The sequence below is a fragment of the Antedon mediterranea genome, chromosome 5 (assembly GCF_964355755.1).
Source record: "Antedon mediterranea chromosome 5, ecAntMedi1.1, whole genome shotgun sequence".
Lineage (NCBI taxonomy): Eukaryota > Metazoa > Echinodermata > Crinoidea > Comatulida > Antedonidae > Antedon > Antedon mediterranea.
The window spans coordinates 27,523,679-27,759,041 of record NC_092674.1 but is presented as its reverse complement, the minus strand read 5'-3'; the positions used below and the strand labels follow the sequence as shown (position 1 = coordinate 27,759,041).

The 235,363-nt window shown below is 33.0% G+C and overlaps 13 protein-coding genes across 23 annotated transcripts; 5 read left to right on the top strand and 8 right to left on the bottom strand.

The window, feature by feature from the left end:
• Positions 1-5,651: 5,651 nt before the first annotated feature.
• LOC140050207 (histamine H2 receptor-like) lies at positions 5,652-8,176 on the bottom strand. The gene has a single exon (XM_072095300.1). The coding sequence runs from the start codon at positions 7,238-7,240 to the stop codon at positions 6,314-6,316; it is 927 nt and encodes a 308-aa protein (XP_071951401.1). The 5' UTR covers positions 7,241-8,176; the 3' UTR covers positions 5,652-6,313.
• Positions 8,177-12,479: 4,303 nt separating this feature from the next.
• On the bottom strand, positions 12,480-17,500 carry LOC140050205 (G-protein coupled receptor 161-like). The gene has a single exon (XM_072095297.1). The coding sequence runs from the start codon at positions 15,683-15,685 to the stop codon at positions 14,630-14,632; it is 1,056 nt and encodes a 351-aa protein (XP_071951398.1). The 5' UTR covers positions 15,686-17,500; the 3' UTR covers positions 12,480-14,629.
• A 37-nt stretch (positions 17,501-17,537) lies between these two features.
• On the bottom strand, positions 17,538-48,523 carry LOC140050203 (protein WWC2-like). 2 transcript variants are annotated; one of them, XM_072095293.1, is made up of 22 exons: positions 48,245-48,523; positions 38,152-38,192; positions 37,648-37,716; positions 35,799-35,950; positions 35,322-35,370; positions 34,198-34,357; positions 33,175-33,310; positions 30,911-31,083; positions 28,754-28,996; positions 28,317-28,406; positions 27,730-27,901; positions 27,045-27,606; positions 25,986-26,100; positions 25,529-25,678; positions 25,041-25,233; positions 24,746-24,874; positions 24,169-24,266; positions 23,347-23,671; positions 22,878-22,970; positions 21,385-21,553; positions 20,721-20,928; positions 17,538-20,329 (listed from the first exon to the last, which is right to left on the bottom strand). In XM_072095293.1, the coding sequence occupies exons 1-22, from the start codon at positions 48,370-48,372 to the stop codon at positions 20,272-20,274; spliced, it is 3,513 nt and encodes a 1,170-aa protein (XP_071951394.1). In that variant the 5' UTR covers positions 48,373-48,523; the 3' UTR covers positions 17,538-20,271. The 2 variants fall into 2 exon arrangements, with proteins under 2 accessions (XP_071951394.1, XP_071951395.1); XM_072095294.1 differs by lacking the exons at positions 35,322-35,370; positions 35,799-35,950; positions 37,648-37,716; positions 38,152-38,192; positions 48,245-48,523 and having other exon boundaries at positions 34,187-34,240.
• A 200-nt stretch (positions 48,524-48,723) lies between these two features.
• Positions 48,724-50,828, top strand: LOC140050206 (deoxycytidylate deaminase-like). Of its 2 annotated transcripts, none has more exons than XM_072095299.1 (5): positions 48,724-48,921; positions 49,421-49,529; positions 49,657-49,792; positions 50,094-50,307; positions 50,587-50,828. In XM_072095299.1, the coding sequence occupies exons 1-5, from the start codon at positions 48,812-48,814 to the stop codon at positions 50,681-50,683; spliced, it is 666 nt and encodes a 221-aa protein (XP_071951400.1). In that variant the 5' UTR covers positions 48,724-48,811; the 3' UTR covers positions 50,684-50,828. The 2 variants fall into 2 exon arrangements, with proteins under 2 accessions (XP_071951400.1, XP_071951399.1); XM_072095298.1 differs by having other exon boundaries at positions 49,418-49,529.
• Positions 50,829-50,847: 19 nt separating this feature from the next.
• On the bottom strand, positions 50,848-64,917 carry LOC140050204 (alpha-N-acetylgalactosaminide alpha-2,6-sialyltransferase 3-like). 2 transcript variants are annotated; one of them, XR_011845374.1, is made up of 7 exons: positions 64,782-64,917; positions 57,958-58,022; positions 57,349-57,840; positions 55,946-56,343; positions 54,051-54,158; positions 52,642-53,445; positions 50,848-52,480 (listed from the first exon to the last, which is right to left on the bottom strand). XR_011845374.1 is itself a non-coding variant. In XM_072095295.1 (6 exons), exons 2-6 carry the CDS (start codon positions 57,997-57,999, stop codon positions 53,193-53,195), a joined length of 1,293 nt encoding a protein of 430 aa, XP_071951396.1. In that variant the 5' UTR covers positions 58,000-58,022; positions 64,782-64,917; the 3' UTR covers positions 50,848-53,192. The 2 variants fall into 2 exon arrangements, 1 of the variants encoding a protein (XP_071951396.1); XM_072095295.1 differs by having other exon boundaries at positions 50,848-53,445.
• A 12,206-nt stretch (positions 64,918-77,123) lies between these two features.
• LOC140050201 (PGAP2-interacting protein-like) lies at positions 77,124-89,609 on the top strand. Of its 2 annotated transcripts, none has more exons than XM_072095292.1 (14): positions 77,124-77,321; positions 77,741-78,053; positions 78,260-78,414; positions 78,659-78,839; positions 79,294-79,611; positions 80,198-80,358; positions 80,666-80,851; positions 81,116-81,251; positions 82,440-82,589; positions 85,162-85,218; positions 85,925-86,012; positions 86,845-86,906; positions 87,774-87,926; positions 88,405-89,609. In XM_072095292.1, exons 1-14 carry the CDS (start codon positions 77,132-77,134, stop codon positions 88,493-88,495), a joined length of 2,241 nt encoding a protein of 746 aa, XP_071951393.1. In that variant the 5' UTR covers positions 77,124-77,131; the 3' UTR covers positions 88,496-89,609. The 2 variants fall into 2 exon arrangements, with proteins under 2 accessions (XP_071951393.1, XP_071951392.1); XM_072095291.1 differs by having other exon boundaries at positions 85,159-85,218.
• Positions 89,610-91,061: 1,452 nt separating this feature from the next.
• Positions 91,062-99,583, bottom strand: LOC140050194 (rab proteins geranylgeranyltransferase component A 2-like). The gene is made up of 15 exons (XM_072095278.1): positions 99,432-99,583; positions 99,016-99,082; positions 98,066-98,141; positions 97,508-97,635; positions 96,708-97,320; positions 96,033-96,149; positions 95,800-95,920; positions 95,000-95,115; positions 94,633-94,814; positions 94,211-94,312; positions 93,711-93,771; positions 93,500-93,596; positions 92,637-92,896; positions 92,118-92,228; positions 91,062-91,907 (listed from the first exon to the last, which is right to left on the bottom strand). Exons 1-15 carry the CDS (start codon positions 99,475-99,477, stop codon positions 91,653-91,655), a joined length of 2,352 nt encoding a protein of 783 aa, XP_071951379.1. The 5' UTR covers positions 99,478-99,583; the 3' UTR covers positions 91,062-91,652.
• A 109-nt stretch (positions 99,584-99,692) lies between these two features.
• On the bottom strand, positions 99,693-112,013 carry LOC140050197 (medium-chain acyl-CoA ligase ACSF2, mitochondrial-like). 5 transcript variants are annotated; one of them, XM_072095283.1, is made up of 19 exons: positions 111,917-112,013; positions 109,568-109,746; positions 108,951-109,079; positions 108,456-108,509; positions 108,082-108,194; positions 107,599-107,646; positions 107,237-107,357; positions 106,804-106,905; positions 104,137-104,285; positions 103,670-103,761; positions 103,383-103,456; positions 102,961-103,065; positions 102,056-102,204; positions 101,893-101,947; positions 101,611-101,697; positions 101,148-101,200; positions 100,892-100,949; positions 100,609-100,677; positions 99,693-100,344 (listed from the first exon to the last, which is right to left on the bottom strand). In XM_072095283.1, exons 2-19 carry the CDS (start codon positions 109,736-109,738, stop codon positions 100,291-100,293), a joined length of 1,683 nt encoding a protein of 560 aa, XP_071951384.1. In that variant the 5' UTR covers positions 109,739-109,746; positions 111,917-112,013; the 3' UTR covers positions 99,693-100,290. The 5 variants fall into 5 exon arrangements, with proteins under 5 accessions (XP_071951384.1, XP_071951383.1, XP_071951382.1 ...); XM_072095282.1 differs by having other exon boundaries at positions 109,568-109,759; positions 111,917-111,989; XM_072095281.1 differs by lacking the exon at positions 111,917-112,013 and adding an exon at positions 109,994-110,116 and having other exon boundaries at positions 109,568-109,759.
• A 1,394-nt stretch (positions 112,014-113,407) lies between these two features.
• Positions 113,408-120,470, bottom strand: LOC140050199 (putative protein FAM10A4). The gene is made up of 8 exons (XM_072095288.1): positions 120,279-120,470; positions 119,817-119,898; positions 119,543-119,618; positions 119,198-119,420; positions 118,586-118,799; positions 114,905-115,021; positions 114,463-114,810; positions 113,408-114,067 (listed from the first exon to the last, which is right to left on the bottom strand). Exons 1-8 carry the CDS (start codon positions 120,386-120,388, stop codon positions 113,906-113,908), a joined length of 1,332 nt encoding a protein of 443 aa, XP_071951389.1. The 5' UTR covers positions 120,389-120,470; the 3' UTR covers positions 113,408-113,905.
• On the top strand, positions 115,551-118,064 carry LOC140050198 (sarcalumenin-like). The gene is made up of 4 exons (XM_072095287.1): positions 115,551-115,675; positions 115,905-116,075; positions 116,546-116,662; positions 117,001-118,064. The coding sequence occupies exons 1-4, from the start codon at positions 115,621-115,623 to the stop codon at positions 118,005-118,007; spliced, it is 1,350 nt and encodes a 449-aa protein (XP_071951388.1). The 5' UTR covers positions 115,551-115,620; the 3' UTR covers positions 118,008-118,064.
• A 1,922-nt stretch (positions 120,471-122,392) lies between the features above and the next one.
• LOC140050195 (guanylate cyclase soluble subunit alpha-2-like) lies at positions 122,393-154,412 on the top strand. 2 transcript variants are annotated; one of them, XM_072095280.1, is made up of 10 exons: positions 122,393-123,372; positions 133,936-134,003; positions 135,297-135,394; positions 136,826-136,998; positions 137,485-138,006; positions 142,359-142,844; positions 145,898-146,041; positions 149,762-149,916; positions 150,982-151,161; positions 154,393-154,412. In XM_072095280.1, the coding sequence occupies exons 1-9, from the start codon at positions 123,235-123,237 to the stop codon at positions 151,139-151,141; spliced, it is 1,944 nt and encodes a 647-aa protein (XP_071951381.1). In that variant the 5' UTR covers positions 122,393-123,234; the 3' UTR covers positions 151,142-151,161; positions 154,393-154,412. The 2 variants fall into 2 exon arrangements, with proteins under 2 accessions (XP_071951381.1, XP_071951380.1); XM_072095279.1 differs by lacking the exon at positions 154,393-154,412 and having other exon boundaries at positions 150,982-153,182.
• On the bottom strand, positions 147,903-231,574 carry LOC140050200 (L-aminoadipate-semialdehyde dehydrogenase-phosphopantetheinyl transferase-like). Of its 2 annotated transcripts, XM_072095290.1 has the most exons (7): positions 231,433-231,574; positions 230,337-230,494; positions 229,564-229,807; positions 228,887-229,005; positions 228,252-228,473; positions 221,819-221,970; positions 147,903-148,019 (listed from the first exon to the last, which is right to left on the bottom strand). In XM_072095290.1, the coding sequence occupies exons 2-6, from the start codon at positions 230,478-230,480 to the stop codon at positions 221,830-221,832; spliced, it is 870 nt and encodes a 289-aa protein (XP_071951391.1). In that variant the 5' UTR covers positions 230,481-230,494; positions 231,433-231,574; the 3' UTR covers positions 147,903-148,019; positions 221,819-221,829. The 2 variants fall into 2 exon arrangements, with proteins under 2 accessions (XP_071951391.1, XP_071951390.1); XM_072095289.1 differs by lacking the exon at positions 147,903-148,019 and having other exon boundaries at positions 220,470-221,970.
• On the top strand, positions 169,215-216,366 carry LOC140050192 (guanylate cyclase soluble subunit beta-1-like). The gene is made up of 8 exons (XM_072095277.1): positions 169,215-169,403; positions 181,132-181,205; positions 197,091-197,191; positions 200,238-201,216; positions 202,714-202,939; positions 203,380-203,520; positions 213,320-213,474; positions 214,355-216,366. Exons 1-8 carry the CDS (start codon positions 169,401-169,403, stop codon positions 214,500-214,502), a joined length of 1,827 nt encoding a protein of 608 aa, XP_071951378.1. The 5' UTR covers positions 169,215-169,400; the 3' UTR covers positions 214,503-216,366.
• Positions 231,575-235,363: the final 3,789 nt, after the last annotated feature.

The following is a 235,363-nucleotide window of genomic DNA, read 5'->3' as shown; positions in this document are numbered from 1 at the left end:
TTACTTGGTTCCCACTAGAGACGCAACGCAAGTACGTATAACGCGACGTAAAGCGTGGTTCCCACTAGCGACGCAACACAAGGACGTAACGCAAGTGAATTGACCAATCACAAGCGATGGCTTATTCGCTTGTGATTGCTAACTGTCTATAACTTTGCTTGTCATTGGTTAAAACGCTTGCGTTGCGTTTACGTCCTTGCGTTACGTTCTAGTGGGAACCAAGCTTTACGCAACGTAATAAGTGATTTGTTATTGGTCAACTGGCTTGCATTGCATCTCGTTTTTGCGTTGCGTCTCTAGTGGGAACCAAGTAATTGGCTAATGTAAAAGCATTTTGCTTTGATTCTCGTTCATTTCAGGGTGAAATTGTCCTTTGAAGATGAAGACATTAAAAAAAATAGATACACAAAACAAAACATCTGAATAACGAAAAATACTTAACATCATATAATTATAAAATCCATTATTTAAACTTCTAAGGAACCTGTAATTAAAAGCTTTAGTTACATAATTACCAGATAAGAGTGGGTTGATATTGCATAATTGAAAGAAATAAAGGTTAGTAACGATATGAAACTATATATCATGCAGGTATAGAATTTACACTAACACTAAACTCGTCCGATTCCATTAATATGATAATACGATAAAACTGGTAACAGGACAACTACATCCTGGACAACTACCACCCCGGGCAACCATGACCTCTGGACAACAGCCACTCGGACAACTACCCCATAGGACAATCACCCCTTTGGACAACCCCACCCCCTGGACAACAACCCCATGGACAACCACCCCCTGGACTACTCCCATAGGACAATCACCCCCTAGGACAATCACCCACTAGGACAATTACCCCCTAGGACAATTCCCCTCTAAAGGACAACCACCCCCGGACAACTACCCCGCTAGGACAACTACCACCCGGAAAACTACCAGAGATACAAGGCATGAAGAGTCAACATCGCCTAGTTTGTTCACAGCAGAGGCTCATCGAGACTGACTTAAGATTAAAGGATTAAATGAGTAATCTTTGAGTGAAATTGAAGAAACAGTAAAAACTCATATTAATAATACTAAGGGCGTCTCATATGGATTGACTTAGTGTAAAAGAATATATTGCTTCTAGTTCATTTCTGAAGAAATTATCCTCTAAAGATGGTTGTCCAAAAGGATCGGTTCTATAACAAATATTTATTCGGTCACCAAAAATAGTAAAGCCTAAACAACAGATTCTTTTTTTTCTCATACGCATCCAACAGCGAGTACGGTACCTTAACAATTACAGGATGTATAAACTATTTTATAATTTATCGTGCTTATAAACTAAGTCTCATTTGAAAGTTGAAAGAGTTGCGAGTTACATCCCTGGCACTAGGTCAGGATTGAACCCTGGACCTTGGGATTGGATGGCAAGCACGATAACCACCAAGCTTCACCACACTACTCACTCCATATAATTAAAATAAAAGTAAACAAACATTATGAACAAAAAATGTACGGGACGTACATATTTATTTATGTCTTCCTTCTTCAGTATTGCAAGTCATTTAATAATATAGGCTCAAATCCCTGGTACAAGAAGTGTACAACACATTTAAAACCAAATAATATTTGAAAAGCGATACATTAGGCTCAACTCCTTGGTACAAGAAGTATTGCCTACAACACATTTAAAATCAGATACACAAAACAATTAGGCTCAACTCCTTGGTACAAGAAGTATTGCCTACAACACATTTAAAAACACAAAGCAAGGAAGAGTATGACCAAACAATATTCGAAATGCGATACATTAATCAAGTCTATTTCCAAGGTCATCATAATCAGGATGTGATTATTATAACACAATTAACTTTCTTATCGGTTTAGAAATCTATATTTCATAAAATATGTATAGGCCTATGCTGAGATGATCTGGACATATGAAAATCATGTAAGTCTTACTTTGGCACTTGAGAGATTGCGTTTTAATTAAAATCCATCAGACATGAATCACACACGGGGGCTAAAATAAGTAATAGGCCTAACAACTAAAACGTACGTTTTATTGATATAAATATAGTAATATATCCATCCCTGATTGAAACATACTGATGTTGAGCAAGAACCCGTATGAAGGGGACACTTTCGGGACAAAATGTCCCATTAATAGGTATTTCTCCCCAGAATAGGGGTATACATAATATTATATTCTCACTCCTGAGCATATTGATCGAAACGTCGAGAAACTCAACAGTTCTTTTCAGAACTAACACATGTGGTGTACCGCAAACCTTTATCAACATAATTATATTGCCATCTTTCTTTTCACGGAAAAGTTCCCTTAACAAAACAATATGCCTACTCACTGTATTCTATTTGTAGCATATTTATGCATCAATTAACACACAATGTTTTGGAAACAACACAGTAACAGAAAAATAGGTCTAGTGAATAAATTACTGTACACTTTGTTTGAATTAAATGAAGTGTGTACATGCATATACTTGTCCTTGTCAGTAGGCCTACAAATTAATTAGATTCCCTTTAAAATTTATATTAATTTATACAAAGTGCATCATGTTTTAAATTGGCTAGTAAGTAAGTATATCGTTGGGATATTAAATGATTTGGCCCTATATATATTAATAATTTAATACATGTCTACTTTTCCAATCTATATACTCCATTAATAAAAATGTTAATAGAATAAAGATACATGTCTACTTTTCCAATCTATATACTCCATTAATAAAAATGTTAATAGAATAAAGTAAATTAACCTATCTCTACGGTTTCGCTTGGCAATCAATCTTTTCAAAAAACTAGATGCATACACATTAAATTTAATGATACCATTCCCATTAACAAAACCAAGTAACTACTATGGAAAACACATTTCAAACTCTTTTCAAAGAGACGCGCGCATGTTCAAATATAATACGCACGCGTTCAAATATGATACGCACGCGTTCAAATATGATGCGCACGCGTTTAAACGTTGATAACTATCGTACAGCTTTTGTACGCGCGTGTCAACGCCTTGTCTCAATGTCACTGAGGACATGAATAGACACAATTTAGTTTTAAAAACACAACTAATTATACAAATCGATTATTTGGAACAAAAGATTGATTGAAACTTAACTATAAGTGATAATATGCAAAATGAATTCCCATAACGTATACTCACAAGGTTATCTCAAAGCTTCTAATGGTTGTGTAATTACTTTCTGTAATTATAATGATAGTATATCTAATTAACTTTTTTAAGGGCACTTGGATTGTCAATCAAATCAAATAAACATTTCAGTCCTATTTAAGTGTTTAGTAGAATGTTCATTTTAAAATTAACTTTTATTGAATCGTTTCACATTTAGGCCTAATGGTTAGCAAACAAACCATGTATAGAGCTGTCAATTTAGTTAGGTACATATATTTCCATTGTTTTTACATTCCATAATTAATACTTGTCATAATACATCATATATTCTTTTGTTTATAGAAATTGCATTGATATTTGCTTGGTTATACTTCCACCAATTAACACACTAAAAGGAAAACTTTAGGAACCCTTTTAAGAACAAAGAAGAAAGAAAAAAAACAGTTATTTGCATAACATAGAATGAGAAAATTCAGGTAATGGAATTGAAATAATAAGGAGTGCCACTTTCGGTTAGTGGTTAACATAATGCATTTCATTGTAAGGCCTTCAAACAAGCAATCAATAAATCAAACAAAATATTATTTTCTTTAAATTTAAACAATTAAAAAGTACAATAAACATGAAAAGGGCATGGTTAAAAAGATGAAAAAAGCTTGTACAATAATGATAAATATTAAAAATATAAAAATAAGTGTATAACATACAAAAATACAGTCCAGTGAATTTTTATCTTCTTTAAAAATTAGGATACGCAATAATCAGTTCATTTTAAATGTTATTTATTTCTTTGTTTAATACTGGTTGTAAACCTCTTCACAAGACGGGGGAGAACAATACTTAAAAACGGTCACATCCAAAGACGCTAACACAACCATACAATAACGGTATCTTGTGATCATTACAAATCTTTGGAAAAAAAAACCGCTTTCCAAATTTCTTAAGTTTAGCATTCACAATTGTTCCGTTTCAGGGAACAGAGACGGCATCGTTTATTATACGTTCCGTGAAACGGAAAAAGTGCTCTTTATGTAACCATATAATCAAATTGCTTACTATGATGTAGCCTGTTTTTCTTTAGCGAATATATTCGCACGAATCAAATATTTCTTTAGTGCAATTTTTCGCGTCACAAAAAGTAGATAAATTAAATATTAAATCAAAAATTCGCGGGAATATATTCGACAGGAAGTACATTCCTATTCTTAGAGCGGAATCTGGTGGAATAATCATGAATATTTCCAGACAAATTGAAACAATAATAATATGACAATTTATCTAAACAATAATGAATTAATAAAAGATTGTATCATTAGCGTTTTCTCATTGCAATTACATTATTTGCTGCAATTAAGGTAAAAAGGCGGATTGATACGTAAATTAATTCCTTCTCATCTAAACAGACCTTAAATTATACAATCTGCCAATTTGCAAATTATTTGAAATATAAATTATATGATTAAAATTGAGAGATGATTCGTTGACTTTTAAAACAAAATACATGTTACCATTGTAAACCTTGGTTTCCACTTGGACGCAACGCAATGATTGGTCAACTACCTCAGGGTGAGCCTACGTCGTTGCGTTGTGTCGAAGTGGGAACGAACATTTTGGCAAAACAGATATTTTGTTTAAAGAGTTATTGTCCCTCAAAAACATAAAAAAATGAAGATATATAAAATCAGACTTTGAATAGATTATTTTGTTTTAATAAATGTATTCATAATTTATAGGAAAAAAAACGGGAAAACATTTTTAACTTTTAAATTATAAAAAAAAAATCATTTTTTTGATCCAATTTTTGGTCAAAGTGCTCAACTATTACGTGACATTAAAATGGCATAGGCCTATTAAACAAATTAAATAAACGGTATTTCAGTGGGACAATATATCTTAATTGTTATTGTAATTTCAATATAACAATATAATAATATATATAATATAATATATATATAATATATATAATATATGATGATAGATCGTCATTATTTCTGAAGAAGCTGTCCGATCAGGACAGCGAAACTGTCAATAGGTTAGTTTTTACTAATTATTGGTTTGGAAAAAAGAATATTTCAATATAATTTCAATATAGTTTTAATTTTTGCTATCAGTGATAGGATTTCCGTACATATCCTAACAGATTGAAATATAATTGTTACCAGGATGCTCGACGAGGTTGAAAAAAAATGTAATTACTTTAACGTGATACATAAGATTAAATAATAAGCATAGGCTTCAAGGCATTTAGGCCATAGGCCATATATTATGAACCAAAATAACTAATTGATCAACATTAAGTTTATAGACACTTCAAGATGTATTGTCCCCCAAAAACATGAAAAATGAAGAATATTTAAATCACACTTTGTATTTTGAAGTTTTAATGAAGTTATCACTTCCGTAGAAAAAAAAAATGTTTCCCTTTATAGAATGACAAAATAACTTGTTAAATTCAACCAATTTGACTAATCTTTGCTTTAAATTACATTTTTTTTAGGCAAATAATTTTTTTGACCTATTTTTTGTTCAAAGTGGATAATTATTATGTGAACTTAAAATGGCATATTCAACAACAAAAAATGTAAATAATTATTTTTTCATAGGGACAATACATCTTTAATATGTGTAATAGGATACTATATTATGCTCTTTCAATGATAAAATGATATGATCGATAGTGGTGGAATTGGAGCTCGTCATGGACTACATTTATACAAAGATTTTGCATTGATCAAGTAACTGGAAATTTGACTTTCCTTAATACCGGTACATATACATTACTACAATGCATTTCGGTAATAATAGAAATTAGGCCTTGGCCTATATAATTATGAAGAATACAAGTTATAAACAACTATAAATACTTATCACAGTAGGCCTACTACGAAACATTTTAAAAACTAAAATTTAGTCCAGGAAAAACTATTTTACTAGCAAGATGCGTTGTGCCAAAGACGGCCGCGTACAAAACCTGTGCGTAAAATATCAACGTTTAAATGTTAGCGTAAAATTTGTATTTGTTATATATTATTTCTTATTTATTATAAGATTCTTCGTTACGTCGTTGACGTACATGTTGACGACGAAATAACTCAGTTTCGTTCTTCTACGTTTCTACGATCTTGTAAAATGTCACACTGGCAAAATGTTATCATGTCTGTCATTTTATGTTGAGCGTAGACCTAATTGTCGCATACATTTCCGAAACCCGTTTCTAAATTGCCTATTCATTAAGCAGTAAATGATTGGGTTACATGACGAGTTTAGTACCGCTAACCACGCGGCAACGGTCAAGAACCAGTTAGGTAACGTCGCGTTGCTTAACTGGCAAACCATGATGATTTGGTACGGGAACCAACATATGGTAAATGTTCCGAGTACAATTGCAAACACTAAGGCGGATTTAAACTCGGCTTTCAATCGACTGCTATCATTTGTTGTCGACTTTGGTACGGAATTAGTCAGATTAACTTGTTTGAGTTGACGGAATGTCAATCTACCTATATGGTAATATATTTTAACCGTCACTGCATACGGAATAAACATGCATGACAGAAATAAAGCTATTGTAAAAGTTGGGTTTTCTCCCCACGGGGTCACACAGGTAAAAATAAACGGCACATAAACGTACGAACCCCATCCTAATATCGGTAGCATTGAAAATATAAAAGGTTGAACCCACGTCCAACTCAGTAAAATAACAACATTTGTGTTACTCATTTTGGATTCGTAAACCAAAGGATTGATAATGGAATGATATCGTTCAAGGGCAATTGCACATAATGTAGCGATGCTTGTCAGACAAAGTTGAGCTGTGATAACTCCTGAAACTTGACAAAACCATAACACGAATGGCCATTCGCCAGATACAGAAGCAGTGAACATGATAGGCACGATTAGCAGACCGTTTAAAAGATCAGCAATCGCTAGATTTACGACGAAGATGTACGTTTTCGTGTGAAGCGATTCGTTCAAATAAATCATGGCAAGCGTAAACGAATTTCCAATAATTGTAAGTAGCATAATAATACAGAGTATTAGCGTTCTTATTGTAGTCACCGTTGCCGATGACTCAATATCCGTAGAATTCATTCTTCAAGTTTAAACAACAACAGGAACAGTTGAAAAGCATTCATGTCCTAGTAACACACGTATACAAGGCAATAACATAATCCCCAATCACATGAATAACATAAACCGCTACTAAACTTACGAAGACAGGCCTATTACTAGGCTTACGGACATTTCTCGACAGCTTATATTATTGGTCTAGCTTCACTTTGTATAGTTTTAAAAATTCAAGCTGTAACCTTGTAGAATTTCCAGAAGTGAAATATAGTACCAAGGCATACATACAGGATACCTATGCACTGGACATCTTCATGCTTTAAAGTGTATTAATAGTCTCACTTCCGATAATTCGATTGTTACAAAGACTACATTTGTAGGGGGCGCCACAGTGGGAAAGTCTAGTATTAAATTTCCACCTGAATTCATTCTTAGAATAGAAAGCGACGTAAAAAGTGAAAACTGTGTCGTCACAGAATTTCATGCATATTTATGAAGCAAACTCATAGATACTGCGAGGGCGCAATAAAGCTTGGTTCCCACAAACGCCGCAACGTATAAGGAAATGACAAATCAAAAGCGCGCGATTGATTATTCCAACTGTCGCTTGTCATTGGTCAACTCACTTGCGTTGGGGTTTATACGTACTTGCGCTACGTCCTAGTGGAAACCAAGCTTAAAGCTTGATTCCCACTAGCGTTGCAACGTAGCGCAAACAACCTACGCAACGTAAGAAAATGCTCTATCAATAATTGTTTTTGCACCCCGCCTGCGTGAAATCAAACCTACGATGTTTGCAGCACTGTTGCGTCGTCGGTTCCCATTTGTGATTACGCAATACAGCACTTTTCGGCAATACGTCACTGCGTTGCGTTCTAGTGGGAACCACGCGTTAGAGGCAATGTTCCTAAATAATAACAAGGCCATATACATGGCTGCAGTCGTGTGCTTAAATTTGAGTTATTAATATTGTTTACCGATAAACCGACCGACATAGAGAGCTGTAGAGTCGCGTTTGCACACGACTAAAAATGTTATACTGGCAATATTTAGTTTTTAACGAGCATTTAACGAGTTCCAATTTGCGATAGGCTTAATTACATGTTAACTATTACACCAGGAAGGCCTAAATAATTCCCTCATGTTTTAACACGAACTAAATTGTAAACATAATACGAAATTAGTTTTTAATAGACTTAAAAAATCAATTTAATGAACAGAACAGTAGAACTTAAAGTGCAATGTCGAAAAACCAATGAAAATGAATTTTGGTACGATGTTCTGCCAAGACACGAACTTCTTCATTCTTTCATAAAACCGTTAATAAAGCCGATTTTTCACTAGCCAAATTTGTTCACGCGAGTCTGAAGCGTGGGCTTAAACGAAATCGAATACGTATTCATCTTCCAAATCCTTCTCTGCGCAGGCGTATAGGCTGACGCTGTCGATTCGCACGCAAACACATTCGCCTAATGAAAAATAGGTTTATGGCTAGTTGAGACGAATCTGTACCGGACCGAAATCATTAATCATTATCTAGTTTTAGTAGCATCAACATCGATTCCAATTTATATTTTAATAATTTACTGTTTATTTACAATACAGTTTATTAGATTGCTTCCATAAAGACTAATTAAAGATGTATTGTCACCCTGAAAAAAGTGCTTATAACATTTTTTGTTGAATATTCCATATTAATGTAACATATAGGTATCCACTTTGACCAAAAATTGGATCGAAAAAATATGTATTGACCTAAAAAAACGTAATTTAAAGCAAAAAATGGTCAAATTGGCTGCCAGCCAATGGATTTTTGGTTGAATTTAACCATTTATTGTGTCATTTTCTAAGTGAAAACATAATTTTTTTTTTTTCGTTTTTTTCTATGGAAGTGATTAACTTTATTAAAACTACAAAATAATATATTCAAAGTCTGATTTAATTAATTTTCATTTTTCATGTTTTTGGGGGACAATACATCTTTAATGAATGCTAACAAAATCCACCGCAATTCATGTCATATTTATTAGTTACTGGTAGTTCATGTTTTAAATGCCAAATGTTTTCGCAGGAATCCAAAGCGTTTGTTCTATGCGCATAATTATGCACAGTACTAAAAATACACAGCCAATAAGAGTTTTTTTTTTTCTCTTTTGTGGCGTTAACCACTATTTTATTCATTTCATTCTCAAATGATCAATACAATGATTTTACACTTCATCCAAATATATATTCCCTTGTTATTCTGTTCTGTTATTTTCTTGTACTTTCTTTTATCTTTAGTACGATTTGATCGAAACAATTCGGTCAAATATATATATATATATATATATATACTTTATACTTTTATATGTATTATCCACTTTTTTCATTATTTTCTTTTATTTTAACTATTCCTTTCTACAATAGGTCTATGTCTCTGTACAAAACACACAAGTGCATATATTCGAGTACATGATTGCACACATGCATACATACATACCCACGACAAAGGTATATAAATAAATAAATATTTACAATATATAAAATGCAATAAAATTATTATTCTTAATTCTTTTTTTTACAATAAGAACATAAATAAAAATATAAAATTCAAATAATTTTATAGTAAGCTTAAAAAAAAAAAATTCTTTCCTTACTCTTGTGTTTTAGTTTTATGTCTCATGGTTATATTTGTTGCTTACTTATATGTTACGTTTCGTTTTGTTTTTAATATTTATTTCATTTATTTTCATTTTTTTTTTTTTTAATAATTCTATATAAAGATTTAACCACCTATTGGCATTGCACAGCGTTATATAAACCTCTGTTGAATATACCGTATTATAATAGTCGGTTAAGGTATAACCTATTATTTTTTTCTGCCAAAAAGAGGCGAGAAAGTGAACCATAATTCCATTTCTTTACTTTTTTCAAAATGTGTGCTTTATAGATACAGAAGCATCCAAGAGAGAACATGTGGTCAACATATCTGTTTCCGGTACCGAGTACAATATTTTGAAAGTTTGCCTCAATTCCAAACTTATATGTGGTATAAACATTAATGTATTTCCATAACTCATTTGCTTCAGTACATTGGTAAAAGAAGTGTTTATCATCTTCTATTACATTACATTGCAGGCAAGTGTCTGTATTATTAATATTCCATTTAAAGAGCCTTCTATTGGTACGAATAATACAATGCAACAGTTTGAAATTTAGCTGTTTAAGTTTGTTATCAATAAGAGTTATGCTTGGTTTCCACTAGAGACGCAACACGAAGACGTAACGCAACGCAATTGAATTGACCAATCACAAGCGATGAATCATTCGAACTGTCAGTTGTCATTAGTCAACACGCTTGCGTTGCGTTTACGTCTTTGCGTTACGTCCTAGTGGGAACCAAGCTAAAGCGTGGTTCCCACTAGAACGTAAACGCAACGCAAGCGTTTTAACCAATGACAAGCGAAGTTATAGACAGTTAGCAATCACAAGCGAATAAGCCATCGCTTGTGATTGGTCAATTCACTTGCGTTGCGTTACGTCCTTCCGTTGCGTCGCTAGTGGGAACCACGCTTTAAGGGAGGGTTTAGCGCGCGTTAGGTTCGCCTAGGTGAAAACAAGTTTGTAGGCCTACGTATATAGCATTTTAGGATTTTTGGGTTCTCAATTTTCCCGAATTTTCCCTCATAAAAAAACAATATGGCCATCATTTAGTGACAGTGTTATTGCTTAGAATAACACATTTACATATGCATGTTTTAATGCATTCTCTTTACGTCAATTAATACTATGAGCAGGCCTATCATCGAATATTACAACATGTATTTTTAATCTATGTAAATGAAGAAATATTGATGTTTTTCAATTTGCAATATCATGTAGGCCTGATCGAGTCAACAAAGGCATATTGCTTTAAAATAAGCTATTTGAATCAATTACCGTTTGATATAAATCTTCTTAATAAAAGAAACACCTGGAGGGTTTACAACAACAACACACTGGCAGAACATGGAGAATTAGGATTTCCATGGGCAGACTAATCAGGGAGTTGTAAAAATACAGTATTATTATTTTACAACTCTCTGGACTAAAGGCCCATTTACACTAGAACGATAACGATCGACGATAAATAGATAAACATACATTTTTCAAAAACAATAGAAATTTGTGAAGTTTTTATTCTAGAACTATAGGATAATCATTTATGCTATCTTTGATATAGTTGAGTTTTTATTAAATCCAATCAAATGACGTCATGATCAATACAATCCTTGTATTGTCTAACCAATCATGACGTCATTTGATTGGATGTGTGAAAATATAATTTTCATCAAAGGCAGCAGAGATGGTTATCCTATAGTTCTAGGATGAACTTTTTAAATTTCCTTTGTTTCAGGTATGAAAAATGCATATTTTTCGATTTATCGTCGATCATCATCGCCCTAAATGTAAATGGGCCTTAATAATACTTGGCAAAATACAGATAGCGACAGAGGGCGTGCTGTTCAGTATTTCGGACCATACTGAATTTATAGAAAACTCGAGATTTTGTGACGTCAAAAATAGATTTTCCTAAAATCAAAATTCGTGGTCTAATGGTACCCTAAGTTATTTGAAATAAATGAAATCATAACTTGAAAATTGAGGACGCTATTTTGCAAACAATCATAAAAGTAATACGGTATATTCTTCAGCAAAAGGACGGTAACTTGTTTTCAGGTCTTTCTCTCGCAACTGTAGAGAGTCCACACCAAAATCATGGTTGGGGCCGAGTCGAGGCGAGTTTGAAAATATAACAACCCTAGATGGTTAGAAATGGCACTCTCACGTTATTATAAATGTATTAAAAATTGATATTTTAAATATGAAAACTGAGGTAGGCCTACTAAAAGGTGACATTTTCCCCCATAGGCTTATTTTGAGTAAAAGCGTCACAACAGGGCGCTTCGCGCAAGTCAGCGTTTGCACACGGCTGAAAAAGTGTTTGTCCAGGGCCGTCGACAGGACCTGTGTGGCGAAGCGAACTTTAATGACGCCCCAGATGGCCGGAAATGGTGCTCTCGCACATAAAATTCATGATAAATGGCACCTTTAATTTGCAGGAAAAGACACTCATATATAGCATGCTACCAATGAGCAAAACGAACATACTTCACTCCAATAAACACACGTGACTAATTACAGGACGATATAACATTTTGTTGCTGATTTCATTCAGTCACTATTTTGTTTTGATTGCGTTGCGTTCAAGTTCAACGTACCTCTTGGGGAAGCCCCGAAATTCAATGCTTATAGCTCAACATTAATTTACATCAATTTGTTGAAGAAATTAAATATATCAATATAAATAGGTATTGATACAGTTGAGTACGTATCAGTGGGTGGCCTAAAAAATCGGTTGTTATAATGTAACTACAGTACAGTTACCACAGCCAGTTAATTAATATTAACATATCCTCTATTGATGATGATACTATATAGCCACACCAAGGCGTTTTATTGTTTACGTATAATAATACGCAATATACGCGATTGTCTGGCGGTCTCCTTTGTACGTATTTTTTTGTGCTCCAGCTCGCTGTATGAGTACGATACACGCGTCAATATCATGTTACAGCCAGGGACCAAAATGCGTTTATTTTTCAGGTGAAAATAGGCAATTCAAGTTCGCAACTCTTTATTTACAGGCACGTATCGCTCGACGATGATCGTTGTCACAGTAACCGTATGTCTTTCTTTTGTTTAATCTCGGGCGACAATTACAACTGAATGGGGAAAAAAAAACAGGACATTTCGGGCGGCGGCAAAGTAATAATATTGCATGCAGTACGCGCATAAATCCGCGGCCCCTGAAAAATCTTGTTTGTTTATTACTTTGCTCGCACAACTTTGATTGATCTAATTGGCTGGGAACTGAATCATCTAAGTATATATATGTATATACTTGAGTGTTTATTTTTAAGTAATGTACTGACCATTATGACGTTTGCTATTGATAATTACTGTTAGTTAGATCACGTACACACTTCAAATCTGCTTTACTATCATATTGAAATACAATTTTCTGATAGGATATCGATCATCGTATCCTCATGAGAAATTAACGATATTCTTCGTTATACTTGCTTCCCACTAGAGACGCAAAACAAGGACGTAACGCAACGTAAGTGATTTGACCAATCACAAGCGATGGATTATTCGCGCTGTCGCTTGTCATTGGTCAACACACGCTAGCGTTGCGTCCTAGTGGGAACCAAGCATTATACTCGACCGTAACCATGTTCCCCTGATCATGTATTGTAAGCTTTGTCCATATAAACTTAACGACGTTCCTTAATTCATGATTGTTGAAAAATAATTAATACACGGCCGATCCCTTCTGACTCGCTTTATACGTGTTATTTAATTAACTAATTAAATAAGATTTTGTCTTAAGTTCTATACGGAGACACAGACTGACCGTCTCATCTTGCCATAATCTTGGGTTAATAAACAATATCCAAGAAAAAAAACACGATTGGAATACCATATGTTAGAGAACTATCGAAAACATATTGTCGCGATCAAAGGCTTTGGCCAGCACAGTAGTTAAAAAGCAGCACATCTGCAATGATATATTATTTATATAACGTTGATTGTCCTATTGATTATTCAAATGTGATAAAACTGTAATTAATTACAGACAATAGCTTGTATAGCCTACTGTAAACAAATCAAAAAGACATGAACACACAATTGAACGAGACTTTAATTAATTTGATCATTTTATTATTTATTGTAAATATTATTTTACCATTTACTGTAAATATTATTTTACTATTTAATGTAAATATTTGTGCGTCTGCTGCTATTAGATAAGATTCACTGAGAATTTTTTTTTACAGATACCATATTTATTCGAAAACGCCCAGGATTAATTCTGTAAAGGGTGCCTAAATTAGTTGATCGTGTGTAAATTTTATCTATTAACATACTTTCTAAAAATATCTCCCGGAACTTGGAGACCCCTATATAGTATACAATTCAACATTAAATCAATGATGATACAGGAAAAGTACAATGATTCATATATACAATTTGGCATTGACCGTTGTTTACCAAGATTAGCAATTTTAAAATCACGACAACTGTTTACAACGTCTAACGTTGTTGTATTTTATAAAGCTCTGTCTACACTATCAAACTCGATTGATGTGACAAAACAGTGTGATGTGCTCAAATATGGTAGTGATATGCTTAAATATGGTAGTGATATGACAACACCACGTCCATATATGGGCACATGACATTTTTTGTCACATAAAGCACCGGTGCATAAAGTTTGATATAGATAGATAGTGCTTTTGTAAAATATCTTTTACAAAATAAAAGCGAGATCTATATATTTAGAATATACAGTTGATTGTGACGGGCACGACATTGAAGAAATTCTTAAATGTTTTTATTTCCAGTTATAGCTTTATCAAATTGCTTAGGCCTACATGAATTATTTCGAAGTGATAAATTGTTGCACGCACTCTTTGAAATTATATGCATTCGATTTAGACGCCGCCTTCGGAATATCGCAATGCACGTGGTTCTAAATGTTTTGTTAAGAATGCCGTAAATGAGTGGATTGCACGCAGAATTAGCCATAGCTAACCACGTACTTATCGTAAAATACCAATCGGGCAAAGGACAATTCTCAAACATCACGCACGCCATACTGATCACGTGCGGTATCCAACAAACGAGAAATGTTCCGATCACGATTAACAGTGTGAACGCGGCTTTTGTCTCCTTACGTAACTTGGTTTTGTCTGCGGCAGAAGATAGTCCGCGATCTTGCGCCGCTACTTTACGAAGCTGCGTACGCGCAACTTTTAATATTTTCAGATAGGCAAACACCATAAATATGAATGGTCCAATAATGCATGTAATAAACAGAAGGATAGTGTACGATATATTTTTATTCCACGCCGCAGTACACAAAAATTCGTTTGGCGTGTAAACGTACACTGACCATCCAAAAATTGGAAAAAGCGCGAAGATCAACGCTTGAAACCATGTCCAGAAAATTAACAACTTTAACCTGTTTTCTGTTAATATTGCTTCGTATTTTAATGGAGCCGTAATGCACACATAGCGTTCAATTGATATTGCACATAGCGTCAGCAAACTTGCTAAACAAAATAATACTGTTGTTGCACCCATGACGACACACAACGCGTCACCAAAAACCCACTTATTCAGAATTGAAGACACAAAAATCACCGGCATTCCTAGTAAACAGTTTAATATATCCGCAACGGCTAAATTAGCCACAAACACGTAAGATTTGGTTTGCAGTGTAGTGTTTATCATCAAAGCGCAAAGCGTGACAGCATTTCCTACCAACCCTGCTATAATAATAAGTAGCATTATCCCAGCCTGGAAGACTATGGAAATTACATGGTATTCATCATCTTCCAGTTCTGTCGAGTTTATTTCCAATCCTACCGCGTCCATAGTAGGCCTTGGTTCCAATTGCTCTTATAAGTGTGACCACAGTTCCCTGTTAAATGTTTGTAAAGGCCAAGTGCCACACAGTTCCCTGTAAAATGTTTGTGAAGGCCAAGCGCCACAGTTCCCTATTGTGAAGGAAGTTGTAAGATAATTGCGCCTCTTAAGAATATAGTCTTATTAATTCCATAGTTAACATCAAACTGCAACCAGCAATACGTTTGCTACGACAGTAAAAATGTCATAGACCCGGAAAAACGTATTGATAACGATATTCAACAACACCTAGGTTCTTGAGAATATATTAAAAACATCTAAGCCGTGAATTATAAGTAAATAACAATGTTGTGTTTGATCGATCGTAGACGTGTCAAGACACCCGGAACAGAAGTTCATGCCTTTTGGTTGACAAAATCATAAAAATGAATACTAATTAATCATCTTGAAAATAATAATCAGGTTGTATTTCGTAATTTTTCTTCATATCAGTGAAATAGCTCCTTAATTCAAATGTATTCCGGATATTGCATGGATTATACGGATAAGGAGAGTAGTTTCCTATTAGTAATATTCTATCGTTCTTTCATTCAGAAATTATTCAGGCACGTTTTAAATCACTGAACTAAACTACCTGTAACAATCCATATAGATATTGTAGTATATATCTCTATAAACACACTAATGTAAACATATTATCACAGAGACGAAACAGTTCTCAGCAATTGCGTTGTGAAAAAAATACAGGATATTAATGACTTTTGTATTGAGTTTACTTGAAGTCTTCAGTCCTGTATATTATTCTTGTATTGTGTTCAAAGTTTCTTATTTTTTGTAAGTTATATCCTGGTACAGAAAGTCAATTAATTATCTGGCATGATTGAATAATAAAACAATTGAAACAAAAGCATAAACATCAGCATTGTTAGGCCTAGCAAGCCTGTTAGGTTTTAGACATTACACTGTACTTTTAAACCGATACAATCGAAACAGTTGGATGTCGTCAGCACTTCCTACAATGCGCTTATGTAAACAATTTAAACATCGTACACGAAGATAGAATTCAGTAAATAACTAAATACATACGAATATTGTTGAAAACCATTAAATTAAAATCCAGTAATGCACCGTAATATAATACTTGAATATAACATTCACTTCACACAGTTGCAAAGATCAATATCATATACATGTAAAAGTATCTGGTAAACCAATTAAATACCAGTTTCATTACAAAATTGTAATCACAAAATGCTTGTGTACATTAAAAATACACTACTAACAACGAAATGCTTGTGGTCCGATATAGGCGCGTGTGTAATCTCTCAAACGACCAAAATACAATAAAGTTGAAATCACAGCCGGTTTCCGTTTGATTTTACTTCAATCATGCTTCAAAATTAATCAAGTTCTTGTTAATTCCAATAACTACACTCATTGCTTATGCATCAGACACAAGTAAATTATCAATTGTGTGTCATCATTCGGATCAACTGACCACGGTATTGAAATTTTAAATCATCCGAGGGCGCCGCGTCACATAATCGCATTGAACTATAGCAGCATCGACGTATTGTGTATTGTTCCGATTCGCATTTGTCATTTCAAAATCAGGCTTAGATATTTACCCGCGCAAAGTGATACGCACCCACCTAAGTTAGCGATAATATGCCCGTGAAACCAACGAACATGCCCGGCTCGCAAGCGCAGATCATCCGGGTAAATTGGTGATCTACATACCAAAATTAGCTATACAGTAACTTACCCAGGTAAATAACTAAACATAAATAAACAAATAAAAAAAAACACGGACGCGCGCATTTACTTTTGAAATTTATTATTACAGAATTTCTTTACAAAATATTACAAAGATGTCAAATCGGTGGAAAAACACCCATATCAACTAGAAGAGCTTTTTAAATATAATCTGTACACCAAAATAGTCTTCTGTTTATATCTAAGGTTATTATACAAACTTATTTTAAAAGGGAGTATTTTTCATACATAATTTATACTTTTTACCCCTCTTGTTTTAGTGATATTTGTTAACATAATTTTATTACAATGCCAACGCAAAAAAGTATATTTTAGCTGTTGCCTGTGCCATTAACCCATCCCTACCCTCCTAACTTCGTATGACTACAAGCTAAGGAACAGTGGTTACCCCTCTCTACCCTCCCAACTCCGTATGAATACAAGCTACCGAACAGTGGTTATCAACTGTCTGATTTAAAAGTGAATAGTCAAAGTATTTACATAAATTTCGTGTTGGGCCTGCCAATACTGGTTACACAACCTCATATTTTAAAATTCTTCTAAAAACTTATTCTAAACTGACATTAAGGTATTTTCTTTACATTAAGAACAGAAAGGTCTACAGACAGCGTTCTGCAAACAGATTTCTACAGATCGTTTTCTGCAAACAGATTTCTACAGATCGCGTAGCCTACTGCAAACTAATTTTTACAGATCGCGTTCTGCAAACAGATTTCTACAGATCGCGTTCTGCAAACCAATTTTTACAGATCGCGTTCTGCAAGTAGTTTTCTACAGATCGTGTTCTGTCAGACAGCGTTCTGAAAGCAGTTTTCTACAGATCGCGTTCTGTCAGACCACGTTCTGCAAGGTTTCTACAGATCGCGTTCTGTCAGACAGTGTTCGTGAAAAAAGTTTTCTACAGATAGCGTTCTGTCAGATCACGTTCTGCTAGAGTGACAGCGTTCTGCAAGGTTTCTACAGATAGCGTTCTGTCAGACCACGTTCTGCTAGGTTTCTACAGATCGTTTTCTGCAATCAGCTTTCTACTATATTAATTGCTACATTGTTTGACCATTAACATTAAATAATACATTATGATAACAATGTACACAATATTGGGAATGCATAAAGGTATTACTGTCAAGTTGTTTTGATTCAGCAAGTTGAACTTTTAAAAATCTTTAAGGAAAGATATTATTAAAGCATTTTAAACTTTGGTAATTTAAAAGGTTTATCCTTCAAGGTGATGTACCGTAATATACTTAAAATATGATTACATTTTGTACTTATACATAATGCTTGTCTTTGAGGCGTAAGTATACATTATTTACAGATTAAAAACCCTCATTTGGGTGATCTATTATTACATTATTTTCTAATACATTGTGTTATTGCGACAACATATGATTTTATAATTGGATAAACATAACTTAAAATTTAGTTACTGCAGTAATTGCTGTAACATTTTTACATAGCTGATTGAAGAACTGGTGAAAAATAAATGTTAAATAAATGTGTTTTTAATCTAAAAATGGCAAATGTGGGAAAAATGATAAAATATGTAATATTGATTCAACATCTAATGTTACTAATTCTAATTCTTCTAAATTGTGATTTTATCATCTAAATTATTTTAAAATGTTTAAATTTATTCATTAGCCTCATTTACATTTATGCAAATTTGATTTCTTTGTACCAGACAAAGTTTGTTATACAAGTAAAAATATAAACAATTAAATTAAACAAATTATTTCACTATACAAGTTTCACTAATAAAAGTAGCAAAATATTATTAAAAAAACAATTAAAATGAAACTAATATATCATAAATGGTTACAAATGGATTTAAGATGATTTCTTACTTGTAATCTTCTAAATCTTTAAATATTAAAATTTTCAGAAAATTTATTTTAGCTTGTAATTTACTAATAATATTAAAATTTATTAAATTGATTAAACATGAATGTTTTATATTTTAACACAGTATTAATAATTATTATATGGGCATAGGTGTGTCAGATGGATGGACGTGGTTATCCACCCTAAACATATTTCACACAACCTTAAGGCGTATCACTTAATTTCCCACTAAATAAAGCCTCTTGTAAACAGCTAGTATTATTTAAACATCTTTCAACTAATAAGTAATTATTTGTAACCCATCTGCAGCTTTTTTAGATACATCCATGTACAACGTTATATTAAAATTACATTATTATTTATATAAAAGTGATTGGCAAAAAATGAAAGCACTGACTACTTTGCTTAGTAAAGAAAAATAAATGAAATATCCAATGTACTGTAAATTATACTGGATACCAGTATAAATTACTTTTGTCAAAACGTCCTAAATTCAGGAATTGTAAAAATAATTCACTTCATTTTTCTTGGAATGTTACAACCAATATTTGACATGAAGATTTAGTAAAAATGTTGGCATAGAATAATTTTCCTAAAACTCTGTCTACACTATCAAACCTAATATATGACAACAAAATGTGATGTGCCCACTTTTGGGCATGATGATGTCATATCACTATCACTACCATATTTGGGCACATCACACTTTTTTGTCAAACTAGATAGACAGAGCTTAACATAAAACAATAATGTACACCAACATTAAAAAAAAAATATATGATGGAATCATGTATGTCCTATCTAAACCCAATGACGTTTTCTATGTAGATGTAGCTAGCAAATGAATTTGAAGTTTGGGAGACTGTACCAATAGACATGATGTGGTGAGGATAAAGAGAAAAGGCATCAACAAATTTGTCCCCGAGATTTCCATCAAAGCACCTATACTGTCTGCTATCTACCTCTCAATATATTTACTAATATTTCTGTGGCAATGCTTGTCCCCCTGTTGATGTGAAGAATTCCAACTTTTCTCTGAAAGGAATAAAAATAACAGTGGTGACAATTTTTTATTTTTTAAATTTAATCATAATCACACCAAGCTTAACTGGAAACTGAAGCAATTCGGATTAGGCCTTCCGCATACCCATAGCAGCCAGCAGTACACATCGGGAACACAATGGAAACAATTCCCTTCTCCCTGTCTACACTATCAAAATTATGTGACAAAATTTGATGTCCCAATATATGGACAAGATGATGTCATATCACTACCATATTTAGGTACATCGCACTTTTTGTGCGAACTAGTTTGGTAGTGCTTTATGTGTTCAAGACCAACAACTTTACATCTCATCTGAAGGATGAGGTACTAATGCAATAAAAGTCTTAATTTGTGTTACGTAGCTAATTAATGATTTCTTACCTAAACCTAGTGATATCTGCATTACTATTAGGATCTTTTGTCATTTGATGCATTCCCTGAATGGTTTTCTTCATTAACCTATCCGTCTTCTTCTCCTGCTGGACTACCTCGTGACTTTGATGTCTCCGCAGCACGTCCATCTCCGCATCCACAAGAAGCCTTTTCATTAGGTTGTTCTCGCTGACTGTTTCGGGCATTTTAACTTCACCTATAGAAAAATAAAGTTAATATTTATCTTTAATATTTTGTTTTAATTTACTGTTTTAATTTAATTTATACAGTGGCTGAAGTATCACAAAATATGCTGCAAAGGCAATTGCAAATCCTCGACAGCATCTCTATAAAGTGTCATTTCAATCCTTAAAATGGTTTCAAAGCCTGTATCAAACAATATATTGAAGTGGAGTTGTGGTTTGGTGGTTATGATGCTTGGTCACCAATCCAAGGGTCCTGGGTTCAAGTCCTGTCACATGTCAGGATTAAATTACAACTCCCAAAGACGACTTGTAACAAGACTTTATGTAGAGCATCTTGTGTATATGTTTGTCTTGTGAACAGGATTGCCATCTTCAAGTGAATTAATTCGCTTATGGTTATCCTTGACAATTTACCTAAATATAAAAAATGAAGAAATGAAATGAAAAAAAAAATTATATGATAATACCTTTTACTTTTGCTTCTTCCATACATCGTTTAATTTCCCGTAGTTTGTCGATTTCCTCGTTCAGCTTCAACTGTTTTACACGTGACGCTTGAAGGTCCATCTCAAGATCCAATGATGTTTTGTGATACGACTCTCTCGATACTGGTTGCTGCGGTTCAATAATTTTACTCTATAACAAAAAAAATAACTATGGTTTAAGGTGCGTTTTTTATTTTAAGCAGAGACAAAACCTCCACTAACAAACAGGCTGAGAGAGGCTTATTTTTCTTTGTTTAAATTTAGGACTACAGTATCAATTATTGATACAAATTCAGAAATTAAAATTATAAGTATTGATCAAAATAAATTAAAACAACATTTCATAACATTTGACTAACTAGTCAGTGTTGTTATTTGTAGTGCAGATAGATATATTTTGTCAATGATAGGAAATTTGTCTGACTTAATATAATAATTTATGAATTTTATTTTTTAAAGGGGTGGGGGCTGGCAACAAAACATCTCCTGTCACCTTTGTCACAGTGACATTTGTAAAAAATGTTACGCAGTGACATTTGTAAAAAATGTCACGTATGTCAGACAGAAAGACAGAGGGATTTCATTGGTATGCCATGATAGTGGTGATGAATTAAACAGGTTTATATAAAAGAGGAATGACTAGATATGAATAATACTATTATCTTTCACCACTATCATGGTGACATTTATAAGCTTGTCACTATGTCACAGAGAGGCGATTTCAAAGGAATGGCATGATAACACCGGTTTAACTTATGGAGTGGGTTTACTTAGAATGTTATGATACCGTAAGGAGTTTACATGAAAGGTAAATGACATTCAATCCAAAGGCATGACTCATCCTCATTACATGCTGGTATGTATGTTCATGTTTAAGTTCATGTTTAAAGTTTAAAAATCATGAACTACTAAGAGGTTAGTAGCATATACATTTAAGAAATAGGAATGATATTCATCTTTCCTTAGAACTAAAGCTCTATCTATACTATCAAACTTTATGTGACAAAAATTGATGTGCACATAAGTGATATGCTTAAATATGTTAGTGATATACCCAAGTATGGTAGTAATATGACATCATCATATTTTTGTTGTCACATAAAGTTTGATAGTGTAGACAGAGCTTAATGTATTAGCCTATTAGAATGAGGTTCAGAATCAACAATTTAGCAGATTCTGGGTACTGTATCAATAATCTATACAGTTTCGTAAGCTAATTCTGTGATACAGTGTAAAATATTTATCATATGTGATGCCTGTATAATAGGCCAAATAACAATACATAAATACATGTGATACATATGTGACCTTGTATTACAAAATTTGCCAAGATACTGGGCATATAATGCGATATGTGGAGATACTGTAAGAAGAATAGGGTGAATAAGATTATGGGTTTTATTGAAGCATATAAGACTCCACTGCAATCTGTTTCACTTTCTTATTTAAGAAAATAACATAGAGGTATTACAAACCTTCTTCCATCGAATGCTTCTTCTGTCTATTGAGTTTCTGGTAAATGGCTTTCTGTACAACGGCATCGCACTGTCGCTATCACTACGATTTAGCTATATAAAAAAAACATTTTTAGTAAATTGTTTATTCTCTTCTGACTAACATTTTGAGGTGGTTGGGGTTCTGTACCTTGGTGGTGGTGGTTTGGGTGTTGTACCTTGGTGGTGGTTGGGGTGTTGTACATTGATGGCGATTGGGGTGCTGTACCTTGTCGGTGGTTGGGGTGTTGTACTTTGTCGGTGGTTGAGGTATTGTACAATGTCGGTGGTTGGGGTGGTGTACCTTGTCGGTGGTTGGGGTGGTGTACTTTGTCGGTGGTTGGGGTGGTGTACCTTGTCAGTGGTTGGGGTGAGGTAGTCTAGTGATATTGATCCAATTATCACAATTACTAAAATAGCAAAATACAAAATATATTTTTAGTATAAATACCTGACAAATGTAATGGGTTCCAGGATGAGCAGAGAAGGTTTTAGACCTTGTGACTGTGGTGGTAGGGGTGTGTAGATCTTGAATAGATCTAGGCCTCATCCCAGGTTGAAGCTGCTTAGCTACTTCTGGGCCTGACATTTCTGTGTTAATCTCTTTATCGATCTTGACACCGTTCAACGAGTGTAAACTGAGACTCTGGTTGCGTACTCTTGGATCTAAATGGTTCAAGCCGGACGCTGTAGGAATGTTAACGGAATGGATCGATAAAGACGTTAGGTTCTTTTGCTGCTTGAGGTGAGCGCTGTCAAACGAGAAAGACCTTAATCTGAAAAAAAAATCAATGAAATATATAAAACATTGAAACGAAAATATTTAGCCGGTCTCTTTTTAATAATGTATTTATTTTGCATATTTTACCAGTCAATATTAGGGACCACATCAACATTTAAGGGACCACGTCAACATTTTTCTACTGCAGTTACTGAAGTAAATATTTGGGTAACTAAACACATTTCCTATTGCAATGACTGCCTGACATGCATGCAGTTACTGTAGTAAAAATATTTAGTTACTGAATAAACTGCAGTACAATCATGTTGACATGACACCTTACACTTTAAGCCAATCATAGAAAGCATTACATTTAGTTCATATCATGTTTATCCTTTTCAGAAAAAAATAAATGAAAAAGAAGTTTTATGGAGAGCCGATTCGATAGTGCTTATCACTCTTGGCAATCCCCAGGGTGCTGCACCATTGTCATGAATTTCATGTTGTTGTTTGTACCTGAAAATTGAATAAAATAAAATTGAGATGCCTTACCTAGCAATAGCATCAGGATAGGCACCGTCTACAGTACCAATGGAAGACCTTCGATGATTTGTACATGAATTAAGTCGGCTTATGTCCATTTCACTTGCCTATTTAATAATAAAAAAACAAATAAATTACAAGAAATTATAAACTAAAGTTTATCAAATGAAAAAACTGTATCCATAGAATGTATAAACTGTAACAATTTTAAAGTTAAAGATGTATTGTCCCCTGAAAAAATAATTATTAAAATTTTTTTTGTTAAATATACCATTTTAATGTCACATAATAGTTCTCCACTTTGACCAAAAATTAGATCGAAAAAAAAATGTATTTACCTGAAAAAACTGTAATTTAAAGCAAAAAATTGTCAAATTGGCTGCCAGCCAATGGATTTTTGGTTAAATTTAACCATTTATTTTGTCATTTTATAAGTGAAAACATTGATTTTTTTCTTTTTTTTTTCTACGGAAGTGATTAACTTTATTATAACTACAAAATAACCTATTCAAAGTCTGATTTAATTAATCTTCATTTTTCATGTTTTTGGGGGACAATACATCTTTAACATAAATTGTCAACTTACATATAATCTTGTGGTCTGTGCTTTAGACGACTCTAAAGATCTTAATTTCTTGTAGTTGGTGAGATTACACCATGTGATCCAAGGTTGTAGTGATGTACTGAAAGCAGACAGTGGTATCTGAGCCACACCCTAGAAAACAAAAAAGTCGTGTTAGTTTTAGGAGATATCCAGAAGCGAAGAAGATATACAGTTACAGTGGCATACAGCTATAAGCACTAAACACTAAACCCAGGGGTCCCGGAGTTTACAGCCTCTGTGTTGCACCGCTGTACAGTTATAAATTATAAACACTTACTAAACACTCCTCCTCATTTTTCTCATTGTGTGTGAAAGCTAACAGATGCAATGTGAGATTGGCTAGGATACTGCTGGGTACTTCTTTCAAGATCGTAATGCCGATTGACCCTTGTACAAGGTCAGGCGGGATTCCAGTTTGGAAGCACCAGTTTAGAGAAGATGGGCATGGTGTTAAATCTCCTTTAAAAAACCTGAAATAGGTAACAACAAAATAAATGATTAATTATATAAATATATTTGAAATTTTGAAATATGCAAATACTAAAATCTGTAATGTTACTACAAGTCGAACCCAACAGAGGGTCACCTACAAGTGTCCTCTGAATAGAAAACACAAATTTATGTTCAATGACACTAAAGCTTTGTCTACACATAGTCATAGTCATATCACCACCATATTTGGGCATATCATTGCCATATTTGGGCACATCACACTTTGTTTGTCAAACTAGTTTGATAGTGTAGACAGATACACTTTTTACTTACATTGCTGGACATTCCTGTAAGCCTAGGCCTTGTAGATTCACTATCTTTTCTAGGCTGATGTACAGACACCCTTCCATTGTATTATAGTTGAACAGAACCTGTAGCTGAGCACAGTCAATGTAGGCTTCAATACCAGGATCTAATTCATGTCTAAATTGAGAAACAATATGGTGTAAATATGTTTATTTATTTGATATAATGTAACATATTTACATATATTTATTTAAAGTTTCGACCCAAAAAAAATAAAAAATTTCCAATTATTGTCAGTCTGTAAAAATACATATTCTTATGTTTTTTTTTATTATAGCTATATCTAAACATTCTAGATAAATGTGAATAAAATTAGCAAGCAGTGTTTAAAAAAAAATCAAACTTTTATATTACAATTATGAAGGAAATAAATTCAAAGCAGATATCAAAAACAATTTAAAACGTTTTAGTAACAATCTCTCACCTTCTAGTGACCGCCTCGTACACGCCGCTATCACCAGCGACTGATTCGTTTGACACAGCTGCCGATACGCTTTGTGTGTACGCGGACGATGACACATTCTCTTGCGTTGTTAAATCTAAAAGAAAATACATTTATTACCAATCAATCGCAATGAATAATTTATAAAGAGAAGATAAAATCAAATTAAATTTCTTGTATTTCAGTTGCTCTGTCACGCATGCAATAATCAATAGTAATTTTCTTTCTTTACAAAATGTTTAAATAGCGTGCATGGCAGCGAATCATTAATTCTTCAAAGTTACCGCTATATTCTGTGTATATGATGCTATATTGTTAGGAAGTATTACTAGTATATAAATATGCTGAAGTATGTATCAAACATATAGGCTATGGCTATTACATTATTACTTGCAGTGATATTTCACAACATCTTCAATGCTGTAATGAAGGGTTAAAAATAGACACCTAGGCAAAGATGCTTTCAATATAATTATTAATATAAAATATGACAATCTCTGCTGGTGAATTGGGGCAAGTAGTGAAAATTGACAATTTTAGATGAGGCGCGTGCGTAAACTGCCTCATCCTGGATACGGTCCTGATCTTTGAGTATTTCTAATGATTCCTTTTTAGAATGTAAACTACCAAGCATTTATGACAAACCAATAATAAGGAAAACTCATCAATACACACAGATGGATGGATGGAGGTGTACACTACATAATATAAATCAATTGAAATCCATTGAAATATTAAAGATGTATTGTTTTATGTCATTTAAATGTCACATAATAGTTATCTACTGGGGTTTTGGTTAAATGTGACCAATTATTTTTGTAATTTTATACGAGAAAACATTATTTTTTTCTGCATTTTATTTTTTAAACAGAAGGGATTAACTTGATTAAAACCACAAATTAATCTATTCAAAGTCTGATTTAATTAATCTTCATTTTCATGTTTTGGGGGACAATACATCTTTAACTAACAACAACAAGTACATTATACAGAAATGAACTGTGTAATAAAGTAGCATTGATAAAAAGTAAACTAAATTACCAGGTGCATTTTCACGTATCGGTGACAGTGGTGTGGTATATTCTACTCCATTATCAACTCTTGTTTCTAAATCTAATGCTAGCCCTCCTTTACTATTAGATAAAAATGTAAGTTGTGAATTACTATCTCCGTTTCCAAGTCCATACAAAAATGCTGAATGCGAGTTGCACACTTCACGTTTCCCAATTTGTAAACTCGCAAGCGACGATTCAAGATCGTCTAAAGTTTGTGCTGACGACGTATTTGTGTCCACGTCCGGTTTCAGTCTCTGAACAATATGTTCTTTGTAACTTGGTGGCGGAACCGTGCCTGGTTCCAACGCATTTGAATCAACGTCTCCGCCACTAGGTGATGCTGGTGGGGAGAGTGAATTCAGAGATGATCTTGGAGATAAGGAGATGTTCGTGTTTGGGGTTCCTTGAGCGGAAAGTCCATCTTGGCTTACAAGCTGCGGGTTTTGGTTTCGGTCTAAAGTGTTAGTTGGTGTTAGCACCTCACGTATTGGTGTAATGCTATTTGGTTTTACGTTTCCAAGTCGACATCCTGGTAAAAGAGATTCAAGCTGCAAAAATGGGATGAATAAATGTATTGTGAAGATATATTCAAGTAATACAGCTATTAACAAACCAACTTTTCTTTTCATATAAATTTAACATGCAAAATAAGTTAGTGTACTTAAACGTACCTTACGCTGCATCTCCCTGACCGATATATCACTCAGATACTTGGTATGAGATGACCCATAAAGGTCAGTAAAACTTGAGGTCAATGACCCTCGACTAGATGTTAACGAGCCTTGACTGGAAGCTGCTAAAGAGCCCTTACTGGATCCCGAAGACAATGTTGTGATTGAAACACTACAAAAAAAGAAAAATATTTATACATAAAATAATGCAAATATAGTGCATTTGCATACCAGGTGGAAGACCTAATTTAAATTTTACATTTTGGATATTTATTTCACTAATTTATAGGTCCATGAAATGACAAGCTAATAATTTTTCAAACAGCCATGAAATTATCATTTGATATAACATAAATATTTCACAATGATATATGAAGAAGTTGTGTTTATGGTATGTCAGCTATCTGTAGCACCCTCAAATCATGCAGAACAAATTCCAGTTACTGTACTGTAATAAAACATCACCTTCAACACCGCAACGCTAAATTATGACATGTAAACGAAGTTGAAATATTACTTTAACGTTTCCAAAGTTATTTTGCGAATGCAGAATGCAAAACATTCAGAGTTCACTCGAGTCCACTCACGTTTTAATTTGGTTTTGGAGATGCGTTGCGAGTTTTGTCATTTCTGCCAACTCTTTCATCAGCTGATTCTTGCGCTCTTCCTTGCGAATTCTATGAAAAATTTTAATTAAGAAGAAAAAAATTTTAAAATTAAATCTATGTAACTATATTTAATAATATCATCAATTATCATTTTATAAATTACATATTTCAAATGTCTCTGTTTAAATGGCAATATCATGGTTGTGATTTGCAGTGCACATTTTGTGACTAAACTATTAGTACTGTACTATAACTAGTTTGACAAAAAAAAAGTGCAATGTGCTCAAATATGGTAGTGATATGCTCAAATATGGTATCATCGTGTCCATATATAGGCACATCATATTTTTGTTGTCACATAATGTTTCATAGTGTAGACAGACCTTTACAATATTATATGTTTAAGAATTATTTACCTGTCTCCAATCACCTGTTGGGCCTCCTCGCGAGCATCGTAAATTTCCTTGGCTAGTTTACTCCTTTCCTCCTCTAATTTTTGTTTTTCTTCCTTGGTGCGTTTCCGTGGATTCGTACATCGTAGATCACGCAAAAGGTCTTCTTTTTCGTTGATGAGCAGTAACCGATTTTTATCTTCTTTTATATTGTGCGGTGCTGCCTGGTTTTCTAAATGACTTAAATCTTTTTGTATTCTATTGATTCTGAAAATAAGTTAAAAAAAAATTATGTTAATTATAGTAACATACAGTGCAGAAATACCTAGTATAATCAGTAATAAATATTAGTAGTTTGGTATATATTTTATATGTTGTTGTATACTATTGGTTTGGAAAGAAATAACATCTTATTTGTATTTTGATTGCTTTCATTAAATTCTAGTTTTTTTATTTTGTTTTTATTAGTGACAGATCCAGGATTTTGAAATAGGGAGAAGTGGTGGCAAGCTTAAAAGTAGTGAAATGAAGTCATATTTAACGGAAAATGTTTGGCTTATTCTCCAGGGTAGGCTTACACCAAGATCGATCCTTACTGATATTAATTTAAGCGGTTTAATATCTATAAATCAACATACCATTGAAGTCTGTAGTATATTTTAATGCATTTGATAACAAAATATATACAAAGCAATTAGCACATTCTAATGACATTGGTGGTTATATTTAACAAGCCTGCAGTTACAAAGTTCAAACAAGTTAGCCAATGATCAAGGTCCAATGAGCAAATGAGTCAGTACAAAGATATGCAGCCTATTGAGAACTGAGAACTATTGAAGTGCATGTCAGATGGCTTAGCAATACATTGTTAAAACTCTTACAGTAATGTATAATGGTATACATAAACTACAAAATCAGTCAGACACACCAAAGGTAGAATTCATTGCGATATATTGTTCCCATGTTGAACAGTTTATGGCATAGTGATATTCTAAAGCGTTTTATCTAACTGTCAATTGCATTGTCAAGAAGGAGTGGAAATGCATATTTTGGCCTCATAAATATACCTGGTATTCAAATAAAAAATAGGGTAATGCGACCTCATAAATGTCCATATTAATTTTAATCACAAAGATTGTAGTGCTTTCCACTACACATCACTAATATCGTCAAATCCTATATTTTATGGGGGTTTTTTTTGCCACTTTTAAAATTATTAATATTTCATTTATCCAAAATCTTTAGAAAATATTTTTATAACAATTAATTTCTTAAAATCTTATGTAATTACAACAAAATTAAAATAGACATTAGCCCTACATGCATTGTATTATATGAGAATAAAATGTTAAAATATTAATTTATTAAAAAATAAAGTTTGCACAAATAAAAAACCAACTCCATGAGAAAATTAAGATTAAGAAAACAATTGTAGAATAAAGTTTTGTTTATTCAATACTTCTAATCTGTAAAAATGTGTGACAGTGGTTTAAACTATGCGAGATTAGTAAAGTTGTTCAGTTGATTATCGTAGCTATTCACATGAAGATAATCATTACTAAGTCCCTAGTCATTAGGTTAAGTACAGACGATACTCATTATTCAACAAGGTTTTGGAATTTAACAAATATGCGTTTCATTGTATTGTACAAAATCACCTTTATTGTTTAACAGACCTATGTTTAGGAAGTGTACAATACGGTACTCTAGTTACGCATTTTTTTATTGACGTGGCCCGGTTACAAAAGGTATGTCGAAGAGTCAAACTCTGTAATCCAGCGATTTAAACACTCCCTGAATGTAAGATTATCCTATGGTTGCACGTTAATGGCATAAGGAGATTGTCCAATCTGATCTTATAAATTGAGGTATGGATTACCCTGGGAGCACACAAAAAGGCTTATTTCCACTCTTTCATCAATGATTAAAATGCTAAACAAAATCGTCATATACAAATTTTTGTTATGATGGCAATGTTTGTGATAGTAACCACAACACAGTATAAAAATCTATCAAGCTTGGTTTTTACTTGGATGCAACGCAAAGCCGGAAGTGCACTGCGAGCATTTGACCAATCATGACACAACAGATCATCTGAACTGTCGCTTGTGATTGGTCAACTGACTTGTATCGCCAAATGAGAACAAATCTGTCATAAACAATCAAACAAAATATATGTACCTTCTATTGACTTCTTCATATTGGAAACGTAATTTAGCTTTCTCCGCTAGCCTAGAGTTCGTTAGAATACGACTGGACAGGTCCGTCTGTGACGAAGCATCCACACTCTGTGACAATAATAAATGCGGGTTGAAGTCTTGGCTGGCAAATTCTTTTTTTAACTGTACCACAGACTGTAAATGAAAAAACAAATGTTATTTACCAAAAAAAAATATCTCAATTGAATTAGAAAATGATACAGTAGAACCTATCCTTTGGAACACTCATACTATTTAGAGGACATTTTCTTGTGAATTGAACAAGGGGAAATATATTTTTACACTACAGACAACTCCTATACAGGGACTGGGTAGGTACAGTAGCTGGGTCCCAAATGTGTCCAATTAATAGAGGTCCCACTGTATTTATTCAAAAATATACAGGGGTGTATCTACAATAAAGATTTTCAATAGTATAAAGAACTTCTAGACATGCTTGTGGTCAAAATGAAGGTGGCAAGATCGAAAATAAAATTGATATTTATTTCTAATCTACCTAAAGTAAAAACACAAATGTATAAATGTAAATGGTAGAAATTAACAGACAATAACTCTAAATTTAATTTATCTTAGTCATCCTTTATAAAGTATACTATTACTAGTAAACATAATTTCTATGTATATTTTATATGTAAATGACATTGAATGGAAGTAATTTTCAACTGATAAATAAATGAATAAGTATCTATTAAGCAGAGTTTATAAAGCAACACTACTATAATATAAAATACATGAATTCTTTAACAACAATAACCAGTTCTATTTCTTTCATGTCAGAAATCTCACATGATGCTAAACAATATGAAGAGCCACATTCCAGTTTTGTGAAAAAAGACACAAGTATTTGTTGTATATAACTGGTCTATCTTTAGCACCTGGAATTATAAGCGCACTTTTGTCCTACTAAACAAAAACACCTTTCAACCGCGACAAACAAACAAATCTGGACAACAACCATTGACAAGAAAGACTACTAAAAATGGTCCGCTGAATTAAAAACGGAAAGTCTCCAAGCTATCGTACGATAATAATCAGTAAAGATTTATTTTTATCCAAGAACAATATTCTATAGTTTGTATAACCTATTGAAATTCACTTGAATGGTTAACAAAATATTTATAAAAATATGTATAGATATAAATGCATATTAATTGAATGCATGTGTGGGAAAAAAAAGGGGGAATTATTATAAATAAAAAAATTTGTAAATCTGTTTACGATTAGGTAACCTTAACTAAGATGCGTTACAGTAGTTAAAAGAAATGCTAGATTTGCGATTTAAAAAAAAAAAATAATAAAAAATAACTATTTTTTCATTTACTTTTTTTACAAAACAATGGTTGCATTCAATTTTTTTAAAGACATTCCAATTTCCATCAAAATGTTGGCCTTTATAGTGACATTCCGATTAAAATGCCAATTATAAATTTTACTGAAACTGAGGAGGAAATCAGTTTGACAAAAAAATAAACATAGTAAATCAAAATGAGGACAAATTGACTAATTAGTAATTATGATCACATGTTAAGGAACATAAAACAGGATGTTGTACAAATTCCTTTGATATGTAAAATGTTTTATTTTGTCAAAAAGTGACCTTGGTAGTAGAAAATCATGCTTCATTCATTAGCACTAGGAATTCAATATTGTTACAACAAACAAAATCAATAGGTTTACTGTAGTTTAATTATTAAGGGTGCTACTCAGGATGTTGTTGGTTGCTCTATGCTTATGCTACCTTTGTGTATTTAACACACTGAATATAAAGCTTTTTTTAAAAACAATTTAAATTAACGTAATTTCACTTGTTACAATTTAGTAATAATCCTACTTCTGGTACAATCCTACCCTCAAGAACACGAAATTGGCCCGACTTTGAGGGGTGGGACTATAACCGAGAAAACCCTCGTTCAGGAAAAAAATGATTGGTAGGCATTTGTTGTAAAAAGTCACCTAACTGGCTAGAGAGAGAGAAAGAGACCTACATCCATCCAGTCAATACTGGGACTATACCCAGGGATATGACTGTGAAATCAGACATTAAGATTGGGATTGGAACTGAAGAGGATAAACGGATAATAAACATTCTTTTTAATACAGCAACCTATATAGAGGTGCTAAATCCCAAAAGCAATGCTTGCCAAGGCCAGCCAACAGAACATATTTTAAAATGCACCCCTTAATAACATGCTACCGACTATATATTTCACACAAAGTTGTACATACTTCACATAGGTCTTGTTTTTGTTTCTCTCCTACAGCTAGTGATTGTTTGATTGAGGTGACTTCATCTATAATAGCTTTCACATCATCGACTTGGTATGTTACAGCATCCTGCCCTGCTGACATTTTCTTGTCCACACTACAGGAAAAAAAAAGGATTTAAACGATTAAACTCTGAACCAATCGTAAATAATAATAAATCATCACTAATTTTTTTTGCATCATAGTTTTTATTTTAACTACAATAATTTTGATGTTTTTTTGTAATAACCAAACATTTAAGTGCAAACTTCTGGTTCAATAGTACAATCAAAATAATGAAAAAATTCTTAACCAACCTATAATATATTTCAGAAAAAACAATAAAATACAGACAAATTGTTCAAATCAAATTCCAATCATAAATCTGTATTTTGATACTAAATTGGGTTTATTAAATGTCACATTTTTACGTGACTATTACTTATAAATTTAATAAACATTTTTGTTCCTGACCACAAACTCTTGGGTAGTGACCTCAACCAAAATGATACTTTTCAAATACTTGTATACTATTCTACTCTAACAATGTTAAATGTTTTATAGCTGTTGAGACATAATTGGAAGTATTAACTTTCTTCTTGGTTGTGACTTTTTATTTCATTGGAAATTAGCTCCTAACCACAATCTTAAGACTTGACATGAATGATATATTGTGTGTATGTTACAGATCAGTTCTACACCAAACAATAGGGAGTTTTCGATTTGCTACGAAGGAGGACCGACGATCAACCTAGGTCAGGTCAATCGATGTGCTGTCGGTCGTCGCCTGGACCTAGAAACCATCAAACCTGTTTCGGAATATTTCTGCATGCGCACAATGAACTAACACGTCGCGACGTAGTTTGGCGGTTAGTCACCGCAAATCAAAACGTCCGTAATGATAATTGTGTGATGCCTATTATTTGATTCTTTTTTTTTTGCAGACACAAAATACTTTATTATAAAAAGGAGTAGGGTTCAAATTACACTTAACGGTATTCTTACTTTGACAAGGTTTCGATTCCATGTTTATGATATTGTAATTCCGTCTGGATTTTCTGAAGCTGGTCTTGCAGCATGGCAACTCTTCTCTTGGCATTATCAACCTCAGCTTTGAGAAGGTCAGGGTCATACTTTGTACTTCCTGTTGAACTTGTTGAATTTACTGTAGAAAAAAGAAAATTACATTAAATATTTAAAATAAAAGAAAATATTAGATGATATTGGTATTTAAAAAATGAAATGAGTTACTCACTTGTGGAATGTTGTGGAAAAATATTAATTTGTATAAAACCTATTCCAATCATAGTATCTTAGTTTACCAGCAGCACACGAAAAAAAGGTTAAGAATAAACCACTTGTAGTACTCTCTGCTTCTCTCTTTCTGAACTCCAATAAATTGTACTTGTTTTTACGCCCAGAACATTTTTACAAATAATTGATAAATTCTTTTCAGAACACTAATAAGTCAGAAACCAACTAATTTAAATAAAGTCACACATACGACAAAAGAGCTACATTCTTTTAATTATTCACCTGAAACATTTCATTTTTTTTTTCACCAGAATTGAATTGCATAAGAATAGATTACACAATTTTTTTCTAGATTACAAAAATACAAATTAAGAATTCTGGAGTATTATAATAATAGTAATCGTTTTCTGCGAGTGAAATACATAATAATAGAATATGAAAACCACAGACGCAGACAAATGGAACACCTGCCTGATAAGAGAATTGACTAGTAAAGATAAGGCAAACAGTTTACACAGTTTTAAATAAAAGACATTCCTAGCATTCTGAAATGGGTAGGGCTTTTGTTTGTGCAATAATCCATTGAAAATAGGAGGTGCTTAGAGGCTTGTTTCCACCCATGGAAATCACAAGACTTTACCAAGGCCGAATAGCTGTAAATTATGGCTGATTTTCTTTGTCTGTGAGCCTACTGTAGTGTTGCTTGTGAATATTTAAGTGTCTGAGGCTAGTTTTTAGTGTTGTTGAATAATAAATAAGACACAATATTTTATTACATCTAAAGTTTTACCACTGTACAAATGTTAGTCTCTACAAGGTACTGTTGTTTATAATAGTTATTCTCATTCATAAAACATATTTTACAGTGTACTTACAACTTGATCGAGATTGCCAACCATTTAAATGGTAATTCAGATGATCAAACTGAAAAATAAAAGTAATAAATATAAAAAAAAATTGTTTTTCTGTAGTTTTTTTACTGTCAATTACAAGTATCAGCTAAAGTAACTTCACATTCATATTTATCAAAAACTAAGGTTTCATAAAATCTTAAATATGTGTCCACACACACACACACACATTTGAAACACAGAATAGAATCAAACCTATACATGTATTTAAAATTTGCGGCACATTCGAGATATGTCATTTTCAAGAGGGGCTTATAGGCATAGCCTCGACTCTGGATCCAACACAACTGAGCTCCGGAAACGAGTAAGTATATAGAAGAGGTTTTTTTTCTAAGTTGATTATCACTCTCCATCTCCTCATAGTTGTTTATTCTTATAAAATAATTTAGATTTTTCATTTCATTTTTTAAACAAAATATCATAAAAAACCCCAGTTTTTACCTCTGCTTCTGCAAGCTGTAACCGTTGTTGTTTAATGTTAACTATTTCTTGTTTTGTTTCGTATTCTCTCGATGCCGATTGTAAATAATCTTTGAGCATCTGGTCTTGTTGATGACGCCATTGTAATCGTGGATCTTCAATTTGATTTGATTCTAAGGGACAAAAGAGAAACATAATGGATGTAAAAACGTTCAGAAAATCAATGAAGAAGCCTTTTTAATGATTTTAATATAAATTTTGAAAAACTAAATTTTAGGCAACAAACTATCAAGGTTCCAGTGGCTATATTCACCAATCACACTTACGGTAAGTAAAATACAGTATTTCCTTTAAATATTAGTATTTCGCTTAACTCAATAAATATTGAATATTTCCCTTAAATTGTACTTTAATTTTTTTAATTTTTAAGGGTGATTATTTTCCTTAGACTAAGTAGTGTGAATGGTGAATATAGCCACAAGGGCTTATTATTAAATGATTGCAATAATAAAACACATTGCATTAAATCAACTAATTAATTTTTTAAATAGTTAAAATTGCAAATTCAATACATTAATTAGTGTTAGAATTGTTTTCCAATGGAAAGGTATTTCACCTTTGTGAATGGAATAAATTTTGTGATAAAAAAAGTTGAATTCTATTGGATGGCAGACAGGTGTGACAAATTAAACAGACTATAGGACATGGGTCATTAATTATCTATTGTTAATTGTAACCATAAACTAATCAACAAAATACTCGAAATATTTTCTCGCTTTTATAACAATAGGAATGCTATACAGTAGTAAAGTTGAGATTTAGTATTACACTATATATGGAATTTTTTTTGTAAAAATACAGTTTTAATAAAACTATTTTAGCAAGTAGGAATACTTGGAATAAATTATTACAAATATTAATATTAAAGATGTTGTCCTGAAAAAAAGAGTGTGGAGTGGTTAAAATGCGTTCCCACCTAGTTTATTTTATAATTAATATACTGTAACCTTAAATTTACACTTATAAAATAATTATTAATTTCACCTACATTACAGCAAAGAGGTTTTTTAAACATGGCCCATTTTTCACCTTTTTGGTTTTTTTTTTTTTTTTCTACTACCATATTTAAAAATAAATCTTCTTTACAGTTTTCGGAATATTCAGTACTGTAATTTTATTTTGAAACCTAATTTTACTTGTCATGAAATTTACAAGCAAGAAAAGAAAAAGACATAAGCCTTTATTTATAGAAATATCTAATCTAAACATATTGCAAAATCTAGTACATTCGTTCAACTGGGCACGTACTGAGTACGTAACTAAAATTCCAAATTACCACTCCTTGGAATGTACTTAGATAAACGACATAATGTTATACCTACAGTAGAGTGTATTATAACTTTGTAATGTCATATCTTACATCACCTAGGTGTCACTACATGCAGTGAAATGGTGAGAAAGAGTTTAGGCCTAAGGGAACACATCAATTTTAATTGAATAATCTTATTAGATGTTTAAAAGAAGGTTACTATGTTGTCAATGAGAACAATATTTCAGTGAATAAAAACGGCAAAATACAGAGAATTTGTTTTTTTTTAAATTAAAGAAACTACTGTTCTGTAGTAACAACAATAAGTAACAGGTGGTTTGAAAAAAATAGTTTCTAAATTCTATCAACAATTATACTACCGCTAACGTGATTGATTGAATATAAGAAAATGAAATGGTACTGTTCAATCAATATGCTGTTAGAAGAGTCAGGGGAGGGGGATATCAACATTACTGGTTGATTGAAAAAAAAACAGTAATTACAGATATCCAGTTTCTTAGATGGGCGCTCTGTAGTGTTAGGGTTGAAGAACATACTTACTATGGATATGGTTAATGTAGTAAACTCCTAATTGATCATCATATCCTTGCTCCCATCCTATTGGCAGCTCTGAAAAACAAATTTAAATTATGATATTGAACTTTTAATTAATTACATTATGCGTTTTAATCAAAAGTATTTAATGGAGAATAATGATTTTGAAACTCTATGATTTATTAGAGTAGCAAAGGCGCAAGCATTGTAACAAAACAATAATGTAAACACAGCATCATTATAATAAACAAGAAAGCTATTAAATTTAATTGGCAACGCATTTCAGATTGTGTTAAATCTCCACTTATTTGCATAATAAAATATCTATTGTATACAAAGGGCGGCTTCGTCCAACAGTGTGACGAGCATTATTAATTAAATCTTTGATCACATGCTCATCGTGGACGTTAAACTTAAATGAGTCACTTTGGTGCATAACTTAGCGTTGATGCTGGTTTATTTTTACACAAAAAAAAACGATTTATTTAAACAAAATAAAATTATATTTACCATTTTTACTGCAGTCAGCAAAGGAATATGGTTTAGTGTCCCTGCAAAAAAAAACACCAATAATTATTAATGATAAATTTATAGTGCTGTACCTGTTGAGTTACTTAGGAAAACTGTACCAATTTACATTGTAATAATAGTATACTGACTGATAAGTGATATAGCTCTTATTCTTCAATAATGCAAATGATACTACTGCATACAGTATGATACAACTTTGTTTGCGAAATAGTTATGATGTAATTATTTTTTAGAATTTAGTTGTTCAGAGACAACTCTTTGTCTGTAATAATAATAATAATACCACATTTATATAGCGCCCTTTTCATGAGTAATCATGCTCAAAGGCGCTTTACAAGCATTATTACCCCAGTATTTTTTGGGATCAAACACGTATGGAAACATACTCCCATAATGCAGCCGGTAACCAGCGCAAAGTTGTGTCTAGATCTAACTGGGTACCCATTTATACACCTGGGTGGAGAGAGGCAACGTAAGTAAAGTATCTTGCCTACGGATACAAGCAATGTGGCGAGAGTTGGATTCGAACCTAGGTCTGACGATCGGTAGTCCAACGTCCAACACACTGCGTCACACGTCTGTACCTCTCCATATAATGATAACAGTATTTCTTGTGGGTTGCTCAAGCCATAGCATTCGATTTGCAACAACCGAGTACATACCGAATCCTAGGTCATGTCAAATGACACTGTCTTCGGTCTGGACCTAGCGATACAATAAACTAAATGACATAGTTTGGTCTTCAGTCGGCCAAAAGCCAAAGCTTCATAATATCTCTATGCTCAAACTTACTGTAGTGTATGTATAGTAACCATGGCAGAATTATTTAACAAATTAATGTTTAGATGTTTAATAAAGTAGAATTCATTGGAATGTTTTGTAACTACTGTAATCTGTTGCATCTAATCTTTTCAGGAAGCTATTAACCCTAAATTATTTCCACACCATGTGATCTTGAAACTGATATGATTGACTGATTATGGAATATCTACTCTACCATCTACGAAATCAATTAAAACCTATTATTTGTAAAAATATGGGTACCTTAACATTTCTAAGCAAGTTTATTGACATCATAAAATTTTATCAAAAAAATGATTAACATCATTTTAGACTTTATAGAAGCAATAGTATTACTTTTTAAAAAGCAAATACAAATTTATTATACTTGACATATTTTTCTTCAAAATGTCCAATTAGAAATTATATAAACTTTTTAATTTTGATTTAATTGAATAGAATAACTTTAACCAGAATGAATGCAGAAAAAAAACCCAAATTAACAACACAAAAATACATTAAAAACTGAAATAAAAGGGCGTATTCTAGAGTAATTCCATTCAAATCCTAGAAAAGATCATTGAGTAGGCTGGCTTATAGAACAATAGAACGAGAACAACAGGCTACATTCCTCACACAATCTGCTCATTTTAAACCATTATTGTTGAGCACATAAATTAACAATCTCCCCAAGGAAATTAGAATTATAGATATTCAAACATTTTTATTTGTAATTTTGCCAACAGTATGCTTGCTTTTATGGGAAAATAAATATGATTTATGATTTAGTAATTATAGTTTCCTTTTACAGGGTAAATCCGTAAGCTGTGCAATATGGCAATTGTGTAAATCAATGAAGCCTTATTATAAACAAGTTGTCAACAAAAAATAATGTCAATTAATTGCAATTAATCTAAATCTACTACTAATACTACAGTATAGTATACTGCAGTACTAGTAAATTTCAATTAATCATTTATGCCGTTGTATTTTTAAGCGTAGTTGATTATACGACTTTCACTCTGACCTGTGAGTTGGAATTAATAATACGTATTAATACTAATAAATATGATAATACGGTTGATGACCTTTGTTATATAAACAATGTTAAGCATTGTTCGTAAATTATGCAGGATTATTATAAATTATACTAGGGATACAAAACAATACTATTATTATTCTTATTGGAGAAATTCCGTAGTAAATTATAACAATAAAGGTCATTCGTTTGGCCTGATTTAAATTAAAGGTGACGTTTTAAAATTGAAGTGACAGAGGCCCATAATAACAATGTTATGCATTCAATTTCCATTCTTTTTTTAAATACAGTATTCCTTTTTTAAATTTTATTTTTAACATTTTTATTTTATTTGTTATTTTTATAATATTTATATATTTTTTTTATTTTCATACGTATGGTTTCAACATATTAAAGGTTATCAAATGTTTTAACAATAATAAAGTCAATGTCATTTTTACAAATCATCTTGGTTGTTGTCACTACGACCCCATTTAATAAGTAGAACACCACCAGTTCCCCTAAGATTATTTTAAGATAAGATATTTATATATAAATTAGATCAAAATATCAAATTCATGCCAAAGTAATAAAAATAGCTACATTGCAAGTTCATTTCCAAATGTTCTCAATTTATACCAATAAGTAATCAGTATTTTGCAATAAAAACACCTCTGGCTCAATGAGCTACATAAACACCACATAACTGGGCTTCTTTGTTCAAGCCACCCCTGAGGTCCCAAAATAAAATCACTGTCTGAGGTTGCAAGGTTAACCTATTTCTAAAAATATCCCAGAATCCCTGTGGTTTCCAGCAATGATGTTAACCTTTGACACACCTTCATTGCCTCCGGTTGTTTAATTGGACCATGGAGCTATGAATGATTCCATGATTGGACGCACCTTCCGAAACCTACTGTGGTCGCCTACACCTGAGTGTTCTTCAATACACTTGTTAATCATTTTTTTCTAGTATGAAATTTGATGCTACCACAAATTGCTTTAATAAAGTGGGAACTGTTTTATTCAACATGCTGTGTTTACACACACACTACAGTAGAGTTACTCAGTTCTACACTATGCACGCTTAAGCAGACTCAAATTATATTCAAGTTAAATATGCAGTACTTGATTTAACCTCGATACATTGAAAGCCCTTCTTTGGGACATCCCTATTTAGGGGACATTCCTATTTAGGAGACATCCATATTCAGGGGACATCCCTATTCAAAGACATCCATATTCAGGGGACATCCCTATTCAAAGACATCCATATTCAGGGGACATCCATATTCAGGGGGACATCCATATTCAGAGGACATCCATATTCAGGGGACATCCATATTCAGGGGGACATCCATATTCAGGGGGACATCCATATTCAGGGGGACATCTCTATTCAGGGGACATCCTCAAACATTGAAATTGTTTTAACACTACAGCCAACCCATATTCAGAGGAAATCCCTATTTTGGGCATGAAGCTGTCTCCTTAATAGACGCTCTACTGTAACTTGGATAGGTTACACGTACAAAGGAACGATAATATTTTTAATATGTTTAAAATGACTCTTTCCATCTCAATAAAATGGATGTTTAACTACAGTACTGTATTTTTTTGCGTTCAAACTTTGATAGACCACAATCAATTTACCTCTCATTATAGAGAAACCAGAGCATACTAGTAATACTACTGTACAATACAATTCATCACATCCAACATAAATTAATTTTAGCCGATTTGAATATTTACTGTACGCGCATCATCGTAGAAAACAAATTTGGTGTATACCATGTTGACAGTAACTATGGCAACAAATGCATTAAGCGTTGAATAAAGAAATATCACTGACAAGAAATCAATGGGAATTACAGTAGTGGAGAATTTTTTTTTTGTACGAGAAAGCAGAAAATAATCATTCAATGCCAGAGCTTGTTTAAAACTGTCAAAAAATAAATCAGAAATATTTTAATTAAATGTACAGTATTAAATGTATATTTACAGTAATATTAGATAAACTTTCACTTTATTTAAACTATTTGAATTACAGATTTGTCCAGTGTAATTGTTATTACCGAGAATCGAAACAAGAAATAACCACCCACATTGAAGGAACCCATTGATACAAAATTGGCAATAAAAACATGTTATTTATTTATTTTTACGCTGATTAAATTCAGTGAAATAGTTGATTATGAGCTTGGCAGGTTCACTGAAATACTTCCGTTCTAAAAGTAGTTTCTCTCTAATAAAATTAAGAACTTGTGATCATGTACAGGGAATATTATATGTGTGGTATGTTTAATTATTTTCTGTTTTACATTTTTTATAATCATTCATTTAATTTTCAAGACTTTTAAAACAATATTATTTTACAACAATATACAAATTGTTCATACTGTACTGTAAAGAATGTTGGTACAGAATATTGGTACAGAATGTTATTAAGCTCTGTTTACACCATCAAACTTTATTTTTAAAAAATGTGCCAATGAATGAACATTTTTTTGTTAAACTAGTTTGATAGTGTAGACAGAGATTTACAGAATGTTGGTATAGAATGTTGTTACAGTAGATACAATTGAAGAGAAATCAAATAATACATTTATAATGTACTGTACAGTACATCAACCTTGCAAAAGTCTGTGAAATCGAGGTCAATAAGATCAATGTGGAAGGTCATTGTAAACTGTCAGGTGATCTATGTGATGACTGTCATGTGATCTATGTGATGACAGTAATGTGATCTATTGTCTTTGGTGATTTACTTGTGTCACCAATGTGTCAGTAGATTCATGAAAGTTCATTTACTACAGCAGGACACAAAAGTACAGTACATGTATACATTCTGATGTGTAAGTAAGACTGGCCCCTCTCCTAAGCATTTTCAGGTACTGTACAGTAGGTAGATAGAGAAGTACTGTACAGTCAGTAGTAGTAGAGGTTTCTTGGGTCGTCGGTGCTGTTGAAATTAGGCTGGGACTTAAAATAAGCTTTAGGGTGGGTGGAAGTCTTTAAAAGGTTGGTGTCCCAGCATCTCTGTATTTGGTTGGTAGAGCTACTGTACTGTAACAAAGTACCTGTACTGTGTACAGAACTACAATTAGTACTACTTGTTACTGCAGTGTTTTTATTTTACAGTAGCTACAGGTTGTTTCCAATGATAAGGACACCAGCCTTGACAAATGTCCAGAGGGTAGGAATAATATCCTGGTGGTAATGGTCAAGTGTCCATCAATAATAAAAACAAAGCTGGGCAAAAACATAAACATCTTCAGATAAGAACAAATTCAACAGTAACTCATGAAAAGTAACAAATTAAACTTCACAGATACAGCTGTCGAGTTAAAAAGTCCTTCTGTTCATGCACAGAATGACCTGTTTACATTGATTAAGTGGCAAATTGTGAAAAAGACCATTGTAAAGATTAAAAATAATAAACTGCATTTAAAAAATTAAATGAATCCTTTATTTTATGTACAAGACATATTAAATATATTTTTACTGGAACAAAATCTGTTCAACAAACAACTGTTAATTGTAAAAATCACAACTAATTGGTTTTATTGATCAATATTTAGGGCAATTCATTTTTAAAAGAACAATAACCACAGGAAACTTTACATGCTTAAATTAATATAAACAAAAAGGAAGCATTTATTAAATAATAAACAATGAAAATGTTTAAAAGTTTCACAGCTTGCTCTAGTAGCCATTATATTGGTAGTGTTACAATAAGTACTGTTGTTATAGTTAGCGGTATACCACCATATTCTACAGTACAAGACACAAAACAACATTTTTTTCTGACCTATGGGTAACAAAATATAAATTTAAAAACTTTCTTATATTTATAAATCTATTCGGTACAGCACAACAATTAAAAAATACTGTACTGTTTAAATGTAATACAATAATAAAATACTGTAAAACTAAGTTGATTAGTTTATTGAATAACTAATTAATAATAATCTAAACAAAAGGTAAAAAATATAGCTAGAAATAAACAAAAAATTAACTTTTGTTAGGACTGTACAGTACATTAAACTGATTGTGTTATACTATATATAGCCAACAGAATAGAAGCATGTACCAAAATGTACAGTACTACAGTAAGTATATAACTGTGTAAGCATTAAAAAAAAATTAACAATGCAATTGTACAAAATGTAACAAAATAATCAAATAAAAAAAAAATCTGTATAATAAATAGTGAAATAAAGGAAAACATTATTTATTATTTTCTTCCCAAGTTTATTGACATCAGTTGTGTGAAGACCAGATTAATCAGAGTTTATTATGATTAAATTGATTTATTAAGCGAGACAGATGTTAAAATTCATAGAATTCATTCATCTTTCTATTTTCACACCAGATTACTGTATATTCACTTTACAAAACTCATTTCTCAACAGTTGTTACAATTAATTTATGTAGGCCTATTATCTTAGTTTACCATGCTGAAATTAAAGCCTCATTCCATATAAAAGAAGGGTAATGAAAATGATCTTTTATGGCCAAGAAATTTCCTTTGAAAAGCCCATGGGAAAGTTGTAAAGCAAGGTTAAAAGTTGAACAATTTCTTTTCTGATACAACAATCACTTTACACAAAGCACTTTAAAAATGACTACTATAGTACATAAATCTTATTGTTTGTATACATTTTAGGAATGTCTTTATTAGAGCCATAAATCACAAACATGGAGGAGCAGATAGATCCTGTTAATAAGGATAGAGAATACTCCATTGCCTACAGAAAAGCACAATAAACCACTTGCTACAGAAATTCACTTTTACAGTACAGCAGTATGCAATACTGTATATTTTAATAAATGGTACCAATGTACAGACTTGCAATGCATATTGAATTGCAGACATTATTTTATACAAATACCATACAGTAGGATATTTTTCATTTTATTAATTGTGTACAATATACAGTTAGTAGTACTGTAGACTGTACAGTAAGTGAGTCACCCTGCAGGCATCACTCACTTTTGGAAAATTCCAAGATTTTTTTTGTATGCAATAAGTTTTTTTTCATGCAATAATGAATAAGGCATATTCACCAGTGTGATTTACATTAAATTTACTTTTGATAAGGTTTGCTATTTTTTTATTTTGGTTTGTGGGATTTACTGTAGTGATACAAGAAGTCAGTAGAAATTACCCAATTTAATGTTTTAAACATTTACAGTACTGTAGACTCAGATGTTTCACATAGGAAGTATAGACAGTTTTCAGTATATAAACATTTTTTCACCTGGTCAGCTTCTACTCAGGTACAGTAGTACATCTACTGTACATAATCAGTATAAAATTAGAAAACAAATATTTTTAAATAAAAACTCTTCTATTAGTATTAACTGTAATATCATTCAACTATATATTATTAAATAATGTAGTGAACTGATCAACAAACATTCCTTTAACTTTGGAATTCTGACTTTAGAATTCCTATAACTCAGTTGTCTACAACAAGACAAATTATCAAAATTCCTCAGGAAGCCTATGCATGAGAAGGTCTAGTCAAGGAATTCCCAGCAATATATATTAATCTACTAATCAGAAACATTAAAGAAGGGACTTGTCCTTTCAGATACAAGGGATAGGCTAGCATACTGTAATCGTGATATCATGGACCTATGTATGTCCATGGTAATACTGTATTATTATGTTCTACTGGTTTTTATGCTTTAAATAAATGTGTATAGTTGCTATAGAACCAAACTATAACAATATCTACACACATCAACTTTAATGGTTACAGTAGTTGACCTGTTACAATACACTGTTGTTTTGTACTGTAATAACGTATGAAACATTCATTAATTGAACAAACTCCAACAAGTTGATATTGTTGAAACATGAGCCTAGTGAGTATCCCATAAATTATGTAAAGTAGGCCTGTAAAAAATGTGAACTTTCATTTCCGTTGTGGGTTTTAGCATTAGTTACTTTCCTTGGTAAAAAAATGACTTTATTTACAGTAGTATATATTGGAATGTTAGGGTGGGTTGGTAAAGTCAAACAATGTATCAATCCGAATTGTTTACACCCTGTATTGTAGTAGTACACAAAGATCATTCCCCACCCACCCTGCCCTTAACTTTTGGGAATCCACCTTCTTGATCTTAAAGATACAGTAACGGACATAAGTTTGAACTACAGTACTATTTGTACTGTGAAATACAGTCCACCACAGTAATACTTAAAGTGTGGTTCCACTAGCAACTCAACATCGCATTGACACAACATTGCTGACAATTTTTACTTCACGCAGGAGAGGGGAAACACAATTATTGGAAGGGCATTTTCTTATGTTACACCGTTAGTGGGAACCAAGCTTTAGAGACTACGGCATAGTAAGGTCCGAAGGCTTAGAATTCTTCCAACATATCTTTCAATAAATAAAACAATGTCTTCTGGTGGAATGAACTCATCAATACATGGGTTCAGCTGGTCTAATATCTGCTGTAGGAATGTTTGCATAACAGTACTACTGTACAGTAAATGCTAAGCACCTCATTAGTTGAATCATAAACTGACTACTGTTTATGTGCTACTGTACAAGACAGAGAAACTGTACAGGTATGTGTTGATGTTTAATGTACCTTACTAAATATTTGGGTCAGAGTGTATAATATTTACTATGTCAATCAGTCTTGAACCTTGGTCAATGGAATGTAAAGTATACTGTAGTGAGGTCAATATAATTTGTCTGTGGAAGGCCAAAGCAATTTGTTTTTACTGTAGGCCTACTTTAATGTACATTGTGCATGAATGTGTAATTTTGTAGTATATAAGTGGGCCTAAATAATATAGTACCAAATAACTGATTAGATTACTGAATAATTTACAGAATTTTAAAATATTAATTTTGAATATACAGTACACACACAGTATAGTATACTGTAGTACCAATTCAGGACCACGAAATGTGATACAACAGTAACATCAGATGCCAAGTGCTTGTTTATGAATGACCAGACACAATGGTCAATGGAATTTGTACTTTTGGTCATTGAAATAAATAATTAAATTGTTACAGTGAATGGTCAAGGAATGTATACTATTTACTATAAGTAATCATGGAGTGTTTTAATTAGAAATGATTGATATACAATTTCTAATCTAATACTGTACAACATATTGTATTATACACAACTATTATACAATAGGCCTATTTATACACTTTGTAGTAATATACTGATAATGTATTGTTTGTACATTCTTCCTCAGATATGGCACTGTACTGTAACTAATTTTAACAGTTATATTATCTCACCCAAATTAGTGAAATGTATACTCATACTATCAATAACATGAAATCAAAACTATTATTGTTAGTTAAGTATTGTGATGATGCATAACAATCAATTAAATAGATGAGTAAAATATACCATTAAAATAAAACAACAAAAACAAATAAAATTGATACAATTAGGAAAATAAATGGTCAATGACACGCCATATGTGCACTATTTGAACATTCTTGCTTGATTAATCATGATGACCTAAACGTAAAGATGATACAGAATTTGACAAGATATACTGTGTACACTTGTACTAAAATTATGGACCTACTGTACAGAAGTATAAACAACACTGTACTGTCTGTACACTATTATGTATTAATGTAATACTAATTAATTTAAAATGTTGTATTATTTTAAAATATACATTGGTTATTGGAACAGGCCAAGTACACAATCAAAAAAATCCCTTATTTTTCTCTTTAAATCATACAATTGTATAGCTATAAACATTAGTGAAAAAAATAAAAGGTTAAAAAAAAGATTCTGGAAATATATAAAAAAACAAAAATAAAAACACTGAAGCCAACAAACAATAAAACCATTATAATAAATTCATCTTTTCACTTCCTGCAGTATTTATACATGACATTTAAATTAATCATGCCACAAGTATGCAAGTTTGTAATTGTGTAAAAAACCACATGATCGGTATGTACACAGAAGCCATGCCACCAACATTTATTTTGAATGAATTGTAACGGTAAATAAACTGTTGATAAAAACAACAATCAACAGGTTATTTTCATCAACTCGACATTTCTGATAAAAATGCTAGGATTAACTTAATTAAATTTAAGTGAAAACGTAATCGTAATTTAAATACAAACTAAAGAAACTGAACGATAACATTCGATGTTTTACTGACACAGACTTAGGCCCTAATCTAGTTAAAACAGACTATTGTTTTGGTTGCCGAATCGTTTCCGTATCGACTAAAACTCGCTTTTCACTCACCTGTCGCGCGGGTCAACCCACGAAGTTCGTTGAGTGTTATGGTCGATAAAAAATGTCTTTCCATCCGCAGCTTTTGCCTCTTCCCACCCTGGTGGCAATGGCATTTCAGCATAGCTTCTTTGTTGCATATTTTCCAAGTATTAATTTCCATTAAATTGAGGTAACTAACGTCTGATTTTGAGTACCACACAGCACCAAACTAACGCCATCTTGTGTACACACTCCAACGACGTTTACGTTTCTGGTCGGCTAATTAGCATAACAGAGGAACAGTAATTTGCATAATAAGGACCTGCTCAGCGGTAGCTGGATTACGTTGTGAGAAAAGTATGCCGACAATTCGAAGGAGTTTTAAGCGGGCAGCAATCAACAAAAACGTGACCTAACCACTGTCAGTCTGTAGTAATAATATAACGAAACCATAGAAAAACTGTTGCATTAGCGGATCAGGCTAGGCAATGAACGCGCGCTTTAGGGAAAAACAGGGGGCGACAAATAAGAATTTTAAGATATGTCGATGACGTAATATGATTGGTTGGAAAACGCGCGAATGAAAAAAACATAAACATGGGTGATGGTCGGATTCCGGTCAACTTCAATCAGCAATTGTTTGACGCTGGATCACCACCTTTAAAAAAAAGATCGGTATCAGGTGAAGTAGGTCTACACAATATGAGGTAACTCTAGGCATATAATTAAAATTTGCAATGGGTAAGGTACCGGTCCTCCTACAGGCTACAACACACATTTTGTGTTTGAGGAGGCCTAGGCTAGGCTAGGCCTTCTTGAGCCAGGCCTGGCTAGACTCTAGACTAGAGTGGACTAGAGTAGGGGGCCTACTACTAGCCGCCCTTGACTAATAATAGAGCTAGCAATCAGTACAGTAGTACTACTCTAGTAGTTAGTAGTAGTAGGCCTGTTACAGTACACAGACAGGGCAAGCTGGGCTAACCAGGCAGAGCCGGCCCATGGCATACATAGAGCTAGCTTTAGCATCTAGCTAGACTAGGCGAACTATAGCCTGCCTCTCCTGGAGAAAGGGGGTAGACTATACTCAACTGTTAGGCACACTCAACTGTATTATAGTAGTAGGCAAAAATATTATTTTATAAATATTTTTATTTAATAAAATTATTAATAATTATTGAATTTTTCTTTTTTTTAACCCACAAGCAGCAGCCAGCAAGATTTAAACAAGAAGCGAGATGACTATTTAAGCTGGGATGACTATTTTATGGCGATAGCATTCCTGTCTGCACAACGAAGTAAAGATCCAAGTTCTCAGGTCAAACTACTTTTCTTTCACGTCGTAACTGAGTATTTAAGTACATGGTAAAACGGTACTTGTTTTACTTACATGTTCTCAAAACGCAATCGGCCTACATTCACATAAAAAAATTGTTTCCATATAGGTGGGTGCATGTATAGTAAATAATGATAAAAGAATTGTTGGGATTGGTTACAATGGAATGCCAACCGGATGCGACGACGAAAAGCTCCCATGGAAAAGGAACGCAGACAATTGGCTGGAAACAAAGTATCCTTACGGTAAATCTCCAAACAATATGACGAAAATAAATTTTTAAAATACTGGCCAGCTTAAGCAAGTACATTGTTGTAACTCAAATGAGCCAATTACCTCTTGATAAATTTGTATATTCATTTTTAGACACGACCAGGAACATTTTCAGCTTAGGTTTTAAAGTTGTAAATAAAACATTGTATTGTGTGTATTGCACTTTATTAAAATATTAAATGCATGATTAACAAATATAACCATAAGACAGATATGTATTATTATTATGAATGTTATTTTATACATATATAATATTTGATGTTTTAATTTCAGTATGCCATGCAGAAGTAAACGCAATAATGAATAAGAACTCGGCCGATTTAAAAGGGTGTACCATGTACGTCGCTTTGTTTCCGTGCAACGAATGCGCAAAAATTGTTATCCAATCAGGGATCAAGACCGTCATATATTTGTCCGACAAATACCACAATGATGACAAAATGATTGCCTCAAGGAAACTGTTGCAATTAGCGGGTGTAAAATATAGGTACGTCCAGACCAACATGTAAGTTGGTGTGAGGGAAATCAATTACATCCATTCATGTACATTATATGCGGGAGGAATTAATGGAATCCGCCTGGCTACTGTTACCGATTCAGAAATCCCTCTGGTCGCCATGGAGTAAGTCAGTCCCATAATTGCTTCGTTTTTAGTAAATGGTCATTATCCCATCACTCTTGGGTAAAGATGACAAAGAGGATTCATTGATAATATTATACTTTTTTTCAGACATTAAATAGTGGTATTATTTCCTTTTTTTTACAGGCAATTTACACCATCAATGTCAAAGGTCACCATTGATTTCAACTCTATCGAACCAAATATTGTTCCAAGCCCTTTTACCTCAGTTGCTTCACCATAGAAGTCTTCACTCTTTGTTCCTTCCTTGGTGTAAAAAGTACACCTAAAGGTGTGATTATGTTAATACAGAACTCTGTCGACCATAATAGTTCATTTCAGTGGGTAATACATACACTCGCACATCTAGCATTTTCTAATAAATTTCGACAAAAAAACAAAACCATGTATTTTTTGTTTGTTTTATTAATGATTGCATGTTAGCATTGGAATTAATTTTAGACTAGCCTTAAAAAAAAAAATCAAACACTGTTGATACAATTTGTTTATATAGAGTACCTCTAAAGATATATAATAGTCCCATTGAATATACTGTACCATGTTCATTTCACATAACAGTTATTCACTTTCAAAAAATGATTCACCTGGAAATTTTCAAGGAAAAAATAGTCAACTGGAAGCCTACTGTCTGTCAGACAACTGGTTTTTGGTTAAATTTAACCATTTATTTTGTCTCTTTTTTTTCTGCTAAAGTGAATAACTAAAAACTTGCCTATTCAAAGTTTGCATAATACAATATGTAAACATAAACAAAAAGGATACATTTTGTCTTAATTTGTCCTCATACGAAAATAATTTGTCTCATTACAATTTAACATTCTTATTCTACAGTATTGCAGATCAGTCTTAAAATAATGAACACAATTTAAACATTTCATTGAAATAATTTAGAATTATTGTATAAAAATATTTTTCATATCATTTTACATGGTTATAAAATGATTATTATAGGGCAACTACACAACCGTAACATAACTGTTGAGGGGTTGTCCACTAAATTATTAACATTTTCAAAAGCATACAAAACGGAGACCTCCATTGTCAGCGTTTTACATGCAGCTAGCTCGAGCATAGCATACTGTTGAGCTGCTAGTAGAAAATATAGTTGACACCATGTAGAAGGAGTTGTAAAACTGTGTACAAAATTCACAAGATTAAAAGTCCATGGTTGTATACTATGGATAGGTATAATTTGATAGACTAGGCCTACATAAATAAAAATTACAAACAGAATTGTACATTGCTATGCCAAAAATAAAAAAATTGTACAGTATACTGGCAGATAACACCTATCAGCTATAATTATGTTTATGTTAATTATGCTGGTTTTACATTAAAACAATGTGATACTATCACATTGAATTGACTCAAAAATGTATACTGCCCTCTAGCAGTAAACATTAGCCAATTGGAATAATCTAGTCACAGATAACACATTATGTCTGACTGTGGCCTTTTAGTTTGAACCTTGTCGCTTCCCTTTCCTGTAAATATGTGTACCATTTAATTTTTTTAAATGGTAGCATATTACAATAGTGAAGGAGACTAAACCTTTAGGAACCAGGATATTTTTTGTCGTTCAATTTTATGTAAAGTAAAATCATTTTATTATAATATCTATATTTAAAACAATTTAAAATGAGATATACATATTCAATCACAATTATATAAATTTTCAACTTAACAAAAATCATCACCAATGTAATACAATCATATAAAAGTTAAAACACAGTGAGTTGCAAATGACTCTACATTCTGATAAACTGATACTGCAATGTTGACAATAAATATGATATATTTGCTACGGTAATTTTACAAAATCAACAGGTGTTTACACAAGTTTATTGGCATATGGAGCATGCACAACAATGCCTATGCTGTATACTAAGCATATTTTCTTTTAATTTTACTTTAACCAATAAATATATTCCATGATCATGGGGGAGAACACTCCCCACTTTTGACAGCTAAAATAAAATTATGATCTACTGATATCTATTTATATATATTATATGTTAGCCTTCCCGTTGGAAAATCCTGGTTCCGCCCCTGTTTCCAGCAATTTATGGAATTAACTTTATAGTTTCTAAACCTATTCACACTCCCCACTTTTGAAAGCTGAAATAAAATTATGATTTACTGTACTTATATATATTTATATTATATATATTATATGTTAGCCTTCCCGTTGGAAAATCCTGGTTCCGCCCCTGGTTTCCAGCAAATTATGGAATTAACTTTATAGTTTCTAAACCTATTCACACTCCCCACTTTTGAAAGCTGAAATAAAATTATGATTTACTGTACTTATTTAATATCTATTTATATATATTATATGTTAGCCTTCCCGTTCCGCTCCGCCCCTGGTTTCCAGCAAATTATGGAATTAACTTTAGTTTCTAAACCTATTCACATCACTTTAGCAGAAACTAGATGAACAACATTAACTGTATAAATAAAAAATTGGTATACGCTGGAAGTAAATATACATATAATATAATATTTTGTTGAACTTTAATATTTATTTGACAGTAGTCTATATTAATTAGATAAATATTGAATAATTGAAGGGTACATTTCACTTCACCAACATTACCTATATTAAGCCTTAGGAAGGCGATAAAATATGGAGGGATGGGTAGAAAGAAGTGCCAATAATTGAACTGAACACGCATTTTGAATGGCTGGAGTTGGAAAAAGTATTTTTAGGCATTATATAAGCCGATTTTTTGCTACCTTGTCTTAGCGTACTTCTTCATAAACGGCGTTTCGATTTTTCGTTCTGTCTTTTGAGGTGTTAGGTCCCAGGATGGGTTATGGAATGTCATGTTGTAACGTCGCCCCCAACGTTCAAATATGGCTTTTTCGGTCATTAGCCTGTGGCTTCCCTTAGAGCTACCTTCCTGTGATTTGTAATAATTGCACTCAGCTGGGTTTGCTTTCCATTGGTAATAATGATATTTTACTCGTGATCCTGGGTTCTTCCTATAAAAAATTATAAAATAAAATTGTTATTCAACTTTACTGTTATTGTTGTATTTTGTGTATTGTATCTGTTCTGAGGGTCCCAAATGATCAGCAATTGCTGGGTAGATCACCCTCCTTAAATATGGTTCAAATAAAAATTGTAAAAAATAATCTATAGTATAATCAATACAAAAATATGCATATAAGGTAGAGTATGTGAATACCTGCTAACAGCTCATTGTACTAAGCCTTGGCGTTTTATTGTTATTTTCATTTCTATGTTTTATTTATATGTGTTGTTTGCTTTTGATTGTTTTGTTTTGGCGTCCCTGACACAAGCTTTGCTTTTTTGGTGACACCACCATTTTGGAAATAAATGTTGATTTTGATTGAAGTGGTAGGGTGGACATTTTCTCTCCATGCTGCCTCATCATCCCCTAGTATTTTTCAACAAGGTACTTATTTACAGCCGAGTGGACTAGGAGAATCGAATCCAGGTCTTTCTGCACGACAGTCAAGTAGTCTATCATTACACACTCATCTCTCGCAAGTTTCAGCCTCAACATGATGTAATTTGTAAACATCAATTTTGGAAATAAAAAAACTCATAATAGTATACTCACGCGCAAAAGTCTTCAGGAATCATGCCATAAACATGAATTTCATCACACATGTCAAGCGCCACCATCATGGTGAACCAGCCGGTAGACAGCCATGTGTTTGTTTTTGCTCTGAAAGAAGCATACACAATTTAAATGGCTAGAATCTTTCTCTAAAGCTCTGTTTACACTATCAAACTTTATGTGATTTGCCCATATATGTACATGATGATGTCGTAGCTCTACCATATTTGGCCATGTCTGTACCATATTTAGTAACAAATAGAAATGTCATGTAGAGTAATCCTTAGTATCCTGTTTCTGGCTACAAACTACACACATAACACTATCATTTCCTGAACTGTAAACATCTGTTTTATATGAAAAAATGTATTTTATTTAAACACAGAGAAAAACTAACCAAGAAGAATGTATATAAAAGGGACATCCCACTTCCCGAATATGAGCTGGTTGTAGCATTAACATTATAATATAATGCTCATTATTCATGTCTTGGCAAAGTTTTCCAAAAAGAGGAATTCTACTGTTACAAAAAACTGTAAATATTTTGAGCCATTTGATGTCTACTAATGTTCTAATAGTACGATTATATTATTAGTAGCCATTGCCAATTCATTCTCAGAAATGTGAAAACAAACTGTATTCTGTAGAACTAAAGGTTCACCATTCAATATGGATTACCATTAAGTCCAAAGTCCAAAGTGTTCTTAGTAAACACTGGCTGTGTGCCAACTAGATTCAACAAACTTTAAACTAAAAGAATATGATGAAATAGCACACCATAGCTTTTTAAATTTCAAGACGTAAGCTCAGACAATTCTATTTCAAATACACCGAGTACAGCTGAATTGTTGTGTTTTAAGAATGTGAAAAGTATAGGAATAACTGTGGTGTACTATGACACAGGTATGGTAGAAAACATATCAGTCAACAAGTTACAGTTTTTAAATTAATTATTAATATATTATTATCAACAATTTTAATCACAAGGGAAAATATCAATAATTTGACTTTAACGGCAGATGGTGTTGAGATTGTAAACATGAATCATGTGTTTTTTAAATAATAAAATCTAATGTTATTTTAATATCACTAATGAAATTTGTTATAAAAAAAGTCTCATTCATAAAGAACAGAAAATCTTCATGATATGGACAATTCTTTTATTGAATAACATTTTACCTATTTTTTTTTTTCTAGTAATTTTTTTTTTTTTAAATTAAAATTAGTATATTTTTATATATGTTCAGCTGTTATACATAATAAATGCACCAAAGAACAGCGGGTCTTAGCAAAATATATTCACTCATTCATTTGATCCTCTACAGCTTTCTCATTACCCAGATTTTTTCAATTGGAAGAATAAATTTCATATAATGAACAGAAATACATTAATGTATTACTATAAGGCTTTGTATGGCTAAATGCCATCACATCTAAACTGAAGAAACGTTTCAAAGTGGAAATTAGGGAAATCAACAGACCTTGATAAATTAGGCTTCTTTGGGGAAATAACCTGATTACTAAAGTCAGAGCCTAGGGGAGGTTGGCCTCTCTCAAGTAGGAAATGCATTACATTATAGAATTGTTGTACATAAATGCTTTGAAACAATGCTATAATTAGGTTATATGCATTATCATGCAATATAACATTATTATATCGGCACTCAGTTAGATCAAGACACAACTTAGTGTTTATTACTAGCTGCACTATCATATGGGAGTGTGTTTCCATAAATGTTTTTATTAAAAAAAAATGACAGAGGTAATAATGTGTTGTGAAGCGCACGCTTAGAAGTATTGTGCAATAAGCGCTACAGTATATAAGATTGAAATTCTTAATTATTATTATTTTTAAATGTATAATTTGTAGTGTTGAAAAGCGCTACGATACATACCTATCCTGACCGGTTTCTTGTTTGAATATTTCTCCTGCATATGTCTCACCAGATTCTTCTTGCGCAAAGAATTCAACATCTTTATATTTTGCATTCAAAGCTTTAGCGTTTCTCATAGCCCATGCATTTTTCCTATGATGTAGGCCCCATATAAGGACCTTCTCTGGCTTCCCCGTACCAGCAAATAAGGACGATGTCGACATTAAGCCTTTCGTGGATATAAAACATGATACACGAACAGTCGTCTTGTGTCCAACCTCTTTCTCAAAGCCCCTTACGGGGGCGGTGTTCATTCTCAACACACAAGGATAACTGTCGATCTCAGAGCCAAGGTTCTTTCCTAGTAGCTGGCCGGAGCTTGAAACAATTGCACATTTTTTACAGTGGCTTTCAAAAGACTAAAAAAAAATTCAATAAATTTAAAGGGTACTGTATATACTATAAATAGAAAAAATATTTTAAGTAACTTCTAACTATATAGAATGCAATTGAATAATGGTTAATACTATAATACATGAAATGAATGAGAGGAAATCCATGCTGATTTTAGAGGTTAAAATGTTTATAATGACCTTTAACCTCTAACTCACTATTTGTCTGTTTCACTTGACTCTGCTTTGTTAAATAGAACATTTGATCTTTCATCTAATGAAATACTATACCGATCATTTAACAAATACAAAACAATTTTAAATATCCTTTATCAAATTGAATTTTCACATGCGTCATATTTTTAGCTTATACAGTCAATAGAACATTTAATATTTAAAACGCCATTTAATAAATGTGTATACTCGGCAAGTATAAACAATATTGGACCCACACATAATTTGAATTAAACTTGTTTTTAAATCTTTCTATATGACATTAAATTAAATTTAGGGTAAACTATTAAGTTCATATAATTAGTGAATTCATGATGACTGCAACCTGAAATAGGTCTAAAAAATTAAATTTTTGCAGAGAATTGCTGTCCTAACAAATGGCTAAAGGGGAAATGACACAAGTATCGGTTGTGCTGTTTCAAAGGAGATGCTAGTGTGATTGTTGGATATCTTCAGTAAATCCTAATTGGCACAGACGAGCGTTAACGGTAAGCGTAAAACCACATAGTTTGTCTTACGTAGAATCTGTATCCATCTGCAGCACCCATCCGCGCTTTGTGTAAATGGTTATCTAACCATCTATGTAAGTATATAACGCCCTACAAAGCGCCCAACAATACTAGCATTATTAATTAAAAAGAAAAGTTTCAAGTTGAAGTTTAAATAGAGGTGGCAAATTTATTGGAATAACATAAATCCTATATTTTTATTTTAGATTTTATTTTAGATTTGTATTATCGTTACCAATCATCTGTGTAAATTGGCCTTAAGGCTAAATAAAATAAAAAGATATCTTACCTTGCCAGTTCGCATTGATTTATAACGGAATAAAACATGTGGACGTGGTGCCGGTGTCACCGGTGGTGGTGGCTTTTTTGTTGGTGACATTTTTGTTGGTGTCTTTTTTGTTGGTGTCTTTCTTGTTGGTGACTTTTTAGTTTGTATAACCTTTGAACTAATATTTTCAATACTACTCTTTTGCATCAGATCTACTTCAAGACGTTTTGTAGTTTTACTTAACTTTGGAAATGAAGTATTATTGTTCGTTACATTATCATTAATAATATTTGTTGAATTGTTTTTCATATCTGGTTTTCCACCATACTCTGCTTTTTTATTTTGAAATTTTTCAGTTTGTAGCCGCATGATGTTGCGAATGTTCTGCATGTGTACATATGTCGACATGTTATGCGGTTTCATGCGTCCTTCTTGGTGATACAAGTATTTCGACATAAACATACCGAGCAGTAGCGTATAAACTATTAATATAAACAGCAATGTCCGTCGCCCCTGAGAAAATTATAAAAAAAAAAGGATAAACATTATCTTGAATGGCTAGCCCAGAGGGCCTTTACAAACATTTCATGTCAGGGCCAGTACAATAATAAGTGCTTATTTCATACATACCCCACAATATTCTGCATTACTTTGAACTGACGACTTCTCCATGCTGAAAGTCACTACAACTCAGTCTATGCAAGAAATACAAAAAACAACAATTATTAAAATCTAATAATCTACCGCACTTTACTCTATAATGACATTTTTACAACGAACCAATTTATAAACCTACACACACAAAGGGTTTACCGTATTCCACTTTAAAGGCCATTCTCAACTGACGGATCAATGTTGGGCTAAAATGATTACTAAGAACTTACTTGACTATGTTCTAAAATTAATTCTGTTCACACATTAATATACCAGTAATACATAATAATATATACAGCAAAAAAATGCAGCGATTACAATCCAACTAAAATATAATACTTTTATTTAGCAGAAAAAACAACCCGGACATTGAATTTGATAGTTTGTGAATTGATACACTAAAAGCATATTGACAATTACTACAGTATTGACAGATTCAATAGGGGTGTAGTCACAGAATTCAAATCACAGAAACTTGTAAAATGAAAACAATATGCGATAAAAATCAATGCGGAATAATAACAATAACAATGCCTTTTTGTAAATGCTTTTTATTGAAATGAAAGAATAAACAAAATAAAATGGTCTGAAATTGAAATAAAGAGCGTTCTTCACAAACGACAAAAAAATGTATCCTCTCTTTTGATACAGGGATATTGTCGGCATTATCTAAAGCTAAGCACAAAACAGGGAACATTTTCGGCAAAGTAGCAGCAAAAAGCTATACAAAACAACCTTATTGCTACACATTTTGAAAATTGTGTAGCAAAAAATACAATACAAAACTATGTTTCTCGACTTAAAAATCAGTTTGATTAGCAATATTGCTAAACAAAATTTTTAAATGAAATTTTTCCCTGCAAAACAGACAATAGAATGTTGTAAGGATTCTGTATTAAAAGGATATAAAATAATCCATGTTGTGTCTATTCTGAAAAAAAATGCAAAGATCTTTGATTGGTTCAGTTAAACCGGATCCAAGTGAAGGATTTTTTTTAAAGACAAGTGGGGACTATTTAATTTAAGTAAAGAAGAAAACAACAGGAAATTGATAATATTGACTAGATTGATGACATTAAAGTACAGACAACACAGAATCAATATACGCAAGACAGGTTTTCTACTGGTAAAATCCGAGTTTACAAATTCCCATTTTTTTCAAACTTCGTAAGTAATAGCTTCTGCGTTGATACTGTTTTGTAATGATTCTGTCCTAAAGGCGCAACACGAAAAACTGGCAAAACTAGTGGTGCTCAATTCAGATCAGTATTGATGATCGGGTATTGTATAGTATCTGTGGTAACATTTTTTAGCTGCGAAACAAAATCCATTCTAAGGTCACCTATATAGATACACTTTGAGCAAAAATTGGAATGCAAAAAAAGTATTTAACTTAAAAAACTGTAATTTAAAGCAAAATAATTGCTGCCAGCCAATGAATTTTTGGTTGAATTTAACCATTTATTTTGTCATTTTAATAAAGTGAAAAAATTAGTTTTTTCTGGGTTTTTTTTCTACGAAAGTGATTAACTTTATTAAAACTACAACATAATCTATTTAAAGTCTGGTTTTATTAATCTTTATTTTTTCATGTTTTTAGGGGACAATACATCTTTAACTTTGAATTAATAGAATAAAGTCAATGGAGAAGCATGTTTCTAATTAGAAATTAACAAGATTTCTTTAATAGAATGATTAATTATTAATAAGATTCAATAATAACTGGATACAATATCTTGTATGTAGTTATTAAATATCCTTAATACAGCATAGTTTGTGACACAGTAACTTGTCACGTGCAATAGGAATCAATATTAAGACCTATATACCACAATTCTTTGTGAGCATTACGCACAAATAAACATTTATTATATATTACTGTTCTCTCATAAAAGAAAGATTCGATTCATTGGCAAACATGCTAGCCAGCCAGCAAACTACTTTGTTCTCAACTTTTGACATCTGGTTGATTCAGTATAATAATATTCAATACAGTACATATAGTACTACTGTATTATTACTGCTAGCTAATAATACTACTGAGCTACTAACCTACAGTACTGTTACTACTGTACTACTCACTACTATAGTACAGTAGTATAGTACTACTAACTGTATGTGCCCAGAAATAAGTACACTTCATAGACTTTGTCATATCATCCAACCAATGATACCACTATTTATTTGTAACCATTTATAATTTTAAAATATTACTGTACTGTACTTTCCACAGGAAAACATTTTTAAAAATTGTAGGGGCGTGGGAAAGAACGGAAAGGTATTATAAATAAGAACAAAAGATTTCTCACTGTTTATGCCCTGTACTGCTGTACTGTACCTTCCTCTCTATATTTTCAAATAATAATTACAGACATTTTGTTGTTGTTTTAATAGCAGTCTTAAGAAATGGTTTAAATTAAACATTACACAGGTCTTCATCACTATTTAAATGGTTTCTAATAATGGTCCTTGAATTAAATTAAAGTAGATGTCAGGGAAAAATTTCATTATAAAATTTTGTTTAGCAATATTGCTCAAACTGATTTTTGAGTCGAGAAACATAGTTTTGAATTGTATTTTTTGCTACACAATTTTAGAAATGTGTAGCAATAAGGTTGTTTTGTATAGCTTTTTGCTATACTACACTGGCGAAATTATTATATACAACAAATACAGTACAACCATAAGGTAATTAATCACAAAAATGAAACTATACATTCATTATTCATCTTGTTGAATGTTTAACTAATGTTTTCCAATGTTGTATTTGTTCATAATTATACTAGCTGATGTTTTAGTAGACTAGCCCGTAATTAGTAAAGATAAATATTTTGGCACATATGGCGTTTCATACGTATATAATATAATACTACAGTACAATTTCAAAAATCGAAACGTCGACTGGTGGACTAACTAACATAAAAAAATACAGACTTGGGGCAACAAGTCTAATGATCATGTAGTAACGATCTAACTGAACTCCAAAATAGTAATCTACAATAACACCACCACATTTATAAACTTTGCTCAAATTTTAACTGTAACGAAAAAATAAAGGGTATTGCTAAACACTGGCAACCCCCGCAAACCTTCAAAAAAACATAGCAAACCCCACCGAACCAACATAAAAGTGATTGAATCATGTAGTATACAACCCACTGGGTTTATCAATGTAAAAAAAAAAATTAAATTTCTACTGTTAACAACTTATTTTTGGGGTAAAACATCATTTTTTGGTCAAAAAATGATTGCTAAACCCCGCAAACCTAAAAAAAACCATAGCAAACCCCACCGAACCAACATAAAAGTGATTGAATAATGTAGTGTACGACCCACTGGGTATATAAATTATTAAATTTCTACTGTTAACTACTTTTTTGGGGATAAAACATCATTTTTTGGTTAAAAATTAGCAATCATTTTTGACCAAAAAATGATGTTTTACCCCAAAAATAAGTAGTTAACAGTAGAAATTTAATTTTTTTTTTACATGGATATACCCAGTGGGTTGTACACTACATGATTCAATCACTTTTATGTTGGTTCGGTGGGGTTTGCTATATTTTTTTGGAGGTTTGCGGGGTTTAGCAATCATTTTTGACCAAAAAATGATGTTTTACCCCAAAAACAAGTAGTTAACAGTAGAAATTTAATATTTTTTTAACATGAATATACCCAGTGGGTTGTACACTACATGATTCAATCACTTTTATGTTGGTTCGATGGGGTTTGCTATATTTTTTTGGAGGTTTGCAGGGTTTACAGTAGCAATCATTTTTGACCAAAAAATGATGTTTTACCACAAAAATAATTAGTTAACAGTAAAAATGTATTATTTTTTTTACATGGATATACCCAGTGGGTTGTACACTACATGATTCAATCACTTTTATGTTGGTTCGATGGGGTTTGCTATGTTTTTTTGGAGGTTTGCGGGGTTTGCGGTGTTTAGCAATACCCAAAATAAATCATTATGTCAATCAGTAATGTCATTACTGACCAGTTCAATAGAACTTATAACTTCCTCAGACGAGGAGTGACATCAGCAAGGAATATATAATTATACAGTAATAGCACACATGAAATGTGACAAAGGCCATCAGAATGGAAGTCTCTGTAGAACATATTATAATAAGTGCTCTTTAGCTCCATAGCAATGTAAACTTACTTTACTTCACTATAGGAGCTAATGACATTGTTACAGTAGGTTAGAAGCTCATAGTACAAATAATAATAATGACTCACTACCGATATTAAAATTGTGTCGTGTAAAGACGCTAGTAGTAGTAATAGTCTAGTGGTATTCGTAATTTATACTAAAACTATTTAACTAAAGCTCTGTCTACACTATCAAACCTTTATTTATGTGACAAAAAATGTGATGTGCCCATGGACATGATGTCATAATCACTACCATATTTGGGCATATCACTACCATATTTGGGCATATCACTACCGTATTAGGGCACATCACACTTTTTTGTCACACATACAGCACTGCTCAGGGAAAATTTTCATTTAAAAATTTTGTTTAGCAATATTGCTAATCAAACTGATTTTTAAGTCGAGAAACATAGTTTTGTATTGTATTTTTTGCTACACAATTTTCAAAATGTGTAGCAATAAGGTTGTTTTGTATAGCTTTTTGCTACGCTACACTGGCGAAAATGTTCCCTGACTGTACGCTTTGATAGTGTAGACAAACATACACCACAAGTACTGTATGTATTTCTCAACTGGACTTTGGTAATGTAAACGGAAAAAGCAGAATTCTACTTGACCTTAAAAACACAATGATACAGTAAATAAAGGTTAATACTTGATAAATTTAGAGGGAAGATGTTCTTTTATAATACGATTACCTGTACTGTACTGTGTTTACAGTACCTATACTTTATTTCTCTACACTACAAAACTTTATGCGACAAAAAAAAAGGGTGTGCCTTTTTATGGACATGATGATGTCATATCACTACCATATATTTAGGCACATCAGACTTTTTTGTCCAACTAGTTTGATAGTGTAGACAGAGCTTGTGAATAAAAGTGTATGGAATTAGTTCTGAGACTGAGAGCTGTAATTGTTTTACAACCATCCATTTTCAAGTAGTAAACTATTTACTATAACCAGGAAATGGCTACCTTGAAATGGCTACCTTCAACAGGAAAACCAGATGTTAAGAGAATTATCTAAAATTAAATAGCACTGTAATTATTTTAAGGTTATGCATGTTCAGGCACCCTTTTAAAATATATTTAAACTTTATTGTGTTTAATGTTCATATCATTCCTATAGTATTGTACTGTACATTTTTTATGCCAAAAAACACTAACTTTCAATCTCTTGGCACTTACTTTCAATCTCTTGACACTTACTTTCAATACAGTTAAATCTCTTAACATTCACCAAGCAATGTTATGCCTATTTCCTTTACGTCATTTAAGCCGGACATAAAAAGAGGAGATACAATAAACTGCTAGATGATTTTTACCTTTAACCTAACATTATAACTAGGGCATTACAAAATGCAAGTTGAATAAACGTATTGCATTGAGAAGAGGATGTGACATCATTAGCAATGTTAATAAGTAACTGTCTCACTTTAATGGATCCACTAATAGATTAAAGAGAAAATTAAAATAATGTCTACACTGTACTAGTAAAACAGGTATACTGTACCAATCTTATGCACTTTTTAGCCGACATGATCTTGAATTTGTAGTCTCACAATCAATTTTGATCTGGAGGAATTCACAATACATCTGGAATTCCCCACCTGATCACCACATAACATTTTAAAATATTGTATTTGTATTAAAATATTATGACAGACACAAACAAAATGAGCAATATCAAAGAATCTAAACTTCTTGTCCCTTTATTAATAATAAAACATGTGTATGTCGAAATAATGCACTTGTCAATTGTATGACCCACTATACGACCCCCGGGAGAGGTGCGTCATTTGTCCGATGTGCGTCATACTTTTGAATACCATGACGCATGGGTGCGTCAAAAAGGTGACTTACCTTTAGGTGACCATGACGCACCCATTTTGACGCACTGTGACCATGTTGTTTATGATATGGTGGGTGGTAAAGTGACGGACATTGACACACCTTGTTCATTGATGTGACATACCATCTAGGTTTTTTGACGCACCCCTGCGTCAGTAATTATTTGTAAATGACGCACCCATGACGCACCTCTCCCGGGGGTCGTATAGTGGGTCATACAATTGACAAGTGCATAAGAGGATTTGAAAATATTACTGTTAGTGTTATAAATAAACAACCAGAACATTAATACAGTTACAGAAATAATTATATTGTACATAATAATAGTTTCATAAATAGTTTCAACTATTAATATAAGGTTATAAGGTACAATACAATAAATACAACCCATCCATATAGTTGTGTTAGTAACTAGTAATAAAAACATTTCCTTAAAAAAACAATTACAACAACACTGTTGAAAGCCATATTTAAACGACTGAAAAAAAGTCACCTTATTGTTCAATATGTTTGGTATTACAGCAAATATTGTTTCCGCCGTTTCCTCAAGATAAATAATGTTTTAATATAGCTGTCAGGCCTTACTGTACCCATATAGAGATATTATAATATCTCTATGCTGTACCCGACTAACTAAACTAATGTACAGCCTATCGTTATCTGATCTTTCATCAGAGGCAAAGTCCTTTTGTATGGATGTCTTCACGGGACAGGATCAAAGATTGAAGATGGGCCTGATATTTTTCAGCTGAAATAACTAAAATAATGATATTCATTCTTACCGTTGTAAGATATATGACTTGTTAGACACATTTTTATTCAATAAACTCTTCCAATAATTTTGCGTAAGCCATGAATTGTGGTTTTATTGCTTTTCTTTTGCACGCTCACTGAATAAAACCACAACCGGTGAAGAGTTCAGGTATAGTATGTAGTTGTTTTTTGATAACAGAGAACTATCACTTATGCCATCCTCGTATATAATTAATTTTGTACGGAAAATACATTTAATTGATTATATCATTAGGTAGAGTTTTATTCTTATAGTTAATTATCACTAATATATATAATTTTTTAAATGTTAGACATATATTTTAAAATAACTATAAATAGATATATAATTACACAAACTCAAGATGTTCTTTTCTGCCTGAAACCTAGGCCCTAGGCCTCCAGGCCTCCTCCTCCTCTCTCTGCTCTCACTTCGTTCGTTTCGCTACCTGATCCGTGCAGGCCTAGGCTAGACTGGATATTATGATTGCAAGCCAAAAAGGTAGATTTAGAAGCATATTTTATTGATTACCCATCATCAGTGTCACCCTTAACAGATAGTTAAGCTATATTTGTAGGTCATATAGCTTATTTCAGACAATATTTTAGCCGCCAAACAAAAAGGGCAGATTAGGCCTACCTACTAGCCTCTAGCCTAGAAGTCTAGCTAGCTAGCTAGGGCCTAGGCCTAGTTAGGCTAGCATCTCTCTACTCTAGCTAGTAGTTTAGGCCTATGTAGGCCTAGTACTACTAGGCCTATAGCCTAGCTAGGCCTACTAGGGCTAGCCTAGTCTAGCTAGGCCTACTAGGGCTAGCCTAGTCTAGCTAGGCCTAGAAATAGAAAGAAGTACCCTGGCATAGTAGGCTACTACTAGACTACTATGACGTACTACTACTGCTACTAGGCTAGGCCCACCTGGTTAGGCCTTACTAGGGAATTGGTAGGCTAGCTAGCTAGGCCTACTTACTAGCTAATAAGTAGCTAGGCCTAGGCCTAGGCTGCCTAACTAGCTAGCTCTATGTATTCTAGTTAGGGCCTAGACTAGTTTATTAGGCCTTAGTTTAGGCTGATTAGGCCTGCCTAGTCCTAGTTAAATAAATAGGCATATAACCAGGCTCAGTCTAAACACTCTAGGCCTATCTATATGAGACCTGTGCTATTAATTATAGGACTAGGCCTAGGGCCTTGCTAGCTAGCCAGCAGAATGGTCTAGAGAGGCATAGGCCTAGCTAGGGATAGGCTGGGGGGTCATAGACAGCCTATCTATATAAAATATTGGATAGGTAGGTAGGAGTATTAAGATTCATCAGTGTGTAAGTTGATTTCATTGCTAATGCCAAGGTATTAGGCCTGTTTATTTTCAGGTTGAAAGCAATGGATAAACAGAGATTCAATTCTACAACAAAAGAGACAAAAGTCAAACTCAAACTGATAATTAACAATGTTTCCAGTTAATTATTGTTAATTATTTTAATAGATTGTAGTGACCCTAACTACCTTACTGTTTGTGTATGGCTGTAATATTATATTAAATGTCATCACAATTAGTAAGGTTGTGAGGCTTCACAATTTCAAACAACTCTTCTTGTGTCTCTTCTTCATGTGGATGGATTAAAAAATACTGTGAGTATTGTACACTATTTATATGAATATATCATCAATCACAATATCAAATATGATCAGTGTAGTCAAAATTTGATAACTTAGCATGCATCTTTTAATATCTACATCATCAATAATTAATATTAATATAAATCTACATCACAATGTTGGATATGATCTTTGTAGTCAAAATTTGATAACTGAGCACGCATCTTTTAATAACTACCTTATCAATAACTATTAATAATGTCCTATATCACAATGTAGGATATGATCAGTGTTAGTCATAATTTGATAACTGAGCACGCATCTTTTAATATCTACCTCATCAATAATTAATATTAATATCATAATATATCACATTGTTCGATATGATCAGTGTAGTCAGAATTTGATAACTGAGCACGCATCTTTTAATATATACCTTATAAATGACTATTAATAATATCCTATATCACAATGTTTGATATGATTAGTGTAGTCATAATTTGATAACTGAGCACGTATCTTTCAATATCTATTTCATCAATAATTATTATTAATAATTTATATCACATTGTTGGATATGATCAGTGTAGTCATAATTTGATAACTGAGCAAAAATCTTTTAATATCTACCTCATCAATAATTATTAATAATAATCTATATCACACTGTTGGATACTGTATGATCTGTTTAGTTTTTTAATATATACCTTATCAATAATAACTATTAATAATATTCTATATCACATTGTTGGATATGATCAGTGTAGTCATAATTTGATAACTGAGCACGCATCTTTTAATATCTACCTCATCAATAATTATTATTAATATCTTATATCACATTGTTGGATAATGATCAGTGTAGTCAGAATTTGATAACTGAGCACGCATCTTTTAATATCTACCTCATCAATAATTATTATTAATAATCTATATCACATTGTTGGATATTATCAGTGTATTCAGAATTTGATAACTGAGCACGCATCTTTTAATATCTACCTCATCAATAATTAATGTTAATAATCTAAATCACATTGTTGGATATGATCAGTGTAGTCAGAATTTGATAACTGAGCATGCATCTTTAAATATCTACCTTTCAATAATTATTATTAATAATCTATATCACATTGTTGGATATGATCAGTGTAGTAATAATTTGATAACTGAGCACGCATCTTTTAATATCTACATCATCAATAATTATTATTAATACTCTACATCACACTGTTGGATATGATCAGTGTAGTCATAATTTGATAACTGAGCATGCATCTTTCAATATCTACCTCATCAATAATTAATATTAATAATCTATATCACACTGTTGGATATGATGTGTTTAGTTTTTTAATATCTACCTTATCAATAACTATTAATAATATCCTATATCACAATGTTGGAAATGATCAGTGTAGTCATAGTTTGATAACTGAGCATACATAGTTTAATATCTACCTCATCAATAATTATTATTAATAATCTATATCACAATGTTGGGTATGATTAGTGTAGTCATAATTTGATAACTGAGCACGCATCTTTCAATATCTATTTCATCAATAATTATTATTAATAATCTATATCACATAGTTGGATATGATCAGTGTAGTCATAAATTGATAACTGAGCAAAAATCTTTTAATATCTGCATCATCATTAATTAATATTAATAATCTATATCAAACTGTTGGATATGATCTGTTTAGGTTTTTAATATCTACCTTTTCCATAACTATTAATAATATTCTATATCACAATTTTGGATATGATCAGTGTAATCATAGTTTGAACTACCTCAACAATAATTAATATTAATTGTCTATATACCAATATCAAATATGATCAGTGTAGGCCTAGTCATTTGATAACTGAGCATGCATCATTTTATATCTGCTTCAAATATTAATATTGTCTTAATATAATAAGTGGTTTGAAGGATGTTTGCAGATGGCCTTTTTTGCATTGTAAAGTTTAAACTTTAAAATCTGTCAATTTATCCAAAAAGGTCAAACTGACCTATTTCAATAAAATCATTTCATAAGTTGTCTTCTTTTATAGTTTTAGTGATAATCAATATTAAGTGGTTTTTCACCCTAAAAAATCAAACCTAGAGCTATTTCAATAAAATGATTTCATAAATTGTCCTCTTTTATAGTTCTTGTAGTGGTATAATCAATATTAAGTTGTTTGGATGATGTTTGTGGGTGTTTTTTAATTAAGTTTACGCAGTTTACATGGTAAAATCTGTAAATTATCCAAAATTGACATTTTTCACTCTTAAAAAAATCTTAGAGCCATTTCAATAACATTATTTCATAAATTGTCCTCTTTTATAGTTCTAGTAGTGGTATAATCAGTATTCAATTGTTTGAATGATGTTTGTAAGGTATTTTTTAATTAAGTTTGCACAGTTTACATGGTAAAATGTGTCAATTTATTCCTAGAACTATTTCAATAAAATTATTTCATAATCACCCCAAAAATGTCAAACCTAGAACTATTTTAATAAAATGATTTCATAAATTGTCTTCTTTTATAGTTCTAGTAGTAGTATAATCAGTATTCAATTGTTTGAATGATGTTTGTGGGGTATTTTTTAAAGTTTGCATTAAGTTTACGCAGTTTACATGGTAAAATCTGTCAATTATCCAAAATTGACATTTTTCACTCCTAAAAAAATCTTAGAGCCATTTCAATAAAATTATTTCATAAATTGTCCTCTTTTATAGTTCTAATAATAATATAATCAATATTAAGTGGTTTGGATGATGTTTATGGGGTGTTTTTTAAAAGTTTGCACAGTTTAAATGGTAAAATGTGTCAATTTATTCCTAGAGCTATTTCAATAAAATTATTTTATAATCACCCCAAAAATGTCAAGCCTAGAACTATTTTAATAAAATGATTTCATAAATTGTCTTCTTTTATAGTTCTTGTAGTGGTATAATCAGTATTCAATTGTTTGGATGATGTTTGTGGGTGTTTTTTTAAAGTTTGCATTAAGTTTACGCAGTTTAAATGGTAAAATCTGTAAATTTATCCAAAATTGACATTTTTCACCCTAAAAAATCAAACCTAGAGCTATTTCAATAAAATGATTTCATAAATTGTCCTCTTTTATAGTTCTTGTAGTGGTATAATCAATATTAAGTTGTTTGGATGATGTTTGTGGGTGTTTTTTTAAAGTTTGCATTAAGTTTACGCAGTTTAAATGGTAAAATCTGTAAATTTATCCAAAATTGACATTTTTCACCCTAAAAAGTCAAACTTAGAGCTATTTCAATAAATTGATTTCAAAAATTGTCTTCTTTTACAGTTCTAGTAGTGATATAATCAATATTAAGTGGTTTGAATGATGTTTGTGGGGTGTTTTTTTAAGTTTGCATTAAGTTTACGCAGTTTACATGGTAAAATCTGAAAATTTATCAAAAATTGACATTTTTTACCCTAAAAATTCAAACCTAGAGCTATTTCAATAAAAATGATTTCATAAATTGTCCTCTTTTATAGTTCTTGTAGTGGTATAATCAGTATTCAATTGTTTGGATGATGTTTGTGGGTGTTTTTTTAAAGTTTGCATTAAGTTTACGCAATTTAAATGGTAAAATCTGTAAATTTATCCAAAATTGACATTTTTCACCCTAAAAAATCAAACCTAGAGCTATTTCAATAAAATTATTTCATAAATTGTCCTCTTTTATAGTTCTTGTAGTGGTATAATCAATATTAAGTTGTTTGAATGATGTTTGTGGGTGTTTTTTTAAAGTTTGCATTAAGTTTACGCAGTTTAAATGGTAAAATCTGTAAATTTATCCAAAATTGACATTTTTCACCCTAAAAAGTCAAACTTAGAGCTATTTCAATAAATTGATTTCAAAAATTGTCTTCTTTTACAGTTCTAGTAGTGATATAATCAATATTAAGTGGTTTGAATGATGTTTGTGGGGTGTTTTTTTAAGTTTGCATTAAGTTTACGCAGTTTACATGGTAAAATCTGAAAATTTATCAAAAATTGACATTTTTTACCCTAAAAATTTAAACCTAGAGCTATTTCAATAAAAATGATTTCATAAATTGTCCTCTTTTATAGTTCTTGTAGTGGTATAATCAGTATTCAATTGTTTGGATGATGTTTGTGGGTGTTTTTTTAAAGTTTGCATTAAGTTTACGCAGTTTAAATGGTAAAATCTGTAAATTTATCCAAAATTGACATTTTTCACCCTAAAAAATCAAACCTAGAGCTTTTTCAATAAAATGATTTCATAAATTGTCCTCTTTTATAGTTCTTGTAGTGGTATAATCAATATTAAGTTGTTTGGATGATGTTTGTGGGTGTTTTTTTAAAGTTTGCATTAAGTTTACGCAGTTTAAATGGTAAAATCTGTAAATTTATCCAAAATTGACATTTTTCACCCTAAAAAGTCAAACTTAGAGCTATTTCAATAAATTGATTTCAAAAATTGTCTTCTTTTACAGTTCTAGTAGTGATATAATCAATATTAAGTGGTTTGAATGATGTTTGTGGGGTGTTTTTTTAAGTTTGCATTAAGTTTACGCAGTTTACATGGTAAAATCTGAAAATTTATCCAAAATTGACATTTTTTACCCTAAAATATCAAACCTAGAGCTATTTCAATGAAATTATTTCATAAATTGTCCTCTTTTATAGTTCTTGTAGTGGTATAATCAATATTAAGTTGTTTGGATGATGTTTGTGGGTGTTTTTTTAAAGTTTGCATTAAGTTTACGCAGTTTAAATGGTAAAATCTGTAAATTTATCCAAAATTGACATTTTAAAACACAAACTAGGTTGTAAAATGTGAAGGAAGTAATTATATTTTAATATTGTTTGGTAATAAAGATGCCTATCATAAATGGCAATAACTGATTAGCCGAGACCAATGACATTTAAAACAACTCCTACTTAAAATTCCCTACTTATACAGTACAGCAGCTTTTTGATTGGCTGCAAGTTTAGTTTTCTGAAATGGTATAAATAATTATTAATCAATAAGATTACTGGATTTCTTTAGTATTTCTGACACATTTCCAATCTTAATTGAATTATTAATGTAATGGAAATTGGTCATAGGCCTATTATAGCAACATATCATTTCTGGAAGAGTATTACGGTCTGTATAGATCGATGTTAAAACACACGTCCTCATTTATCAAATTATTTATTCACTGCACATTTATTCTGTTAAGAAGAACTGGGACCCTCAATAGAAGCCAAAGCATGTCTCATGATGGCCCCTACAATACATATCAAACATAAAAAGATATGGAATATTTTTATTTTTACAACGGCACACGTTCATCATAAACGATGCGTTCTTAAAAGTATAAATTTAAACAGCAAACGGATACAAATCAATAGGGTAATTAGGAACAAAAGAATAACACATTTTCAAAACCCATCGACTCGATCTCTTGTATACAGTAAATCTAACAAAATCACACTGATCATATCCAACATTAAGTATTAATAATTATTATTGATTAGGTAGATATTAAAAGATGCGTTATATCAAATTATGAATACACAGATCATATCCAACAATGTGATATAGATTATTAATAATAATTATTGATGAGGTAGATATTGAAAGATGCGTGCTCAGTTATCAAATTATGAATACACAGATCATATCCAACAATGTGATATAGATTATTAATAATAATTATTGATGAGGTAGATATTGAAAGATGCGTGCTCAGTTATCAAATTATGACTACACTGATCATATCGAACAATGTGATATAAGATATTAATAATAATTATTGATGATGTAGATATTGAAAGATGCGTGCTCAGTTATCAAATTATGACTACACTGATTATATCCAACAATGTGATATAGATTATTAATAATAATTATTGATGAGGTAGATATTTAAAGATGCGTGCTCAGTTATCAAATTATGAATACACTGATCATATCCAACAATGTGATATAAGATATTAATAGCAATTATTGATGAGGTAGATATTGAAAGATGCGTGCTCAGTTATCAAATTATGACTACACTGATCATATCGAACAATGTGATATAGATATTATTAATAATTATTATTGATTAGGTAGATATTAAAAGATGCATGCTCAGTTATCAAATTCTGACTACACAGATCATATCCAACAATGTGATATAGATTATTAATAATAATTATTGATGAGGTAGATATTGAAAGATGCGTGCTCAGTTATCAAATTATGACTACACTGATCATATCGAACAATGTGATATAAGATATTAATAATAATTATTGATGATGTAGATATTGAAAGATGCGTGCTCAGTTATCAAATTATGACTACACTGATTATATCCAACAATGTGATATAGATTATTAATAATAATTATTGATGAGGTAGATATTTAAAGATGCGTGCTCAGTTATCAAATTATGACTACACTGATCATATCCAACAATGTGATATAAGATATTAATAACAATTATTGATGAGGTAGATATTAAAAGATGCGTGCTCAGTTATCAAATTATGACTACACTGATCATATCCCAAAATGTGATATAGATTATTATTAATAATTATTGATGATGTAGATATTGAAAGATGCGTGCTCAGTTATCAAATTATGACTACACTGATCATATCCTACAATGTGATATAAGATATTAATAATAATTATTGATGAGGTAGATATTAAAAGATGCGTGCTTAGTTATCAAATTATGACTACACTGATCATATCCAACAATGTGATATAGATTATTAACATTAATTATTGATGAGGTAGATATTTAAAGATACGTGCTCAGTTATCAAATTATGACTACACTGATCATATCCAACAATGTGATATAGATTATTAACATTAATTATTGATGAGGTAGACATTAAAAGATGCGTGCTCAGTTATCAAATTATGAATACACTGATCATATCCAACAATGTGATATAGATTATTATTAATAATTATTGATGATGTAGATATTGAAAGATGCGTGCTCAGTTATCAAATTATGACTACACTGATCATATCCTACAATGTGATATAGATTATTAATAATAATTATTGATGAGGTAGATATTGAAAGATGCGTGCTCAGTTATCAAATTATGACTACACTGATCCTATCAAACAATGTGCTATAGATTGTTAATATTAATTATTGAAAGGTAGATATTTAAAGATGCATGCTCAGTTATCAAATTATGACTACACTGATCATATCCAACAATGTGATATAAGATATTAATAACAATTATTGATGAGGTAGATATTAAAAGATGCGTGCTCAGTTATCAAATTATGACTACACTGATCATATCCCAAAATGTGATATAGATTATTATTAATAATTATTGATGATGTAGATATTGAAAGATGCGTGCTCAGTTATCAAATTATGACTACACTGATCATATCCTACAATATGATATAAGATATTAATAATAATTATTGATGAGGTAGATATTAAAAGATGCGTGCTTAGTTATCAAATTATGACTACACTGATTATATCCAACAATGTGATATAGATTATTAACATTAATTATTGATGAGGTAGATATTTAAAGATGCGTGCTCAGTTATCAAATTATGACTACACTGATCATATCCAACAATGTGATATAGATTATTAACATTAATTATTGATGAGGTAGATATTAAAAGATGCGTGCTCAGTTATCAAATTATGACTACACTGATCATATCCAACAATGTGATATAGATTATTATTAATAATTATTGATGATGTAGATATTAAAAGGTGCGTTCTCAGTTATCAAATTATGACTACACTGATTATATCCAACAATGTGATATAGATTATTAATAATAATTATTGATGAGGTAGATATTGACAGATGCGTGCTCAGTTATCAAATTATGACTACACTGATCCTATCAAACAATGTGCTATAGATTATTAATATTAATTATTGAAAAGTAGATATTTAAAGATGTGTGCTCAGTTATCAAATTATGACTACACTGATCATATCGAACAATGTGATATAAGATATTAATAATAATTATTGATGATGTAGATATTGAAAGATGCGTGCTCAGTTATCAAATTATGACTACACTAATTATATCCAACAATGTGATATAGATTATTAATAATAATTATTGATGAGGTAGATATTTAAAGATGCGTGCTCAGTTATCAAATTATGACTACACTGATCATATCCAACAATGTGATATAAGATATTAATAACAATTATTGATGAGGTAGATATTAAAAGATGCGTGCTCAGTTATCAAATTATGACTACACTGATCATATCCCAAAATGTGATATAGATTATTATTAATAATTATTGATGATATAGATATTGAAAGATGCGTGCTCAGTTATCAAATTATGACTACACTGATCATATCCAACAATGTGATGTAGAGTATTAATAATAATTATTGATGAAATAGATATTGAAAGATGCGTGCTCGGTTATCAAATTATTACTAACACTGATCATATCCAACAATGTGATATAGATTATTAATAATAATGATTGATGAGGTAGATATTTAAAGATGCGTGCTCAGTTATCAAATTCTTACTACACTGATCATATCCAACAGTGTGATATAGATTATTAATAATAATTATTGATGAGGTAGATATTAAAAGATGCGTGCTCAGTTATCAAATTCTGACTACACTGATCATATCCAACAGTGTGATATAGATTATTAATAATAATTATTGATGAGGTAGATAATAAAAGATGCGTGCTCAGTTATCAAATTATGACTACACTGATTATATCCAACAATGTGATATAGATTATTAATAATAATTATTGATGAGGTAGATATTGAAAGATGCGTGCTCAGTTATCAAATTATGACTACACTGATCCTATCAAACAATGTGCTATAGATTATTAATATTAATTATTAAAAGGTAGATATTTAAAGATGCGTGCTCAGTTATCAAATTATGACTACACTGATCATATCGAACAATGTGATATAAGATATTAATAATAATTATTGATGATGTAGATATTGAAAGATGCGTGCTCAGTTATCAAATTATGACTACACTGATTATATCCAACAATGTGATATAGATTATTAATAATAATTATTGATGAGGTGGATATTTAAAGATGCGTGCTCAGTTATCAAATTATGACTACACTGATCATATCCAACAATGTGATATAAGATATTAATAACAATTATTGATGAGGTAGATATTAAAAGCTGCGTGCTCAGTTATCAAATTATGACTACACTGATCATATCCCAAAATGTGATATAGATTATTATTAATAATTATTGATGATGTAGATATTAAAAGATGCGTGCTCAGTTATCAAATTCTGACTACACTGATCATATCCAACAATGTGATATAGATTATTAATAATAATTATTGATGAGGTAGATATTAAAAGATGCGTGCTCAGTTATCAAATTCTGACTACACTGATCATATCGCACAATGTGATATATTATTAGTAATAATTATTGATGAGGTAGATATTAAAAGATGCGTTCTCAGTTGTCAAATGTTGACTACACTGATCATATCCAACAATGTGATTTAGATTATTAACATTAATTATTGATGAGGTAGCTATTAAAAGATGCGTGCTCAGTTATCAAATTCTGACTACACTGATAATATCCAACAATGTGATATAGATTATTAATAATAATTATTGATGAGGTAGATATTAAAAGATGCGTGCTCAGTTATCAAATTCTGACTACACTGATCATATCCAACAATGTGATATATTATTAGTAATAATTATTGATGATGTAGATATTGAAAGATGCGTGCTCAGTTATCAAATTCTGACTACACTGATCATATCCAACAGTGTGATATAGATTATTAATAATAATTATTGATGATGTAGATATTGAAAGATGCGTGCTCAGTTATCAAATTCTGACTACACTGATTATATCGAACAATGTGATATAGATTATTAGTAATAATTATTGATGATGTAGATATTGAAAGATGCATGCTCAGTTATCAAATTCTGACTACACTGATCATATCCAACAGTGTGATATAGATTAATAATAATAATTATTGATGATGTAGATATTGAAAGATGCATGCTCAGTTATCAAATTATGACTACACTGATCATATCGAACAATGTGATATAGATTATTAAAAATAATTATTGATGAGGTAGATATTAAAAGATGCGTGCTCAGTTATCAAATTATGACTACACTGATCATATCCAACAATGTGATATATGATATCAATGCTAATTATTGATGAGGTAGATATTAAAAGATGCGTGCTCAGTTATCAAATTATGACTACACTGATCATATCCAACAATGTGATATATGATATCAATGCTAATTATTGATGAGGTAGATATTAAAAGATCCGTGCTCAGTTATCAAATTGTAACTACACTGATCATAATACTGTACAATGCAATTAGACATTGATTTAGTAGTACTGCATATCATTTGTTATATTAAGAATGTTGTTTTAGTGTTATTAAATTACTTATCGAATTTTTTTGAAAATAAAAATATTAGTATTGATACCTATAAATTTATATATTATAATAACATGCTAGATGTTATAATAATGTGATCTTTATTACAACTAAGAAACAATTATGTACGAGGATGATACACACTGATAGTTCTCAGTTATCAAAAAACGACTACACAATATAGCTCAAGAGTTCCGTACTTTTATCGATTATCGGTGTCTGGTTCCTCCAAGACTAATTTATACAGTTTGTTTTCATTTCACACGAGGGCGTTAGATACAAGATGGCAGCTCGCACAAAGAAAAACGAGAAAGAAACAAAAACTAAAGAAGAAGATACTAAAGAAGATCAAAAGATTCCCGATGAGGTAACACCTGAACAACAACAAGAAGAAGAGGAGGAGGAAGAAGAAATAGAGGTGTACGGGCACCCAAGAAGCTATATAAGGCCTTTGATTTCTGAGGCTGTGATCGGTAAGCGTCGATTGTGTGTGTCACAGTGACACAGACAGGCGACACACACCCAGTCCCACCAGCTCAAAATCACTTGCCTTCCAGTTCAGCCTGCTGGTTATAGGCCTAGATTTCTTTTATTGATTAATTATACAAAAATATATCTTATGAGTAGGCCTATGATATTATCAATTATTAATGTAATATAGATGAACCGAATTTACCATTTATTACATTACAATATTTTTCCATTGTGGTCAATCATGCGTGTAATTTATTAATTTTCTATCCGCATGGAGGTTAACCATGCATGTAATTGGTTGTTTTCCATCGGCACAGTCGACAGCTTTCCTACTATGGATTTGTTTAATTTTTTTTTTTTTATAATTAATGTTTGTTATGATTTTTTCATCTAATATGTCATTTGTTTAATATTTCAGGATATGTGTTTTGGTCCATATTTCATGCACTAGCACCTATGGTATGGTTTTACCCCCTCAACCAGTTGGAAATATCAGGATACGAAGCCTACGCACTCGTCTGGTTCAGCCCTCTACTCTGCATTTCAACGCGCTTCCTAAATGCCATTCAAAGTAAATCAGGAATTTTAATCCTGCGATTATTATGTGTAGCGTCTGTTGCCTCATTTCAGGCGCCAACAACGTTGCTGCGACTACAGATTCTAGCTGGTGGTAATTTCTTTGCGATTTTGTTGTTGTTGGCAACGTGGTGGCACAAATCTGCTTATCAAAGGTATGGAACGTCAAAGAAACGAAAACAAAGTTTCAGAATATTTGTTTAAAAAAAACATGTAAATTTAATGTCTGCTTATCAAAGGTATGGAACTTCAACAAGAAAAACAATAGTTTCATTAAAAAAATGTAAATTTATTCTTTACCGTCTGTTGTGCATATATTATAAACAAAATTTTATTCATTGAATGTTTATTATTTCACCAGATGTATGTCTTTATGGGGCCATCTGTTGGGCTTTATAGCACTTTTAGCATCAAGAGTATGGTTCATTTCGATCACGCCAGCCTGGAGCAATGTTACGTCAAATAACGTTGTCATTGCTCTTGGTGTTATTGCTGTAATCGATAGGTACATAGCAGGTAAGATCTATAGGTCAATATATTTGCCCACTTACCTGGATAAACCAAAAATGGCCCATGACTTAAAAAAAGGAAAATTTGTACAATGAAATGTTATACTACTACAGTATAACAAAGCTGCATATATTGCCATATAGTGTTGACTAACATTTTAAAAATCAATTGTTTGAAAGACTATCTTTAATAAAAATTAAATATATGAAGCTTTTAAAAGTAAACCGAATTAATATAATTACTTTTGTAGTTGAGTTTCCACTGCCTGAAGCTAAGCCTAACACAAAGGTCAACACTCATTGGAAGAAGATAGCCGCAGGTTTCGGGAGCCTGTTATTCATTACTCATTGTTTATTTGGTGATGTGGCTGTGTTGTGTCGCTGGATTGGAAAGGGATATCCTTATACTGGGCCTAGCCCTTACCCATTTAGGTATGGCAAAAATGACTTGAATAATAAAATATCAAAAGGTTACATAAAGACATTGAATAGATCATTTTGCAGATTAATAAAGCTAATCTTTCATGGAAAAAAAGTTTGTTATAAAAAGTAAACGGTTCAATTTCTTTAAGCTACAGTTTTTTAAGGTAAATAATTGGGTTTTTTTTCCATTTAATTTTTGGTCAAAGTGAATAACCATTATTTGACATTAAATTGGCATATTCAACAACAAAAATGTACAACATTATTGTTTCAAGGGGCCAATATCTTTAAGTCCCAAAAAAATATTAAGATTGAAATGAAAGCCTATTGGTGTACTTTATTTCATGCTTCCCATGGATAAGGTGCTTTTCTCATCCCTCCAAATATACCTCAGCACTCGTAGATTACAATTTTACAAAGGTTAGCCATGCTGTATAGATAAATACTTTTTATATATTTTCAGTTGTGGAGTGTTTATTGAACTTGTGACAGGACTAATGATCGCCTCCAAAGCTGGCCTAGCTACTCACTTTCTTTGGACGTGGTTTATTGGCGGCCATTGCATCATCGCTATGTATTACTTTGATGCTTACACCGCATTTGCGTTCGGTCTTCTTTCTGCACTTTACACCATGTCAATCTGGCCAGAGATAAGTGACCGACTGACTAGTTGTCCACCGGTCAAGACTCTAACATTTGCGATGGGTATTTATCTCATTGAAATGCTCTTCTGTGTCTGGACAGTAGCTTATAATTTTGTTCCTGGTGGTTGGATAACCAGGTTAGTGATTTTAAAATGAATGATAATCCAAAATGGAGTAGCTCCAAGTGAAATAAGCTGAGGATTATTATTACTGCTGGGCGGCTGTGGGTCCATGGAAGGCCTAATCCGAATTTCCTAGGTTCCAGTTAAGCTTGAGGAACAGTAATGATACATAAATAAAGGTTAACTTTTAGTTAAACCAGTTGACAAGTACTTACTTGCTACGTTTCAGCTACTTTCAGTAGCCTTGTTCACGCAAATGACGTTGACATGATGTTCTGTCATTCGTCATAGTTCGGTGAATTGCGCCACCTCTCGTCTGATGTTCAGCTTTCTGCTGGTGTCCCCCTTTAGATGCTCGGGTGTCCCTTTTTATTAATTCATCGTAGATGTGGCTCAGTTCATGTCCTCCCTGGTCTCTGTTGATGTTCATATTCGTTTTTCTTATCCAAATGGCTTCGTTTATTTTTCTTGATAAGTATTGTTGTTCTTTGTCTAATATTTTTGTATTTTCAAAATCCGGTTTTTGAGAAAGTAATAATACATTTACTTATTCAATTATTATTATTTTCTAAACAATCAACTATTTTGATTTTCTTTTCAGGGAAGGGACATTCTACCTCCTTTTATTCATAATACTGTATATTGGATTTGCTTTATTACTTGGTAAAGGTCGTGACATTACCAAATTCACAAGTAAGCACATGGCTTTCCGCAATCTGGACGGAACTGGACCAATATCGGTACACGCTGATGTCAAGCTGTGTAAGTCTATTAAGAAGTCACTCTTCTAAAGGCTCTGTCTACACTATCAAACTTTATGTGACAAATAAATGTGATGTGCCCATGGACATGATGATGTCATATCACTACCATATTTATTATTTGGGCACATCGCATTTTATTTGTCAAACTAGTTTGATAGTGTAGACAGAGCTTAGAATCAGACACCCCATGGAAGTCTTGTAAAACCATTCTTGTAGGCCCACATGTTTAACTAATAAATATACTGAAATAAGGCATTCTACGTTATTTGTACTATAAACAGTATGTTTTTTTTCTTTTAATATAGTGTTAATGTTTTTACTATTCATTGGTATTGGTGGTTATGCGTACCGGGGACAGAATATTAGAAGTCCTGCCAGTAATAAGGCTAATCCAAATGAGTTTTCTACACTGATATTTACGGCACATTTTATGTATGACAATGAGGGCAAGCCTAGCTTTGAGAGAGTTGCAAAACTTCTTAATGAAACAGGTAATATTTTAGATTCTATTTAAATACTTTGAAGTAACATACTAACAACCAGTGGCCGTATTCACCAATCACACTTAAGTGAGATATTTCCTTTAAGTATTAAGTTTTTCACTTAATAATTATTTAGGTATTTCTATTAAATTGTATTAACTAATAGATAGAAGATTTTAAGGGTGTTTCCCTTAGCCTAACTGTGAATGGTGATATGGCTAGTGATAACACATTTTATTTGTTTTTTATTAATTTCCCAAAAAATGACCTTAGATGCTGATGTGATAACAGTGCTTGAGAGTGATGCATCAAGGCCGTTCCTAGGCAACAATGACATAGCGATGTACCTATCTGAAAAACTACATATGTATCACGATTTTGGGCCATCTACTAAGGACCACACTTGGGGGTAAGGTTACATCTTTTGATTCTATATATAAAGAGTATTCCTAGGGATATAAAACATTTCTAATACATAATAAATACTTGGTTTCAGACAGCTATAGTAAAATACATTTCTTATTTCTCTACAGGAATATGTTGTATTAAAATATAGAAATTAAACTGATTAAATTACTTGCAATCATTACAGATATTATAATCCCATTGTGATAAATGTGTTTTATTGCATTCTTTTATTCTATCATATTGAATAGACTTCATAAAAAATATTTTGAAAAAATAATGCTATTTAATCTATTGATAGATATCATTTCACAAATTGTCATTCACTACCTAACAATTTCATTATAAGAATTATTGATTTTTACTTAGTAATTACAAAAAATTAATAATAAATTATTGATTGGTAATCCACAGCGCGTGAACTATAGAGGTATTTTCATTAATTTTGATTAGTTGATCAGCGAAGCTCGTTAGAAAAAGGTCAAGCCCTGCTTAATGAATAAATAGTGATTATCCCCTTTCACAAAGTCCTTTGTTTTCACAATGTATGGCTTTGATCTTGTTGTAATTAAATTTAACAAAAAGCGTTAATTCAAAGTTGACCTTGATTACTATATGGATAGTAATTTTATTAAAATTCATACACATTATTAATATTTTATTGTTGGTCTAATGAATAAAATCTAACATTGGTATATACATGTTTGCTCTCTCTACCCTATTAAACTAGTTGGACAAAAAAGTTTGATGTGCCCAAATGGTAGTGATATGCTTAAATACGGTAGTGATATGACATCATCATATCCATATGGGCACATCACATTTTCACATAAATTCTGATAGTGTGGACAGAGCTTTAAGAAGGTTCTATATGGATATTAATATTTATAATTATTAAAACTTCTTAATACCTTATATTATATTTTTTTTTGGTCTATGAATAAAATCAAACAATTTTAATTTAGTTGGTGTGTTCTATTATATACAATATAGGAGGTTCTGTTATTTATGGATAGCTGTTAACTGCTAAGTTTATGAAACTAACTAGAGATTAAAGATAGCTACTGTGTGACTATTAAATAAATAACATCAAACTTAGTTCCAAAAGCATATTATAACATATCACATTAATTTTTCAACCTATTGAAATAATAATAATTTCCCAATTATTTCCTCTTTGCACCATGTCTAGAAATCTCCTGCTGTCTAAGTATCGCATCGTAAATTCAACGCACCACTTACTGCCCTCACCCAACGGGGAATTGGCACCTGCCATAAGCGCAACACTCAACATCTCGGGCACGCTCGTAGACGTTGTCACAGGTCACATGGGAAATGAAGGGTATGTATACACAGTAGCAAATATAGATTTGTTCTAATTCACTCAATTATGTATTTGCATTTATCTCATTTGTATACTGCGATCATCTTGGGGATGTTTTTTGAATATTTTGATATTTGTATTGTCTATTTGTACTGCGCTATTGATACTAGGATATTTATACTGCACTATTGATACTAAGATATTTATACTGCACTATTGATACTAAGATATTTATACTGCGCTTTTGATACTAAGATATTTATACTGCGCTATTGATACTAAGATATTTATACTGCGCTATTGATACTAAGATATTTATACTGCGCTATTGATACTAAGATATTTATACTGCGCTATTGATACTAAGATATTTATACTGCGCTATCGATACTATAATATTTATACTGCGCTATCGATACTATAATATTTATACTACACTATTGATACTACAATATTTATACTGCGCTATCGATACTAAGATATTTATACTGCGCTATTGATACTAAGATATTTATACTGCGTTTTTTATACTAAGATATTTATACTGCACTATTGATACTAAGATATTTATACTGCACTATTGATACTATAACTAAGATAACAATAAATTTAATTTTAATTTGAAGATTGTCTTATTTTATGTTTGTTAAAGGAAACTGGCGTATTGCGAGAAAAATGTCAAAATGTTTCTCTAAACTTGCGCAATTTTAAAAATTTTGCTTGTTTTTAAATTTTAATACAGTCTGGTTTCCGTTTTGGGAAAGTTTCAGACTTAGTTCGGATTTAGGACAATTGACTCTACTTCTTATCTCTATTACGTTTCATAAAGTTATCTCATTGGCAATATTAATTTTACAAGAATTTCTACAATGACTAAAACAGATTTCCTAAATGCTTATTTTGTATACTGATAACACTATGTGTGAACATCATATTGGAACAGACTTATTATAATTAACTTATAAACACTGACATTCCTGACACATTTATAATGATCTACTTTAATGTACATCAAATTCACAGGAAGGTATTCACACATACTTCAAATTCAAATATATTATTTAATTATTCATCATCAAAAAGTCATTAATTTATCATTAAGAATCAGAAAATAGGTCGATGGAGATTAAAAGGAAACACATACAAACTCGAAATGAACTTAAAATGAATTATTACACAACTATAATGTCATCATTTTTTATTTTATTTATTTTTTCCTTTATTCCTCTGGTTATTTAGAAAAATTCACAACATTTTTTTTGTGTCATATTTTATGATTAATTATTTTAACTCAATAATGCTTTTTAAGTGTGATGTATTGTTATTTACATACAAAATTATTATCTCCTTGTATTAAGTGAGATCCTTGTATGCATCACACACTAAGTACCAGGGCCATAAAATTGTCCTTAATTGGTTTAAAAAATTACTGTTTCTTATTGTTTATTATTCTTGTATTATTAAATGTTATTGAATTGAAAAAGTTATTAAATTTAAAAATCTTTTAAAATAAAAGATATCCAAAACATTTTTAAGCAACACCACAAACAATGTAAATACTTACCTTAATGCAAACTGCTATAACTGTTTTTGAATATTATGTACACTGTATAAATGGCCAGAACCTGCTATGTTATCAGCCAATCTGAATTTTGACAATACAGTTTCAATATCATCACGTTATTTGATATACATCTGTTTTACCATGCTCTGATTATCAAAAGGATAACTTACAATTAATATATGTATATTCTTCATTTACATAATTCATTAGAAATAAATTTAAATACTTACTATTTTTTATGGTTTTAATATTTTATAAAAAGTATGAAAATATTCATACTTGTCTCAGTTAATATACAAATTATTCATTTATATACAGTTTTAATATTCATAATTATGGAAAATAGCATACGTTAACTTAAGTTAAAAATTCATATTTTGCTCTAAATATACAATATATATGGATGGTACTTTATGTAAATGATTTTACATGGGAATTATATTGTTAATTCTTTTACTTTTATGGTTTTAAAATTAAACTAAAATTTATAAACTATGTATGCATTCTTATATAGTTATCTGTACATATAACCACTGTTACAATATTTGATATATAATTTTCCTATTTTTGTTTTCCCTTTCTATTTATTCTATATATTACTTTCACTGAGGTGAGATTTATCGATATTTTGCGCTTCTGTGTACTACTAAGAACGTGTTGTATTGTTGATATAGTTGATATATTTTGCATTGAGAATGTAGTGGATATACTTGTTAATAAGAAATTCTATATGGCTATATAATTTGTTTGCAAGATTATGTTTTACATTATTGTAAATAATAAGCAATGTTTTTATTAATACATTACATAATCTTTATGTTTTTTGTATGCCTGATTGTGAAATGCTTGATAGAAATATTAAATTAATATAAATGCTTGCAGATTATTGTTATATAATTTACACTTGAGACAAGAAAAAGATTTGTACCCAGGTTGTTGGACAAGCATGTTTGTTATTAAGCACCAAACTTGTTTAAAATTATAAAATTTACTTTAAAATTAATTTTTTTTTTCACATTACAGTAGAGACGACGAAGATCGCAAACTACAGGCCGAGTATCTAGCTAATATTACTAAAGCCAGGTATGAGATTAAATGCATGTTTTATTATTACTATAGCCCTATTATTGGCCTAATTATAAACCTACCTCAACATAAAATATAAGCATATCCCCATCTTAGTAATAACCCTTTCTGAGAGTAACTCATTGACCTTGAGGATTACGGAATAAAATTCTAATTATGTGTAGTATAAATTTCTTTTTCAACAGCTCATTAATTTTATTTGTTAGCGTTATCAATAATAATAATTGTCGCTTATAATAATAATAGAGCTTTTATCAACGGGTTTCACAATAGTGCAAATTTATAATTCTCTTTATAATATACAGTACACAGTGGACTAGAATACATGTTGTATTGTAAAAGCACACCCAGCAATCATTATGGGAGAACTGATTATATATACTGTACTATCATTTATGACTAAAGGCCAATTTACACAGATAAGCGGTAACGGTAATAAAAATATAGAATCAATGTTATTCCATATGACCATTTACACACAACACGGAGCGGACGGGCATTTATCACTCAGGATAGATACAGATTCTACGTGGGACGAGCTACGCAGTTTTCCGCTTAACATTACCGCTCGTCTATGTAAATTAGCCTTTAAGAGTATATTTTAGCATTATAGTACCATAGTCTGTAAATGAAAGTTTATAGTATATAACTATTGGATTGTTTAAATAGTAAAGATAAATTTATAATGTATTTTTTCTTGCAGTAATCGTCCGATTGTTTTTATGGGATACATAGTTTCAAAACCAGACAGTCGTGATTACAACCGCATAAGATACATTGGTAAACTCAAGGTAGGCAGGATGTTCGTCTGAATACTCTCGATACGTCTCTGCACATTCTCCGTAGTCTGGATAACAATCAATTAATACGGCCTAACTTGGTCCTAGGTTATTAAAAATCAAAAGTTCCCTAACATCTGATTTACTTACTGTACCTTTTATGCTAGCATAGAAATACAGGTAGATTCCTGCTGCAACATCATTTCTCTAGACTACATAAATATAAATGACAGTACTTACATTTACATTAGATCCTTTTTGTACTGGCCATCCATTCATAGGTACTGGTAGATATATCCTTCACACACTAACCCATGTAGGGGTCCATGTTAATTATTTACTTTATGTACAGAATCAACTTGATCAAATTAAGTTCCAACTTTACAGTCTCTAATGAATAAAATTCTTCAGTAACAAACACTGATACAAATATCCAGAGTGATAGTCTATGTACTGTAAGCTGTGTCTACAGCAAAATCTGTATTATGCAAATTAGTTTGTATAATTAGCATATAGAAATTTTCACCTGTTTCCTGCTAAATGTTTTCTGGTGAAAGGTCGCTTGCATTTGATTGGTTAGTCATTGTAAACAATACTTACAGTAAGTAGATACAAGTACACACACATTCAAGATGATGATATGTTGAAAATATTTGAACTCCAACTTACAAGCATACAATACCAAAATATGAGCTGTCTGTCATTTGTAATTCTGCTCTCTTTTCACCCTATATCTCCTCAATTAAATTCTAATAACTTTCTTCTCAGAATTAGCCACTGTAATGAATTAATAAGAAATATTAAATTGACCTTTCTGTGATCTTATTCATTTTTTCTTCTAAAGGATATTGACTCATCCGATGTTGACCGATTCTGCCAGTATATATTTTATAATCGTCTTAAAAGGTATGATTACATTTTAATAAATTATCACAAAACTGCATTGTAATCCCTGTATTTATATTTGTTATCATAAAACAATAGAGGAAATTAAAAGTGGGAAAATGATTTTGTTGATAGATAAGTTATCACTTTTGTTAAGAAAGTGAAAGAATGTTTTACGTATTCCAGCTATTTTTAAAACTTAATAATTTTTAACATTTTTTATAGCAAAATTTTGTAATTGGTAAAGGCATCTTTACCAATTACAAAATTTAATTTCTTGTATCACTGGACAGTATAGAATTTCTTCTATGTCTGACAAAATTATATAAACATGGTGAGATATATCATGTCTTAAGCTCTGTCTACACTATCAAACTTTATGTGACAAAAAAATGTGATGTGCCCATATATGGACATGATGATGTCATATCACTACCATATTTGGGCACATCGCTCTTTTTCTGTCTAACTAGATTGATAGTGTAGAAAGAGCTTTAAACTTAACCAAGTACCCACACGTACATTAGTCTAAAGCTCTGTCTGCACTATCACACTTTATGTGACAAAGAAGTATGATGTGCCCAAATATGTTAGTGACATCATCATTTCCATTATATGTAGTGGTATGCCCAAATATGGAAGTGATATGCCCAAATATGGAAGTGATATGCCCAAATATAGTAGTGGTATGACATCATCATTTCCATATATAGGCACATCATATTTTTTGTCACATAAAGTTTGATAGTGTGAGCTTAAAGGATGAAAAGGTATCCACAAATACATTATTCAAATACATGAAATATTAAAAAACTACACATTTTGTTAATATACAGTTTGTATGGATGACTATTGTGACTTTAATTTTACCTTTTATTCTTGGTGTAGAGTTGGATATGCCAGGATATCGCATGGGGAGCTGAGTGACACAGAAGCACAGCTTGCTAAATTCAACATCCTGGCTAAAGATTCACAACAAGATAATAATGTAGTTGTTATAGACAAAAATAAGGTTGACCCGTCTGTCCACTTTCCACAAAGGTAAGCTTCCAAGTGACTCATTGACAAAAAATATAGTGCTATTAAACACATTCTTGATTATTGGAAAATGTGTCACATTCGGATAAAGAGAAAATGATGGGGTTGTCATTTTATGTAGAACTGATCATTGGGACATTCTTCAGTTTGATAATTTGTTGTAGAAGTGACTCACTGAATAAATAGAGTACAATAAAATTAAGTGCACACTGTGTAGCATGGGTCACATCTCTCACATTTCAACCTAAATTAGATATAAAAACATGCATTTGCATTAGCCATTAAATGGCTAATGCAAATGCATGATTTTATATCTAATTTTCTAATGAGTAAACATTTGTATGTTTCAAAAGATGTAAATGTTATGAAATAACCATTATAAAGGTGTTAATGTTACATTAATTACCATAATTTGAATTAACGACACAAAGGTCAAGACTACTAGAGATCATTGACACTTTTTTTTTGTATTTTTTTTAAGGTTTGGTAATTTCTACAATGGACACCATTTAGGCAGCGATCATCGTTATCACATGGGCACACCAAAGTACTTCACTCAAGAAAGTCCTTAAGTCACTCAATTTTCACGTACATATTCAGAAGAGTACCTATGTTACTGGAATTTCTCAAGACACCTTGCATTAATAAACAGTATAATTTATCAAACCTGATTGCATGAAAATAGTATAAAAATTACACTAATGGTACTGTGGGTTGGTACTTAGCATGCCTCTAAGGTTTGGTTCAATTCCTACCATGGTACCAAACTTGGTGTCATTTCTTATATTTGTTAATTTAACTTGGTGTTAATTAACTGGCTGCTGAAATATAAAACGGTTTTAAACAGTAGGTCCATTATTTTTTAAATTCTATTTATTTCTTTTACCTAGTTTGGTAAATCTTCCAATTTTTGTATTTTATTTTTCTGGGATTTTCTTTATGTGTGTATGCTGTATTTGATAATAAATGTGTTTGTTGTTAAAAAGAATGTATTTAAAGTCCCCATCTATGCAAAAGCATCTAGTCTATGTGTTCATAGTGAATCTATTCAATAATCATGTATAAGTTAACATTTAAAAAGATATATGGTGAAATAAAATATTTATAAATGTTTTCAATTCAATCGTTAAAAAGCCCTTTATATTATGATGTGGTTCCAACAAATTTTGAACAATCATGTACCAATAAATTTACTTTATATAGTATTTAAGAAATATGCATATAAACACAGATTGTGAATAAAAAATGGAGCTGTAGCTTGGTGCTTAACAATAACATCCTTGCCTTCCAATCTCAAGGTTCAATCCTGACCTTGTGCTAGTGTTGTAACTCACAACTCTTTCCACTCACTCTCTAAACCTCAAATGAGACGTAGTTTATAAGCACGATAATAGTTTATCCATCCTGTAATTGGCGAGTTTCTCGCTGTTGGACGCATATAAAATTAACGTTCCAGTACTAACTTTGGTGGTATTCAAAAGTAATTAAGTGAATCATGTCCAATTTATGAAGATGTCTGGCTGGAGACTAGAGCCAGGTCAATGACAAAGGTCAGGCTTCTGACTTGAGCTTAGATCAGTGTATTTAATTAAGGTACTAGTTCTCATGCAAATATCCATTAGTATACTATTAGCTTTGTTTTTGTTTTATGTCAAGTTGAATATAATAAATCGGTGAAACAATTAATTTAGTTTTGAATATTAAATATTTATCCTCGCACATTGACTAATAAAACAATTGTTTATATATACAATATACATAACTTGTCTTAAGCTTTGTCTACACTGTCAAATATATATATATATGGACATGATGGCACATCACACTTTTTTTTTCAAACTAATTTGATAGTGTAGAGCTTTAAATATTAATACAAAATAACTTAATTGCATTAATGAACATATAATAATGCACGATTCTAAATTGTCATTCTCAATTTATTTAACACTAGCAATTATACCCGCCCCAGGGCGGGTTTGAAAATTAGTTTACAGCCTTCTCAGTACATAACACCCAACGCCAGTATCTGTCTATACTCACCAACATCCACCCCTCAATAACACCCCATACTCTTTCTTAAAAACAAAATCTTCCCAGTGATGGACAAATTCAATTCAACCTAAGCTTCGAATTGAGAGGAGTATTCATAACTACGACGGGTCTAATAATGGTTGTAGTACGTTGTAAATTGTGTAAATGAATAGGTGTCATATTGGCTGATAATTAAAATTTGTAATTTAGATACTGCGGGCACCCAGCCTTCTTTCTCCTTTCACCACCCCAGCCACCATCAACAAACCTTAACTCCTCCCCTGGACAGTTCAAATTTAGTAACTTTTCCTAGTACAATCGAATCATATAGGCTACTTCATTACGCTAGTATTTTCGCTCCTCCTCCCCCTACAAAAAACACACCGCAGATACACTGGGTGATCTGTTGAAGCCGGTTCCAGTACAATTTATATTATTATCACTCCCAACCCATAATCCCTCAGTGGCAGTTTTCAAATGTAGTTTAAAACATTCCAAATACAGTTTCGGTCATGGTGATAGGCCTACATGTACATCCCCACCCCAAACTCCCATCTGCTTCCCAGGGATGATTAAATACTTTAAAAGTTTCCAACCACAATTCTGGTGTAAGCAAAATCCCCACTCTCTCCTGAAACCAAACTCCCAAACCCTATCTCCCAACCCCACTCTCCCACAATGTACGTTTTTTTCCTTGGAGGATTGGTGATGTAGTTGAACACAGTAACAGTAACCAACATGTGTATGTTCACACAGGTATGGATGTCTGTAATGAGGCAATCCAAGAGACCAATAAATAGCTGGATATGGTTAAAGTACTTTGCTAAATGTGTAATTGAATAGGTGTCATATTGTTTAATGAATAAAATATGTATATCTATATCTATATTTCCCCAAACGCCTTGCTGAGGATAATTCAAATACTGTAAAACTTTTGTAGTATAATTTTACAATTCGATAGCCTACAACCCCGAGCCCTAGCAAAAATGACATCACAAACCACCACACAACCACCCCCCCCCCCCCCACCCATTCCACAAAAACCCCAGGAGTCGGGGGAATTTTTTTAAATTTAGTTTAAAACCTTCCGGGTACAAACCTTCCGGGTACAATTGCCATCATTTTGATACCCCATACGTATGGTTACGTGCAGACACAGAAATTTTTATAACGAACAAACATCGAAAGTGGGGGTTTTGACCACATTTTGGTCCCTAACTTGGATCCTAGGTGGCGGATGATGTTGAAATATAGCTTAGAACATTCCCGGTACAATTGCGGTCATTTTGATACCCCATATGTAAGATTATGTGCAGTAACAAAATTTTGTATAACGAACAAACAGACAAACAAACAGACAAACAAACAAACAGACAAACTCTCTCACTTATAATATTTAACATAAGCGTACGACTATAGTATCGCTAGTATGATTGGTCAGCCAGGTCTACAACCGACCAATCAAAATACAGAATAACATGTGCCTCTCTCTATTCCCCTCCTATCCATTTTCCAACATTTAATTTATAATAATTTGATTGGTTTATCCATATCTACTAAATCAATATACAATTTAGTTTTAAAACATGATTGCATTAACAGCTCTAAAACAATTCAATTACATTGATTAAATTCTTTACAAATGTTACAGTACAGTACACCAATAATTACAATAAATCACACAGATTTGATGCATTGTTATGAATTTTCATCGAAAGTGTTGTCACACTCTTTTTCTGCATTTATTTCAGATGTATTTGCCTTCTTTTCTTCTATACTTAATTCTTCTGTCATTCCTTCTATCGTTCCTGTATCAATTTTCTCACCACTTTCATCTTGTGGTTTTTCTTTATTCTCTTTACATATATCTTCATTTTCTGGTGATTTGATATCTTCATTTTGTGGAGTCTTGCTTTCTTCATTATTTTCAGATGCATTGTCTTCAAACCCGGGCTAAAATATCAAATATATCAGTGAAAACATTTTCCTCTCATGGTTTCGATTAGTATATTGAAGTTTAAGTTAAAAATACTGCATATATATCAAATATATCAGTTTAAATACAGTAACATTTCCAACTTACAACCTTCTCAAATCTACAAACATAATAATGTTTACATAAAATATGCATTGCAGAGATTGGGTGATATTTGTTAACAGTACCTTGTGACCTGGATTGTCATGTGACTGGTTTTCTATGATGATGTCATCAGGGTCTGGTACAGCAGGTAAGAAATCCTCCCCTGGACAAAGTCTTTCAAAAATGCTTTTGGCCTGAAAATATTAAAAAAATACCACATTTAAAGGTATGTTTTTTACAGAAACATTGTAAAATATGATTCCCGTACTAAGGTGGTAGCATGACTAATAAAGCTCTGTCTACACTCTAGTTTGAAAAAAAGGTGCGATGTTCACAAATATGGTAGTGATATGATGTAATAATGAGCACATCACATCTTTTTGTCACATAAAGTTTGATAGTGTAGACAGAGTTTAACTGTAAATCCTTGTAAAAAAAATCAGAAACTTTGTCTGTGTCTTAGGGAAGACAGGTACAACTAAAAGCTTTAAAATTAATTTCTAAAATTAAGCCCATCTTTTGCATTACAATTTTCAACATTTTGGGGATGCCCCTGGATGTGACTATGACCTCCTCTTGTAGATTTACAGAACCCAGTTTACCTGTTGAACAGCATGTTCATAGCCTATACTGCAGCCAGGCCCACTGGTTACCTCTGTGTTACCAGGAAGCCCTTCTTTTAACTCCTCCTCTTCAACGCCAGTCATATCAACCATGTTGAAGTACATACTCCAAATAATCCTAGGCTTAGTGCAGTTAGCATCATCTTCAGAGTCTGTAGGCTGGAATAGTAGCTTACAGACTTGCTGGAAGTCTTCTTTTGCAGTCTTATGGTGTGATTTGCATGTCAGGTGTATTATAACTAAACAAATAAATTATTAAGAGAAATTTATTATTATTTTAACAAACATGCTTCCTACACATACATTCATTTAGTACATACTATAGAAAAAATCCAATCAAATAATCATTGATGATATCCTGCCATTTATCTTTTTTTTTCCTTTCATTTACTTCATATTGTTTACTAATAGGTTAGCCATTCAAATGTCTTGCGTTTCACCGGTGGCCTTAGCTTAAGTGACATTTTCTCCTATAAAGACATCCTTTCATTTTATACTATTTCATTTTAATCTCAAAGTTTTGATCAACTTGTTTTATTTTGTATACTATGGAAAATGAATGAATGAATGCATAAAGATAAGGAGATTAAACTGGATTGGACATGTATTAGGTATGAATCAAAATTATACACCAATGAATTGACATGGGCACCTGAAGGCAAAAGAAAACTGGAGAACTGGAGAAAAGGAAAGGAACACGTTGGGATACAGAACATGGACAGAGGCAGAGACTGCAGCCTTATACAGGGAAGTATGGAGGACTTAAATACTAGCACCTTATTCTCCAGGGGGAAAGAAGTAATAAATATAACAGTAAAATAAATATAACACACAGAACTTACATAAATCCTTTGGACACGCATAAGTACCATACGGAAGCTCAATAACTTGGATAGTTTGAGGGCTCCCTTCAAGTGGAGGAACAGTCAGTAAAGATATCTGAAATGTTATAAATACAGTAATAACAATTACTGAATTAATACAGTATCATATTAAAATTGTATAAATATTATAATTTTTAAAATAATAGTAATAAAATGATTATTATCTTACCTCCTCTTGACCGGTTGGCCATATAGATCGGTCAGTCATAAACACTGCTCTGGAAACAAGTCTAAATGTAATCAAATATGGTTAAAATTACTAGTGTTGTAATAAAATAAATTACCTACTGCAGAATGGAGAACTGTACTAACTTAATAGATTATAAGCCTGACACAGTTTATACATATTGTAATTTCTCTTAAGCTCTGTCTACACTATCAAACTTAATGTGACCAAAAAATGTGATGGGCCCATATATGGACATGATGATGTCATAACACTACCATATTTAGGCACATCACACTTCCTTTAACATATTGTAATTTCTCTTAAGCTCTGTCTACACTATCAAACTAGTTTGATAAAGGAAGTGTGATGTGCCTAAATATGGTAGTGTTATGACATCATCATGTCCATATATGGGCACATCACATTTTTTGGTCACATTAAGTTTGATAGTGTAGACAGAGCTTTAAAGCTTTTGTATGAAAACAAAATCTAATACGTACGAGGTAGTGGCAGCAGACGCCAGCGATGGCCTGTAGCTGTGATCCATAATAATATTCTTGCAGATCAATCTTCTTCCATCTGAGCTGATGATGCCTTTACATCTAGTAAACAAATTAAATTATGTCATTCCTACAGATATAGTACAGTATTGTGTGATTACAGGATATACAGCCTACCAATAATTGGTTTAATTTGCCCATATATAGACATGATGATGTCACATCACTACCATATTTTGGCATATCACTACCATATATGGGCACATCACACTTTTCAAACTAGCTTGATAGGTAGTGTAGTTAGTAAAGAAATGGATTTGATTTCCAGACCTTTAAAGCTACAGAGGTTCTGCAAGACATTTAGCTAATTAAACCTGGACATCTCTGAAGCCATCTTCTGAACTAAATTAAATCCTACTCACTTATTTTCGGCATCAACAATCAGTCCTTTCCCTGTACATCGTAACATATAGATTCCATTAAAAACAGCACACATTCTACAGAAACATTGAGGGAGCTCTCCACTTCCATAGAGCGTCCATAGAAATGCTGTATTGCCATAGCGACCAAGTGATTTCAAGAAATGATGCGTGGCCTTCAACCCCTGAAAATATAATTAAGAAATATACTGTTCACGCTGTATAATTAATAATATTATGTGGCCAAATATTGCTAGACAATAGTTTTAAAAGTAGGTCTATCATCATTATAATAAGACACATGCTTAGTTTTTTCTATAATTGATAAGTTCACACACTGTTGGATGTGGAAATAAATATTTTAACTTACATCTTCTGTTAGTGTATCTTGCGTTACCATGGCAATGGAGTGTATAACAAAATGCTGTAATGTGCTGGTAAGCTTCTTGAACTTTAAAAACTCTACAAATGGTTTGTTCAAATATTCTGCAAAACAAGATTTGTATAAAGCTTATCTTATCAATGTGACAAAAACATGGTGTGCCCATATATGGACATGATGATGTCATATCACTACCATACTTGGGCATATCACTACCATATTTAGGCACATCATACTTTTTTTGTCAAACTAGTTTGGTATTGTAGACAGAGCTTAAGACACAGATTTGATTTAGTCTGGATGTACCATGGTACAAAATATAACATACTTGGTCCTGGTATTATTAAACCTGAATAAGTCCTGTCTACAGTACACTATCAAACTTTATGCGACAACAAAATTTGATGTGCCCATATATGGCCATGGTGATGTCATATCACTACCATATTTGTGTACATCACATTTTTCTTTTGTCAAAGTAGTTTGATAGTGTAAACAGAGCTTAACTACAAATCAGATTTTCCTAATTCTTCCTTTATTGTAATATGAATACAACATACTAACAGATAATGTTGGTTTGGTTTTAATTTTGCATCGTTATCCCATATAAGACAATTATGACTATGCAATCCTAGAACATGTATTGATCAGGTGTATGTACAGATAATGACACCAATTTTGTCGGCAAATTGGCAATTCGTGGCCCCTCCCCCCAACTTCAAAATCCTGGATACGCCACTGGTTTGATAGTGTAAAAAGAGCTTAACATACACGTTATAACATCTTACCTTCATATTCTAATTGTCTTTCTTGATAGTGTAAACAAAATTCTATAAACTTCATCAGTATTCTTTTCTCTAACATTGTCACATATTTGCTACTGAATACATCAGCTCTAGAACATGGAACCTTCAGTAAAAAAATAATGAGGTGTAATAACATATGAAATATTGGATAGATTACTAGTAAAATAAAATAAATTAAACTTTATCTATAAATATAGTATTTAATAAATGTGCACCTTTTCTATTTTTCCATTGATAAATGTCAATGTCCTTGTTATAGCTTTGAATTCAGCATAGCGGCTGACTCTGGACTCAATCAAGGCTTCAATTAACGAACCCCTACAAAACATCAGCTGTATAAAAACAATAATTAGATGTCCGTGAATAAGTGCATTTTGTAGGATTGTAGCAGTGGACCGGATCACCTGTGATCAAGCCATCAGCCAAGATGGCGAAAGCTAAAGAATGTGAGTAATTTCATTTGGATTTGTCAAACAAAATGATTTATTTAAGTAACTTGAATGTGATGCTGTAAACTAAATACAGTACTATAATACAAAATGTATTAATTTTGTTGATGAAATAATTATGGGTATATTCTCTATTAAGCCTCGTCTTATCTACACTATCAAACTTTATGTGACAACAAAATTTGATGTGGCCATATAATAAGATGACGATGTCATATCATTACCATATTTAAGCGTAATATCACTACCATATTATTTGGGAACATCAAACTTATTTTGTCAAACTAGTTTGATGGTGTTGACAGAGCTTTAGTATTACCCCTTTCACATTGCTTATCAAACAGTCATAATTTACACACAACAGGGCACACAGTGGCTCTATTACCAAGAACCAGTCATGGTTAGATAGCTAAAATATTACAACTATTTACTGCTTTATACCTTTGGTGAAAGATCAATGTTAAACTTTCTCCATTCATGTTTTATAAGATTTTGTGTCCATTGTTTTCTGGGTTCATTAATTTCATTGCCATCGCTGACACCATCTACTGCTGCAGGGTCTACTGCTACAGGTTCTCCTGCTGCGGCTTCCACACCTGGAGACTCTTGTGGAACTGGATCTACTGTTTCTGATGCTGCATCCTGTGTTGGTGCTGCTGCTGCAGGTTCCTTTTCAGCATCCTGTGTTGATGCTGCTGGTACAGATTCCTCTGCAGCATCCTGTGCAAGAGCTTCAGCATCACTTACATCATTGGAATCCTCTGGCTGTGCAGAGAAAACACCAGCATCTGTAGAACTACCAATACTGCCATCTTCCACATTCTCTAATGCATTAGATTGATCTGCCATTGTGGGAACATCTGCAGATTGAGGTTCTGCCATATTTGCTACTGGTTCCTCTGGCAGGTTGGCTCCCTCTTGAGGCACTGGTACCTGTTGTGAATCATCATTATCTTCTGGAGGAGCACCATCTCCAGGCAAGTCTGGAGATACTGCAGGTGCTTCAGGAAGTCTGTTAAAAAGTCTTCGTCTTTCTGGAACTGGTTCTCCCTCACTTAAAAATAATTTTAAAAGAGATATTTTAAGCAGAATTGATTAATAAATAAGTAAACCATATTTGTGATATGGAAGCTTTGTACAACATATGTTTGCTTAGGTTAGAAATCAAAACAATTGTTTCTCACTATCGGGTGAAATGTTTGCCGCAACAAAACTCACAATTATAGTAATGAAACACATACCTAACAAACCATTGAACCTCTAAATTTGATACTGTATCGCCATATCTTGGTAAGTACACTATTCTCTCTCCATCTTCCAGTAAGTCCGCAGAAACAGACATGACATCGTCGTTATCATTAGATTCATTCTATTAAAAATTTGATTTTATTATTAAATTTCATTTGTATGACAAAATACAATCATTTGATCAAATTTCTCACAGTAAAACACAGTATTTACAATATAAAAACACAGCAAAAAACATTAAAAATGTATTGTCCCCCTGAAACATAATTTGTAAAATGTTTTTTGTAGAATATCCCATTTTAATGTCACATAATAGTTATTCACTTTGACCAAAAATTGGGCCGAAAAAAAGAAGTTTTTACCTGGAAAAAACTGTAATTTCTGGCAGCCAATGGGTTTTTTTTTCTATGGAAGTGATTAACTTTGTTAAAACTACAAAAAATGACCTATTCAAACTCAGATTTTATTAATCTTAATTTTTCACGTTTAACATAAAGAAAGATAATTAAGTTAAGTTAAAGAAGAAACAATTAATTGTATGAGTAGATTACCTGGCGGTTGGATTCAATCCATGTTTCTAATCCATTTAGGTTAAAGGTCGCCCAATCACCGCCATAATACTCATTTCTAAGATAAAAATACAATACAATCATATATTACTAAAAATACAGTACAAAGTATTTATTAATGTGTGGCTAAAAATACGGTACCGTATCCTAACTTCTGTTTGCTAAAGGTACGGTAAAATTGCATTACGTCATAGTCAGCCAATGGGGTGCTGGTACGTGTGTAACGTCATCGTATAAGGACTTGGGATTTTTTTTCATATCGCAAAAACAGTGATCAACCGGCGGCTTAACATTTTCTTTATTATGCTTCATTTATCGCTATTATCCCCGTTGTGTGACAAAACTAAATGTAGCCTAGGCCTACGTCTGTTATTATTGATAGGCTAAAATATGTTGATTTTAATTCTAGAATACAGAAATTTACCGTTTCAAAAGAGGCCTACTACGTACTATAGTCTATAACCATGCTATAGCCAGGCTCGGTATATCAGTTTGTTTAACAGGCTGGGGCCAGCTTCATGTGTGCGCTGATTTCTGTGACTAAGACCTGGGGCTAGGCATATTGTCTAAATCATAGTATTTGAGGGCCCCTTTATTGTCCGCATTTGCTTTTTGTTTATGGTCACCATCTGTAAACAAAGTTTATTAAAAAATATAGGCCTAAATAGGCAATTTGGAATAAAATAAAACCATAGAGATATCATAGTAATACTAGGTCTAGCCTCGAGGCCGATTCAAAGAATCATAAGCGCACACATCCATGCAGCCTGGCGCCGCCGATAGGCATTCTCTCTACAGACGCGATGTGAACAAAATCCAAAGTCCTTATACGATGACGTCACACACGTAATGCAATTTTACCGTATCTTTAGTAAACGGATGTTAGGATACGGTACATGGTATTGGTTCAAATCCTGCCCAGAGTCACTTACCTGTCAATTTGAAGAACTGCTCGACCTATCCTGGCCAGTCCAGCCCCAAGGATGCTTTCCTGTAAACCTAAAAAACACAATATTAATTTTAAAATTATTAAATAATTTGATTGCAAAATAAACAGCCTAGGCTAGGCCTAGGGGATGCTAGTCAAGTCGCCCCATCACTCCATACAAAGTCGCCCCTTACACAGTCGCCCCATCGCACAGTGAGTCGCCCCGACACAGTCGCCCCATCGCAAAGTCGCCCCATCGCAAAGTCGACAGTAGGCCTAGCCTAGCTAAAAGTAGTAGTCTTACGTCATAATAGTACGCCTAGTAAGCCATTTCATTAATCAACCTCACATACAAACGTTTAGTTATTTATCAGTAACTAATAATATCTAATAATTTAGAATACAAAGTACTAAATTTACCTGTTCCTATTATAATTTCGTCATATTCAGTAGGCAAGTCATCCATGTTGTTTCGTTTCTCTCTTGTTATTACTTTTAACACAAAAAAGAGGGCGCTAATTTCATTTGTGACGAAAGTGTCGAAAAAAAGACGCAGACGGTCCAACTTCCTTCATAACAAACTTGCGTATAAAGGTCATAGACGAAGTTACGTTCTTCTCCTCGCTTGTTCTTTCTATAATCAGTAACTGAATGGATTACATATTGTTTATTATTTATATTTATTGGTTTCTCTCTTGAACGATGTGCCTATTTAAAATACAGCAGCTCACAGGTTGTATTATGAGTTCACTACGCATTTACACGATCGGACGTAATAAACATTATACTGTTGCATATCTGTTGTGGTATATATTTATTTCTAGTAACATTTAATTAACCATGTTGGTGCGGTAGATCAATTAAAAGCAAAAAAAACCCCGAACACTTGGCAATACCATTGATACTATGTCCAACCCCTATTCAGAAGACATTTTGTTGGGTCGGTCCCAGAGGTGTCCTCTTGGGATTGCTACACTGTGGTGAGGCAATCAACACACACACACAATGGTACATGTTGTATTTACAATGAACAGATAACGTTCTTAAAATATGATACACATTTTAACAAGAAAACCGCCACCGTAACACGCGGAAACGTGTAATTCTAGTAAAGCTATTTTGCTTTTTAATGTTAAAAGTAAAAACATTATGTCATTCAAATATGTGTATTTTCTATTATAAACCTCCACCGTAACACGCGCGAAAACGTATAATTCTAGTAAAAATATTTGTCTTCTAAATGTTATAAGTAATAACATTATGTCATTCAAATTTGCTATTATTTTTTCTGTAATCTTTCCTCTGCAATCTTCTTGATTTGTGCACGAGCAAACTTTAAAATAAAATATATCAATAGATAATAAATACATTATAATGTATAAGTTCCCCCAAAATTATGATAGTAGAATCACAAATTAACGTTAATTATAATTATCATAAAGGTGGTTTGAATATTTGGGAGCAGGTACGTCAATTCTTACGTAACACCTTATGGATATGACTAGTGAATATTCATGTTTATTTTGTGACGTTTCATGAGAGAGGTCTCCAAATTATGTATGAAAAGAAATATCGCGAGCAGGTAATGTTAGCCTACCTTTCCAGACGTAGTCAACGGAAATTGATCGAATATTACAATATGTCCAGGCATTGAATTCGCATTGACCTGTAAAAGAGTTTAGACCTACAGTAACGACGTTTTATTGGCAATAATCACACCAGAATCAAGAAGAGTATGGATAGGTAGTTGAAAATAGTGAGAGATGAAAGAAGGGCTAGCGTGCATGTACTCAGAAGCAACAAAAGCGCCGACGACGCATTGTCTGAGATACGCCCCATGACGTAAATAAGTCCTATAATCAAAACATTTAATTGTTTACCTTTTCAACACAATAGCTCTGAACTTCTTCTAATGTCAATGTGCAGTTTTCTTTTAGCCTATAAACAATTTAAGTATTGACGTTATCCATTGTGAATACTCGTATCTCTTTTTATTCTCGTAAGAAGTACTAAATTTTGCCACCTAATTTACCACAATAGTGTGGTTTTTCTATAAACAAATCGCACACAAAAGGTTAAACGTTCATTTTAATGTATACCAAATTATTATCTAACAATCGTCGGCAAGATACGTACATGATACAAGCACACACCTCTTCACCGGCTCTCGTATCAGGCACTCCAACAACCTACACAAAATAAACCACACACGGTAATAAATAACATCTAAACTGTGAAATATATGGATGACTAACTGTTCGCAGAATCACAAATTACGCAGTAAAGCTCTTATTGAGACACCTCTATTCAGGGGACACTTTTACATGACACGAATAGGACAATATTTTTTAATATTACGGCAAACCCCAACTCAGAGAACATCCCTATTAATGGGGGAATTGTGTTGGTTCTGTGTTGGTGGTCCCTTAATAAGCTCTCTAATACTATGAACACCCAGCAATAATACATTTTGGACACTACATGAATATTTTCAACTTAAAGATAACAACCAAGGGTGTACAGGCCTAGTCGTAAGACCAGACAGTGCCTGGGAACATCCTACTACAAACGCAAACCGTTAATGCGAAGATATTATTACCTGAACTTTCTGAACGGCTGGATTCTTCGCAAGAACGTTTTCAACTTCAATTGGATGAATGGTGCGGCTGAATTTATTAATAATATTCTAAAATACCACATTACAAATAAAACGATTTAAAAAAGCAATATTAATGTAATAAAAGTTCTCATAATTTATGATTTTTTTTATAAAACGTTAACATACAGTTAATATCGATGGAGTTGCGTAGATGTACAGTATCACATCGTTGCTTTGTAATTTGTCTGCTATGTCCAGCATTGAGTAAAGACCGAAACGTACCTTTATTCTACCTTTAATTATCAAATATCCATCCTTGTTCAGTATTCCAACATCTCTAAAGAAGACAACAATTATTAATTCGTTTATAATCAATTAACATAAACAAAACGCTCATATATTTCAATTCGTATGCAAATTTTAGATTTAAAAACTTAAACGATACCCTGTTTTAAACCAACCACCATCCGTAAATGCCTCTTGTGTAGCCACGTCATTGAGATAATATCGCCTACAAGCGAAAGGGCTTCGAACCCATAGTTCACCTTCTTCTCCAACTTCTACAGTTATTCCGTTTTTGTTGACGATCTTCAACTAAAGAAAATTAAAGTCGTGTTTTTTATTTCATTCTATATCGGCAAGTTAATGCGAAACGTCTTGACTCGTCGGTGCTGTCAGAGTTGAACCCGACGAGACGAGTCGCCTTGAGATAGCTTCGGGCGTAGAGTTTAGGTCGTCGTGAGAATGCTAAACATGTTTCTTTCGACGAGACGATTCGTCGGGCCTTGTAATACGACGCTGTCTGAGTTTGTCTTTACAAAACCTTCACACAGCATTCTTTATCGGATTGAGGTGACACGACGCGAAGTTAAGGTACACTTTTAAAAACAATTCTACGCATGCCTACAACCAAATTGGCGTTGTGATAGCTTTTACAGCAACGTGTTAACCATTACAGCGAGTCAAATGGCCGAGCAGTTAAGGCAGGGGCGCCGTTTATCGTACCTAAAGAGCCAACAACATCGGCAAGGTTTCGAGACCGACTTGCTCCTAGTTCTTGTGGTGTAACAAGTCTTCTCGGATAAGGACTATAATATAAACCGTATGTCCAGTGTACACAGTTATAACATATGTGCACTTTAAAGAACCCAGTTCATTATTAAAAAATGAGTAGGGGGTTACCCCGGTGAACTGGATTACAAAATAGCCCCTGCATCAGGGGGATTACCACCTATCTGATAGGACAGTGATTAATTTACTATTGGCAATCCTTGGCTACATTGCATAAAGACATAAAATAAAAAAATAATAAAATAAAACCATCATACAAAATAATAATGTTGACATTACCTCAGCATGTGGCACGATCGTGCCAACGGTGGTGGCGCTGTACTCAAACGAGTCGCTTGGAAGTTGTGACATAGCTAAACCGGTCTCTGACATCCCATAAGCATTCTAAGTCAAATTATATTTGCAAACTGTGAATTATTGATTTGTGTTTTATATTTTAAATAAAGCTTTTAATAATACAGGTTATGGAATGGGACTTATCACTAAGACGCTAGCCTTCGTTCAGAAAATTAAGCTACACACTTGGCCTGGCCTAAGCCCGTGTACTTCCGGTAGTAGCACTCAATCAAAAGTCCCTAATAACTAGATCTGCGCCGTTGATAACTAGACCTATATTTCGTCATCATAACACAAACCATAGGCATCATCAGCACTATAATTACCGCTAGTTAGGCCTATATTTTGCAAGGGGATCAACAAACCAGAATTCTAATTCCATATTTCTTGTCAATTTCTTGAAGGAGATGTAACGGTACAAGAGAACCTCCAGTTAGACCTATTACAAAAACAACAACAAACAATATCAGTGTAGAAAATGTAAGACCAATTTACACAGACGAGATAGATAGGCCTACAGATACGTGGGACAAGCTCGCGCTTTACCGTGTAAATTGGTATTTACGCGGTTTCGATTGTCTTGTTATTCTTGATATGAAATAAATTCATTTCGTAGGTAAAAAAAATAAATTTTAGAGCCAAAATATATTACCATTTTTCAGAGAACTTAGGTCGTATTTGTCAGACACCGAGCTGTTGACTAAATCAAATAAGCCAAATAGCAGCATAGTAATATCCGTACACCTAGATAAACAAAGAAAAGGATAGGCCTACATCACAAATTAAATTGTTTAACAGAATTAATTTTGTCAATGAACTTTCATTCACGAATTCACAGAATTGATTGTTAACAATGGGTAGGGCTAGTATTATTATTTAGTTACTTATTAATCCCCTTTCAAGAAAGATCAAGCGCTGCATTCGATCAAAACACAAGTGAGTCTAAAGAAAATCTAAAAGTCTCTATTGTCAGACGTAGATTGTGGTCGTCTCGCGAGAACTTTAAACATGTTTAATTTTTTCCCGACCAGAATTGTCGGTCCTTATCGTATGACGCTGTCTAACTTGGCCTTAAAGATGTTAAATAACTATAAAAGCTCTCATAGCACCTATGCCTACTTTTCATCTTGTGTTGCCTGTAGCATTTTTTCAAAGTTGTACGTCGGTGATGGGAACACCGTGGTCATCCCAAAAACGAGTGGTGCTGCTACTCCGGTAAATTCACCGCCAATATACGCCATGTTTGCACCGCAAATCATTCGGCGTGTCTAAAAGAGACGATTTTATGATGCGGTTATACGGTGCGGTTGGCCCACATCACAATAGGTCTATGAAATATAGTACAGTATATGGAATTATTCATACTATCAACACAGTCGTCAAAAATCCATATTTGGGCACATCACTACCATATTTGGCCACATCACTACCATATTTGGGCGCATTACTTCCATATTTGGGCACATCACTACCATATTTGGGCACATTACTACAATATTTGGGCGCATCACCAGGACGGATCCAGGATTTTATGAAGGAGGGGGGGGGGGGAGCGCAACTGTAGAGAGTCCGCACCAACGAGGTGATTTTGAAAATGTAACACCTCCAGATGGTCGGAAATGGCAATCTCACGTTAAATAAATGTATTAAAAATTGATATTTTAAATTATGAAAACTGAGGTACTAGCCTATTAAAGGGTGACATTTTTGGCGTTTCGCGCAAGTCAGCGTTTGCACGTACATGGCGGAAAAAAGTGCTTGTCTAGGGCCGTCGACATGACCTGTGGCGAAGCGAACTTTTTTAAATGACGCCCCAGATGGCCGGAAGAAATGTTACTGTCGCACATAAAATTCATGATAAATGGCACCTCTAATTTGCAGGAAAAAAACACTCTCATATGTAGCATGCGGCCAATGTGCAAAACGATCATACCCTTTCCCTCCAATAAACACACGTGACTAATTACAGGACAATATAACATTTTCTTGCCGATTTCATTCACTCAGTTTTGATTGCGTTGCGTTCAAGTTCAATGCGAACGTACATCAAGGGGAAGCCCCCAAAAAAGCGAAAATGTAATGCTTATTATAGCTCAATATTTATTTACATCAATTTCTTGAAGAAATTAAATATAAATAGGTATTGATACAGTTAGGTGGGTGACCTAGGAAAAAAAATCGGTTGCTAATGTATACTACCACAGTACACAGTTACCACAGTTAGTGTACCATTATTATTAACATTATTATCCTCTATATGATGATTATCTGTAACCACGGCGTTCCATTTTTGACATATATACACTTTTATTTAGGGTGTCACGAAACCTAAGAACACGAAAGCTAAGACCCGCTAAGACCTAAGATCACGAAAGCTAAGACCCAAGGCCTAAGATTACAAATATTTATCTTTCGCACCTGCCTTGTATTTTAACTCCCAACATTCATTCTGAATACCACACCTTAGAATTGGCACTTTCATGAAAAAGAATCACATAAAAAGTAACAAATACATTTTTAAATTGATGATTTTACAGACGTTTTTCTCGCACACAAAATGACTAGCCTACAGTACACTGGTAGGCCTACCCCATGTTCAATGTTTTTGTTTCTATGGAACGTCAAAAGAGCAAAAATTATATAGAGGGCTGAAAACTCTGTGGAGTCCATCTAAAGTGTGGAAGGAACAATAATGTAAAATTAAAATTGTAATGATAATAGTATAATCATCCAAGTACGAAGAAATAAATACTGGCAAATACATTTTAACTTAAAAATCATTAGAAGTTTTTTTGTTTCGTTTTCTTTCTGTTTTTATACTTGTACAATTATTGTTGCTCTTTTGGCGCTCCATAGAAACAAAAACATTGAGCATGGGGAGCTCGAGGAGTTACATTACAGTGCTGTATACAAAGAAACACGTCTGTAAAATCATCAATTTAAAGGATTTATTTATTTGTTATTATGTGTTTCTCCTTCTGAAAGTACTTATAAGTCCTAATTTTAAAGTGTGGTATTCAGGATAAAGTTAGTAAACAAATTTGGAGTCAAAATACAAGAAAGGCAGGTGCGTAAGAAAAACATCCTCTGAACCAACACATTGGAGTAAATATATACCAACAAACAACCCGTCAAGTTTGTTTGTTGTAAAGAAAAAATATACATTTACTCAACGGGCGAAAATAATGTGAGTTTATCTGTGTTTTGCGGTAGTATTAAATTATATTTATGGTAATAAATGAAACCTACTGTGTTTAAAATTATGTATGGATAAACAAGTATTGTTTTTAAGCTGTAGTATATCTTAGAATTTGTAATCTTAGGTCTTGGGTCTTAGCTTTCGTGATCTTAGGTCTTAGGGGGTCTTAGCTTTCGTGATCTTAGGTTTCGTGACACCCCTTTTATTTATGATTGCTGACTGCCAGCGATCTAAACAATAGGTATGCCTACGCGGTTGTATGGCCTTTGTACAAATAGTTCGTGCCCCGAGTATGGGTACGATACACGCGTCAATATCATGTTACATTCAGGGACTAAAATGCATTTCAGGTGAAAATAGGCTATTCATTTCGCAACTCATAGAAATTTGCAGACAGCAACGGCAACGGTGACCTCTAATAAAAAGTAAATTAGCACGACGCTGAAACAAAGTGTTTTAATCAAAAGTGAAAGTATACTTTACTCTTTTTTTTTCTCATTTTTTTCCCTTATGGTAGGATAAGAGAGCTTTACGGGTCACAGCATTTTCTTTACTTTCTTTTTAGGAACAATACTCGTGATACTTACATTCCTTTCCTTTACTTTTAGAAGATAATCAAGAGAGAAATATGAACTATTCAAACTTGCAAAGTGCGTATACGGAACAAGTTTTGGTTCCCCGGTAGAACCCTGTAGAAAAAAAATCATAACAAATATAATTATATATTATAATCTTAATGTTGTTATTATTGCCAAATATGGTAACTAAACATCTTGAATAATATGAAATCTTTTCTCCTCACGTAGTAGAGTTTAACCCACATCTGGTATAGCATATCTATAATGTGACGAGTGGTGCAACATTTATTATATAACACCTTAATGAATTTCTGTCATTTGATTGGACGATTGTGGGTCACATGGCATGCAATAGTACGGTAATTTAATCGCATAGCAAACTCCAGAGTGTAGCGTATCTATAATGTGACGATGTGGTACAATATTTAATATAAAAACTCACTGAGGTAAACCCTGTGTGTGAAATGTCGTCATTTGATACCAACTTCCTGGCCTGCTTGAATGCGGTCATGAATCTCTCTTCATTTCCAACTTCAACTAGGTGTTCAAGATTAATTGTTCCCCTAAGAAAACAGTTACCGTTTTAACCATACTTTTCGAAAAATAATACCTTCTTTCTGAACTATAAACCCGTATTGACGTCTGGGTACTGGTATTTTTATATGTTTTATCTCAGAGCAAAATACGTTTAACGGGCCTGCGCGCGTTTAAAAACTGATGATTGTACTATAGGCCCCCGACTAGGCCTACTTTTCAAACGCGTGCGCTAACGTCTTCGAGTAATTGACGAATTGCATCACTTACCGTTTGTTATTGGCGCCTACTGCTACGACAAACTGCACTCTTGCAACTCTGAAAATCGACATAGATGTGAAAATAAAAATACTTCTAATTAAATGTAATAATTATAAAGTGATATTAGTACACCGCCACATTACATTGATAAATCTTTCGAAACATTGTATTGTAAATTGTCATATTCACCACCATCAAACAATGCCTCTTTTTCATTTTCATTTTACACCACACTATCACCAAAATGTTTTCATTTTATCATCAAATCACACGTCGCACAAATACTTAAGCTCTGTCTACACTATCAAACTAGTTTGACAAGTGTTATGTGCCCAAATATGGTAGTGATACGACATCATCATGTCCATAAATGGGCACATCATTTTTCTTTTTTTTACTATAGTTGATAGTGTACACAGAGCTTACTCCATAAACGCATACTAAGGTACACAAATACTATAATGCTAATAAAAGAAAATACAGATTCCCTACTCATCCGATTGTATTTTTCCATGTTCACTTTTCTCTAGTTCTGGTATTATGGTACAAGCTTTCGTGTATAAATCTTCGGGACTTCGCATGAGGAACAATGCTTTACATGAAGTCTGAAAATAATATTAGGACCGGGGTAATAATGTGCAGCGCATTGAAAGCTTGTTTATAATGCGCTATATAAGAATGAACTATTATTATTTTCATTTATACTAACACTTTATTTTAGAATCGTATCGTTACATGTGTAGGCCTAGCTCCAATATAGCAACTTAACCTAGTTTATATAATGATTACATATCTTTTTCATTATGTTGGCCATCATAAGTACAAAAGATTACAGCAACCACATATAAATTCTGTATTTTAGATACCTTTATCATGGTCTTTTTCATTATTTGAATTGTATAGCCCGTTTGCATTCTGATCTGAAATAGAATCAGTTTAACAATTTACAACAATATCTATTCAATAAATACGATAGCAAAACGATCGTAAGCCTAGTCTATGCTACTAGCAAACTTGTGTACCACGATTAGTGTTTGGAGAAGTTAGTGCCACGTAGCACAGTGGAGGCTTCTTACACACTTTGGAACGCAGAGTTTGCAAACTAAAGTGCTGTCTACACAGTCTATCAAACTTTGTGACAGAAATGTGATGTACCCATAATGGACACGATGATGTCATATCACTGCCATATTTAAGCATATAACTACCATGTTTAGGCACATCAGTTTGTCAAACTAGTTTTATAGTGTAGACAGACCTTTAAGTTTTATAGTGTAGAGAAAGGCTTAGGTTAGAAATATAAATGTTTACGTGAGAAAGATAGGCATATTTCCTATAATATCAACCATAGGCCTACTCACCATGATCACCCCAATAGCCCTTGTTGCTGCAATGAGAAGGGGCCATTCCATATGATTACTTCCCAATGCTGCAACACAATCTCCTCTCTTTAGACCCTGTCCTAACAGACCAGCGGCCAATCTTTCAACCTAAAAAAACACCAATGTTTAAGTATGTTTTAGTAAAAATTATGAACTTTCTTTAGAACCTGTCCCATCAGACCAGCGGCCAATCCTTCAACCTAAAAAAACACCAATGTTTAAGTATGTTTTAGTAAAAATTATGAACTTTCTTTAGAACCTGTCCCAACAGACCAGCGGCCAATCCTTCAACCTAAAAGAAACAGCAAAGTTTAGTTAAAATTGTCTTAGTAAACAAAAAATAATAATGGAGTCACTGTAACAGGATCTATATTACGGCAGTTTTCATTCAGCTCAAATTTGTTTTCTTAAGCTCTGTCTACATTATCAAACTTTATGTGACAAAAAAATGTGATGTGCCCATATATGGACACGATGATGTCATATCACTACCATATTTGGGCATATCACTATCATATTTTGTTGTTGTCAATCTAGTTCGATATAGACAGAGATTTACTAGCATATAATTTACATAAGAACGTTAACTATCATACCTTAATCTTAAACTCACTGAATGTGACTCTTTCCTGGTCGCTGTAGAAGATATACATCGGTTGATCTGGAATTTCTTCGGCTCTTTTCTCCAGTATCTCATGGCAGGTTAACCCAATGTATGGGACGTCACAGGCGCCATGAGTATAGCTTATGTTACGAGCTATTTCCATTCTATACACTATTAGTAAGATCTAACGAATATTAACAATTTGAGTGTATGTCACTGTGTTCCACTCCCTACCTTAAGCTCTGTCTACACTATCAAACTTTATGTGACAAACAAAATAATTTGTTGGCAAACTAGTTTGATTGTGTAGACAGAGCTTTACATGATTGGACTGACATTAAGATACATTTTGTGTAGACTAAAATTAAGTATAAGGTTTTAACGTCCAATCTAGTAGAACAATTTCGATAACCCTTACCAATATAAAGGTGTAGGCCTATATTTTCGAGTAAACAGTAGCGGCTGCTTGTAACCTCAGACAGGTCACTGTAGGGTTATGTTCACAAAAGATTATAGAGAAGCGGAATATGCTTTATTGAATGATACAACACAATAGGCATATTTAAAAAGAATAGGGATCACCTCGACTTATATGGACTATACCATTATTATGATAGGGGTGTGGTGTATTATGTTTTATCATGGAGAAATTTCTCCATGGTTTTATGTAGAGAAGGGTGTCTATTAAATGGGAAGACAATACAATTGTTCTGTTATGTAACCTACAGTACAAACTACAAGTAACAATACAAAACATCCAAAACTAGCAATGCATGTACTTTTTATAAGGCATGTTATCATTAGGTGCTGTGTTAAGCTGCTTTCACATCGCGCCCACCAAAATTCACGTCGCACATTGATTTGATCGTGGCGCGGAAAAGAGCAGACAACCTCTCCTCCTCTCTCTTACGATTTCAGAAAAGAAATGGCTTCGTGATCCATCGCTACGAATTCGGAGCCCGAATCAGGTACGGATTCAAATCGTACGAATTTGGTGTGAACGACCTTATGCTTTACCACTGAACCCATTTTCCACGATAATTTTCTCAGGCCACCGGACCGAATCCGGGCGCGATGTGAAAGCAGCTTTAGGGAATGCCAAGATTTTGTAATAATATTACTAGTCTATATTAACTAAAGATATTTTAAATAAAACAAATTTTATAGACAAATTTAACGAAGAACCATCTACTAATTGGATAAAGCCATTTAGGAAAAATAATAAACAAGTTGATCGTAACGAGTGGTTTTCAAAGGCCCAATGCAAAACGAAATTCCATGCAAAACAACATAAACGGAATATACTATGTATAAAGGAAACTAAGATAAAACTAATTTTAAGAGTATCAATTTAAAATTTAAAGCAAGTTCAAACTCTCTAGATCTTGAGGGTCGTAGACAATCCTGGTCAAATCATAACACAGGATTACTAGTAAGATGTGTAGTACTAACGAAAAAGAAACAGTAAACCGCCTGATCCCAAGTCGCCATGTTTTATTTTTGTAGTGTTACGGATTATAGTTGCTAGTTAGTATAGGGACCTAAAAAAGAAATACTGTATAATTCATATAATTATAGTATGTCTTGTGTATTGTAGGGTTTCAATCAATCTCCTTCCTTCCTCAAGTCATTCAACTTTTTAACAAAAATTTTAAACTTAATTGCAATAAGTTCAGGGAAACATTTCATTTACAAATTTTGTTTTGCAATGTTGCTAATCAAACAGATTTTTAAGTCGAGAAACATATTGTATTTTTTGCTACACAATTATTTTGTGTAGCAATAAGGTTGTTTTATATAGCTTTTTGCTATGCTACACTGGCGAAAATGTTTCCTAAAGTTTATTGTTTAAATTTTACTCATTTTTTTGTGACATTCTCTTCTTGTTTTGTGATTTTTTACCTTTTTATATTAATACACATTTTTATCTATTTGTAAAACGAGCGATGAATTTCCGAAGGGATTAATAAAAGAGAAATTGAATTTAAACATTGAAGACACGGCATTAGTAAATTCGATCCCCTTTTTGCACCTCATTTCATTAGTTCAAATTTACTCCGTTTTCCAGAAATATGTTCTAAAGGTATTTATTTTTATAATACAAAAATGGTTCATTAAACAATCAGCGATTCTAAAAACGCTAAAAATGTTAACGAACCTACGAAGACAATTTCAAATAAATGCATTTAAATAATCTATTCCAGTTGGGGGATGTGGTCATGTTAGTGTTACAAAGTGAGTTGTCAGCTTAACCACATAAAACTCTTAGAAAGTAGAAAGCCTTTTGCCATTTCCCACTGACTGATTCGTATAAAATTTAAGCCATTGAACAAGTACTTACCGTTAAAAATTCGAATTTTAAACTATAAGTGTCAACACTTAAAATGTATAGACCTTATACTATACTGGCAAACAAACGCACACGTCTCAATGCCTAGTTTCACAGAAACGCACTGAAATAATAACATGGCATGTCACGGGTGAATAAATTGTTGTGACGTATTTATGATAATTAACACACATGAACATAATGGGAATAATCATATACCCGGAGTTTTGAAAGTCAGGGTTGGAGAAATCGAACGAAAAATGATTCAACAGTGTACTTTGGAATTAAATAGAAACATGTATCAGAATACGGGGTGCCGGTTGGGATAACTTTAATTAACAAAGACATGTCTATTTACTTTTAAAATAAATGTAGTTGTACATATGAGCAACAAAGCATCGAGAAGTGCATGTTTCAAGTATGCAAATTGAAAGATTTTGTTAAACATTATTATTATTATAGCTTTTGTGAATATCTTAAGTTAATGTTCTACTAATGTTCTTTCCATCTATATGTTTGCTTTCTGATGTCCAGGAGCACTTGGTAAATAATGTATGATTTCTATATTTAAACACAATATCTTTCTTACGTGAATTTAATAACATATTAAACACTTAACGCGACGATAATGTGTAAAAAACAGATGTACGTGTGTGTTTTAACGAAGGTTATCAAACAACCCTAAAGAAACGTTATTGCATTCCCGGTTTAATAAATTGCTCATAATTTCACCAATAAAGTATTATGTATGAATCGATTTACGGGTATGTTTTCTTCCGTTGGAAACATTGATTGATTTTGTTCCAAGACATGAAAACACGAGAAACAAATAAGGAACAATAAATAACGAAACTAATTTCCAAATATGGGTGTCCAGTTTTTAGTTGACTGTATTCTTATTTCAATTTGGGTATAGGCTACGTGTTTTAACCAAAGGCGATCAAACAAACCTAAAGCTTGGTTCTCCCTAGGACGCAACGCAAGGACGTAGATGCAAGTGAGTTGACCAATCACATGCGATGGATTATTCGAACTGTCGCTTGTCATTGGTCACATGCTTGCGTTTACGTCCTTGCGTTGCGTCCTAGTGGGAAGCTTAAAAAAAACGTTGTTGTTGCGTTCCGGTTAAAACAATTTCTCATAATTTCAGCAATAAAATATTATGCACGGGTAGGTTTTCTACTGCTAGGTTTTCTACTGCTTAAAAACATACAGGACAGTTGCTGCGAATTGAGCGAATAGTGTTTGATAACCGAAAGTACTTGTTTCGCATGATTCCAACATGGTTTCTTGTAACATATAAACAAAAAGGTTGATGAACTTTCGTTAAAAAAAACTGAAAAGAACAGTTTATCGACCTTTCGATCAATATACTTTGGTGGTCACTTCAGGAGTGAGAATGCAGACACTCCAGGAAACTGGGAATATAAGTGAAATAGTGTGGGACCGGTGTGAAAGCTAAAAAATGTCTCGGCACTGATCTTAAAATGAAAATACACTGTATGCATTGGTTCCTCTAACATTTGAAATGTATTATTAATTTAAAAATAAAAAACACAGAAGAATTGAAACATCATTTACGGAAAACTTGCTAATCCAACATGCGTTAATATTTTTTTTTCCTTACTACGTTCTGTACTCAGGAATATATCAATATCAGGCGTAGGTTAGTTAATACATGACGTTATTATGGTAAACACAAATAATTATGCATAATTATTCTTGGTATAATTAGTATATACATCCATGCTGTTTTCGGCTACTCATCAAAACCTGGGGAGGAATCGACTATTTTCGGTAAGCGCGTATCGTGTATTAATGTAGTGAATCATTCCAGATAGTATTTATAGTAGATTACTGTTTGCGGAAATACTAGTAGATACGATGGGCAGTAAGAAACTAACATAAAACACAATCAAGAAATATGTAATCAATTAATTATCATTGAATATCCAGGCGAATCGATTATTTCCTGGATCGATCATACAGATGTGTTTGTTTTCAATCGCAGTCGGGTGGAGGTGGTTGTTGGCCGCCTGCGCCACCGCCGAATTTCTTGGTCATCTTCTCAATGATGCTACTGATCTTGGGGTTATCCTTGTACTTGGATATGTTGGCAGGGTTTTTACTGACGTCTTGGAAGGCTGCCATTACATCTGGATCCTGGATAAAAAAAATTAATAGATTAGACCATGAACTATCTAATTTATAAGTATAAGATTAGATTAAAACTGAACCAGAATCAATCGTCCGATTGTAGGTTCGAATCGGCAGTGTTATGGTAATCACTAACAGTTAATGTTGAGGATGCTTTCTAAATAATTGACGACGAATAACGCGTTACGACGTAATGAAATGATTATGACGCGTTTTGATGATACTCTATCTATAAAGGAAAGCTAAATACGATCAATTTATTTGGATGGCTATAGAAACAATGTTCAAAATTTGATAACGCTCGTGCTACAGAAAAGGAGATATGTGTATTTTGAAGGTTTTATATTTATAATAATCATTATAATAATTATTAATATTTGAGGTTATAAACTGTTATTTACCTTGAAAGCTTCCATAATTTCGGGGTCAGACAATAGTTCAGTTATATTTGGCATCCCGGCGGGCATACCACCAGCTCCGGGCATACCACCAGCTCCGGGCATACCACCAGCTCCGGGCATACCACTAGAACCAGGCATACCACCAGCTCCGGGCATACCACCAGCTCCGGGCATACCTGCCCCACCCATTCCGCCGAATCCTGGGAAACCACTAGCCCCACCGGGAAAACCGCCAGCCCCACCGGGAAATCTACCGGCACCACCGGGGAAACCGCCAGGACCACCGGGAAAACCACCGGGAAACTGACTGCTTGTTCTTGCTTCCTCTTCACGTCTTGCTTCTTCCTCCTAAAAAAAATGAAATCAAATAATATTTGATAAAATGTCGGGTATCTATATTTACCAATTTGGGTTAAATATATAATATACAATTTCAACACACCTTTCTAGCCTTTTCCTGAGCTTCTTTGGCCGCCTTAATTCGTGCTATCTTTTCTTTAATTTCCTTTTCTTCGCGTTTTCTTTCATACTTTCTATTGTGCTCCTTAATGCGTGATGTCTACAAATAGGAAATACAAAGTTTGGTGGGTACATATTAAATGAAAAATTGCCCGTAATATTGTGTGCATGTTATGCCTAAAAATACAATGAGTGTGGTTGCTGCAAATAAAATGCAAAATTTCGCGTAAATTGAGTGTAATGTTATGTCTATGAATAAATCAATGAGCTTTTATTTGATTGGCCTAAATGGAATAGTACATTTTGTTGTAATCTGCGTCATTTGCTTCATCTGCTATATTTAAGTTTCCCCGTGACGTATAATCTACCAACGATCAAAGTTCAAAGCAACGTACGATTCATACGCTTGACTGAACAAACCAGCTAAGTGGCTCAATAAGGATATTCCGTTGATTTTTAATGTATTGAGAACATTAAAACGAAATATCATAATCGGATTGTATAATTAAAAATAAATGCTTGATAGATTTACCATATGATTTATAGTGGTCTTACAACAGTATTAATTCTTCTAATGAAAGGAATATGTTATTTTAGCAAGCTAGGTAGTCTTATTTAGGGACTTTCCCACATCGATTCATCTTCACTGAATTGAATCATTTTCTATAATACGAGACGGCATGTTGTAAAGATACTACTATGACAACTACGGTCAGCTTTGTGGTTTGGTTGGCATTACTTCTTGCATATTCAGGTTTTATTCAGACATTTCTTATTTTCTATAGACATTGATTAATATTGACCACAATTATGGTAGCCTGTACCACAATACTGTACTGTATGTACACAAACTGATCGTATGATCAGGGTTGGCCTATGAGACGCCGGTGTTTACGTAAAGTACCACCGGCGGCCACCGGCTACACAGTAAACTAACGTGCTTAATAGTATAGACCATAGTAGATTTTTTATTGATGTTTCAGGTATGTGCCAGTCTGAGCAAAAACAGAACATGTTGCTAACCAGTTTGACAAAGAAAGACACAATGCAGAAGGATCTGGAAGAAGCCGTTATGCGCAAACTCAAAGAAATATATCGAGAAGATATCAAACCCATTGAAGACCTTTACCATTATCATAATTACGTTTTATCAGGTTTTAATCACATTTTATTTCTTTTTCACATCCATTTCAAGTACCGGTACCTCGATTTTTACAACCCTGGATGTGCAGACGTCATAGATGATAATTTTAAATAAGGAAATACTTCCCCATTCAGGAAAAAAAATCCTAATAAATATTTCGTAATTTTAATCTGTTTAGTAAGTTCAATTCGGTGCCTCTATTTGGACAATTCATTCATTTTTATTTCACATATTACGGTAAAATAATATAGGTTCCATTCATATAAGTTGAGTTGATTGGGCAACTAGGGTTCTAGTCTTCTGAATGTATGAAGATTAGTACCGTCCATGTTATGTACATTAAATGTATCATATGTTTCTCTTCATCTCTGTCTACTTTGTTCATTAAAATAATAATTTATGAACATGGCTAAAAACAATCATATTATAACTGTTTTTAGTCATAGTTGATTGAATACAAGGACCTCTTTGTTTTTGTAGATAGTGAGATTGATGCAGACCCTATGGTGTTGGTATTAGGTCCTTGGAGCGCAGGGAAATCCACGTTGATCAACTACATCCTGGAACTTGATGATGAAATACCTCATCTCGCAACAGGTACATTAGCTTCTTTTTTATACAATTTCTTTTTTATTACATTAAAATATATTTTCTTAAACTAATATTGCAGAATTCATCTGATTTTTGGTACTGTATCTTGATGTTATAGGAATGCATAGAAATTTTTGTTATAAAACATCACATGTGTTTCACATATCTCCTAGAATCATATCCATAACCTAACCCTACATGACATGGTACAGGCACCACATGCGATACAAATTAGATGCTGTATTACCAAATATTCTTATGATACTGAGCAAATATTGTAGTATGTGAAGAGTCTTGTACAAAATTAATACATTTGACAAATGTTCACAAAATTTATATTACAGGTTCTGAACCAACAACATCGGAATTCACAATTGTGATGCATGGAAAACTGCCGAAGAAGGTGGACGGCACCGCTCTTGTTACAGACTACCAGAAACCGTACAGCTCTTTAGCGACTTTTGGTACAGGATTTCTCCAGCGTCTTATAGGTCTTGAGATGCCGAACGAAATACTTAAGAAAGTAACTTTTGTGGACACACCAGGAATCATTGAGAACCGAAGGCAGCAAGAACGTGGTTATCCATTCAATGACGTCATGCATTGGTTTATAGATCGAGCCGATTTGATTTTTGTAGTGTTCGATCCGTCAAAACTAGATGTTGGAATCGAACTTGAATCTATATTTCATAGGTTGAAAGGTCACGAGTCAAAAATCAAAATCATAATGAATAAAGCCGACAGCATGGACACGAAGGAATTAATGCGTGTGTATGGCGCCCTCTTCTGGAATCTATCACCATTGATAAACGTAACTGAACCTCCGAGAGTGTATGTTGGCTCATTTTGGTCGCAAAAGTTTAAAAACATAGCGTTTCAGGAATTATTCAAGCGTGAAGAACAATCGCTAGGTGAAGACTTGCACACTATAGTGTCTAATAACGTACAGTCTAAGATATCGATGATTCGGCAACGAGCAATATCTGCACGCATACACGCTTTAACTGTGCAAGCATACAAGCAAACATACGATCAGCAATCATCTTTAATGTATAGCAATGAAAAGAAAATGGCTGACATCATTAAGCACCCAGGAAAGTATGGGGTGTTTCAACGGGTATTAGGCAACGCAAATGTCAGCGCCTTTGACCTGGCAAGTCCGCAGAGTTTTCAACATTTTTTTACTTTACATCAATTGGACTCGTTTCAACTTCTACAAGCTCACTGCAGTATATTTACAGGTTGTCCACTTGAAATGATTGAAACTGCTATATTTAGTAAACTACCAGATCTACTAAAAAAATTCAACATTCGCAAAAGTTCTTCAGTTCATAAAAAAATAGAATTATAAAATGAATTCTCAATAGTGTTTGCTTCTTTTCATTGAAATAAAAAAAAAAGAAATTAAAACAATATATCTAACTTAATTTAAACTTAAAATGTGATGATTAAATGAATAAAAAATAGAAAAAACAGTGGTTGTTTAAAGCAAGATCTTTATGTTGTATTATTGTGGTCTCTTCTCAAGGTTGGGATTGATTTTGTATGCTAACTTTTTATGCAAATGAAAATCCCTAAACATCTAGATTTGTATATTTACATATTTAGCCATGACCTTACAATGTCAATCTAGGGATGAATATACATATTCATCCTATGTTATCCGTAATGATGATGGTGCTAGATCTACTGTGAAGATGCCAAAAAAGTAGAACATCCACTAACTGCTGCTTCATGAATTAAAGCCTCCCAAACACTATCCTGGATGTTTCTATGGTTAAAGGACTGCTCTTTTAACAAAGATAAGAGGTAACTACTAAAGGCCCATAGGCATAGACTTACGTCTGTTAAACCCAATAGGAACAACTAAGCATACGAATTTGGAGGGGTACAGACACCGCACTCCTCCCTCCTCATCAACACACCTACCTTAGGCTCAAGTTCTTTTAACAGCATGTATACATCGTCATCAAAGTCCAGCTTATTGGCCATCTGCAGGTCCTTGGAAGCACTCTCCCAATGTCCTCGCTGTTTGTAAGCCTTACCTCTACACTTGTAGGCCAAGGCTGAATCTGGGTTGATTTCAATGGCTTTGTTTGCATCTCTTATTGCCGCGTTTGGCTTCATGATTTTCAGGTAGGCACTAAAGATGAAATAATAATCATAATGAGTTAAATTATAGCAATATACCTTCCAGTACAGTAGAATAACAGGCCATACAGTAACTACTAACTTTGCGTATTTGCTGAGTCAGATTTAATAAGGCGTGGTCTAGCCCAATAGCACAAATACAGAGCAATAAAATGGAATATCTGGTAGGCCTAAGTTCCATTATAATACTAACAGGTTGTGGGATACGTATGGGCAGGACTAAACTTAACTTGAATAACCCCTATTAAGGGGACACCTTCAAGACCAATACATTTTCCTTTAAAAGGGGTGTCATCTGAATAAAGATCTTTTCCAGTTGTTTCACATGGATGGTTATTCCTTAACCAGGGTACCCGTAGGAGGTGTTTTATTGTAATGCCCAATGCTTACTTTGCTCTCTTTGCAAATAGAGGGGCCGAGTGGGGGTTTAACAGAATGCCTTCTGTGAACAGCTTAATGGCTTCTTCATGATTTCCTTCACTGAGCGCCATCTGTGCCGTGGATCGTTTCTCATTGGCTGCATCCATCATTTCTTCGGTGACCTCAATGCTGCCATCCCCCATTTCTTGCGGTTCATCAGTGTCGCCCTCTATGACACCTTCCATATCAAATTCTGTAGAGGAAATAGAAATAAGGCCAGGTGAATTACATCATGGTTCTTGTTCGACAGCACTGCTGGTGCAGGATTTTTCCCAAGTTTTTTTATCACCAATTTCGTCTGACAATTGTTCTTACCAATTTCGCTTTCTTCACTTTCAACTTCTGGCTCGGGTGTAGGCTCAGCTTTTTTAGCACCATCTTCTTTAGCACTCTGAAATTTTAATAAAATAAAACATTTTTAATGTATGAATTTAGATTTTCAGTTCACTAAATCGAAATACTAGATACAGTACCATACACAGAAAGGTATTTTATTTTCAACCAAGTTTCATTTTTGGATTATTAAAATAAATGCACATCTTATGTCTTACCATGGAGTAAAGAAATATTGTTTACTCCATGGTCTTACCTCATTGGTTTTCATTTCTTCAGCAGGTTCTGGTTTGGTTTCGCTGGGTTGTTCTTTAGGTGGTGGAATCTTAGCCCCAAGACTGTGGGAAAAAAATGTGTAACTTACTAATATCCCAGGCATATACTATTCAGGCCCTAGCTTTTACTCCAGACAGGGATGTGGGGACAGAGCACTCCACTATCTATTTAAATTGTTTTAATATTAATTATGTAGCTGCCATGAATATCTAGCCTCCTAATTACTACGTAACGTACGGTAGGCCAGATGAGTTGGCCTAGCCTAGATCCTAACCATCTCCAGCCTAAAGATTAACTGGCGCTAGGCCTAGCTAGCAGTACTACTAACAACTCTAACTAGGAGTAGTAGGCCTAGGCCTAGCTAGGTAGGGCATGATGGATGGAGGCCTAGCTAGGCTAGGCCTACCTAGGCCGACCTACAAAAACAAGTTGTAGTTCATACCTCTCCAACCAATCTCTATAAAACTTTAGAGACGGGGCATGCAAACTATCTGGGTCTGCCTTGCATTGTTGCACAAAGAATTTAAGTAGCTCAATCTGTTCGTTTTCCATGGTTTAAATTAATATTTTATTTGCAAAGCCGAATTTAGCACATGTCGCACATGCAGATCTCGTGAAAACAACAAAACCGCGATCATCGACACGCGAACCTTCTAGTCCAAATATGAAACGCCATATGTGCAATACAGTTTGTGCCTTTCTCATATGTGTCCCCGGGCTCTTCTTCCTCTCCACCAAACAGGTTGTTTAAAATTACTGTAACTGTAAAAGTACTGTTATATAGCAAACAAAATAGAAGAATTCAAGTAGAATATATCTATAAGTTGAAAAAAGTATAAATTCACATATACAAAGATAAAAATATCGTGGGTTAGTAGAATCCTATATTTGTTTATGTCAACCGAAAATGTTACGTAGTACGTCCTGATTATTATTATGTTTGTTTTTTGCCTCATCTCTCCTCTAATTCTGGATACGATAACCTCCTCCAAATAAAAAATACATTGTATTTTGTATTCCGATCTGTGATATTGTAGTGTGATAATGACAAATATAGCAATAACGCCCTCTTGAGTTTTTTTCTTAATCACGTCAGCGCGTCAAAACATTGATGAAAATGACGCCATGAATGCACGCGTGGATATTTCATTTATTGGTGATGTCTTGAAGAATTCCACTTGAAATAAGTACACGAGTATCCTGTCCGAGTATTTCCTAAAATGAATAGAAAAATAACAGATTTAGCCAAAACAAAAGAAATATGAATGTGAAGTATATTGTTTCGCGGGCTGTGTGAACTTAAAACATATTTTTTAATATTAGGTTACATTAAGTGCCGATAAAAGTATTTTGTAGCTGATTTAACATTTTGTAGGAAATATTATCTCATTAATATTTCATACGTCATCATAATTAGGTCACGTGTTTTGAACATTTCGTTTTTCTGAGCTGCCACTAAAATTTAAAATACATTTATATACATTATCATATGCGAAGGTTAATTGATGCAATGTGTTTTGTTATGTGTTGGGAAAGGCTGATATTAATGAAGTGTAACGTAAATGATATAAAATGATACATATATCAAATACACCATATTAATAATGTGTGATTCACATGTATTTTTAATTCAGCTTCACCTGCTGGCTTTATTGTGTGAATCTGCGTACTTTACTGGTGCAACGTCACACGCGCACGCGATAGCAATTGAACGAGATATTTTTACCCATCTACACATCATAAATTGATATGATGGAATAATGATTTGTATATAGTGTTTGGTTGGGATGGATTAATCTTTGCAATTGATTATTTTTATTTAAAATTTGTGATGGAGAAAATAATATACATTTTTGATTTGATTAATTTCCATACCAACAAACACAAGAACAAACTAAACATGTTTGTAAGCCTAGCTACCAGGGACAGTCCCGGGGACAGCCTTGTAAATGCCCCTAAGGGTATTTACATCCCTTACAATGATAAAGCATAAAAGCATATCTTAACATGATTAGTAGGCCTACACAAAAGTTATTAGTCGCCTTGGCTACAAATCCAATTACAAACACCAGCGTGTTTGAATTGATGGTACTAGGGAAGAGTGTCAGTTATTAACATAAGCACAATGGTCCTTTGACAGTTAGTTAGGGCATCTTGAAAGTGGAAGAATACGTTAGGGACCGAATAGATGCACATCACTACACTGTACATTATTTCGCAGTATCTTCTCTGTGCGTATTATTAGCGACCGCGGTAGTAATTGACGATTTGCCGTCTCACGCATCGATACAAATCCATTCAGTTTTAAAAGATTTAGCCGGCTTATTTCACTTTAGGTATACTAATTTAGTTTAATAGCATAAAGTGGGGTTCTGTTTGACACGTTATCGTCACAATTAGTAAACCCATTACGGAACATCCAAAATGGTTCGGTTACGTTAAAAATTGATTATACCGCCATCTTGCGTTCATAAGATTTTCCAATACGTTCAGTATTGTTAATACCCCAAATCAAACGATTTTCGCTGAATGGGTCTAAAAATAACCTAATCTTTAGTGGCTTCAATCGGCCATTCAAAAGAAAAGTGGAAAGGATCACGAATTGTCAATATTGCATCGTGGTATTGAAAGAGCTAATAGTGAATTGCGATAAGAATGGTATACAAAATGTGCATGGTTTACCACCTATACGACGACGGCGAATGATAGAGTTTCCGACGACGAGTTAACGTTAACAAAATTGGAAAGGATAGCACAGAGCGAAAAGTATAACATCGTCGGGTATCGTTTTCTTGCTACTATAACCTTCGTCAGTCGATATTTTTCCGAGGCAGGGTAAGTTAGCATTACAAAACAATTAGTAGGGAAGAACACTAACCAACAATTTTGCATTATGTGAATGATTTAATGAGCGCAGGCTATTTAGTCGTTTCGTTGCCAACGTTTTGTTCATTACCGGTACAACGCGGTATATATTGATGAAACATCCGTCAATGTTATTGTGTGGGATGTCATTCGGGATGCGGCGGCAAGTGTGACCAGTGTGTGCATGCTGCCAGTTAGCTTACGATAAACGTACGCAGAGAAGATGCATCAAGGTGAAACAAACGGTTGTATTTAATTGATGCGGTTTTTACAAAATACGACGATCTTCACTTTCTGCTTGGGTTAATTCATGTCATGAACTATACCCAGGGGACTTGAATTGTGTTGTTCCTGATTTCTTTTAAATGTATGCTTGCCGTGAGAACTCTGAGCATTCTAATAGGGCTTACGTACGCGTATAATTGCTTGCATTTGACAGTGGCATCGATTCATCGCGTGAGGAAACCCCATTTGAGATATAAAAGGTAATAATTTTTGAAACTGAATAATCTGTTCTTGAATAAGTAGAAACAATGAATACATCGCCAGTTCGATCTTCAAATGGGCATAGCCCAGAATATCAAAATGGAAACAGGAAGGAAGAAGAAGGCGGGAAGAAGCTAGATCTGCAGAGTTTGAGTGAAGGGGTAGCTACCCTCATATGTCCAACGGTGAGTAAATTACACATTATAATATCTACCTCTCTTTTAACATCAATGGGACATTTTGGGTGCCACGTGGTTGGTTTTCAACATAATTATCCTTAGGGCCAAAGTGGAACTCGACGGTTAGTTGAAGTAAATGAAAGAGGGGGTTCCAAATTTGGGGTTTAATGTTGAGAAAGCATGTAATATGTGTAGGGAATTTATGTCAAATTAATATGATTTTAAACGGTTCTTGTTGATTGTAATAAATTATCTAGATTTTATCAGTCTAATGTTTACTTGTTGACACGATAGCTATAGCCTGTAATTTCTTGTGTACCAATAAGCCTACACGTTTAGCAGCGTCAACATAGTAATTTGTGGAATTATATTTAATGTTTATAATAATATTAGTAGCCTACGTAGTTTAGAAGGATTTTAAGCAAATCATTTCACGGATTCCTGTCGGTTTTGGTTCTGGAAGATGGGCTTCACTACACTGAATTAATGCAAGTATTGAGTATTGATCATAACATGGAGCTATAAATAAACCAAGTTTATAGATCCATGAATAGTAGCCTAGGGCAAGACTCAACATTTAATGGGGCCTATATTGGATAGGTCTATGCTGATTATTAATAAAACACGATTGGGAGAAAACATACCGGGCAGACCCCTCAAGATTGTGCACAAAAAGAACACAAATGAGACATTAAGCGCAATGGAATGATTTAGGCTCAATACATGCAATTTCATACCGCCATTGTTTGTATAGCAGATAAATCAACAACATTTGTACGCACGCGTGTCATTTTTACACACGCGTTCCATTTGTACGCACGCGTGCCATTTGTTTGCACACGTATCCTTTGTACTGTAGCCTTAATGAGTTGAACTCTTCGTGCATTATAATTACAAAATTGCCTATAATTAGGCTGTTATTTCAACCAATGAACCTTTCCAAATTACAGAGGTTATGATGAGAATTTGTCAAGGTCAAAGTTGTAATGATTTGCATATATCTAATCGATAGTAACGATTTGTACTTAAAAACAAACAAAAATTAGTATAAAATGTAGTTATATTACAAGTGTTGTATTTCACGGCTGAGTCGTCATCGTAATGTATGCGAAGTGTGATCATTCCCAAGTGCTTTCTAAAAGCAGAATAACATTTTTGCGAGATGTGGTTTTCCGATATAATTATTTATTTATCACTATGTTGTACTAATAAAGTGAACAGTGATCTATTTCTCTTTTCTAATTTATTCTTTGCGAAAGAAAATACGCCTGATACTGCAAGTTTTACCTTCGCGTAGCAGACTTAAAATTAACGCACGCGGGAAAAAGTTGATAAGACGCGCATGTTGTTTTTATGGCGTCACTGACGGTATGTGGAGACGCATAAAACGGGTGGATTGATTATTGATGTTATTTCCAGCAATTTTAGTTTACGTACACAAATACGTGATTCAAAAAAAATTGTAACGTTCTTGGTTGGTCAGCGTAAAGATGATATTTCTTAAACAAACGTACAGTCTTTATTTCAAATCCTATACTAATAACATCCCTATCTAATTCTAATACAAATGTCAGAGGCGGTTTCACCCTTGCATGTTTCCCGCGCGTAGAATAAATCACAGCGTAAGTTGCCCATAACTGATAAATGATTCCCAGGGTAATGACTCGATGATCTAATCGCGCTTAATCATAGAAACGTCCTCCAGAAAGCATCCCATACACAACCCTGGGGTAACGATCGGTCGCATGAGTTATATTATATAATTACAGTACTATTTCCGGACTTTGCACAAAGTAAATCCGATTTCTTGTATCATTAATAGTTTTGCGATTGGCAAATTTTAAGTGGGAAATATAATGATCTAATCGCGCAATCATAGAAAATGTCCTAATGAAAACACCCCATACACAACCCTGGGGGTAACGAGTTTATAGTAATTACTATTTCCGGACTTCGCACAAAATAAATCGGATTTTTTGTATCATTAAGAGTTTTGCTTTTGGCAAATGTAAAGTATGGGGGAAAATGTAACACAAATTATATAGTATAAAAACAATACATTTTCTTTATATAAAAATGATAAGTAATTATTAGAAATTCATATGCTTTACATTGGATGTAAAGTCACTCGAACATCATCCTGTATGTTACCGCTTTCGGGCGCTAGTCCTGTAAACCATAACCTATGGTCGTATTAAATACAAACAATGCGACAGAAGGTTAATTGTGTCTTTGTTCAACTTTATTCTCACCTCTTGTTATATAATGATGTCAAAAGTATGCTTGTTTCAGATTTTCCTTTGCATCAATCTATCATAACAGTAAGTTTAACTTGCTAAATCATGCCATAAATTATCCAAAAATGGTACTTTTTGCCCGAGTGGGTACTTTTGTAAGATCACATTGCCCAAGTGTGTTAGATTTATACTGCCCATGTGTTTAATTACAACTAACGAGACACATCCCCGTGTGAAAAGATGCTGAGCTTCAGGTATTGAAGTAATAATTATTAAATCGAAGATAATTTATTAGATATCCTGAGAGATGATTCGTTTGTGAAATAAGAAGTGATAACAACGAGACAGAGAAATGTAGAAACTTAAATCATAGAAAAATGTGTTTTTCATGAAAAAATAGTAGCAGTCAGATGTATTAAACCACCCGATTTTGCAGCTGTCATTAGGTAGATCTTAACTGACTATTGACAGTCATCTAGATACGAGTCTGTATCTGTTATTAGGTAAATCTTAACTGACTATTGACAGTCATCTATACCAGTCTGCAGCTGTCAATAGGTAGATCTTACCTGACTAATGACAGTCATCTAGATACTAGTCTACAGCTGTCATAAGGTAGATCTTAACTGACTATTGAGAGTCATCTAGATACTAGTCTACAGCTGTCATAAGGTAGATCTTAACTGACTATTGAGAGTCATCTAGATACTAGTCTACAGCTGTCATAAGGTAGAACTTAACTGACTATTGAGAGTCATCTAGATACTAATCTACAGCTGTCATAAGGTAGATCTTAACTGACTATTGAGAGTCATCTAGATACTAGTCTACAGCTGTCATAAGGTAGAACTTAACTGACTATTGAGAGTCATCTAGATACGAGTCTGCAGCTGTCATTAGGTATATCTTACCTGACTATTGACAGTCATCTAGATACTAGTCTACAGCTGTCATAAGGTAGATCTTAACTGACTATTGAGAGTCATCTAGATACGAGTCTACAGCTGTCATTAGGTAGAACTTAACTGACTATTGAGAGTCATCTAGATACGAGTCTGCAGCTGTCATTAGGTAGAACTTAACTGACTATTGAGAGTCATCTAGATACGAGTCTGCAGCTGTCATTAGGTAGATCTTAACTGACTATTGACAGTCATCTAGATACGAGTCTGCATCTGTCATTAGGTAAATCTTAACTGACTATTGACAGTCATATAATATACCAGTCTGCAGCTGTCAATAGGTAGATCTTAACTGACTATTGACAGTCATCTACATACGAGTCTACAGCTGTCATTAGGTAGATCTTAACTGACTATTGACAGTCATCTAGATACCAGTCTGCAGCTGTCATTAGGTATATCTTACCTGACTATTGACAGTCATCTAGATACTAGTCTACAGCTGTCATTAGGTAGATCTTAACTGACTATTGAAAGTCATCTAGATACGAGTCTACAGCTGTCATTAGGTAGATCTTAACTGACTATTGACTGTCATCTAGATACGAGTCTGAATCTGTCATTAGGTAGATCTTAACTGACTATTGACAGTCATCTAGATACCAGTCTGCAGCTGTCATTAGGTATATCTTACCTGACTATTGACAGTCATCTAGATACTAGTCTACAGCTGTTATTAGGTAGATCTTAACTGACTATTGAGAGTCATCTAGATACGAGTCTACATCTGTCATTAGGTAGAACTTAACTGACTATTGAGAGTCATCTAGATACGAGTCTACAGCTGTCATTAGGTAGATCTTAACTGACTATTGAGAGTCATCTAGATACGAGTCTGAAACTGTCATTAGTTAGAACTTAACTGACTATTGCCAGTCATCTAGATACGAGTTTGCAGCTGTCATTAGGTAAATTTTAACTGACTGTTGACAGTCATCTAGATACGAGTTTGCAGCTGTCATTAGGTAGATCTTAACGGACTATTGAGAGTCATTTATATACGTGTCTACCTAATGAAAGCTGTAAATCGGGTGTATAAGCATATATCTATGGAGAAGGAAAAGAAAGAAGAATATTTATTACAAAATGTTGTACAAAGAAATTTGAAATATCGGTTTAAATATGTTTAAGGTATTTTAAGAAATAAATATTCTGAAAGAAAACATAATAAACCAAATGTAGTAAGTTTTCTAAAAGATAACTTATTGAACCTCATTGAAGTTCAAATCCTGAGCTGAGAAGAGTGTCAAGACCAGTCTTTTAGGATTGTCTTTTCCTTACATGGGAACAGCCATGCGATGACACAACAACGAAAGAAGAACTTAGGTTAAGAATTACAATTATTTGAAAGATCATACTACACAACACCACAACAACGGAAACAGAATATTATGTAATCAGGTTATTATATAAATAGTTAAATTAGAGATCACTTAGTTTTGCCAAAAGACCTACCGATAGTCAAGCATCTTAAATGCAAATCAAGCTTTTGTCTTATTCAATGGATTAACATCTAATAAATAAATAAATAATATATTTATACAGGATAAAACAATCAGATAACAGTGTATCTGTTTTACATTGTGGTCCTGTCAACATCTATATAAAAAAAGAACAAAATGTCAGATAATATTATGAAGATCTGCATCTCATTATAAGTCATGTAACTCGATCTTTACTACTGAATCTATTTCAAGTTTTATCGGCATTCGTGCAAATACAGAAATGCTTGTGTTATAATCATGGCCTTTGTTTCAGATTAGATTTGTAAGGGCGTGTGGCGCGGTGTCCAATGGCGCATTGCTTGTATCCTTAGGCAAGATACTTCACTCATTTCACTTCTCTCCACCCATGTGTATAAATGGAAACCCGCTTTGCTACATTATGGGAGTATGTTTGCATACGTGTTTGATCAGGAAAATATTACTGGGGTAATAATGTTCAGCTCTAAGAGGTTTCACACCATTAGTCGCTATATAAATCCAGGATATTATTATTATTTTAGAAAGAGTTGCATTGAAATGCCAAGCTCTTGAGGACAATTTGGATCGGTAGACCTGAAGATTAGGATTTCCAGGTCATCATTATCTATCAATTACTTTAAACAAACCAGTATTTAAGAACTCTAGATAACAATCAAAATGAATAACTCAATGTCGAAATCTTAGCACGGTATCTATGGCTTAACATGTGTTTCACATGTGATATTGTATCAATAAGATTTGTCTATTCTATGACACACATACAGTACCGAGAATCGACAGGGCTGATGGGAAGTCTAAAATCAACTTGTAGGCCTACATTATACTTATTTTAATTAGGATTAAACTGACATAATTAAACATTAGCATATGATATTTAGAGGGAACATATAATCAGAGAAAAGTGAAATTTCACTGATATAATATTGTATACTGTGCGTACGAAGACCGGTTTTCATTGTGATATCACAAAGTAAAATCTGTCGCATTATGATGAAAGTTGTCGCACTGACGACTAGACGAAATAAATAAAATCCGTAGAAATATTTTGTTTTAAAATCAATTTAAGTATAAGTATCATGTAAAATTAACGTCGCTAGAAAATATTTTTGAATATTTCAATCACATAAATAAAAAGGTGTGGTTCATATCATCTAAACTTTGATAGAGGTCTAAATCCCGCTTTATTCGCGCGTACCGAAAGCGATTACTACTGCGCATGCGTATTAATATGTTTACCTTCTTTCTGTGATACGTACAACAAATCCGTAACCAATCAGCTCTCATGAATGTTGGATTCGCGTAAATATATTGGCTAATGGAACATAGGCTTTAGTAATAAAACAATCTAAGAATAGATTGTCAAAATTGCAATTTCATCCTCAAATGCATTATTTTAATCATTTGTTTCATTTTATGTCATTTATGAAAGGAAATGCTGATAAAAATTAATAGAAAAGGTGTTACAGCGAGTTCAGTCGTATTAAAACTCTATCCTGAACTTTCGATTTATTTGTAATCATTTTTGAATGACATGAAACATATAACTTTTAAGAGGACGGTGTCCAATCAACATTCATAATCAACCGGTCATTCGGTCGACAGTCAGTCTGTCTGTTAATCATGGTTTGATGAAAAAATCATATAAAAATTATTCAAAGAATTTCTATTTCAACAATTTTGAAATCTGGGCAGTACTGTAGTTCTCACTTTCCAGATTTATTTTATGTGCATACAGATCACGTAAATTGTACCTATCTAATGTTCATGGTATCTTGTGGCCCGTATATAAGCCACACTAAATAACATCTCTCATAGGAGAGAACTGAATTAACTTTTAGCAAAAACTAAATCAGTTTGGTTGATGGAAATATCAAAGTTAAAAATCTCCGTGGTTTCTTGGTTTTTTTGTTTTTGTTTTTTTATATTGTAATGGTAATTAGTCAAGCCATATAATATTTGTTCTTCGACCGATTCTTTTGATATTTTTTTAAGTTAATTACATTATAATCGATTCCATTATTCATCATGTTTTTAATATTATTTTTTCATTTTATTAAATTTTTCATTTAAAGAGCTGAATATTCATCAATATATATTGTTCACGAAAGATAATTGAATTAACTTTAGATACAAAGTTCTTCTCAACCATTGACAATTTATTTTAAATAATGGAATGAGAATTAGTAACCTCAGTGAGGGGTACGTACGAGTAAATTATAACAGAGATTCCAAGTCAGACATTTTGCAATAGTTATTTCTAATGCTGATGACAGATATATGATTTTTTGACTGCAGATTTTAACTGTAATTCTTCTGTCACCGTTGAATGATGAAGAGAATGATAATTGATATCGTGAGGCGAAGTGTCCATCATTAATCATTGTTATAGATGTCAAATTAATGATGCAGATATCCAGATAGCTAAATGTTCACTAACACTTATTCGTAATTAATAGTTGTGATGCGTTGCCGACAATTTCTGATAATCGGAATATCTCGGCTAAAGCCTTTATCTACACTATCAAACTTTATGTGACAAAAAAATGTGATATGCCCATATATGAACAATAATATATGATGTCATAACACAATACCATATTTTACCATAACACTACCATATTTTGGCACATCACACTTTTTTTGTCAAACTAATTTGTACATGTACCCTTGATAGATTCATTGAGTCGCCTTACGAGTCCAAACCCCCTAAAATGTGGACTCGCAACTACCGTAAATCTGCGGTAGATTAAGCGTGACGTAAATATTTCACAACCGCGTAAAAGACAGCAATATACGCGCATCATTGGCAATCATCACGTCGTCAAAATACCAAAGAACAATGCCATGCAGGTATATTTATCGTGGCATATAAATCAAAGCAAACTAGGCAGTTAATAGCTAGCTAGGAGATGGAAACACGTCTGTCATTCGAAAGGATGATGACAGCCTAGCTAGAAATAAAACATCGCCCAAGAGTACGATAAATCTCATAGAAGAAAACACAATAATATTTTGGTAACTCCTCGCTAGCGCAAGGCCAATAAATCAGTAGCCGATGGGCCTATTATTACGTCATACTCGGGATCTGACGCTGATAGGCAATCCGTTATATACGCGTTTTTCGCCAGATCAGATACTGTTGGGCCTACATATTAAATGCAGCCACATGATAAAAGACATACTCGAGATCTGACGCTGATAGGCAATCCGTTATAAACGCGTTTTCCGCCAAATGATACTGTTGGGCCTACATTGTCAAATGCAGCCACATGATAAAAGACATATCATTATAATGATCATGATTCAGCTGGATGGACCACTCTCAATACAATAAATAAACTATGTAGAATAAACGCGTTTCCGTCAGAAGCTGGTGGGCTTAATACCATACATGTGAGGTGATGAGAGAACTATCGTTATAAACGCGTTTCCATTTCAGAAAAGCTGGTAGGCTTAATGCCATACCGTCAGATGTCATGAGAGACGTATCGTTACAAACGAGTTTTAATTCAAAAATGCTGGTAGGCCTTATACCATAGCGCCAGATGTCATGAAAGACAACATATAGTTACAAACGCGTTTTGTCTTTCATCATCCTACGTTTTGTAATGCCAGATCAAGCTGTACATTATGTTTATGCAACAAACACATACACAAATTTACTATCGTAACGCATTAGCTATTTTAATTGTAACATGTTTTATTGCCGCATCCAATCCCATAATTGTATATACAGTTACAAACTAAAACGTTTCTTATATATTTAAATGACTGTTCATAAAGCCAACAGCTCGGTGTATAAATATACGAATGCATTCCAAAGACGACAAACTTGTGACAAGTTATTTTCCATCAAAACGAATCTTGATTAAAGCGCGAAAAGTAGGCTACAAAGACCAACATTCATAGAAGTTGAACGTTAGGCCTATAAAGTAAAGCGAATTTGCTCATGTCAAGTTATCAAAGCAACTTATTTAATTTAATGGGAACCTCGGTCCCCGCAATGATCTGGTTTCATTCCAACGGTTTATGGAGTGCATTTGTCGTCATAATTGTTCAGAATTACAATATGGTGGATGCTCATGACATAAACCAAACAAAAACAAGGGGATTATTCCAAGGGTGGTACTCGGTACAAACTTAGCTGCTGTGTGAGTTGATGAGAACCTCGGTCCCCGCAAGGATCTGGTTTCATGAAACAAAATTATTCCAAGGATGGTTCTCGGCATAATTTTATCTGCTGGGTAAGTTGGAAAAAAACTAAATATCAGAAAATACAGTCATACAAAATGTTGAAGAGATTCCCAAGCTTAATAAATTATGTTTATAAACAACGTTGTTGTAAAATAAATAAATATATTGTTATTATATTATTAGGTAATTCACACAGAGATGGCATGTATAACATTAGTATTGATAAACATGTTTCCATAGGTCTCAATGACTAAGATTAAAAGTACAACGCAACTGTACTATTACAATCCCAGTTTATTTGTTTTTAATTTCGAGAACCTGTTGAAAAGACATTTTTATTCGCTCTTATAAATTCCTATACTCTTTATAAATGTTCATATGGTTCGATGCTGGTGTTTGCAAGATCACTAGGTCAATATGTTCACAGTTTGACGAACAGTATTAACTTACGGTCCCTGAAGATGAAAATGCAAACACGAGGATCACCTGTTGAATTGCGAAGTGCAAACAATTTTAAGCATCAATAAGTGTTGGGTAAATTGCTTGACTCCCAGGTCACCGTGAAATAAGATGTCGTTGGTGTTATTCTATAATACATGGTTGGGGCGTAGCAAGTTTATGAGTATCTCCTCATTGACCATTACATTGTATTGATCATTAATATTATTAATACATCAGTACATTGCGTCTGCGCTCATCGCTGTTGCTAGTGTGTAGTTAGTAGTAGCAATGGCATAGCCTACCCAACCCTCTATTTGCTGATTGGGGGTTTTCTATGAAACGTTACTGTAAAATCAACAGTTATAGGCCTACTTATGTTATGATAGTTGATACATTTGAGATAGGCTATACATTAGCATGGAATATTAATAATGATTAGTTTGAAAAAGTGCAGAATTAACTAAATGGCCCATCTTCAAAAAGTAGGCCTAAAAAACACGCCGATTTCACTGTTTGTAATCTAAAACCTAAAAGATACGGTTGACAATACACTTGACCTTTAAGTATGAATATTTTACTGAATTCGTTTTATGAGAATCGCCAAAGGATTGCTCTCTGGTGGTAAAAGGGGACATGTTATTCGGGGTGTTGTGAATTTCCCAGAACTCAAACTACATTATCCACGACCTTTAACCCGCCTGCCTTGGTCACGTCAGAATTCATAGTTTCATGTCTGGGCTACCCATAATTTGTCGTCTAAATGTCAATAACAAAAAGGCACAGATTAACATAGCACCGGGGTAACACTTTTCTACCCTCAAGTATGCACTGTTTACAAGATTAAGTTCGCACGCGCCAAAAAGTCGTTTTAAATTGAAGACTATTAAATAGTATAGTTAAATATATGATAGTTTATCATGAGGATCGATTATTTAAACACTGGCCGTCAATATTATTCAATTCTTATCTTGACCAAACACTTTAAACTGTTTCAGCATTATATCGGACCTATCAATCAATACAACACTCCTCCTACATCCATGTTCTTTTCTCCATTGTCAATCAAAAACCCACAATTCTTTTCAGTCCACTAGTGTGAACTAGACCTTAAAAAGCATGACGTCAGTAAAAATCAACACCATGTCAATCAATCAATAAAATATACAATCTAAATCAAAATTTAATTATTTTTGCAGATTTATTATATATATTTTAACATGTGTATTAAAATACTTTTGTTTATATCTGTAGAATGAGTTTATGATCGATGTTCTTCGTCGAGTGTATACGGGCTATCATCATCCAATTCCCGAACTATGGTGAGTATTTTCTCATAAATTTGGAAAGACCCATTCCGTTTGAAATTAAATACCAAATCAAATACGCGTCAACCATACTTTTAAAAGTATTTCTGACGCGTTGTATGACGCGAACTCGTCATAAATTCAGAAAATGTATAATATCAGAGCATTAAACCATATATTGTTTTACACCAAGAAATATAGACATAAACACGAACATTGTTAATTGCCAGGAGGCATTTGCCGTTTCGAACATCGCGTCGCACTTTCTAAATAAACAACACTTTGCGTTACACCGTTGACTTTTTGTCATTGCAGCTTTGGCCCACGGCTACTCATAAATATCATCAACATTTCTCACTTTGATAAAATATTGTTTTTGTAGCTAAGTCAACAAAACTCTATGTTCAGATCGCCAACTATTGCAAGATATTCCATAAGTCATATCTGACAATTAATTAATCCTGATGTTTTGGGATGTTTTCAAATTGATTTAGGACATTGGATTTCAACGAATGTTGATTTGAACGATGCTCCCATTCCGGGTATAAACACCTGACATAAAAACGAATTGAATATTATTATTAAACCGTTACTACGTTCATACCCATAAGCTTACTTCCAAATAGGACGCAGCACATACTTTGACCAATCCCGACGCGATGGATCATCCAACTGCCGCGTGTGATTGGTCAACTCGCTTGCGCTGCGCGTCGTATTGTAGAAACGTAGATTAAAATACATATTAAACCATATACCCATTGAATTCAAAGATCAAGATATTATGGCCATTTCAAGAAGTTGTCTTCTTTTTAAATGGACAGTATTCCAATGGAACAAGTTGTCGAGCAAAGAACTGTTTTAGAAACGGTTCATCATCTGTCAAAATAAATCCAGTGATGTCATCGCATGCACTATCGTGCTATAAATAGATCATAATAGGCCGATGAGAAAGTAGAATTTACATAGTACCGTTTACCAGCGAAAGATTCTCTGTACATTTACTCATAAGCCCACTAATCTGCATCATAACACAGCATAGATACCAATATATTTTTATCGAATCTCCTCGGGTTCAAACCCCATTGGTGTCTTCACCTTAAGCTACAAATTGTTATTAAGGCGATTAAGTTTTATTTGCCTTTCCCTTGTATTTATATCATTTGATTATAATTACAATGTTATTTTAGACAGTTAAAGGTTCGATCACACTTATATACACACCTTCACATATCAAGTGGCATTTAAGTGTATTCGATTACATCTTAACCTGCCAAATTTAATTTTCAAAACTTTCAATCTATTCTACAGTCTTCACATGAATAACGTTAGTATAGACGGCGATGCGTATAGAATGTTCTGTGAAGATGAATTTAGACGATTACTAAATGCTGCCTCTGTAACTCTTGGTAAGTATGTATAGCCAGCCTATTGGTAATTAAATAATGAATTTGATTTCTTACGGAACCGTATATTATTTCTACCATGCATACGCTTGGTTCCAAATAGGACGCAACGTAAGGACATAACAAGTCGATTGTCCAATAATCACAAAGCGAAAAATTGTCCAAACTCTCGCTTGTGATTGGTCAAACTAATTGCTTTCCGCGTACGTCCTTGCATTGCGCGTACGTCCTTGTGTTATGCCATAGTGGAAACCAGCCATTGCTGATCTATAATTTGCCCCAATTTAATGTTTCTTTTAATGAAGTGTAAAATGTAATATCGTTGAGAGCGGAATAAAACTTGTCAACACTGCAACAATTTAATCTGGTATAGTACGCCGATGAGATTAAAACCAAACACAAACGGACAGAATGCGAGCAATCAACATTGTAACTCATCACAATCTTTAATCATTGAAATCAGTAGAGAATGGTCTTATTGAGATATGGTTACTTGAACTGCAAAGGTGACAGTGTGCCGTCATTAATTAAGACTTGATACAATCAATTTGACAAATAATTACATGTATCTTAATGAAAACGCGACACGCTATTTTCAATTAATAATCACGTGACAGAACCTTATTAGGTTTGGTTACTTTCGTGCGGAAGTCAATGAATAGAATAGATGAAGAATACTAATGGTGATACATTCATTAATTACGGTATATGTTTAAAGCGTACTGGTAGATGTCAGTAATTAAGTAGTGCATGTTTAATTTTGAAAGGAACTGTATTTTAATTTACAGACTGATCATTTAATCAACTTGATTGAATTGGTAATACTTCAACTTATCAAGCCAACCGGCCTATTTTTAGATTGCGAGATTTAAACTCGATTCTTTTTAAAATCGTGTGTTCATTTTGTAGGCATACTTTTCGCGCCGGTCCTTTAGGCAGTTATATCCAAGAGAACGGAATCATTAGGAAACAGTACTAGCTTTTTGTTTATTACGGCTAAACAAAATGGATATTTGGAAACTCGGACTGAGCATGCTCAATCAAATCAAAACAACATCATTTAATGAAGAATCAATTAAACTGTTACGTCAAAAAGTCGAGCGGCAAGAAATATTTCTTGTCTATTTTTAAAACTTTTAATTAATTTGTTAATCTTCAAGCGATTATGACGATGCTAACGCTGTACAGAGACATCCTATTAAGTAATACAATGTTATAACATTATCATTTATTCATATTTATTACATTATTTTTATTATTATTATTATACATTTATACACAAAACATGATATGTATTTATATTACGGTATTATAAGTAATAAAATGGTGCGAGGAAAAGCAAAAAACATACAGAAATTGTAAAATTTAAAATTTCTTCTTTTCTTCTTCAAAAAAGATAAACCAGCATTAACAATCTTTATCTCTATTCCACAGGTGTTGAGTACCCTGTTTTAATTGAGCGTTTTGGAGAAGAATTTTTTTGTCTGTGTTTTGAAAAACACCGCCGCGACTTAGGTACAATCGGAGGAACTTTGTTCGATTTTTACAGTAATTTAGATGGACTGCAGCAATACGTAAAAGAGTGTGGAAACATTAGACAAGAAAAAGTAAGTATAATAAATGTCTTTACTTATTTTTACGACACCCTAATTTAGTGGTTATTTATTGATATCTAGATTCTTCCTTTCATACTTATCAATCACTAGAAATAACTACAAATACATATCATGTATCTTTTTTTTTAAACGGCTTTCGACAATTTCACCATCCTTTCAAACATTTCCTCAAATCGCAGATAAAAAAAATACAATTTATTAATTTTAAATCCAAATTACTATTTATTAAAATTATTATATTATTATTATTATATAAATTATTATTATTAAATTACTGAAAATATTACAATGCTGTGGGTATCAGTGGCTGGATCTCAATGGAGAACATAAAATAAGCAAAAAGTTAAATCAAAACGTAAAAACTAAAGTAAAACAGCCAGAAAAATTAACAGAGCTTTCGGGCAACACTAGCCCTTCATCAGTGCAAGTGAGAGTACTTGGACAAAATGTAATAATGTTTTCCCTTTATTCATTCAGTTATCGTATTTTCGATGTTCACGTCAGCCGGATTCGTTACGTTTATACTTTTATTCGGACAGCGAACTTCTACGAGATAGTATGGTGGGCCAGCTAAAAATGATTTCTTATCTACTTTTCAATACATATGTCGACGTAACAAGAACGAACTCAGAAAATGGCTCTCCTGGCATTTACTCTATCCATCCGTTATCCGATCACAAATCGATCGATCTCATTGGAGGAAAGCACAACCTCTCAACCGCTAGTGGAGAATCCAGAGTGAAAATACCGACCTTCTGTAAATCGTTTCCGTTTCATGTTGTTTTTGACCGGAGTTTAACTATTATACAAGCCGGACACTCTGTTCTAAGATTTTTAACGCAAGGAAGTGAAACAAAAAATTTGAACATGAGTGAATGTGTGACCTTTCTACAACCAGCTCTTGACCCGGTTAATTTTAACTCGATCATCGCACATATAAACTTTCCGTATCTTTTAAGAACACGACCCAGTACAAAAGGAAATCAAGAATCTTCGGAGGTAAGTCAAATATTATCTTCTTATCATTATTATATACGTCATGATACTTTCACAATTTGGATGATTAAATGTATGAATATTTATTATGTTATTATAGTTTTGAAACACTGTGGTGTCATATTTCACAGACATGACATTAATAAAGCATGAACTAGTTACCGTTTTACTTCTTACGCATGCGCAGAAATACAAGTTTACTCTAACTCGTAACAAAACACTGTAACAGGATTAAATTTAAAACACGCGTCGGCAAAGCTTAACTCGACATCGTTTTGTTTTGTCGAAAAAGTCACAGGGTTGATTGGGCATCACTGTGATACTCGCTACCCCATTAACATTTTGTAACTTATATGTATTACATAATTACTCCATAATAGATCATATTGGATTTCAGTAATTAGATCACGTGGCATCTTATTCTGTCAATGATATTTTTTCATTACAAAGGTAAATATAAATATCGGTGTATTGAATTAGACTTAAAATTGAATTATGATTGTTTTATCAGCATAAAACTAAAGAAATCACACTAGAAAACTATCGACAAAATAACCAACTTCTGACAACGGTTTGAATTAAAGATGCTAGAGTCCAGGGAATCTTTAGCCTCTTTTTTTAGGAGTCAGGTTTGATACATCTAAGCTTGCTCTCCACTAGGACATCGCACAAATAATTTGACCAATCAAAAGCGACAGTTCGGATGATCCATTGCTTTTGATTTCGCTATATGTACGTTTTTTATTACCTTTGCACCTCAACATTTCACATTTGTGCGCATGTCGATTTAATAGTAATACACGAAACATGCCAACATGAACACATTAAGCCCAAAGGTCGATGTCTATTGACAATTTTTACTATTAAAATCGAACGAATTTTCCTCATGACTTTTATTTCAACAACTACACAAATTAAACAGGCAGTTATTGGAAATATGACGTCACATTACTACAAAATAACCCTATTATTACTAAATATGGTCATGTCATAGGATGTTTAAAAAAAATATAAAAGGTTTAAATCTATAATACATATAGGCGAGGAATATTGCATTACCAACCCCGAGCAATTCGTTTGACACTTTTAACATTTTCAACATCTGAATAAAAATGGAAATCGTTTTCGCAGTAGTTTCAATATAACCATACTAGTAAATCAAATTTAGTCCAGACATGCGCAGCAGGGATATATAACAATTCAAGTTCTAAAATTCTAAATACTTAAGCACTTTATTAGTTACATTAGAAAATAGTGTTTTAAATGAATGCTTTGTAGTAGATCTTATGCTCATGCGCAGTAACTACGGATGACAAGCATGACATGGCTGTTGATTTATGCATTTGCGTACAGTACTTAACGTGCTTCAAATCCAACATCACGATTAATTTGTTTGTTGTCCGATTTTCCTATCAAATTCAGTCTTTATCTTAGACTGGGTTTAGTCGCTTGTCACGATCAGAAAGTTAAATTATTAACAATTCAAATGCGTTCATTCATCCATTTTGAATTAGTAATAGAACCCACTCTAGCAAAACAATTCACATAAATGTGACAACAAGAAATAGTGTTTATATTTCGTTTACTCCAATTTCCGTTAAAATGTAAAACTACGTCGTAAGCCGTTTGCTACGTCGAAATTACTTCGTTGGCGCCAAATTGTTGGATATATTTTTAGCTTTTTAGTGAGTATTCTGATGACGAAATTATAGAGATTAGGATGGAATTACAAAAGCAAGAAACAAATTGCTATTTAAAGACGAATATGTTAGGAGTGCTATTTTGAGTATAATTTTGAATTTTTTAATTCTTTAGGGGCAGATTAGTTTTTGTTCCTTATTGTATCCAGGATTAAGTCCAATTGCGCATGTCACTTCTTCAAAACTACATCCATTCATCATTTCATCATTTATGCAATATGCCAGAAAAAGATGAAAAATGAGATTACAAACAATGCACATTAGAAATTTAAATGACGTTAACATGGTATAAACTTCAATTAAATTGAACATTAACTAATTAATTAGGATTTTAAAATACATTTAAAATATATGCATTAGTAACATGTTTCTTAAAACAAACCAGAAAGAGTAAAATGATTATATTGAATATTTATTCTCGAGTCATGAAATTTGAGTTATAAACATCAGAGTATGTGGCAGGATGAAACAAATGTGTGATACAATCGAAACATTACCATGGAAATCAATATTGTAAAGTTGCTGTACATACCGAATGAAATTAACATGAACTTGTATGCACTCGTGTGTAAATAAGTTGAAATGACAGTAAACTTATTTGGACAGACACATGAATAGAGTTCAGCATGGTTTTGGGAATTCAGAACAAGATTGACAATTTAACTAAAAATAAAAAGAAAGAAAAAAAAAAGAAAAGAACTGAAGAAAGATAAAACTAAGAGCACTATGTTGTTAGAGAAGGAAAACTTGTTTTTTGTAGAACTATACAGAACAAGATTGACAATTTGACTAAAATAAAAAGAAAGAAAAAAAAATAAATAAAATAAAAGGAAATAAAAAAAAAAGAAAAGGAGATAAAGAAAAAGAGAAGAAGGTAAGGAAAAAGAATGAGAAAGAAAGCAAGAAACAAAAAAAAAGAAAAAAAAAGAAAGAGAAAGAAAGAAAAGAAAGAGAAAGAAAAAAAGGGGAAAGAAAGAAAGAGAAGGAAAGAAAGAGAAAAAAAAGAAAGAGAAAAAAAAAAGAAAGAGAAAAAAAAGAAAGAAAAAGAAAAAGAAAGAGAAAGAGAAAGAAAGAGAAAAAAAAAGAAAGAGAAAAAAAAGAAAGTGAAAGAAAAAGAAAAAAGAAAGAAAAAGAAAAAGAAAGAGAAAGAGAAAGAAAAAGAAAGAAAAAGAAAGAGAAAGAAAAGAAAAAGAAAGAAAAAAAAAGAAAGAAAAAGAAAAAAAGAAAGAAAAAGAAAGAGAAAGAAAAAAGAAAGAAAAAAAAGAAAGAAAAAAAAAGAAAGAAATTAACACTAAGAGCGCTATGTTGTTAGAAAAATGAATTTTCATAGAATAATACATTACATTTCTTTATGAAAGAATCGAAAACGTTAGGTTCAAAAGGCGAGGAGCACTGTGTTGTTAGAAAAATATTTTTTTGAAATATTTCTGTAAGGAAATCAGTCGATAACATTAGATAATATGCCTTCTTCCAGAATAGTTCGTAGTTAATTAGCGTCATTAAGCTATTAACTGATAGGTTATTGATTACAACATTAAGTATGAAGAGAAAGGGAATTGATTTAATAAGGAAATTGTTAGTGGGACAATAATTATCGCCTGCGGATAACTCTTCCTTAGAAAAAGTAAAATGCCCATCATCATTGGTAGCACATCATCAAGATCTTCCAAAATGCCTAAGGAGTTTAATATACTTTAATTATTAGAAATCTATTTTCATTTAATATTCTACCAAGACAATAATAAATGGTTATTTATATTCAATAAAGAGGAGATATAATGAATGGATCGCAAAGTTTACGAAGGTCAAGTAAGGGGAAATCCTTTTTTCATATCATATTGTCTGTAAGGCTAAAACATCTTTTTTAGACTTATTCATTTTTCCGTCATAATCGATATTCATTGCATCAACGGTAAATGGACTGTTTCACCTCACTCGCAATAGATGCATTTTTAAAAAGTACTGCAAGTTGTCATTTCATCTATGATCCATAGATCATGCGTCCGCTATGTACTATCCCACACAATCCACAGTCCTCCAATAATCGGCAAATGCTTTTAACTTAACACCATTTGTCAAATTCCATTGCAACAAATACAATTATATAACTTTAAGGGAAAAATCACTTTAATGATATTGCAAACTTTCCGAACGTCAGAAATCGATAGAAAAGCGATAGTTTATTTAGAAATATAATGACTACAAATTATTGAAGTCATTAAAGGCCTTTCAACGAAAGTGCGCGTAATAATTGAATGTATCGATCGAAATTTCACGATGTGTGAAATATGGTGCTTATTGATACAACTTTAAAAAAGTAAGATGATTACACAAAGATTCAATCGTCCCAAAATAATCTTTAAAAAATGAGGTCCGATAATGAAGTTATGCGCATCGCATAAGTAATACAGTACGTGGTGACGTGATTTACGCGGTTAACCCGGGAAGGATCAGGGTTGTTACTCATGAATCGATTGAGTGAGGTGCAGTAATACTTTTGTTATACGCTAAACAAATTAGTAAAATACCTGTCCCCACTATTCTATAATCTGCAATAGATGAATAAGATAGTGTAAAAATATAAATTTAGTCATGGCAAAAAAAAAGAGCACAGAATATGATTATAATCTATTTATATTATACATATTATTTCAGGCAACAGAAATCAAAGGGCAGATGATATTTCTATCACGAATGGATTGCGTATTATTTCTTGGATCACCGTGCGTAGCTAAATTAGAAGAACTAACCGGCCGGGGACTGTACCTAGCCGATATACCCATTCACGATGCAACCCGTGACGTCATCCTAATGGGCGAACAGACCAAGGCTCAAGATGGCCTAAAAAGACGAATGGACAAACTAAAAGATAAATTAGAACAGACGAGTAAAGCTTTAGACTCGGAAAGAAAGAAAAACGTTGATTTACTCGAGTCTATATTCCCGGCCGATGTTGCCAAGAAACTTTGGCGGGATGAACCAGTGGAAACTAAAACAATAGACTCTGTTACCATGCTTTTCTCTGATTTGGTTGGCTTTACAGCCATCTGCGCTACTGCCACGCCAATGATGGTAGTCAATATGCTCAACACACTATATACAGAATTCGATACGTTCTGTGAATTCCTCGATGTTTACAAAGTAAGTTACTTTTCCATTTGAATATTTTAAACATTTATGATTTAATGGCTTTACTCGCATTAATTTAGAAAAGTTAATCGACGATACTCAGTAATCGTAAAGGAATATAGAAAGTAAATACATATGACATACTTTATGAGTTACTTTATATGCGCAAATTGCGCAATAGCTGATCTTTTTGCACGTAAAATGTATACGTGCTGTTGCCAATCACGATACAGTTGTCTATATATATTTGTTGTTGGTCAATATAATATATTAAGACCCTGAATGTATTGATTGTTATTTAAAAAAATATAATTATATAAACCAAGTTAAGTAACAATTTTATAATTAAACATCTTTAAGCATTTTAATTTAAATTTACAGACAGCCAAATTATAGAGATTGATGTTGGTTGGCTACTCGAGTAGACATTGGCTTTAATAATTTATAATTATAACAATATGAATTATATTGTGAATAGTAAATATAGAGTTATTAAAACACTATTTCGTCGTTCGTGCTACAATATAATGCTCGCATGCAGACGTCCATAACCACTATCGTCGAGTTGTCACTAAGCTCTGTCTACATTATCAAACTTTATGATGTGCCCATATATGGACATAAAGTCATATACCATATTTGGGCACATCAATAATGCTCGCATGCAGACGTCCATAACCACTATCGTCGAGTTGTCACTAAGCTCTGTCTACATTATCAAACTTTATGATGTGCCCATATATGGACATGAAGTCATATACCATATTTGGGCACATCAATAATGCTCGCATGCAGACGTCCATAACCACTATCGTCGAGTTGTCACTAAGCTCTGTCTACATTATCAAACTGTATGTGACAACAAATATGATGTGCCCATATATGGACATGATGTCGTCATATACCATATTTGGGCACATCACACCTTTTTGTCAATTTGATGGTGTAGACAGAGTTTTAAGATGTGAGAACAGATTGTGTATCCATTTTTGGAACAGTCTTTAAAGTTATATTTTCCAACGTTGCTCAATGTAAATCTAGCTTCCTCACTTAAACCATGTACACAGTGCTACAGACAGATGACAGCGCAACGAACTGTAAATCCAAATAGTCGAGATACTTCACAAAAAGTCATTAAAGATCATTGTATTTAATATTTTTCTATCTTTATAATTCAGAAAAAACAAATTTGGATCTTCGGATTTTATTTTTTTTATGTATGCAAATCGCAAACTGCCATAACGATGTTATGGTTATAAAATATAAAATGACTGAATTAATAATCGTAATAAATTTTACACAACTAACCTTGTTCTATTTTCACCCATAAAAACGACGCTAGATTAATCGACGTTAAAAGGATTTTTATACCGATAGATTAAACATTTTAAATTCATACCCTTATATGGTAATTATTGTTTGTTTATGTTGAAGTTATTGTGTTGCAAAAAAAACACCTAATCTTCACTTAGATCTTTATGTATAATTTTGTATTGCCCTTTCATTTGTGTTTGTACCATTTTAGTACGATATCAAATTTTTGTTTTTCAACGATAAATTAAAAATGTTTGCATGACGAATAAATAGTTACGTGTGTACTTCCAAAAAGAAATAAAACATGGTTTAGAATGTCATTCAGTTATTCCTTTTTCGCGAATTTTATTTCAAAACGTTAGGCATTTGACCCTTTACTAATACTGTATACATTATTTTGTTGGCGAGGTACATAACTAACATCAATATATTTTAAAACAACTGTTTTTTATACTCAACTATGTACTTTACTTTATTTCGTTTTGGAGAAATTGTTTCAGTTTTCTTCGGTGATATTCGTCAGACATCGCCAATTTTACATGTTCATAAAAGTAAATTTTATATAAGCGTTTGAACACCGACGAAACAACCTCTAATGTTAGCCTACATAAGGAAATTTAAAATACTATGTATTATACAATATAATGACGTCACTCTTGTTACTGGAATGATTTACCTTGATTTACTAATATCACGTGATCGGCTTTTGATTTACAATTTTGTAAAGATTCTTCTGGAGTAGTTGGGGTAATTGACTAATTTAGACAAATATTTCGATAATTATTATTTGAAGAAGTCCATTAAAGAAACAATTTTGTATAAGAAACTATTGATTGATGACATGTTGTAGTAAAGTTACGAAATCAAACAGCTAACTAAGCCTATTACTGTTCGTGCTTGTCGTTGGAATTGATCTTGTACAGCTGGTTAAAGGCATTTAACAAATTAATTTTATGATTAAAGTAATTTTGCCTTTTTAAGTGTCATGCTACCGTGAAAGTAACAAGTAATGAGAGAGAATGACGTACATATTATGCAAATTGGAAACAATCCATGACCAATTAAATTCACTTTATGTAGGCTACTGACATTTATATTTGATTCATCTTGGTTATGAAAGTAATTGTATGTTTTAAATGTTTTTTTTTAAAGTTAAAGAGTAATCACATATTTATAGATAGATTTAATAAAGTAAGGTTCGCGTCCTTCTTGCGTTGACAATTATTTAAATTTGGATACAAAAAAATGGGATACTAGAAAAGTAAACTTAGGTGGTGGGCCAGTTACTGTACTTGATGGCATAATCTTAATGTTTTCTTACATTTTTGCTATTTGAAAAAAAGAAGAGAAATAGATGTACAGTATTACTATTTATAAAATGTTTATTTTATATTTGTTTAAAATTGTTTTTCTCACTAAACGAGACGAGATCAAATTAAAGATGCACTGTTTCTGTTTAGTTGTAAAACTAAAATAGGACATACAATTATAGGTAAATGATGAACTTTAAACACATGTAGTGCATTGTAAATAATATAAATACGGTACGTAAAATTAAGAAATTCGTAACAATTTAAACTCTTAAATATCGATCTCATTTCTTTTCAAAAAACTAAACTTTTTTCAACAATTTATTTTGTATTTAAGACAGAATCGTAATGCAAAACAGCTTTTTCTTTTATCTGATTATGTAATCCTGGATAAACATGTTTTAATAATAAAGATAATAGTAAATCTATATTATATTTCAGGTGGAGACTATTGGAGATGCGTATTGTGTTGCTGGGGGCTTGCATAAAGCATCGTCCACGCATGCTCAGAAAGTTGCCATTATGGCACTGAAGATGCTGTCAGCCTCAAAGCAGGTCAACGCGCATGACGGAAAACCGATTCGAGTAAGTTATTAACGCTTCTGAACCAATCTGTTAAAAGTTAAATGCTTCGCTCGACTTTGGTACTTAAAATAATTTGTTTTGCATATATTTTTCAAAACGATGAACAACGCAACATAGATTTAGAACAACGACCTACTTTTCTGTCGTTTCCGATTTTACGATTCTGAAGAAAACATAGATACAAAAATTAAATTAAAACAGAAGTAGATTGATGCTATTTGAGTAGGTCGACAAACTGAGAAATGGGAAAAAGTTTCAAAATTGTTAATGGTTTGTTATGCCTTTCTTTTTTTTTAAATATTCCTTTCCGAAAGGATATTTGTAAACTGTTTCTAGGCATTGACTTCAACATGAGGCTGAATTTAAATGAATTTTCCAAATTTTTCTTTTCTTTTATATTAAAAGAATAATGGTCGAATGCTTGTTTTTTGGAGAAGTATTAACTGAAAGTCATTTTGCTGTGACTTTAATAGAACACGATAGCATTAATGTTTTAGTCTCTCTTAATTGTTTGTGATCCTAATGATCTTAACACATAACCTATATAATTATGTATTGTCCTCTGTACTAACTAACTATACAAATGGATTAAATGTTTGATAGCAAGTAAAATAAATTCGTTTTTTAGTTGAAATATAGCCGGAGCACCACTCTCTTCACTTGTTGCAGATAACTTTTTTTTTAAAGAAACGTTAAGTTTCTCATTAGTAACTTGACAAATCAGAAGGGGCAATTCCATGATCTGTTACTACCGCCTTCCGATCCAGAAAGGTCAGAGTTCATTCTCTGGCAATCATGCCTCCGTCCTGAATTTGGCGACGACTGAGTTCTGTTAGCTCGTGAATTCATAGGGTTTACTTCGCTATCTTAATAAAGGCAACATGTTTAGGTGGTTTGAGTAAAATTACTTGCGTTGTATCGATATAATTGCGTTGCTGCTGCGTTCTAGTGGGAAACAAGCTTTACTGGATATATACCAAACAAATCAATCCTCCATCAGGAAAATTTGTTTGCAAACTATGGATTTGTTACCATCCCTTGACTCTCGAATGCACCGAATTGGCTGCGCACTCCAAATAGCTCTAATACACGGATTATAATGGCGACAGGAGACACTTGTTCTATTCCAACAATTTACAAAACACACACTCTTCTTCATGATTATTCAATTAGACAAAGTAGATGTTTACAATATTACGCGAGTAAAATTATGTCAATATTGTTGGATTAATCAGTTTACTTTTTTTATATATAATTTTAAAGTTCATCGCATCACGTTATTTGATTGTCTATTTGTTGCAGTTCACATGATATGTAGTTCGATAGTGTTACCATTAAAACTGATTAAAATCTTCATATTATGTTTGTGTAATCAAACTGTAATACATATTTTAATGATAGAAGAGGTGTTGATGTATTATCGATGAATACATTAATGTATACACAATAAAAAGGACTGGATAGATGAGAAAAAGGGATAATAATAATATGGATGAGTGTATAAATAAAGATTAAGGAAGATCTAATTGATGGATTTGATTACCGAATGGAAAGGCTGTGTCTATAATGAACGGATGAGTTAATGGTTCAATAGATAAAATAATGGATATAAAAATGGATGAATTTGGAGATAAAAGAACGAATAACGAAGAGCAGATTAGAAGAGATAAATACAAAAATACAAAACGTATAAGTCTACACGAGGATTTAATATTTTACAAAATGCAAACATTTATATAACTTTATGTACTTTGTTTTTTTATTTCATTATCTAAATTCTAAATGTTCAAGAATTAATGAATTCATACCTCAAAATGTTGTTGTTAACCCATCAATTCCCACCATTTGCCCTGTATACTGTCTTCATGTAATATGGAATTACTTGTTCCGTAACAGTGTCGCGTCACATGTGGCACATGTACCACCTATCTGATAGGACAGTGATTAATTTACTATTGGTAATTCTTGGCCACATTGCCTAAAGACATAAAATAAAAATAAATAAAAATTAAAATGTCATGTTAAGGTAATGTTATGTTTATGAGTGTGTCATGTCATATGTGATGCTTATATGACAAGGTATCACAGAGGTTGTCTATGGCCGGCACTGTACAAATTAGACAGAGACAGAGAAAGACAGTGCTGACACTCGGCCAGCCACCTGTTCAAGTGGACTAAATTTAAACACATTACAGGGGGAAAGCAAGCAATGTGAATGAATATATGAATAAGATAAAGAATGTATCGGAGGATGATTGACAGAAGAATGTATGAGTGAATACAATAGCTGACTGGAAAATCGATAACTGAATAAATTTAATCGTTTAAACCTATGATTGATGCGTTATTTATACCCTCTTCGTCATTACAATTCTAATGTAATTTTGTTTTCTTTCAAATGTCACAGACTGTTTTATTAGTATTCTTAATTGTATTTTACGGTTACAATTTCTTTACGATTATCGTTTGTTAATGCATTCATTTTAGCTCGTTTCATTCTACTTCCGTTTATAAATGAAGAAAATAAGTATACATAGATCATACGAGAATTAAACTTTGTGGGCGTTTCGATATGCACCTTCTTAGTGCCTCACGTACATCGTGAACGCGTTTATGTCAAGTAAGAACGCATTTGCGTTTGTGAAACTAACATTGTTGCAACGTATGTAGGTGAATCAACGCATGTAAAAAAAAAACGAAAACCGCAAGTCATATAAAGCCTTGTCTACACTATCAAACTTTATGTGACAAAAAAATATGTGTTTTCACTATATGGACACGATGATGTCATATCATTAACATATTTGAACATATCACTACCATATTTGGGCACGTCACGCTTTTTTTTTGTCAAACTAGTTTGATAGTGTAGACAGAGCTTAACGCGTTTAGTAATGCGTCATTTTAATCAACTATGCTTTACGTGATAAAAAATTTGAAAATCTGCGAAAAGGTGTCGTTTTTCATTTTCAAATTGAAATGCTAGAAATATCTTCTGATATTACCAATCCACAGAGGTATATCACTTGTAAATATATACCACCTGCCCAGCATAATATTTCATAGAAATAGATTATAGGATATCGTTATGTATACAAAATCACCTCTTTTTCACTGCATACTATAAACTATTCCCGGGCACCGAAACAAAATGCAAAACTAGTTTGACTTTAATGAATATAAATTAATTGCAATTATGAGGTAGTTTCATGGTGTAACAGTTCAACTAGACTGTTTTATATGCATATTTTGTCTTCAAATATTACCTTTCTTAATAATTAACATGCTTCTCCCCCCTTTTTTTGGAACGCACTACAGTACCGTACCTTTTCATTCATTTTGTATTTAAGACAGGTTTTCCTTTTACCTTATTGTGTCTGGATAAATATTTAAATAATAATACTTTATTTGGAAGCTACACGTTTGAAACAGTGTCACGCTTCTAGAGATTTGATTTAGCAAGAGGGCTATTTACAAGCAAACTACTTAAACTAAATTATGTACAAAATGTAAAAGTAACAAAACTAATACCGTAACATGAATATTATGTTTACGCCATTTGTCAACGATAAAATCGAGACAATTTAAATCTGTAGGCCTAAAACTCATGATTATTTTCTGTTCTAAACGTTATGAGACTTTTTTTTAAAGACTGCATTATTTCATATTATTACCAACAAAATTGAATGATTTTACTAACATTTTGTATTGTCTTTCTAGATACGGATTGGACTCCACACAGGTTCAGTGGTTGCTGGTGTCGTGGGTCGCAAAATGCCGCGTTATTGTTTATTCGGTAACAACGTGACCCTAGCCAACAAATTTGAATCACACAGTGTAGCAGATAAGATCAACGTTAGCCCAACTACTCATGAGTAAGTTATACTCAATAATCATACTATAATAATCCAGATTCTGTGCCCTAATGGCCATCAAACCACGGAAAAGATCTGTATAGAGCGAACACATGTGTGATGAGGCAGGTTGCGTTGCTATATTATAATAATTACAACTATTTACATTATTAATCTCCACCTTGCCGTTACTGTTACTATAATGATACTATAATGCTCCATATTGTGTGCCTTAAAGGCCTTCAAACCACGGAAAAGATGGAAATCTCTTTCGAAGCCCTAGAATACTGTTTTGAAGCCCTAGAATAGAGAACACGTTTTCTGTGTGATGAGGCAGGTTGCCTGTTGGCTATTACATTATAATTATTTTATGACATTTTTTAGACAAGTCTTTCTTGCTGTTACTGTTGTTTCGTATTTTGAAGAAAAAACATTATTTCAATTGCATGCAATAGCGTGTTGGCACAGTAGGCGTAACTATTAAAGAACTATCCACACAAAAACCATATACCAAAACAGTATATGACGTCACAAATAACAACCAAATCTATAAAAAATAAATCTGTGAAAATAAATCCTAGTAAATACATGATAAGTAAAGTTGGAATCAAAGTATTTCGTATTTTCTGTTAAATGTTCTTTATGTCTACAAAACGTATTGTTATCTGCGATCAATCGCTTTAAGAGCCTTCGTAATCGGTTTGTCCTTAATTCTCATAATTTCTTTTTTCACGTTTTAAAAATAAATGCAAAGAATAGAATGCATTATAGAAACAATTTAAATTTCGGCAAACGTTTGAAGATTCTACTATAAGTAATTTAGTTGTTTGCCAAACAGGTGTGTTGTAAATCGGAATTACGCGTACAAAGCTTTTGAGGTATGGGCCTAGGCGCAGATGAGTTATTCCTTGTCGTCTGCTTTCTGATGCAGTATTGTGGACGCGCGGGTTCAAAAGCTGTGTACTATTTTTATCAATATATTAACGCGCGTGCAGCAGCTGTGTACCGTTTTTATCAGTACTTTAACGCTCGTGCAAAGTTGCGTGTCGTGTAGGCCTATTATAAACAATCATTTTCATATTTCAGACTTCTTGTGAACACCAAAGGATTTATATTCACGGAGAGGCCCATTGATACCTTGCCAGAGGGATCTCTTACTATCCATCCAGGAACGTGTTACTTTCTAGAAGGATACAACTCATCGTCTGCCGGTGAACACAATGACGTCAATGCCATATCTAGATAACACCGATCCAAAGTTTTAAAGTATGCACAAGATACAATATTGATATAATGAGCTGAACATGGCGGGATAAATGACATTATGACAATATACGTACACTACACTTAATGTTACATGGTTTCAGATAACGAATAACACAGTGTTATTACGTGTGTACACGCAAGCGTATAAGTGCTTTGGGTTTGTTTGAAAATGATCTGAATCGAATGTTAATATGGGCGTGGTAACAGGTAGTGATAGACTAACATTCAATCGTGATTTGCAAATGTCAATTGAATAAAACAATATTGTCATATAAATATATATAAAAAATGATATTAACTATAAGGTGGATATTCTGTTAGGGTTTAGATATTATTAATTAGATTTCAAACAACTGTATGTCTGTTTTTTAAGGGTTCTGTTTAGTCACACACTAGAAAATAGTCTTTATCAAAACTACAAAATGACTCGTTAAATGTTACTAATATGTTTTCAAGTTTGCAATACATATTAAATGTTATAATATTTCTCGGTCACCGATTTCATTATATTATTTCTTCAAAACTATGTTGGGTTTGAAATTGTATACAACACAATTTACTTTAATGTATGTTTTCTGCTGTGGTGTTTGTTGATAATGTAAAATAAATATCGTAGAGATTTGTAATTGTTTTTGTAATAATGTAGATATATCTATGACATCTTCAGTAAAAAAAAATTAAGATGGTGTTAATACAATACTTATAAAATTAGGTAATTTTAAGATGTGTAATTAATACGATTACCATTTTATGAACATTTCGATTAAAAAACACCGTTAAATTCACTTCCCAACTCGTTCAGACGCGAATCCTGTACTTTCCACATCTTTTGGCAATAGACTCAAATGCGCATGCGCACCGTCCTCAAACACGTCACAGTACTTGTGACATACATTTTGGGATTTAAGTTGGGGATAAAAAAGTTTCTAACAAGATGCAATTATCGAACGCAATGAATTGTGGGAATATGAGTTTATGGTGTAGAAATAGGATTGAATCTTGTATACCTTGTGAAGCTCAAACTTGTATAGTTTTCGGTTGTGATTATAAGCTGAATTACATAGACTTACTCAGGCCGTGAAAACGCTCGTGGATGTACGTACATGAGAACCTCGATACCCACAGGGTTCTTGTTTTATTTTTAATTTCATTAATAGTAACAGTGTACGAAAAAGCTTGCATATTTTTTTTTTAAAGTTAATTTTAATTTCTTTTAAACTAGGATAGAGACATGGATGGTATTATTTAACATCTATAGTAGTTTTACTTTTAGTCAATACATTTTTAAGATATCAACTGATGTTATCGTTATATTAAAAAAAATATTGTAAGAATTAAGAAAATGCCTGAAAATGAGTAGAAATCACATGTATATGATGTTAGTGGTGAATAGACTTACTTATACAGAGATTTAAAATGTATTTTGAATTATCATTCTTGATGTTATATTCTTGTATCTATATTTTTTCACATTTTATTTTGCATGTTTCTACTTAATATTATTTATAAGTTTAAATAAATAATTCAATAGTAACAACGGCACCTCGTTAGAATAAACAATATGGCGTAATGACAGCCTAGCGTGTGTTGGTCATAGAGCTAGGCTGGCGTATATCGATCGTAAGATGGCTTGCAACGCTGAAGACGTGAAATGCAACAGAAATCACCGCGTATGCCTATTATCTATAATGCCTAATTGATATTATAATTATTATAAATTGGGGGTTGTAGCGAAAGCGATACAAATTATTCACAACACCGATTAGTTTGTAGACATGCGCAGACGATCGTAACGTTTCTGTTGATTTCTTCTCTGGCGTCGTTTGCGCAATCGAATTATCCCTATTGGTATTACTTTAAAGGATTCGACGGAGGCGCGCAAACACCCAACGGGTTGACTGCCTCTAATATTTATCTATTTGCTATATTTTTCAAGTTGCCGTGCAATGAATTATGTAAGTGAACACGAGTAAGAGGTTGTAGGTATTATAATAAATGCAAAATTAAAACAATATAAAAAAGTTTCTGTAAAGTTTATATAAATATACATCTTTTGTCATCTTTCTATACATTATTCAATTGAGAATACTTTATAAGTTCTGAAGAAAAATATTATTTCCAAATGAATTTCCCAACCACATCTTTATGGTTGATTTACTTTGTCATTTTGAGCTTTTTGTTTACTTTATTTGTATCTCAATTGAGATCCAGCCACTGATACCCATGGAGATCCAGCCACTAAGTGGAGTTGTGGCTTGGTGGTTATGATGCTTGGCTACCACTCCAAAGGTCCTGGGTTGAAGTCCCGTCACATGTCAGGATTTTTTCTAAGGACAAAATTACCACTCCACTCCCAAAGACTTGTAATAAGACTTTGTTTATGTAGAGCATCTTGTATATATTTTTTCTCTTGTGAACCTGAGGGTCCCTAATGATTAGCAATTACTGGATAGATCACCCTCATTAAATATGTTATAAAAAAAATATTTGCCTTTGGATTTATATATTATTCAAAAACTACCACGGCCAATGTGGTTATACGTAATAATTTTGCTGGAGTGGCGTGTCACAGTAAACAACGTTCTGTCGTTATACGACAAATGTTTTGTAACGAAGTACGGGACAAAGAAATCGATATGCCAAGGAATCAAATACAAATTAAATCTTCAAGAATTCACTTTATAGCTTACTGTTGACGAGAATTTGGACAAAGTAGTCAGTATAGTTGTTAAATTTATCGAAAAATTTATTCACTCTGCGCAAAAATAACAAATTATCTTTATATTCGTAATTATTTCATAACTGTCAAAAATGGACAATTTACCTATTCGACTTCGATTAAGATCTGCCTATACCATCGCTACATTTATCTTAAATGACGCTGAAATCTAAAAAAAAAATCTCAATAAATCATCAACATTTTAGGCTAAAAATGTAAAATGACACACACACACTTTACCATAAATTTAGCTTACGTTTCGGAACAGTTGTAAATAATATTACGGAATGACGCATGTTTAACATTTATTTTTCTATAGCCAAGTGATGCAGTGTAAAATGATCTTAAGCATGACTATATAAAGTAATGTATAACGAAAGCTAGTGGTACGGAATGTTGTGTGTGAAAGCAAGTTTATTTTGATAAGAAATGTTGTTTTTAATAAGTCTGCGCATGTACTGTAAGCAAGTCTTATTTTACTTTAATTCAATTCAATTCAACTTATATTTCAGACAAACGTCCACATGATACAAAATACAAGAAAAACAAGATTGGATTCAAAGGGAATGGGGAATCAGGGTGTGAAAATAATTTACATTTTGAAATACATTGTCAAGCTTTGTCATTGGTTCAGCCAATATTAAGTAGGCGCAATACGTTGGACTCAAAATATTGGAAATTAGACAAACGGGATTTCGACCGTCTGGGATGTTGGCTGCTGAGGAAGACTTGAATGTGACATGGTATCAAATTACATTAGAAAGTGAAATACTTATACAAACGAAAAATCCTATACAAAACTGTCTTTCTAAAAGGTCTCGAAAGTATATGGTTATTTCTGTTTCAGTTACAGCAACTGCAGGTATATAAAAATAGAAAACATGATATATCATTTAGAGGGAAAGGAATAGTGTATGCAGTATTTCCTTACATTGTTCCCTATTCCGTATACATTGATTTTATAAACATTTGTAATGTAGGCTTACAATATTCTATTCTTAACTGTTTGCAGAAATCCGTCCTAATTTACTTTACAATCTCTCTCAATGCGGTAATCTCACAAATGACAATATTACGACAATATTTGCCCAGTACCATGAGAATATTCGGGTTTAAACAGCATCGTGATACCTATATCATGTAAGATAGCTTGGATTATGATATATGATAAAATGGAGGAATTATAATTTCTCCTTGATGATATTAAGCGATACATGTGAAGCACATGCTGTATCATCGAATATTCCTATGATACTGGAGAAATCCAGATACAATACCGAGAATCGGGTGAATTGAAGGGGAAGCCTTGTGTGTCCAATGACCAATGTTCAAATCATCTAAGTACTACTAATACTCTTAGTACTCTAGGCCTATGTCAACCTTTTATGTTATTATGATGCTAGGCGATACATTTGAAGCACATGTAATGCTGTATCATCGAATATTCCTATGATACTGGATAAATCTAGATACAGTCCGAGAATAGGGTGAATTAAAGGGGAAGACTTTGTACTTTGTACTCACACAATCCCAATTTTCAAATCATCTTTTTTTTTCTCTCTTTTGTGAGGTTCACTCACCTTTATTTCATTTCAAAACATAAATAAACAATTGTATTATGTTTGTATATAATCTTTTTAAATATATACTATTTTCATTCATAGACATAAAGTTTCCCCTTACATCTTAAAAAAACTCTGCAAGATATCATTTATACATTTACATTACATATTAACTGAAAACAATATCATACATTTTCAAATCATCTTAATACATAGTACTATTAGTACTAGGCCTAAACTAGTCAACATTATACAGTAACCCACTGGGACTTGTTTAGACCGTTTTTTACCGTTCATTTCAATCAACTATTATTAAAAATTCCAATTATAATGTAATTAGTATGCCAACCTGCGACAAAGTCACTTAATCGTTTTAAATGATTATGAGTGCTCGGTACATAGAGTATGTTGTTATATATCAAGGAACCAGTAATTGAATTACATAAGGTAAATTGCACGACAGCAAGGCTTGATTAGTATAAGCAAACACACCTGGGTCCTATGCTGTCACATATAACAAGGCAAGGCTATAATGTGGTCTATGATCCTACGCAACGCCGCGTGGTGTCAGCTAGGGTGATGCCACGGATAAGCGTGAGGAATGTTACATAATTTGATAACATAGTCTCATTAATAACGGTTATATTTTCGGCAAACCTTAGCGTCGGAACAATATCTCTACGGTTGTGTTCCCATGATGACGTAAGCACATCACAAGCAACGACGCGATTGATCATTTGACCTGACGCCTGTGATCGGTCAACTTACGTTGGTTCCCCACTAGAACGCAAGGACGTAAACGCATTAAAAGCGAGCTGACCAATAACAAGTAACAGTTCGGATGATCCATTTGTGATGGTTAAATTGCTTACGTTGCGCTATGTCCTAGTGGGAACCAAGCTTTACGCTGCGTCTACGTAGTTGCATTGCGTCGAAGTGGAAACCATGCATATAATATTTACTTTGTGATCACTACAGAGACGCGTATTTTTCACGATATACACGACGTCTTATGTATGAGCTTAGTGCATTTACAAAACAAGAAAGACTGGGACCGACTTTGATCTCAAATTGCCAATATACATGTGTGTTGTTCAATTATGGTCTCAGTGGTCCATGCCTTCCTAAATCAACAAGTTTAATTTATAAACTACGCAACATGGCATATATTCAACAAATACATTTCGTGTAGGCCTAGCTTATACTGTGCACATGAAGAATGTTTAGATTGTTTCATGGAGTATGATTCGCGTTTTTATCGACTAAATATTCTTTATACATAATTGATATTGAATTTATACACACAACCAGCATGAAATATTCAGTAGAAAACATTATTGCCAGATTTTTCATTCCTTTGAAACGTATTTAAGCTCTGTCTACACTATCAAACTAGTTTGACGACAACAAAAGTGTGATGCGCCCAAATATGGTAGTGATATTCCCAACTACGGTAGTGATATTCCCAAATATGGTAGTGATATGACATCATCATGTCCAAATATATGAACATCAAATTTGTTTGTCACATCGGGACAAGGGATCAAAGATTTGTAAATTAATTATACTCGAGTTGATCATACTTATCTACTCAACACTTTATTGTTTTCCTAGCTTAATATCGATATGCTTAAGCGTATATCAAACTTACTGAATAAGGACCAATCAATTACGGTAACTTCTATAAACATTTCTATTTTTGTTAGTGCTATTGAGACTATTTTATTTCCAATGACCTTTTGGTGAGAGACAACATAATTTTGTTAATGCACCAATACACAAAGGTCATCTATAATGTATGGTATATTTGCTTAAACATCTTATGATCATCATTCATGTTTGTAATTTTTTTAGCTGGACGAGTTCTCCACATTCAAATTCAAAATAACATTTGTTTACTTCCGTTTAAAGGTTGAAACAATAATGGAATAAATGACATATACAAATAACAATGAATCAGAGGGGAAAAAGGTCTGCCTAGGACACAAAACGAAGGGTCAGTGACAAGAGGGGCACGGGGCAGATCAACAGAAAACAACCAGGACATTAAACACTACGGATTCCAATCGAGGAGCCAACAAATTGGAAGGGGATGGGAAATGCAAAGTGAATTAATAATTAAAAGCAAAAGTGTTTTTTACTATGCAATCATGATATGTTCAATTAGTATCGATATTTACAAAGGGTGCATTGATGATACATCTATGAACATTAAAAACGTCATCGCGTTTAATAGTTTGCACGCGCGCGCGTGTAAGACGTTGCCTATTCCACGCAGGAAGAAAACAGAATATTCAGTATCCTGAAAATTACAATGAAAAGAAAACGAACATCACAATATAATATTCTCCCATTTAATGAAGCGACTAAACAACATATACTGCATGTGCAACTTTAGCATCATTTTCAGTATTCCACACATCCGACTCTGCAGCTGTCATTAGATAGAGTCTAACTGACTATCGACAGTCAGTTAAAAACCTGTAATGTGTATTACAATACTCACAACTCTTTATTTTTTAAACCGTAAACGCAATTGCTTCCTCTCAATTTAGTTAAGGTATCAATTTAATTTTTTAGATTTCAATTTCCTGCATATATAAAATTGATTAATATTAATATTCGTGATTTTCCTTTATCATTACTAAACCGGATATTATTGTAGTGTTTATCATAGACAATATACGCTATTTTCTATTGTGATTATTACAATAGTTTGGTGTATGTTTTGAGATATTCAATCTATGTTGTAACTTGTATAATGTCTTTGTTGAATGGACTTTAATATGTTACGTGTTCATCTTTGATCAACACAATATAAACGCTTTATAAAAATATCAATATTTTATCTGTTATGCCTACAATGTTCGTTTGCGTGCTAACTCAACTGTAACACAACCGATCATGAGTACTTTAGTAGGGTCAGTGGCGTAACGGCTATGAGCGCTTACTAGCTAAACCCAGGGGGAGCTTACATGGCTCCCTGAGCAAGGCCGGAGGGGAAAAACAGGCATTAAAAAATGTCAAAAAATGCTAAAAACACCTGAGGCCTCCAGCGTTGGAGAGCCACTTGTGGTCTATAGCATGATGCATCTGCGTTCGTTACGCCGCTGAGTCGGGTACGGAAGATAGAGGAAAACCTCTTCTGTAAAGCGTGGTTCCCACTAGCGACGCAATACAAGGACGTAACGCAACGCAAGTGAATTGACCAATCACAAGCGATGGCTTATTCGCTTGTGATTGCTAACTATATAACTTCGCTTGTCATTGGTTAAAACGCTTGCGTTGCGTTTACGTCCTTGCGTTAAGTTCTAGTGGAAACCAAGCTTAAACGATACTAGAGCATCATGTTTACAGGCCGAAGAAAAGCCCTTCGATTTCACTTCCTCATGAAACTAATTAGTTGTCGTGATTCACTTAATTATCTTTCTCATAATTAGGTCTTCTTAAATGTCAAGTATATAAGTACAGTATAAATCAAGTGTTTACACTGCATTGTGACACAAAGGGCATTGTCTGATTTTGTAGTGACGATACGTAATATCTATTCTAATTACCCTTAAATTATGTTTTCATGCGTTTCACGTGGGATTAATAGGACATTATACAAGATTATTGCGTGCCTCCTATAATTCGTTTCTCCTTAAGCCCGAAAACGCGAATATTATTTAAAAGCTCTACCAAATGTTGTCAATTTTTAATGTTGAATTCAATTATGTGAAACAACACAGCTGGCGTTTTGCGAAGACATTATTATATTAGCAAGCCTGTTATCCCCCACCAACATAAAATGCACATTTGTCAACATCTTGCAGCAGGCCACTGCCAACATATTGCAGGCCCACTCTGTCAATATATTGCAGGCCCTGTCAACATGTAGGCCAACTGTCGACATATTGTAGGCCCACTGTCAACTAGGCTTTCAGATTTAAGATAATCGTTACGTCAAGTTCAAAGGACCAATTATATATAACACCTGATGACAGACAATATTATCAGCTGAGAGGCGCTGAAGAAATTGTTATATTTTGAGTGAGGGTTTTGATTAAAGGGCTACATCACCGTTTATTATATTAGTTGGTTCCCACTTTTGACGTAATGCAATGACGTAATCACGTCATCCGAACCGTCGCTTGTAAACTCTCACTTGCGTTGTGCCTTACTACGCGACGTTGCGTTAACTTTGGAACCAAGATTAATGTGCATATTATATTATATCTTTGGTTTTTTGTTAGAAATATTCACGATTTGGTTGTTTGATATCGTTTAATAGACCTAATTTCACCAAAAGTGCCCACTCCGCAACATTACACTCACATTTGTGTTTTGCGACGTTATTCGCACTTTTGGTTAAAAAAAATCATTCATATACTTGACTTGGTAACAATCAATAATCCGTATCGTTTGTTACCAAGGTAATAATCGAGCATTGCACAAACAAAATTAAGTTGTTTTTTTTTTCAAAAAAAGGTGATAATATCTAAATGAAGTTACTCATCCTTTAAAATAACTTAATAACATACTGTGAATTCTTCCTGTTTTTGTTTATTAAATTATGAGTAAACTTTAAAAAGGTTTGTTATGCTTAAGACGCAACACAAGGGCGTAATTGACTAATCACAAGCGATTGATTATTCGAACTGACGCTCGTCATTGCGATGCGCTTACGTTATTGCGTCACTTTGACGAGTTAGTTATCCGCCCAACAAACGCCACGTGCATGTCATACGTTGGAATATTGCACACAGAAAAAGATTATGGCATTATGAACTGAACTGTCGAATATGATATGATATGTTGTTAGTACTGAATGCTGTATATTTTGTGTCATATACTATTTACAGTATACATAGTATAATCTGTATACTATACATATTACATACAGTGTAGAAAAGGTCAAATTACGGGAACCGCCATTTATTCCAATTTTTAACATGGTGACAGTATCAAAATGAAACACTAATATAGTGATTGCGTTATGTTCTAGTGGGAACCAAGCTTCAAGTGAATAACATACTCATAATTTTATTATTAGTTTGTTTTTGTTTATTGAATTATGCGTAAACGATAAAAAGGATTGTTGAGTGAAGTGTTATGGATACATTCTTAGGATCGAGTTATATGCGTTAATTGCGTGTAGCGAGCTAAACTAAGTCCATACGTTTTAACACGTTAACGCTTTGGAGCTAAACATGGTGTTATCATCAATATGACTGGTGTGCGGTTTTGTGATTAATTTCGAACGCCTTATCGATTAATTTAAGCGATAGTTCATCAATTATCATGTGTCCTATTTGTGATATCAATTTCCGTGTCATCATTATAGCTAAAATTAATAAACATAAATATTATATAGTTAGTATTATGTTTCTTGAAAGGCTAAAGTAATTATTTTTTAAGGTGAGTTATTCAGATTCAGATTTATTTGGTCCTTGCGAAAATTCATGACAGGCACAATCGCTCACATAACATTAGGCCTACAATACCATACAAAATATAAATAAGTGAAATAAATATAAACAAGTAAAGAGTTTTAAACAACAATGTTGCACACTACGGCACATGTGATACATATGTTACACTGTTTTACCAATTTTCGCATTAAACTGTACAGATAATGGGGGTACTTAAGTATAAAATAACGGGATGTAAATGTCCAGAAACTGGTAAGTAGAAGCCTAATTGTTTACAAGTGTGTATACATAATGACATGTGGGCCAATTAACCAACTCATTTAATAGAAAACACTACGATAATGTCAACCTGAGCTGGCAATATGATTAAATGCTCATGTTCGTGTCAAAGTTACTTTGATTCAAGAGACACAAGCTAACAGAACATATTAAACACTTCCAATAACAATGTTTAATTTAAAATAAGTCAACATTATGAACAGACGTTTAGATACAAGTTGTGTCTCAGACACAACTTGTATCTAAACGTTGAGAAATACACAACTGGTTATAATGGAGGAGAATCATGACGAAACTGTGGAGATTCGAACTCACGACTCTGGGAATGATAAACTAATCACCAATCTATGGAACACTGATACCATAATGGCAGAAAGCAGGATTTGAATAAAGGATCCACAAATTAGAAATAAATTTAGTCTGGTGTTAAACATGTTTAACACCAGGCTTAAACAATAATAGTGATAAGCATTAATAATGTTTAACGCCCGGCTACTGTGTCACTCATGAGTAGCATAAGATCTTTGTAATTTATTGAACTGTGAAAAATAATGAAATCTAGAATTGAATCCACGACCCCGGGATTGGTAAGGGAATAATATTTAACATCAATCTACAAATGTCCCATATCTATATTAGAATGTTAACAACACTGTTAACGGAGGATTTGATTCCAGACGCTGAAGTTTATAAGCTGGGCAAAAAGCTATAGTGCCACTTCAAATTTGTTTTTAGAAACAATTTTAAAACTGCACTGTTAGTTTAACAGTAATGAAATTTCGTTTCCGTTTTAGTATTTTCAAAGCTGAGGCAGCAGATGGCGATAGTGCTTGCAGTCTCCGGGGATGAGATGTCTATAAAACCTCGCAATGCATCCCATTTGAAAGAATGTAATATTTATTTTGTTGTTCCATTTATGCGCGTTTACTGAAAATGCATTTCAGGACTAATGACATATTATGGAAGGCTTGCTTTTTATAGACAAATAACATATTTAAAACTGTGGTATAGCCTTTATAGTATACATTGTACATTATGTAATAAACACTTACATAATTTTATATCTCCATAATTATAATCATACACTATGTGACGTCATTTGGACGTGTTATGTTGAACTATTTTGCATATATATGTACAATAATTAAACTATCATACTGGTACAGTATGCATATAATACATTATCAAAACAGTCATTACCCTTTAAATCAGTGAATATTCCATAGTCATTTTTGACTGAGGATATAAACATAATATTGTATAGTCTATTTTGTCTAAGCTCTGTGTGCACTATATCAAACTTTATGAGATAAAATATGTGATGTGCCCATATATGGACATGATGATGTCATATCACTGCCGTATTTGGGCATATCACTAGTATCATATTTGGGCACTTTTTTATCAAACTAGTTTGATAGTGTGGACAGAGCTTAAAAGCTGTATACATTTGACTGGTTTAGCATAGCTGCTATTTTAGTCAATAATAACACAGTTTGAAAAAAAAAATCGAAAATACTTTCTTACGAATTGACTATACAAAATATTTCTAAACTTGTATTTTCTCTTTCAGCTTTCAAATGCGTAACATAACACAAACCTGCAGTGTTTAATAAACATAAGACGTTTATGCCTACCATTACTGTGATTTTATTTTTAACAACAATATTGTATAATACGGTGAGGAAAAATAAATTTAATTATACAGGATTACACAATCAGGTCAAAGAAAAACCTTTTTTGCATTGTGGTCCTGTCTTAAATAGTTTTGTGAAGAAAAAAAAAATGAGTTTGTCGAATAATGTTTTGCATCTGCAAGAACAGGGCATAATGATAATCTGGGCCAAATATGAGATACAGTACGGTAATACATAGAATTAATGACATGATGATGATATATGATATGAAAAAGCCCCTTTTTCACTTACAATATCATATCATTGATACAGGATATTACAGTGATAATTATATACTAATTTGACGATAAAATGGGTAAAACATGATACTCAAGTGTTCAACAAATTAAAATATACAATTGACATACAGTTGTGTTATTTATAACACATTTCATAACCTCCGACGTCATCATTTTCAGTTCATTTTATTACATCGGTGGCACGATGAATAACGTATTTTGAACGCGAGCGTACGAAATGAGTACAATTTTCATCAGCTTGTACACGCCCGCATCAATGTACTGTAGTAGTGTTAAAGCTCTGTGTACACTATCAGATTTTATGTGACAAAAAGACATGTGACGTGCCCATATATGGATATGATGATGTCATATCACTACTATATTTGGGTATATCACTACCATATTTGGGCAAATCACATTTTTTGTCAAACTGGCGGCCATATGGCATGCGGTAGGCTGACTATTTATACTTGTTAGCTGAATGTTTTAAGGCAGCGTACTAAGGTGCGTTTCAAATATAAGAAATAGAAAAGTGTATGTATTATTAAAATAAGCAAAGGCGCATAGCCTGTTGGTATTTTAATCCCGATATTTGGTGTAATCCTTGCCTGACGTAGGATGAAGCGTATGTCTAATTTTGCCTAGCACTGATTTCAATCCACTCGCTTGCCGCCGAAATAACCGGTCCGCCTAATGACCGTGCTAAACGATAATGGCACTGCAGAAATGCTTAAGTCTTACAGGCCACAAGCTGAGAAAACAAGATCGATTCTGGAATTACTATACGGAGATTTGTATCGGTCTTTTTTACGATATCTGTGTATTTTCTACAGTCAACGACATGAGACTCATTAGTGTAATCTCTCAAAGTGTTATTCCAAGTCGCAAGTCCTCAACGGGTCATGATTTATGTGTTTCTTTTCTCTGTTTGTGAAAAGTAGAATTGCGTTATCCTGATATTAGGAAATGTTTAGTATTTTGAGAAATTAAAATGAGAAAATTAGTATTTGCGCCTCAAAGACAGGCAGAAATAGACCAAAGATAATTATTTAAAATATACATAACTGGTTTTTTAGTAAAAATTAGGTGGCCTAATTTATTATAGATACACCATTGTGGTATAATAGCAGGGCGCCTGTAAACCAGAGTTCGAATCCGCTTAGTGTGTTAACTCGAGTTTTAATATATAGAAAACGTATATCGAAAACATCAACATTAAACATCATTCGGGTCCAAAATAAATCGTTTATATTATAACTTACTGCGATGTTCACGCTATGACAATTTAGAAATCACAAATTCATTTTAATCGTTAAAGTTAAACAAGGATGACAAGGTTCCTGATCTTTACAAAAATGTTAAGTATTGAGTAGACCATTAAATAGTCATCACCATTTTATGACACATTAGAGATTTAGTTTCTTTGATTTAGTTCCTTAATTCTTTTGTTTCACATTTAATCAGGCTTTTTAATCAACTAAGTTAATTTCATTGTTTATCAGAGTAAAGCTCTGTCTGCACTATCAAACTGTATGTGATGTGCCCATATATGGACATGATGATGTCATATCACTACCATATTTGGGCACATCACCAACATATTTGGACACATCACACTTTTTTTTGTCAAACTAGTTTGATAGTGTAGACAGAGCTTAATATTTTAGCTCTGTTGTATTTTTCAAATATTTTTGCCTTTTTCTATTACTAATTTTGAGCAATTATATGTCAACATGAATTTCCTTTTGGACAAAAATGAACTATGAATTTTTAATATAATTTACATAATAATACTGTAATTGATGAATACTATACACAAAACAATAAATCGTAAATACTACTGAAGCTAATAATAAAATATCTTTAAAAAATACTGCAAATATTAATATAATAATACTACATAATATAAAAATACTTGTATTTATATAATACTAATAGGCGTAATAAAAAGTGAATGGTGTGTTATATTAATACATTAATACACAGTTGAAAACAAGTCTATCAATACGACATTACGATAGTCTGTCGCTTTAACATTTATTTAGATTTATAGAGGGCCTCTTTTAGGTGATATTTGCTGTTTCATTAACAATTAAAATAACCTTCAAAATCACCTGCTCTGCTTAACCCGTTGTTTTTATACGCTAGCCAAATCGATTCACTAATTGGTTTTAATCTTGATATTTTACAAAATACGTGTCTTTTTCAACAATGTGCGTTGCTTACGTGGCATACAATCAAGAATACTCAAAGAGACATTGATTTGGTTTTTTTCAACAAAAAAAATCAACAGTATATACGAGTTTTTAATACAAAAAGAGAAACAACTAAAGAGAGAGAGTTAGACGAGATTGGCAGTAATATACTTCCGTTCAGGTGGCCTTTTCATTTTTAATTTTTAAGAAATATCGAAGCAGATTAAAGGTTTTTTCAAGATCACTACAATTTTGAAGGGTAATGAATAATTATTCACCTGGCCAAACGGATAGCCATCAGCATAAAATCGTAAAGCTTTGTCTTTTAGTATTCTATATGCAGTAGATCAAAAGCATTAATGGTGCTCGCTATCGTATTGGGACGCTGCCAGCCACTACACGCTAGCTATCATGTGTACACGAATAATATACACTTCTATTTCAGTATTACTTGATCCTTTTGGCGAAAATTAACACCGTGTGCTGATTCCTAATAACAGTTTAATCTACCTGTTTATTTTTATTACAAGATCATTTTCTACGAGATGAAAAATATCATTTGGTTGTTGCGTGACTGGGTTTGTTAGAAAAAAAAACCACACCGTGTATATTAATATTCCACGTTTTATATTGATTAAGTTTCGTGATGATGCTAAACTATATCGATATCGTAACCGCTTCGTCGTATTGTGAGATGCATGCGTGTAAATACAGTGAATAATACATTAAAATGCAAATTACTGAAAGAACAACAATGGTTCCTGAAAAAATGTTTTCACAATTGATAGTAAACATGTAAAATTATACAGCAAGCAAAACACCGTTCTTTCGTTAAAAAATGGCTGAATAATTTTAAGTTTTAAATATTTTTAACGATCCTAACTAAAAAAAAAACATGTCTATCTTTGGTACCCTAATTAAGTTTGGTTCCATATAAGGAAGGAACGTGGCTTTAACGCAAGACATTTGACCAATCACAAACGACGGTTTCTAACTGTCTCATTCGTTGTTGTGCGTTCTTGCGTGCATCTAGTTTCGGAACCAAGCTAGTGGGTATAACGGTACCATAATATATATAAAGCTCTGTATACACTATCAAACTTATGTGACAAACAATGTGATGTGACCAAATATGGACATTATGATGTCATTTCACTACCAAATTTAAGCATATCACTACCATATTTGGGGACACTTTTTTGATAGTATAGACAGAGCTTAACATAGGTAGGAGGAATTGCATCGTTGTTTTTTTACTATACTATGCTTTTTTTATTATTATTATGCATTTATATTACCATTTTCAAGTCACTAATAAAACATGTTTTAACTTATTAGTAAACCACATAAATAATAACACAATAAAAAAGGTGTTTTTTTATTTTCCAAGACCTAATAACGTTGCATGTAATAATACCTAAAAACTCAGATCGATACAAATACAACCAATAAAAACAATGTAATCAAAATTTAAAAATAGCTTCTGTAACAAATTGATTCGATATTAATATTCGCGCCACTTTCTTTATATCAATATAACACGACTTGTGATATGAGTAATGATATTAAAAATACATGCATTTTCATTATTTATTATGCATTGGTGTTTACAAAAAGAAAACATTTTGTCATTACATTAAAATGTATGACGAACCGACTGTCATTTATCAAGTATACTCTAAAGCTTGGTTCCCACTAGAACGTAACGCAAGGACGTAAACGCAACGCAGGCGTTTTAACCAATGACAAGCGAAGTTATAGACAGTTAAGCTTGGTTCCCACTAGAACGTAACGCAAGGACGTAAACGCAACGCAAGCGTGTTAACCAATGACAAGCGAAGTTATAGACAGTTAGCAATCACAAGCGAATAAGCCATCGCTTGTGATTGGTCAATTCACTTGCGTTGCGTTACGTCCTTGTGTTGCGTCGCTAATGGGAACCACGCTTAATGAACCACCGGAGAGTGTTCTTTCGTTAGGCACAGGGTTCTTGATACCGATTATTATGCAATATTAGGTAAATTATGTCATCTATAGGCCTATAGTAAATAATAATAACTCACTAGAGACGTAAAACAATGACGTAAAGCAACGTAAGTGATTTTCACAAGCAATTTCTTATTCGAAGTCAATCAAGCGTAACAAGCTAACGCACGCATACTCACGCATAACATAAATCTGGCGCACGCATACTAAAGCGTAAAATGAATCTTGCGCACCGTATAAACAATCGTAACATAAAGCTGACGCACGTACGCACAATTCTAACAGGTATTAGTGTTTAAACGCGCGCGTCAAATATTTAGTATCACGAATTTATTTCAAATATAAATTTCGAAATTAACATCATTATCTGATATTTTTAGTCATGGAAATTGCATTTTACCGTAATTTATTAGTCGATCGTTCAAATCATTAACAATATTGCACTATATAGCCATTACTTACATTAATATATGCCGTACCTTCCAAAAATGCGGCTCATAATGTTAAGTATTTTTAAAATCTTCAAGGTGAAAAGTAAGCAGTAATTCATACAGTAATTATTAATATTGATTTGACTTTTAAAAGCAATTGTGTACATAGAAGAAACTAGTGTGATGAAGGTTGAATAAAAGCATATGAAATACGAACTTGTGCTATTAGAGTTATAGTAATTGTTTAATCATTTTTTATAGAGTAAAAACAATGGACGTCCTTATCAGTCCGATTTTTAATGGGAATTCATTACTTTCATTAAACAACAGTTATTACAGCAATTATATGTATATTTCCTGTGTGACCGCATATACATATGGAGATTATAATATTGCATTTCAAAATGACATTTATCTTGAATGATTCAAACCCTTATATCGCCAGATTCTCTTTTTTTTTTTGCTCAACTTCAGTAACACCTGCTCTGAAAACAAAACAATTTTTTTAAACTTATCAATAAAAAGAAGACTTCCAAAATAATATAATTCTTATTTTTAACTTCATCACGGAAGAAATAATTTCAAAATGATTTTGTTAGTAGAATGTGGGAAATAATACGTTTGATATTTTTGTACATTTAATTTTTTTACATTTAATTTTTGTAAATTTTGTTTTTGTACATTTAATTTTCTTACATTTTATTTTTGAACATATAATTTTTGTACATTTTATTGTTGTACATTTTATTTTTGTACATTTCATTTTGTACATTGTATGTTCGTACTGTGACAAATGTTTGTCGTTCGTTAAAAAGAATATGTTCTATAAATCGTCGACAGCCGATTGTAGATCAACTTCAACTTGACCTGACCTTCCTATAATCCCAAAGGTTCCTCCTCCCTCCTAAACTGATAATGGGCCTATATTTCTGCATATTCAAGCTCACCACGTTGTACACAAGTTAAGACAAACATGCAGAAGGATTTTACAGATCATTACGACAATACTATAAAATACTATATTATAATGAAATATGAGACTTTTCTAGATTTCCACAAGGACCGGTAGTGAAAAACAAATTGGTTTCTCTGAGATCATAGAATAAGAATGATAGAGTGTGAGAGTGAAATAGTGCGAATAGCAATCGGATAGACAGAGTACGAATAACAATAACTCAGTATCAGGGCGATGCAGTAATTTACAAACAAATTCTTAAATGATAGTTACTCTAGGCAAAAGCCATCCCTGACTTCTCCCTATGATTCTTCAATGGAACTCTACTTCACTCTCAAATAGATACATGGATGACATCAACCAAATGGCCGACATGAAAAGCCTATAATTACGGAGGATAACTCATAATTTTAGCTTATAATCTTCCTATCACAAATATGCACCCTGCAATCTGTATAATCCAGCGTTGTGACCGCTGAACCGAGTTATTGGAAATGTGTAAACAGCGCCAATGTAAATTCATCCGAAACCAGCCGATCGTATCGAGCCCAAGCCTCACGCTTCTCCTATCTTCCCTAGTTGCTTACACATACACTGACAACGGTCGGGTTTTGCTTGGCCAAAAAGCGTAGGAATAAACGTCGTGGCTAATTGTTTTTATCGGACGAAGTATCTCCAACGGGTATGCCGATATCATTCCATGTTAAGTGATATTTCTAGCATTCGTAAAGACTTCACTGACTGAGTTTGAGTAAAGAGTACACAGAAATATATATAACAATGGTAAGTAATGTCATTTAACAATAATTGCTTTCTTCGCATGACTAGCTACTGCGTAAATTGTTAAGACAATTATTAGGCCTATTATTATTATTCTATTAATATATATTTCTTAATTTTATATCATTACTTAAAGCAAACAATTATACATGGTATATGTCATGTTTGCGTTTGATTTATATTCACGAACAGCACAAAGCAACTGTCTGATGTTGAAATAAGAGGCTTCATAATGTTTAAATTATCGATGTTCTATCACGATCTAGAAAACGAATCATTTATGATGTTTTATTATATATAACAGAACGCTTCTGTTTATAAGTGCCGTGTTATTTTAGTTTATGATATTGATATTAACGTTAGCAGCAGATATAAATCGTTGGTGACACTACAAATGTACCATAAAGTTGACGCGCGCGCTCAAAAGCTGTACCGTTATTATCATTATTCAGACGCGAGCGTCACGATGAGGGCTGGTAATGTTCGGTGGTAGGCACCAACTTTTCTGTGTGAACCAAACACGTGAACCACACATATAACTCTTTCTTACAAGTATAATCGGGCTGTCATAGTGGCTTCAATGTGATTACATGTGTCGGTTCAACTCCCCCATTTGATGATCTACTCTCGTTACTATATAGGAGCTCGATAAGAAAAACAATCTTGAATGATATCCTTTGGTAAACGAAACTTATTAGATAAGCAACCATTTACGTTCTGTGTGTGCGTGTCTCAACCTAAAATGACATTTTTACTTTAATTACAAACGTTAGGACACACGTTTTAAAATTGTATGGTTCATGCACACACAACAAACAATCCTTTATATTATTAAAACCAGTAGAACGGTTATTCTGTTGATTCTGTCACGCTTAGCCCCCACAATACCTTATCTTGTTTACTCTGTTTAACAGTCTATTTATCTGGATAATAATTACTTAATAATTGCATTATCAGACAATCAGGGGTTATTAATTCAACCATGTCACGTGTTTTTACGGTGTTTTCATGAGGTGGACAACGGAGTCCGAGAAGCGGGTCAAGTCAGAACGCAGAGAGGAAGTGTTCGGGAAATCGATCGGGAGTTCACGTTTTCGATTTACACTTTGCCCGACATCCTTTCAAACCGTAGTTCTTAAAATGTTTTATTATATTTCTGAGTAAAGATTATTTAAAATTTATAATGATGAACATTTTGTGCGTGTGTTCGTGACATAATGATTTAGCGCTTACGCACTGGTACCTAAATTACCCTGTGACTTACGTGCCATAACCAGTTAAATGCACGATGTCACTAGATTGTGACGCCGGTTGCCTTTTACGGCTCCCTCGGTGTTTTAACCATCTAAGTTATTTTGCTTTTAAAGAAAATAAACGAACAACTGCTGAATGAACTAAACGCATTGGAAATGAAAAACGCGTTTTGCGTTTCCAAGCTCAAAACAAACGACTGCTATGGCATCGTCAAAAGTTGATGACTGCAAGCAACTATCATCAAAATGATGACAGATTTAATACACATATACAAATCATGATTGTTATCTGGAATAGTGGCGCGCACTGCTGGTGGCCAGTAGAAGCGGTTAGAAACCGCCCTCAACTATTTTCCCTGCGCAATATCCTATAGTCTCAATTTATATTCTGCAACATTTTGTATGACTCGTACCAGAATATTAGTCTCTGGATTTTTCTTTATTTATTGGATTTAGTACTTTCGGTTTGCATATGACTATTTGCTGATGTATTAACGGGGGACTTACTGTGTAATTAACCTGTCAAACGCAGGGTTAAGTGCGCAATGATACAGGAAGTTACCACAATCATCTTCTTGTGTTCATAATGTATTGCAACTGTTTCTCTTCTTCGATTATTCACAAACTATCATTTGCTCTCAGTTTTGTGGTTGGAAGATTAATAAAGTTAAGGGAGTTTTATTTAAATTTAAATAATTGGGTAGCCGGACATATTTTGAAAGACACCGTATCGTTGACATAAACTCTATAGCTTGCCTGCCAATCCCAGAGGTCAATGGTCAATAATGTCACAGTTAGTTACTAGAGTTTCTCATGACCCAACAACACACTGAAGTTGTCAAAACACACTAACATAATGCATTATTTTAAAGAAAACATTTTTAGTTTCTTTGAGTTTTCTCGAGGCGGTTAAAAATTGAGAGAACCGTTTTAACTTTGTTGAATAGTAGAATAGCAACAGAAGTTGAACTACACTATGTTAACATGGAACGAACCTCGAATCCCCATTCGTAAGTCAAACACAGACTGTTATTACCACATACATTTTTAAAATATAATTATATTGAATAGTAGGTTTATCTTTTAAAAGGTTATACAAAAGCTAATCTGATAATGATGTAGTCCTGAGGCTGAGTCGGGCTAAAATCACCGACATCAGGGAAATCAGTGTAACAACGAAACACGAATACGAACTACTTCAACGTTCACGTTGGTAAAATACATAATACACTTCATTTACTAATGTTCTCTGCAGGGCATGATTTCAAATATAGAAACCATCTTTCCGTTTCGTATTCTTCTCTCCGTCTTTACTGACATCGTTTACCTTGCAACGAATTGTTGACCCGAGGCGAGGATGATGTGCTAGACAAGATACGAAACTTCTCCGTTAATTACTGTACTTTTTTCACTTTTACACTATTGATCCGATTAAAGATTCACCGTCAACCCCTTAAATCCAAAATCATATTTGATAAATTCAACAAAAACTAATTTGAATTGCTGATATTAAGAAGGAATAAAATATTGTACTTTTTATTAAAAACTTTTTATATAACAGAGAGAAATCGTTCTTCCATGCTTTTATCTTTGTGCATATTTCTTTCATGGCAACGTTAGATTTATTTATCAGTTTGTACTTTTTGTTAAAGGCCTAGTATATATTACATGTGAACATACTTCCCAAGTTGCGACGCGAATCTAAACCTCTGTCCACACTATCAATCGGTATAGTGACAAAAACAAGTGATGTGCCCATATATGGATGTCATATCACTACCATATTTAAGCATATCATTACCATATTTGGGCACATCACAATTTGTTGTCAAACAATGTTTGACAGATACCTTAAAATGTGTGCATTGAACTTTTGTTGCGTTCATCTACGTGATGAAATGACCGTAGCTAGACCGATAGAAAAACGATATTTTGATGACGGACCAACCCATCTTTCAATCATTTTGAAAATGGACAAGGAGATTACCTCTGATTGAATTCTTGACCTCTAAAGAGGCCGACGTCAGCAACTGTTTACTCAAATTGATTTAATTAACCGTTTTAATTGACTTTACTTACACTGTAGCTCTATTTCTATCGTTGTAGTCATTAATCCGTACCCAACGTATAGTACGTTTATATATAATAAAATAAAAAATCATGCCAAAGTGTCAACTATACTTAATAACAAATTGTTGACGATTTTTCAAGTTTGCCACAAAAATTTCCATTTGTTTACAATTTCAGCTTGCACAGAGTACCATATGGATCTTATACTGTGATTCAACGTGATGGTAAAGGAAATACCTTTTACCAAAAGAACACAACATTATGTTTCTTTAGGTCATCAAATAAAAAAAAAATGAAAACACTTTATATATCGCGTGTAATTAATCATAAATGTTCACGCGCACTTATTTCATTACTTGTATTGAAATAAATAAGCAACGAACTTCAACGAATCTGTCATCAATTTAAAAATTACAAAGTGCATACCAAACTGACTTGCTTGGAATGCTGCAGACAGCTTCTAATCGTGGCTGTTTGAAAACTCGCAAAGGTAACATTTTTAGCATGCAGAAAATTATTTTTACTATTTATAAGACGAAATAAATAGCGCGACATAACCATGATGCCAAGACGCGCGCGTACAAAAATCGTTACCACATCTATCAAGGTTTTGACGCGAGTGTTATAATATGCTTCTATTCGTGCGGCGTCATTAAAGCAATCTGGTGTCGTTAAATTATCGGCACGGCGTTTTAAGGATGCGTTGTCGCGCGCGTATAAAAATCGTTACCGCCTTCATCAATGTTTCGACGCAAGTGACAAATACGCGTCTTCTCACGTGGTATGACTAAAGAAATCCGTTTTTCAATCAAGTCGCGAACACGGACGGCTTTTCAATTTGCGTCAGAACGTGTTATTTAAATCATAAATCGTATGCTGATGAAATTGGCTTTTTTTATTGTGTGGACTCTGAATGCAGTTGCCTCGTTTTTGTACTCATAACATTTTCAATCATAATCCAATAACCGTTGTTTTAAAATATACAATCATTAATAATATATAACAAAATGTACAAGCTAAGACGTAGTACGCGCTGTTACCAAGGCAACTATGTCTATATTATTAATTAAAGCAATATGTGTAAAGTTTCCTAACCGAATATATTATAGTATAACATCTGGGTTCACAGTATAATACAATTAAAAGTTTGTATTAACGTCTATTAAGTTATCACGCTAAAGGGGGCGCTATTCAAACGTTTTAAATTGTTAAAGGAGTACGTACAATACAATATAATAATATTATGATATTAATTATTTGCCAAATACTTACTTATTATCACATTAATCTACAATAATAATTATATTAATAATAAATTCAAGTTTCAAACAATTTCATAGGTTTAAAAACAAAATAAAAATAATTTGAATTTAGTTTGTGTGTGAATGTTGCCCAAGTAATTAACATTTCAATCAGGAATAAATTTTGATAGAATGAAAAATCTTTCTTTTCTTTCTAAATTCCTTTTAATTGTACACTACAGTACCCCCGTATTAGATGTGCAACGACCCATGTATATTTATAAATAAATATCTTAACCCCGGAGCACCCCTTTAAAGAGTACAAGAACGTTTCTTAATGGAATTTTGTGACTGAACGACCCTACCGTTCTAACTGACCTAAATTAAAGATCTCGGTTGTCAGAAAATAGAAATATTTATAATTTGGTATTGTGGCCTTCTTGAACATCGTCGTAAATTATGTTTATACATTTTAAATAAACATAATAACCTCTGGTGCACAGAATTAATTTAAAAGTTGATTGAACGACCCCATCCTGAAAACAGGCCTAATGGATCGTATGTGTTATGTCGATCATCAGTGAAGTATAGATCGTGCTGAGAAACAAACATTTTGCGCCAGTACAGATTACATCTACTTGTATGTTTATTATGAAAACAGCCATAAGTCAGTCAGGAGATTCTATCCAGTAACGTCACTTAACCTAAAACGGGAATGCGAATACAAACCCATAGAGTGCTTAAAAATAACACCGGTTCTCGAACAAAACGAATGCTTTACTGATCGACAGTTTATTGAACTATGAAACGCCATTTTGTAAAGTAATAACAGTTCCTCGCATTCAGTCGCTCCCTGCATTAAAGGCCAGGTGCGGGCAAAAAAGTTCTATTGATCATACATTCCAATAATTATCGATCTATAGTTTCCCCTATGTTTCATAATTTTTAGGATTTTATTTGTGTTACACGAGCTTGTTAAAAATAAGCTGTTTGTTATCAGTGGGGGGATAGTTCAAATTACACAGTAAAATCTCTATTCTTTTGTACACAAATGTTGTAAATAGAGAGGCATTTTAAAAAGCTATAAAAAATAAACGGTGTGGTAAAAAATGTTATCAGATGACTAAATATAGGTAATAACTTGAATTTAACATTTCTGGTATTTCTATTCAACTTCAGATTTTCATGCTATAGCAAAAATTATCCACCGTATATCCACCATCTTTTTTCAGCTACTAGAGAGTCACCAGACATGTTATTACATTAGATTAAACTACCTAACTACTGAAAAAAAAGTCTTCCTGGTTTTTATGGCAGGATTTTGCCCAATTTTGTATTTGACCATATTAAGGGAAATTAATGTTTTTTCGTCTTGATTTCTGTTACAAATATTTGATTTATGTACAATTAACCAGATATTATATTTAAAATTTATGCCTGTACCTGAGCTTTAAGCTCAATGAAAATACAGCGGACCTATTACCAGGCTTAAATATATATCAAATAACATTTCTTTACCTAAACATTATTTTTGCAATTGTATGTTTTATCTTTGAGCATTTATCAATGAAAAATCCTCAATTTGAACTATTTTTAAATTAAATGTCACTTCGGCTCGCCATACTTATTTGTAGGCGGATTTGGTAAAAATAATGGTTGCAGGGGTAAATGGATTGATGACATACAGATCGATAGTTAATGATGCATTATGGGCGACATAAGATGAACGTAATGCTCCATGTTGTTGTTTTTATTAGATTAATGTGCAATACTAACTAACTAGCGTATTATATTAATAACTATCATGATAATATAGAAAAATTAGGATAAGAATAAGTAGGATTGAGTTTGTATTTCAGCACGCAACAGCAATTGGGAAATCACATGTCGATTAGTCTTATACTCTTTCGGCTTTACCACGATTTGAACCAATCCCCTTAAATTCTTCCACTACATATTTGGTCGAATGATTAATGTATAAACAAGATGATGGCCTAGATGACATATGTGAAGGAATCGATCGATCGCTTGATGAACAGATTGAAAAAAGAAAGACCAAAATAACGCTATGCAAAAGAAAGATGGTCGTTAACTCAGATGGATAGCTTATTCATCTTTCGTTTCTGTTAAACGAGAACATTCAATACTAACACACTTTAAAGCCCTGTCTACACTATCAAACTTTATGTGACAAACAAAATGTGACGTGCTCATATATGGACATGATGATGTCACCACTACCATATTTGGGCATATCACTACCATATTTGTGCACATCACACTCTTTATGTCAAACTAGTTTAATAGTGTAGACAAAGCTTAAGAACACCGTATACTGACATTGCCAAAAACATTCAAATAAATAAATACGAACGAATGAGGGTTATTCTATTACATTTTTGTGGAAAATACGTTGATAAACTTTCAGAGAGAGAGATAACGCAGATATAATGTATTTCAAATTGATTCTTCGAAACATATGTTTATTATTCTGGAAATATATACAACGTTCCATTGTAACTGATAATTAAGAAAACAGAGATGAATTACGATTGCTTTATGTAATCTAAATGACTATTGTTGCTACTCACACACAAGTTACTACTGCTGTTTTATCAGCATTGTGATTGATCGTACGGTAATTGAAATTACGTGTACTTTGTGTAAGCTATCGTATATCTAAAATATAATTTTATTTAGAAAACGCACTGGTGATAGACTAACGGTTGTTACGTTTGATTTTATCAGGGTAAATGCTTGTAGTGCGGTAGTTTCTTTCTATAACAACTAAAACGCGCGCGTACAAACCGTGATACACATCTATTTACGCGTTTGTACGATAGTACACACAAATGGTTAGTTAAAAGATCATCTCTGACGTAGTTACGTTAGACCAAGCAAAATAAACGTAACAAAAATTAATCTATTTACGCGTGCATCAACGTTCGGTAGTATATACACAAATGGGTAGTTATAACATCATCTGACGTAATTACGTTAGAACAAGCAAAATAAACGTAACAAAAATTAATCTATTTACGCGTGCATCAACGTTCGGTAGTATATACACAAATGGGTAGTTATAACATCATCTGACGTAATTACGTTAGAACAAGCAAAATAAATGTAATACAAAAATAAAGACAAATTTGAATTTGAATTATATAACAGCGTAAGAAATTCATCAAGTGATGAAAAATATTGTTATCCACGGAAACGTCCGTGTACTAGTTATAAATTCCACAATTTAAACAGCAATAACACCTACTATACGCAATATAATTCTTATTTACATACAACACATTCCAATTCCACAACCCACACAAATCAAATAATCATGCTAATGCAATTTTGCTCTAAACTGTTTTTATTTTCTCGTCACTGAATATCAGTGTTAGTTATTCAAAGTTAACCTTTCAACGAATGTATACTAGAGTGTGCAATGGTGGGATCAGATGCACTAGTACTTCCATTATCTCCTTGATTTGTCTGTGCCCCTAAGGACCATCTCCAATTATTGGTACCGTTTCAGAATCATTAATGGTGTTACAGTTTCTTTCTCAAATCTATCAATAGATTTTTTTTTGCTAAAACAATAATAAATACGATTTTCGTGACCTAATAAAGGGTGCTATATTTCAGTGTATTATATAGGAAAAATAATAATAATAATAATACATACTGTATTAATCAATACGTCAGGTATATTCCGCATGACAATGACTGGAGAATCGCTAATGTCATGTATATTTTCTTTCAGAGCGTTCCCCTGTAGATTTTGTTGTATTATTAGGTACTGTAATTGATTAGGAAGGGTGGGGCAGGAGTACGTATGTATACTACAGAACTGTGTTTATATTCTAAGATGATGTACGAAAAACGCCATAATGCTTTGACGAAGATGAAATTGACCATTGTAATCGTATGCGATGTGAGTGACAGTGATATTAATGGTAAATAGTTATTACACAAATTATGGGCATCGTAATGACGAAAATACTCTTGATATATATCTGCTGGTCATTTCAAACGACTGCACAAACCACTATATATGCATACTATGTATCGCACCTAATGACGAAATCAATGATCATAACAATATTTATTAGGTAACGTATAATACGTATAGGTCACAGAGGCTGTTCTGTAATTAAGGGTATTTCATATTGCACACTAAAACCACAAACTAATATATCATTTGGTAGTTTAAAACAGTATAGATTTATTTAAATTGCGCATAACGAGCGCTGTATTAAAGAGTTACGTATAGTTACTGCTGCAATATATCTTCTTGTTGATGTCCACAAAACGCTACAGTACGCACGCGTAGAAACAAATTCAGCGGATTTCACTCTGCAGTGTTAAACTGTGTTTGTGAAAACGATAATGATACACGTAGCTATGCTGAGAAAGGTGGTGGAGATGAAAAATGGTGGTGATGGTAATGATGATGAAGACAATGATGACGATAAAGATGATGATTAAATGATGATGATGATAATGAGGAAGATGATGACGATAAAGATGATGAAAATGATGATAAAGATGATGAAATGATGATCATGATAATGGCAATGATGACGAAGATGATCAAATGATGATGAAGACAATGATGATGATGATGATGACGAAGATGACGATGACGATGATGCAATGATGATATGCATAATAATGATGCCTGATAAACATAGGGCATCATAAACATTTACATTAGCCTAACGTATTTTTATTTATCATTTTAAACAACAACATATGCATTACTCATACGTAATTGATTTTTACCTTATACAGTACACACAATATAAGTGCAAAACACTGCAAAATAAGCATTAAATCATAAAATGTGCTTAAAGGTGATAAATCAGAGATAAATTTTAGCTGAAACATTCATATAAAACGTGCAACGATGCGGAATATACATAAATAATATACTAAACGATCAGTTTACACTATGGAGAGTACTGAGAAGATGAATTCGAGATAACAACAATAATTGGAAAGATAATAATATATCGATATATCTAAAAACAGTAAAGAAGAAACATGAGTAAACCTTCATCAAGCAACGATACCACCGCTAAAATAAATTACGTAGAAGACGTTAACAAATACAATCTACGATAATGACAAAGTCGCCCAACCGATGTAAACGGTAAAAAATAGGGAATTTAAAATAATCACTTGAATAAGTAATGGCAAGTAATGACTTAATAATGAATAATGCAAATATACATAATGATTATGTAACAATAATGATGTTGTAGAACTCATAATAATACAATAATAATAATATTAATAAACTTTTATAAAGCGCTATTTACTGATGTCTCAAAGTGCTAAGACAAACAAGAATTATTGGAAAAGGTGAGATTTTAGAAGTGACTTGAATTGCTTAAGTAATTGATAATTCAGACGCCCAGGATAGTCCCGAAAAGTCCCCTTAAAACTGTGTTGAAATGCAAAACTGTAACAAATGTATTTAATATTACACGTGCATTGGTCACCTGATTACTAAATCTTGCTTATTTTGTTAGTATGGACTGACAGACGATCTGACCAGCGTAAGGATTAATTGAATCACTACTTAAAAGATTATGAGAACCCATAACATGCTAGTCTATCGGGTACTTTGGCATTCTTGATAAACCAAACGTGACAACCGAAGTAAATAAGTAAATTATTCATAAACTATGATGAGTATTAACTTAAATCTGCTGATTTTTTTCAACACATGAATATATTAGTGTCATAACTGATCAGTCACTAAACTACGTGACCATGACGTATTGGTAGAGGCCAATGTACAGGACTTCTTATATTTCAAAAATATCATGTTAACATTTGCGTAAATGCGTAACGCAAATGAATGAACAAACATTCGTAATGCAAATAAATTAACCACCCCATTGTTGAAATAAAATAAACCAATCACAAGCGACAATTCGGATGATGATCCATCGCGTCATGATCGGTCAAACTACTTGCGTTGCGCTTACGTGTGTTGAATTATAGTGGGAACCTACTGTAGCTGAACACAGGGTTTTCACAACGTTGGTTAAACAGTAATTGGGGAGGGGGTCAAGGTGTAGAGTGACCATAATTGAATAATGTACACCAATGGAAACCAACCATATAGACATATTTGAATTATATTTTACCTTCCTACTATACCTAACTACCTACCTACCTACCTAATTGGAAATTCGCCTAAAACTCTGTCTACACTATCAAACTAGTTAGATATGGTAGTGATATGACATCATCATGTCCATATATGGGCAAATCACATTTTTTTGTCACAAGAAGTGTAGACAGAGCTTTAGATGATACACGATTCATATTGATAATGTTACAAGATGGCGTCTATTTCTTGGGGTATGTTATACGCACATTCGATATGTCAAGTTCATTAGAACTTTGGTTTTTAAATAATAATGAGGTTGGAATTATGATGAGTTTATTTCATTTTCCATTAATTGATAGCTGTCTCCGCACGCCCAACCGTTCACATCAAACCACTCATCCTTAATTCCACTAAGGTCAATTATCTTAATTGATCATTTTTAGACTAAAACGTTACGGAGAAAATTGTATTTGTATATATATATTTATATTTTTCATTACTATAATGTTTACATTAGAAAAAAAAAAGATTATAATAGTCAAACTCATTGGTTAAGTACTTTTACGTTATTACTATTATTATCAGGGAATTCATTAATCTAGGTTAAGCAATCAATACACTATTATACGTATATCATTATTATTGAAGAGATCGTGATAATGACACATTCGAACCCGTAAAAAAAATCGTATTATTCAATATCAGCGTTTGTACTCACGCATACAAGAAAACGTATTACTATCAGCGTTTAATACGCATAAACGTACCGATCATCTGCCTTTATACTCACGCGTACAAGGAAACGTCTTACTCATTATAAGCGCGCGTGTGTACGCGCGCGTGCATAAAAACGTACTACCTATTATAAGCGCGTGTGTGTACGCACGCGTGCATTAACACGTGTTACTCATTATCAGCGTTTGTACACACGCATCGACATTTGTGTTTCCTCGTGGTGTCACAGTTGACACTATGACTTCATTATTTTTCTGCAATTTTGAAAGAACTTCATTATAATTATTACGTAATATGTTTGTTTTCAGTATGGTTTCGTGAACCACGCTCTGCAGCTTACGGTGTTACGTAATTATGGCTCCGAGGTTTGGGAACAAATCAAGTAAGAACATTGGTTAATATATTCATATTATATTGTTAAGTTTTAAATAACCCATTATTAGATGGACATAATCTGAGATTAGATTATGGGTTATAAATATTTAGTAGATTCCTCGGAAAATATTATTTGTCCAGTATCATATGCAAATTCTGTAATACAGTGTCGCATGTATCACATGTTACGCCTGTATCATAGGCCATAAGCATAATCTAACCTTAACTTAATACAGAGTGACACTGTATATATAATTTGCCATGATACTGCATTTTGTGGAGACATAATCGGGTTTAATGTAGAAATATTGTCTGTATCACGATATACACGCTCATCACGGAAAACACTTAATGTAGGATCATCAGTATGTACACGCAAGATGTATATCCTATACGCGCGCGCATTATAATCTCGGGTGATTATGTAAAACATAAGCTATAAACATAAAACGTTTCTTGTTAAACATTGACTGTGATTAGCTTTATTTAAATCTGTATCGGTATGTGTATAAAAATAGTTTTTAAATAAGATTCGACACGTCATTTAAACATTTATGTCGTGGTATTTTAATAATTGGACAATTTACATGGATGGCATAATGTGATCAGGTAGTTAACGCCGAGAAACGTGTCGTTTTTAAAGTTAATCACGAGATGAAACGAGAAAGCAGTAAGCCTTTTTTCGATTTGGAAATAAAAGCGCGTAGGCCAATGTTTAATGAATTTGACATACTAAAAACCGACATGAATAATGATAATTATGTTAATGTCTAAAACATTACCAATAATGATATTTATAATAGTGGACTACAGTATGGTTATGTATGCCTAAGGGCTTGCTTGGGCCGGTTAGCGGTGGTATGGGATGTCGCTTGCAAACGATCAAATTTAGGAGGGACGAGATGTCATTTATCAATGTCTCTATAGATAAAAGGTTGTAAGCGTAAGAGGCAACTCTAGATACATTGAGATGTGAATGCCTTGAGGATGCCACATTCTGGAGTATGTTAGTCGAAGAAGCTAGGTGAGGGAGGGGGGGTGAGGGGTAGCTCTGAGGTCAAAGGTATCAAATGATTAAACATGGTTGGAAATAACATTAACAAATTTGCAGGTATATCTAATCTTGGGTGCGTGCTGTTTTTAAATGGTTGGAAGGCCCTAAAATAAATTTGCCCAGCAGAACATGTATATCATGCAAGCGCATGAATTTGTGTCAAACATACGATCTCTATTACCAAAATAATAATAATATGTTTGGTAATAATACATTCAACTATGGATGTATTTATACATCCACGATTCAACGTTATACAATCTCAATATATAACTATAAAGTTGAAGCATCCGTAAGTTCATACGGCGATAGATAAACAGCTTTATTATTATCGATAACAATTATAACCGTAAGAATATTTGATATATTGTCGCTATTATGTATTTGAAGTAGAGATAATGTAGGAAAATATTTTTGTAGCAACGAATACATAAACAAACTAATTGTTCCGCGTGTGTATCCACCATATAGAAAGAGGTGAGGTGTTTTCATCTGTTTCTAGTGAATAGGAAGCATAAATATGACTTAATTTTCTAATTGGTTAATACAGCAGCAACCAGAGATGGGAAGTGGAGGATGGAAGGGGTCGGAAGTTGAAGTTAAAAACCTTATGTGGTATTGCGACCTCCCTGTGGGGCTCTTTTGAATCAATGGTTTATTTTAAATACAAAAATAATTAAAGAGGGTTTCACTCGGTTACATACATAGGCCTACCTCGTCATAAAACAGCTTTCTTGATAAGTGGATGTAATTAATTCATTTTCAATGACATGAATTTCTCAATTTCGATGTTATTATAAGCTTGGGGCAAGAACATTTATCAATAGGAGCTTTCGATTCCATCATGCGGCATCAGAGACAGAAGTTAATAGAGCGTAACGTATGCGCATGACTTGAAACAAATCGGTGTTCTGATAGCTTCAGTGGATATGTCAAAAAACCATAAATAATCTTAGTGACATATAGGACAATTTTTTCACCACGAAGGGGCACGTAGCGTACGCGCGCGTACATCAGAAATATTATAATTATATTATCAATATTTTTAAAAAGCGTTCTATAAATGATGAATAGAACTAGCTATTAACTCACAAGCATTCGTGAATAAAACGTATGCCTACTTAGCCTATCTCAGATCACGTCCACGCACGTTGTGATAACGGTTATCAACCACCTATACGACTATAAACTGTCGGAGCCCAGAATTTTAGTCGTCTAAACAGATTAAGAAATTGAATTCTTTAACCATTAATGTGTAAAGCAGATATCAATAAAATTCGAAATGTGGTTGTTAACATCTAACTTAATTCTACAACAATGTTTAATGTGTCATGCCGTTCACATTGTATAGTACCATCCCCTTTTGCACGCGCGTCTACTTGTGGGGTATATGATTGTAATATTTATTTTCCATCATTGTTAAATGTTCCATTATAAAGAATAAATATTTAATAGTTACGGTTTAAATTAAGTTCAATATAGTTCTTCTCAACTATAGTGTATAAACTAATAGCGGTAATAATTATTTGTGTACAACTTTTAAAGTGAATCTAATTGTTAACGCAAATTGACCAATGACAAGCCAATGTTCGAATAATCCAACGCTTGTAATTGGTCAAATCCTTTACGTTTCGTTATGTCGCTAGAGGGAACCACGCTTTAAGCTATTCAGGAAAATTTGTCGTAAAATAAGTATTTTTTTGTATTGTTCGATATCGATTTTATTCTGTCCATTTTGGAGACTATTATAAATTAAAATAACTCATAACGTTATTAACTTTAAACAATCTTTAGTCTTTTAACGTGTACCAAGTTTCACATCAAAACTTCTTCAGTAACAAAACGTATAATCAACAAGGGCTGAACAATCTAAACTAGTCTGGGTTCCATAAGTTTTGACGTAATTAATGGCGTTTCATACGTGTACTACTACTGATTTCAGACAAACATCAAAAAGCCGCGAAATAACTACAGACTTGGGGCAAGTCTAATCATTTTACGTTCGGTTACAATATCGACCAACGATATTCTGAAAAAAAATGTCGAAGACAGAATTCTTGTTGATTTGTATTTTAGCTGATTTTCTTCGCTATTTATCGATATAGTAGTTTGTGTCGTTACTGCAATCATTTGAATAATCAGTTTAAAAAACATTTCCATTTATATTTTACCATGTGTTATGACAGTAAGACCCGTTGATCATTCATATGAGATTATCATAGAAATAGGCGATTTCTAAATGTTAATGTTAATATGTATCTTCACTTTTTAAACCATCGCATTTGTTTATTATGGATTTGCATCCAAAACAGAATATATGAATGAAAGAACGTCGGCCGTAATTGGGTGTATCATTGTATTTCGAAGGGCACGAAATCAGCGTGGACAATAAGTGCGAGTGAATTAATTGGTCTATTTGCTTACAACAATCACTTAGGCCTATGCCTTCGATTTAATGATAATGCAGTGATTTTCTACTAGTCGGCTCATTATGTATGACTTGAAATATCTAGATGGCAGTTTAATTGAACGAATGCTTACACGATTATACCACTGCTAAACACCTGGTTTTGAGGATAAACATAAAATGAAATTTATAATAAAAATGCATTTTAAATTTCTGGTCACGTAAATTTAGTTTTATACGGACAATGGCGGAAATGATGTTGAAAAATAATACGTTATGATTATCTATATGATTTAAGAAAAATTATAAGTAAAAATATAGACATATGTAGCGGAAATAATATGATGTGTATGTTTCCATATTGTTGGGTAGTCGCGTATAGTAAAAAGTCGTCGGACAAGTTTTGACCAATCACGATCTTATCTTTCGCTTATAATTGGTCAAACTCATGTGCGTTGCGTCTCGTCGTTGCGCTGCGTCTTAAGCTTGGTTCTTACTAGGGTGCAACGCAAGGATGTAAGCCACAACGCAATCACATTGACCAATCAGACTTAAGGCTTACGTGCTTACGTTGCGACCTATTGGAAACCAATCTTGATTGGTAACCAAGATTCATCAAAACGTCGTATCATGGAGTTTAATTTTATGGAGAATCTTCATCACTTGTGGTTCATACAGAGTTGCCATATTATTTGTAATTAATCCGAGGTTTTACATCGCCTAATGATCAGAAGTCATTACCTTGGGGCTTTGAGTATCTTTGCGTTCTTCTAATTAGTCAGGAGTAGTCTATGTGTTACTATGACGATCACAATTAAAAAGAACAAGGTCGCAAAGCCGGTCAAAAAAAAATCTTACAAATCAACAATAATAATAATAATAAGATTACTAATATCAAAAAGACTGAAAGACAGGTCTAAAATATAAGTTAAGCATCATATGATTAAATGTCTAATTATGCATTTTTGATGGGTTTTTTATTTGTTCTCATTGTATTTTTTGTAACTTTGTTTCTTCTTGTTTGTCCAATACTGGGCCCTCTATGAGAACGGCCCTTGGCTGAAGAGGTACCCCAGTATAAAGAATAAATATATAAAAACAAATGCATGAAAAAATACAATTCTTCATTCAACTATGTTATCATTCGGTACATCTCGAAATGCAACAAACTATATAATATACACATGCATGATTAAACATGTTCGACGACAGTATTGATTTTGACTAAAAAAATCAAATATAACATTATTTTAGGCCTAAACAAATTGTGATTCATAAAATTCATATCATATCAGTAATAATGTTTAATATCGTCATGTTCATAATGTACATATGTAGACAAACAAATCCATATTTTGTTTTATTACTATTGATTTTAATAGCGATTTAACGAACATTGCCTACACCACTATTGTAAAACTTAATTAGGCTTGTCGACTATACTTAATTTGTGTAGTGTCTACTTATTATTGGATAGTGTTAAACCGGTGAATCCCCGAGGACTTAGCACTAACACTAAGCAAGTTATACGCTCATCACGGATTCTCAGAGTTTATTGAGAGAGTGGATCTTTTACAGCGATTTAAAGTGTTTATCACACTAGAATGTTAATACTAGGTCAAAATAAAAGTTGATGGTGATGACCTGCGTAAATGTGTTGACGTGTTAATATTTCCTAATACGTAAATCGTCGTTCTTGTTTGCGCGGAAAATAACTTAGAAGACCTGTGTATAGCTATGTCTACACTATCAAACTTTATGTGACAAAAAAATGTGACATGCCCATAGATGAACATGATGATGTCATATCACTACCACACTTGGACATTTCACTACCATATTTGGGCACATCGCACATTTGTGTCAAACTAGTTTGATAGTGTAGACAGAGCTTAACAAAATCAATTTAAGTAACCGATTTGAACCCAGGACGCAGTAATTTAGCGACATTTCGTTTCACGATGTGAAAATCATTTGTGCGCACGCTCAGAAACATAATTGTCACGCGCTACTCATTGCTCATCGAAAATGAAAGGTCGTCGACAAGACATGACCACAACATACAACATTTCGTTTATCGATTTTGAAATTACGATCTATGACGCGTAAAACAATCAAACAGTTTACATAATAATACGGCCTAAATCTATCCGTGTCTCCTTTTGAAAACCATTTCCATAAAATTAAATGCATGTATATATACAGTAACTGTAATAATTATTGAATGCATTATATTATAAAACATCAATGCATAATTCCTATAATAATTAATAACATCATTCGACTGATAACGCTATCACGTTTGTAACCGATATATATACAATCACACCTGTTCGTCAGTTATAAGTTATAACCTATCTACTATTAATAGTCTATTCATAAGGAGTATATAGGTTATAAAGTCAGTTCATGCTAACACATTAGATATAACCAACATGCACGGGGTCAAACGAAGAGCTCGTGTATGGATGCGCCTATCGATATTTTATGACAAGTTTTTTCAAAAATGGTTCTCCAAAACGGAATGCGTGCACACACGAACCAAACGAACATAACCCACATAAAAGTACGTTGTTCGCTTTTGGTAATTTTTGCAGCGACGGCCTTCCATAGTATATGACTTCACACGCAAGTATGATTATTGTAAAGTATACACTCTTACAATACAAGTTAACGAGTTGATTGGGGAAGAAGGTGGTGGCTTCAGATGGGTACTAAAATCCGATGTATGAAATGTGATCAACTTTATAATAATTGTAAACCGATAAACAATGTATCGTGTTTGATTTTCAAAGGAAATTGCCGACATTAATTTAAATAATGCTACTAATAGGACTAAACCATGATTTCAGACGTCAATGATTGACAACAACGACGTCACCATTGGTGTAATTAACTTGAATGATACCTATTAATGGAACACCTTAGAGCCTCTGGTGACAGTGGCGTAACGGCTGTGAGCGCTCAGTCATGGCTAACCCATGGGCTCGGATCTTATGGGACCCCTGAGCAGTGCCCAGAGGAAAAACAGGCATTAAATAAAATATGTCGAAAAAGGCTAAAAACACCCGAGGTCTCCAGCGTTGGAGGGCCAATTTGGTTCCTAAGCCAGGGGCCTCAAGCCTCTGCGTTACGCCACTGTGGATAGAGGGTTGATCGTGTGTGTAAAAACGTACTGCCCTCTCGGGCAATTTACGGAAAATGTCGCCTGAAAAGGGGGATGTCCCAAAAGAGATTGTTTAAACATAGATCTACTGTAAAATATTTCAGATCTTACGCAATTTAGTTACCTGATTGATGGTCACCTACCGTATAGCTATTACAAATTAATAATGTCAGTCTCGGGTTATATGTTTATCTAGACAATTAGGCCCCTATCTAGTTTAATATTGTTCAAAGCAGCCTCTGGAATTCGCCCTACGGTATTTTGCACTATACATGGTTATAAAATATTCTTTTACAGTATTTAGGTCTAATTGTCTCTTGCTAAATACATACAAAAAAATATTCATTTTATACAATGCAAAACCGGTAAAATAATTATTACGATTATTTATGTGGATACAGCTGTTGTATGGCCACATAAACCGATATTTTTATTTCGTATTTTAAAACAGTTAACGTTGTGCGTGCGTATCATTATCCTGTAGTAGTATTGCCATATTCTGGATATCAGGAAAGAGGCATATCATTATTAAAAACTGATAAAATGAATGCTAATCATGACAAACAGTAATATTTATGTTGCTCCAAATTGACAATTAGTTTAATAATATGTATATATAGTGCCTACAACAGTTGTTCTTGTCTCAGGTGCAATGAGACGCAATTATCGCCACAAAACAACGACGACGTTCGTTCATTCACATCGTTTTAATATAAATACTAACCGTGTGATATTACCACTAAATATTAATGTGTACCAATTTTCATCATTTGAATTCACGGCCTAATAAGTACGTATGTCATAATTATATTGAATGATGACATTATTAACCTATGTGACGTCAGAAATGTGCGTATACCACACTGAGCTACACATTACGTCATCATTTAGAAAGAAATAACACGATTTTAAGTCTGATTTTTTTTTTTTAACTAAATGGAAGGTTGTATTAATGTATATGTATCCGAGCAAAACCTAACGCGAAGAAACATACATATGTGAAAACTACTTGACCCATAACATAAATAACATTTGGCAATGACGTGTATAGAGACAACGATCTCTTCAGTGCCACTAAACAGAAACTTGACTTCAATTGTTCTTGTAATTTCTTCTGATTGGGGATATTTTACAATTAGTTTGTTAAGAGGGAAAGTTAATAAAAAACGAGCCCGCTCAAACCCACTTAATAAAAAACAACTTAGATATTGAAAAGTTCGACCTAATCGACGTAATCAAAATATGAAGAAGCGACAGGTGACAAGAGATAATGTATCTACGTGAAATAAATTAACCTAATAAATCGAATATATTAAATTTGTAAAAACATTCACGCAGAGATAAAAAATATATAATACAACCCTGGATTGGCAAATCACAATACATCCATTTATGGATTACAGTAAAAATTGTTGTATAAGTTTACGATGTTCGCAATAGTGTATCTGTTTTTTACGACCCTCCTCCTATCACTTACCAATTTATTATTTTTGTAATCAAAATAGGCCTGTCTAGTCTAGTCATAAGAAACAATATTTCAACTCAAGATCTGTGTAGGTAGATTATATCTTTCCAAGTGGGTAATATTGGGGAATGATGATAGGAGAAAGATGGGGGACGAACGGACTTGGCCTTTAAACAGAACAAGAGCCTACCATTTTAACTCGTCACTTTGCCGAGTTAGCTGCTCCATGCAAATATAACACAGTGTGAACGTCGTACCATTTCCTCCATGGTCGTACGTTGGAAATTGGGTATCAACATTTGTGGACATTTTAAACAACAGGCCTACTGTACTGCAGAATCTCCACCTTTTAGGTTAGGAGACACACTTATTAAGGCGATTCTTTTCTATAAACAGAAGGGGATGGAATCGTTCAACACCTACTCAGGGTAACCCACTATAGGGAAACTTGGTTGGCTCTACGTATATAGGGATTATGTTGCATAACGGTTTAGATTTGTAAATTACATTTATTTTTATTTTAATTTTTTTTATTTTATTAATTTTAGCAACATTATAACAATACTTGGATCAGGTAATTCCATCATGCTTTGATTGAGAAACAGATACGCGTTCACATTCAGTCGAGGTGGACAGAAGTTGGCAATTTGTCACAGTATTTACTGATTGGAAAATGCTCTGGGGATAGAAGGTATGATTATGTGACACATTACCCCCCGCCGTGTGTATCATCAGTGAAATTGATGAACTTTTCTTGGCACTCTAGTTACATTTTCTTGCATCTAAAATGGAAGTAGCACGATTTAATCGCCTTCATGAATACCTAAGTAGCTAAATTAATGTTCACATCGATTCATTTGTGATGAATGATCCCAAACTCGAGATATATTATTAATAGCATTAGAATTTTAAAACTATGCTAACCTTTAAATGAATATTATGCTGAAACGTTAAGTAGACGGCCGGGTTCTCCAGTCTACTCTAGCGTCGTACGCACAAGCATATCTCTGCTGTCGTTTGTGATTGGCCAAATTACTCACATCGCGTGCAGTTACGTCATTTCATTGTGTCATAGTGGAACCAGATTTGGACGCGCGCGGGGTATTTTAGTCTGATGGGAATGTTCCTATATAATGGGCCTGTTAAGGTTTAGTTGTTTATCCGGTTGAATTTTTGGGGGCATATTTATCACTAACTTACCAGGGTAACGCTTGGTTCCCACTACAGACGCAATTAGTGAGTTGAGCAATCAAAAGCGATGGATTATTCGAACTCTCTTGTCATTTGTCAATCCGATGCGTCTACGTCCTTGCGTTGCGTCTCTAGTGGGAACCAAGCTATAATAAGTAAGCATGAACGGACCTGTGTTGAGTTGGCAGAAGTCAGATACACATTCAGCACTGTCCTGTTTTATTTTCATTAAAACTCGACACTATAATCTCAACAATTCAAGTACGTCTAGTGTCCACGCGTAAGCTATGTTGGTGGTCCAGTGGACGTGCCATGTAACCTGTAAGTACCTTTCCCACGATATAAATTTCCGACACGCGTAGATAGAATGCGCTTGACTTTTCATATTATACAATAAGTATATAGTTGAACCAGGGAGTTGTAAAATAATTATTATATTATTATTATTATTATTTTACAACTCCCTGGTTGAACATGTCTTAATTTAGCTGTACCCGTGTAACAGTGTAAATTGTTTTAATAGACAGACTGTTATAACAATACGAATGATGACTCGTGCAATTATATGTCTTCTGGTGGTGTGTCGCGTTTGCCGCCATTTCGCCCACAGGCGATATTATTTTATCTGTATACTATTTCATATTACGTATATTATATCGGCTGCTAAAGTGTAGACCAGACACGTATAAAACGAGTGTTTAGCATTAACAATTATACTTTATTAATCAACCTATTTTTTATGCCAATTCCAGACAATCATTAGAGGCCGTAGGCCTATTAATTTGCCCAGTTAGACATTATAACATTTTTATTATTCTTTCAAAGACAAATCACTGATTACTGATTATTAATTATTTCTATGTTATATACCTCACACGTCATGCTTGTATCATAGGAACACTTTAATATGTAATTCGTGGTTCCCACTAGAGACGCAACACAACGACGTAACGCAACGTAAGGGTTTCGACCAATCACAGGCGATGAAATATTTTGTCGCTTGCCATTGGTCACCTAGCTTGTGTTGCGTTTACGTCCTTGCGTTGCGTCCTAGTGGGACCCAAGCTTAAAACTGTATCTGTTGCATATTCATATATGCGCACTTGTGTCACGGAATATGTATTATATATTATAATGATTTACAAACAGTACGGAGAATCGGCAAACAATTAAAGTTTTAAATAATATCATGTATCCTTACATCACACAACAGTGAAATGCTTTGTCATACATATACACTGATTTTGTAATACAAATTTGTTCTCTGTTTCACGTAAGCATCATCAAAAAACGGAAATATCGGGAGTACATTAAAATACTTAAGACAGATAGGACACCGACCTGTAAAATTATATACAATAATGGCTATGTGGATAAGTATGGTGAATGTATTAGAAAGTCACGAAGATGGTAATTAGACTTCACTGAAATCTAATAATGACCTACATCGAAAATTAATTAATATAACTAGTATGCATCTTTTTCTAGCTCAAGTATGACACGCCATGTATGCCAAAATGTTTTTCTTTAAGAAATATTAAGAAAAACCTAGACTGTTGTTGGGCCATCAAGCACGAGGTTGGATGAATTTAATTACGGAACTTTATAGGGAATCGAAGACCACGTTGACTGCATCACATGTGACTACTTAATTGATATAACTAGTATACATCACGAATAAAAATCTACGGCGGCGTTTTTTTATATGCTATTATCAAGTAACGAATCAGTAATTTATCGTGAATGATAAAGAACATTGGATAAATCAATTTAAAACGTGTTTTAAAAAGGTTTCTTTACGATCACTGCGCACTTTGAATATACAATATTCGTGATTTGGTAGTAATGAATGGACTTTTTTGATAACAAAAATTATACGACGCGATTAATCAAGGGAAGATGGCACCAAGAAATTAAAAACATAGCGCGTACTTAGATCGAGTTTGAAATAATTGTGTTATGAAAATACAAAAGAGTTAAAAATAAAATGTGATGAGTAATAAATATTGCATCTCAATTAGGTAACCATGATATATTAGCATTTTAGACTATAATTATCATTTGAATACAATGTGCACTTATTTTTTATTATTTAAAACACCAGGGAAGAGTTAAATTATTGTAATTTAGTCTTCCCTGGTAACACCTAGATAAATTTGATTGGACGATGTGTGTTACATGACGTGCAATAGTACGAATTATATAACGGGCGTTTGTTATACTCGTTAGGGACTTGGGGAGAAGGGGACACGAAGGTTCTAAAGCGATTCCACGACCAATAACCAGTATTTTTACAGGGGTTCTTTTATCACTAAAAGGGGACTTTTTTCCTCGCAAAAAGGAGCAATAATAACCGTCATAAGCCATGCTAGGCTATTTATTATCAGTTTATAGATCAAGCAGAAAACACAGGTTTAGCACGATACAAATCATTCTCTTTATGAAAATGTATCTATACTTTCATTTTAATGCAACATTTTCCCTTGATGACAAAATGTACCATACGAACATATGAATTACGAGCGCGCCAAACAAGGTGTTATTTAATAATTCAAAACACTAAATCTTTGAATTAAACGGCTCTTTGATGAGACTCTAAATATTTGTTTTATAAAATAAATGTTTACTTGAAACAAACAGTGTTTGATTGGCATATTAATTGGCTTTCTTTAATTGGTTACACTTGACTGCAGTTTGTCCTTATCATCAAGACAGCACAATTGTGAAGACACGGGAACAGTGAAAATAGTAATGAGTTCTAAATATAACACCGTCTCTCACTCCAATCTTATTCTATTTTAATTCTGAATAATTTTACGGGATATAACTCTGTTGTAATATTTGACAAGTTGGTTCATCTTCATTGTTGGGGTTGGGCTAGACTACGTCTTTAAGCCGATTTTCCACTAGGCGAATTTGTTCGAGCGAATCGAATGCGTCAGGTTATACGCATGCGTAGATAGGGATTTGGAAGATGGAAACATGAATACGCATGCGTATAAGCTAACGCTTTCGATTCGCGCTAACAAATTCGCCTAGTGGAAAATCAGCTTTAGTCTTTGTTTCTTTTCTATTTTTAGAAAACACGTGAATTCAGCCCAAGTGTAGCTATGACACGCCATGTATGCCAAAGTGTTTTTTTTAAAAGGAATATTAAGTAAAACCTAGACTATGGTTGGGCCATCAAGTATGAGAAGGGATGAAATCGATGAAATGAATTACTGTAAGACGAATCAAAGACCAGGACTAAATTGCGACTAAACTTATTCAGCCCAAATTTCGGCCCAAAAATTAACTATTGCTATTTTCATACAATTTTGAGAAACATTATGCGTATATAACCATTGACATGTTGCCGACAAAAATACAGAAAAGGTTCACATAGAAATTAGGTGTTCATAAATAATGTAACACTGGCAAAATCGTCGGAGTAAAATTACATTCAACGTTCACAGTTTCATAACAAACGTGCTAATTGAGAATAATTAGTCGTTCATAATACCAGTGTCTGTTTTTTGGCCTTTCCGGCTTGTCATATTAAATATTATTTTCCCGGTTTACAGAAAAAATGTATCACTAAAATAATCAACTTATAAGAACTTTATATACATTCTTTGTTTAGAGAAATTAGGTAAATCATAAGGGAATGTGAAGCTATGTCTACACTTTTAAACTAGTTTGACAAAAAAAAGTGATTTGACATCATCATGTCCATTATTATGGGCACATCACAATTTTTTGTTACATAAAGTTTGATAGTGTAGACAGAGCTTAAGAAACGTCTGAACGCGCTACGCATGATCCTAGATCCACCCGTTCGCATCACCAATCTTACGAGGAGTTGAATATCATCACTTTTACGATGTACAATACACAAAACAGAAAACGGTGCTGACGTTTACGGCAACGTGCACACGTCGTTGCAACGCGACGGTTCCTGCTTGCCATGACACTCAAGTTTAAATTTATAATTTATGACAATATAGAGACTAATCTACTAATATATTAGTATCATTATGTTTAGTGTAACCATTATTTTGTGATATGTTATTGTCACAATCATTCAAGCGCACTGACCATCCTTGAGTTACTTCATTGCACATTGAAGCACTTGACGTTTATGTTGATAAGTTAAGCTCTGTCCACACTATCAAACTTTATGTGATAAAAAAATGTGATGTGCCCATATATGGACATGATATCACTACCATATTTCAGCATATCACTACCTTATTTGGGCACATCACCATTTTCTGTCACATACACTTTGATAGTGTAGACGGAGCTTAACGATGTGGAATCTCCGAAAACCGACCGCCCAGAAAACCGAAATTTTATTTAAATAATTGACACAAGAACGCTTATTCCATGTATGTAATAGCAGTTGTAACACGGCTGATATGTTTTTACAATAGTGAGCTGCTAGCTATGAAACGCAAATCGATTGGACAACCGAAACAGCCTATACTGTCCTCACTGATGTTAAAGGCCAGGTGCGGGCAAACGATTTCTATTGATCATACATTCCAATAATTATCGATCTGTAGTTTCCCCTATGTTTCATAATTTTGGGGATTTTATTTGTGTTACACGAGCTTGTTGAAAATAAGCACTTTCTTATCAGTGGGGGGATAGCTCAAATTACACAGTAAAATCTCTATTCTTTTGTACACAAATAGAGAGGCATTTTAAAAAGCTATGAAAAATAAACGGAGTGGAAAAAAATGTTATCAGATGATTAAATATAGGTAATATAACTTGAATATCACATTTCTGATATTTTTATTCAACTTCAGATTTTTATTTTCATGCTATAGCAAAAATTATCCACCGTATATCCACATGTTATTACATTAGGTTAACTACCTAACTACTGGAAAAACGGGTTCCTGGTTTTTATGGAAAAAATTTGCCAAATTTGGTATTTGATCATTATTAAGGGGAATTCATGTTTTTCCGTCTTGATTTATGTTACAAATATTTAATTTATGTACAATTAACCAAATATTATATTTAAAATTCATGTCTGTACCTGAGCTTTAAAATTGAGAAGAACTCTCACATGTGCACTATTTTAAGACACTTTATTAAAAACATAATAAGACTAATAATGCCATTATTATCTTCATTGTTAACAGTTATGTGTTTAATTAATAAGTGACGTCAGACGTTTTATATTGTATTTTTTATGAGTAAAATCAATAAAATATAACATAAACAGGAAATGAAAAGCTTTTGTTAATTGTTCGTTAGGGATCATGTCAAAATTATTCTCAGTTACTGCAGTAACTACAGTAACTAAATGAACTATAATGACATTTTGTGTGATGTAGTTATTTGTATACAGATGATTACCTAGTCTATGTTCTAGACGGAGTTTTTAGTTAATATCAGTAAAAAGATTAATATTTTGGCACATATGGCGTTTCATACGTATACCAAAAAGAAATCGAAAAGAGGACTAACATAAAAAAGACAGACTTAAGGCAAGTTAAGCTTGCTAAATAATAAACAGGTTAAAGAGTAAACAGAATGTACAGTTACTGCAGTAACTGCAGTAAAATAATTACATATGTTCCCTTAAGTAGACTACTTCCGTATTGACTTTTGTTTATAATTTGTACTTGAATAGTCGTTAGGCCTACTTTAGGTTCTCGCAGCTTGATTGTTATGCATTTTGCTTACAATTGACAATTGAAATCACTTCTACACAAAACACTAAACCATCTATCATACTTTCAATTGACGGAATTATGAAAAAGTAATTACGGGGCGAAAACTAATTACCCATGCTTTCTAAACTCTTCAGACTCTGATAAAGACACATAATCATAATTTCGACCAAGGCCTGACTCAAAGACAATGGCTGTACTGTATAAACATACAATATTAGGCCTACCATAATCAGAAATCCGCTTAAAAACAATATTCGACCCAGGCCAGACTCAAAGAAAGACATTTTGCACTCATAAACAATATTAGGCTTATCTTAATCAGAAATTAGACTAATTGTAGGCCTCGCTTAAAAACAATAACACTCATCAGAAGTTCGACCCAGGTCTGACTCAAAGACAATGGCACTCAATACACACAGTATTAGGCCTACCATAATCAGAAATGCGATTAATTGTAGGCCTCGCAAAACAATAACACTCATATTAGAAGTTCGACTCAGAGGCCTGGCTCAAAGACATTGGCACTTATATAAACACACAAATATATTAGGCCTACCATAACCAGAAATTCGAATAATTGTAGGCCTGGCTTAAAAACAACTCATATTAGAATTTCGACTCATGGGCATGACTCAAGATAATAGCACAGCACAAATGCCTGTCCATCAAAATGTTACCAATAACAAGCCTAACTCATGTCAAAGACAATAAAACACATGTTAATACTGTATGTTAGTTCCAGAATTTGGAAGCACGAATCTGACTCGACCGTTTTGCAGATTTAATACCAACAAGAATATTTATCTAACTCTTATTTTTGATTTGTCAATATTTTCGAGGAAGAAATACTTATTCAAAATAAAGCATCAAATGTTTTTTTAATGAGGTTTATTAAGAAATAAATGTAGCAAATGTTGTGTTTGATTCATTTCAGACGAGAAGCTGCTGGAGACGTTGATGGAGACTTTCTTCTGAGACAGGTTTACGATGATCAACTATCATTCGACTTAGTTGGAGCTGCAGTTAAGATACTTAGTAAGTTAGTTAGTCATTATTAATGCCACTATTGTTCTAAATTTGGAAATAGTAGGTGAATACAAGCAACTAATTAATTGAAACGGATATAGAAACGGCGAGATGGTATAGAACTATAGCTACCACGATGATAAAGCTTTTTTTTTTTTTTTTTTTTTTTAACCATATTTAATGAGGGTGATCCATCCAGCTATCGCTGATCATTAGGGACCCTCAGAGCTTCACAAGACAAACATATACACAAGATGCTCTACATAAACAAAGTCTTATTACAAGTCTTTGGGAGTGGAGTAATTTGGCCCTTAGAAAAAATCCTGACATGTGACGGGACTTGAACCCATGACCCTTGGAGTGGTAGACAAGCATCATAACCACCAAGCCACAACTCCAACAACTAAGCTTCTTAATGAGTATGTCCTCTTGGGACATAGCTGGCGAAAAAGTAGATACTGATGCGTGTGTCGAATGCGGGGGTCGAATGCCTTTAGGGCATAACGTTATTTTACGGAGCATTATCGTATAGATAGATAATTTAACGTCAATATAAATAGGCTGCTGGTAATGGATATTGATTTTGTGTAAACTGACAAAAATTATCATCTATAATGAACATTTTTGTTTAGTTTTAAAATAACATGGGTCGTCATCGAGTATCATTTCCATAATCATTTTTTGTCAATAAACCACAATTATTAAACTATACATTACTACAAGTATCATTTAATATAATGCCGAATCTATGAATCGTCTTGGGGATTTGTAAATAATGAAACGGATATAAAATGAAACTCGGCACGATTCGATGTTTGAACAAAAACCTGATTAATCGTATTAACCAACTCCCGTGAGTTTATTCGTTAACAATAGGAAATGTCAACAGAAATGAGAACTCTATCCCAAAAGAGCTCGGTGTAATTGTCTACAGACAGTGTTAGAACAACATTGTTGTTTCATGTATAATTCATTTCGAACCTACGGCAAATTTTTTTTTCGATATTCACTGTAGATAATGACGTAATTTAATTTTGTTGATCACATCATAATCACATTTTATATAGAAGAGTACCAATATGTAAAGTGAGCATACACATTTTGATATGAATAATTATGATAAACGTGTCACGGTTTGTCTAAGATACAACCACGAAAGAAAAATTCGTTGTGTGATATTTAAATTCAATTTCAACAGTATTGGTCTTAAATATCAACCATGCATTATTCAATCAATTAGGCCTATAGCTTTTCTTCTAAATTAAACTTTCTATAAATAAAAACTTGTTTGCATTACGGTATATAGATGAAAATCAAAATGGTATACGTTCCTGAGCACCCTACGAATGACATTCGGCCTAGAAACTCGATCATATTTGAAAATTGTAGGAAAACTATTCATTTTTATTCGGCTGGATGGACCACCCTCGTAAAATATTGTTGAAATAAATAAATAAATACTTAATCATTTATTAGGATCCATACAATCCATGTCATGTAAAATAAAATCATCAGTAAAAATGATATTATGATTATTCAAAGCGTACATGGTGAAAATGCTTACACGCAGATTCAAAGCGCTCTCAGGGTTTGTAACTTTTAAGCAAGCTGTTAAAAGAAATATATATATATATATATATATATAAGAATATATATGTTAACATGATACAGCAACACAACAAAACTACCCACCTATAACTAACAACAAAATACAGGGCACTAAGTTTAGACTGAAATTACACACATCAACTATATAGGCCTAAACTTCAAAATCAGATTAATATTTGAGATTGGTTTATCCGTTGTTGTTAGAAAATTGCTGGCCTCAACTATTTCAAATAAGAGTTGTAACCCACAGCAAAGTGTATGAAAAGAATTAACCCGAAGGAGTGCAAATGATGGTATCTGAAAAAAAACCATACTATGCATCAATAGATAACCATCAAGATGGTATTAAAAATGCTCACCGCGTGATGCTATAGGGGTTAACCCAGCGCAGAAGATGATATAATTTGGGTTCATCTTATCTTGTATGGGTCAACACAGCACCGTGTGATACAATGTAGTCTATCATGAGTATACGGCATCCTACGGTATTATACTACAAGGACTCCTAACCTTAAAGATTGTATCTTAGCTGGGCTATTATAAAAAGTATAACGCTAAAATGTTCACGGCCGATAATAATACTTTTACACGTGTTTCTTGTCCGACATCGAAGCGATGTGGTATTTGTGTGCGATTGTAAGAATTACTTTTTTAATTGTAATGTTTGTTCAGGCGACATATAGCCTGAAAATACCATGGAACTTCAGGTATAGGTTTGGGCAGGTGCGCCAAAATGATACAAATAATGTTGTCATTATCACACGCATAGGAATGCCGCAGCCTATAAGCCTACTTGAGTAGGGTAATTTAACCGAGTAGCATCTCCTACTTAACCAATATTGTAACCGATTTAATGAAGGCTTATTGAGGAAGTTGTTATATGTGTAATATCATTGCAGGGCAATTAACAGGGATATAAGTGATGCTCAAATGAACTTGAAACAGTTTTCACTTCATTCCAATACATTCATATTAAATGAACACAGTCATTATTTAAGACAAGGTCATTTTCTACCATAAAAAAGAAAGAAAAAGGAGATATATTTGTCAAGGAATCACATGGAATCAACTATAAACTATCTTAACATATATTATATTCTGTTAACTGAAAAAGATATACTCCGGGTATACTGTAGGTTAGTAGTTTCGTGGGAAAGGAGAGTGAGGCAGCGAGTTCGAACTATGAAAAACAAACTAAAATGCATAATTGTTCTGCTAAGTAGCACTACCAAGAATCATGTCAGATAATGATAATGATGAAACTATTGATTTCTGACCAGTAAAAACTTGTTTGTGGGGAGGTATCTGGTCCAATCTTCTAAGCACATTTTCCATTATTAAACAAGCCTACACTTTTGAGACTCGTGTAACACTTTGACACGTCCAGTCTTATAAATTCATTTAATATCATAGCATTATTACTACAACTTATGCTTTCTATTAACAGAGGTTGATGTCAATGACCTCCTTGAAGCATTCGGGTGGATGTTCTTCAGGTTCTGTCAGGAATCAGGCTACGAAAAGATCCTAATGGTACTTGGTTCCAACACGACAGACTTTTTGCAGAATCTTGACGCTCTACATGACCATTTAGCTTCCATCTATCCAGGAATGAGAGCACCCTCTTTCCGTTGCACCCTTCGTGAAAGTGACGGGGCCTTGGTTCTTCATTATTACTCAGAGCGTCCAGGTCTCGAGAGCATTGTCATCGGGTTGGTGAAAGCCATCTCTGATAAACTACATAAAGCTGATGTCGACGTGGAAATTATAAAACGAAAAGGTGAAGACTGTGATCATGTACAATTGGCTATCATTGAGCATCACCCTCAAGAAGAAGGAAAGTCGGCAAAAGACACCGGACCAATGGAAATTCTTCCAGAACATCCGTTAATATCAACTGAAGTCTTCTGTCACATCTTTCCATTCCACATCATCTTTGACAACGACTTTGTGATACTTCAAGCTGGTGACTCCATGCTACGTCTGTTTCCATTCTTGACCTCGCAAGACTGCCGTTTAACTGACATATTTGACCTGATTCGTCCACATGTCAACTTTACCATTCAAGATTTCTTAGGTCATTTTAACTCCATGTATGTACTATGTACAAAACCTCATCTCCTAGGAAACGATTCTGCGGAAAATGGTGATTCACAGAGCATTAAGTTCAAAGGTCAAATGATGGAAATAAATAAGTCTGGTGACATATTGTTCCTCTGTTCTCCAAGCATTGTTAATCTGGAAGAGCTTCGACGGAAGTCTTTGTACGTGAGTGACATTCCTGTTCATGATGCCACACGTGAACTTGTTCTTATGTCAGAAAAATTTGAGGAAGAGTACAAACTAACCAGAACATTGGAAATAATGACGGATAAACTTCAACAAACGTATCGAGAGTTAGAAGTTGAAAAGAGGAAGACAGACAGGTTAGTTCATTTATTTTTATTTTTCTTGTATTGCAAAGCAACAAGTATTTACACAGAAAATGAAACTTTAACAGGTCTGATAGATCAAATGGACAGGGACACAAAAACGAACCTTTGGTTTCAAAGTAAATGACAATGTCAATTCATATGCAAGTTAACAGTTTGTTGAACGATGGTCGCAGCATCAAAGTAAATAGTACAGAAGACTATGTGTGTACAATTAGGTGGAACAATCGAGTCTTTGTGCAAATGATGTGTATTGGTCCATGGTACACATTAATAAGTAACAAATGTTAAGTGTTTAAAATGTTAAGTTTCATCTTGCATGTCTTTCTCATATTATGCCCGTATAAATACGTAAGGTACGGTAGGTTTTTGTACATAAGGTATAAATGCAACAGACAGCAATGAAAAAAATAAAATACATTTTAGAAATAATATAATTTCTAATTATACTTTAAGATTAAACGTGATAATTCCAGGGCTTATAGAATAATCTGAAATAACCATTAACAAAAGCATGAATATATTAAATAAAGTTGATTACATATTGAGGGATATTACGAATAATCTCAGCCTAAGCTCTAAGGCGTGAATTGTGATAATAGGGGGAAAAACGTAATTGACATGAACCTGCTTAAATGAAAGACGATGCGAAGCAGACCGAGAACATGACAGCAAATCATTAACAACTTAACTGTAAATTATTCATGAGGTTATACTATACCACATGGTTTTTTGGGGGTTGTTTGGGTTTTTTTAGGGGGTTATGGGGGGTAGTTGTTTGGGGTTGTTATTTGCAGTTGCAGTTCTCTCCAATGAAAGATTTTATTCAGTCACCAGCCTCAAAATACAATAAATATTATAAAACACCATGAACATTAGATAAGCCTAGGTACAATTTGACAATCTATATTAGTATTTATAACAGGAGGAATTACCAGTGTTTCTAATGAAAAAAGCCAGTTGAATCAACGTACTACAGTAGTATGTATAGCGAATGATGTTCTGCTAACGATTTTACTACATAATTAGTTTAAAGTGTCATTTGATACTTCTAAATGAAAAAGATAATTTATAATTGTTATCATGTATTTCAATAAAGCATTTCACGTTGATCAAGGTCTTCGAGCCGTGTTATCTAATATATCAACACGGCAAAACAGGGATTTTCAAGTACCTACGCAAACGCAATGCGTCAACAAATGACGCGTTTGTATTGATGGTCAATAATTCTGCACGTAAATTACTCACTGCCATGCGTACTCGAAAAATCGAGCTATGATAGTACACCCTAAAGCCAATATAATCATTTCGTATAATATTAATAACTAAACTCTTAAGCACTGTACTTTGTATAGACTGCCACTGGCGTAATAACACTTAATTCATAATGCTCAAATCCACTATAATCTAATAAAATCAATCTCCAATAATCTGTAAGTGTCCATGATCTATGATCTTTAATATCTTATAATGATGTTTACTTCAATACAGGCTTGTGTACTCGATTTTACCGCCATCCGTTGCCAACGAGCTCCGGCACCGTAGGCCCGTACCTGCCAAAAAGTACGAATGGGTGACACTGATGTTCAGTGGAATATCTGGATTCAGCGACTTTTGCCGTCAATATTCACACGACCCACTGACGATTGTGTTCACACTGAACCAAATCTACACCTCCTTCGATACTATACTTGGACGTTATGATAACATATTTAAGGCAAGTTAAGACGGATTTGTTTCTAGATACAATGGGTTCATTATAGGGTACACGGATTACTTCAACAGCTCACACCAAAATAAGAAAGATTATGTATTATAAAAGAAAAAAAAATCTACAGCTGTCCCTAGATAGTATCTAGCTGATTATTGCAAGTCAGTTAGATACAAGTCTAGGTGTTAAATACTTAACAGAAAAAAACCTCAACCTTTACAGTACCAATCAACTTGAAGCTGTTTCAATGCAAATGCGTAACGTTATAGAATTGATCATTTAATTATGGTGTAGTATATTATCGTTGTTTCGAAATTATGAATTAATTTAATTTATAATCCTAATCATTTACGGTAATTTATAATATGTATTAATTGATTGATATGAAGATTGATGATGAATGTCACTATATGTAATTAAAACTTTCTGTAATTATATGGATGTAGGTAGAAACTGTCGGAGACAAATACATGGCAGTAAGTGGACTGCCAGAGCCATGTTCTGAGCATGCGCGCTGCATCGCCAACCTAGCTTTAGACGTGATGGAAGCTTCGAAGTCAGTGAAGGTTGATGGAAAGAACATAACGGTATGTTAATATAGGTTACTGTGTTTAATTCTTGTAGGACATGTGGTTCTTATGGGCTATAAGTTTCTATAATTTGTTAAAATTGTTGAAAGTTCGTAGGATGGAGAGTGTAGAGAATTACTCGACCTCATTCTCGTTTTATGCTGCACGGTTTTTGGAAATCCCTTATGTACAGTACAGTGCCGTTACCTTTAAAGCTTGGTTCCCACTAGGACGCAACGCAAAGGCGTAAGCGTAACGTAAGCTAGTTGACCAATGACACGCAACTGTTCAATAATCCATCGATTGTGATTGGTCAAATTATTTGCGTTGCGCTTACGTCCTTGCGTTGCGTCCTACTGGGAACCAAGCTTTACTAACGGATGGCGCAAATTTAAGAAGACATTAAGAAATTCATTATGTATTATTTAGCGCAGAAAATAATTATAAAAACCGTTTGTATTATTACTATGTCTGACAGCTCGATGAAGAATACTTCTATTACTCCACTGATAGCGACATTATTTATAAAATACGGAGACGATCGACTATTAAAAACAATTATTCGGTAGACTGCGCCAATCTCGAAACAATAATTATATTGAAATTCAATTTAAATCCGTTAAAGATCAAATTAAAATATAATTATTGTTATAAAAAAAAATAAACGCGTAGAATAATGTGAAGAAGAATAGAGAACGTGGATTATTTTGAATGTATACATTCACGATGCTAAAGATAATTGGAAACTAAAGTCAATTCTAAAATTTATGATCAGAAATAGTAAGTGTGAAATTAATTCAAACCATAAAAACAAAGTTAACAGCGATTTTGTAAATGGCGATGTAGCTGTTGATAGACGACTAATAAGCAGTAGAATATGAAAAATTGAATGAAATTCTCATATGTATTATGTCCAAAGACAATACACTGCGGGATAGTTTTATGTCAAGCGACTGTAATATCACTGACAGACCCATCCCGGTTATCTAAAGCTCTGTCTACACTTAACTTTATATGACAAAGACAATTGGTAGTGATCCTCAAATATTTTAGTGAAATCATCATGTCTAATATGGGCACATCACACTTTGTTGTCAAACTAGTTTGATAGTGTAGACAGACCTTACTGAAATTTGGAAGAAAGCTCAAACCATTTAGCCAAACAGAGAGCCTGCCAAAAAGCGTAGTTTATAGTTTAGAAATAGGAGAAAAGCTGTATGTGCTGCTTATTGTCTCTTGACATCCGTACGGGAATCGACTGTAAAGTGATGATTATGATTGGATTGTGGTGATGATGATGATGATTATGATTAGATTGTGATGATGATCTTGATTTATGTGAATGATGATGATGATCAATACAGTGATGTTGATGAGGAAGATAGTGATTGTGTTGATGGTGGTGATGATGATGATGATGATTACCATGTTGTACTGTTAAAGCTTGTTTCACTAGAACGCAACCTGCGTCATGTGTGCGTCCTTGCGTTGTTGCGTCAACACAGCGTTACAAAAAAACGTAGTATCGTAAAATACTTCATATTTGGTTCTCTCAAACATTACGTTTGCTGTTCATCAAAGATATAAATGCACTTCTGACCATTATCTCATTGATATTTCCGAGAATTCAAATGTGTTAAATTTAATTAAAGATACAAAAAATGATTATATTACATCGGAAATTAATTTAACATGTCGAGCTGCGATATTCAAATGGCTAATTTTAAATGCATAACTGGTAGTATAAGATGGTGTTTCATTATTGACAAAAAAAAATATACAATAATAACATTTGCAACGTTAAATTATTAATTTATAATGCACCTACATGCAGACAAACAGCCCACATTCACAGGCGCTAAGATGTACCTATATACACCGGGGTTTATTTAAGTGCACATGAGCCAGATGTGCGCACTCGGACCTCAAGTCCTTATCCGAGAAGACTTGTTCTACCACGAGATCCACGCGACATTGCCTTAACCCGATCGGTCACTCGACTCCGCTCGGCCATTTGACTCCGCTCGGCCATTCGACTATGGATTTAATCCAATACGACAATGTGTTGCTCTCAAGGCACGTACGAAGTCGAGTACGCTACCACACCTCGGGTTTATTATCAGCCATCTTTATTGTTACAAATATACTTTACAAGCGCAATAATACATTTAGATGGACACACAACTAGTATTTCAATATTTACAAGTGATTCGACGGCAAACATGTTTGTTTTAGCTAGGAATTGAGTTTGACGAAATACGAGAATACGAGGATTACCACAGGACATACCTAGCGAAAGATATTATTTGTATAGCTTACTATAGGTTATTAGTGTAATGCTCCTTGTATGTAATTCCATCCACAGAGAATAGTGGAGATCTTGGCATTATGATAAAAGTCGTATCTAGGAAAAACAAGATTCGTACGAATTCATCTATGTCCGTATTGATTTCACGTCATTAATTTTAAAAATACAGAAAGGTACCAAGGTGTTATTGCCACGAATGATGCGAAATTATGTAAAGGCCTCGGGGTAAACGACGACGCCGAGAAGTAGGACACGGTACTTTGTTGTTTTTAAACATTATTACGGAATAACAAATTATATTTATAACGTGTTGTTATCATGCCGAAATCAAACTTACTCAAGATTGATTAATTTACAATTTAAAAGTTTTAACGACTAGCAACGTAAACCTAATATCAGGCTTTTTAATAATGAATTAATCAACTTTGTATTAAATATACCTACTGCATGGTACGACGTCATTAAGTTGTAATTTAATTCATAAAATAACGATAAACGTATTCATTTTTTATAATCCGATACAATGATTAGAAAAGTTACACCTTAAAGCGTAGACGCCATTTACAATTTTAATTTTATAAAATTTAAAATATTCATCAATGTTTGTACGCGCGTGTCATCTTTATTTCGTTTCATTGTCTATACAAGTTTACATGTGCTTCAAATGTAACTGCATTCGGCGGGATATATCAGTGTTTGTACGCGGCGCAAGCCAACTTTAAATATTATTCGCATCCACCAGAGAATAGCGGGTAATACGTTATACTTGGTCTGAGAACAGTGGATATTCATGGCTAGAATACAAAGAAATATTCCCTGGATAAATGACCAAATCGATAATAGAATCTTAAATTAACCTAATGATAATTATTTCTAATTATTATGAACTAGAACAGGATAGTTAATTAACTTATTTTACACTTCATTACCGACTTAATTAGTCATTTATATAAATTGGTCAGTCTGCTTTAGACATAGAAATAATTGCTCTCGCACTGAATATTATGTGAGTTGACTGGTTTTAAATAAACCATGTATTTTCTATACAAATATAAATCATTACATATTATGTTTAATAGAGCGTTTAAATGTTGAAGATGACGCTTTTGTACGCGCGCGTCCACTTCGCGTCACGATATTACGAAATATAGTACCTATCTCTCATAATTTAGGCCGAATAAAATTAATCCATTTATTGTCAAACAAGGAATATGAGATTAGTGGCTAAATCCAATAGAATGTTCTGGCTATTAAATATCAACATTTTACCCAATTATTTGATACATTACAAACCGTACCATACTTTTTTCTTTCACGAACAGCGCCTTCAACGAGCGATTTATATCAAACTATTTGTGTTTATTATCTAAACTGTATTGTGAATACGCTAAAGGACGTTCACCACTATGTTTCATCAACACGTGACGTGTTTCTTCGTAAATGTGCAATTGAGGTTTTTTTATCTTCACAATTAATGTGCATTTAACAACTTTAAAGCAACCGCCAATTAAGTATTAAAATAGTTTAGTGCAATAACATTCGATATAATGCACACACTGCTCAGATGTGTATACGATATTTTGTAGGCCTGTTTTTGTCGCATCGCAATACTGGCATAATTAATGTTTTAAAACATACAGAAATATCTATCTCAAAAGGGAGTTCTATACTAACTAAATGGAAATTGATAACTTAGATAAAATAAATCGTAAACATAGGGAAAGAGATATAAGATTTACGAGTATCGATAAACTCGTCTCGTCTTTTTGCATAAGAATTAGGGCACGCTGTAAAATAATAGCATGAGTCAAATCGATGGGTGCTAAATTTGATAGAACAAAGGAGTAAAAACATTGTCAAATTTCCTGCAACGAAGCAGATTTTCACTGTTAGAGGCGTTAACATTATCGAACCAATGGATAACATTGTCAGTTGATTAACAGCCTTTAAGGGCAATTTGTCGAAAACAGAGAAAATAAGTTGTCTGACAGCCATTCTTAATATTCGCGTCTGCAATAATCTACAAAATCATTGAACTCATGGGTGACGTCACGAATGCAATGCGATATGTTTGATAGTACGGTATTAACTAATCTTGACTCGCGGTGAAATTGGATTTAACATTTTATAAGAACGACCCCGTTAATAATGAGAACATTTCTTTTGTTTGATTATATGCCCGTATATGGACATGATGATGTCATATCATTACCATCTTTGGGCATAGTACTACCATATAAGGCTTAAGAGTATAGACACTTGGGTGAGACGTCAGGGGTAATAGAAAATGGAGATACTGTGAAAAGTATGATTTCTTGGACAGTCGGTATTGGAGGTGATTGCTACGATATTTGTTCGTACATGAAACATAATAACATTAATGAATAATCCATTTGTCATTATTCATTAGGTGTTAGCCTTACTGAGAGAATGTAAAGACTCGGTAGTACATTACCCCCAGGCCTAAAGCTTGGTTCCCACTAGAACGTAACGCAAGGACGTAAACGCAACGCAAGCGTTTTAACCAATCACAAGCGAAGTTATAGAAAGTTAGCAATCACAAGCCAATAAGTCATCGCTTGTGATTGGTCAATTCACTTGCGTTGCGTTACGTCCTTGCGTTGCGTCGCTAGTGGGAACCACGCATTAGCATTGTATTTGACTTTCATGATATTAGCACAGACGATAGTACAGTAGTATTAACATTACCAATAACAAAAAAAAGCTGCAGAGACAATCAGATTCAATATTTTAGCATAATGCGCATTTTAACAGGCGGAACATATGGAAAAAAACTTCAGTTACATTTTCACCACAACTAATTCCATTTCAATTGAATAAAATTCTCTCTTCTTTTCTCATAAAAATAAACTGATCATTTGAAGACTGACACCTGGGAAAGTAATGAAAAAAGCTTTGTTGAAGCTACAACAGAGAATTCGACAATATCATCCGCAAAGTAGGACTACTGCCTATTCTTAGGTGGGCCTGAAGCTGTTATCTAATTAAGTTCAAGTACATAGGCCTATAGCAAGTATACGACGACGACGAGTATATCTTTATCTACTCTACAATGAACGACACAGTCATAAAATTATCATGTCATATTAAATAAGCAATTATTTAGAAGTAGTTTCTAGTACATGCTAATTCTTCAAGTTAGATGTTTCTATCTATCTAATACAAACTGCAATACATCTGCTTCATATCTCATTTCAAAGATGCTATATTTTACTTAACCAATTTTGTATTCATTTCAGTAAATGACGAAAGGAATTTGACCGACTTTAACAGTAAAAATAGATAGAAACTTTGTTTCGTAACTCCAGATATTACGGAATTTGAAAACAAAGTAATGGAGTTGTAACTTGATGGTTAACGTGCTTGCCTTCTAAACCCAAGGTCAAGGGTTCAATCCTGACCTAGCGCCAGGGTTCAATCCTGACCTACCGCCAGGGTTCAATTCTGACTTAGCGCCAGGGTTCAATTCTGATCTAGCGCCAGGGTTCAATTCTGATCTAGCGCCAGGGTTCAATTCTGACTTAGCGCCAGGGTTCAATTCTGACTTAGCGCCAGGGTTCAATTCTGACTTAGCGCCAGGGTTCAATTCTGACTCAGCGCCAGGGTTTGATCTTGAACTTGCCAGGGTTGTTACTCAAGACTCTTTCCACTCCATAAGCCTCAACTGAGTTTATAAGAATGGCAGTTAGTCAATCCTGTAATTTGCGAGTTTCTCGCTGTTAAATGCATATGAATTAACACCCAAAAATGGCATAGGCCTACGATATCAAATATAGTAAAAAATTTATCATATCAAAATAAAGTTATTTAGAAAACAAACAATGCAAAAATAACTGGATGTACCAAATAGAGAAAGATTTACAATTCAAATGATATGTTAAATCTAAACACAATAACAAACCACCACTAAGGCCTCTCTAAAGCTCTGTCCACACTATCCTGATGTGACAACTAACTTAATGTGACAAAAAATGTGATGACGTCATATCACTTCAATATTTGAGCACATCACATTGTTTTGGTCAAACTTTTGATAGTGTAAACAGAGCTAAAACAGGCAAAATATTGAATTAAAAAACGAAATGGATATAATATATTGTTGAGAGGGCCTCAACCATAAATGTTATCCTGACGTGAACTATACAGCATGAAAATCACAGTATTAGCTAACAAAACCGAATGTAAAGCCATTAAACAAGCCATCAAAATTAAATAAACTCGCTTTGACTTTACGACGACAAAGTTCGCAATAAGGAGGTTAGAAATACAAAGAAAACCGTAAAATATCTAGAAAGTCATAAAGATAAGGTACAAAATTTGAAATACAGGATTTTAACCTTCAAAAAGGCATTAAACAGTCTCTGATATCAGAGGCAACCGGAGACATTTTACATTTGTAAATTGCAAAATATCATCTCATAAAAGAAGAATAATAAATGATCTTTTCATTACTTATCGATTTATTTATATGTTCCTAATTAAAATTCAGATATGTAATCAAACTATAAGGAAATACTGATTCAGTGAACTTCCTTAAAATTGGTTTATTTTACAAAACTTTCGCGTAAATAAATGTGATGATGAAAATATCTAAAATTCGTTAGTGTACATGACGAAATGTCAATTAAATCGTGGTATGTTATACAGTTTTGCAAATATATCGATAAACACAAGTTGCGAGTAGACCATAGCTTGGTTATGACTTGTACTCACAATTGCGTACACGGATCGCAAGTAAGTTGACCAATCACAAGCGATAGTTGGGATGATCTATCGTGTAGTGATTGGTCAAATTACTTGAGTTGCGCTTGCGTCCTTGCGTTGCATTCAAGTGAGAACTAAACGTTTATCAACCAAGTGAAAAAAAAATGAATACCCTTAATAATTCGTCCAATATAGTAAACCAGGTCTCAGCATTGCTAATTCATCGATAATTTATTTATGATATTAATATATACAATTAAAATTGACATGTAGTAACATGATTAATCTTCTATGTAGTTCGGTCGAAAATACGGTATAAAAAATACTATGGGGCTGCTTATTGCTTGTGTCAATTGATTACATTTATCAATCAGTCGGCAAATTTAAAACTCAAAGGATTCACCGTGCTATCATCAACGCCCGAGGTGATGCGTCAAATTTCATCACAATTTGAGGCAAATGGAAAATGTTCTGCTGTTGCAGCAAAGATTTGCTTTGCTTCAAATTAAGTCAAAGATTTTTTTTTTGAGAAATGGGCTACAGTATGAAAAATAGACTATATATTTACATTGCTAAATTGAGTATTTTAGTTAATACGAGGCATATTGCTAAGCTAATATACAGAAGGTTGAAATGTCAAAAACAACAATGGGTAAGAAATGTTACTATGGATGTGTTCAAAGATTATTATAAAACTGTATTCGCCTTTTAGGGGGAAAATTGTTCGGTACTATGGTGCTAGCTTTTTTAAGAGGTTTCCACTAGGACGTAAACGCAACGTAAGGAACTGTCGCCCTTCAAATCACGTGCGTTGCGCTTATAATATCATTGCATGGCGACCTAGTGGGAACTACGCTTCAGATATAATTGTCTTAGTTTAGAAACCAGGTGGTTTAACACAATAATACATTCCATCTAAGAAAAACAGTTTTTTCGAAACAATGTAATCACTTCTAGTATGATGTAAATTGATAATAAATAGATCTTGGGTTAGAGTTGGGGCTTGGGAAATAGGTTGTGTTAAAATGTCAATAAAACGTGCGTCACATGCCTAAAGGGGTACACGTAAAGGACATCCAACAATGCGATACATTTAGGTATCTTGTAAAACAAAAAGTATCTATTCAAATTGTAAATATATACCTGAAAGTATCGAGTACCTTCGTGACATCCAATTTCCGTAGTCGTCATTGCGTACGCCGCTAGGCTTCGCGGATCATGTAGAGCGGAACTTGCGATTTCCTAATATTTTATAAATCCTGCACAAGGCGAACATAAAAATTGATAAAATATGACATGCGTCATTTTGTAAGTATATCTTGAAAATCGATATTTTTGAAAGTTGCCCTTTGACTGACTTTTTATTTTACATTTCGAAAAAAATAGAGAATAGTCATAATAAATCTCTGAAATGTTGTAAATATGAAAACCATATTGTGCATGTGCATCTAATTTTTGCGTAAACTTCGTATTCGTATCGCAAGACAATCAAAATATTTATTAAAGAATATAACTTGGAATTGAGAAGAATAATCACATAATGCACATTTAATCAAATACTGATATAGTGTTCTCTTATTCAAAAAGCTATAGCGTGTGATGCGATGTTTATGTATCCATCTGTAATCCAGCTATGTTTAAAATACATATGCCACCTCATCGTTGAGAAATCAACAGACATGTTTTAATAATTCAGAAAAACCAATATTCAGCTTTTATGGTTTTATTTCTCTACGGGGCCAAGGTAATAATGCAATGTTAGGGTTATTTTGATAGTGTTTACGAATTTTACGATACAATATCCAACAGGAAGTGACGATGATGGTCATCAGTTTTATTAATACATTTCTTGTCTAGAATTTTCGTAACATTATATTTTTGTTAATAAATCATATGCATTTGTTTAATATGAAAACATACAGATCACCAGTTTTATTCAGTGGGTGATAAAGAGTAGGAAAAATATTATATTTGTTCACATTCGCAAACGTCATTCAATTATTATATGACACTTCAATACACTAAGTCAAAATACAGTAATATACCCCAGCTTTTTTTTTGTTTTTTAGTACAAAACGCGGTCTAATAAACGTAAGCGTTTTCGATTCTAACATTTTCTATATCTGTTACGTTTATTTACGTCACACTCACATAAACATACGTTCGCGTGGCGGCTGTTTACATTGCAAATAAATCATAGCGAGTGATTTACTGACTTTAATGTTTATTTGTGTTTTTGTGTTGGATGGTCCGCTTGGAAAGTACCGTAACCATTATCATATGACAACATGGAGTGTTTCCATTTCCATTCATTGAGTTCAAACTACAATAAACTTTTAAATCGTCGCTCTTCTTGCACTCTAAACATCCATTAATACCAAAGCAAGTCCTATGGGCAAGGCGGTGGTACCATATTTCATGCACTCTAAACATCCATTAATACCAAAGCAAGATGTACGCACGCGTCTCAACTTATGTACGCATGTACGAGCGCGTCTCAACTTAGGTACGCATACTTATTTTCGTAGGAAAGTAAAATGCTTGCATCCAGGGGGTGGTACCATTTCATGTATCCAAACACACAACAAATGAAGATCATAAATTGTTAAAGACGAATCGATAATTACTCGTGTTCTGATATTAACGTGCTGATGTGACAAGAATATTTCCTTTAAAACCCCCTTTTAAGTGTCTAGATTATTAACGGCAGTCTATAAATAAACTGGTCAACGCTAAGGCAATGCTGGACAGCATTTAATTTACTTTCTAATTCTGTTTATTTAGATAACAATTGGAATTCACAGTGGAGAAGTCGTAACGGGCGTAATAGGACATAAAATGCCTAGATACTGTCTCTTTGGCAACACGGTGAACCTTACCAGCAGGACAGAGACGACAGGGGTAAAGGGCAAGATCAACGTCTCCGAACCAGCCTATAAGTAAGTTGTCCATCCATAAACAATCAGTCATACATGAATAGATAGCACAATTCAGGGAAATAATTTGCAATTGACATCACAAAATGCACGCGCGCGTCTCAACTTAGGTACGCATGTACACGCTCGTTTCAACTTAGGTACGCATGTACGCGCGCCTCTTAACGTATACTTATTTTTTTAGGAAAGTAAAATGCTTGCATCCAGGGGAATATATTTCATTTCAGTGCAATAAATATATGTGTCATATATAATAATTATACGTGTCCCAAAGCACGTTTTGACAAATGCCGAATATGTTAACAAATTTAAATAAAGAAACCCGATATGTGACCGCCTGGAAAGCCAATTATGTGAATATGTTACAAACCGACCATCATAAAACAGTAATTATTAATATCAATATGAAAAGCGCCAGAAGAAACACGATGTAGTAGTATAGCAAATTGATTTTTTGCCTTTAAACTGAAATAATTTGTTTGTTAATTAGTTTGATATGATGTAGTGTACAAAGCATTCACCCGTAAGCGTTCTTGTTCTTCTTGTTCTCTTCAAAAACGACCTTATTTTTATACGAATACAAATCCATTTGCCGCGAAATTAAATTCTTATTTATAACGCTGGCAAATTAATTCTCTATCTATTTTAATATTATATAAATTTCTCACACATTTTAAAAATGTATTCATATAATGTTAAATAATCTGCCATCGCCTCATTTAATTAAATTTCAAATTAAAAAGCTGTGTTTTATGAATTATTAATACAACAGGCCTAAATACTCGTCAGTATACAACGGCTGTTGAAGAACGTCTATTAAAGCTTTTGAACTATCTAAATGTTTGAGGGCACACTAACATTTATTGTATTCATTTATTTTCAGACATCTAATCTCTCCCGAATCATTTGATCCAACGTTTGAATTCGAGTACCGAGGAGGGGTTAAGATGAAGGGTAAAACGGAACCAATGCAGTGTTGGTTCCTGACACAAAATAAGGCTGCAAATGGAATCAAAGACCACGAACAATAATCATAATCTAGAATGTAAATCCACATTTACAACATAAGCTATTATTGACTCCCCATGAAATAAAAAAGATGTATGGCGTGTGGGTTATAACTAAGGACAGGTGAGGGGTAGTTGATGGGGCTGGGGATTCATAAAGGAATGTGCACACTTCGATATGTTTGCAGAAAAAATATAATAAGCTACACCTCCCTGAAATAATTACGTATGTACTGAGTATGGGTATCTGTAAAGGGATGCGCACCAAACAATATTCGTAAATCGAATATTATTAGGAATATTATATCCATATAAGTGCATATGTACAATAGACAAAACTCCAAAAATAAACTTTCAATTTCATATGGTCTACTTCAAATGCAGTTTATTATCTCACTGTTAAAAATATGTATTATATTGTTGGTAATGTATCAAGTGTGATGATACGATTGATAACGTTTCTATATGCTGTAGTTGCCACCATCTGACTGTGTACATAATACAATGGTGTGTATTATATTCGATTGATGTTTTCTAGATTTCTTCCTATCATACTAATCGACTGTATATACCCTCGAGTGTGCAATTTACGTCACATGCGTAGAACAATGTATGGAGTTTTCGCTGGATTTCGCAGCGTGTTCTTTCAGTCGATACCCAGCGGAAATCACAGTGATGTTATAATTATCTGATGTTTAGGAAGCAACATTTTACCTTGAACCAAAAAGTTGCGGACAACTGGTCAACGTTGATATTGGATTGCAAATGATCGATTTGCCTAATTTAACTTTAAGAGTATTACACGTGAAGGAACGCTTGGCGAAAGCGTTGTGCAAGCACCATATCGACAGTGAACAATATATTTGTTTTCATTCACATACCATAAGACAAATCTTGATGAAAAGAGTACATTTGTTGTACGCGCGCGTAACGTTAAAATTATATTAGTTTGAAGTCAATGGGGTACAGTAATAGTAAATAACATGCATATAGATAGTTAGTTTTTGTTGTACTTATACGAATAAGTCTTTAAACTTAAATGATATATAGAGAGTCCTATGAATAGAAAATAATATATTTTCTTTCAAATAGTTGTTTTAGAAACATTATTTCGAGCTTTATTTATATCCATGCTACAATTCATAGTCTTAATGCTGTAGTTATCTGTAAATATTATATATATAAATTATAATTCTATTTATTAATAGCGTATTACAGAGATTCTTTACGAGTAGAATGACTTTCTGAAACTTGTAAATATTGTCAAGTAGATATATACAGATGTATGTGGTTTTGTTATTCTTAGACTGTGAAGTATCACGTAAATATCTCGTTACGTTGGCTATGATTAACTCTTGTGTAAATCACACCTAAATTAGTTTGCAATTGTTAATACCGCGGTGTAAATTAATCGCAGAGTGTCGAGTTTATAATCTATTATGGTGTGATACTTAGCTGTGTCACTAGCCGTTGTATGTCTATTTACAGATAAACAATGTTGGGAATAACACTACAGTGTTATACATTGATGATTTAATCATTATATTTGTTTACTTTGTTTGTATCACGGTAGCTATGACAACACTGATTTCTTCGTGACCACTCAATCGGTTCTCATGGAGCAACGCAAGTAATTTCACCAATCACAAGCGATGGATTATTCAAACTGTCGCTTGTCATTGGTCAATTCACTTGCGTCTATGCCCTACTGAGAACCCAACTTTAATTAGGTGCTACTTATACCACGGCCTAACGTTTGGGTTTATTTTTATTTTTTTAACGGTAACTTTGTAAAGTAAATATGCTTATGTTGTTCTCTTGCTTCATTTTAAAAGATCTAAATTAGTTTTTCATTGCCTGTGAAAAAAGAGATAATAAAAAAATTAATGAGGATTGCGGTGGTATCTTTTCTTTGTTGATTTGTCAGACACAAACCTTACGCGTGAAAAGCCATAACGTTTGAGTGCGTTTCAGACGCATGCGTAAATTATGATATACTGCTATATATACAATTACATTTATAAAGGATCTGCGCAAAAAAACTATGTAATAAAAATGTAATACAGAACAATGTTAACAAAGTACAAAGTGATCTGTATTTTGGAAATACTATAGGTTGTTGAAATATTTAATTTTAATTAATTAAAACCTCTACGGTACACTGTTATTCAAAAATGATTTTGAAATTAGTGCTTATAAATTATTATTTTTTAAATTAGTGTTTCTTTAATAGACTATCCAAAAATAAATTTACGTGCACTTAACAAAAACGCATTGGAACGCGATTGGCATAGTAGCTTGGCGCAATCTCAAACATACACAGGTTCTTCCATTGTTTAAACAGTCTTCTGCCTGAAAGAATGTTCGGACATGAAACTCTAAAATCACAACTATATTTAAAAGCATTATGTATGGAAAAATTAAGAGGTGTAAGATACATCAACATCTGACTCTTTGGAGACACTTTATGGAAAACTTCATCTCAAAGACAGACATACATTTATCTAACCGTTTGTATTGCTCTAGGCCTAATTTATCCCCTTTTTTCTATGTATATCACGTAAACTAGATATAATAATGATTTACAATCGCCCCAATTAAATAAAATTATTATTAGTATTCATTGTAATTCGTTTAATGAATACACATCAATACGGTTAATCTTTATAATTAACTTTTCTGGTATCGAACCATCTACGTGTACGTACAATATATGGACTAATTACTAGAGGATAGCAAATCGATACAGATAATGCAAACATTAAACTTTAATTAATTCAAGAAAGGTTGCCTACAGAATCAGTAAACACGCTTCTACAAAACAGATTACCCGAGCTATCAATTATTAATGTGATGGGGCACCTGGATCTCGTGTGGGCACCACCTAAATACAATTTTAAGTGCGCTCCAATCGAACTACTGTATGATCCTAACCTCCGATTGGTTGCGCATTTTCGCGTCATAATTAATGTAGATGGGAATAATGTGCATGCGCATACGCTATACACGCTTTTAACTTGAGTGCGTAAAAAAACTAGGGTGGGTACGTCCGGTGGATGTCCATATGAGCTTCTATATTAGCCTATGTTAACAGTATTGAATTAAAGAACTTTCAAAAGCTGTGAAGTAATAATCATTTTATCAACCATCAACCAATTGAGGTAGAGTACATTACACACATGAAAACAAAAACAATCACAATTTTTGCACATATATGTCCATGGAGTTTCTGTATTAGCCTATGTTAACAGTATTGAATCCAAGAACTTTTAAAAGCTGTGAAGTAAGTTCACGAACTTAAAATACTATACTGTATAGAGTACAAAATCATTTTATCAACCATCAACCAATTGAGGCAGAGTACAGTACACACATGAAAACAAAAACAATCACAGTTTGTGCACAGATGTCCGTGGAGTTATAGTCTGTGATTGAGCGGTTATTTTAAGATAGTCTGGCTGGTAATAAATCAGACTATAACTAATAACTCTCCGAGTTTTAATTATTTTGTTGTCTGCAATGGATACGGTATATGTACTCTTGAGAGTTTACGCAAATTCCAAGTTATAGAATTATATACGACTTGTTATTTGGTTTGCGCGTACGCGTTCAACCGTTTGTGCTAATGAGTATAACAACACGATCCAGACAACAAGAAAAACATTTCATAAAAGGTTACCGAAACTACTTTTTAAGTAATATTAAACGTAGCAATATAATTAATTATTAAATCTATTAACTATTACTAATTATTTGTATTTACTTTGGGCCTGGATAAAACCACGGAAGTTAATTAAACCGAATTTTTTTTAAACCGAATTCGAGTATTAAGCTTGGTTCGCCATACTTGAACGCAAAGCAATGACGTAAGCGCACCGCAAACAATTTGTGACCAATAACGACGCGATGGATCATCCGAACTATCGATTGTGATTGGTAAATTCACTCGCATCTACGTCGTTGTGTGCATCCAATGGAAACCAAAGTTCTTAATAAACACACGCGTCAGAAATGCTCTTTGGTGGTTTTCATTGGCGAAACGCGGATGGAGAGAGACGTATGCGTTTTGCACACGTTAGTTTCGAGGCCAATTGTTAGTTAATGGAAACACAATACAGAAACGTAATATCTATTTCCTTTTGATGTTAATTAATTTATAATATACAATAAACATAATTACCCTTACGATAAAAGCTGGACATATCAAATTATACACTTGTCGCCAACTAGGCCAACATTAAATTAAAGTAACTTCTAGTTTAATTAATGATTGTAATCAACGGTTGTGTGATGGTCAAAGAGAAAACGCAGAGTGCTTTCAACTGTACAGTTATTTTCTCCAAGTTTCAACTAAAGATAAACACTACTCAATTAAATTATTGGTTTGGTCTACAACGCTAGAGATGAGATATGGATGGTAACGTTGCTTGGGGAAAAAAACATAAGTGGTGGTATGGGGATTATTTCAACATTAAAAAGGGCATGGATTTTGCCAAAGAAAATGTTTGTAACAAAAATTATAATTAATAATAATTATAAACTGTTATTTTGTATGATGCCTCAGATTCATCACACATTAGTTGGTAGAAAACCAAATCAATGTATCGCATGAAAAGCATGGCTCGCTGACTTGCATTTTAGCAATACTATATGATGGGTTACTTATACAGTAGGGTTACGTGGTAACTAGACCACAGCCTAGAACAAGTAGGAGGTTGGGTGTGTGGGTTGATGATAAAATAGTAAAGTTGCTAAAATCAGTTTAAATTTCATGGATGTAATACAGTTCGTCTGAGATTTGAACTTAATCTAAGGTTGGCCTCTATATTGAAGGTGGCAGGGTAACAAACTCGCTGTTATATTTGTATTATGCAATTACGTGGTTGGTGGGTGGTTGTGGTTATTTATGTGTAAACCTTTACACTCGTATCAATAAGCAACACACGGATTATCAAATTTTGTCTAGAAAACAAACTAAAATGGTAAAAAATTGCAGACGTTCATTGTGCGCATGCGGGGACTTTGTGACGTTTTCCATCAGGTTTGATGGTTCCAATGTCCAGCGACAACCGACGACATATCGATTGACCTGACCTAGGTTGGTCGTCGGTCCTCGGTCGTCGCAAATCGAAAGTTTGTAAAATTATCTCAATCACAGAGACAATGTTGACTACAGTATGAATTGCTTGCACGATTTGGTAACGTCTACAACAACATTCAACTTATCTTTCTGAATTTTGTTTATAAATGGGTATAAACCATCAGAAAATTCATATTGATTTTCAAGAAAATCGATATTGATGAAGTCATAAGAACTTAAAAACTCGAGTTATCCGCATTTGCAAATGGGCCGACATATTCAATAGCGCGCCCTCTGTCGCTGTCTGCACGTTTCCAAATATTTCACTCGGTTTATGGAGCGTATTTTTTCATTCTGTACAATTTCCAATAATTGGACTTCAAAATTATACGCTTAAAAACAAAACTTTTAATATGGCACAAGAAGTGTTAGAACTGTTTAAACTGAACATTAATGCAAATATTAACTAATTTATGTGGATTATATATATATTTTTTTTTTTCTAAAATATTGACTCTTTGAATTAAATTCACTAATTTTTAAAGTGGTTCAACATTAAACTATATCTAAGAGAAAAAATACAGTACACTGTAAGAACAGTAAGAATAATAGAAATTAATTATCAAACATTACAACATCAATATCATGTGAAATATATCGTTATTAGTAGAGAGGATACACACAGTGTATTAATATACATAATCTGATCCAATCTGTAAAACAGCTGAAATAATGAAGATTGATCGATAAAAATGTTGATATATGATTCTAATGGAATGTAGGCCACACTGCATTTTACGAAAATAAACTGTACTGATATGTATGAATAAATTAAACCTGTCATATTAAATACCAACATATTTAAACAATTTAAACATTTGAAGACAATAAATAAATGAAACAAAAATAGCTGTTTTCTTTATTAATAATTTATTAATAAATGACAATGCAAAATCAGAGCTTTTGGATGAAAATAACTTTTTAAGCACCATGTCTTCTCCTTTATGAAGTTTAGTTCATTCCCGCTTCTTGATCAGCCCCTGGTCAGCACACTGCCTGGTTGTTTTTGAGTGGTGTACATGGGTCATTATACTGTAAGTACCAAACTGCCTAACATCTTTTGAAGAGTGATACAATATGTACATCAAGACAAGATGAAACACTAGTCTGAACTCAAGAACTTCACACATATAAACAATCTTAAAAATGTTAATACATTAGTTTTGCATAAAATCTTTATTATAAGATAAACTGTTGACAATAATTATATTATTGTTCATATTTAATTATACAGTATAGTGAATCACTTGTTCGACGTCTGAATAAAGTCAGATATCATTGAACATTGAGATCCTGGGAAGGGTAGTTAAACATAGTAATGAACTATGTAGACAGGCCTGGAGGAGGCCTGGAGGTGACCAGTGACTTAGTCATGCAGACAAGTCTGAAGATGGTCAATGCAGTGGTAAAAAAAATAGACGTCTTGACGACATACATTTAAGCTACTTGGCCCTGATAAGGCCAGTGCAGTTGTAGTGTATTTGCCGTCTCGACGACAAAGTGTAGACTTAGCTACCAAGCCCTACTATGGCCAGTGGAATTATAATCGACATCTTAATGTCAAAGTTTTCCAGGCTCTGATATGGCCAGCCTGTTATATTTGACGTCTTGACGACATCACTTACAGTACAGTATCCCAGGCCCTGATATGGCCAGGCCATTGTACTTGACGTCTTAACTACATAGATTCAGCTACGAGGCCCTTGTATTACCAGTATATTTTCATCTGCATTCCAAAACCTATTTCACACTGACAGGTTAAGAGCTGTCAGTGATTTCCATTGCAGTTATGACTCCATTAAAACATAGCAGCAGAGTTGGCACTGCGCCGAGCCATACTGTACACTTGTACAATAAAACCATTTATGTGATTAAGATTATGGATACTCAGAAATAGCTTATCTCATAGTATGAGCACAAGCTTTTTTCGTACACAAAAATGTTTCAAAAAGTACTATTTAACGATCGTTGAATAGTGCGTACTATTGCACGCCATGTGACCCACATTCGTCCAATCAAATGACAGGAATTTATATAGGTGTTATATAAAACCATTTATGTGATTAAGATTATGGATACTCAGAAATAGCTTATCTCATAGTATGAGCACAAGCTTTTTAATCTATGAGTATTATCTTTAATTAAAGAAATGATGCAGAGTATTCCTTAAACTCTCATTTAATTAAATCAAAATAGATACCATGGTTGTCTTCATTTTCGTTGGGGTTTGTCCTTCTTCTGGTTGAACACCTCCCAATATTGTTCATCAGGGGGTAGAATAGGCTGACAACTAGTCGATAACTCAGCAAAATTCAAATGTTTAAATTCAGAACCTATAGAGGGCTCACTTTCCTGAAAGATTAAAGTGGAAAATTTGGTTGTCAAATGTATATTTTTGAATTTAAGATAGGATTATGTTAGTAATTCACTCATCTCATTTGATGCATTAAACAAAAGAGCGAGTAGCAGTAATATTAAATCTGGAATCAATACAATCTAAACTTACTCATAAATCTACAACAATGCAGGTTACGTGATCACATAGAGATTCTATTAACATTACTAATACACAGCATACAAGATAGAACAAATACATTACAGAAACGAATGACAGGCCTTCACTAATTTTAAAAAAAATTATTCCAAATATTAGCTAAAAATTGTTTATATCTTCAATACTTTATGGAAATGCTCAGTGTTCAAAATGAGATGGTATATATTAGTATAAAAGATATTTGTTATAATGTAATGTTAATGAAGTATGTTATACAATTCCCTGGTAAAAATACCTAATGAAATGTACATACAGTAGAAATAGACGTCTTGACGAAATACATTTTAGCTACTTGGCCCTGATAAGGCCAGTGCAGTTGTAGTGTATTTGCCGTCTCGACGACAAAGTGTAGACTTAGCTACCAAGCCCTACTATGGCCAGTAGAATTATAATCAATATCTTGATGTCAAAATTTTCCAGGCTCTGATATGGCCAGCCTGTTATATTTGAAGTCTTGACAACATCACTTACAGTAACAAAGTATGTTATACAATTCCCTGGTTAATATACCTAATAATGTACATACAGTACTTTCATTGTAGCCATTGTACAATGAATAAATAAGAAAAATGACATTATGAATAAAATGTGCATTTAGCTCTTCTTTTTGTCCGTGTAACATCTTCAGAAAAAGTGAAACTGACATGAACTAATTCTTATTATTAAGGAGGATTTTGCCAATTTCATTTTACAAGAGAATTGTCATGAAATATAATGGTGATATATAAACAATCTGGATTTTCAAGCTCAGTAATTATGGTAATTAAACCAGGAAAATTAATTGAAGCACACGTTTTCAAAATATAGGACAACTAAACACCAATTTAAATACTTGATATAAACACATATTGCAATTCCAAATGAGAAGAGTTCATCAACTCAATAACTGTAACTATATAAATACAATTAGAAATTTCACAAACCAAATAATTGAAATCTCTAGATTGTCATTATCTAAAGAACTTGAAATAATGACTTGAATTATTTCATAAATGGAAAACTATAGAGCAGATAATTTGCTGTAAAGCTTTGTCTACACTATGTGACAAAAAAATGTGCCCTAATATGGACATTATGATGTCATAGCACTACCATATTTGTGTATATCACTTCCATATTTGGGCACATCACACTTTTTTGTCATAAAGTTTGAAAGTGTGAGCTTAATAATTGTACTGTATTAAATAAAGTACAAATCAATGTAACTGAAAAAAAAGACAAGATTTTATTATATATTTAGGTATGTATATAGTTTAAGTGATGAAACAAGAGGGAAGTGTCCAGTAATGAAAAGACCCCCCTCTTTTTCGTTTACTTTCTTTTTATTTAATTTTTATTTATTTTATTTTATAAAAGGTTGGAGACAAGTTTCCCGGAAAGGTCAGATAGCAACATCTAGAAAGAAAAAAATTAATAAAAGCAACAAAAGCAGTACAGTGAGTTTGCACTCACTGCTGCATGGCTTAATATTTTTTTCCCCAGAACAATCAGTTCTAATGCAAAAATAGTCAGGCAATAATTTAGTTATAATTGAATTGTAAGTGTTTTCAATGTAAAAGGTTGTTTTACTCAATTAAGTACAGTATTCTATCGAACAATTATAATCAATTTATTTACAATTATTATTAATTTTATCAACCATTTACCGTATGTATTTTGACATCCATTGTCCTTCAGATAAAATAACAACTCAGCATTGTTGTATAGAAAGGGTCTGTTATAGATATTCTTGTCGTAAACCAACATACATTAAAGTTGAGGATTAGTTTTAGGAATTGTCTTTTAGTATGACGCAAACTAAACCCTTGGTACTAATACCATTAGACGTAGCCACTCAATGTGGATCATTCTTATGCATTACTCAGAAACGTTTCTGTGTTATAAATTTCCAAAGTATGACAGCACGCTTTGTGTTACGCTACACAAATTGCTGATAGTTTCTTGCCATGGTGTAGTGTATTTAAAGTTGTTTCGATAGTACAAATATATGTGGCCAATGATTGAAAGAGTGTGATTAAAAATAATACAAAACTTTTTTAAAAGGGAGTTTTTTTCTGCAAAATGTTGAAATTATGAGTTAAGGTTAAAAATATTCTCTACTTTAAAGTTTAATATATTTCAAATTCTGTCAACTGTACATATGAATAGCTAGGACGCAACACGATGACATAAGCTACAACACAAGCGAGTTGACCAATCACATGTGAAAGTTTGAATAATCCATCTCTTTTGATTGGTCAATTCGCTTGCATTGCCTCTTATGTTATTGCATTCCATCGTAGTAGGAACTAAGTTAAAAATAATAAATTCAAAACAAAACATATTTTCTAATTACTAAAAATAAAGGTTCTACTGTAGAAGATAAAGGCCTAAAAAATAATCATAGATTTGTTTATAATAAAAATCATAATGTTGAAACTTTCTATAATCAAATAAAACTCAGAGTCAAATATACAAATGGAAAGACAATATAATACTTTATGTACAAGTTACTGAATTATTATACTCCAAAAAAAATGCAAATACCAAGTCTATTAAAATGGTTTCAAATAGTGATACTTATGAGGTAATAATTATGATATTTGATAACTCTTTAGTGTTTATAGTAAAGACAGTTTTATATCTGACTGTAAATTATTACTTTAATATTTCTTTAAGTAGGCGTGGGGCAAGCTGCCTATTCACAGAATTTACAAATTATATTTGCATAAATTACGATAAATTTATTTGTTTTTCTTGTATAGTAAAAGTTAATTAAATAAAGTGGTTTAATATAAAACATACTTGTTTACTTTATATTTTTATATTCAGTACATATAAACTTTCAATCTAATAAAAGACTTCGTTTTTCCAATGAGTAGAATTTATCGAACAAATAAAAACTAAAAGTAGTTACTGATTAACTATTGGCCTAATTTATACTGTAGGTCCATTAGACTCAAATGATCTATAAACAATGAAGTCACAAAGTCTTTTTTCATTATTTAAACACCCAAGCTTTTTTTATGAAATGTTTGTGATTGTATCACGCCAAATTAGGTTCCACTGCTAATTTAGGTATACTGTACTAACACTAACAGTAAACTATTAAGGAATTAACATGAATCATGGCGAAATAATGTTGATGTAAAGTTTGCGGTACACCACGTATATTTAGTTCGGAAAAGCACTGTTACTTGAATCTTACTTGAATCTTCGGGCTCATGATTAAGGCAAATGCCTTTTAAACGCCCTCCATTTCTTCTGTATTATTATTCTGTATTTCTCAATGTTTCGCCTCACTCTCAAGGATGAAGTATATTGATCGAAATCGAGAAACATTTTTTTTTTTTTTTTTTCAGAAGTTAAGTACTGTGTGGTATGTACTGCAAACTTTATTATAACAAATTACACTTTATTATGAGCTGGGCACCTACATATAATATTATACATAGTCTCAGACCAAATTAGAGAATTTTGTATAAATAAAGAACAAGCTAATAATATACAGTATATGTATTAAATGAGACAAAGGTTGGCAGATAGGAATTGTGTTTTTGTATTCTAACTACCCTGGGTTTCTCCATAATCTCGCTATTTCTACAATTATGTTTATCCAGGCATCTCATTAATTATCGTTGAGAGTGGATATATTTAATAATAAGCTTAGTTTATTCAACTCAAAATTTAAAAAAATATGATAATTGCTAAAATCTCATCAATGGGTAAAGATTGCACAGTATAGTTTAGTAGCTTAGAGGTATTATACTCGCAACAATTTGATCAAGTGGCAGCCTGATATAACTTGATATTTTATAAGATTAAGAGATTACGATAGAAACAGCAATTGGATATTATGCAAAATGCTCAGACAACACTGATCAGTTCAAATGAACAACGTACCACTGGGTACTAGTTAAAAATATAAAAAAAAATTATGCCTCTATTACTTATAGCTGATAACAGATGAGGTTTAAGCTGTTGATGATGAGTTTTTGGTAAAAAGGTAAAGGATTAAAAATATAAGCTAGATTATGATTATGCGTTCTGACCTAATGCTGAACTAGTGACCTATGACCTTATGAGGAATTGGATTTATAAACACATACATAGCAACAATCTCCCGGAATTTTGATATGTTTTTTCTGCAATATAATATTCAGATGGGACGTAAAGTTGTTGGTACTGGGTACATACAGTGCAAGCTTAGTACACTAGGGTAGCTGCTGCAATTTTGGCTACTGTGTGTCCGTAAAGGGCCTGGTTCACGTTTCCTCAGTTTTCAGTTAAGCTTAAGAATAATAATAGTATATTTAAGCCATTCTATGATCATTTGCGGTCATAAATTATTGATTACCCTCACATAGCCACCATGATAGGTTTACTTGCAATTTGTGTTTTTTCATACAGTATTTGTATTTAGATGGAATAATTTGTATTGCAATCCACCAGTTTCAGCTTGTGCTGCTGGTGTGGAAGTTGTTTTTAAACCATAATAAATAAATAAATAAAAGATTATGCTCGTCACAAGGCATTGCCTTTCCTGGTCTTGATAATATATAGAGGGCAGCATTGTTTCTTTTATAAATCTGATTGCGGGGGTCCAACAACAAATGTTGGCATTATGAAACATAACATATTATAAATATCCACACATTTTAATATTTATTTTGTTATAAAATGAAATTTGATTTTCATCAACAAATTTTTATCCTTTTGTGAGAAATAATTGCCTATCATAACAATACCATGTCACATGTTATGTTAATTGACTACATTTCATCTGAAAACTATAGAGGGGTGCACTTGCTAGTTTTGTAGTTACGTGACATTCAAGAGGCTTACGGTAATCATGTGACATAATACCTACATATACATGTTACGCTAATGATATCAAGTTTGTTGTCATAAATTAATTTTAATATTCAATGATACATTGCGTCATCGAGGGACTTTTGCTAATCAAAGTTGACCGAAATAATAATCTTGTTATTTAAACAAAACTGCAGATAAATTGCTAAATGATATCATTTACGCATGGAAGTGTCTCTAATTGTAGTCGACATAGCTTTAAATGTTGTGTACTAATAATACACGAAAAATATTTAAAAAAATTTCAAAATACCAAAAGATTGTTTAAAATATTTGCAAATTAGTTAGCTTAATATTTTCAGTTCAGAAGTATTTTAGACATATTATTACAAAAGATCACAATGAGCTAACCAATTTGCTAACCTGTTTGATTGATATACATTTTAATTTGAAATTGTTTATGGCAAGCTGATCTTTGTTTATACAAATATATATATATTTCTATCAATCGTGGTAAATTTAACGCAGATCATGAAAGCGAAAGTGCTCGATACAAAATGTAGAGCCAAATATAAATAAATGATAAAGACGCTAGTAAATTACCAACTGAACATTTTATTGCACTACAGGCTGTTTCATGAGTATGAACTCAATGTTCAGGTGCTTGGCTCTGAATGAAAAAAGCCTTTTTTGATGATTGTATTGTTTTATGTTTCAACCCTGTTAGTGGCAGTAATTATCGCTGTTGGTTTTGTTTGAATAAAATAAAATAAAATAAATGTGTACACATATGGGATGTTGACCCAATACTCCCTGTGTTTCAGTTTTTATATCATTGAATATATAGAAATGCATGGAAGAAAAATTAGAATGTAAAATGGCCTGAAACATTGCTAAAAAGAACACAAAGTTTTTGAGAAGTGTATATTATACACATAAAAGCTCTGTCTAAAATATCAAACTAGTTTGACAAAAAAGTGTGATGTGCCCAAATATGGTAGAGATATGACCAAAGATGGTAGTGCTATGACATCATCATATCCATATATGGGCACATCACATTTTTTTGTCACATAAAGTTTTATAGTGTAGACAGGGTACCTGTAAGTATAAAATATATATATCTAAGTGGTGAACTTTGAGTTCGCTGTTGGTTGGGAAAGTTTGCCAAAACGGTGTTGAGGAATCAATTTAGGAAATACCGCATCTCAATGTCGCTGTATTACAAGATACAAGGTCCTACATCGTAGCAAAAGCTCCCTAAGCTCCTAATTAAAAAAGTACTTACTCCTCCACATGGTCGCTTAAGAGCAACAGCAACAAAGTGGTTGTCATCTAATTTAGTTTCCTGAAATTTCCACTGTTCGGCTAGGCTGCCATCCAAGACCAGTTTTGTGTCTGTCACAATTGTGCCAGGGGTTAAAGTGATTGTTTCTGGCTTAAAAGATATTCGCTGTAGGTTAAATCCCAGGCCTATTCCAATTGCTTTTATATAACTCTCCTTTAAACACTGTGAAGAACAAGTAGCATAACATTTTAAAATCGTTCAAAAAAAAACATTTTTGAAAAATGTTTATATTTTTTTTTTTTTTTTTATATTAATTACAGAATACTTTAAGCTCTGTCTGCACTATCAAAATAATATGACAAAAAAAGTGTGGTGTAACCAAATAATGGTAATGATATGCCCAAATATGATATCATCATCTCTATAATTGGGCACATCACATTTTGTTGTCACATAAAGTTTGATAGTGTAGAGAGAGCTTTATTTTTTTCAAAACTTCATGTCATGACCTGCTGTTTGTACAATGAACAAATTTGATTAGGTCACTGGTTTTGTGACAATGGTCTTTGATTTTTTAGTGTAGTTTATGTATATTTGAATAGTTTCAAATGCAAAATGCTACAGCAAAAATTTACCCAATGTCTGTAGAACATCTCCATCTGTTGTTTATTTGTCCCAGCGCCTTTAATTGTCATCCATTCTGCCGAAGTAAACTGACGATTCATCAAACGAAAATACTCATCAATTCGCATGTCTAAATATAATAAAATATAAATAAATATATTTGTGATGGTCTGGTAACACTATAGTGAGCCCTCTATGTTGATTTTAAAGAAGGAACACAATGGATGGAACTTCAATAAACAACCTCTTTAATCTTATACACTATATTGTTGTGAATAAGGACAGAAAACCTCAATACAGGTATTATTTCTTCTTAATCTATATAAACCGAATGAATTCTTTAGTCTGGTCTTCCTACTCTTTTCAACCTGAATAGTGAAACAAGATCAAGCATGCATGTCATCTTTTGTAGGGCAACAAGAGTAAAATATATTTTTCTAAAGATACAAGTGCTAATATGGCACAGAAAGGTCTTGAACACAAGTCTCTCCCATGTTAGTTCGATATTTATTTTTAACTTTGCGCCATACCGCTGTCTTTGGTTGTACTAACAAAGAATACAGTAACAGTAAAGCAGTAACCAAGCCTCAGCAAAGGTTACACAAAGGTTCATTCTAACATCCCACTGGTAAGATTCATGCTAAACCTACAACACAGAATAAACGTTGCATTTAAATCACAAACTTACTAGGCATTTCCACTTTCATAACATCAATACCACAGTCCCAACTGGATTCAACTGCAACGACTGCATAATCCCCTTGGTGAGAGGCATTAAAGTTGAAATTTGGCGCAAAATCTGTGTCAACAATTACACTCTTGTCCACTAAGTATGGTTTGCCCTTGTCAGTTCTAGCTAACTTGATGTCTTTCCATGATATATCTGTGAATTCCGATTCTGTTATTACTTTTCTTAACAATAATCTTCCACTCTGTAATAAGATAATTTTATATTTATTATATTATATTTTTTGATAATATTTTGATTCTATTTATTTTTTGTTTATACTTAGTAACCTTAGTAACCTTGTTAGACAGTACAGATCCTTTATGTTCTGTCTACACTTTATTTTACAAAAAATGTGCTCATATATGGACATGATGATGTCATATCACTACCATATTTAGGCACATCACACTTTTTGTCAAACTAATTTTATAGTGTAGACCTAGCTTTAGCTGAACACACAAAACACACACAACTACTATCACCTCGTCTCCTAGATTTGGACTGTCTTAAAATAAAATAGATGTTCAAAATGTTTGAATTGAAATTACGTTCTTTAAAGCTCTGTCTACACTATCAACCTAGTTTGAAAAAAAAAAGTGTTATGTGCCCAAATATGGTAGTGATTTGCACAAATATGGTAGTGATATGACATCATCACGCCTATATATGGGCACATCACAATTTTTTTGTCACATAGAGTATGATAGTGTAGACAGTGCCTAACAACTAACCATAGCAGCCCTAGCATCATTAGCAAAGTGAAACTTTGCAATGCGTTCCTTTTCCTCCTGCTGTATACACCTTGAGGCTAACATCCATTCTTCTTTATTTGGCTTCCAGGATCCAAACCGAAAAGCATATCTGACACTTCCCATATTATCCACCTGTACTGCAAAGTGTAAAATAAATAAATTTTATAATTTCAGGTACTGTACATAAAACTTCAGGATCTTAAAATGAACGTAAGGCTGGGTGACATGAAATGTAAACCTCACCCAACTCTGCTTACATGCACTATGAATTTTATACAATATACCATTGCATAGTCAGTACAATATAGGCCTATGTTACCTTTTCCTGGACAAAATCTGGAAAATGGACTTAATAACTTACATTCAAGGAAGACACAAAGAAATATGAATTCAATAGAAATAGGGAAATTATCATAAGTCAATAATGCTACCAGTACCAGTATAATTAATTCAAAGTAGTGAAGAAATACCATGAATAATAAAAAAACTACAGTATTTTACAATTCAAAGTTAGTAATTTATGCTGGTGGTAGACTCAGACTGGCAATGTATTGAAATGAAAGGGTAGTATGCCAGCTAGATAGTAGATAGTAATTGGATATCATGGGCCTATTTATTTGTATTGTGATACTTGATAGGGTGGGCTTACTGAACTGTTTATAGGCGCGCCTAGAAGATATAGGCCTACCTAGAGGCCTAGCTAGGCCTAGACAATACAGTACAGACAGTATGATAAGTATGTCACTGTGTAAGCTAGCCTTTATAGGCCTACTAGGCCTAGGCCTAGTAGCTAGGGCCAGGCCTAGAGTAGCTTAGACTTAGTAGGCTAGCCTATGATAATGCATGAGAAGACCAGTAAGTGCAGGGCCTAGCCTAGCTACGTAGGTCTATGCCTATGCCCAGCCCAATAAATAAAAGGTAGGTCTAGGCCTGGCTCCAGCCTCTACTGACTTTGAAACAGAGGGAGATCATCCTCCACTGCCACGCGCATCGTCGTCCCTCTCGTTGGTTTCATACTGACTTTGACTGATTTATAAGAAAACTAAACAACATACTAAACAATTATTATACCCACCTATTGCTGTGGAGATTTCTTGACCTGCTATTCATAATAAATCATTTAAACCTAGCCCAATATTAGTCAGGCAGGCCTAAATGTTAGGCTCCCTAGCCTGTGAAACTTTAAAAACAACAAAAACAGCATGCTTGAATTTTGATCGTCTGCACATAATACCATTCTGCGCACGCTCTGTGACCTTCTCTCTGATTGGGCAAAAGTTGAAATCTATACTATACCACCCCCAGTAATTAAAAAGATAAGTTAAGACGCACTTTTACTTTAAAACTCCCTATAAAATTGCATTGTAATTGTTTCATTTTACGGTACCGTTCAATTCTTTTTATATACGATTTTCTATTATGTTTAACTAAGAAACTGAACAAGTGTGACAACTTTACTTAACTTTTTTTTTACATTAGGCCAGGCTTGTTTTATATAACATGTGTATTCTATACTTCCAAATTGATATCCATTGATGTAGAATACGAAAGTTCTTACACTTGGAATGTGTAAACACAAATTTATAATATAAGTCAATATTTTAAAACAGCGCCATCACTGAAATACGGTTTTATTATCTCGGTTCTTGCAATAACAAAGGACTTTATTTGAATTAGATTGAAAGCTGTTAATTTCAATGATAATACAAAAAAAAAGTTGTTATAAGTGTTTAACTTTAATTGACAGTAGATCTAATTAGCTAACGGAAAGATTTAATGTAAATAAGGCAACTTAGAAATCCAGGGATTTCCTGAGTACGCTGCTACAACACTTTTTATTCAATTTAATTTTTTTTTTGACGGCTTGTTATAAAAGTTATAAAAATGACAGCACGGGAAAATAAAATGATTTCTGTCAAAATTTTAAAGTTTGTTATCAAATCGTCCACTTCAACATAATATACAATTATAATGATTGGCATATGAGAGTTGACAGGGATCATTTTGATTGAAAATATGTAAGTCAGAACTTGTCATAAAACTAACTTGGTATTAAGTTACTTATTTTTTATGACAAAGTATCAACAATGATTTGTTTTCTATTTACTTTTGTGTTGGAGCGCGCGTCTTCCGTTTTGGTGCTTTTGACTATGGGAGGTATGATTAGGGCTACTAACTAGCCTACTACTACTACTTCTACGTGCTACTACTAGCCTACTACTTCTACTTACTACTACTACTACTACTACTACTACTTCTACTTACTACTACTACTACTACTACTACTACTACTAAAATATTTTAATTATTATTTGATATAGCCTAATGGCTAAGGACTTCTTGAACGAAATTCTTCATCTTAAAAAAACTAGAACGCATTGTCCGTTTTTATAACATGGTGGGCTAAACTCTCCCACCCCCCACGTCTCTAGTTAGTATTATTCCATTTGTCGATTTTTTTCTGTAAACTAGGTGATCCAAGCTCAAGTTTTATAAATATAAAACGCCATGTGTGCCAAAATAATTATCTTTTGCTAATACTAAGTTAATCACTGCCTAGAACCTAGCTAGCCCTTCCCTGTAAAATAATTTATTTTGTGTAGAACCAATGTATGCTACAATACAGGCACCATGCCCTTTTCCCTCTATTTATGGAAACGTATAGCATTTCTATATTTTGTTTGCAAGAATACTATGTCCTCAGAAAATAAGGCAGCATCACCTATCCCCTTTTCCCATATCAAGCAAAATACAGAGGCCAGTAGGCCTACTTTATACTCGGGGGTTGTATGGGTAAATGTTATCCCTCTATATCTGAGGATTCTATAGACATGTAGTCTCCCAAATTTTAATTGACAAGTTTTAATTTGTCATGCAACCTGTTTTCTTTTGTAACGCCAAATTAGATCGCATTACACGTGTTATTATCTATTTCAAGATAAGGTAATTATACGAAATCTTTAGAGACTCTGTGATGTTCCGCTTTGTGGAGAGGCATGAATTTGTATAATATTGGCTTGAATCATTGGTTCAGTGTACTGTCGTACCGCATCGCCAATCAATCTTATCGGTGAAGCAAGCCCCTCTCTAGCACTCTTTCTTCCCCGTCGGCCTTCGACGCAATTACATTCAAAGGAGGAAAAATCAAACACATGCGGCGACTTTCCCAACGATCAGACAATCCTGTTTACTTCAGAGACAATACTTGGTGTATCATCAATAAAATTGTGAAATATGCACGCGCGTTGTTCCTCAAAATTTAAACGTTCCTCGCCCCTCGCGAACTCCCCTGGTATCGAGTGTGACCGCCTCGATCAGATGTGAGTGAGATCGTACCCCTGATAAGACTCCTTGTTTTCCCCAGACACCTATGAAGAACGCAAGTCAAGGCCCTCTGTTGAAAGAGAAGGCTCTAGCATGCTTCCTCTTATTACACATATTTGGCCTGATCTACCCGTTCCGACAGCGTGACGAAAGCACCTTCAAAATGTATAGCAGCATGTGTACAAATTTATCACGAACTGCAAATTTGAAAAAAAGAGGGGTGTAAAAATATCCATTTGAAATGTTTGTTTAAAATTTAAATTTTCTGGGAATACCGCACGTCATGTCGGTTTGTAGAAACGAGTTTAGCGATAACTAATTTTTTCTTGGACATTTTTTGTTCAGTTGAAAAAGAAAAATTTAACGTTTTGTTCTTTTATTTCATTTTACTTATTTTTCAATTATTGTACATAATAATAATGATAATATCCTGGATTTATATAGCGCCTAATGTTGTGAAAACTCTAAGCGCTGTACATAAACTAATACGAAAAAATGAAATTCCAACCATGCTATAAAAAAACCAAACCGAAGTAAGTTATTTTATTATTAATTTATATTATTAATTTTCTTTATTAAAAAAAAGGTTTGCGTAACCATAATATAATAAATTATGTTTATCATTGTAATTATTTTATTACGAGAAGTTAATATACAGGAAAACACACAGACACTTTACTGTAGACATCATAACATTAACGAGTACGGTAGTGTGTGAATGTTATACGACTAAATCTGTACATAAGTGACATACGGTCAATGTGTGATAAAGGACATCTCATTTGCCAGAAATTCCCTACTCAATACAAGTAACCCTTCTCTTTATGATGATTTAACGCACGCCTTGCCAATTAACTTTACATCATTTTGTGTCATGTGAATACGGGTCTTGTATGACCCCTGACCCTGTTTCCAGCTGGCATTCTCTATGGCCTGGCTTAATGCTAGTTTCTATAGAAACATATATGAATTGAAAACAGTTTTATTTCACAATAAATAAGGTTATTATATCAACAGACAAATTTTGATATTGCAATTTAGCAAAATTTTACGTTAATAAACTTATGTTATTTTATAAGAAACCAGCACTTTAAGTACTGTATCATACAAGTTTAGAAGTAATGCAAAATCGTACTTGTTTTTTTTTAATTGAATAGTTTATGAAAAATATTATATTGCAATTTTGCAAAATGTTACGTTTTTAAACTTCTGTTATTTTGTAAGAACCAATACTTCATACATCATACAAGTGTAGAACTATAAGATCATATACTTATTATTTGAAATAAAACAAAATGGAATTGTTTATAATTATAATAACACATAATATTCGTATGCCTTGTATTATTATCTTAAAAACCGCGTGAGACTGTTTACCGGCGGTCTTTTAGTCAAGTTATATTTGCTCGAAATAGTATTTATTTTAGGCAAACCAAGATAATGAGCATTGTAATTTCCATTATATTGGAGAATAAGGAATCTGTATCTGTATCATATTGCCTTTTGGTAAACATATTTCATCGCAGAATATTCACTTGACAATTATAGGTCTATTAAGACTACGTCCGATATTATTCGTTTACACGAGTTTAAAATTAAAAAAACATGTACTTAAACATTGACACTTAAGTGGAAATCACATCCCAATCGTTTCATGATAATAATCAGAGAAAAGAAAAACG

Excerpts from the sequence above, each read along its gene's own strand:
- LOC140050204 (XM_072095295.1), bottom strand. The coding sequence starts at position 57,999 with ATGGAGAAGTCGTCAGTTCAAAGTAATGCAGAATATTGTGGG. Across the intron at positions 56,344-57,348 it reads AATCAATGCGAACTGGCAAG|TCTTTTGAAAGCCACTGTAA; the intron begins GTAAGATATCTT and ends ATTTTTTTTTAG. Across the intron at positions 54,159-55,945 it reads CAAGAAACCGGTCAGGATAG|AGCAAAAACAAACACATGGC; the intron begins GTATGTATCGTA and ends TGCTTCTTTCAG.
- LOC140050192 (XM_072095277.1), top strand. Across the intron at positions 201,217-202,713 it reads GAAAAGAGGAAGACAGACAG|GCTTGTGTACTCGATTTTAC; the intron begins GTTAGTTCATTT and ends ACTTCAATACAG. Across the intron at positions 203,521-213,319 it reads TTGATGGAAAGAACATAACG|ATAACAATTGGAATTCACAG; the intron begins GTATGTTAATAT and ends CTGTTTATTTAG.
- LOC140050194 (XM_072095278.1), bottom strand. The coding sequence starts at position 99,477 with ATGGATGACTTGCCTACTGAATATGACGAAATTATAATAGGAACAG. Across the intron at positions 98,142-99,015 it reads GCAGTTCTTCAAATTGACAG|AAATGAGTATTATGGCGGTG; the intron begins GTAAGTGACTCT and ends TTTTTATCTTAG. Across the intron at positions 91,908-92,117 it reads ATGACAATCCAGGTCACAAG|CCCGGGTTTGAAGACAATGC; the intron begins GTACTGTTAACA and ends TTGATATTTTAG.
- LOC140050195 (XM_072095280.1), top strand. The coding sequence starts at position 123,235 with ATGAATACATCGCCAGTTCGATCTTCAAATGGGCATAGCCCAGAATAT. Across the intron at positions 123,373-133,935 it reads CTACCCTCATATGTCCAACG|AATGAGTTTATGATCGATGT; the intron begins GTGAGTAAATTA and ends TTATATCTGTAG. Across the intron at positions 146,042-149,761 it reads ATGACGGAAAACCGATTCGA|ATACGGATTGGACTCCACAC; the intron begins GTAAGTTATTAA and ends TTGTCTTTCTAG.
- LOC140050198 (XM_072095287.1), top strand. The coding sequence starts at position 115,621 with ATGACAACTACGGTCAGCTTTGTGGTTTGGTTGGCATTACTTCTTGCA. Across the intron at positions 116,076-116,545 it reads TCATAATTACGTTTTATCAG|ATAGTGAGATTGATGCAGAC; the intron begins GTTTTAATCACA and ends TTGTTTTTGTAG. Across the intron at positions 116,663-117,000 it reads AATACCTCATCTCGCAACAG|GTTCTGAACCAACAACATCG; the intron begins GTACATTAGCTT and ends TTTATATTACAG.
- LOC140050205 (XM_072095297.1), bottom strand. The coding sequence starts at position 15,685 with ATGGACGCGGTAGGATTGGAAATAAACTCGACAGAACTGGAAGATGAT.
- LOC140050201 (XM_072095291.1), top strand. The coding sequence starts at position 77,132 with ATGGCAGCTCGCACAAAGAAAAACGAGAAAGAAACAAAAACTAAAGAA. Across the intron at positions 80,852-81,115 it reads AAAACTTCTTAATGAAACAG|ATGCTGATGTGATAACAGTG; the intron begins GTAATATTTTAG and ends AAATGACCTTAG. Across the intron at positions 85,219-85,924 it reads GCTAATATTACTAAAGCCAG|TAATCGTCCGATTGTTTTTA; the intron begins GTATGAGATTAA and ends TTTTTCTTGCAG.
- LOC140050207 (XM_072095300.1), bottom strand. The coding sequence starts at position 7,240 with ATGAATTCTACGGATATTGAGTCATCGGCAACGGTGACTACAATAAGA.
- LOC140050200 (XM_072095290.1), bottom strand. The coding sequence starts at position 230,480 with ATGGGAAGTGTCAGATATGCTTTTCGGTTTGGATCCTGGAAGCCAAAT. Across the intron at positions 229,808-230,336 it reads ATGATGCTAGGGCTGCTATG|AGTGGAAGATTATTGTTAAG; the intron begins GTTAGTTGTTAG and ends ATCTTATTACAG. Across the intron at positions 221,971-228,251 it reads TTAAGCGACCATGTGGAGGA|GAAAGTGAGCCCTCTATAGG; the intron begins GTAAGTACTTTT and ends TTAATCTTTCAG.
- LOC140050206 (XM_072095298.1), top strand. The coding sequence starts at position 48,812 with ATGGGTGATGGTCGGATTCCGGTCAACTTCAATCAGCAATTGTTTGAC. Across the intron at positions 48,922-49,417 it reads GTAGGTCTACACAATATGAG|CAGCAGCCAGCAAGATTTAA; the intron begins GTAACTCTAGGC and ends TTAACCCACAAG. Across the intron at positions 50,308-50,586 it reads TTAGCGGGTGTAAAATATAG|GCAATTTACACCATCAATGT; the intron begins GTACGTCCAGAC and ends TTTTTTTTACAG.
- LOC140050199 (XM_072095288.1), bottom strand. The coding sequence starts at position 120,388 with ATGGAAAACGAACAGATTGAGCTACTTAAATTCTTTGTGCAACAATGC. Across the intron at positions 119,899-120,278 it reads TATAGAGATTGGTTGGAGAG|TCTTGGGGCTAAGATTCCAC; the intron begins GTATGAACTACA and ends TTTTTCCCACAG. Across the intron at positions 118,800-119,197 it reads CTATTTGCAAAGAGAGCAAA|TGCCTACCTGAAAATCATGA; the intron begins GTAAGCATTGGG and ends TTTCATCTTTAG.
- LOC140050197 (XM_072095283.1), bottom strand. The coding sequence starts at position 109,738 with ATGGAAATAGCTCGTAACATAAGCTATACTCATGGCGCCTGTGACGTC. Across the intron at positions 107,358-107,598 it reads GTAGGCGCCAATAACAAACG|GGGAACAATTAATCTTGAAC; the intron begins GTAAGTGATGCA and ends CTGTTTTCTTAG. Across the intron at positions 100,345-100,608 it reads CGTTGACTACGTCTGGAAAG|TTTGCTCGTGCACAAATCAA; the intron begins GTAGGCTAACAT and ends TTTATTTTAAAG.
- LOC140050203 (XM_072095293.1), bottom strand. The coding sequence starts at position 48,372 with ATGCAACAAAGAAGCTATGCTGAAATGCCATTGCCACCAGGGTGGGAA. Across the intron at positions 28,997-30,910 it reads TATGAAGAAGTCAATAGAAG|AATCAATAGAATACAAAAAG; the intron begins GTACATATATTT and ends ACTTATTTTCAG. Across the intron at positions 25,234-25,528 it reads TTACAGGAATGTCCAGCAAT|GTTTTTTAAAGGAGATTTAA; the intron begins GTAAGTAAAAAG and ends TACCTATTTCAG.